This window comes from Artemia franciscana, chromosome 4 (genome assembly GCF_032884065.1).
Source record: "Artemia franciscana chromosome 4, ASM3288406v1, whole genome shotgun sequence".
NCBI lineage: Eukaryota > Metazoa > Arthropoda > Branchiopoda > Anostraca > Artemiidae > Artemia > Artemia franciscana.
The window spans coordinates 13378164-13666521 of NC_088866.1; the positions used below are offsets into that span (position 1 = coordinate 13378164).

General features: G+C 35.2%; 4 protein-coding genes and 1 long non-coding RNA gene across 9 annotated transcripts in view; 1 reads left to right on the plus strand and 4 right to left on the minus strand.

Annotated features, from left to right (window-relative positions):
* Nucleotides 1–10123: 10123 nt before the first annotated feature.
* Nucleotides 10124–88839, minus strand: LOC136026021 (ubiquitin-protein ligase E3B-like). Of its 2 annotated transcripts, none has more exons than XM_065702173.1 (11): nucleotides 88706–88839; nucleotides 79701–79886; nucleotides 75607–76450; nucleotides 65205–65815; nucleotides 60493–60784; nucleotides 54779–54924; nucleotides 50518–50818; nucleotides 45259–45521; nucleotides 35178–35307; nucleotides 15772–16048; nucleotides 10124–10466 (listed from the first exon to the last, which is right to left on the minus strand). In XM_065702173.1, exons 2-11 carry the CDS (start codon nucleotides 79850–79852, stop codon nucleotides 10294–10296), a joined length of 3189 nt encoding a protein of 1062 aa, XP_065558245.1. In that variant the 5' UTR covers nucleotides 79853–79886; nucleotides 88706–88839; the 3' UTR covers nucleotides 10124–10293. The 2 variants fall into 2 exon arrangements, with proteins under 2 accessions (XP_065558245.1, XP_065558246.1); XM_065702174.1 differs by having other exon boundaries at nucleotides 88617–88791.
* A 5255-nt stretch (nucleotides 88840–94094) lies between these two features.
* Nucleotides 94095–228902, plus strand: LOC136026022 (GAS2-like protein pickled eggs). Its single transcript, XM_065702175.1, has 10 exons — nucleotides 94095–94192; nucleotides 114532–114748; nucleotides 141535–141658; nucleotides 146037–146356; nucleotides 160173–160280; nucleotides 164334–164427; nucleotides 188868–188946; nucleotides 191559–191920; nucleotides 218116–218369; nucleotides 223796–228902. Exons 2-10 carry the CDS (start codon nucleotides 114536–114538, stop codon nucleotides 224477–224479), a joined length of 2238 nt encoding a protein of 745 aa, XP_065558247.1. The 5' UTR covers nucleotides 94095–94192; nucleotides 114532–114535; the 3' UTR covers nucleotides 224480–228902.
* Nucleotides 228903–245467: 16565 nt separating this feature from the next.
* On the minus strand, nucleotides 245468–250255 carry LOC136025633 (uncharacterized). Its single transcript, XR_010617125.1, has 2 exons — nucleotides 250154–250255; nucleotides 245468–245821 (listed from the first exon to the last, which is right to left on the minus strand). It is a non-coding gene; the product is annotated as an uncharacterized LOC136025633 (long non-coding RNA).
* Nucleotides 250256–266613: 16358 nt separating this feature from the next.
* On the minus strand, nucleotides 266614–273868 carry LOC136026023 (uncharacterized). The gene is made up of 4 exons (XM_065702176.1): nucleotides 273770–273868; nucleotides 271799–271891; nucleotides 270139–270338; nucleotides 266614–266802 (listed from the first exon to the last, which is right to left on the minus strand). Exons 1-4 carry the CDS (start codon nucleotides 273851–273853, stop codon nucleotides 266631–266633), a joined length of 549 nt encoding a protein of 182 aa, XP_065558248.1. The 5' UTR covers nucleotides 273854–273868; the 3' UTR covers nucleotides 266614–266630.
* A 6884-nt stretch (nucleotides 273869–280752) lies between these two features.
* Nucleotides 280753–288358, minus strand: part of LOC136026024 (uncharacterized) — an 18795-nt gene continuing 11189 nt past the window's right edge. For all 4 annotated transcript variants that reach the window (XM_065702177.1, XM_065702178.1, XM_065702179.1 and 1 more), the window contains exons 3-5: nucleotides 286193–286285; nucleotides 284535–284734; nucleotides 280753–280941 (exon numbers count right to left, since the gene is read on the minus strand). In XM_065702177.1, the coding sequence (XP_065558249.1) occupies nucleotides 280770–280941; nucleotides 284535–284734; nucleotides 286193–286267 (447 nt within the window). In that variant the 5' untranslated portion in view covers nucleotides 286268–286285 and the 3' untranslated portion in view covers nucleotides 280753–280769. The remainder of the gene's footprint in view (nucleotides 280942–284534; nucleotides 284735–286192; nucleotides 286286–288358) is intronic.

Sequence of the window (288358 nt, forward strand, 5' to 3'; positions counted from 1 at the left end):
CAAGGCATCATAAAATATGTCGGTAAGATATATAAAATACCGATAAAATACCGTTAAAATAGATAAAATATATAAATTGCGTAAAATAAGTAAGATACCAATTATACAGGGGTCCGTAAAATTACTTTAAAGTACTTAAAATGCCAAATTTTATCGTGACCAATTCTACCAGCTTCAACACTAATCTCGGCTTACACCTTTTTTCGGTCAATTTTTACAACCTACTTTTAAGCTTTATTCAAAGTTTTGGTAGCCTATAGTGTAGATTGCATAATATTATGTTGGGTAGTCTTCGACATTTAGGAAATGAAACCCTTTTTTCTCACTCACTGTTCTCACTTTCGTATTCACTAAAAAATAGGCAAATTTGAGATGCACCACGTTCTTTTGGGGAAGTAGATATATTTATTTAATAGCCTCATCAAATTTTTTTCTCTTTTTGGCTAATTACAGTGAATTCGGGTTTATCAATTATTTCATTCTGCATTATTTTAAGTCACACGATTACATTGCCTCAGCCGGGTAAAGACTTTCAAGATTAAGACGTCTTATATAACCTACCACTTCCAAATTATCAAAAGAATTTCATCCTTTACTGTATCATTTTATGTGACATAATATAGGTTTAACAGATTCTACAAAAATGCTGCCCAACTCTCTTTAATACGTTCGATAGTTTAATAAGCGTCGATGTTTTGAAAAAAAATTATTTGTTTATTGATATGTATACTACTTCCTTGCGACACGGGGGATTGAACTTCGGCCCGGCTGTCTCCGGGGCCTAGCTCTAACCACTCCGCTGTCACAAGGTGATTGTTCTGGATATTTAGATAGTAATCTATATTAAATCGACACGGGAGATAAGCAGCTTATCTCTGAGAGAAAAAAAATCCTATATTACACAGAAAAAAGCGTTCAGCCTTATCTTTGCAAAGACCTCGTAGCTAAAAGTAAGAGCGACATTAAAGGTGATACGAACTGAAAGTCATTCTGTACATTTTTGGGTTTGGCAGGGATAGAAGAGGATTTCTGTGGTGTATATTCTGCTTCTTAACAGTGACAAAACAAAAAATCGCAAAAACAGAGAGAAACAGGGAAAGTAACAGACATTGAAAAACAAAACAAAATTCTAAAGATATTTCAGTTAAGACCATCGCTCAACTGACCTCACAGCAAAATAATAATTATAATAATAATGAAAAAGACACAGATAAAGTCCAATGGTCAATATAAAAACCAAACCTCAAAACAAACACAGACACTAAACTAAGGACCGTTTTGAAGCAACAATAAAAGGGGTAATCCTTCATCTTTGCTTACAGAGGGTACTATTTGCATTACTTTTTTATTAGTCTATATAAGTGTCTTTATCTTTATACTTGATGTGGTCATTTATCTTAATTTACGATCATCTTAGGCTTTAATTATCTTTCAATTTTAATTTCTGGTTGGGTTGAGTTTTAACTAATATAGGACTTTATTTCTGTTGGGCTTAAGTTTGAATTGGCTCTTTAGTTTTCGTTAAAAAATTTCTTTTTCGGGAAGTTTTTTAACATTAATTTCTGCTCACTTTTGAATGACAACGTTTGTTATTGGTAAATATAATGAATTTTTCTCTGGTTTTAACATCTTTGGCTTAAGAATTAAAATATTCGATTCAATATACTAATCAAACAGTTTGGTAACGAACTGTAGTATGGAACGACCTGGCTCAATAGTAACCGAAACTCTAAAAAATGGAATTTTGATACCAATAGTTACATCAAAAGAATCGCATTTTAATGCTTATTTTAAATATATAAGTTTCATCAAGATCAGTTATACCCATCAAAAGTTACGAGCCTGAGAAAATTTGCCTCATTTTAGAAAATAGGGGGAAACACCCTCTAAAAGTCATACAATCTTAACAAAAATCACACCATCAAATTTAGCGTATCAGAGAACCTTATTGTAGAAGTTTCAATCTCCTATCTACAAAAATGTGGAATTTCGCATTTTTTGCCAGAAGACAGATCACGAATCCGTGTTTATTTGTTTGTTTTTTTGTCCCCAGGGGTGATCGTATCGACTGAGTGGTCCTGGAATGTCGTGGGAGGTCTCATTCTAACGAAAATTAAAAGTCCTAGTGCCCTTTTTAATTGACCAAAAAATTGGAGGGCACCTAGGCCCCCTCCCACGCTCATTTTTTCCCAAAAGTCACCGGATCAAAGTACTGAGATAGCCATTTTATTCACCATAGTCGAAAAACCTAATAACTATGTCTTTAGGGACGAATTACTCCCCCGCAGTCCCAGTGGGAGGGGCTGCAAGTTACAAACTTTGACCTGTTTACATATAGTAATGGTTACTGGGAACTGTACAGGCGTTTTCAGGGGGATTTTTTTGGTTTAGGAGGGAGAGTTGAGGGGGGAAGGGGTTTACGTGGGAGGATATTTCCATGGAGAAACTTCTCATGGGGGAAACAAATTTCAATGAAGGGGGCGCAGGATTTTCTAGCATTATTTGAAAAAGCAATGGAAAAATAAATATGAAAAGTTTTTCTACTGAAAGTAAGGAGCAGCATTAAAACTTAAAACCAACAAAGATTATTACGCATATGAGGGGTTTACCTCCTCGTTATACCTCACTCTTTATGCTAACGTATTTTTAGTAATTTCAACTATTTATTCTACGGCCTTTGTGATTCAGAGGTCATTGTTAAGGAATTGGGACAAAATCTAAGCTTTAGTGTAAAGAGCGAGGTATCGACGAGGGTTGAACCCCCTCATATACGCAATAAAAACATACGAATATAGAAGGTCGTTACGTAAGTTAGTTCGTAAGTTACGTATATTTTTTACCAATGAAAACGTTTGTAAAAAATTAAAAGTTCTAGTTGCTTTTTTAAGTAATCAAAAACTTGGAGGGCAACTAGGCCTACTCCATCGCTCCTTTTTTCTCAAAATCTTCCGATTAATTGCAATTAATGAATATGCAAATTTCGTTTTAATTATTTATGCGCGGAGAGCCAAGATCAAAACATGCATGAATTCAAAAACGCCCAGAAATTAAATAAAAAAACAAGTTTTTTGAATGAAAGTAAGGAGCAAGATTAAAACTTAAAACGAACAGAAATTACTCCGTATATGAAAGGGGCTTTTCCTCCTCAACGCCTCGCTCTTTACGCTAAAGTTTCTTACTGTTTTAAAAATAGAGTTAAAAGAAAGACTCAAACTTTAGCGTAAAGAGCGGGGCGCTGAGGAGGAAAAGCCCCTTTCATGTACGGAGTAATTTCTGTTCGTTTTAAGTTTTAATGTTGCTCCTTACTTTAATTTAAAAAAACTTGTTTTTTTTAAATTTAATATTAATTAGAGTCAGTGCGGATAAATGTTGTATGACTGTAATTTATTTAGATTAACTTTTATGTAGAGAAACCTTATTTATAAACAATGGAGGAACTTATATACCCTAAAAGACCTGCCCCAGGGGCTGTAGGGGTTATATCCTCACTGGAGCAGAGGCACATTCATTTTACTTTTCGACTATTTCATCAAGATCAGTATACGCATCAAAAGTTACGAGCCTGAGAAAATTTGCCTCATTTTAGAAAATAGGGGGAAACACCCTCTAAAAGTCAAACAATCTTAACAAAAATCACACCATCAAATTTAGCGTGTCAGAGAACCTTGTTGTAGAAGTTTCAAAGTCCTTTGGGCATGTTAAGTCAAAAATTGTTCCTAAGTGTTCCACCATATTTTACCTCTGGTCAAAATAATTATAATCTTCGCAATCCAAATAAGTATATTCAAGTTACTTTTACTCCTTGTATAAGGTCAGATTTTAATCCTATATTGGGAGTCATATATTATGGAATAAGTTGCCTGAATCACCTCGAAGGTGCCACTCATTCGGTTTATTAAAAAAATATGGCAACAATTCTTTGGCTTCTTAGAAGTTGCTTTTATCTATTTATTTATTTATTTTTCTTGTATATTTATTATTGTTTTTTTTATTTTAGTTAATTTACTTAATTAATTTAATCTATTCAAGCTATGTAATTTTGCTTTCTATAGTTATATCTTAATTTTCTTTTCTTCTCCTTTATGCTCTTCTCGCTGCAAGTGATTATTTTCTTTTTATTTATTTTTTCTCTCTGATTAAGTGACTCGTTTTTCTTCCCCCTTCTTTACACGCCAAAGAGCCTTTGGGGGAATAGTAAAATGTAATTTTGTATGTGTATTTCATAATTAATTAATACATCTTATATTATCTACGAAGAAATTGACACATGACCGACAAGTCCCCTGGACTTGCAGGCGAACAGGTGACCTTAGCCTAATAGGTCCCCCACCGAGAATCTTAGCTCGGTGACTCGCAGGGATGTATATCTCAGGAGGTGGGATGTTTGTAAAATGAGGAGGATAGAGTAAATATCTAAACCTATTTTTGAAAATATTGCTAAATTTATAAGGAGAGGAAGAAAAATGCATTATTTTGGACCACGTAGAAATGAAGATACGTTAGCGTAAATTTACGGATCCCCGTATAATTGGTCTTTCACTGATTTTATTTAATTTACGTAATTTACATATTTTACTGACATATTATATAATGCCTTGGAATTTTCAGAGCACAAAAGTGGAAAGAGACTGGTAGAAAAAGGATTGAATATGATTTTGGTCTGTGTATAGCTTGTTTTCAGGTTTAAAAGGCGGTCTGTATGACTCAGGCCTCTTGTCATCGGAGCGATAAAGTGTATTAGAGTGAAGCTAATTATAATTTAAAATGGTGAAATAAACCTGAAATAATATTACATTAATTCTGTGAACTGTTTAAGACATGAGGGCTACAAGCACGATTGATATATGACTAGCAAGAAAAAAAACACCCTAAATAGCCGAAAATAACGAGGGCAATCTTAGCCACCAGACAAGAAAGAAGCAAAAATGATAGAGGTATATTTTTCGAGAGGGACTACTGCACAGCCGTCTTCAGTGCAAAAAAAGATCGAAAACTAATTATTTGAAGTAATTCTTAGCAGAGGAGAAAAAAGACTGAATCAAGTAAAGCAAGCCAGAATAAATGAAAGACTATTCACCAATTAGATTGGGCAAAAATAATCTGCTTAGTGATTGACTTAGCTTTTGTACTATTTTTATTAAATGTGTGTTCAGATGATCTTAACTTAAACTGAAGTTAAATGTTATTTAAATCCTTTTGAGTTATTCTGAATTGGGTTTGTAGGAGCATCTCCGGTATCTCTATTTAAAGCAAGGTCTTTATTTATGGATTTTTCTTAATTTCAATTGCCTTCCTAAAAGAATTTGGGAAGCCATTTGCTTCTAATATTAAAGTTGCCTCGTCAAGAAGAACCACATAATGTGGATTTTCAACAACGTGAAGGGCCAAAGTAGAATTAATATCCTCGTTTTTGTTTTCTATTTTACATCTCAAAAAAATCTTGTATTCATGCTGTGTTTTCCCCAGAAGTTGGTGTTTACCCCCCCCCCCCCCTGAAAAATACTGCCCATGGAATTCAATCTCTCCTTCAAACAATTGCCCCCTACTTTCCCCTTGAATAATTCGAAATTTTCATAAGAAGAAAAATTAAAATCTCTACTCTCCTGTTTAAGTCAGTGGCAATCGTATTGCATTACCTATGGTAAAGACCCATAAGGGTTCTTTAGCCTTGTTTTCAAATGAATTGCTACCGAATGAGTTGTTACTGACTACAGTGACTAAATGTGACTCTAAGGGAGAGACGATGGGAAGATAGAGGTAGAAATTGATATATAATCACCAAGGGACCGGAAGGTGGAGTGGAGGCTTCTACCGATTGGTAAACCAAGGTAAGTAATACTCTCAGATGGTTTCACAACTGAATCGCGTAAATAGATTTCTGCTTCGCAGTGAAAAACAAGAGGGAAGGTTTTGACACATTAAACGACAAAAATACGTTATTGTGTTCCCTATTCAACACATCAAAATTCTTCGATAGGCGATCAGCAGACCTGTTCAAATTCAGCAAGTCGTCAGCATACGTCATCAACGAAACATCAATCCCTTTTGAAATACAACACGTAGCTACGCGGGCTTGTGCCGGTAGATCACTATTGTTGTACAATTTTGCAGACACAACTGAACCCTGCCTTACTCCTTTACAGACTGGGACAACAAGGGATACGACCGGATTTGACGTTGTTTCTATTTGTGCTCTACGGTTATTGTACATATAATAAAATACTCTGACAATGCATAAATTTAGGCATTTGCTTATAAACTTCTGGAAGGATCTGCGCGTGCACTGACGAGTCAAAAGCCCGACTGACATAAAAAAGCCAATAACTAGTTGATCACCAGTTGCCTCAGAATCAGACAAAATAGAAGCAAGAGCGAACAGAGCATCAGCGCAACCGACCCCACCGTAAAACCAAGCTGGTGGTTTGGCATTTGGCAACAGTGTCAAACATTTGACAATATAAGCATTTCTAGAAGCTTGAGTAAAACTGGTGACACAGTAACTGGCCGATAGGAGGAGCATATGTTATTTGGCTTCCCTTTTTTCAGGATGGACCTAAGTTGGCCTGTACAGAAAACATCGGGTACAAAACCGAATAGGATTATGATCTGGTACAATAATGTTAACATTCCATACAAAAAATCAGTACCATTCACAAGTTGAAGTGCACCCAAACCATCAATTCCGCGCGATTTTGTTCTTTTTGGGCCTATAGGCATTTGCAGTTACATCTGAAACAGATGCGATACAGTCCGGAAAACACGAGTTTGATAGCGCTCTCAAGAAACAAAATGAAAAATTCTCTATAGAGACCAAAACAGAATTCGAATTTTTACAAACATATTCTTTAAATACTGAGTATTGGCAGCTAGCATTGCACTGAACTAGTCAATACGAAAGTTTCCCATTAAAATAATAATTTACACAGTCTAGATACTAATCTTTCAGCAAAGATGTTTAAACATAACTTAAGAACGTAAGATGGAAATTTCATCTGAAAATTTTGCGAATTTTTAAGCATTTTATGTAATTAAATGAAAATAGTAATATAGCTTCCCATGCATTTAGAAAAAATATGACCTTTAATACTCGATTAAATGACCCAGAGACACCATTGCATTAACACAAATATATCCTAAAAAGTTGCTTAAATACTTTTCATTATCGTAACACTTTCTATGTGGCCAAATGTCTAAAAAAATACGACAAATATAATTCTGATTTTCAATATTAAGTTAATTTATCAATAATATATAAGCTATATAAGGTTTAAATACTGAAACAATTTTATTCCCGACTTTCAGTTTACCATACTACAAAAAACGGTAAAAATATTGACTAACTTATGTTTAACTAAAAACCGATTCAGTTGTAGTCAAAGTTAGTTTTAAGGAGCACTCTCGAATTAAAGGCTGACAGTTTACCTTTTAAAAAAAGTATAATACTATGAGTAATGCTAAAAAAAGCTCTAAAACAAAGGCAAACATTGTTTATTTCACGCATGTATGTGCAAAAAATTAAACAATTTTAAAAGGGGTATCTCTGGGTGTGAAATGTGACGAAAAAGAATAAGTGTATTAGGGACCGGGTGCTAGGAAATTACTAGACAACCTGTGAGGTTTTGCAAGATAACCATAGACCACTTCAAAAAATTATGAAATATATTTAAAGTTATATTTAAATTTAATTACTGCCAGCTGGGTTAACTTGATAATTTAGGAAACTAAAAATATTTTCACTTTCTTTTTCGCTTCAGTATTATGGCAGTTCTCTAAGCTCTTTTGGTAGTTTGCAGGCGAAAATAACAAGTTTTCTAATGGGTTTTTGATAATGCTGTTTTTTTTTTATTTCAATATTTTCTGTAACTGTGCTGTTTATTGAAAATTAAATAGAAAAAAAACTTACAACTTTCCCCCTCCTTTCGTCTGAGATTGAAAAAAGAATTGGGAAACTACGAAAAACAAGTGTCTGCCCTTTAGATATCCCGTTTCCTCTTATTAGTCAGAGATTAATATTAATCAGAGATTACTGAGTCTGGCGAATATCTGTAAATTTGAAAAAAGGGTTTCACAACCCCCTTGAAAGAGAAAGACGGAAGACCTGGTTTTTAAGGGGTTCCTCCTATTTCAATCACTCCTATATATGAAGGATTCCTTGCGGATTGGGTAAAGGAGAAAATCCTCATTTTACTGACCACACACAATTTGGGAACATCAAATCCACTTCTACTTCCCATTACCTTGTTTTTCCTATTGACTCAAATCGAAAAATCTAATTGCTACCGAAATTTATTTTCCTTTGACCTTCAAAAAGCATTTGACCTTGTTAACCACAATATTTTAGTTGAGAAACTTGTAACTGATTTCAACATTGATTCTTTCCTGGTTAAATTGGGTTCCTCCTTTTTATCAAATAGATCATAGTTAGTCAAATATCAGAATCATTATTCCAGTCCCCTCCCTGTCCACAATGGAGTACCCCGAGGTACTACCCTAGATCCCTTCCTGGTTTCTGTTACGATAAATAGCCTCGTTAAGGAATTTCCCGACATATGGAAATTTGTGGATGACCTAAGGGTTAATGAAACCTGCTACCGAAACTTAGTAAACAGCCCTATGAGTAACCTCAATGATATTACAGATGACGCTGCAGTCTTAAACATGAGAGTAAACCCCTCTAAATCTATGATAATGCCAATATGTTTCCTTAAAACCTCACCTCTTTTCATCAACCCTATCCCCTCAGATATTTCTAAGTCTTCCTTTAAATTGCTTGGGGTTACAATTTCCTCTAATTTAAAGTGGGATAACCACGTTAAAGATATTGCCCATAAAGCTAATACGTCCATGTCTTTCCTTAAGCTCTTGAATAAATCTAACATCCCCCCTCCCATTCTTTCAGGATCTATACTTCCTTTGTCCACTCGCATCTTGAATATGCTTGTTCAGTTTGGCATCCTGGCATGTCCCGCTATGAATCAGAAAAAATTGAATCCATTCAAAAAGAGCCCTGAGAATAATTTTTAAAGAAGCTAAGGTAACATACTCGCTCCGTCCCAAAAAAATGCCAAGCTGGAAACTCTTGAGCGCAGGAGGAGAATGTTGTGCCTCCGTTTTGTAAAAAATGAAATAATAAACCTTCATGGACAACATTTTCCCCAAAAGACACTCCCCATCCAGACACCACCTGCCACGTACTGTTTCTGAACCCGTTGCTATCTTGTCCCCCATCCAGGTATGAAAAAACCTTTGCCCCCTTCATTACTGGTAAAATAAACCAGAGGTTTCCACTTTTTTCTTTGGCACTGGTGATACCTAAGTTTTATGTTCGTTTGATTCTTTTGTTCCCTCTCCCTTGTTTATAGATAGATATATAAGTGTATTTCAAAAACCGATTGTTTATATGTTCTCTTTTAAACCTTTTTAACGCTAATTTTATCTCACTCTTTCTTAGTTTTGTTTTGGTTTTTACCTTTTTAAATTCTTACCGCTTTTTTTTTACTAATGAATGGCTTTGCCTTTCTGATTTTTTTTTTTGGCATTGTTTAGCCTGTTTTTTAGTTATTGTGCTGTTTTTATGATGTTTTTTTTTTATTTTATTTTTATGGTTCTTTGACTCTGAAATGCGAATTTGGTCCTTCGAGGCTTGAGACAGACATTTTTTGAAATTATCTTATCATAAAAAGAGGTGTATCCATCCGGAGAATCAAGGGACATGGGTTATATAATATATTTTTTTCCAAATTATTGGGAGGGGACAACTACCCCCATGCCCCCCCCCCCCCGAAACGACCCAAAATTAAACCTGATAAATTAAATAGACAAAAACGGACACATGAAAAATAAAATATTCACCTAATAGCCATCCACTCTCTTGAGGTCTTTTACAAAAATTTTTTCTAGGCAAAACCAGCCTCAAACCTTCTAGAAAATGATAAGCGTTGTTAGTGACTGGATATCATTGAACTTGCAGTGGCTAACCGGAATCGACTGGGCAGAACTTGTCACCAAATGTAGGGCCCACAATGAGTCTAGTTTCATGGACTGTGATGAACTTTACGCAAATATTCAGTTTCTCTTAAGATCAACTTTCATTCCTCCTCTTTCACTCCTGCTCTTATAAATATTTTATTTCCTAAAATCAATTTATTCTTACGAATGTTATAGCGTTTTCTCGAGCCTGTCGATTAAAGAGTAGCAAATATGACAAACATAATCAGTAAATCCTTACAACAAACAGATAAAACTATGTAACTTTGCTGAACGGTTATGTCTTAATATGAGATAGAAATAATTTCAAGATAGTTCAAATCCTGAATTGCTTTCGATGGCATATTTCAGCTTATCTCGTAAAGTCGCCTTCTTCTGGTAGTTTGGTAGCTTTAGAAGATTAAAACAGGTTGAAGCTGTCGGAAGACGATTCACTGGATCTTTTCTGTGCAAGGTCAAAAATCCTCTTAGCACACTACCTGAAAAACAAAACAATAAACTTTTAGTACCCCTAACTTAAAAAGAGTTCAACTTAACATAAATTCCCAACAAGAGGTAAATACAGCTTTTAGCGTCATATTTACTTATATATATATCTATATATATAAAAATAAGTTGTCTGTGTGTGCGTGTGTGTGTGTGTCGAGTGACGTCATGTTTGTGTGTCGACTGACGTCATTTTTGTCGACTGACGTCATTATAAGGATTGAGCTGTATGCGTCATGAAGTTGTTTGTCGACTGACGTCATGTTTGTCAACTGATGAAATTACATACCGGGACACCGGGACACAAATGACGACCGGGACACAGGGAATATAAATGACGACCGGGAATCTCAAAGAGAAATTACAGACTGGGACACCCGGACACAAATCACGACCGGGACACAGGGAATATAAATGACGACCGGGACATAGGGACACAACTACAACGGGGACGCCGGGGGCACAGGCGGGATATATAAATGACGACCGGGACACAGGGATTGTTCGAATAGAAATTGCAGACTGGGACACAAATGACGACCGGGACACCGGGACACAGGGAATATAAATGACGACCGGGACACTCAAAGAGAAATTACAAACTGGGATACCGGGACACAAATGACGATCGAGACACAGGGAATATAAATGACGACCGGGACACAGGGACACATCATTAGAATTATGAGGTATAGATCTGAATACGGATTGTTTTTCCCATGGACAATTATATGTTGCATGTTCAAGAGTCAGTAAACCTGACAATCTATTAATATGCACAGACAATGGGACAGCGAAGAATGTTGTATATTCGCATGTTTTACGTAGTTCAAAACATATATATATATAATATCTATCTCTATTCACAGGTGGGACACAGGGACACAACTACAATGGCGCGTAACGACTTACGCGCGCGGGGGGGCTTGGGTTGGGCGCGAAGCGCCACCCCAACAGCTAGTATATATATATATATATATATATATATATATATATATATATATATATATATATATATATATATATATATATATATATATATATATATATATATATATATATATATATATATATATACATATATATATATATATATATATATATATATATATATATATATATATATATATATATAAATATATATAATATATATATATATATATATATATATATATGAAAATATATATATATATATATATATATATATATATATATATATATATATATATATATATATATATATATATATATATATATATATATATATATATATATAGATAGATAGATAGATAGATAAGTGTATTTCAAAATATATATTTTGTATATGTATTTATATGTATTTCAATATATATATATATATATAAAAGTAAATGTGACATATGTAATATATACGTTTCCAGTAATTTTTATATTGCCTGGTGATTTTTTTAGGTTAGGGATTTCTAGTATTTTTTTCCAAAACCAGTGATTTTTCCTGAATCTTGGGATTCTTCATGATATTACGTATAAGCTCAAGAGAATTAGCCATGAAGCCAATTACAACAAAAGGAATATTTGAGTGAAAACTTTAGCGAAAGCCAAGAAAACCAAAACTATTCCTTTTGGTTTTGCCCGAGATACTCTACTTTAGGTTATTGTCACCGTTTTGTTGGGAAAGTCTCTTAGATGAGAATGTCACAGTAATTGGAAGTATCCAATTAGCATCTACGGTGCTTTCTGTTAGGTGAGGAACCATACTGAGACAAAAGATATTCGTATATTTTACTCAGCCGAGGGCTTGTTTCCAGAAATTTTTGGTGTACACTGACTGTACGAACACCCTTTTACCTGTTCCTATAAGCTAGCTTTTCCCCTGCAAGGTGAATTTTGACATTCATTTTATATTTATTCAGCTTTGTCACACCTTTTTTCTTCTTGTGATTGCTAAATGAAGATACACCTTTATATTGGAGCAAAGAAACCTTGGTTCGGAAATGATGACTGATAGATTTTTTAAAAGCTTAATATATCAAACAGTTCATTGTAAAGAACTGTAAGTAAGAAACGACCCGCCTCAATAGTAAACGAAACTCTAAAAAACAAAATTTTGATACCAATAGATATATCAAGAGGAGTGGCTTTTTATGTTGATTTCAAATGTATAAGTTTAATCTTACCCATCAAAGGGTAAGAGTTTGAGGAAATTTACCTATTTTCAAAAAAGGGGGTAAATGCCCCATAAAAGTCATAAAATCTTAATGAAAATCACATCATCAGATTCAGAGTATCGTATCCACCCGACGGTCCTAGGAAAGGGCTAATTTTAACAGAAATTAAAAATTCCAGTACCCTTTTTAAGTGACAAAAAATTTGAGGGCAAGTAGGCCCCCTTCGATGCCCTTTTTTTCGCAAAATCGTCCGACACATTTTTATAATTCCGGGGATTTCGCTTTAGAACAACATAAAACACCAAAATAAAGGTACTTTTTAGAATCCAGGAGGGAGGGTTGGGGGAATTGCACTTCTTCCCCTCACTGATGCCTTTGTGTTAAACATGCTAAAAAAAAAATCATGTTGATAAAAAAAAAAAAAAAACAATAAAAATCGGCGATTCGAAAAGACAAAAGCCTGTTGCCTCTAGAAGCAGCTAAATTGTAATTTTAATAATTATTTGTTGATTCAGTGTTTTCTTCTTTCAAGATTCTAGTGATTTCATTCTTCATGAAATCACTTTCATTGTTCAACCCTGGTTTGAGCTCGATTGAGTCATCTGGTTGTACACAATTTTTTTTTTGTAAACAGTTTTGACGATTCTGTTCTAAAAATGAGCAAAATCAATTTTGAGTTAAGGCTTGCTATCAGGTTTTGCTTCCGACTTGGGCACAGTGCAACGACAACTCTCGCTAAAATTCCGCAGGCTTAAAGAGAGTCAACGGGTTTTGTCAAGAGTCCAGGTTTGTTGGTGGTTCAAGACATTTTTAGAAGGAAGAGATAAGGCTGAAGATGAACCACGAAGCGGAAATCATTAATCGTCAAGAATAGATGAAAAAGCCTACAGAAACCGGGACCTTGTGCGTTCAGATCATCAGTTGACAGTCAGAATGATCGGGGAAGTGTTAAAATTTGACTCCAACCACTCTTCATTAGATTTTAACGAATGAATTGGGATTGAAAAAAATTGTACCCAAAAATGATTCCAAGAAATATTTCGCATGATCCAAAACGATATTAGAAGGGAAGGGTGTTTTAACTTTTTTTGATTCGACTAGAAATGATATAGGAAAAGAATGAAGCCACGGGGAAGGGTGTTTTAACTTTTTTGATTCGACTAGAAATGACACGGGGAAAGAATGAAGCCTATTAAATGATGAAACAAAACGAACATTTGAAGATAAAAGGGGCATATCTTCGAATTTTTGAGAAACTAAAAGCACATCCTTTTAACCGTATCACTTGCACTTGAAGCGGTGAATACCACCCCAGAAGTTAAAATCCAATAGGCTCAACCTTCGAAAAGCCAAAATTCAAGCGTTTTACTTTCACAATAAAACCTATTGGGATTTTAATAAAAGCGTAAAAGCAAAATGACAAAGAACGGCAGTACTGGTATTTTTGCAGTGTCAAAATATTAATCACTTGTAAATTAAAAATTGCGAAAATGTAAAAAAAAAAAGTACCGCATCGAACAAAAATAATAAAAACATTCCGAAAAGGAAACAACTCCTCCAAGACAACAATATTTTGACCGAGACAACAATATCTCGGTCAAATCCATTCTTTTCTTGGGAGTTGGCTGGTCATTCTGTTATATTCTTGCTAACATAGAGGTCGAAACGACTGTCGACTGATTAATGGCAATCATTTTATTAATATATCTCAGCTTTATAGGAAACACTTTGAGCACATTAGGAGTACCACTTTAGAAGAGCCAGTTTTTCTCTCACACTGCCCCAAAGGAATAAAACTAAATGGAAGTAATATAATCCGTATTATACCGGCGTAATTAAATGTAAAGCCTTTATCAAGCCAAGTTGAAAAAATACATATATACCATTTACAGTGGAAGGATTTATATGCAGCTCAACATATTTGGTGAGGAACAGTCTGTACAACATATTTAAATCTGGCTTTCAAAACTGATTCTAATATACTATATGTTACCCTTACCCTTACATTATCCATCCCTTACATTGGGCTTTATCCCATTGAATTGTTCCCCCCCCACTCCAAAAAAAAGACTTCAACTATCCAAAAAGGACTATCGGTCCAGCCCTCGTAGGGCTATAGATTAATTGTCATAGTTAAAACTGTCATTAGATTTAATACGAACTTACAGACTTGCAAAATCACAATTGGAAATGGATTAACTTTAGGTCTGATTTGTCCGGCAAGTTCATAAAATTCTGCAATCTTTAGTTCAGGTTACGACTGAATAGAAATAATCGGCTGGAAGCTCTTGAGCACAGGCGAGGAAAACTATACCTCCGCCTTGCGAAAAATGCAATAATAAACCTTCGAACAGAAAAAGTTTTGCGGGAAAGAAACTCCCCCCCCCCCGGACACCGCCAGCCACATACTGTTTCTGAACCGGTTCCTATCTTGTCCCCCATCTGTTACTTTACCTCCAGGTATGAAAAAACCTTTGCCCCCTTCGTTACTTTCATTACTGATAAAATAAACCGCTATTTTTCCTCTTTTTTGGTGCTGGTGATACCAAATTTTTACGTTTATTTGATTCTTTTGTTCCCCCCCCCCAGCCCTTTTATGTGTTCTTTTTTAAACCGTTTTAACCCATATCTTATTTCAATCCTTTTTATTTTTTACCTTTCTGACATTATGCCACTTAATATTTTTGACTAATGAATGGTTTTGTCATTCTGATATTGTTATTTTTAGCATTGTTTTACCAGTTTTTTAGTTGTTTGCTTTAATTATATTTTGTTTTGTTTTATGACTCCGAGATGCGAATTCAGCCCTTTGGGGCTTATGATAGACATTTTTTTGAAATAAATATCATATATTATCCTACACCCTCCCAATTTACATTTTTTTCTAAAGATTTACTTCATTTACAATAACATTCTAAAGACAAGTAACAGGACAGCATAAATATTAAACATTAGCGAAAATTTGGTTCAGAAATGGGACACATGACAGTGCCGAGAAAGAGAGTTTCCCTTTGCGTCACAGCAATCCTTTGCGAGTCATGAAGAAAGGCAAGCGATTGATGTGCCCCAAAAATCTTCAATGGAGAGTATAGGAATTTGGCTACTGTTTAATATTTATCTGTGAGAAATAGTAAATTTTTGGATGGCTTACCAATAGTATCCCCTCTATCTTCATCATCACCCACTTCGACACATCTAACCGAGAAAGGTGGTTCAAGATTACCAAAGCCCAGAAGAGGCGGACTCGAACAGCTTGTAACAAACTTAAGGAATTTTCTCTGTTCTACTTCTGTAAGTTCCTTTTCGACAATGTCCCAAAGCCATTGGATAACACGATGCGAGTCGTGAAAGCCTCCATAATAATGTGTGTTCCGTCTCAGATCCTTAAAGTCGATTCCAGTAGTATCACCACTAATTAATCGCTGAAGCTGGAAATTAGTGTTTTTTATTTAGAAAAAGTAGCTCCAGGGCCGTATTTTAAGAGCACAAAATTTTCATAAGGTTTTGTAGAAGAATTTGAAAGCTTTTACGATTACATGAAAAATAAAGAAAGTTAGGAAAAATCGTAATAATCTCGAGATTTCTGAGAAAGACTTAATTCCCTATGCATGGCCGTATCCAGGATTGTTTTTTCAGAGGGGGGTATAAAAAGGTTTTTTTTTCAGGGAGGCTACAAAAGGACTTTTTAAGGGAGGGGTTACAAAAAGTTTTTAAAAACGCATCGAAAATTTGTTTATATTAATTTTTTTTACGTTTTTACGAGTTGGAATAACATTTTGGGGGGAAATCAAATCCCCTAACCCCTCTCCTGGATACGGCCTTGCCCTTACATACATGTCTGACAAGCTGATCCAGGAACTTCATATTCTTGAAAATTTTCGCTTGCTTCCACATACTCGACAGGTAGAAATTTTGTTATTTATCACGTTAACTGATTAAACTCAATGTCTATTATAAGTGTTTTCTAACTACTTTCCGGTAGACTTCTTGCTCTTCAACAATAATTTTTTTGCTAGATAAGACATGTGATAGACTACAATTTGTTACGGGGTAAAAATTCTTGCAAGCACCCAACACCAAAGAAATAGGTTTTCGTCGAAACTAGTATATATATATATATATATATATATATATATATATATATATATATATATATATATATATTCTGTTTGTCTGTTTGTACGTCTGTACAAAAAAAAATAACCAAAAAAACTAAAAAAAAAAAACAACTGGAAAAAAAAGGAAAAAAACTAAATAAAAAAAGAAAAAACAAAAAAAAAAGGTTTAGGGGAGACTAGCTGGCACTCCACGTGTTGCTGTGTCACGCAGCGCTAAAGCATATATATATATATATATATATATATATATATATATATATATATATATATATATATATATATATATATATATATATTTAAGAAAGTTTCGGCGTTATGTTTATCATAATGACAGAAGACAAGCCAAGGCAAAAGTTGAAAGTTCAATAACAAAAAAAAGTAATTTTACAAAGGAAGCTTATTCTAATTTAAGGTCATTTAAAATGTTTAAGGGGTTATTGATGAAAATGAAGCACAGACAAAAAAACTTTCTGAGGTAAAGATGAACAAAAATGGAGACGTTTTGATTCTGGCTATCGCTTATCTTCTAACCCAACTTTTCTTTCTTCTTCATTTTGGATTTTCAATGCTTCAGAGAATTTGAATGCCCTTTGCTTTAGCTGCCCTTATTGGTCTATTCTTACATGATGGTCAAGGTTGTAGATTTGTTAATTGTTCAGGTGGTGGGACAAAACTTCTTTTTTAATAACACTTGTAAATTTTCGTTTTTTGGGGTTTTGTCTTATTTGATGGTCCAAGCTCTTGATTTTCAAACATTGTAAATTTAATGCCAATGCCCTTTGCTTTAGATGCCCTTATTGGTCTATTATTACATAGCTATCGCTGAAACCACGATCTTGTAGGCAAAATTAAATATAAAAAACTAGTTTTTTTAACTGAAAATAAGGAGCGACATTAAAACTTAACGAACAGAAATTACTCCGTATATAAAACGGGTTGTCCCCTCCGCAATCCCTCGCTCTTTATGCTAAAGTTTTTAATTGTTTTAAAAAGTAGAATTGTGGCAAAGAGTCAAACTTTAGCGTAAAGAGCAAGGGATTGCGGAGAGGACAGCCCATTTTATATACGGAGTAATTTCTGTTCGTTTTAAGTTTTAATGTCGCTCCTTACTTTCAGTTAAAAAACTTTTTTTTTTAATTTAATTTCTGAACGTTTTTGAATTAATGCATGTTTGATTTTGGCTCTCCGTACATAAATTATTAAAATGAAATTTGCATATTAATTCTTTTTTTGGCTAAATGGCTTTCTCTTAGTTTTGATCAGACGATTTTGAGAAATAAGGGGTGGGGAAGGAGGCCTAGTTGCCCTCCAATTTTTCGGTTACTTAAAAAAGCAGCTACAACTTTTAATTTTTAACGAACGTTTTTATTAGTAAAAAATATACGTAACTTAAGAATTAATTTACGTAACAAACTTTTATATTCTTATATTTTTGATTATGTATATGAGGGGGTTTGTCCCCTCGTTAATACCTCGCTCTTCACACTAAATCTTAAGTTTTGTCCCGATTCTTTAAGAATGACCCCTGAATCAGAAAGGCCGTAGAATAAATAGTTGAAATTACTAAAAATACTTTAGCATAAAAAGCGAAGTATGTATCTCCTCCTAAATACCTCGCCCTTTATGCTAAAGTATTTTTATTACCCCTCATATGCGTAATAATCTCTGTTCGTTTTAAGTTTTAATGCTACTCCTTACTTTCAATTGAAAAAAACTTTTTCATGTTTATATTTGCATTGTTTTTGTTTAATAGTAATGCTAGAAAATCCTGCGCCCTTTTCATTGAATTTCTCTTCCCCCATGAAAGATTCCTCCAAGGAAAGATCCTCCCACATAGCCCCCTCCCCTCAACCCCACACCAAAAACAAAAAACTCCCCCTGAAAACGTCGGTATACTACCCAATAACCATTACTGCATGTAAACATTGGTCAAACTTTGTAACTTGCAGCCCTTCCCCCATGGACTGTGGGGGAGTAAGTAATCCCCAAAGACATAGTTATTATGGTTTTCGACTATGCGGAACAAAATGGCTTTCTCAAAATTTGATCCGTTGACTTTGGGAAAAAATGAGCGTGGGAGGGGGCCTAGGTGCCCTCCAATTTTTTGGTCACTTAAAAAGGGATCTAGAACTTTTCATTTCCGTTAGAATGAGCCGTCTTGCAACACTCTAGGACCACTTGGTCGATACGATGACCCCTGGGGAAAAAAACAAACAAACTAACAAACAAATAAACACGCATCCGTGATCTGTCTTCTGGCAAAAAATACGGAATTCCACATTTTTGTAGATTGGACCTTGAAATTTTTTCTATAAGGTTCTCTGATACGCTGAATGCGATGGTGTGATTTTCGTTAAGATCCTATGACTTTTAGTGGGTGTTTCCCCCTATTTTCCAAAATAAGGCAAATTTTCTCAGGCTCGTAACTTTTGATGACAAAGATTAAATTTGATGAAACTTATATATTTCAAATCAGCATGACAATCCGATTCTTTTGATATATCTTTTAGAATCGAAGTTCCATTTTTTAGAGTTTCGTTTACTAATGAGCCGGGTCGCTCCTTACTACAGTTCGTTACCACGAGCTGTATGAATAGAGTTTTTCGTAAAAACTGACTTTATTTTAGTTGTTTCTTTTTTACAAAAGGCGCCAAACCTAGAAATTTTCCTCATCAGGTGGTGATTTTTTTCTCATTTGGCAGTTTTTGTCGAAATACTATTTGCAACTTTTGCAAACTAATAGATACGGTTCGTCTTTTTAATAGGTTGAAGGTACGGTTGTAATGGTTGTACGGTTGATATTGCTCCAAAAAGACAAAAAGATTATCTTGTCAAAAAGATAAGTGTTTGTTGTATCAGCATGAATCATAAATGACAAGCGCGAGTTTCTAGTTTTCAACGGTAATAATTGTTCAGAATCACTATACTGTGGCACTTTACTGTGGTGGTTTTAGTATTCCCCGTGTTAAATCGTTTCGCTGACTTGGCATAACAGTTTGCGAGTCAATGAAAGCTCTCCGGACTCGTGCTGTCAAATATATTAGTGATAAGCTGAGGCTCGGTTACTCTAAGATTGTGGCAAATCGTGGACACTATGGGAGAAGAGCTCTAACTCGGCTTTACTCAAATTTTTGTGATCAATCTGTACTCTTCTGTACTGGTATTCGGCCACTTCTGTTGACCGGTGATCTAAAACGTATACGTATAAATTATTACCGGTACTACAAATTTCTTTTATATCTGCCTTGTTCTTATCGGAATTAAATAAAAAAAAAACAAGTGTTTTTAACTGAAAGTAAGTAGCGACATTAAAACTCAAAATGAACAGAAATTACTTCGTCTATAAAAGGGACTGCTTCCTTGTCAACGCCCCGCTCTTTACGCTAAAGATTTTTACTGTTTTAAAAAGCAGAGTTGAGAGAAAGAGTCAAACTTTAGCGTAAAGAGCGGGGCGTTGATGAGGAACCAGCCCCTTTCATATACAAAGTAATTTCTGTTCGTTTTAAGTTTTAATGTTGCTCCTTACTTTCAGCTAAAAAAAAACTTGTCTTTTTTTATTTAGTTCAAACTTAAGCCCAACAGAAATAAAGTTCTATATTAGTTAAAACTCAACCCAACCAGAAATTAAAATTGAAAGATAAATAAAGCCCAAGATGAGCGTAAATTCAGATAAATGACCACATCAAGTATAAAGATAAAGACAATGATATAGATGAATAAAAAGTAATGCAAATAGTACCCTCTGTAAGCAAAGATGAACGATTACCCCTTTTATTGTTGCTTCAAAACGGTCCTTAGTTTAGTGTCTGTGTTTGTTTTGAGGTTTGGTTTTTATATTGACCAATGGACTTTATCTGTGTATTTTTCATTATTATTATAATTATTATTTTGCTGAGAGGTCAGTTGAGCGGAGGTCTTAACTGAAATATCTTTATAATTTTTGTTTTGTTTTTCAATGTCTGTTACTTTCCCTGTTTCTCTTTGTTTTTGCGATTTTTTGTTTTGTCACTGTTCAAGAAGCAGCATATACACCACAGAAATCCTCTTCTATCCCTGCCAAACCCAAAAATGTACAGAATGACTTTCAGTTCATATCACCTTTAATGTCGCTCTTACTTTTAGCTACGAGGTATTTGCAAAGATAAGGCTGAACGCTTTTTTCTGTGTAATATAGGATTTTTTTCTCTCAGAGATAAGCTGCTTATCTCCCGTGTCGATTTAATATAGATATCCAGATCTACAATATCTACAATATCCAATATACAATATCTATCTACAATATCCAGATCACTCACCTTGTGACAGCGAAGTGGTTAGAGCAAGGCCCGGAGACAGCCGGGCCGAAGTTCAATCCCCCGTGTCGCAAGGAAGTCTAATACATTTTTAAGGGTACAATTTTTTTTCAAAACATCGACACTTATTAAACTATCGAACGTATTAAAGAGAGTTGGGCAGCATTTTGTAGAATCTGTTAACCTATATTATGTTACATAAAATGATACAGTAAAGAATGAAATTCTTTTGATAATTTGGAAGCGGTCGGATATATAAGACGTCTTAATCTTGAAAGTCTTTTCCCGGCTGAGGCAATGTAATCGTATGACTTAAAGTAATGCAGAATGAAATAATTGATAAACCCGAACTCACTGTAATTAGCCAAAAAGGGAAAAAAATAGATAAATATATCTACTTCCCCAAGACAACGTGGTGCATCTCAAAATTTCTTAATTTTTAGTGAATTCGAAAGTGAGAACAGTGAGTGAGAAAAAAGGTTTCATTTCCTAAAGGTCGAAGACTACCCAACATAATGATATGCAATCTATACTATAGGCTACCAAAACTTCGAATAAAGCTTAAAAGAAGATTGTAAAATTTGACCAAAAAAGGTGTAAGCCGAGATTAGTGTTGTAGCTGGTAGAATTGGTCACGATAAAATTTGGCATTTTAAGTACGTTAAAGTAATTTTACGGACCCCTGTATAATTGGTATTTTACTTATTTTAAATAATTTACATATTTTATCTATTTTAACGGTATTTTGTCGGTATTTTATACATCTTACTGACATATTTTATGATGCCTTGCAAATTTCAGAGCACAAAAGTGGAAAAAGGCTGTAAAAAAATGATTGAATATGATTTTGGTTTTTGTATAGCCGTTTTCTGGTTTAAAAGGCTGCCTGTTTTTTTTTTTTTTTTTTGCTAGTCATATATAAATCCTGCTTGTAGCCCTCACGTCTTAAACAGTTCACAGAACTAATGTAATATTATTTCTGGTTTATTTCACCATTTTCAAATATAATTAGTTTACTCTAATACACTTTATCGTTCAGATGACAAGAGACCTTAGTCAGACAGACCGCCTTTTAAACCTGAAAACAAGCTATACACAGACCAAAATCATTTTCAATCCTTTTTCTACCAGCCTCTTTCCCCTTTTGTGCATTGAAAAATGCAAGGCATTATAAAATATGTAAGTAAAATATGTAAAATACCGATAAAATACCGTTACAGTAGGTAAAATATGTAAATTGCATAATATACGTAAATTACGTAAGATTCTAATTTTACGGGGGTCCGTATAATTACACTAAAGTACTTAAATGGGAAATTTTATCATGACAGATTTTACGAGTTACAACACTAATTTCGGCCTAGACATATTGTCAGTCAATTTTTACAACCTTCTTTATAGCAAGATCTCTATTTTAGTATTTTCTTAATTTCAATTCCCGTCCTAAAAGAAGTTGGTACTGCAATTATCTCGGTTAAGAACCACGCTAAGCTGTCCTCAGAGCAGAATAATAATTATATTAATAATTAAAAAATAGAGATAGAGTCCAAAGGTCAATATAAAAACATAAATTTGTACTAATTTGAAGTGCACACAAACCGTCAATTGAGGGCGATTTTTTCTTTTTGACCCTAAAGGCATTTGCAGTTACATCCGAAATAGATACGGCACAGTCCGGAAAACTTGAATTTATAGCGCTGTCAAGAGATAAATGAAAAATTCTCTATAGAAACCAAAACAGAATTTGAATTTTTATAAACATATTCTTTAAATATTGGATATCGACAGCTAGCATTATACTGAACTAGTCAATGCGAATGTTTCCCATTAAAATAATGATTTACACAGTCTTGAAACTAACCTTTCAGCAAAGATTTTGAAACATAACTTAAGTACGTAAGATGTTTATTCGATATATTTGTCACGCTATAATACTGGATGCTATTTTCCGAATACTAATAAAAAAAAAGAACGAAAAAAAAAACAAAATCGAAATTGGAAATAGATTAAAAAAGGAAATAGTAATTTAATTCCTCTAGCCTGAAAGACATACATTCAGAAAAAATCTGACCTTTTAATGCTTAGTTAAATGACCTCAGAGATACCATTGCCCTAATACAATTATATCCTAAGAAATTGTTTAAATACTTCTGTTATTATTACAGTTTCTATGTGGCCAAAATACAACAGAAATTTTAAATAATACGACAAATATGCAATGGTAACCAAATGAAAGAATGATGCAAATTTGCCCCGCGAGTCACCCACCTAAGATTCTTGGTGGGGGGATCTATTAGGCTTAGGTCACCCGTTCCCTATTTATGGATTTTTCTTAATTTCAATTGCCTTCCTAAAATAATTTGGGTATATTATATAAAAAGAATATTTAAATAGCGTGGAGGGTCAAAGTACAATTAATATCCTCATTTTTGTTTTCAATTTCACATCTCAGAAAAATCTTATATTTATAGCTGGCGTTTACCCTCCGCGCCCCCAGAAAAATACTCCCCATAGAATTCACTCTCTCCTTCAAACAATTGTCCCCTATTTTCCCCTTGAATAATTTCAAATTTTCATCAAAAGGGAAATTTAAATCTCTACTCTTCTGTTTAAGTCAGTGGTAATCGTATTGCATTACCTATGGTAAAGACCCATAAGGGCTCTTTAGCCTTGTTTTCAATGAATTGGTACCGAATGAGTTGTTACTGACTACAGTGACTAAATGAATTTCTTATTCTGGTTTAACAGCCCTTGTGTTTCAGTAATTGTTTTGAAAGAATCTTCGAATAAATACAGAATAAGCTGTAACAGAGAGACGATGGGAGGATAGAGGTAGAAATTGACATATAATCATCAGGGCCACATGTAGTTTTTTTTTGGTGGGTGGGGGGGGCTTCAGAACAGGCAACAGGCACGGTCACCTTAGTCAGAGTCTAAGTCTGCAGGAGAGGAGTGGAAGGTGGAGTGGAGGCTTCCAACGACTGGTAAACTATGGTAAGTTAATACTCTCAGATGGTTTCACAACTGAATCGTCCAAAGGGATTTCTTCTTCGTAGTGCTTCGCATTGAAAAACAAGACCGCAGATTTTGACACATAAAACGACAAACATACGTTATTGTATTCAACACATCAAAATTCTTCGATGTGCGATCAGCGGACCTGTTCAAATTCAGCAAGTCGTCAGCATACGTCAAGGCTTCTTAAGCTATGGGTCGCGACCCCATTTGCGGTCGCGTAGCAAAAATAAGGGGTCGCGAGTGGTAAAAATACAATTTAACAAAAAACGTTTTTTAACTTGTTAAATTATTGTTATAAAGAAAAATAACAATCATCGTAGATAAATCTATATATATAAAAATAAGTTGTCTGTGTGTGTGTGTGTCGAGTGACGTCATGTTTGTGTGTCGACTGACGTCATGTTTGTCGACTGATGAAATTACATACCGGGACACCGGGACACAAATGACGACCGGGACACAGTGAATATAAATGACGACCGGGAACCTCAAAGAGAAATTACAGACTGGGTCACCCGGACACAAATCACGACCGGGACACAGGGAATATAAATGAGGACCGGGACACAGGGACACAACTACAACGGGGACGCCGAGGGCACAGGCGAGATATGTAAATGACGACCGGGACACAGGGATCGTTCCCCTGGGATATATATATATATATATATATATATATATATATATATATATATATATATATATATATATATATATATATATATATATATATTATATATACATATATATATATATATGTATATATATAAAGAAAAATAACAATCATCGTAGATAAATCTATATATATAAAAATAAGTTGTCTGTGTGTGTGTGTGTGTCGAGTGACGTCATGTTTGTGTGCCGACTAACGTCATGTTTGTCGACTGATGAAATTGCATACCGGGACACAAATGACGACCGGGACACAGTGAATATAAATGACGACCGGGAACCTCAAAGAGAAATTACAGACTGGGTCACCCGGACACAAATCACGACCGGGACACAGGGAATATAAATGACGACCGGGACACAGGGACACAACTACAACGGGGACGCCGAGGGCACAGGCGGGATATGTAAATGACGACCGGGACACAGGGATCGTTCGAATAGAAATCACAGACCGGGACACCGGGACACAAATGACGACCGGGACAGAGGGAATATAAATGACGACCGGGACACTCAAAGAGAAATTACAAACTGGGACACCGGGACACAAATGACGACCGGGACACAGGGAATATAAATGACGACCGGGACACAGGGACACATCATTAAAATAATAAGGCATAGATCTGAATACGGATTGTTTTTCCCATGGACAATTATATGTTGCATGTTCAAGAGTCAGTAAACCTGACAATCTACTTATATGCACAGACAATGGGACAGCGAAGAATGTTGTATATTCGCATGTTTTACGTAGTTAAAAACATATATATATATATATATATATATATATATATATATATATATATATATATATATATATATATATATATATATCTATTCACAGGTGGGACACAGGGACACAACTACAATTGCGCGTAACTAATATGGCGCGTAACGACTTACGCGCGCGGGTGGGGCTTGGGGGGCGCGAAGCGCCCCACCAACTAGGTGTTGGGGTGGCGCGAAGCGCCACCCCAACAGCTAGTATATCATAAAATCTTCTGGTTTGGAAAGACTGTTTATACCAGCATTTCTATTCCGATCATTATAATATCTTGTATAAATTTACTATAAAACAGAAGATGTTATAGAAATTTATAAAAAATATAGATCTTTTTTTGTCAATCTCTTAAAACCAAAATTATCAGAAACCGAAACCGAAAACAGATGGTACAAGAGGGATGACGGGCAAAAATATTGGTTTTAAATCATTTTTTCAAGCTGTTCATTATGATCATATAACTTTTACTCATTGCCTTATTCACCGAGAGGCAGTAGCAAAAAAATTAGCACCAGAATTGAACGATGTGCTCTAGGATGTTGTTAAGGTCATAAATCAAACAGCTCGTGGTAACGAACTGTAGTAAGGAGCGACCCGGCTCAATAGTAACGAAACTCTAAAAAACGGAATTTTGATGCTAAAATATACATCAAAAGAATCAGATTTTCATGCTGATTTTAAATATATAAGTTTCATCAAATTTAGTCTTTGTCATCAAAAGTTACGAGCCTGAAAAATTTTTCCTTATTTTAGAAAATAGGGGAAAACACCCCCTAAAAGTCACAGAATCTTAACGAAAATCACACCATCGCATTCGGCGTATCAGAGAACCCTGTAGCAAAATTTTCAAGCTTCTATCAACAAAAAATGTGGAATTTCGTATTTTTTGCCAGAAGACAAATCACGAGTGCGTGTTTATTTGTTTGCTTTGTTTTTTTTTGTTTTTGTTTTTTTTTTTTCCCAGGGGTCATCGTATCGACCAAGTGGTCCTAGAATGCCGCAAGAGGGCTCATTCTAACGGAAATGAAAAGTTCTAGTGCCCTTTTTAAGTGGGCACGTAGGGAATTAAAATTGGAGGGCACCTAGGCCCCCTCCCACGCTCATTTTTTCTCCAAAGTCAACAGATCAAAATTTTGAGATAGCCATTTTGTTCCGCATAGTCAAAACCATAATAACTATGTCTTTGGGAATGACACCATAATAACAATATAATAATGGTTATTGGGAAGTGTACAGTCGTTTTCAGGGGATTTTTTTTTTTGTTTTGGGGCTGGGGTTGAGGGGAAGGGGCTATGTGGGAGGATCTTTCCTTGGAGAAATATGTCATGGGGGAACAGAAATTCAATGAAAAGGGTGCAGGATTTTCTAAAATTACTATAAAAAAAAAACAATGAAAAAATAAACATGGAAATTTTTTTCAATTGAAAGTAAAGAGTAGCATTGAAACTTAAAACAGACAGAGATTATTACGCATATGAGGGGTTCTAAAATACTTTAGCATAAAGAGCGAGGTATTTAGGAGGAGATAAATACCTCGCTCTTTATGCTATAGTATTTTTAGTAATTTCAACTATTTATTCTACGGCCTTTCTGATTCCGGGGTTATTCTTAAAGAATTAGAACAAAACTTACGATTTAGAGTAAAAATCGAGGTATTAACGAGGATGCAAACCCCCTCATATACATAATAAAAATTAATGAACATAAAAGTTTGTTACGTAAGTTAATTCTTAAGTTATGTATATTTTTTACTAATAAAAAAAATTCGTTAAATTTATTCGTAAAATTCCTAAAATTTATTGTTGCCTTTTTATGTAACCGAAAAATTGCAAGGCAACTAGGCCTCCTTCCCCATCCCTTATTTCTCAAAATCGTCTGATCAAAACTAAGAGAAAGCCATTTAGCCAAAAAAGGAATTAATATGCAAATTTCATTTTAATAATTTATATGTCGAGAGCAAAAATCAAACATGCATTAATTCAAAAACGTTCAGAAATCATATTAAAAAAATAGTTTTTTAAACTGAAAGTAAGGAGCGACATTAAAACTTAAAACGAACAGAAATTACTCCGTATATGAAATGGGTTGTCCCCTCCGCAATCCCTCGCTCTTACGCTAAAGTTTTTTACTGTTTTAAAAAGCAGAGTTGAGAGAAAGAGTCAAATTTTAGCGTAAAGAGCGGGGCGTTGATGAGGAAGCAGCCCCTTTCATATACGAAGTAATTTCTGTTCGTTTTAAGTTTTAATGTTGCTCCTTACTTTCAGCTAAAAACAACTTGTTTTTTTTATTTAGTTCAAACTTAAGCCCAACGAAATAAAGTTCTATATTAGTTAAAACTCAACCCGACCAGAAATTAAAATTAGATAAATAAAGCCCAAGATGATCGTAAATTCAGATAAATGACCACATCAAGTATAAAGATAAAGACAATGATATGGATGAATAAAAAAGTAATGCAAATAGTACCCTCTGTAAGCAAAGATGAACGATTACCTCTTTTATTGATGTTTCAAAACGGTCCTTAGTTTAGTTTCTGTGTTTGTTTTGAGGTTTGGGTTTTACATTGACCATTGGACTTTATCTGTGTCTTTTTTCAGTTGTAACCTAGCTTTCAGAGTGAGAACATCTCAAATAACTGGATTATATTGATTCGGAGTTCAAAGTAAAAGGATTTGGTTTGAATTGGATATTTATGAACTGTGAGTAAAACCGGTCTACTTTAGTGTGACGAAAATAACGAATTCAGTTACTTTGAAAAGGATTATTTTGAAACTAATTTTATCGGATGTGACAGCATGGTGAGTAATAATTTGATTTGATTTTGGACTTTGGCTAATTGTCCATATTTGTTGGTTATACCATTATGACGGAATATGTACATTCGTCGGTGTTGAATTTCGTGCAATCAAATCTTAAAAAAGGAGTAAGTGATGAAGATTGCTAACCATGCTGTTGGGTTTTTCGATGAGAAGTCTATTATGGCGGCTAAAATAGAACTTTGGTCTCATGTTTACGAGTGTGAACGTGTGCAAAGACGCCAAGGCGATCAAGCTAATTACCGTCACATTAAGGACATGATGGAAATCTTCCAGAAATGCGACAGCGAAAATTTGTCTTTGCCTACATACGTGATTATTTTACCTACCGAGGTTCCTGTTATTCCTGCTGTGGCTTATTCTAGCTTCGCCTCAAAGCTTTTAAGCATTGATTCGGAACTTAAGCAAATCCGTGAGAAGATTTCGTCGTATGATCTTAAATTCCCCCCTCTTAGCAGCCCTGGCGCTCAGTCATTGAATCCCGATCTGACGACCGTTGTTATTTCTAAAGTCCCATCAGAATTAGATAATCCTGCCAAGCGTCGTGAAATAATAGACTCTATTCCAGGTCATGAATATATTCACAGCATTAAGCCCTCTGGCGATAAGCTAGTGGTACGAATTGACAAGATTGCTTCAAGAAACTTTTGCAATGCCGTTCCAAATGTAATGAGAGATTGTGACGTCAAAGTAAAAGAAACGAAATATATTGGAATCATTAAAGGTATACCGACCAATTTTGATGAGGAAATGTTAATTGATTGCAATAATATTACTCATGCGAAGCGAATAGGCAATTCTTTGGCTGTTAGAGTGTTTTTTGAAAACGCTGTTGCGCTGGCTAATGCACTTCGACTTGGTATAAAGATTGGGTATGAGATATATCGAGTTTACGAATACCAACGCCCACCCAAATGCTGTTATAATTGCCAATCACCAAATCACTTAAAATCAAATTGCGATAAAGAAAAATGCTGCTCCCGTTGCGCAGGGCAACATGAATCCTCGCCTGATTCTCCGTGCCAGCCTACACCAAAATGTGCGAACTGTCAAGGCAATCATGTGTCATTTTCAATGAAATGCCGAATTCTTCGTGGACTTCTGTCGAAACGATCGTCCTATACTAGAAAATGAGTGCTAAGACTAATTTCACTATATGTTCGTTCAATATTAACGGTACTAAGGATAAAGACGTTTCTTTAGATCAGAAATTAGAAAATTTTGATGTTTTATTCCTCCAGGAGCATCTCCTACCTTTAGTGAGCTTAAACTTCCTACAGAGAAGTAACGAACACTCAGTTTTTTCTAAAAGTGCACGCAAAACCTCTGGCAGACCATCAGGTGGCCTAGCATGTTTAATAAAAAAGACGCTGTTTTCACCACCCCCTTTATGATATCACGAGAGTGATTGTTATATTGCTATTCGTCTTGCCAACCTTGTCCTCATTAATGTTTATCTCCCCTGCGACCAGAAATCCCTCCGAAGTTTAACTAAATTTACAAAATTTTGCGCATTAATAAAAAGTCTTTTGAATGGCATTGAGAGTAATGGACTGGATTGGTTATTAATCGGTGATCTGAACTGTAACATTAACTCTTCATCAGTGCGGACTGAGCTTCTGTTAGATTCCTTACCGAATAGTTACAAAATTTTGAAGAAAGATGCCTCCCATTCCTATATCCATAATAGTGGCTCACTTTCAGACATTGACCATTGTATCGTTTCTTCTGGTCTCATCTGTGGCGAAGTCCATGTTGATCAGGATGAGCGTGATTACGATCATCTCCCCCTATCCCTCACTGTTACCCTTAATGCTACTGCGGAGAAGAACCTTCGTCCCAATTCTAGAAAATGGATTTCTAAAAGAGAATGGAACAAAGCTGACTGGCCTCTTTATTTTTCTACGCTTGTTAGCCTTCTATCAACGATTAAAGTCCCTTTTAATCTGTTGTGTACAAGCGTTGGGTCCCCACAAGCCAGAATTCAGCTTAATATTTATTATAGCCACATTGTATCGTGCTTAAAGAGGTCTGAAGAAGTAGCTGTTCCCCTATGTCGCTTTAGAGCAAAAACAAGAAGTTCAATTTGGAAGAATGACCCAGAGCTCAAAACAATAAAAAATCGGGCTAAGTTGTGGCTAAAAATTTGGATAGCTTGCGGCCGCCCCTTAAGGGGTAATGTTTTCGATATTAAACAAAGAACAAAGCTTGATTTTAAACGCTATCTTCGAAAAATTAGGTACAATGGTGCTGAATTTCCTAAGTCTCCTAGCCAGTGGAAAAAAGTGATCAATGTCGCGAAGTTTGATAGATCGCCTACGGCTGACCGAATCCCTAATGTATCATGGATCAATCATTATAGTAACATTTTCGATACAGTGATATATGCGGTTCATTTTCGTTTTGCCAAGCTCTGTTCTAATCTGTTGCCAAACAAAATCATTCAAGGTCATGTACCTCCCGTTAGTGTTGACCGTGTCAAAAGAAGTGTAGAGAGACTTAAATCGAAATCTTATGATATAGACGGGATCAGTGCTTTTCACCTCAACACCGATTCGGAGGAATTAGTTTATCACTTGCAGTTACTTTTTCAGATGTGTTTATGCTCTTCTTTAGTCCCTGATTCTTTTTTAGTTGGTAACATTACGTCAATTTTGAAACGCGGTAAGGACCCAACTAGTTGCGCTTCGTATAGGCCTATTACGGTTGCTTGTACTTTAAGTAAAGTATTTGAATATGTTTTGCTCCCTGATCTCCTGTCTACTGTAGATTATATGTCTAATCAGTTTGGCTTTAAGCCGTATATAGGATGCCAACATGCTCATCGTGCTATAGTTTCGCTATTACTTGAAGCGCATAAAAATGGTTTTGAGGTTCATTTTTGTGCACTCGATGTTTCAAAAGCTTTTGATTCAATTTGTCATAGCCAACTTTGGTATTCCTTAATCCAACTTGGTGCAAATGTGTCTATTATATCAACTCTTCGTTTTTGGTATGCTAATTCATATGTTCGACTCAAGTCAGGTGACACCTACGTTGGTAATATCTCCATCCGTTCTGGTCTTAGGCAAGGAGGAGTCTTATCCCCTTATCTTTTTAATGCTTGTCTTTATTCTGTTTTGCCACGTATTAATCCATCATGTTTTTTAGGCCTAACTAATCTTTCGTACATTGCATATGCAGATGATTTACTTTTGATCAGCCGCACTAAATCTAGCCTAATTAAGTCGACCCAGCTTGTTTCTAAGTCTTTTGAGGAAATCGGCCTCAAACTTAATACTGAAAAATGTGAATATTTAGTTTTTAATGCTAAGCATCAAAGTAGTGATCTTGATTGTGGTTATTTTTCAGTTAAGCTCGTTTCTTCGATTCGGTGGCTTGGTATTAATATTTGTTCATCTTTATCGGCTTTTCGATCCTGTGGGCTAAATGATATTAAAAGTAAACTTAAAAAAGGGTACGCGAAAATTGTCCCGAACCGAGGCAGATTTTCACGAAAGGCTTTATCCAGACTTTATTCTACATATTGCGATCATTCTATATTGTTTCTTTCCGGTTTGCGCCCGTTGTTTAATAATCAAGATTTGCAGGGCATAAGAGTTATGTATTTTCGTTATTGTAAATATTTATTGTATCTGCCGCGTTCTTATAGAAATCAGAAGATTATCAGAAAGTTTTGTGCCACTGATATTATTTTCGTTTATAAAAAACTCTATGCTAGATTAGGTGCTGAGGCCTGTCAACGCTTGGGCCCTTACCACCCTTTGATTAGACTGTATTAATTGTATTGTTTGTGTTATTTCGTTTTTCTTTCCTTAATGTTTTTACTCCGCTTAATTTGTCAAAACAAGCGGGTAACAAATAAATTATTATTATTAATTATTATTATAATTATTATTTTGCTGAGAGGTCAGTTGAGCGGAGGTCTTAACTGAAATATCTTTATAATTTTTGTTTTGTTTTTCAATGTCTGTTACTTTCCCTGTTTCTCTCTGTTTTTGCGATTTTTTGTTTTGTCACTGTTCAAGAAGCAGCATATACACCACAGAAATCCTCTTCTATCCCTGCCAAACCCAAAAATATACAGAATGACTTTCAGTTCATATCACCTTTAATGTCGCTCTTACTTTTAGCTACGAGGTATTTGCAAAGATAAGGCTGAACGCTTTTTTCTGTGTAATATAGGATTTTTTTCTCTCAGAGATAAGCTGCTTATCTCCCGTGTCGATTTATTATAAATTACTATCTAAATATCCAGAACAATCACCTTGTGACAGCGGAGTGGTTAGAGCAAGGCCCGGAGACAGCCGGGCCGAAGTTCAATCCCCCGTGTTGCAAGGAAGTCGTATTCTTGTCTTTAACGGTATAATTTTTTTTTCAAAACATCGACACTTATTAAACTATCAAACGTATTAAAGAGAGTTGGGCAGCATTTTTGTAGAATCTGTTGAACCAATATTATGTTACATAAAATGATACAGTAAAAAATTAAATTCTTTTGATAATTTGGAAGTGGTCGGATATATAAGACGTCTTAATCTTGAAAGTCTTTACCCGGCTGAGGCAATCTAATCGTATGACTTAAAATAATGCAGAATGAAATAATTGATAAACCCGAATTCACTGTAATTAGCCAAAAAGGGAAAAAAATAGGTAAGGCTACTACATAAATATGTCTACTTCCCCAAGACAAGGTGGTGCATCTCAAAATTTCTTAATTTTTAGTGAATTCGAAAGTGAGAACAGTGAGTGAGAAAAAAGGGTTTCATTTCCTAAAGGTCGAAAACTACCCAACATCATGTTATGCAATCTAAACTATAGGCTACCAAAACTTTGAATAAAGCTTAAAAGAAGATTGTAAAATTTGACCGAAAAAGGTGTAAGCCGAGATTAGTGTTGTAGCTGGTAGAATTGGCCACGATAAAATTTGGCATTTTAAGTACTTTAAAGTAATTTTACGGACCCCTGTATAATTGGTATTTTACTTATTTTACGTAATTTACATATTTTATCTATCTTAACGGTAATTTATCGGTATTTTATGTATCTTACTGACATATTTTATGATGCCTTGCAAATTTCAGAGCAAAAAAGTGGAAAGAGGCTGTAGAAAAATGATTGAATATGATTTTGGTTTTTGTATAGGCGTGTTTTCTGGTTTAAAAGGCAGCCTGTTTTTGTTCTGTTTTTTTTTTTGCTAGTCATATATAAATCCTGCGTGTAGCCCTCATGTCTTAAACAGTACACAGAACTAATGTAATATTATTTCAGGTTTATTTCACCATTTTAAATTATAAATAGCTTTACTCTGATACACTTTATCGCTCTGATAACAAGAGACCTGAGTCACACAGACCGCCTTTTAAACCTGAATACACAGACGAAAATCACATTCAATCCTTTTTCTACCAGCCTCTTTCCACTTTTGTGCATTGAAAAATACAAGGCATTATAAAATATGTAAAATACCGATAAAATACCGTTAAAGCAGGTAAAATATCTAAATTGCATAATATAGGTAAATTGCGTAAAATAAGTAAAATACTAATTTTACGGGGGTCCGCATAATTACGCTAAAGTACTTAAAATGGCAAGTTTTATCATGACAAATTTTACAACACTAATCTCGGCCTAGACATTTTGTCAGTCAATTTTTACAACCTTCTTTATATCAAGATCTCTATTTTAGTATTTTCTTAATTTCAATTCCCGTCCTAAAAGAAGTTAATAATGCAATTATCTCGGTTAAGAACTACGCTCAGCTGTCCTCGCATCAGAATAATAATTATATTAATTATTAAAAAAAATAGAGATAAAGTCCAAAGGTCAATATAAAAACATAAATGTGAGCTAAGTTGAAGTGCACACAAACCATCAATTGAGCGCGATTTTTTTCTTTTTGACCCTAAAGGCATTTGCAGTTACATCCGAAACAGATACGGCACAGTCCGGAAAACTTGAACTTGATAGCGCTGTCAAGAAATAAATATAAATTCTCTAAAGAGACCAAAACAGAATTTGAATTTTTATTAACATATTCTTTAAATATTGGATATCAACAGCTAGCATTACACTGAACTAGTCAATACGAAAGTTTCCCATTAAAATAATGATTTACACAGTCTAGAAACTAACCTATCAGCAAATATGTTGAAACATGACTTAAGTACGTAAGAATTTATTCGATATATTTGTCACGCTATAATAATGGACGCTATTTGCCGAATACTAATAAAAAAGGAACAAAAAAAAAAAATTGGAAATAGATAAAAAAGGAAATAGTAATTTAATTCCTCCAACCTGAAAGAAATACATTCAGAAAAAATCTGACCTTTTAATGCTTAGTTAAATTACCTCAGAGATACCATTGCCCTAATACAATTATATCCTAAGAAGTTATTTAAATACTTCTGTTATTATTACAGTTTCTATGTGGCCAAAATACAACAGAAAATTTCTTCTAGGCATTGTAATTTTCAAGGATTTTTAATTTTAATCACTCTTTAATCTTATATTAAGGTAGTTTTATGAGCATTAATATTATTATTATAGGTATACAGATGCTTAATAATGTTGTTAATGTTATTATTATTAATATTACTGATATTATTATTCATATATTATTATGAGCATTATTATTAATATTATGATATTTCACATTTAGCTCTAAAATGTTTTAACTGAATAAATTATTTTACAAAAAAAACAACTTGAACAGAAATTATTCTAAAGATTTCAGTTTTTTTGTCATCTATTACAAATGATAGCTATGAAAACACTGAAAAATAAATACAAAAATAACAAAATTCACTTTTGTGAATAATAATAATGTAAGTATTTGTGAAATAAGTTACCTCAGTACAGGAAAACAAAGCCAACCATTCTGGGTTGACGACCGTCCTAAACCCGCGAAGGAATGCCTGAGTCTGATCTTTGATTTGGGTGTTCAGCTTGAAGTGGGCCATTTGATGCACATAATTTATCCTATAAGGTAACAGGAACAATAACTATCATTGTCTTTATATTAACTAAAAATAATATTTACACAGTTTGGGAGACGTATAAGCTATATAAACAATTCTTCATACAAAGTGTCTACATCTACCGTGGAAAGAAGTAACTATGGACCTAAGGGGTATCTTTGAACAAAATCAGAAACAAACAATCAACGCTCTCTATCCAACAACAGTGGAACTGAGAGATTAGACTTGTTACTAGACTATTGATTGATGTCATCTGAATCAGTTGGTAATTCTTGCAATCAGGATAAGACAAAATACTAGCTTATTATTTGCAAGAGAATTTGAGCTGTCCAAAATTGTGAAAAAGTGCTAAAAGTAAGTTGCCCCTTTTCACTTAGATAAACTAAACTAGGACTCGATGCCAAAATTGTCTAAATCCACCTGAACATAAATATAGAAAGCGGAACAGGAGAGAGATTAATCGTTCGTCGTGAAGGGGTGGGGAGATTTACAGGGAGAATACGCCTAGCACCTTCCATTGTGCACATTTTGACCTTTTCCTAATTCTTTCAGACCTTCTTTTATTTCCTCCTTGGATGGAAGTCACTTAAAAAAGAATTAAAGAAGGAAAAGAATTACAAAGTTAGATACTAGAGAAAAAAAAATTAGAATTTGAGCTGGTCTGTACGGGGTAGAAGAAAAAGAAAGGAAGGAATAAATGTTAATAAAGTGTTTAGATAAGGAAGTAGAATTTTAAAAATAAGCAATGAGTTTGAGAAACATTTTAAAACAAATATTTCGAATTGAGATTTTAATCATTTTTTAACTTTAAGTGCAAGTTTTTTAGTTTTTTTAGCACTAAAATTGACGCAACCTCTTTTTGAGCAGCAACCACTTGACGATCCGTTTTTCGCTCCAATGAAAAGAGCCTGAACGAAAAAGACGTGATCAAACAGTTCGTGGTAACGAACTGTAGTAAGGAGCGACCCGGCTCAATAGTAAACAAAACTCTAAAAAACAGAATTTTGATGCTAAAAGATACATCAAAAGAATCGGCTTTTAATGCTGATTTAAATATAAAGTTTCATCAAATTTAGTCTTGGTCATCAAAAGTTACGAGCCTGACAAAAATTGCCTTATTTCGGAAAATAGGGGGAAACACCCCCTAAAAGTCACAGAATCTTAATGAAAATCACACCATCGCATTCAGCGTATCAGAAAACTGTGCAGCAAAAATTTCAAGCTCCTATCTACAAAAATGTGGAATTTCATATTTTTTTGCCAGAAGACAGGTCACGGGTGCGTGTTTATTTTTATTTTTTTTTCCAGGGGTCATCGTATCGACCAAGTGGTCCTAGAATGTCGAAAGATGGCTCATTCTAATGAAATTGAAAAGTTCTGGTGCCCTTTTTAAGTGACCAAAAAATTGGAGGGGACCTAGGCCCCCTCCCACGCTCATTTTTCCCCAAAGTCAACGAATCAAAATTTTGAAATAGCAATTTTGTTCCGCATAGTCGAAAACCATGATAACTATGTCTTTAGGGATGACTTACTCCCCCACAGTCCCGTGGGGAGGGGCTGCAATTTACAAACTTCGACCAGTGTTTACATATAATAATGGTTATTGGGAAGTGTACAGACGTTTTCAGGGGATTTTTTTTTTGGTTTCGGGGGCGGGGTTGAGGGGAGGGGGTTATGTGGGAGGAACTTTCCTTGGAAAAATATGTCACGGGGGAACAGAAATTCCATGAAAAGGGCGCAGGATTTCCTAAAATTACTATAAAAAAAATGAAAAAATAAACATGGAAGTTTTTTCAATTGAAAGTAAGGAGTAGCATTGAAACTTAAAACGAACAGAGATTATTACGCATATGAGGGGTTTAAAAATACTTTAGCATAAAGAGCGAGGTATTTAGGAGGAGATAAATACCTCGCTCATTGTGCTATAGTGTTTTTAGTAATTTCAACTATTTATTCTATGGCCTTTCTGATTCAGGGGTCATTCTTAAAGAATTGGGACAAAACTTACGATTTAGTTTAAAGAGAGAGGTATTAACGAGGGTACAAACCCCCTCATATTCATAATAAAAATTTAAGAATATAAAAGTTTGTTACGTAAGTTAATTCTTAAGTTACGTATATTTTTTACTAATAAAAACATTAGTTAAAAATTTTAATTTATAGTTGGCTTTTTATGTAACCGAAAAATTGCAGGGCAACTAGGTCTCCTTCCTCACCCCTAATTTCTCAAAATCGTCTGATCAAAACTAAGAGAAAGCCATTTAGCCAAAAAAGAAATTAATATGCAAATTTCATTTTAATAATTTATGTGTAGAGAGCCAAAATCAAACATGCATTAATTCAAAAACGTTCAGAAATTACATAAAAAAGCTAATTTTTTTTTTTAACTGAAAGTAAGGAGCGACATTAAAACGAACAGAAATTACTCCGTATATGAAATGGGTTGTCCCCTCCTCAACGCCTCAGCTCTTTACGCTAAAGTTTGACTCTTTGCCACAATTCTACTTTATAAAACAATTAAAAGCTTTAGCGGAAAGAGTGAGGCGTTGAGGAGGGGACAACTCATTTCATATACGGAGTAATTTCTGTTCGTTTCAAGTTTTAATGTCGCTCCTTACTTTAAAACTAGCTTTTTTATGTAATAATTATAAAATCAACAGCCCTAAAGAAACCGTAGTAAGAAAAGACAAATTCCCACAGCTTCTGAAGCTATTCATGGAAAGTCTAGCAGCAAATGAAGCACCAGGTAAAACCATTGGAGTTGCACAACTTAATTTTTAACTTAATAAAAAAAAGAGACAAATTAATTTTTGAGTCCAACAATGTATCAGAATAACGTACCAGAATGCAAAAGTAAATCTGAAATGGAAGTTGATGAGTCAGCGAGCACTGGCCCTTTTAAAGTGTTAAGTGGGGCAACAGCCAAAATGGGTTCAAAATACCCACAAATTTGCGTGAATGGACGTTGGCTCCTTATAAAGTTCCTCGTGGGTTGAATTACCAGGAATTTCATGGTGTTGGAGGTGGTCTTTTTATTTTTTCCAGTGTGAAAGACTTAGCATTCATCTCACTGGACTAGGTAGAGGGAGACCTTCCAGCCCCAAGACTCACTCACGGCACGAAATTTGTACTTTAATCACGACTTTGGTATTCTGAAACTGCACTGGTTAGACTTCCCTTTTAGAAATAAAATGACAATGCTCCCTATCAACACGTTTTTTCTTCCACTTTAAGTTTTACGCCAAAAGAGTTCAAACTCCTTCAACTCCTGTTCAAAATTACTTGTCAAAGTTTCCTAGTGTTCAAAGTTAAACCCCCCAAGGTAACTTTGAACGCCATTTTAGGATTTACACAGCTCTCACTGCATAAAGACCTGCAGTTTTGTACCTTTGCCATTCGACATACAATGACACATTCCTCAAACGCCAAAAATAGTTTTGAGTAAGTACTAGTTTAAAGAACAATACCAGAGAATAACCTTGATTTTTCAGTTTTTATTTCAAAGTTACCCCTTTCTACGGGATCTTCCTTCTTGATCAACATCTTGATTTTAGAGACGATTTTTCTGCTTAAAACATGAAAGTTCACTGGAAAGAAACAAACCTAAGGAGGAGCAACTTAAGTACAAAAACACAAAGGGCCTCCTTATTTTTGACCTTAAAGGGCTATTTTAAACAAATAAAGAACAAGAAGACACTTAAGATAATTGCTTTAAAAAATCGCTAATAGCGTGGGAGTTGATCCCAAAATCCCCAGGCGACTAGCTGTAGGTTCAACTCCCACGCCAGTGCCAATTTTTTCCAGCTATTATATTTAATAAGTAAATTAAAGTGACGACCTTGTTTGTAATTATACAATTTCCACCGTTTTCTGTTCTTTTTTTTGAAAACGGAAAAAAACAGAAAACTGGTAGCCGTTTTTTCATTATCTTTTTTGTTTCTGTTCCATTTTTTCTTATCGTTTCCACCGTTTCTGTTCTTCTTAAACCTGTTTTTCTTCATTTTTCGCGTTTTGCTTACGAATAGAATCATATCGCATCCTTGTGATTTTTATGGGATTCGGACACTTGTCATATATAGAATCAATCAGGCAGGGTGAGTTTTGTCAGTTCAGAAAACATCAATGAATAAAAAGGAGCTTGTAATAAGAGAAATATAAGTAAATAGGAAAAATAATATAAGTAAATAGAAATACACATCTTTATACTATATATATTATATACTTTACCCCTCTCCACCCTCTCATGTGCAAATGTATAGCCCAAATTCTGTTTTCAAAGTATTTTGCCGTGTGTCACTCCTGTTTCAACCCGTGTTCCAGTAAAATCATATTAATACTGACAAAAACATGAGATGTATACAATTTGAGCTATATAGGTACGTATCTCTTATACCCACCTCAAAGTGAAATTGGGTTAATCGTAATTAAATATACCTGGGTATGATAAAAATATAGTAATATATTCTAAAAATTATCTTTGTGGCTCTCACGCTAAGCTGAAAGAAACTAACGAAAGAAAATAGTTCTGTCAAACCAAGTGCTTGAGTGTGGCGGGTATAAGAGATAAGTACCCTAGATATTTTTTGGAAATTAGCGGGGGGGGGGGGGTAAAGTATAGTGGAACTGCTTTCAACATTTTGTAACAACAATTTTCTTGGCATATTATGAAACTTTAGTTTCCCTCTCCCCTAGATGACAGACTTCAAAATTGATAACCCAATTTCTTTCTGAGTTAACTTTGGCGGGTCTCACTTGATTGGAAATCAAAAGCTCTGTTTCACTTATTAAGAGTCAAAGTGAACGGATGGCAACTAGCCTCCCACACCCCTTTTCCCACAAATACATTTGACGAAAATTTCAAGATAAACACATTGTAGAAAAATAGTCCAAAGCTCAAATAACTACGTCTTAAGCGTTGACTCCGCCCCTAGTCCCTAGGGCAAGGGATGTAAGTTATGCAAGTTGCCCATTATTAACATATTAGGTTTTATTCGAAAAGAGGGTATATTTGATCCTGGATCTCTAAAAAGGATTAGGGTACTGAGGTGGGACTTCAAGGAAACGCTGAGAAGGATGAGAAACACAATTAAAACAAAGTATGTGCTTGCTTTTTGTGAAAAGAGAATATTAGCAATATCCAAGAAACAGCTGAGGTTATTAAGTTGAAACTTTCAGGGCATGTTGAAAAGGATGTTAAAATATGGTAGGATGGGCACCAAGTTTCTCTCCCATTCCCTTTTAGCTAACCTCCCTCAAACATATCTGATCAAAATTTGGAAAATTTGGCCATCTTATTCAAAATAGTCGAAAAGCCAAATAAATGTGCCTCCAAATGTGACAACACCCTCTAAAGCCCATTGGACAAAGGTTGTAATTATTACAAGTTGCCCAGTATTTAAATATAAGATCGATTATTGGAAAAAGGGCGAATTTTATCTCGAGTCTGCAAAAAGGCTAATTGTATTAAGGCAAAATTCTTAGAGCATGTTAAGGGGGATGTTAAATTAAATCAAAACACAGTATAGACAGGAGGGTTTTCAAAAGAGGATAATAGGAATACCTAAGAAATGCTGTTAAAAAATATTAAGTTGTTAAAACAATGTTATAAATATTAAGTTGTAACTTTAAAGGTATGTTAAAAGAGATGTTGAAAAAGTAACGGAGAATAACCAGCATCTCCTCTTACCCTTTCAGATGCCCCCCCCCCCCTTAAAGCATATAGGTATCTTGAAAAGTCATTTTATTTGTAAAATTATAATAGTTCATATTATTGACTTAGTAATAAAGTGAACATACCACTCGAATCCTTTTTTTTATGCTCTTTAAGAATATAATAATCCAAATTTAAGCACTTTTTGAGCTCGAAAAAAAGACAAATTTTCAATGAAAGTATGAGGTATCGGTCGTTTTCCGACAAAGAGAGGACGAAGAGAGGAGAGAGAGAGAGAGAGAGAGAGAGAGAGAGGAGAGAGAGAGAGGAGAGAGAGAGAGAGAGAGAGAGAGAGAGAGAGAGAGAGGAGAGAGAGAGAGAGAGAGAGAGAGGAGAGAGAGAGAGAGAGAGAGAGGAGAGAGAGAGAGAGAGAAGAGAGAGAGAGAGAGAGAGAGAGAGGGAGAGAGAGAGAGAGAGAGAGAGAGAGAGAGAGAGAGAGAGAGAGAGATTTTTCTAGTCATCAGATAAATTGTCACTGCTTTTCTTGTCACTAAATAAAATGTCATTGTTTTTTCTTGCCATCTGCAAAATACCGTCGTTTTTACTAGTCATCGAAAAAAGTGTCATTATTTTATCTGTTATTGAACAAAATAGATCAGTTTTTCTGTTGTTGAAGAGACAGTTATTAGTGAGGTTTTAACACGCGTCTACCCTCCCCCCCCCCTTGCGGGTGACGAACTAGCTTATAAGGCGTTTTCATAAATATTCCACTTAGGTTTTAGTGTCAATGGCAAATTTCAAAGCCGAGACTAAAGCTGTTCAAGGCGACTTTATCTGCTGATCTTTAGACCGACTTGCTTACCTGGCGTTTTCGTTGAAAATTTCCGCGCCAAAATCTAACGGATTAAAAAAAAATTTAACGAGTATTTGGCAAAATATGAATTTTATAGAAAATTTCTGATTCGAAAGCATTCTGCAAGGGGTACAAGACAAAATCACAATTACTATCTAGTAGCCAAGAATTGTATCAAGTTTACTTAGGTAGCGCTAATTCTTCGTGCTGCATAGTAGTCGCGCTGTATGAAATTTCCAGCTTTTCTTACCTTTAAGACTCGCGACAACGCAAATGCAAAAGATATGCGTCATGGAAGATCGCCATGAGGGTAGCTTTTTCTCAATTTTCTTCTTTTTTTAGTCCAAAGAAAGGAATGTAAATATTTCAGTAATATTTCTGAAACCTACAATTGCGAGGTCGTATTAGGGTAATTTAAAACTAAATTCCAGCCCTCTTATGTTCAGGAGTCGCCTTAATCACAAACAGTTGAAAAAAGAAAAAAAAATGCCTTATGCCGTGTTAGGACGGTCCGATCACTCGTCAAAAAATGACGCTTTGGCGATAAGAAGCATTCGGCCGTTTTTCTTTTAGAGAAAAGCTCTGATCGATCATCAATTTTTAAGGAATCGGTATTTTGAAGGGTTTCTAAATGTCAGGTCACGTGAACACCCTTACTGACTTGTTCATCATTGTTCAAGGGTACAGGCTCCTCTATGGCCCAGCAGATGTTAAGTACGAAAAGACATTTGACACATTTTACTGCAAATTTCTCAAAAAGTGCCTTACGAGCTGGCACTCCCTTCGAACCAGCACCCGGGAAAGGTTGCCCCTTGCCTCCCTACCCCCATAGACACCTCCTTTGTTAAGACCAGCAGATAAAGTGCTCAAAAACAGCTTTAGTCTTAGCTTTGGAATTTGCCATTGGCACTAGAGCCTGAGCGTAATGTCTACGAAAACATCTTATAAGCTAGCCTGTCGCCCGAAGGGAGGGGGGATTAGATCCATACTAAAACCTCACTAATCACTATCTGTTTATTGGCAGAAAAACAATGACACTTTGTCCGATGAAGAATAAAATAAAAGACAGTTTATACAATGACAAGAAAAAAAAATTACAGTTTATCCAATGATAAGGAAAAACAATGACAGTTTGCACGATGATTTCAAGTAACTACGACTCTCCTTGCCAGAACATTTTCAAGTGTGCTCTGTGCTCTCCATAATCTCTATTAAAGCTATAAATGCCCGTCAACAAATAAGATTTTACGTCCCATGAAATGAACACGGGAATCGGGATAACGTCTTGGAACGTAAATAGAGGTGTTAGTCTGAAGCACCCATTTATACAAAAACTACGCGAATCAAATGACGTTTTATGTTCCCAAGAGCATCTGCTAACTATGGACAAAGCTAACCTACTAAACGTGACACTTCTGCTGTTATACTGTCTTACTACCATGCTGCCAAACACTCTGGTGGGGGTCAGCCTAGTGGTGACACTGCCACTTTCGTGCGAAACGAACAATTGCCAGAGCCGTTCTAGGACTCGAAGTGTTTTATTTTAATGCTTCTGAAAATGATGAAGTGACCTTCGTTAAGACTGATTATTGTTTCCTCTGTACTTTGTAAAATGTTTGAACTAATGGTTATTGATAAAACTGCGACTAAGGTTTATACACCAGATAATCAGTTTGGGTTTAAGAAAGGGGTTGACCGCAATTAAGCACATCCTCTCGCTAATTTATTGGTACATGCTTCTGAAAATGATGAAGTGTTTCATTTTGTCGGTCTTGATGTCTCAAGAACATTTGACTCTGGAATCCATGCCCATATTCTATCGACTGCTTACAAATTTGGCATACACTCTTCAGTTGTAAAGGCTTCTCGTGATATGTATAGGAAGCTGAATGCTAGAGGTAAGATTGCTGTATTGCCTGGTGTACTTAAACTTACTCCACAGATAGAGATTAAGAAATATATTAGACAGGGAGCTCTGGCTTCTCCATCCCTGTTCAATAATAGCATTCCTGAACCTCAACATAAAGCTGTTATGAATTGTGTATTTAGAGGGGTTGATATCTCGTTAGCAAATTACGCTGATGATATTCTGAACGCTAGTCGAACACAGACTGGAATAGAAGAGAATTTCCGCATAATGTCAGAGGAGTATGATGAAATCGGACTAACGTTCAAAGAAACTAAAACTGAATTCCTGGTTTTAAAGCTAAAAAGCCAGTCTTTTTGTTTCTTGGTGCTCATGTCACTCATGAACAGGATCATCTCAGTTATCTTGGAGTGGCGAAAAATTTTTTTAAGATTTTTGTGGCGAATAAGACTAGAATACCTTACAGGCTTTTAGTTCCAATGAAAATTAAGTTTAATCGCCGTATCCTAGGATCTATTTACAATTATTTTGTCATCCCGCATTTGCTTGCTCTTTCGTCTTTTTGGCAGCTTTTCACCCGAAATTATATTGCTCATTTTAGAAAGTATTTTTATAAAAATAAGCGAAATACCTGTTCCGAATGCCCCTTTGGACTAGCAACACCACCGCGTTGACCAGAAATGGAGTTACAAGCCCCTTAGACGCTATCTGAAGAAGAAATGAGTTGTTTAGAAAGATGCTAAATTTTAATTCTAGTTCCCTGAACGCCTTTCTATAGCCTTGTCACTGGTTGAGTGTTGATTTTATATTCAAAAGTTTGTTATTTTGCTTTATTTTTGTTGTTGCTTTTTCCTACTCCAAAAGTTGTGTTCTTTTGTGCACAATAATGGGCAATAAATTGTATTTATTTATTTATTACATTTTTTATGAATGTCATTGTAAAACGAAAACACTGTTAAAAATATGATTGATGAGTAGGGTTAAGGCCTCGTTCAAGTACTTATCTATATTAATTACTAAAGTAGGAAAATAGTCTTCCCTTATCCTTCTGTCTTTCTTTTTTGTTTATATTATATATATATATATATATATTTTTTATTTTATATATTACTTATTATTTAATATATTTTATGTATTATTTATTATATATTATTTTTTATTGAAAATACATTAATTTTTATAGTTTATATTTTTTATGTTCACTTGTGTGGCGGGCCTTTGTTTCTGTGTTTGTGCTGTTGCATTGGGGATTTTCTTTTTCACTATATGTAAACCGTTTATAGACATTTTTCTACTCTAGCCAAATTGAGGTTGAGGGGGCGGTAGCATAGCTCCTATATGCGACAATTTCTGTTTGTTTTAATGTTGACTTTATTACTCGTTTATTTTCTGTTCGTCAAAAGTTTATGTTAATCACTCGATATAATTTTGTTCGTTTTAAGTTTGACTTGTAACAAAATTTTTTTTGCTTGTTTCTTGCGTAATATTGATTTGCAATATTTTTAGAATAACTTTCGTTTTAATTAAATCCAAACAATCACTAATAATACAAGGTTTCTTTGGAAACTCCAAATTTACTTACTTGTTTGAATCGGTAACAGGGGTGGCTCTTCCCCCAGGAATAATGTCGAAGGTTGACAGCCGTCCAAGAACCTCTTCATCAACTGAGAACGTTAACTGAAGCTCAGAAACATCTCCATCAAAGTGTTTTAAGTACGTAAGATTACGATATAGATCAGGATCTAGTGAAGCGAGGTCATCCAAGGCTGAATATGCAGCTAAACTGCTTTGACCAAGCAGTTGATGGAGGAAGAATGGAGCAAACTGGATGTCGACGGTGATTCCCTTGAAATAAATTGAAATTAAATTTAGAAAATAAAATGTACTACATAATTTCAATCATGCATGGGTAGCCTACGGAGGGGAGATGAATAGACCCATGAGACCCCTCGCTCACAAAAAAAAAAACAAAACAAAACCTTATGACAGTCAAAATTGTCTTCCTAATTTGTTGTTCTTCTTTTTTTTACCTATTTTATGTGTTTATTCAATTATTATATTGTTTTGTACATTATTTTTTAATGGTAGTTACATTTTTCAAATAAATTAAAAAACGTAGTTAATAGTTGCAAAAGGTAGTGTAGCAAGTTAACTTAAGAGGAGCCCGAGATAGCGCTGGGTCCAAGGCTAATAGACTACAAGTAAGTTCAAGTTCAAGTTCTGTTTATTACTACATAATTTCAATATAAAAAGCCAATTTGGCAGAGAGAGGGCTCGAGGCCAAATGGCAGGCAATTAAATAAACTGTATGCTATAACTACATCAACATAAAATAATATCATAAATTAACCATAATCCATCCAGGTTCCAGACTCAAACCACCAGACTGAGTTGGGATTTACCGCTATAAACCACACATTTATTATTTATTTTTTTTTTTCATTTTACTTTAAACATTTTCTATGAGCATTGATTTTATTTTGTTTTTCAGCATATTAATAGAAAGTTCAAGTTTGATTACATTATGATAACTTTGCCATACTCTCAATATTGTGTTTCTCAATGAAAATCTTGATCTTTCTGAAATTATCAAGGGTTGCCGGGCTTTACAAGGATTACGCGTGTTATGGTCGTGATCGGAATTAGTTCCAGAAAATAGATCAGGTTCATAAAAATATTCAGGTAGGGAATTTGAATGATGTTTTTTCTTAAATAAAATAGAATGAAAAACAATAAAAGATTCAAGGGGCAAAATGTTCAAAAAAAGAGGAAGACTTTTAGTTGACGACTTATTAGGGCAAGAATCAGGAGATGGAACAAAAAGCTTAAGAATTCGGAGAGCTTTATTCTGCTGCCTTATCAATGGTAATATATTCGATCGAAAAGTATTCAAATATACAAGAGGACAGTAATTTAAGTAAGAATGAATTAGCGAAAAATAAATACACCGCAGGGCATCATAAGGGAGAAAAGGTTTAAGAAGCCTGATCATACCGACGTTCCTTGCAACCTTTACCCTCAGGCAATTTATGTGCTCCTTCCAACTTAAATTCGAATCAACTATCACTCCTAGATACCGAAGATGGTGGACTCTGCTGATCGTAGTATCACATTTTTCAATTGTTAGGGAATTAAAAGTTGGCAATGCTTTTGAAATCCGAGAGAAAATCAGGAATTTGGTTTTAGATGTATTAATACATAAATTATTCGCTGCGAACCATTCAAGCAGATATGTAAAACTGTAGGACCACTAATATTGAGGGCTGTGTCATCCGCGAATAGAACCGTGAGGCCGAGATCTTTCATAGAATTATCAATATCGTTAATATAAATTAAAAATAAAAGGGGGCCAAGGATTGACCCTTGGGGAACTCCGACTTGTCCATCCAAAGAGATCAGTTCAGATCTCGTAGTATCAGCATCAACATACTGGCTTCTCTCAGACAGAAATGACATGATCAGGTTATTAGCAGGTCCTCGAATACCGCAATTCTCAAGCTTTCTCCGTAAAATCTTATGACAGATTGTATCGAATGCCTTTTTTATGTCAATAAATATAGATGCTGGAATTTCACCTCGATCAAGAGCATCATGAATATATTGCGTGACCGCTAGGATAGCTTGTTCCGTTGAATGGCTTTTCCGAAAACCGAACTGTGACTTACTAAAGTATTTGTGTTTATCTAGGAAATTATTTACTCTCTTGTAAATGCACCGTTCAATAACTTTCTCAAACGCGGAAAGGATTGAAATAGGTCTATAATTAGATGGGTCTTTAGGGTCTCCTCCTTTGTGCAGAACAATAACACGTGCAGATTTCAAACATGATGGGAACTTCCCGCTCTTGAAACAAATATTCACAATATGCACAAGGAGGTCAGCTACATTAGCAATAATTAGTAATTATTAGTAAAATGAGATTTTTTAAATTTACATTAGCACACATTTTTACCTGTTCGGATCTTAATAAGAAATCAAATCAATCTTACACTAGACTTCTAATTAAATCATATTAAACAGTTCGTGGTAACGAACTGTAACTAAGGAGGGACGCGGCTCAATAGTAGCTGAAACTCTATAGAACAGAATTTTGACACCAATAAATATATCAAAAGAATCGGCTTATTATGCTGTTTCCAAATATATAACATCCATTAAGTTTGGTTTTACCCATGAAAGACTACGAGCCGATACGTTAAATTTTAATGTTACTCCTTACTTTTGTTGAAAAAACTTTTTTTATATTTAATTTATAAAAAAATGAATATTTCTAGATTTTGATCAAGCATGGGTGCCAAGTTGGAATCGGAGAGAGATGGCTTTTTTCCAGACTAAATAAAGACTGGTAATACTGAAATCTCTGATAAGAGCCTTTGATATGAGAGCAGATAAAATCAGCTCATTGAGTAGATTGGCCGGACCATACGAAGTTGCCCATTATGACAGCGCTGACTTTGACTATGCACCGTCAAAGCTGAAACGAATTAAGGTTCAGTTACAGTGTTTAGAGATAAAGTAATCGGTCTCCAGTGAATCTACGAAAAATACAACATTGTGGTAAAACTCTGCACTGATTCAATTACGGGAGCACTACTACGGATAAGATAAGACTTATTTCAACAAGGCGGCTATCACAAGCCCAAAAGGGCCGAACTTGCACTTTATTGTCAGTACAAAATCATAAAATTGCAATCAATAAAAAGTCAAACGATAACAAGAGCTAAGAGCTCATATGGCACTTGTGACGAGGTCGGAAGAGCCGAGAGCTCATATGGTACGAGGTCGGAAGAGCCAAGAGCTCATTTGGACGAGGTCGGAAGAGCCAAGAGCCAAGAGCTCATTTGGCACTTGTGAGAAGGTCAGAACCTAAAGTTAAACTTTATAGCACAAGATCCTTCTAAATATCAAATTTCATTAAGATCTGGTCACCCTTTCGTAAGTTACAAATACCTCAATTTTCAAAATTACCTCCCCCCTCCCAATTCCACCAAAGAGAGCAGATCCGGTCCAGTTATGTCAGTCACGTATCTTAGACAGGTTTCTATTCTTCCCATCCAGTTTCATCCTGATCTCACCGCTTTAAGTATTTTCTAAGATTTCCGGTCCCCCCAACTGCCCCCCCCCCAATTACGTTTGATCCGGTTGAGATTTAAAATAAGATATCAGAGTTACGAGGTCCTTCTAAATATGAAGTTTCATGAAGATCCGATCACTCCTTCGTAAGTTAAAAATACGTTATTTTTCTTATTTTTCAGAATTACCCCCCCCCCCCCCGCAATTGAGCGGATTCGTTCCAATTATGTAAATTACGTATGCAAGACTTTTGCTTATTTTTCCAACCAAGTTTCATCCCAATCCTTGCAATCTAAGGGTTTCCCATCATTTTAGGTCTCCCCACCCCAAACTTCCCCCAATGTCACCAGATCCGGTCAGGATTTAAAATAAGAGCTTTGAGCCACGATATCCTTCTAAAAATCAAATTTTATGGAGATCCAATCACCCATTCGTAAGTTAAAAATACCTCATTTTTTCTAATTTTTCAGAATTAACCCCCCCCCCCCAACTACCCAAAAGAGAGCGGATCCGTTCCGTTTATGTCAATCATCTATCTAGGACTTGTGTTTATTTTTCCCACCATGTTTCATCCCGATCCCTCCACTCTAAGTGTTTTCCAAGTTTTAGGTTTCCCCCTCCCAACTCCCCGCCCCCATCACCAGATCCGGTCGGGATTTAAAATAAGAGCTCTAAGACACGATATCCTTCTAAACATCAAATTTCATTGAGATCCGATCACCCGTTCGTAAGTTGAAAATACCTCATTTTTCTAATTTTTAAGACTTACTCCCCCCCTCCCAACTACCCCAAAGAGAGCAAATAAGTTCCGATTATGTCAATCATGTATCTGGGACTTGCGCTTATTTTTCCCATCAAGTTTCATCCCGATCCCTCTACTCTAAGTGTTTTCCAAGATTTTAGGTTTCCCCCCTCCAACTCCCCCCAATGTCATCAGACCCAGTCGGGATTTAAAATAAGAGCTCTGAGACACAATATCATTCCAAACATCAAATTTCATTAAGATCCAATCACCCGCTCATAAGTTAAAAATACTTCATTTTTTCTATTTTTCCGAATTAACCGGCCCCTTCTCCCCCCCCCCAGATGGTCAAATCGGGAAAACGACTATTTCTAATTTAATCTGGTCCGGTCCCTGATACGCTTGCCAAATTTCATCGTCCTAGCTTACCTGGAAGTGCCTAAAGTAGCAAAACCGGGACTTTAGGTTTTCCCCCTCCAACTCCCCCCAATGTCATCAGATCCGGTCGGGATTAAAAATAAGAGCTCTAAGACACAATATCATTCCAAACATCAAATTTCATTAAGATCCAAATACCCGCTGATAAGTTAAAAATACTTCATTTTTTCTATTTTTTGCGAATTAACCGGGCCCCCACTCCCCCCCAGATGGTCAAATCGGGAAAACGACTATTTCTAATTTAATCTGGTCCGGTCCCTGATACGCTTGCCAAATTTCATCGTCCTAGCTTACCTGGAAGTGCCTAAAGTAGCAAAACCGGGACCGACAGACCGACAGACAGACCGACAGACAGACCGACAGACCGACAGACAGACCGACAGAATTGGCGACTGCTATATGTCACTTGGTTAATACCAAGTGCCATAAAAACTCGTAAAGTTAAAACACGGAAAACAAATTTAAACAAAAGTCTAGCTAGCAAGAATTACAAAGTTTGTAATTACAAAATAAACACTAAAACTATAAGATAGAAGTGAAGTGAAAGGGGGGGGGGGTATTGATTTAAAATTTATCATGCCAACTTACCTCATATACAGCTTTACCAAGCATCCTTCCAACAAATTCGAACAATTCCAAATGATTTTCTGTCATATAGGATGAAGGCGAAGGGTACAGCTTTTGTTCAGAGGTCATTTTAAAAAGGTTTAATGACGGATCAAAAATTCTTTTCAAAGTTTCTTCTAAAAATTCTTTGAACACGCCGTCTTGATCAATACCAGCTTCATCTAATCCCAAATCATTAATGAATTTGATTCTGATAATGCCTTTTGTAGCTTGTGGGCTGAGAAAGGATAGCTGTCGGAATCCATCTTCAATCAATCTGGACCTGGAAAATGATGAAGCTTATAAAGCTAAGCAAAGTACACACAAATGAGGAACTGCTGATTCGCTGCGGAGGGAGGGAGGGGGGAGGCAATATGAAAAAGAATTAGGTTATTGTTAGAGCACTTCCCTTATCAGTGAGTAATACACCATAAAATGTCCTTACTTCAAAATTATACCATTTTCTTTAAAAAATACCTTGTTTTCTATAAAAATATATTCTACTTGGCTCTGGTTCATTTTAAAATATTTTTTTTCCGAAAAGACAACTCGCAAAACTAACAACAAATAAGATTCCTATGACTACTATTACAACTATGCCCAAGGGTACCACAATATGTCCATGATTTGTTGACTTTAGGAATTATACATAACAAGTTTTTATTGAAACCACTATAATACAATATTATCCTCAGATTTGTAATCACTTAACTTAAAACTTATTTAGACTTTTTCACATGCTCACCAATGTCAGTATTGCGCAGTTACTGATTCTCCTGATTTATTACCTTTGGCCAGGGCTGCAATGCGTGGTAAGGGGGAAATCATCGGACGCTTCTCGTGTTTTCTCCCATATTTCTTATTACCAGAGCTTACCGAGTCATACCATTGACCCTCGTTTCCAACCAAATAGCCAGCGACACCAGGAGTCCCACTCCTCTTCTCAAGATTTAAAGTCCAGTGTGCTAACCCCTATGACAGCTGATTTGTCATTAGCAGTCTTAAAAATGCTTATAAATCAGTTTTTCTAAGTTTCTCTTTTAAGGATATATATTATTTTGTAAGTATTCCCTTTTTGCGTATTTTTTTTTTAATCTATATAGCTTTCGACATTTTTGACCATCAGCTCAAAGCTTAAAAAAGTTAAAACTTTAATTTCAGAATATTTCTTGGTCAGTTATAAGAGCCAAAGAAAAATTGGAACACAGATTTCGAGTCAATTTTGACTCGAATCATTTTGACGAATCAATTTGCCAAAATCTTATTTTAAAAAACTTTGAAACCAAAAGCAATAGGCCAAAAAGCTAAAAAACATTATGAAACGGGTGGCATAAAGGTTTTGATTATAAACATGTGCCACCACGGCTTCTATTATCAACTTTTTCTATTTTTCGGTGAAACAGGTTTTTCGTCTAATGATTCAAAATCTGCCTAAGCCATCAAATCTTTTGAGACCATCAGATTATCTTTCATTCTTTAAACTCTCCCATTTTTGTAGAGTATATATCGGAATGTCAAGAAAAAAATTCCAAATACTTTTCTTTTTCAAAAACTTCGTTTCTTGAGTATTTTCAAATTTTTGGAATTTTCTTTTCCTAGAGCCTCAAAAACCGCCAAAATATGAAAAATTTCAGCGTATACTGCAACTCAGTGTTTACTCATTAGATGACTTGGCTTAGATTGACCCTAACATGTTACTAGTATTATTGGTAATTATAATAATGCTAACAACTGAAAATTATAATAATTAGGAACTATGTCGCTAATATTAGCAATTACAACCCTAAAAAAGTTTCAACTATTGCATAAGCCGGTGAATGAAAATTCTTAGAATTTACACTATACGGTATATAAAAGATACTATATTTCTTCCGAACAAACCTCATTGAATTAAGAGCCTCAGAATACTGAGGAACTTCGGTTTTAAGAATATTGGTGTCAGTAAATTTTTTAGTCTGTTTCACCATTTGTTATTTAGCTTTTACTTTTTTGTTGAGATTTTTCTCTAATATCAGAATTTCATCGATTTCTTCCCATATACGACATGTAGCATTTTTGAACAGTCAATTTGTCTTTTTTTTTCCAATACGCCTCAACTCTCTTAATTAATAGTATTAGCGGCACTTAATTATAATGTTAGCGGCACTGAACTGGAATAGGGTTAGAAAAGATATTTTCGAACAGTATCTATCTTTTAGAAAAATCTTTCTAAAGCATCTGATCTAAAATCAATCTAAAAATATTCCAATTTATTTTGAAAGTAACTCGGATCTGAATCAGAGCAGTTTCAATTTGATATCAATCTGTGCAATTTTTTGGCACGTTTCGGTAGTTTTTGAACGTTTTATTTTTGGTGGCCATTTGTTTGACGAAAAGATAGCCACGATTTGGGACAATCAAAATTTAGGAAACACTGATTACATACAAGGAAGAACTGATAAAATCCCCAATGCATGCATTTTGTAGTGGTATGTTTCTTAAATTTCAGTAGGCTGTACACCAACCTGTCTTTATTAGATAGTTCATGGTTACTAACTGTACTAAGGAGCGATTCGGCTCAATAGTAATCGAAACTCTAAAAAACTCTAAATATATAAGTTTCATCAAGTTTAGTCTTACTCATCAAAAGTTACGAGCCTGAGAAAACTTGCCTGATTTTCGAAAAAAGGGGGAAACACCCTGATTAAACTTAAAACGAACAGAAATTATTCCGTATATGAATAGGACTGTCACCTCCTCAACACCCCGCTCTTTATGCTACAGTTTTACTCTTCCACACAACTCTAATTTTTAAAACAATAAAAACTTTTAGCGTAAAGAGCGGGGTGTTGAGGAGGGGACAGCCCCTTTCATATACGGAATAATTTCTGTTCGTTTTAAGTTTTAATGTCGCTTGTTTTTTTTTATTATTTAATTTAAAGCAAAAACCATGTTTTTTCTGCCTGGTATCAATTCCCAAAATATTATGTTTTAAATTGCGTTTCTTAGTCCAGTGTCTTGGAAATCCTAATTTTAAAAATTATTTCTTCTCCTCTGATTTTTTTCTCTTTTTTGTTTATTTTATAACAGTTCACTAGTACGCTACATAAACAATCGTTTTTTATTTATAGACAGAAATTGACCCAGAACGAGATCAATGCCAAAATTTGTATGAGTCTTCACTATCATCAAAAGTTAAATTTTTTTCTTATTAAAATCATATACTTTTCAGCAATAATTACTAGAAAGTTAATTTTTTGCGAATAGAAGACCATTTTAAAAGATTTACGAATAACATATAAGTCTAATTATTAAAGTAACTAATAAACTAATATAAAAGTTGATAATTTATAAAACCAATAGTAACTCATCCGCTTGTCACTAATATTCTCTTATAAATAATTTCTTAGATCGCATCGCCTTTACAATTATAATTAGATGAAATAAAAGTACAAAATACCGGGTAAAATTTTTATTAAGACTGGAAGAAAAATGAAAAATATAATTAAAATCACCATACCGTATATTAAGTCTTTCGTTGCTAAATTTTCTTTTTTTTTTCTTCAATATTTCTCCATTCTCTTAATTAATTGTTTTAGCGGCACATAATTAATAGTCTTGGCAGCACTTAATGAATAGTGTTAGCGGCACTGAACTGGAATAGGCTCAATTTGCCTTTCTTTTTTTGTCAGTTTGTCTTTTTTTTCAATACGTCTCCACTCTCCTAATTAATAGTGTTAACGGCACTTAATTAATAGTGTTAACGGCACTTAATTATAGCGTCAGCGGCACTGAACTGGTATAGGGTTAATTTTTCTTTTCTTTTTTTTGTCAATTTGTCTTTTCAATTTTCCTTTTTTTTCAATGCGTCTCTACTGTTTTAATTAATAGTGTTAGTGGCACTTAATTGATAGTATTAGCGACACTGAACTGGAATAGGGTCAATTTGTCTTTTCTTTTTTTTGTCAATTTATTTTTTCATTTTATGTTTTTTTTTCAATACGTCGCCAGTCTCTTAATAGTGTTGGCAGCACTTAATTGATAGTGTTAGTGACAATTAATAGTGTTGGCGGCACTGAACTCGACTAGGGTCAATTTGATTTTTCTTCTTATTTTGTCTATTTATCTTTTCAATTTTTTAAATATGTTTCCACTCTCTTAATTAAAAGTGTGAGTTGGATTTAATTAACAGTGTTAGCGGTACTTAATTAATAGCTTTAGTGGCACTGAACTGAAATAGGGTCAATCTGTCTTTGGTTCAAACCTTCGAATGGTGACGAGCGTTGACTGCGGTGCTACAGAGCTTGTTTCTGTCAAACCAAGGAACGTTTTCTCTTTGACAACGTAATAGCGAAATAGTATCACTCTATCAGCATGGGGAATCACATGAGGCATCTTCTGTATTAAAGTCTAAAATAAATATAATTTTACCATTATTTTATATAATATTTATATATATATATATATATATATATATATATATATATATATATATATATATATATATATATATATATATATATATATATATATATATATATATATATATATATATATATATATATATATATATATAATGTATAAAATAAAATAAAAAACAATATAATATATTAAAATATTAATATATATAATATACTAATATATAATATATTAATAAATTTAATATGATATAAAAAATAAAATAATATATAAAAAATTATAATATAATTTTACCATTATTGAATTAGTAATTGTGCAGTAACAGTTATTGGCTACGGTCAATCGCATAGCCTCAAGATGTCTATGCGCCTAAAAATATTCATCGAAATTTTATTTTCAGCTAGTTCCTTAGGCTATCAAACACCAAGAAAAAAAACAGCGTATACTCTGTGAATTGGGCGAATGCTCGCTTTAGGTAGCTGTTGCATAACATCAGATAAATGTTTTTAAATTAGTGATTGGCCGGGAGTTACCGACCATTACCAATTACACAGGCAGATAATTATATGTACAAATAAAATTTGTGCTGTCCTTCCAAAAATATCCAGATGTTAAATTTCCGAATCTTATAATCCATTCGGATTGCCTTAATATGATATTTGGCTCTTTTCAAACTTAATTGTAAAAGTAGATATTTGATGGTCTAGCAGCCTTTAGATTTCTAACACCTTAATTTTGCCGGCAATATTATGTACAACGAACCGAATTTACTAATATTCAGAAAGAGTAGGCAAAAATGGATCAATTTCAAGTTCTAATCCCATATCATGGCCGTCAAAAATCCAATACATTCCCATGATAAATATAGCTTATAAAAAGGTTATTTTTTAATCTTTCCCTGTCGCTTCGCTTTCGAGAAAGAATCTATTGTCTGCAAAATTTTCTTTACCATCTATTTGCTAGCATCAAATGTCAATGTTCAGTATGAATTAATTAAAAAAAAAATTCTAAAGATAGTAAAGAAGAACAAATAAATGTTCAAATGGGGATAAATCCATTTATTTAGACAATGAGAATAGGTGCAAAAGCTAGATATTTCGATCAAATATGTATCTGCAATATTGGTTCAAATAAACTGAATTGTAATATTTCACTAGGTTTTTAGAATTCCAAGAGACTAGCGCTTTACAGAAAAGACAAAATCGACGCAACACAACGGGACTAGGACCAGAAAAGTCCGTAAGTACCCTGCAGAAAATAGAGCACTAATTATAAGGCTCTCAATAGTCTTTCACCGGTCATGAAATCAGTCAATTTTAGTGCACAATTAATTATCTCAAAATCTCGAGTTAGATCACTTTCAGTAAAGCACTAGTTTTTCAGAATTCTATAAACTTAGGGAAATATCACTTATCAATTTACTTATATCAATATTGCATTCTCTCAAAATCTCGAGTTAGATCACTTTCAGTAAAGCACTAGTTTTTCAGAATTCTATAAACTTAGGGAAATATCACTTATCAATTTACTTATATCAATATTGCATTATCTCAAAATCTCGTGTTAGATCACTTTCAGTAAAGCACTAGTTTTTCAGAATTCTATAAACTTAGGGAAATATCACTTATCAATTTACTTAAATCAATATTGCATTCTCTCAAAATCTCGAGTTAGATCACCTTCCGTAAAGCACTAGTTTTTCAGAATTCTATAAACTTAGGGAAATATCACTTATCAATTTACTTATATCAATATTGCATTCTCTCAAAATCTCGAGTTAGATCACTTTCAGTAAAGCACTAGTTTTTCAGAATTCTATAAACTTAGGGAAATATCACTTATCAATTTACTTATATGAATATTGCATTCTCTCAAAATCTCGAGTTAGATCACTTTCAGTAAAGCACTAGTTTTTCAGAATTCTATAAACTTAGGGAAATATCACTTATCAATTTACTTATATCAATATTGCATTCTCTCAAAATCTCGAGTTAGATCACTTTCAGTAAAGCACTAGTTTTTCAGAATTCTATAAACTTAGGGAAATATCACTTATCAATTTACTTAAATCAATATTGCATTCTCTCAAAATCTCGAGTTAGATCACCTTCCGTAAAGCACTAGTTTTTCAGAATTCTATAAACTTAGGGAAATATCACTTATCAATTTACTTATATCAATATTGCATTCTCTCAAAATCTCGAGTTAGATCACTTTCAGTAAAGCACTAGTTTTTCAGAATTCTATAAACTTAGGGAAATATCACTTATCAATTTACTTATATCAATATTGCATTATCTCAAAATCTCGAGTTAGATCACTTTCAGTAAAGCACTAGTTTTTCAGAATTCTATAAACTTAGGGAAATATCACTTATCAATTTACTTATATCAATATTGCATTCTCTCAAAATCTCGAGTTAGATCACTTTCAGTAAAGCACTAGTTTTTCAGAATTCTATAAACTTAGGGAAATATCACTTATCAATTTACTTATATCAATATTGCATTCTCTCAAAATCTCGAGTTAGATCACTTTCAGTAAAGCACTAGTTTTTCAGAATTCTATAAACTTAGGGAAATATCACTTATCAATTTACTTATATCAATATTGCATTCTCTCAAAATCTCGAGTTAGATCACCTTCCGTAAAGCACTAGTTTTTCAGAATTCTATAAACTTAGGGAAATATCACTTATCAATTTACTTATATCAATATTGCATTCTCTCAAAATCTCGAGTTAGATCACTTTCAGTAAAGCACTAGTTTTTCAGAATTCTATAAACTTAGGGAAATATCACTTATCAATTTACTTAAATCAATATTGCATTCTCTCAAAATCTCGAGTTAGATCACCTTCCGTAAAGCACTAGTTTTTCAGAATTCTATAAACTTAGGGAAATATCACTTATCAATTTACTTATATCAATATTGCATTCTCTCAAAATCTCGAGTTAGATCACTTTCAGTAAAGCACTAGTTTTTCAGAATTCTATAAACTTAGGGAAATATCACTTATCAATTTACTTATATCAATATTGCATTATCTCAAAATCTCGTGTTAGATCACTTTCAGTAAAGCACTAGTTTTTCAGAATTCTATAAACTTAGGGAAATATCACTTATCAATTTACTTATATCAATATTGCATTCTCTCAAAATCTCGAGTTAGATCACTTTCAGTAAAGCACTAGTTTTTCAGAATTCTATAAACTTAGGGAAATATCACTTATCAATTTACTTATATCAATATTGCATTCTCTCAAAATCTCGAGTTAGATCACTTTCAGTAAAGCACTAGTTTTTCAGAATTCTATAAACTTAGGGAAATATCACTTATCAATTTACTTAAATCAATATTGCATTCTCTCAAAATCTCGAGTTAGATCACCTTCCGTAAAGCACTAGTTTTTCAGAATTCTATAAACTTAGGGAAATATCACTTATCAATTTACTTATATCAATATTGCATTCTCTCAAAATCTCGAGTTAGATCACTTTCAGTAAAGCACTAGTTTTTCAGAATTCTATAAACTTAGGGAAATATCACTTATCAATTTACTTAAATCAATATTGCATTCTCTCAAAATCTCGAGTTAGATCACCTTCCGTAAAGCACTAGTTTTTCAGAATTCTATAAACTTAGGGAAATATCACTTATCAATTTACTTATATCAATATTGCATTCTCTCAAAATCTCGAGTTAGATCACCTTCCGTAAAGCACTAGTTTTTCAGAATTCTATAAACTTAGGGAAATATCACTTATCAATTTACTTAAATCAATATTGCATTCTCTCAAAATCTCGAGTTAGATCACCTTCCGTAAAGCACTAGTTTTTCAGAATTCTATAAACTTAGGGAAATATCACTTATCAATTTACTTAAATCAATATTGCATTCTCTCAAAATCTCGAGTTAGATCACCTTCCGTAAAGCACTAGTTTTTCAGAATTCTATAAACTTAGGAAAACATCACTTATCAATTTATTCAAATCAATATTGCAATACGAGTTCAAAACCAAGAAAAGGCTGTAACAACAAAATCCCCTGATTGCAAAAGAGATTGCCAGCCATGAATTACCATTGGAGATTGGTGCTATTATTTATTACATTATCTAAACACAAGCATCTCACTTGATACACTGATTAAAAAAAATTTTACAACAAAACAAAATATTGCAGCAATTCATGTTTGGTCTTGCTCAATTTCGCTGAAGATTGTTCTTGGTTTTTATACAGAGCAAACAATGTTAATAAAATTGGTAGTATTGCGGGTCAATTTATGTTGAAATCAAGCAAAACTAGCTGTAACTTTTTGAAAAAAAAACTGTTGACCATTAATAAGGTTTTTCGACAATGACTTAGAAGTAAATAAATGGTACTATCAATACACATAAATATATATGACGAGCCTTCGTCAAGAAAAGATTGTCTAGTTTATAAATTTGTGTTGGATTAAGGGGGTGAAGAAAGGTAGTCTTAGTATGAACTACAGCTGAATGAAATTTAAATATATCTAACTCATCAAGAACAGAAAAAAAAAACCATTTTGACAACAGCTCGTTGTGATAGACATATCCACTGTTGTAATTCATAAGAAACAAAAGTTTGTTTAGCGCTGCACAACCATCTCTTGGTTTTTTCAAATGAATTTCAAGGCAGATGAGATAAATCTGGGCTTAGACCTACCTTCGTATTTTTGATGAGCCTACGAGAGTTATCTAAAAAGTTTCAAACAAATCAGATTGGCTTAATCAAGGTAAATTTCTCTGTTTGGGTGGGTGTTCACATCTTAGTTTGAAAAAGTTGTCAGGTGACGCTTTTTGGATAAACACTGACAAAATATACAACAGTTGTTACACTAATTTTTCTGGGGAAACATACAATTTTGGGTGAAATCCAGCCTCACTTAAACAAGGGTATAAGTAAAACTCAGGAGAAAAAGGGGCAATTATTTCGAAAAAAAGGTGGTAATAACAGAGAACCTGTGCATGTCGCTTGTTCCTCTCCAGCTCAAGTAATATATAAGAAGATTTAGGATCGGTCTACAGCCAAAATCCATTTTGAGAACAGCTCGTTGTGATACACATCCACTGTTGTAATTCATAAGAAACAAAAGTTGCGGGCAGAAACAAAAAAAAAGGACAAGCGAAGGGTGTGGCACAGGATTTTCCCATAGAGCGGCCTATATTGTATCGTAACATCCCTAAAACGTAGTGGATTTCGGGTAGGTTTTACTTTTTCAATTCATGAAAATGTTGGTGGGGCGTATAATTTAATTTTTAAAATCTTGAGGGAGGCAATTAATTTTTGTCTTTTTTCCAAGCAAAATACCGAAAAAGAATATTTTTCAATGAAATTTACAAAAAAAAGTGTATATGAAATTTGGGGAGAGAAGTAAACAATGTAGGAGGATTAAATACCTCCTCCCCCATTTGGTGGCACCTAGGACAGTCGGTATTCTTTAAATCCAACCTCAGTTAACTAAGGGTATAAGTAAAACTCAGGAGAAAAAAGGGCAATTATTTCGAAAAAAAAGGTGGTAATAACAGAGAACCTGTGCATGTCGCTTGTTCCTCTCCAGCTCAAGTAATATATAAGAAGATTTAGGATCGGTTGACAGCCAAAATCCATCTGGTGCAAATGTTTTTCTCAAATCTCTCTTATGCAAAGTCATGAGCAAGGAATGAAGAGCCAACATTGGACCTCGCGTACTTAAAGACTTGGCATCAATGTAACCATTCCATATTGCACGAACAAGAAATACATTTATGAATTGACTCATCATCAAAAGGTCCTGGATAGTAAAGGACTTTTGCTGTTCAAATAGCTCAACGTCGTCAGTAACTCTAAACGATAAAAGTACGATATTAGAAAAATAGATCAGACTTAAAAAATTATGGTTATACAAATAACAAAATTAGAACTTATAAAATAGTCACACGTCATTTTAATGTGTTTAAGCAAGGAGTCGAAAACTGAGTCTAAGAGAGACCCAGAAGAAACCCCAATTTTTAACCAAATACCCCAATATATTGTTCCTCTTTAAGACTGTACATATTTCAAAAATTCTTAAAACTTCAGGTAAAACCGTACCAGAGACTCGCATCCTCCGAAAAAAGAAGTTCCGGTATAAACCTAGAAAACCAACTGGAGAGAAGGAAACATGTTAAGAAGACAATTCTTACTTCATAATACGCGGAATAATCATAGTTGACACATTTTGCAGGCAGCTAACCTTTATCTTCACTATTTCAGTGTTTTTCCACATTTTCTAAGAAATTCATTAATGTTTACCAATAACCTTTGTTTAATTTTGAAAAGTCTGCTAAATGTAGCACAGTCAATGCTAAATGTAGTCATGCTAAATTGGTCGGTAGATTTTCTCTGATGAAAATGAGGTGTTGAAATATCTATATACAGAAATGATGGATGCTCCTCTCTAAAAACACAGGCTACTCCTCCCTACCTGACAAAAAATTATTTTTTATCAATTCAAGATTCTGGCCATTTTTCTGAAACAAGACGCCATCTATATATATATTTTCATTAAACTGCCTTTAGTCAATAGACTTTTTTATGAATTTTGCATTAGCGCCACTGCAATAACTCTAACATAACTCTTCTCGGTGTGTACCTTCTCGGTCACCTGGCTGCTTTCAAACCACAGGTGAAACTGAATGGACAAGAGATTGTAGTTGCAGAACATGCACGCTTTCTGGGAGTTATATTTGACCATAAAATGACATGGAAACCCCATCTGGATGAGCTGATTGGTAGTCTCAAACAAAGACAAAATTTCATTAATGCTCTCTGCCTTGGAAGAAAAGGTGCCCCCACAGCCTTTGCCTCAACTATTGTCAAGTCAGTGGTGATATCCAAGATAGACTATGGATCATTTATATACGGATCAGCTAAGAAATGTCTCCTGAAGAAACTTGACACTACGCTTCATGCAATCTTAAGAAGGGCCCTTGGTGGCCTAAAATCTACTCCTATTGTAGCTATGTATTGTGAAGCAGGGATCCAGTCCCTTCACTCCAGAAGAAAATACCTCCTTGCAACATATTTTGCTAAAAAAAATAAGACTCGGAACCATATTATCTACAAAGAAATTATTAGCCACCACAACCCTGACATCCGCTTTAAACCAACAGAGATGTCTTCTTTCCAGAGATTCCTTTGCCTTCCAGGCATGGAAGAGTTCATAGAGAATGGCAGGCTGACTGTTAAATTGGATTATGATTTGTCTAGTGCCTCCAAAGGAATTAAGGAATTGATTATTCCTAAGATCACCATCCAAAAAAAGGAGGGCATCCCCCAAGCACTGATATAAATCATATTACTGGGAAAGCTGGCAGAAGAGGAGGAATACATTCAAGTTTATACAGATGGCTCAAAGACAGTAGCAAAATGCAGTTGTGCAGTAGTTATACCCTCCCAGAGCCTGTCTCTTTCATACCGTTTACCCCCTAACCTGACAATTTTCTCTGCAGAGCTTATGGCAATTAAGTTTTCACTTCAAGCCATATCAAGCCAAACAGAGAGCAAACATCAGAAATATATTGTCTGCTCTGATTCACTTTCAGCTCTGGATTACCTCTCACACCAGCAACACCAAGCAAGAAATGTTGCCATTGAGATTGAAAATTTGGTTACTCGACTTGCAAAAAAGGGTATATCTGTTCTATTCATATGGGTTCCAGCACACTGTGGTATAACAGGAAAGAATTAGCAGATCAGGCTGCAAAACAAGCCTCCCAACTAGGCCTGATCACCCAAACCCCTATCACTAGTCCTGAACTTCTTTCTTCAATTAGCTCAAAAATTTTTGAAGAAGAAGAGGCCTGCCTCCATTCTTCTCATACTCAGCTCCTCGATCTCTATGATTATAAGCAGCCTTCAAAAGAAATGTACCTCACTTCTCGCATCCTTTCTACCTGCCTATTTCATCTTAGATATGGCTATGCAAAGACAAAATCAACACTATTCCAGTGGAAAATGGCTCCATCCCCCAAATGTGACACTTGTGGAGTGTATGAAGATATACGTCACATCATCTTTAACTGTAGAATATATGAAAAAGAGAGAGAAGTACTAAGAAATGAATGCATTTAGTGCATTCACAATGCGTTCTGTTCTGGGACATCACACGTCTCCTCCTTGGGCTAAAAAACTAAGCACAAACCTATTAGGTATATTTGTTAAGACTACTGGTTTGGTTCATTCCCTGTATTTTTTTTTTTTTTTTTTTTTTTTTTTTTTTTTTTTTTTTTTTATCACCTATTAAATAGGATTTTTAGAATTGCCCTATTTATCATTTTAGATATATTTTATCGGCATTTGGTTGTATTGATATTGGTTATAATGTGTAAAAATTGTATTACTTTTTATTATTGTGTTGTACATGTATTTTAATTGCTGTTTGACAATGCATAGTTGCAGTATTTTGATTCCCGTTTTTCAACGCAGGCAGTTGCTGCAGGCAAATAACCCCCCTCCATTAGCAAGTCAAGCGATACTGTTCTGGTTCAGTGAATACTGACTGAAGTGACACCCAAGCAAGCTAGTGATTATAGAAGGCACAGAACAACTGAGTGATACGAACGCATATGACCTATTGGTCGAACGCGTCAAACCCCAAACAACAACAACAACAACTCTAACATCCTCTGCAAACAAATTTCGTAAAGGGTGCTCTGCCTCAGGGATGATTGAAAATTGCAATGTTTCCTTCTCTCCAGTTAGTTCTCTAGGCTTATACCGAAGTCCCTCATGAAATATGGTGTGTTCAATGTGACACTTCCTCGCTAAAGAAGATACTAGCAGGGATGTGTGTTTGCATACCCAAATTCTTTAAATTTATGGTTATATAAACACTAAGCTTCTGTCTTATTATATAAAAATACAACAGTACACTTTCTGAGTTTCAAAAAGTATAAAAGCCGGGTAAGAACGTTCAGACTATCTTCTTAATCTTTTTGTTAATTTAAGCACAATGGAAAAAAAAAATGTCACTTAAATAGAAGAAAGCATTAAGTACAGATTCTTTCAGACTGAAAGAATTATTAACTAAAAGAAAAAGACAACTAAAAGAATTATTGACTTTTAGGGATAGATTTTATCTAAACGTCTAAGAGTTTTTTTTATAAAAAATAAAACTTCTAGGAATAGATTTGACGTTGTCAAGAAAAGCCCTAAAACTTATTCACTCGTTACTAAACATCTAAAGATTTTTTCTTTTTTTTTTCTTTTTTTTAACAGCATTATTAAGCAACTGTTCATCACCACTTACACTTATGTTTAAACAATACTGAATATCTGGAATGTTATTTATAATCAAAATTGACCAGTTTAAATAAACATTTTAATAATGTTTTAACATTTTAATTATGTTCAGTTTTATTTTTACGTGCAGGATTAGTTTGTCAATGTTTCAACCTTAGTCAATGTTTTTGCCAATAAGAGCACTGCACCGCAGAAATAGAGTTCCTTCGACTACCTTTGCTCTGTGATCCAAAGATACAAAGGGAAAATATTCATTAGACCTTCGTTTTTTCTTTACCAAGACGCTTCTAAATTAAAATTTAAGAGCCTCAAAAATCAAATCAAAACTTCAATAAATTAACCTTAGCTTTGGATTTTCTTTTTATTAAGTTTTAACGTGCTTTCACATCGCTACATCAAATCATCACAAGGAATTAAGTGTATTGTACTGGCTCTAATATTAATATGTTAAGTTGTATTATGGTCGTATTCCGTTAAATTTTTTCCATAGCATGAGGCACTTGGAAGACAGACCCGGCCTTTGTTTATACTCTAGGTTTTAACCACAACAGGTTAAAGAGTGCCAATCCTGATACTAAGGAAATTATTAGTTTTTATATTGAGACTTCTTTATGGGTTTACATTTGAAAGGGTAAGTAAAAGCATGATGAGTTCTCCGTACTATAACTCTTTTGAAAATACAAGCCAAAACTAACAATCTTGTCTCCAACAAAAAAGCTATAACAGGCACGTACCACATAATACTATACGTGCAATATAAGGGAGTCAATCCGCATTTTTATATATCAATTTACTAAGGTTGGATCTTCTCAAAGAGCTTACCAAAGCTGACAGTAAAGAAGTTTAAGTGTGTACACTTAAAATATCTTGAGGTGGGGAGCTTAGATTCAGGACAGGGACATGTACCTTAAGGGACACGGCGTGATTTCTTATGTGTCAATGTGAAAGTTTCATTAGCCAAGGAGTTAGAGATGGACTTACGTCAAAAAATGATTCATGAGTTCTCCAAAAAGCTGCAACATGAGGAATTCCGGAGCAGTGGCCTTAGAATTTACAGCCAATAATTGTAAGAATGACTTAAGACCGCATTGCGGTCCAAGACATTTTAAGAAAATCCAAAACTTCATTAAAAAATCTTCACAGAATGCAAGAGAAGTAAGAATATCAATACGAAGTAAAGACAGCGTTCTCAGACATGCTTCATAGAGAACAGCGCTCTGCACAACCCTCGTTACTTCATGGCTGCCCAGTTTAAAGCTCTGTTTAGTATTATATTTATCCAATCCTTTCTTCATAACATCGTCCATCTTCATCGCTTTCCAGAAAAATTTTGTAAAGGAGTTCTTGTCATCTTTTATTTGAAAGTATGGTACTTCTACATCACCAGTAAAAATATTCAAACAGTGAAAAACTTGGAGAACGAAATTTCGGCTCCAGAGATGCTGCAATTGCCTTTCAACAAATGGCATTGCTTCAGCGTGGTCGCAATTAGTTTGCGCAAACCATCCAAGCAAAGGATGCCATTGGGTTAAATTGCTCTTTTTAGCAGCCACATAGAGTTGGCACGAATCCAGAAGCCTTGTTGATAGCGTCTAAAAAAAATGAGTGTGTGAGATGACAAATCGCAAAAGTTCAAACATTAAACGACACAAAAATCAAAAGAGAAAGTATATTACTATTTTATTAGGCTACAAGGCAGGCACGTACGCAGGATTTTTTCGGGGGGGGGGGCAAAACATTGAAACAGCAGATATAAAGTAGCACTTTCTTTATTTAGTAACTAAATAAATGAAAAAGCATGTATATCAGAAAATACAGATTAACTTCATCTATACTTTAAATCGCAACCTTCGAGCAGAGCTAATAGCAAATTTCTCCAAAATTTCATCGACTGATACGAAAACATCTCTGTGGACATTCAAGAGTGCCAAGCCATTCAGTCGGTCTTCACTCATCCGACTGCGAAGATACATTTCAATCCTTTTCATCGAAGAAAATGACCTCTCAACACATGCTGTAGACGTGGGAATGACACAAAAGATGCTCAGTAACTTGTGAACATTTAGAAATATTCCACGTTCGCACTCAGCCAAGCTCTGCCCTGCTGTCTTCGGGAAAAGACTGGGTACTACTTTCAGCCACTTAGCTCACCATAGTTCAAGCTCAGCCATCACAGCGGAGTTTGGACTCGTTAGATCAGAGGCATATATTTGATCAGTTATCGCTGCTAGGCTGTTTCACAACAAAAGATAGCAGTATTCCGCTGAGGCCTTTCAGCGTGATCTTGTACTTTGTGAATCGAGATTCCAGTGATTGTATCAGCTGATTGGGAGGAAAATGGAGACACGATAGTAAAATTCTATATGTTTTTCTGCCGGGATATCACTTGGGATTTTGACAAGGTTCCTCTTTCGTGGCATGACAAGAGTAATTTCTAGTTCTCTGGATAGCCTATTTGCTTCCAGAAACAGCTGATGGAACCTTACCTCGGCACTATTTCGGATTTCTTTGAACATTTCTGTTACACTTTCGACGCACTGAATGCACATAACCATATCTATGTTTTCAGGCTCAAGCAGCTTAGATAGATTCATTGTATACCCAAGAAAAAAATCCATCACAATGAGAGTCACTATGTAGTCCAAGCTCAGGATGTTGTTGAGCAGACTTCTGGCATTTGACGACGTTAAGGAGTCCCCGTCCGTCTCTATCTCCTCTAGGGCATTAAAGATAGGCACAGACAACTGTTTTGAGACCTGAATAACATCATGTCTTTCAACCCACCTAGTTTCGCACAAGCCTTTAAGATTAAGTGCAGTATAAGTTTTTAGGATAGCGCTTCGCTTTGCACTAAAGTGAAAGAAATTAACTGTTTCACGAATTACCATCATACAGTGCTTGATCTCAGCTATTTTGCTCGAGTCCGTCGAAAGTTTAGGGAGTGAGCGATACAGTGAACGTACTTGGCGAGCGGATATTTGCTCGAAATCAAAGCCTGGGCCCCTGACAAATGTCCACTCATGTTTGGAGCTCCATCATAACCTTGTCCCCAGCAGAGTTTCATGTCGAGACCAAGTTTCTCAATTCGACTTAGGATAAACAGACAAAGGCTTTCACAGCGCAAGTCCTCAACAACAGCGAACTCGATGAACTCTTCCCTAATCCGAAGGGTTTCACTGTCCACAAATCGAAGGCCTAGAGCCATGTGTTCCTGCCTTGATATATCTGTACTCTTGTCTGCAAGAATGGTAAAAAAAATTGGCAAATTTAACTTAGTCAACTATCTTTTCGGTTATTAGCTGCTCACAAATATGAATTAGTTCATTCTAGATTCTTGGGCTGCAATACTGGGCATTTCCTGCACTTCTCTCAAAGATATCTTGCATCACTGGATCGTCCTTAATCCGATAGCGTAGCAAGGTCCCGAAATTTCCATCGTTTTTTACAGGCTCAACAAAGGTGAATATCCCAGAGTCTTCATCACCATGCAGAGCAATACCCTGACTTCCACACATCAGTATTGTTTCAGCGATAAGACGGAGCCGTTTTCTATTTGTCTCTATTTTTTCTCGTTTATGTGTATTCAGAGCTTCCACGACAGAGGTTTCTGCCTTCTCAAGTGTCGCCAGAAAATTTTTTCGACCAAATAACAGCTTCTCTATGGCAAGAGTTACACTGATGTTTGGAAAAGTCTTCCAGTGCAGTTTTCCAGTTAACATATGGCTCTAAAACAAGCTGACCTAATTTTTGATGGAAACCTCGTCCGGCTTGGTCAGCAGCAAAGACAGTACAATATTAACAGAAACACCCTTTTTTTACTGCCGGAAAAACTAGCCAGATATACTTATCCATCCAGCTTATCTGAAACTTCCTTGTTTTCGTTCCTATGACTTGAACTGGGAATGGATAATTGTACTTTGTACTTTGTTTCATCGGAAAGCAAGCTTCTTCTTTCAAAAAAAAACTTCCTATGTCAAGCTCAATGTCAATATTTATTTCAGCTTTCATCACTTCAGCATTTGCTGATATCTGCTGAGCTGAAGTCCTTGGTTCGGTTCCAAAGGGTACGTTTTCGTGAGGTGGAGACGAAGGTTCATTACCGACAGCAGTATTCACTTCGCTATTGCCATCTCTTTCTGATTCAACATCACTAATTCGTTTTTTTTTTTTTGCTCCAAAGTTCGAGAACACTTTGTTGTTTTTTCGGCATTTTACATTTGGTAACGACCTGTAAATAAAGAACTATCGGTGGCAATAGTAATGGAAAATCTAAAGAAATAAAAATTAAGCATGTTTGGTGGCAACATGTAGATCCTAGAATATTCACTTTACGGTGATTCTAACACTGTCAAATTTATTAAGCTTAATGGTACCCGTTAAAAGTAAGTAGAATGTGTAAACTTTTATTATTTTATAAAAAAAGCCCTCTGCTCAACCAAAATCGATCTGATCTTAGCGGAAACTGCACTCTCCAATTCTAGACTCCTAAAATTCTCTAAACAGAATTTCCAAGTCGCTAACTAAGAAATGCAAAATTTCTGATGCTACATGGTTTTTTATTGTTATTTTATTTTGCTTGTGTATCAAACAAGCAATCGTAGAAATTCTGGAGAATCTAGTTTCAACATGTGTTGTGAGCTCTTTAAGAGTATTAAGGCATAATTTAGGGCTGTTGCTCCCGGGACTATGGGTGCCATGTTAACTAAGGAGACAATCGTATCCGATCTTTCGAGTATTTTAAACAAAATGGCGATTTTAAAACGCTGACCCAGTGAAAATTGGGTATATAAGGACCCCTAAGGCACATTTTTGTCGGTCGATATGTTCTCCAATCGTTTTCAGCCAGAAAAAGGAACTAGAAAAAGAGTTCGGTGTTTCCTTCGCGGATGGGGGGAAGAAGACTGAAGCCTCAAAAGCACGTTTTATGCTCTGGTTATGTTCATAGCACTTTAGGACCAGTGATTAATCTATTATATCTTACTGAAATGGAAATTTTAGGGTTAACAGTGCAATATGGGTGCTGTGTGGGGGGGGGGGGGGTAGTTCTTCTATTGCGAAAACGTTGATTTTAATGAAAAATGATTTCCGAAATTGTTGTATTAAAAACTGTATTTTATCCTGAAAAGGGGGGATAAACACCCTATCAAAGGGGGGATAAACAATATCAAGGATAACTCTATTTTGCTGTGGAAAGTAAACTCTCTTTATAAAAAAAAAAAAAAAAAATACAATCGCTAATTACTTCAAAGAGGGTAAAAAGTTAGACAGAAAATTGGTTAATAATTGGGCAGTGACTTGACCAGATAATTGCATGCTGTAAAATCACAAAAAAAGGCTTCACACATGTATCTAGATTCTTAATAATTGTCCTACTTTTGCCAGAAATCTCAAGAAACCATGGGGAAATTAAACATTTCACAAAATTTCAGGGGGGCGGGCCCAAAGCCTCCCCTCCCCATGCGTACGTGCCTGCTACAATGTATAAACTGTCCCATAGGAGAAGGTCTCAAAGTCTTTTTGTGTGCTTGCTTAAGTATGTTGATAGCATCTGAAGAAAAGAAAATGAGCACGCGAGTTGACAAATCAATCAAGTTCATACAACCAACAGCACCAAAAGTAAAAAAAAAATCAATTTGGTTACTGAATTTGATTGCTTACTGAATTTTTGGTTACTGAATCGCTTATATTTTCAAACGTGGAGAGTGAACCTAAGTAGCCTACTGTACATATTATTAATCATTTATACATATAAACAAATTTTAAAGCGAAACTCCCTGTCCTTCAATAATAAACTATACTTAAATATATACTTAATCTCAAACAACTAAAGGACGTGCATACAGCAATGTGGTATTATGATATCCAATCCTAATCAAATTATTTCCATGATTTGGGTATAATTGAGACTGCCTCTTCTCCCGCCCACCGCATCCGCTCCAAGAAGTATCGCCTTCCGCCAATCAAATCAGAAAGAGCTAGCTTCTCAATCAGATACCAGATTCCTAATATTGTAAATAAACTTAACTTAGTAGAAATGTCCCGAAGTTCCATGAGTCGATTTTCTTTGAAAGAACATATTTCAAAAATAGTTCTTAGCCTGGATGTCGGGATTGATTAATAATAGATTTTAGTATGTATTTTGTTGTGGTGTTCTCGCGCTGGGGTGGCCTCCTCTGTTATCTCCAACCTTGTATTTTTTTTATTTTTTTTTGGTGGGGGGAATTATTAGTATGACGAGACGTTGTGTTTTTTTTCTATGCATTTGTACTGTCCCAGCCTTACGAGCTCTGATCTCTGTTGGGGCATAATATAGTTTTTGTATATTTTTTAATAAATATTGATTGATTGATACTGATTGACTCAAATATGGAATACTTAAATGGGCTTCTAAAAAAATTATTTACTACCCAGTAGCTAAAATATTCTTCGTATTTTCATGATGTCAATTCTCATTTTTAGGGATTTTGCTTATGGGCATACATTTTTAGTTAACCAGGTATTTGGTACTGGTGCTAAAATCTAAAAAAAAGAGGCGAGATAATCAGTTTGGCTTCAAAATAGCTTAAATTGAAGCACTGAGAATATTCATATTGTTTAGAATATTCAAGGTTTTTACTACAAAGCTCAAACAAATGTTAAAAAAAAAATCAAATTGCTTAAACCAATTCTTAGTAAGGTCAATTAATAGTAAGTAAAGTAAGTATGACGGCACTCGACCCTAAAGATCCAAATCGGTGGTACTTATCTCCGTTTCGTGGCCCTTGAGCCAGGATCTGCAATGGAGGGTTGGGACCAGCCATGATGTGATTTTATAGACCCTTCCCGTTTACCTTCCTCAGATTTCTCTAGGCATCCATTTAGAGCTGGATTGATTCTGGCTGAGCTCATAATCACGCCACTGATCCCGTCCTAAACCAAATAACCGACCACGCCAGGAATCAAACCCGTGCCCCTCGGGCAAAGAATCGTCAACCCAGCGTGCCAACCACTTAGCCAAACTATGTACGTAAGCACGAGTAGTCAAAGTCGTAAATCGTAAGATCAAAAATCTCTAGCTGTTCATGGATTTCCCGTAATTTCCAAAGATGCTGAAAAAAACTCAATTATTTTTTGCGTCATTTCAAATAAAATCCTCCTATTCTTGAAATAAATACCAATGAATTTCAATTGGGTCCAGCATACCAACTTAAATACAATAAAAGGCTGAATAAGTCTATTAACTACTAATCAAATTATCATTTACATACGCTTAGATTAACCTGGTTTCACCCAATAATAGATGCGCAGCTTCTCTAGGGGAAGAGGGACTATGGACATAGAAGAGGGTTTCAACACACCCTTGATGAAGCCTTGCCCATAGGTAGTTAAAAACTGCCTTTACACAAAAATATGCAACTAATATGGAGAAGAGGGGGTTACAAACATCCAGTTTTTTTCGTAAACTTTGATTTTGCTGAAGTTCTCTGGAGCTCAAATGTCCCACACACTTCTCTTTTGGCCCAACTATAAACTAAAACAGATACAAAACTCTGAAACTCACTTGTTCTTACCAAGAGTTTGGAAAAGGAGGCTGGTGGCAAAAATTGAAGAAACCTTCCTTATTTTTGTCGCAAATTTTGCTAGAAACATAGAAAATAAAATCTTTGCTTTCATCTTTCAACCTAATAGTGTAAAATGAATTCAAAGCCAAAGGACAAATTTATTCAATAAAATGTTATTACCGTATCAGATATTGATGAATCTGCTGAAATCCTGCTTATTTTCATCAGAGAATAATTAACTGTTCATTAGTCTTTTCTGCACCAGATTCGTGAATACATTGTTATATTCTGCATCATTAGTTATTAGTCTTTTCTGCGCCAGATTCGTGAAGAGCTGGTTTTATTCTGCGCCACCCCATCTTTCTTATCTGGTATTACAAATAAAATAGGTGACAGATGACACTAGTTAAACTGAACTTTTTTAACTGATAATTTTCAAAAAACAATGAAATTGTACATGATGAATAAACAGTATTATGCTACAGCCAAGAGGTCATAAATTGGTAAATCAAATTTACCGATTTTTAGATACAAAATATTTTAGTCACCACTCTTCAAAAGTGATGAATCATTTCAATTTTGCATTCCTTGAGGCTGATTTATATACACAATGAGAATCCTAGGTTGTTAACAAAATCCATCATAAGCACGATACCCATGCATGGAAAGAATTTATTGCTAAAGCAAGAAAAAAAAACTACCATAAAATGGCACTCAAAATTTAAATATATGCTGTAATTCTTCATCATGAAAGCTTCATCAGCATACCCTCTGCCTTTCCTAAATCACACTGTTCTTCTCTAAAAACTTCATCCATACTACCTCTTAGTCAAATAAGCATCTGCACTCTAAGCAATTATCATACTACAAAAATAAAGCAAATACCTCTATAATCATAATACTACATTCACTTTTAGTATATTCCTTATAAAGGGGTTGAGTTACACTTTTCAAACCTTGAAATGCCCATTTTATTTCAAGAGCTTATCTGCCATATTATCAGTCATTACAAAGCGATTCACTATTTTTTTTATAATTTCTGCAATTAACTTTATCAGAGTTTAACACACTCTTAAAATGTTCTTTCCACCTTTCCTAAGCACTCTTTATCAATAGTTGAGACACAATTCTTATCAATAACTGGGAATAGTCCAGGCTGATTACATTGCTTCAACTGCTTAACATACTAAAAGAGTATCTTACTGGTATATTGTCTTGTTGCATTTTTCAGACACAGATCAATTGCATTGATGACCTTCATTTCACATTTTCTTAATTCATACCTTAATACCTCCTCTACTTCCCATTAATTCTCCTTTTCCCATTCAGGGATTTTTTATCAAAAGTTCCCTTCTATTTCTTGCGAAGCTTAAAGCCTTTTCACAAATATTCCTAGCTACATTCTTAGATTTCCTCCCAAGACAGTATGTCTGAAATCATTCTCTACTGCTTTCACTTTATCAAATTCAAAATTCTATTTCATATTCAACTGTTCTTGGAACATTCTTCTCAAATTTCGAAGATTATAATTACCTTTCCTACAGTTCAGCCTAAAAATTATGGATACTACTGGATGTTGGTTTTATTTTTATTACGAATAAGAGCACTCTTATATACCCTAGTGCTTCTTTCCTTATACTTTGTATCAATCCTACCAGTCTTCTATCTACAAGAAAGCAATGAATAAGGTTAGCCAATGGGTTATTTTAAGACTAAATACTACATTATTATGGTTACATTACTGTACCTACAAAAACTGCAGCGGCTGTCTAGGCCTGGTCAGGATGGAGGGCAGTTGCCCCCACCCAGTTTTTTTTACATTCGACATTAAATTCATTTTATTCTATATTTTTACACTCTTAGGTATACCTTACCCCCCTCCCAGATTATGCGGTCTAAAACCGCTTCTGGTTCATTCCCATTACTACTTTTGTCTTATGCACAAAATCAACGTAAGCTAACATAATATGCATCCCTATTTGTACCAAACTGGGTGTTACTGTCCCCTAATAAAAATTGTGTATGCTTCTTTTATTAATTTGTTCTTGTAACTACATGTAAAATTCACCCACATCCCCGCTATCCCTGTCAGCTACAAGGACATATGCTGTTGTGATTGATGCATTCCACTTTTCTTCATAAAGCATACCAAAACTTTCCCCCTCAAGAAAACAAGATTAAGATGCAAGCTCATGGGTCTTAAAAACTCCTAATTTTCCTTCACACCTGATACTTTCTACATGAGTAAATAGATTCTTGATTACTTCAAATGGAATGAGCCAATAAATAAACTGACAAATTGATTTAGCATAATCTAACTCCGTAAGACAGAAAAAGATAAGGTCACTTGGATATCATTTTCATTAATTGTAACAGACACTGTCAAGTTGGGACACCTTTTGGGGTATCGTATCCCCTCCCTAAGATTGAAGAATATATATAATGCGTGACCAAAGCACACCTAATTACCCCAAAACTGAGATTAACCCCCCCCCTCACACAAATTTTTGTTCCTTGTCCCACCTATATATATATATATATATATATATATATATATATATATATATATATATATATATATATATATATATATATATATATATATATATATATATATATATATATATATATATATATATATATATATATAAGTATCATGAAAAGAGAAATCACCAATGCTACAGCACAAAAAAAAAAAAAAAAAAAAAAAAAAAAAAAAAAAAAAAAAAAAAAAAAAAAAAGAGACAGAAGGAGAAAAGGAAGACTGTTTTCCTAAATTAGTGATTAATATAGACCAGCACTTGAATGAGGCCTTAACCCTACTCATCCATACAATCACATAGGTCAAACAGCATAGCCACACACAATCAACCATAAAGAATAATCCATGGACAGGCAGTCATGTCGTCAATAAGTATAAGTCGTCATTTACCAAACAATAGAAAAAATAATATAGACAAATAATTCAGAGGCAACACCCAACATAAGGGCTCATCAGGAGAATACACTGGCCTATATAGGGTTTCGCCACTCTAAATTCTCTACCCAGCACAGTGTTGTGGCTACCACAGAATATCCATGGCATCCCCGCGTCAGGTATCACCCCCAAAATACATGCCTATGAAAGAAAAAAAAAAACCAGCAAATGTAAAACAACCAAGTAAAGCCAAAACAAGCTTATCCTGTTAATATATCCCTCCCTTTAGCAACAATAGGTAAACTAAATATTATAAATTTTACCAAATCACAAATATTAACACATTGCGAAAAACCTGAATGAACTAAACAATTATAGAATTCATCTTTACCATGTGGCTAATTTTTAAAAAAAATTTTATATATATATATATATATATATATATATATATATATATATATATATATATATATATATATATATATATATATATATATATATATATATATATGTATATATATATATATATATATATATATATATATATATATATATATATATATATATATTATATATATTATATATATTATATATATTATATATATATATACATACATATATATATATATATATATATATATATATATATATATATATATATATATATATATATATATCTATATATATATATATATATATCCGATGGCAACAATTTTTCGTTGTTCACTGGGGCTGGTAAAATTGTTAAGTTTTATTACTTATAATTTTGTCGTTAAACAGAAATTTGAAAATATATAAACCCTAAAGTCTTCCCATTTATAACTATAGAGTTTATTACTCAATATTCAGCAGTTGAACTTCAAAGTTATTTATTTAAAAAAAAAAAAAGTTAAAGAAGTGAATGATTTGCAGTTGACAAACTTACCACAAAATTCGGATGAATTATGGCCTGAACTTCTTCCTGACTACTCAGGTGGACTAGGTCAATCAAGTTCGCTAATAAACACAGTGAATAGCTTCCTTCCAAGGCATTAAACACAATCTTGGAATTTTGATCATCTTCTAAATATTTTATTACATTTGCCAATATATTACACTTCATCATAGTCTCAATACTTTCTACAGACTGTGTCTTCATATGATATAATAAACTTGGAATGCTTAAAATATGTATGATAAACTGGGATAGAACATCGGCTTTATATTGTGTACACAGTGGTCTTACAGATAATGTAATAAGTGCATTTAAATTAGTTGTCTTTATGGTCACCCTTGAACTGCAAACACCTTGAGATAAAACAGTCTGCAAACACTTATATAGATTGTTGTCCACCAAATGATACACAATATTGATGCAAACTTGTTCAAGAATTACTTCCAACGGTTTTGAATTCTTCAAAAACCCCCAAGTCCTGGATGAGGTCAGTGATAGCAGAAGATTTAAAATAAGGACACTCCTCTTCCCGTCTGGTTGAGAGGAATGATTTAATGACTTTAAAAACTCTAAGGATATCACAAGAAGCTTCTTTACTTGTATTACCCATTGCTGTGTAAAAATTTTATCCAATGCTAAGCCTGCATAGTTGAATTTGATATTCTCATTTGGAATAGATCTTGTTATATACCGGGCTAGCCTTTCAAATAGCAAAATATCAGGGGCTGAGCGTAAATCCAAGCATCGGATAAATAACTGCACGTTATTGAAAATTGATTTAACAGGTTGCTGCTGATTTTCTTCATATGATGTAAGACTTTTATCCAACAGTTCCCTAAGAAAGAATTTGAATTAGTTTGGGGAACTATTCACGGGACAAAAACCCAAAGCTGAACAGTTAGTAGATAAAATCTATGCTACAAGAGAAGGGACCTAGAAGGGACAAGAGAAAACCTTCAAAGAAACCATGTTATAATCAACTTTTGGAATTTAGTATCCAAGTACTTGATAGACTCAAATCTGTGCTTTCTGGAGTATATTCCCTATGGGTCAAACCTCCAACGTGGCAGACAATATTTTAACTACAGTACACTGAGCCATACTGATATTTCTTTTTAAATAAATAGAGTTTACACAGTAAAAAAAAAAAAGCAATATAAATTAGCATTTCAAAACTAATCGAACATTAAAAAAAAAAACACTCAAAAAACAAACCTTAACAAGAAAAAAATGGGTTAAAATTAAGCAGTTTTTATTTGCAAACGCAAAACAATCCAAATAAAGTTTTACCATGAGATGAATGGCATATGTTAATATAAATTAGCACATGAAAGTTTTCCCAATCCTCTGCTATATGGAGCTAACTATATAGCTTCTGAACTGAACAAATATAGATCAAAGATAATAAAATATACATTTAAACTGGATATTAATGCCAAAACAGAAAAGATTGTCAAGCCCTTCCTTTCAATTTAAGGGCTACATTGGTTAATAATATTTCTTTATGGTGCAGCTTGTGGTTTCTCATATAAATTTGTTTGGAAGGAAGGGGTAAGCCAATAGACATATTTAAGAGGGGGAGAGGAGAAAAAGGTTTTTAAAAAGTTGTTCTTTATGTCAGAGAAGTACTATTCCTTCAGAATAATAAACTATTTTGGAATTTTTATATATTGTTGGTCTTCTAAATCTGATTGCTGTCCCCTGCAGGAGCCAATGGTACACATATTATTATTTTATTGCAAGCAACATGATACTGTTTGAAATTAATAGTAGTAGTAGTAGTAAATTATTGTCTATCATCTTTCTTTGATTTTGTTTTCTCTTTGCTTTTCTGGTTTCTTAAGTGACGTTCTTCATTGAGCTGCCACTAAGGCAGCTTCAGATTTGAAAAGATAACCAAAGCATCAGCGCCTATTTGGCATAAACATTGATATTTCTTTCAGAATAGAGGCCAGTTAGACTAAACACCAAAAAATAAACTAAATATATGAAGGACACAAGGACTTACAGGATGAATTGCTCAATTGTGTAATGCTTGGGGGGAGTTATTGGGGTTTAATGCTCCTTCTCCTTTTGTACGTGTCTGGAAGGGCTACTTATAATTGCTGGCGATTCCTCTCGGGTTCAACTCCTTTTAAATTTAGTCACTTAATTCCAAACGTTTAGTTTTGTTTACTAAGGCACAATGACAAACTAGTCACTTGCAAAATGAATGCTAAAATATTTATTCGGTTAGTTCATCTTTCAATGGCCTGATAAATTTCAGAACAGATTCAGTGCATTAGTATTAACTTCATCATTTTAGAAAATTAGCCTCAAAGAGAAAATTCCCCAAAATAATATTCTTAATAGTGTTTTATACTACCACTATTACTCACTGAACTGACTGAACTGAGTGTATTACTCACTGAACTGACCACTGACAGTGGTCACTGACAGTGGTCCACTCACTGCACCACTGAACTGACTGAGGTCAACATAGTTATGCACACTCCTCCTCCGTTCAAATCTATTCAAAGCCTCACACTTCTAAGAAGTTCCCATTTCCCTTAAATCTTTCCTTACGACATCATCCCACCCCATTCGGGGACGACCTGCTTTTCGCTTCACCCCAGATGGTTGGCTGCCAAGGTCAGTCAAACAAACATCTGAAACTCTTAACTAAGTTCAAATTCCTTATTATTCTGGCTATTCTTCCCTATTATGCGAACATTTAGCAAGAGATAGTCTAAGTGAATGGGGGAGTTCATTGGCATAGCTAAGACTTAGGTATCCTGCAGAGAAGATATTAAGAAACAATGTTGTAAGGGAGGGAAGAGTACCTCCAAATTCTGTTTTATCTAGTTTTTACATCCAAGAAAAAGGCTTGTTTTAGTCATTTTCACAAGTAAATTTAATTAAATCCTGTCAAAATATCCACATAATTTTAAGATTAAAAAGTTTTTTGAGGTAGGGGGAGGGGGCAACTTCGAGTTAAAGGCATTAACAGTTGCAGAGACCGTGCTTTCTACTTTACTCTTGATTGCCCATAATGAAAAAATCATAAATGATATGGTACCAAAATCAAAGAAAGTATGTAACACCTTCACAATTCTGAAGAATTAACATCAACCTATAATTCCTTTCATACGGTTTCCCTCTTGGGAACTCCTGAGTTAAGAATGTAAAGGGATTTTTGTACCACAAATTGCTGGTGTTTCTAGAGCCATTCCTGGGGGGAGGGTGACTGTTTCAGCTGCCTCAAGCGCTGAAGCTGGAGGAGGGATGTGGCTAGGGGACTGCCCACTTTGATCAAATTTTTCACATTGATTTGGCTTTTTTTGCTTATATTTGAGTTGGGATGGGATACTGTAATTAATTTTTTCCTGGGCAACATTAATCCTAGGAACAGCTCTGGGTATCCCCTATATTCTATAAAGTAAATACAACTAGATGGTGAAGACCTTCTTACAAAAATAAATATCAGTACTTCACTTTCAAAGTGTGAAATTTGCTTTCTAGTCCTGAGCAGAAGTGTAATAAAGAAGAATGAATTTGCGTGCATAAGAAACATTGTTACTGTTTCACATTAATTTAAATGAATTATTCAACAACAACACAAAACTGACATCTGTAATTTGAAATGTGCCATATCAAATATTTTGCAAAAGATTCACCCATCAAACCTGCAAACTGTGCAACTTCTACCTGTTACTACAATAGATTTGCTCTTATTTTTGTTTGTTTTTCAGGATATTTAAAAATTTCTATTTTCCTAAAATGTATACTATTCTTTTTTCATAAAAAAAAAACAATTTAGTAATAGAGCATTTATTAATTCATTTAGAGATACTACTTTTAGCAAATTGACTGTCACTAATACAAAAACAAATATAATACTGAAAAAAAGAAAAAAAAATATGCAGAAGGAACAATATTACGATTTCAAAACATTTTTTATGCCACATCCAGAAAATCTTCCTTGCAAGAATAACTGGTTCATAATAGCAGATGAAAAACCCCAAAATCCATTTCTCTATTTTCCTGTATCTCCTGTCTCAAGTCAAGTAGCACACCAGCTGTTGAATAATTGCAACCCAAATTACCTAACAATTCTTAAGAATCTTTTCCTTTGAAGCCTGCATCTTGCCCATGTTTGTATTTTGATAGCTGCTTTGGTTTTAGATGTTTCTATCAGTCTATTCTCTCGGGCAGCTTTAGCTTGAGTCAATATGTCCTCTCTTGTTTTTGAAGCCATATCTTATTTAGATACATATCATCAATCCTGACATCTGAAAAATAAATGAAAGGTGATCTATAGTTTAGAAAGTATTAATTTAAAAAACAAAGTTTCTTGAAGGAAGTATCAAGCAAATTTGAAACTTAAGACAAAATTATTGCTTCACAGTCAATCAAGATATATCAATAAAGCTAGTACAAATACACCAAATAATCATATTTCTCTAAGTTTGTAGGATTATAGAAAACTAGTTCTTTACTGAAAACACAGAAAAAAAGCATAAAAAACAAGAATGTTAATTTATTAGTTAAAAGCGAGCACATAGCCTGACAACAACAAACTAATCTATAAGGCTTTTCATAGTCTTACACCAGCTGTGACATCAGCAACTTTCAGTCTACAATTCAAATTATTTTAAAACACAAGCATAAAAATTAATACTTTTTTAATAGCTGTTAAGTCACTGAACAGCATACAGAAATATTGGATGCCTTTGTCAGGTAACATTTTGGTCTCACAAGCTAAAATACCAACAGCAAGTGATAAACAATCTTACATTGTAAGAAACTACCTAAGTAGTACTGAAAAAAATTGCTAGTTTTCTATAATCCTACAAATATAGGGAAATAAGATTATTTGTTTTATTTGTACTAGCTTTAATTTTTTAATTTTTGTTCACTTTAAGTTTCAACTTAACTCTTTAAATCCCTCAAAAACTTTGTATTTTAGATTAATCTTTATCCATTTTTAGCTTATATAATACAAAAGCAACACTGCAATGATCTTTTTATTTTTTATACAAGTAATTTCTGTTTGTTTTAAGTTTTAATGTTGCTCCTTTATTTTCAGTTGAAAAAAATGTATGTAATTTCTGGTTGTTTTTCAAATAACGCGGAGAAATCCATGAAACAGAAAATTGTGTACACAATTTTTTAAGGTGGGCAACCTTGACAGTTAGGAAAGAGTAACTATTTTTCTAAAGAAGATTTTTAGGCTTTCAAAACTATGCAAAATTATGGTATGTCTAACTTTTCACTAAAGATCTCCCCCTCTCCCTGATAAAAACCAAAAAAAAAAACAAAAAAAAAAAAAAAAAAAAACATTAGACATACAGGTGTGGAATAGCAATAAAAAAGAAAAACTTGGAAAGTAACCTGACAACCAGAAAAAAACAAGAGCCAAGAGCTCATGTGTGCACTCAAGAGCACTTATGACGAGGTCGGGAGAGCCAAGAGCTTCTTCCCATCAAGTTTAATTACAATCTCTCCACTCTAAGCGTTTTCCAAGATTTCTGGTTTCCCCCTCCAACTCCCCCCAATGCCACCAGATCCGATCAGGATTTGAATAAGAGCTCTGAGACGCGAGGTCCTTCTAAATATCAAATTTCATTAAGATCCCCCCCCCAAAATCGAGGAAGCAACTATTTCTAATTTAATCTAGTCAGGTCCCTGATATGCCTACCAACTTTCAGCAATTGCTATATTGATCACGTATCTTGTTTCGGATCTTCTTACTGTAAAAATTGGGGTGGTCCAGGATTCGAGGCTGAAACCTCTCACACTTTAAGCAAACATTATACCCCTAGACCACAAGCCATTTTTATGAAGAACAATCATTTGTTTAATTGGCAAATAAAACTCTTCTCAACTATCTTGTTCACTCGCTCACCCCTGCCCAGATGGTTGAATCAGGGACGAGACTATTTCTAATTTAATCTAGTCTGGTCCCTGATATGCCTGCCAACTTTCATTGTCCTAGCTTATCTAGAAGTTCTCAGACTAGCAAATCCTCCCCAACTCCCGAAAAAGAGCAGATCTGGTGCAGTTACGTCAATAATGTATCTAGGACATGTGCTTATTCTTCCCACCAATTTTCATCCTAATCTCTACACTCTAAGCATTTTCCAAGATTTCCTGTTTCCGCCTCTAACTTCCCAAACATCACCAGATCCGGTCGGGATTTAAAATAAAAGCAATAAGACAAGAGGTCCTTCTATATATCAAATTTCAATAAGATCTAATCACCCATTTGTAAGTAAAAAAAAACATTTTTAAAAAATTTTCGTATTAACTCCCCCTCCCAACTCCCCAAAAGAGAGCCGATCAGGTTTGGTTATGTCAATCACGTATCTAGGACTTGTGCTTATTTTTCCAACCAAGTATCATCACAATCTCTTCAATCTAAGCATTTTCCAAGATTTCCGGTTTCCTCCTCCAACTCCCCCCAATATCACCAGATCTGTTAAGGATTGAAAAATAAGAGCTCAGAGATACAAGGTCCTTCTAAATATCAAATTTCATAAGGATCCAATCACCCATTCATAAGTTAAAAATACCTCATTTTTTCTAGTTTTTCTGGATTACCAAATTAGGCCCCTCCCCAACTCCCCCAAAGAGACCAAATCTGGTCCGGTTATGTCAATCAAGTATCTAGGACTTGTGCTTATCCTTCCCACCAGGTTTCATCCCAATCTCTCCAATCTAAGCAGTTTCCAAGATTTCTGGTCTCCCCCCCTAACTCCCCCCAATGACAATGGATCCAGTCGGGATTTAAAATAAAAGGTCTGAGTTATGAGTTCCTTCTAAATATCAAATTTCATTAAGATCCAATCACTCATTCATAAGTTTTCATCCCAATCTCTCCACTCTCAGCATTATCTAAGATTTCAGGTTTCCCCCTCCAACTCCCCCCAATGTCACAGAATCCGTTAGGGATTTAAAATAAGAGCTCTGAGACACAATATTCTTCTAAATATCAAATTTCATTAAGATACGATTATCTGTTCATAAGTTAAAAATATCTCATTTTTTCTAATTTTTCTGAATTAACTGTCCCCCACTCCCCTCCACCCAGAAGGTCGAATCGGAGAAACGACTATTATTAATTTAATCTGAGCTGGTCCCTGACACCTTTGCCAAATCTTTGTCCTAGCTTATCTAGAAGTGCCCAAACTAGCAAAACCAAGACAGACAGACCAACAGAAATTGTGATTGCTTTATGTCACTTCGTAAATACCAAGTACCATAAAAAAGCTAATAGGTTCTTAGTGCTATGATTTCTCTATATTCACTACAAATAGTTTTATTATGTAGTAAAACAAGAGCTAAGAGCTCATATGGCACTTGTGACAAGGTTGGAAGAGCCAAGAGCTCATATAGTATGAGCTCTAGCAAAATTCCGAAGAATCAAAAGATTGCTTTAAAAGCAAAATCACAGGCTTAATGCCGGTCGGGATTTAAAATAAGAGCTCTGAGTCACAAGATCCTTCTAAATATCAAAATTCATTAATATCCAATCACCCACTCGTAAGTTAAAAATACTTCAATTTTTCCTCTCCCTTCAGTCCCCCAGATGTTCGAATCGGGGAAAACAATTTTATCAAGTCAATTTGTACAGCTCCCAGACACGCCTACGAATTTTCATCGTCCTAGCACGCCCAGAAGCACCAAACTCGCCAAAGCACTAAACCACACCACCTAACTCCCCCAAGAGAGCGGATCCAGTCCGGTTACGTCAATCACGTATCTACGATATTTATAAGCATTTTCCAAGATTTCTGGTTTCCCCCTCCAACCTCCCCCAATGTCAACAGATCTGGTCAGGATTTGAAATAAGAGCTCTCAGACACGAGTTCTTTCTAAATGTCAAATTTCATTAAGATCTGGTCACCTGTTCTTAAGTTAAAAACACCTCAATTTTTCTAATTTTTCCAAATTAACAACCCCCAGCTGGCACGTAAGCAGGGGGGGGGGTCTTCGCCCCCCCCCCGAAATTTTTTGAAATGTTGAATTTCCCCATGGTTTCTTGGGATTTCTGGCAAAAGTAGGACATTTATTAAGAATCTAGATACATTTGTGAAGCCTTTTTGGGGTATTTTACAGGTTACAACTATCTGGTCAAGTCACTGCCCAATTATTAACCCATTTTCTGTCTAAATTTTTACCCTCTTTGAAGTAATTAGCAATTGTACTGTTATTTTTTGTAATGAGAGTTTGCTTTCCACAGCAAAATAGAATTATCCTTGATATTAGGGCGTTTATCCCCCTTTTCAGGATAAAGTACAGCTTTTAATGGATCAATTTTGGAAACTATCATTTTTCATTAAAATCTACGTTTTTGCAATAGAAGAACTACCCCCCGCACCACCCATATTGCACTGTTAACCCTAAAGTTTCCCTTTCAGTGGGATATAATAGATTAATCACGGGTTCTAAATCGCTATGAACATTACCTGAGCCTAAAACGTACTTTTGAGGCTTCAGTCTTCTTCCCTCCATCCGCTACAAAACTACAGATTAAAGTTAATCTGTATGTTCTGATATACGTGCTTTTTGGGTTACTGGATAAAAAGAAGTGCTACTTTATATCTGCTGTTTTGAAGGTTTTGGCCCCCCTCAAAAAAAAATTATGCGTACGTGCCTGACCCCCCGCTCCCCCAAAGAGAACGGATCCGTACCAATTATGACAATCTTATATCAATAACTTGTGCTTATTCTTCCCATCAAGCTTCATCCCGATCTCTCCACTCTAAGCATTTTCCAAGATTTCCGGTTTCCAAGATTTCTTTTTCCCCCCTCCAACCCTCTATGTCCCCGGATCTGATTCGAATTGTAAATGCATCATCTGAGACATAAGATTCTTCTATATATCAAGTTTCATCGAAATCCCATCACCCATTTGAAAGATACCTCGATTTTCACGTTTTCCAAGAATTCTGGCTTCCACCTCCAACTCCCTTCAATGTCACTGGATCTGGTCGGATTCAAAATGAGATTTTTAAATCACAAGATCCTTCTAGATATCAAATTTCATTAAGATCTGATCACCCGCTTGTAAGTTACAAATACTTCATTTTTTCCAATTTTTCTGAATTACCCCAACTCCACCAAAGAGAGCAGATCCGGTCCGGTTATGTCAGTCACCTATCTTGGACTTGTGCTTATTCTTTCCACCAAGTTTCATCCTGATCTCCTGCTTTAAGCGTTTTCCAAGATTTCCGGTCCCCCCCCCCTAATGACACTGCATCCGGTTGGGATAAAAAATAAGAGATCTGAGTTTCGAGGTCCTTCTAAATAAGAAATTTCATTAAGATACAATCACTCTTTCAAAAGTTAAAAATACCTCATTTTTTCTATTTTTTAGAAATAACCCTCCCCACGACTCTCCCAAAGAGAGCAGATCCATTCCGGTTACGTCAATCCTGTATCTAGGACTTGTGCTTATTTTTCCCACCAAGTTTCATCTCAATCCCTCCACTCTAAGCATTTTCCGAGATTTTAGGTTCCCTCCCAACTTATCCTTCACCAGATAAAGTCGAGATTTAATATAAGAGCTCTGAGACATGATATCCATCCGAACATCAAATTTCATTAAGATCCAATTGCTCCTTTGTAAGTTAAAAATACCTCATTTTTCTAATTTTTCAGAATTAACCCTCCCCCCACTCCCCCAAAGAGAGCGGATCCGTCCCGGTTATATCAATCACAAATCTAGGAATTGTGCTTATTTTTCCCACCAAGTTTCATCTCAATCCCTCCACTCTAAGCATTGTCCAAGATTTTAGGTTCTCCCTCCCTCAATTCCTCCTAATGTCACCGGATCCAGTCGGAATTTAAAATAAGAGCTCTGAGACATGATATCCTTCTAAACTTCAAATTTCATTAAGATCTGATCACTCCTTTGTAAGTTAAAAATACCTCTTTTTTTTCTAATTTTTCAGAATTGATCCCCCCCCCCAACTCTCCCAAACAGAGCAGATCCGTTCTGGTTATGTCAATAACATATCTAAGACTTTTACTTATTTTTTCCACCAAGTTTCATCCTGATCCCTCCACTCTAAGTGTTTTCCAAGATTTTAGGTTCCCCTCCACCAACTCCCCCAATGTCACCGGATCTGGTCGGGATTTAAAATAAGAGCTCTGAGACATGATATCCTTCTAAAAATCAAATTTCATTAAGATCCCATCACCCGTTTGCAAGTTAAAAATACTTCATTTTTTCTATTTTTTCTGAATTAACTGGCCCCCCACTCCCCCCAGATGGTCAAATCTGGAAAACTACTATTTCTAATTTAGTCTGGTCTGGTCCCTGATGCGCCTGCCAAGTTTTATTTTCCTAGCTTGCCTGGAAGTGCCTGAAGTAGCAAAATCAGGACAGACAGACCAACAGATCTGTAAATCTTCAGTTGAGGGTTTTGGACATTAACTATTACAATGGTCCTGTTTTATACTTCCAAGATTATCCACTTAAGAGTGGCACCAAAAGTACCATTTTTAGTGCTATATGACACTTATAGATGGTAGAACTGATAAAAGACACATAGACATGAGCAATAGATTTCAAATGAGCCATTAAACATCTCTCTAAGAAGTTCTAGATGCCCACTAACCCCAGCTTTTCCACTTGAGACATGGCACCAACAGTTCCATTTGGCACTTGCCAATAGTGGATTTTATAAGGAAAAATGTAGATATAAGCAATCTTTTATATGAGCTATAAAAAATCTGTCTACAATGTTTTGGTAGCATGCTAGCCCCACCCCTTTAGAAATGGCACAAAAATTGATATTTTAGTGTCACATGGCAATTGAAGATGGTGGAATTTATAAAAAGCACATAGATATGAGAAATAGATTTTGAATGAGCCATTAAACATCTTTCTACAATTTTCTGGTAGCCAGCTAGGTCTGCTGAAAAAAAAAACAGGAGACAGATCATTCCTACCAGTACAAAAGTGATTTTCCTTGTTGTTCAAGGAGGGGGACTGTAATTTCCCTGTATTTGGTTTTCAACCATGCTGATTCTAATGGTACATTTCATGTTGATCTGATGCCATTTCCAAGGGGTTTCAGATTTATTTTTGAAATCACCATGAATTTCTTTTCACAATAAACTTTTACTTTTAAGACAAACCAAAATAATAGTTACCATTCCTAGGTCAGTGTCAGATGGCAAATTTTTTCACTAGGAAGTTTTTTTCAAAATGTGTTTTTAATTTCTGGTTACTATGGGCTGTGGTTTGCTCTTTACTAGGTTGCAGTTACTGCTGCAACTATGATTTTTTTTTAATACTTTTTTTTGCATCAGTAAATTCATTATGTACTCCTAGTCTTGGCAATCAAAATTTGTCTTATATGAAATTGTTCCAAATCAAAGAATGCTATAAATTGCATTTTGGAGATTAATTTAATTGGGAGACAGCTACATTTGGCAACAGACAAAACTATTCAATAAAACCCCATTGCGTAGGCACAGAGCTACTGATTGCCTAAAATAGAAGTACCAATTTTCTATTAAAAAAAAAAAAAAAAAAAAAAAAAAAAAAAAAAAAAAAAAAAAAAAAAAAAAAAAAAACTAAGCAGTTAACTACCAAATACCCTCAAAAGTATTCACTATCAATTCCATAAAAGTTCAATCAGTGGCATCAATGAGGAGAGCCAACAGGTTGGGCCCATTTGGTTTCTGATGGTGATTCTGAATATGTAAAATTCACTAAGCTTATAGTCACAACTAAAAAGTTATAACCCTTAAAAAATCAGCCCCCTTTTTTGGAGAAGAGGTAAATACCATGACAACAAGAGAAGTGATGGCCCTACAAATAATTTTGATAGTTTATAGCCAATCCTCTTGTCCTAATAAATACTTGGAGGGGTATTTTCCAGGGATGAAACATTACTAGCCTACCCAAATAAAAAGTTTTTATTTTAGAAATAGGAATCAAACTCCTCCAAAAGGGGTGATATCCTTATGAAAAGTACATAGTGAAAGTCAGTATGCACAAGATGCTGAAGCCACTATTGACACAATGTGAAATTTTTCTAATGAATTGAATGAGTACATAGATGATTATGGATGTAACTTCTGATTACTCTTTATTAAGACAATAAGTTTTGACAATAGATGATAACAAAACTGGTGGTCTTTTTAATTTTAAAAATTTTGACAAATGACCTTCTCAATTATATTAAAATTCCCAAAATCTGTTAAAAGGTAAGCTAAATGTTTAGTTTTGTTCCAAGTGCTATAAAGTGTATATTACTGTACATAGCAAGATTCTGATGATAACATATTGTTTCTTTGTCATTATTAGAGAAGTGCATCCATTTTGAGTGTTCTAAAATCCCCCTCTGATGAGACTAAAACTGCATAAAGTGGGCTTGCTTACAAGTAACATTGGCTATAGAGCAAAGTGTATTAGTCCATGAGCCCTGTGGGTGGCAGGGCAAGGTCTGTATTCTATATTTGTTTGACAAAGAGTGATAAAACTAAAAAAAAAAACCTTAAACAAGGTTTATGAAATAAATATAGAATTCAGACCTCACCCCACTGTCCACAGGGCTCATGGACTAATACACTATGCTCTATAGGTAATATTACCCATAAGCAAGCCCACTTTACACATTTTTAGTTCACTCAAAAGGCAGAAAAAAAACAACTAGGCCTAGTCCTCTAGAGGGAGAAGGAGTGAATGTGGGTACTTTAAAATATCTTCTCAGGATATACTTTAGACTGTATACCCATCCCTAAGAGTTCCATTTTCCTAATCTAACCCCTTTCTGAGATAGCAAGAAGTCAATTAACTAGAATTTTACCTTATTCTGCATATTATGAAGTAAGAATTGTTTTCTTAACATGTTTCCTTATGTGGAGTGTATGTCCCAGGATTACACAAAATTGGCTAAGCTAGAATTTTGCACTCAATAGTCCCAAATTTAGGCTGATAGGGCCTACTGAGATTTTCCCACTTTAGCATTTAGGCCTAGGCTAATTCAAAGAAGCCTTACCTAAGCAAGACTTTTACCAAATAGCTTCTCTGATAAGAATGAATTCTGCCTAAGAAGAGTTTAGAAATGAGATTTTTCACAACTATTACCCCAAGCTTAATTAACCAGCAATGTTGTAGGAATAAATCAAACATTTTTCATGACTTGTCTTCCTTTTTTTCTTCATCTTCTTTGGTTGGTAAATCTCGCTTAGGGCAATGTCGCATGTCGTTTCTATTGTAGTGTAACTTCTAGAAAAAGGCAAGAATTATTGAAGTTTTCATCTATCTATAATTTTGAATGATTTTGGCCTGGCCTGGAATTGTCAAAACTGCAGGGTTTGTGCTAGTCGCACGTATCACCTAATAAAAGCTTAGGCACAATTATAGAAACATGATGTATTGTTCATCGCTAGGTGTATTCACATTTCTTCGTCTGTTTCTAAATATGAAAATCCTCTCTCTTCTGTGACCCGGCCAATGGTATGAACACTTAATTCAAAAATGACTCACAAAAAACCAGAATTTGAAATTCCAAGTGATTTGGATTAATTTAATGGTCGTTGTTGCAAATTTGCACTATTATTAATCATGTGCCATTTATCTTGAAAAAAAGAATCATAGATACAAAATTAGAACCAGATACAATAAAGGAAAATCTTGAAAAATACCTTACCAAATTCAACACAAAATAAATTGTCGTGAAGCTTTAAATGTTGCCGGCAATATGAAGTACTGGAGAGCAAAAGTTAGGTTTTTGCAGTTATATTTTGTCTACTGGATATCACAAGAAAAGTCCTCAGAGAGCTGTCCTGATTGTTTAAACGAATGAGAGTCGCAAAACTAGACAGGATTGAAGGAATTGCTACAAAACAGTAAAGAAATGTCAAGCGCAATCATAAGCAGCGCAGTACTACTGCCTAAATAAAGAACGATGTTGGCAAAATAATTTTTTTTTTTTTTAGACCAGGGCACTTCGTATAGAACGAGCTGCTGTAGAAACTTTAAAAGGGGCTTATTCGATCGGAAATTCTAACTTATAATTACAAAACATCGCCTTATAGTTTTAGGAAGCCGTGCCCTTTTTAATGGTCAAAAGTAATTGGAGGGCGACCATCTTCCCACCCCCAAACCAATCATCTCCCCAAATACATCCAATCCGAATTTTAAGATATCTATTTTATTCTGCATAGTTAAAAGGCTCGGTGATTATCTTTTGGAAAGTTAACCCCCCCCCCCCCACACACACATAAAGCCCTCAGGAATAAGGTTGTAAGTTATGCCCTGGTGGTACATAATCTTTTTATAGAAAGAGTGGTCCTATGAAGGGGAATCACTGGATTGGTAATCAAAAGTTCTAGTGCCATTTTTGAAACTTAAAGTAATCACATGGTAGCGTAGCCCTCCCCCCCCCCAAACGTCCTATTTTCACGAGATCCATCCTAAATTTTAAGATATTAGTTTAATCCAAAATAGTCTAAAGATCATATAACAAGGCTTTTGGGGTTGCAGCAAACCCCCAGAGCCTGGGGTAAGGGTTGAACTTATGCCCCAGGAATATTTAAGGTTTTTATGAAATTGATGGCTGTATAAATTTTAGAGTAAGCTCATTTGGTTGAAAATTGGAAGTTATAGTTCCTTTTTAAGAGTAAAAAGTGATAGAGCGCAACTAGCCTTCCCCTCTGATTATCCTACTTTTCACCAAACGCATCTGATTGAAATTGTGAGATAGCCAGTTGATTCAAAACAGTCCAAGAACATAGAACAATCCCTCCAGGGCTAAAAAAAACTCAGCTGAGTCCAGTAGAGTGTGGCAAAGGTTGTAAGTTATGTTCCTGGGGGCATACAAGGTTTTCATAGAACGGGTGATCGTATAAGCTTGAGATGGGGCTTATCCAATTTGGAATTGGAATTTATAGAGCCCTTATAAGAGCCAAAACGGATTTGATAGCAAAGAGCCCCCCCACCCCCCGAGCCCACTATTTCCCCAAGCACATCCAATCAAAATTTTGAGATATCAATTTTGCTGAGCGTATTTGAAGGGTCCAGAAATTATGTCCTTGAGGATACCCCCCAAGCCCTCAGGACAAGCGTTACAACTTGCACAGAGGGCTCATTGGATTGATAATCAGAAGTTCTAGTACCTTTTTAAGAGTCAAAGTGATCGAAGGGTAGCTACCCCGCCATCACACATGTCGTGTTTTCCCGAAACGTATCGAATAGAAATTTTGAGCTATTTATTTTATTTTAAATATTCCAAAGATCATATAACAAGGCTTTTGAGGTTGATACAAACCACCAGAGCCTGGGGGCAAAGGTTGAAGTTTTGCCACGAGGAATTAAAGGTTTTTTGGAAGGGGTGGCTGTATAAACGTTAAAGGCTGCTCGTTTGGTTAAAAATTGGAAGTTATAGTTCTCTTTTAAGAGTCAAAAGTGAGAGCAACTAGCCCCCCCCACCTATTCCTCTTTACACCAAACGTATCTTAATGAAACTTTGAGATACACATTTTGTTCAAAATAGTCCAAAGAATATTTAACAATGCCTTCAGGGTCGATACAACCCCATGGCTTGTTTTTCAGTAAAGTGCAAATTGTGTTCTGGCCTTGAGAAGGCATATGGGCTATGAGCTCTACTCATATTAATTTCTGCCCGTTTTGAGATTGACTCGGTTATTTAATGTAATTTCTGTTCGCTTTGGGTTTCATTTATTTATTGATGCTGATTTGTGGTAGTTTAACGCTTGGTAGATTATTTGATTCTATTTTTGCTAATCTTGGTTCCAGAACTCTAAAAACGCTAAAAGTTCCAGAATACTTCTCAAATCGAGTTCACTTGCGTGCTCTTAGCAGAAGTCAGGGAGAAGATATTTAATCATATTCTCACAAGTCTGGGGTCGTAATCTCACTATCAACTCGGAAGCGACACTTAAAGAGAGATTGTCCGATGCGAGCGAGACTAGTGACAAACCGGACAGGTATGAAAGAGAGTGAACTAGAAACTTAAGCATAAAGAGAAATTACTGCTAACAAGCTAAATTGTCAGTCCTGTGTCTAAGTATGTGCCATGTCTGGTCAGTTTAATTGGACCGTCAGAAAGATTCAAACCTTCTCCTACACCGTGTGCGTTACATTTTCCGGCGATACCAAATGTTAAATGGTTTAATGGAGTATGCTTGTAACTGATCTTTTCTCACAGGCGTGCTATTCAGTATTCTCAGGGAAACTTACCCATTATCATCTACTTAGCGCCCTTCTATTATTAAAAAAAACACTTTTTGATTGAAAACAGCCTTAATATGCGACAGTTATTCTTGGTCCAATTGACTGCAAGGGCTGAAACGTGCAATTGGTAGTTACTTCGTTAAAACACTTGTATAAATTAAAGCACTAGCACTAGTAGCCTGGTGTACATCTAACTAAATCTTCGTTTAATTGAACCCCGTTCAACTCAAACCATATAACTGACTCTTCGTTCAACTGAGCCCTAGTTAAAGTGAAATCCCTTGCAACTCAACCCCTGACTCGGCTCAACGCCATTCAACTAAACCCCCTTGCAATATAATACTCAATTAACTCAACCCTCATGCAACGCAACCACTTTTTAACACCACAGCGTTTAAGTCCATCTTGATTTAACTCAACCCCGTACAACTCAACCCTCTGTTTAAGTCAATACCGATTTAACTCAATTCCCAATCAACCTAACCCAATTTTAGCCCTATTTGACTCAACCTGATTGCTGTAAGCATTAAAGTCAAGTGTGTTTGGGCCCTGGGAATAGAAAACTTTGTTAATTTCAAATATATAAGACAGAAGGATTAATTGTTGTTTTTAAGTGGGGGGGGGGAGTAGTTTTGCACTGAAGCAGCACAAGAAAACACTTAAACAAGAATTAACTAATGAATAAAGACCATTTCATTCGAGTCAACTCTTATCACATCCAACAAAACAGGTTCAGTTGTATTTTCCAGGTCTTTTCTCTAGGTATTTTCTTTTTCTAGGTATTTCCTAGTCCCGTCTTGTAAGGGTGTTTTAAACCACTACAAGTATTAACTTCGTTTTAGGAAAAGAGTACTAAGCCGATCCGAAATAGCGTAATTAATTCTTTGAAGAAATAGGCTGAGAACTGAATAAAAGTTCTGTATTTGTCCCAAAATTAAAAATAACTAAATTTGCTGCTGATAATTACAAATATTTTTTCCGGGACAATCTGTAGAGAGTAGGCTATTAGCAAAGCTCCGATTCAGTACAAATCAGGCAGATGGTGTCTGGATTTTCTTGAATACCACCAATCAATATAGCAGGGTCAACTTTCATTTGACTATTAACCAAAAAATGAAAAATGTTTAGCTTATAACTTTTGGCTGATTTTGACTATTCGACCTATGCCATCGCCTCAAACATTCTAAATTGTTGTCCAAATTCCCATATCCACACATTTTCAGGTATTTCTTGGAAGAAAAAGGAGGGCAATAACCCTCTGAAATTATTACCTCGAAACAAGGGCATATCTATGACTTTTATTTGGGTAGGGGGTATTTTTTTCAAGGGGAGATTCTAAACTTCTAAGAATGCATCAAAAGATTTTTTTATGTATTTTATTATGTTTTCACGAATCGAGCATTTTTTTTGGTTTGGATAGGGGTTGAGAGGTGGTTGTCAATCAACCTCAAAGTGCTTCAAGGGGGAAAGAATCCAACATTCAAAACATGAAAATGTTCTACAAGATCCATCAGTATTTAGAAACTTGCGTGTTATCTCGACCACCCTGTTGCTCTTGATCTGTTCCAAACTGGTTTTTCTGTATGCACTCGAAGATAATCAGCTTAGCCTGAGTGAGATAAACTACTATGCAGGTCTAATCTTAATTGGATATTTAATATAAAGATTTTTTTAGATTAAGTACTTAATATAATGAGTTCTGGGCGGCCTGCTTTCAATAATTCGCTGATGTAGTTTCCACAATTTTGTAACTAAACTATTACATTTTCATCATATTGTGGTATATTTCATTATGATTAACCTAAATTCACTTCTTGAGTGTGGTAGGGATAATACGTAAGTACCAGTATTTATTTTAGTCTAGTCTAATTCATTGTTTCAGTTTATGTGGTTTTCATGAAATTCGATTGACAGTTACCAGTTACAGGCACATATGGAATAATTTGTCATTGTGTATCAATATTTTATGGTGGAGCCCCTTGCCGCCTGAAGATCTAATATTTCCAAATTCAAACCTTTTTTGTATACCCATTCCCTATGGAAAATTTCCTGGGACAGCTTTTTTTTATCGGATCAGTTCATTCGCGTTAATCCTAGTTACACCTTTTTAGCACTAAAAGGAAATATTTTGAATAGATAATTGACTTTTGTTATGCTCTTAATTTATACTTATGCCGATTCGGTACAAAGACCGAATGAATAATCAGGATGGTGGTAAATTAGCTGACGCGCGCCGAAGGTGACGCGTTCTCTCAAGATCATAGCTTTTTTCCCAATCTTTTATTAGTCGGCTTTTAAACGTGATTCTGCACAGGTCGTTCGGATGCTGGATGAAGATTTAGACTATCTTTGCTGAAAAAGGAATATATTTAATAGGTAGTGAAATAAATATTTAAAATCAACTGAGTATTTGATGAATACAAGCCGATAAGATTTTGGAAGGAAGTCACTGGGTCCTCCCTTTGTAAATAGGAAAGTGAGAAATTCTCCCATTTAAATCTTGGTAAATTTTTCACAGTTTACATAATTGACTTACCACTCAATGCCTTTTTTATGTTCTTTACGAATATTATAATCACTTCTACCGCAAATTTTTGAGCTCTTAAAAATGACGAATTTTCAATTATAGTATGATTTATCTGTCGTTTTCAACAAAATAATACTACATTTTCTCAGTGCCAAAATTATTTATAATAAGGTTAAGTTAGGTCAAAAAGTGCTTAAATTGGAATTTGCGATAGAAGTGATTATTATATTCGTAAAGAACATAAAAAAAGGCATCGAGTGGTATGTTCATTTTATTGGTAAGTCAATTATATGAACTGCGAAAAATTTACCGCTAGGTAAATCTTCATGGGCAGGGGATCTCCTAGAAAACCCTAGCGGAACCAGTGGAGTTCCTCTATGTAAGTAGTGTCCTGAATTAGACATTGTAAAAACAAAATTGTTAGGGGCACTTGTATGATATACCCACTACCTAATATTCTTCTAATATATTTCTCTGACGCTCAATCCCAATAATATAAACCAAAGTAAGATCAAAATATAATACTTTAGAAATAAACTTGGGCTATATATCTGCACATTAGGTGGGGAGGGGGATACAGTATAGTGGATGTGCATGACTAATTTGTTAGGTACAATTATTCTGCATATTATGTAGTAAGAATTGTTTTCTAACTTCACATTGTCCAAATGTTTACCCCCCCCCCCCCCTAATGTGCAAATATATAGCCCAAATATACAATTTCATCTATTCTATCATTTCTCTTTGTCTTGTCTCACGCTAAGCTGAAAGAAACTAACGAAAAAACGGTTCTATAACGCTTCAATGAATGAGCAACTTGAGTGGTATGTGGTTTATCATACAAGTACCTTCTTAGGTCATTACTTTCAGGAAATTTATGTTTATACGATTTTAAGAGTTGCTTCTAGTTTAACTGTGAACTTTCTCCCTTAATAGCTTAGTATAGTCCTAGCCTATATTTTAAAGCTGGTTGATGTTAATGGTTTGTAACATTTTATTTGTACTTATATTTTGTCAACAGTAAAAAAAAAATGTTAAAGTAAAAACAAAAAAATACAATAACATCAATATAATTTATATATAACCAAAGGCAATAAGAGGGGGAGGCTTGGCCTGGGGCGCAGTTGTGCTTAGAAAAAATTCTGAATATCCGATAAATAGAAAAGGTACTTGAATGATGTACCACCTGTATCTCAAGTTGTTCATGCATTGACGCACTGTAAACCGGTTTCTTTCACTAGTTTCTTTCAACCTGACGTGAGACTAGACTAAGAGAAGTGACAGAATAGGGGGAAAATATATAATCTGGGCTATATATTTGCACACTAGGAGGGGGGAGGGGCAAAGTCAGAAAACAATTCTTACTTCATAATTTCAGAATAATTGTAGCTAACCATTATGCATGCAGACCCAATGTACTTTACCCCCATCCCACCCCCCTGGAATGTGTAAATATGTAGCCCAAATTTGTTTGTAAAGTATTATATTTTTATCATACTTTGGTATATTTTACTAGGGTCAACTTGACTTCACCTCTTGAGACGCAGGGGTTATATCATACAAGTACCATAGGAAATTCCTTGGTACTTGTGTATTATTCAGAACACACTCAATAAGTGAGTTAGGTTCTTTCGTGAAACAAACTACGATGCAGGTACATTTTAATTAAATATTTTATATATAGAGGTGGTTAGGTTAGGTTAAGTTAGGTATTTGATATCATGCACCCCCTCCCCCTAATGTGCAAGTATATAGCCGAAACTTTTGATAAAGCTAATGAAATAAAACAAAATATGATGAAAATATACATAACTTCGAAGACCACACTGCCTTTCCATGACGAAAGTAAAACAGTTCAAAATAGGGATGAAACCTTTTTATTGACAGTGAATAGATATAATTTTTTTTTAACTGGATATTTCGAACACATATACAGTGTTCATCATCAGTTTTACTGCTGATGATGAACACTGTATATGTGTTCGAAATATCCAGTTAAAAATTTTTTTATACCTATTCACTGTCAATAAAAAGGTTTCATCCCTATTTGAACTGTTTTACTTTCGTGATGAAAATATAATACTGTATTAGGAAAATTGTAAAATTATAACTTAGAATTATGTTCCCATAACGTCAGAAATGTCGTTAAGAATCGCGTTAAAAGGAGGTCTTCCTTCTGCCTTTGCTGCCGCCCGGACAAATATCAAATCTTCATTTCAAAATCCATGTTCAGACACTATCTTCTATCACTACGCGTAGCAAACTAAATTGAGTTTTGTCTTTGTGGCTATGAAACCGAATTTTCTCATAAAATGTACCTGCATTGTAGTTTGTTTCTCGAAAGAACCTAACTTCACTTATTGAGTGTGTTCTGAATAATACACAAGTACCTTTAATTCAAAACAGAGTATAAACTCTTGTGGTATGTCTGTTTTTGTTCGACGAGATCTATGGAACTTGAAAGCCACCTACAGCCTTTCCTGGTAGTGAAGAAGTAAGGAGTAGGATTCCTGCCACTTGTTGTTCCTGTCAAAATGAAACTTCAGTGAGAATTATCTTGTTGTTTTAGACAATATTTTAGTACGCATTTGTAACATGTTAGTTTGAGTAAAGGTATAAGAAAAAGGAGATAAGTGCATAGAAATCAGGTTTGGAAAAAAAAGTAAGGCTTGTTTAAAACCAGGGCAAATGGCATTTTTTGGTACTTTTCTGTTATAGCGACCCCACTCCGGAAGTGAAGTTAGGTTAATTCTAATGAAGTTTACCAAAACATGATGAAAAAATAATACTTTAGAAACAAATTTGGGCTATATATTTGCAAATTAGGAGGGTGGGGGTGAAGTATAGCGGACCTGCATTCAAAATGTGTTAGCTACAATTAATCTGCATATTATGAAGTAAAAAGTGGTTTTCCAACTTCACAACGTAATTCTTAAGTGGGTTCTCCGTATTATGAATTAAAAATTGTTTCCCAACTTCATGCTGTGCAAATACTTTACCCCTCCACCCTAATATGCATTTTAGGGTGGCACATAATCTGTGCCCAGATTATGTGTCTAACGTATTCTATCACCCGTCGCTTTTTCTTCAGTGAGCTTAGAGAGAAAGTCACAACAACAGTTTCAATGCGTTGTTTTCTTCTTTGTGTCGTCCAATTTAGCCCTCAAAAGCCCTAGCGACACGATGAAAAATTCGGGTAGTGGATTTCTGTCTGGTTGACATTAAAACCAATTAAAGGAGTAGAAATTCCCCGAATAGGAGGGGACTATTGCCTCCCTCGCCGCTCCACTCTTATCGTTTCGAGTGGTCGCTGGTGCTTGACCGAAAACAATACATTTCTGGAAACCCAAGAAGTAAAGTTAGGTTAATCCTAATAAAATTAAATAAAAAACTGTTTTTTTTTAACTGCAAGTAAGGAACTTAAAACGAACAGAAATTTTCCGTATATGAAAGGGGTTGTCCCCTCCTCAACGCCGCGTCTTAACATGCTAAAGTTTGACTCTTTGTCACAACTCTACTTTTTGAAACAATAACAAAACTTTAGCGTAAAGAGCGAGGCGTTTAGGAGGGGGCAACGCCCTTCATACACGGAATAATTTCTGTTCGTTTTAAGTTTTAATGTCGCTCCTTACTTGCAGTTAAAAAAACTTATTTAAAAAAAATAAATTTCTGAATGTTTTTGAATTAAGGAATGTTTTGACTTTGGCTCACCGCACATGAATAAATAAAACGAAATTTGTATTTTTTTTTTGCTAAATGGCTTTCTCATAGTTTTGACCGGACGATTTCGCTAAAAAGGGGGTGGAGGAGGAAGCCTAATTTCCCCCCAATTTTTGCCTACTTAAAAATGCAACAAGATTTTTTTTTACAAACGTTTTTGTTAGTAATAAACATACGTACCTTACGAACTAGCTTACGTAACGAACTTATATATTTGTGTATTTTTATTACGTATATGAAGAGGTTTGCCCCCTCGTCAATACCTCGTTCTTTACACTAAAGCTTGAATTTTGTCCCAAATCTTTAAGAGTGACCCCTGAATCACAAAGGCCGTAGAATAAGTAGTTGAAATTACTAAAAATACTTTAGCGCAAAGAGCAAGGTATTGGGAAGAGACGAACCCCCTTATATAAGTAATGTTTTATGTTCGTTTTAAGTTTTACTGTTGATCACTACTTCCAGTTGAAAAAAATTATTTATTGTCTCATTGTCTTTATAAGTAATGCTAGAAATGAAAATTCTCTCCCTCACGAAAAATTCCTCCGTAGAAAGATCCTCCCACGTAACCTCCTCCCCCCGACCCACCCCCACCCCAACACAAAAAAGTCCCCCTGAAAGCGTCTGTACTCTTCATAATTAATAATTGCTATATGTAAACAATGGTCAAAGTTTGTAACTTGCCGCCCCTCCCCTGGGAACTATGGTGGATTTAGTCATCCCCAAAGTAATAGTTATTAGGTTTTCGACTAAGCTGGACAGAATGGCTATCTCAAAATTTTGATCCGGTGGCTTTGGAGAAAAATGTGCGTGAGAGGGGGCCTCGTGAGAGGGGGACCACGAACTGTTTGATACACCAAAATATGATGGAAATATAATACTTTACTAACACAGTTATGGAAACTACAAATGAGAATTATGGAAAGCAGGCCAAAGCGCATTATATTAAATACCAAATCTAAGATAACCAACTCTACATATTAAATATATAGAGTATACATAATCTATAAATATACGAACAATATATAATCTCACTTAGACTAAGCTAATTATCTCCCAATGCAGACAGAGACCGGTTCTAATTAGATCAAGAACAACAGTTTGGTCGCTGTAATACATACGTACCAAATTGTAGTTACCAAATGGGGATATCTTGTATCGTAGAAGATTTTCTGTAAAGGACAAGCAACCTCTTGAAGTTTACGAGTTGAGGGGGTTGAGGGTATGATAGTCCTCTCTTTATAGTTTAGTTTTTATTGCTGCACCCTAAATTTCGCTATAGACGCCATTTGTAAGCCTATACCAAACTTACTGTTTTTTGTATTGGTTTACATTACTGGAAAAAGCTATTAGCGTGAATGTAAACCATTGGATATCTGTAAAATACTATCTCAGCGGTTCGTCATGTTTGATAGTTGCTTTATCTTTTAATGACACATTATTAACTTCCAGCGCTATTAAGTCAGATTACAGGATATGTGTAAACGCTTTGGGGACAACCCATACCTGCGGGCTTTATCCGTGGTATAATTAAAAAAAAAGTTTTCTAAAAAAGTAAAGAGTCACATCAAAACCTACGATGAGCAGAAACACGGTCATGTAATAATTCAAGCGTGAAACGAACAGAAATTACTACAAAAAAGGGCAGGGTCATGTTCCAGAGATATTCTAAATACGCTATCATGATAGCCTGTGCGCATAAACTGTTTTAGGAATTACCTCAATAATTCATCATGAAAAGATTCAAAGCTCCAGTGGGGCTAATAGTGCTAAGTGGATCGCAGACCAATTTTTCTTTTACCCTCTCAGTCTCTCTTTCTAAGCATAAAATTTGAAGCCCCTTTGTCCTCTCTCCGCCTCCCAAATTTCTCCGCCTCCCAATTAACTCCCAAAATTTTGGCTTCATCCTCACAAGTCATTCCCAAGATGTTGCAGATCCGCCATTTCGATAACCTGGATACATAGTTTATTACGACTACCCTATTCCCCTTCCCCTAAATTGAATTTCACGATTCACTTGCCGCGTGAACAATTCCTGAAAGGTTTAACTTTACCCCCCAAGCTATGCAGATGCGTCGTTTTGATTACCTGTGTAGCCTACACGTAGTGTCTTTCGGTTTGCATCGCTACGGAATAAATTCCATCTTTACAATTTGCCAGGTTTCCTGGAATTACTTAAAAAATAATTTAAATAAAAAATAAGTTAATGCTTCATCAATAGTGATGATATCTAAAAAGCAGTCAATGAGCGTATTTCCCCAAGAACACCTGCACTTCATTCTACTGGGATAAGTAAACTTGTCGCGTTTGCAAAATTTTTTGCTAGTTTTTGAAGGTGATAGCTTTAAACTAATGACGTTTGTTTTCAAAATTGGCCTATGTTTTTGCCCGAATTTTATGGTTTAACAGTTTCTTTGCCTGTTTCCAGGGTACATGGTTGTAGATGGATCATCATTTGAGGCTAACTTTTTCAAGAAAATTGAACATTTGTCACGCTAGCCCCCACTTTTTGTTCATCAAACTGCTTTTGTTCTACCTCTCGAATGGTGTTGCCAAAATTTTTAAACACAATGGAGACCAAAATCTTCAGACCCTCCTCCCCCAGCTCAAGATTTGAGATCCACTTTCTTCCCTAACTCTCTTGACAGTTTAACTGGACCCGCCGTTTTGTTCGCCTGATAACACACGATTTACGTTGCTACTTGATTGTGAATCGATTGTAGGTACCTAAAATTCCTTTAGGTGAAAAATTCTTTTAGGTGAACCGTAAGAAAAGCATTTTTAGCTTTCCCTTTTCCCCCAGTACGAAATTTGAAGTCCTTATGCCCCTTCCCCATGCTACCTAAAAGTTTCAACTGCATCCCTCAAACTGTTCCGCAAATTTTGCAGGTATGCTACTAACCATGATCCAGAGGTAGAGACAGAACTGACTTGGGGAAACCAATGAAACTTGGGCTTCCCATTGCTATTTTCGCCCCTCTGTCCCTTGTGATTATTGTCTGTGGGGACTTGATGTTTCTAAAAATACACCCCGGATCCGCCCCTGCCGGATTGCGTAAGATGTTTCTTGCTTCTGCCTTCTCCCTTAAGTTAGAATTTGAGGCCTCCTTCACCCTTCAATACCCTTTGAGAGTTTCAATTCGGTCTCCCAAGTGTCCCTCATATATTGTGGAAATTCTATTTTGATACCCTGGGCACATATATTATCTTTTGATTTGCATCGCTAGCTCATCGCGAATCGATGCTAGTCTCATGGGGTTTAAAAGTGTCAAACATTCTAGACAGATTTTAGAAAAAACCCGATTATTCCTCCTCTCCAAGTTAAAACTCGATGTAGGCTACATTTGCCCCCCCCCCAAAAAAAAAAACTTCCTGAAAGAGTCAGCTGGATCGACGGGCGTATCCAGGGCTTTTTGTGGTGTTATACACATGGACTTTCTTTCTGGGGCTGTTTTACACAAGGGCTTTTTTCCGGGGGGGGGGCAAAAATCGTCAAAACAATGCATAAAAAATTTGTGTATATCTATTTTTGTTACGTTTTTACGTGTCCGCCAGACATTTTTTTGGGAGAGGGGTTCAACCCCCTAACCCCTGGCATTGGCTTTATCTACCAACTCTTTCCCATGATATCATGGACGCACTATTTTGGAGTCTGGCAGCATATAGTGCTTTTGATTTACCTTGCTGCAAGATGCTGAATAGAATAGCTGCTTATAGTACAAAAACCCTTAGTTTGATCAAAGATGAAATATATTTTGCCCCTCCCCCAACGCAAAACTAGAAGTCCACTTCCTTCTGCAATAGCACATGAAAGTTGAAGACCAAGTTTTTGCTGCTAAGGGAACAAGAATCTCTTATTGTTGTCCTCTATGTCAGCCCACATTCTCGCTTGCCTATATCCGTTTCTTGCCTTCTTTGGATTCTCTTTTTCTTTTGCTGATATTAGCATCCTTGTTACTTCTGGAAGATCGGAGACTGGGGTTCGTACAAAGTTAATAAACCTATTTAAGAGAGTTTAACTTTGGTTCGATTCTAACTCTCGGCCCAAGTGAACCTCGAGGACCTAATTTTTTTTTTCAAATAAGCCTGTCAAGTCCTCAGCTGTCTGAGATTCATCTATCCAAAGGCTCTATTAGTAGACCAAAGGATGGCAATGTCCGTTTCTTAACCACCATATTGAATTGATTAAAATGAAGATATGCAGATGCCTTGGTATTCAGAGAGCTCAAACATGTTATTCCTCGACTAGTTTTGAGAATCTTACGTCACAATTTAACTCAGTCGTATGCTTTTTATTGCTAAGCTACATGGATTTTTATTTTTCCTTCTTTTCTTAAAGTGCTTTCCAACGCTTTTAATAAAGCCATAAATTTAATCCAGGCAACAGGGCAGAATTTTGCTCGGGGTGGAGGGATTACAAAAGTTTTTTTTTTGGGGGGGTACGAAAAACTTCAAATTTGTTTATATTCATTTTTGTTACGTTTTTACAAGTTAGACCAACATTTTTTTTGGGGGGGGGTCTGTTTGTTGGAGAACATGTCTTTATACATCCCCCGAGCCTTATCTGAGATATTGGAGATTACTATTTGCACAACCTGGATGCACGTAGTTTCTCTTTTTTTGCTCTTCCCCCTCTTCAAAGTCACAATTACACTCCCCCTCCCGTCTACGCCCTCTGAAAGTGTCAACTTGATGCCCCCTATTTTTCCCAAGATACTGTCTTGCACATATGCATTTTGATAACCTAGCAACCATAGTGTCTTTCGATTTGTTTCCCTACTTTACTGCGCATAGATCCAGTGGAGCTTAGAGTGCAAATACGTTTTGGTGCATCGAGGGAAAACATTTTTAGCCCATTCCTCCCCCAAACCAGACTTTGAGGCCCACTTGCTCGCCCCTCCCCTCCCACACACAGCACTGCCTTAAGGCTTTAAATCAATCCCCTAAGCCATTTCCAAGGTATTGTATATATTATATTTTGGAAACTTGGGTGAATCACTGTTACTTGATTTACTTTGGTACGCTTGTTGTTTCCGGAGTATACACGTAGAAAACTTTCGGAATTTCCGCCTAGCGAGCGATTCATTAGAGCTCCTAGCTGACCGGACAACAAAAGACCAAACGTTGCCGACTTTTCTACCAAAACTTTTTCGTGAACAATGGATAATTTATATAATTAGGGCCCTTGCCTTTTGGCTACTTTGATCGAAATAACCATCTCAAAATTTTGATCACAGGCCATTTGATCAGAAAAGCTTCAATCTGCTCCATTGCATGGGTGGGTGGCAGAAAAGGACAAGGGAGGGGAGCTGGTTGCCCTCTAATACGCTTTGGCCCATGAAAAAGGTACTAAAACTTTCATTGTCCTATTGGATGATCTCCTTCCTAGGTGTCCACGACCATCCCTTATACGAACAGGCCGGAAAAATATATTCAAGGCACATGATCCTATGGTGAAACCATGTGGCCAAAGATGAAACAAATGTGAAAGAGATGATGTTCCTGGCAGCTTAGCACCAGCACGAGTTTGTAGCTGCAGCAGACATGGTGTAATGTGAAGGAATTATTGCGAATATTTTAAGTTTCCCTGAAGGGGCTGCAAATGTTTGAAAATGACCTTTGTTTTTACCAGGGGGACCTAAATCTGAATCTGATTTGTAGAAACCTGAATTTTGATAGGAGAGAGCAAAACTTACCTGTGGACGCTTTTACAGCTAGGTTTAAGAGAGGGAGTGATTTTTGGAAAAAATCCTCAAAGCCAAGCCTTGATAGATGTGGGCAGGTTCTTTCCCTCTTTAGGGAAGGAACTAAACAAGCCCATGTCTGTGAAAAATAAAAATTTGAAAATAAACAAAGCATAAACAAAATAAACATAAAATAAACAAATAAATATAAACAAAACAAAATAAACAAAGCAAGTGTCGGTTGTTGTCGTGTGATCAGGAGCCACTAACTTCTCAGGAATTTCATGGTCTTTAAGTTTGTCTGTATTGTCCTACTGTTTTTACACCATACCCAAGACCAACATTATTTTGGATCTTTTTGTTTATTATTTAGTTATATCAAAATACTGAAGTTTTTATCTCCTAATAACTTAAAATTGAGCATTCAGCACTCTGCATTCAGCGATCATTCTCTGTTTTACTCAGCTATTGAAATTCTCCGCTATATATTCTCTTTTTTATATGACTCATTGCTGTATTGTCTCATTTTCTTTTATCTCGATGACCTTTGTTTGATGGAATCCAGATACGTTTTTTCTTGTCACCTAATAAGAATCTGAAGTATTTTTTTCCAAAGATTATCTCATATAGGCTTAAGGAGCTAAATTTCTGTAATATAATCTTCTTTTGAATTCCAAGCTGATTTTATGAGTCGGAATTGACTCATAATAAAACTCATAAGTCGACATAACTACCAGATTCATGGTAGTGAATAGTTGGTTAAATTGATAATTTTTAGTGACAAAATTGTGGAATTTATTTGACGGAATCATCAAATAAATTATTATAAATTTAATTCTTTTAAAATCCACGGGGATTTCACCAAAAATTTCCCAAAGTATGAATTGCTTACAGTTGCTCGGTTTTCTTCTATGATGCTGCCCCAAGCAGAGAGATTCATTAACCTAAATTAGGCTAAGTCGGTATATTTTCTGAATTCTTTCTTAATTTGAGGTAATGTTTACATAATTTTTTAACCAAATTGGCTAAATTACAGGAATTCCATCATCTAAACGAAATTTATACTAGCAAAATTTACAATTTTCGTTTGGTCACACATGGATTGCCAAAAAGTAGGATTTTTGGCAACCTATCCCCCTTCATCTGTAAAATGTGACCTATCCATCCTGACGTTTTTTTTTATAATAACCCTAGAGGGTATGATAGAGCCGTATTTTTCTTACAGCTTGTTGTCTGACAAAAAGTCTTTTAAATGAGTAATTCCTAAAGTTATCCTGAGACTAGAAAAAGTATCTAGGATATCTTCTTCATACTTGACCAATGTTAGTAAAATGGCTTCTAGTAGGCTATCATTTTCGTAGTTTCACCACGTCTTCCTGTTCTTTTTTTCAACTTGAAAAAAAAAACACCGTGTGTCTTGGGTGATATAGTTCTTACATCTTCGCTGCAGCCACCATCCTTACTAATAATGCTATGTATTTTGGCGGGGCTATTCATGCCAGTGTTGCCAGTTGCTTGTTCTGAATTTACGCCACCTAAAAGCGAAAATGAGCCGAAAACTCCATTTTTCTTGTGAAAATGCGCCAAAGAAAGATCCCCCCCTCAAAGATGCGCCGCTTCGAAAAATTCAAAGCGCAACGCCTCAAAAAAGCGCCAAAATGGTGCAAATGCGTCCTATCTGGCCACTCTGATTCATGCTATTAGTCTTCTCATTGCCTAACGTCACCTTTTCAAGCTCATTTATTTCCCAGTTTAAGCGTCGTAATCTCAAGAATAATTTTCAAAAATACTCTTAAGCCCTAAGCTCTCGAGACCTCTAAGGATTCATTCATTTTGCTCACAGTTTATCTATGCCACTGAAATCATCAGTAAAATCTAAATATTTTTGACACAGTTATTGAAGATCATCTATTAAATAGATCATGGTTGTCCACATTGCCCCTTGGTTAGACCCACATCAAAATTGAATTTTAAGAAAGAATAAGAAAAGATAACCATAGAAGACATAGACTCTCATAGGGAAAGACACGCGGTCATTGCCCCTACCCAAGGTCCAGCACCAGACATCCATTGTGTCAACATTTGCTATTTTCTAGGTCTATAACATCATTGCCTCTAACGGAGCAAACTTTACAGAATTAACATTACATGAATGGGGCCATTCATATATTAGCTACTTAGATGGGCGTTACATGAATCCTTAAAGAGGTGGCAAAATAAGACAAACAATTTTAAAATTCAAGCCGCAACTGGTGCTAATTTAAATATTTTTGAATTTCAATATCTTCCGAAGACAAAAGCCTCTTAAATAAATTCTTTGGCGTTTCAAACTATCTTTATTCTAATACAAGCAATTGTTGATACATATAGATAAGAAACTCCCTTTCTTTAAATTTTAACATTAGAGTAATGGCGCCGGGGCCCTCCACCTCGAAATATGGAAAACTATACAAAATATATAGGGCACCTACTGGCAGTTTGATGGATAAAAATACCGTTTCCAAGTTCGACCCTCCTCCCTGTGGCATAGACCGCCCTTGACACATCTTTTTAATTTTCCCTCGCCACCGTACTGTATTGTTGACTGTACGTTGTTGTCGGAAAAAGTATTGAATAGTCTAATAATCCCGAACCCTGTGTTGCGTCCGTTCATCCTTAGCATAAAGTGAAGAAAATTTAGAAATGGAAGAACTTCTGGGAGAAAAAGTCGACTATTAATGCTTCCAGGCTAGAGCACATGCATTTTTTTTCAGGGGATGGGGGAAAATAATCAAAACGGGAAAAAATGAGGAATTATGAGAAAATATTGAATAGAATCGTTAGTTTTTGTATGGGGTGTGGATAGCGCTCAGATACCTTTTTAAGCACGAACCAGAGTGCTCCATTAAAGCGAAATTCAAATTTTTGTCGCTATCCCAAATATAACACTGAACAGATGGGTTCATCATATTGTCGAAAACGAATTTAGGATGGTATTTTTATTTTGTGTCTTATCCAGTAGGCATTCTTTTTAGAGATCCATTTCATGAACACAAACCCAATAGGGTATCGACGTGCAGAACGGTGCTGTTTCAGAGAAGACATCCGTCAGCTCTTCACTTTCTTAAGTGTCCTTATTAGGTGTTTTTTCCTGCTTCTCTCCGCAGATGTGTCATTTTTTTTGTTAGGATTGTTTGCTTCTTTGCTTCTCCTATTTCAATTCTTTTTTTAAATTTCATTTGATTAAATAGTTCGTGGTAGAGGTAGGTGGGGAGACACCCTCAAAAAGTCAAGCGATCTCAATGAAAATCACATAATCAGATTCAGGAAAACGTATTGTAGTGGTTTCAAGCTCCAATCTAAACAAATTGTTGAATTTTGTATCTTTTGCCAGATGTTAAGAGTAGTCTAAATATTGGTTTAAAACAGTGACGCCAATTAAATTCTAAATTTTTATGCAATAACTAAGTGTGATGGTTTTACAGATCAAAAAGCTATTTAGAATCTAAATATAGCGTTTCTTAATGATTTTATGAACTATCTTGCGGGCTATTCTTAATACTTTAATGGTTGACAAAAAAAAGCTCTTATGATTTGTTCGTGTACCTCTAGACATTTTTGAAAATCAAGCAAGTTACACACCATCATATAGTAGCAATCAGGAAAATGCTGTATTAGCAAATACACGTGTTTCTAGATTGGGTTGTATTCAACCTTTCGTCATTTTACTAAAATCAAAGAATATATTTTTTTGGAAAATGAAGATCGATTTGTGAATTGTCTAAATTACCGATTTTTAAGAATAGGGTGAATCTACTGGGTAAAAACAAAAGCATGGTAGAAAAAAAATACGAATCTAATGACTATGACTATCTACCTATGACTGTTTTCTATGACTAAGTTCTAGGAAATCCACAAATCAATTTGTGAATTTCTGTCGATTTTCAATTTGGAAAAATATTTTTCTAAGTTCTTCAAAACCTAATAAATCAAGCATTTGCAAATACTTCACAAATATCACCTTCGAGGCAAATCTTCTTTAAATATAGCCAATAAACTAACACAGCTTTGTTAAAAAGTAAAAAAAATTAAAAGTTCTACTGTCGTTTTTAAAAGTCAAAAGGGATTCGAGGGCAAGCAACCCTTTTCTCAATCCAATTCATTTTCTAAACGCACCCAGTCAAAATTTTGAGACAGCCATTTTATATAAAGGTATGAGGATTGCTTCAGTTTTCTTAGATATTATTTAAACATTCGATAACCTTGACCCTTGTATACTTCAGTGCAAGTTGCAAAAATGTGGTGTCAATGGTTTTACTTTTGATGCTTACTTCAAGTTCTATGTTTGGTCGTCAACAGGTCATAATTTAGGATCACAAACTCAGTTATTTGGGGAAATCTACATGGTTCTATCTACTGGATAAAAACAAAAGCAAAAAGGTAGAAAAAAATACTAATGTAATAAGATACAACGGAAAGAATTTTACTCTGCTGACACTTACATTGCATTACATTACAAATACTTACATTACTTCCAAGACACTGCTGACACTTACATTGCGAATGCTTCAAAGTAAAACGTATTGATTCTCTCCCGAAAACAAAACGATGTTTCAATATCTTTTCCAGCCAGCCTATTCCAGTTGTGAGTGACAATCTGCCCTAACTTTAAACAAAAGCAACTCTTACTGAACGAGCAATGGTCGCACAAATGCACACCAACTACTTTGTGACCTGATACATTTTGTTTTGGGAGCATGTCCCATATTCCCTCAGTTAAATCAAAACAGGCGTGCAGAATGGTGCTGTTTCCCAAAAGTCACCTAATCCATCATTGTTTTAGTGTCCTTATTTGTTTTTATCGTACTTTTCTTCGTAAATATTCGGCCGTTGTGTTATAATTGTTGCTTATATTGTGCACACATCCTGTTGAGCCCTGTGAGCTATCGGTTCCAAATTATTAGACTCTAATGACAGTACTAAAGCTGCTATAATAGAAAAAGTGTGAAGTCCTTTGACTACAAAAGCCTTGAATAAATTCTCATGACCTCATTGAAACCAATTGTTTTGTTTCATTATATGCTGTAGTTGAGACTAGTGTTCCAGCATCAGCAATGCTCTCAACATATTAAATAAAAAAAAACAAGTTTTTTAAATGAAAGTAAGGAGCGACATTAAAACTTAAAACGAACAGAAATTACTTCGTATATGAAAGGGGCCGCTTCCTCATCAACGCCCCGCTCTTTACGCTAAAGTTTGACTCTTTCTCTTAACTCTACACTTTAAAACAGTAAAAAACTTTAGCGTAAAGAGCGGGGCGTTGAGAAGGAAAAGCCCCTTTCATATACGGAGTAATTTCTGTTCGTTTTAAGTTTTAATGTCGCTCCTTACTTTCATTTAAAAAACTTGTTTTTTTTATTTAATTTCTGAACGTTTTTGAACCAATGCATGTTTTGATTTTGGCTCTCCGCAGAAGAATAATTAAAACGAAATTTGTATATTTATTTTTTTTTTTTGGCTAAATGGCTTTCACATAATTTTGATCGAATGATTTTGAGAAAAAAGAGCGGGGGAGGAAGCCTAGTTGCCCTACGATTTTCGGTTAATTAAAAAGGCAACTAGAACTTTTAATTTTTTACGAATCTTTTTATAAGTAAAAGATATACGTAACTTATAAATTAGCTTACGTAAAGAACTTTTGTATTCTCATGTTTGTATTACATATATGAGGGGGTTCGCCCCCTCGTCAGTACCTCGCTCTTTACACTAAAGCTTAAATTTTGTCCCAATTCTTAATTGGGACAAATAAATCATACCCCTAAATCATAAAAGCCGCAGAATAAATAGTTGAAATTACTAAAAATACTTTAGCGTAAAGAGCGAGGTATTAGGAGGAGGTGAGCCCATCTTATGGGTAATAATTTCTGTTTGTTTTAAGTTTTAATACTGCTGCTTACTTCCAGCTGAAAAAAAAACTTTTTCATATTTATTTTTTCATTGTTTTTTTTTTAATTAATGCTAGTAAATCCTGCGCTCCCTTCATGGAAATTTTCTTCCCCCATGACAAATTCCTCGATGAAAGTTCCCCCAGCTTATCCCCCTCTTTTCAACCCCTGCCTCCAACCAAAAAATCCTCCTGAAAACGCCTCTACACTTCCCAATAACCATTACTATATGTAAGCACTGGTCAAAGTTTTGAACTTGTAACCCCTCCCACGGGGACTGTGGGGGAGTAAGTCGTCCTCAAAGACATAGTTATAAGGTTTTTCGACTACGCTGAATAAAATGGCTATCTCAGAATTTTGATCCGTTGACTTTGGGAAAATAATTAGCGTGGGAGGGGGCCTAGGTGCCCTCCAATGTTTTTGGTCACTTAAAAAGGGCACTAGAACTTTTCATTTCCATTAGAATGAGCCCTCTCGCAACATTCTAGGACAACTGGGTCGATACGATCACCCCTGGGAAAAAAACAACAAAAAAACAAACAAATAAACACGCATCCGTGATCTGCCTTCTGGCAAAAAATTTAAAATTCCACATTTTTGTAGATAGGAGCTTGAAACTTCTACAGCAGGGTTCTCTGATACGCTGAATCTGATGGTGTGATTTTCGTTAAGATACTATGACTTTTAGGGATGTTTCCCCCTATTTTCTAAAATAATGCAAATTTTCTCAGGCTCGTAACTTTTGATGGGTAAGACTAAACTTGATGAAACTTATAGATTTAAAATCAGCATTAAAATGTGATTCTATTGATGTAGCTATTGGTACCAAAATTCCATTTTTTAGAGTTTTGGTTACTATTGAGCCGGGTCGCTCCTTACTACAGTTCGTTACCACTAACTGTTTGATAATGATACTCACAATCATACTATATGGGCTAAACAATCTATATGGGCTGCCATTTTCCACTCGACCTTGAAGTCGGATCTGATGTGTAACTTTGTAAACTGGAGATGAAGATAAAGTGCAGCATCGATAGTATTAGCGTTTTCTACACTGTGGAGCATAGCTTACTAATATACAGTTATGAAAACTCGATTTATTTTTGGGACACAGTGCGCAATAGCGATGCTAGCGGCTGGAGACAGGAAACTGGTGTTGGTATCTAATTGGTAACAGGAAACTGGTAAACAGTTTAGATTTCGTAAAGATTGAGTTGGAAAGCTATTAAGCCATATGCAAAATGTTACGATAACACAATACTAAAGTAAAAAAATGAATACAATTACATACTGTTAAACGCATCATATGAAACAAAGTTAAACAGTATGTGATCATAGTTCGGCCAATCAAAAAGTAGCAAATAAAGAGTAGGCTATATGATACTGTTTTTGTTTTCTACCTGATTGAAATTATTGGATTATAAATAGAAAAAATAGCATAAACTTATCAGTCTTAGCTTTTTCGCCTCACATAAATATTTTCTTGGAATCCCACTATGGTTCAAAAATAGGTGCATTATCCGAAAATATGAACTATTGATATCACTGCAAAAATGGATCAACAATACCATCGGTTTCTTAGGCAATCTAGAGAAAATAGAATTAATTTTTCCTCTTAACTGTCTTTTTTGGTGGATAAATAGCTTCGTCACCATAGCCTTATGAGTGTTTATGACCATAGCCATTATGAGTGATTATGACCTATTTATTACCTATTCATGAGCTATAATGAGTAGTGTGAGCTATTCATTATTGTCCTTTCCCTCAGAAGTATTACTTTGTAGTTTTGAGAAGTTTTCAGTGAGCTATTTACTATAGTCCTTTTCCTCAGGAGTATTACTTTGTAGTTTTCAGTTTTCTTTTCGTTTATTTCCTATACTCCTCTGTGTACATTCATTTATGCACAGAGGGCATAAATGAATTATTAATATTATTACAGAATTTTTACTATGTAAGCATTTCTTAGGTAGATTTTGCCCAAGTCAAATAGATTTTAACTAGCAGCTAAGCTTGTTGGACAGGCATAAAAAGAAAAAAAACAGCGTAAGTTATAAATATATATACCGTATACGTTTTGGGCATATAATATACGTAATTTTTCATGAGGACTGGAAAACAAATAGTTTGCTCTCTTCATCCAACACAAAATTTAAGGTTTCTTTCAAAAAAAAAAACTTTTTCGGAAAATCTCAACTCGACTCTCTAGCCTTGAGACACTGTCCCTACCGAAAAACGTGCCTGCGCATGGGCTTAGGACAATTTTGCATGTGCTGTCTCTATTGACTTCTCATCACAAGGATCAATGAGAGTAGAGTCTGTCGTAAAAAGCTTTGTCCCGTGCGACCTACGAGCAGGTAATAAGTCAGATTGATTCAATTTTTTTTACCAGCCGATTCATGTAGTGCAGTATCCCCGATCCTGCATAGCTCTACCATACATGTCCATTCAGTATGCCATTTCTCACACTAGGCATCGGGTTTACGACCCACTTCACAAAAATAGACCCGCTGTGTCGGCAAAAAACATCCGTGATCTGACAATAATTAACTACCAAGTTTGTGAAAAAGGTACATTTCGGTTCATGTTTAGGATATCTAACTGCTTAAGTCTATTGAAATATGAGATGTGACAGGACACTAAAATATCATTATACCTTAAATCCAAGAAGGTGTCTTACACTCTTTCCAAAAATGAGTACCTTTGCTCGGCCGTCCAAAACCAAAACGTATTCCCTACCCTTTACAGAAAGTGAATTGTTGGAAGTGGGCCTTTTTTGGGTTAATTTTAAAACTTTTTCCTATGCAAGTTTTCAAAGAAAAGAATTAAACAATATCAAAACCTAAAACGTGCTGAAATAAAGCATTATAATCACTAAAACTTAGAACAAAGAAATTAAAATCTAATCAAACAAGTAAAAAACTTTTTTTTTTACTCTGGATAAAAAATGAAATCTAGAACAGACAGATACTTCATTGAATAATCGAATCCAGCTGAAAACGAAAAAAAAATCACCACAAAATAATGTTGGGGTCACCGCCCCTGTAAATCCTGTAAAGGCCTGAGTGTCATGTGTGCTTTACTGAAAACAAAATATCATGTTAAACAGTCTTTCTGTTATCATCAAAAAAATAAAAATAAAAATTGCTCTAATTGATCGGAATTTTGTTGGCCAGTTTGATAGGAATTGATAGGACAGTTTGATGGCATCAAGGAGTCACTCTGGTGTGGATTTCACACCTGTCACGACTGATACGAGTTAACCATCTTGAAGTGGCTAATCCCAAGTGGTAAGGTTAAGACTGGAAGGATTCCCTTCCAATCAGCTATCTGAAAGAAGACTTGATAAATGTGGTATCGATCAGCTAAGGGTGAGGTAAAAGTCTTTCAGGACTGAAAATGAATATTGACATTGACTGTTTGCTGATGAGAGACTCCTGTCTCCATTCTAGAAAAAAATCCCTACGATCATGCCTGTTTTCCAGCCATGGGTTGCATAATAGGGACCAGAGCTTAGATATACAATACAGTTATGAAAACTCCTATCTTGCCCATGAGAAGCTTTTGGTACAGAGCTCTGAACTTGGCGCCTCCTAGATCGTACTACAACGTCATAGGCGGGAAAGCAATTTTGTTTTATTTGTCCAATTGCTCCGATCTTTTTGATTCAGACTGCCAGTTTCCTGTCTCCAGCCACTAGCATCACTACCGCGCACTGTGTCCCAAAAATAAATCGAATTGTCATAACTGTATTGTATATCTAAGCTGTGATAGGGACAATAAACACGACCATATTGAAGACACAGAGGACAAGTCCATACGCACGGACAAATATAACCACTACTGGGCTAAGAAGGCACATGACCAGAGGCGTAAAATTTCTGCACTCTTGAGCGGTACATGGTTTCTTGAGATTAGAATAGGAACATTTTAAAAATATTAACAGATTTAAAATCCAAATCTACTATATTACAGTCATATGTAACTGGCTACTCACTGGTCGCCAATTGCCTTCTTTTAACATGCAGATGGTACAGAACAAACAGAATGAAAACAATTAAAAGATAAGACTATTTATGTTTCAACTTAAATAGGCATAGCGCCGTATAATTAGGCATATGTTAATGTCATGTAGGACCCTTTTTAGATTCTTGGAGACCAATTTATGGAAACCAGCTGAAATAACATTGTATTTTGCTTATGCAAATGAGACAGCCAAAAATAGTCGTTTAAAGTTTGTGTTCCATACTTGGTGCCAAACGATCACTTTAATAATATGGTTCTTTGAAGCATAAATTTTGGAAGAAGAAATTTATATTAATTATACAAAGGGGCTAAACACTGTGTACGGGGGATGTACACAACGTCCTACCTCAAACACTGCCTCTGAGTCTTTCTTAGCTTCAGTTTTAGCCCCTCAGGCATTGTCTCTTCGAATGCATGCGTTTGTTTCGTGCATGTGAAATGACTTTACTAGTTCGTGCCTTGCAAATTTTTTACTCGGTGGGAGAATGGGTAAAAAAATAAGGGGCTTTGTTGGGGGGGGGGGCTGTAGAGTAAATCTTTTGTCCATGATTTTGATGCTATGATTCTGGTTTAGACACATAGTCTCTGAGTTTTAACTTTAAGGTGAGGCACTTACCAGCGAAACCCATATGGGGGAGATGGGGGGGGCACCTACTGCCACAACTTGTGTTAGTCCCTTCGACATAACTTGAAGAACCCTAATATGCCCTTACTTAAGTCAAAGAATTGGTAAAAAAGTTTGTAGATGGTGCTTGGTGCATTTTGTTGATTTCTTTCTCCTGTTCACAAATTTTATTATTCTCAGCAATCCTATAATAATGGACGTCTATTTGTTTTTAGAAATATGGCTCAGATCGAAGAAATAGAAATAGATGATCAATTGCAGCCAGTATTGTTACTGGAACCGAGACCGTTTCGGCCTTTCAAAAGCAGTGAGGAATACTTGTGGGCCATGAGAGAAGATCTAGCTGACTGGTTGGATCGACTGTATCCTGAGATAGGGATCACTGTTGACAATTTTTTTGAAGTCCTGGAGACAGGAGCCATCCTATGTGAGGTAATACCTGGTACTTCTTTGTTTCTTAAGTAAGAATTAAAGGCAATTGAACAATTGCCTTATAAAACATATGATTTTGAAATTTTGATGAAAAGTTTGATTGTTTAAATGAATTTCTCATCAATAGGCTCTTTAATTCCAAAGGCGTTGTGGAAAATACTTTTTATCTCATTCCAGTTGCCATTGTGTTTGAGCGTTCGTTCTCAATCGCTCTTTATTCTCATTAAAAAAAACTTGTTTTTAAATTTAACTACTTCTCGTTATGGTACTTGGTATTTACCAAGGGACATAGCCGTCGCAAATTCTGTCAGTCTGTCTGTCATTCCAAGTTTTGCTAGTTTGGGCACTTCCGGATAAGCAAGGACGATGAAATTAAGCAAGGACTATTCGGGGGGGGGGGGGAGTTAGGGGACGATTAATTCGGAAAAATTAGAAAAAATGAGGTATTTTTAACTTACGAACAGGTGATCGGATCTTAATGAAATTTGGTATTTAGAAGGATACCGTGTCTCAGAGCTCTTATTTTAAATCCCGACCGGATCCGTTGACATTGGGGGGAGTTGGAGGGGGAAACCTGAAATCTTGGAAAACGTTTAGAGTGGAGGGATCGGGATGAAACTTGGTGGGAAAATAAGCACAAGTCCTACATACGTGATTGACATAACCGGAACGCATCCGCTCTATTTGAGGGAGTTAGGGGGAGGGTTGATTCTGAAAAACTAGAAAAAATGAGGTATTTTTAACTCACGAAGGAGTGGTCAGATCTTAATAAAATTTGATATGCAGGAGAACCTCGTAACTTAGATCTCTTATTTTAAATCCCGACCGGATCCAGTGTCACTGGAGGGAGCTGGGGGGAACCGGAAATCTTGGAAAACGCTTAGAGTGTAGAGATTGGGATGAACCTTGGTGGGAAGAATAAGTACAAGTCTTAGATACGTGATTGACATAACCGCACCGGGTCTGATTTGGGGAGTTGGGGGTGGAGGGGACCTAATTCGGTGATTTGGAAAAATTAGAAAAAACGAGCTATTTTTAACTTATGAACAGGTGATTGGATCCTAATGAAATTTGATATTTTGAAGGACCTCACGTCTCAGAGCTCTTATTTTAAATCCGGTGACATTGGGGGGAGTTGGAGGAGGAAACTGGAAATACTACTCAAACGTCTACAATCACTTGGAGTTCGTGGTAATTGTATAAAGTGGTTTAATAGTTTTTTAAGTGGTAGATCTATTCAAGTTGTATTAAATGATGTGTTTTCTTCTCCTTTTCAAGTGAGATGTGGTGTACCTCAGGGGTCTGTTTTGGGACCACTTCTGTACCTTGTGTATGTTGACTCAATGCGTTTCTACTTACCTGAGTGTTGTATTACGACTTTTGCGGATGATACAGCTTTAACTATGTCAATCTGTGTCCTCCAGTTTTTACCAGTTTTTTTCGAGTAAATCGTTCACTCCATGGGTATGAGACTAGAGAGGCAGATAATTTTATTGTTGAGTACCGAGACACCACACGTGCAGCTTTCGGAATTAGGTATTTAGCTCCGGCTATTTGGAATGATATCCCAGCTGGTATTAGGGAGGCGGAACATATTGGGTTGTTTAAAGTAAATTTAAAAAAACATTTATTGGAAGTGGGAAGATAATTCTTTTTTTTTCTTTTTCTTCTTTTTTTTTAATTATTGTTAGCTTTTATTTATTTATATTCTGGTATTAAGGAGTAATTGAGTGAGAGTGTTTTGTCCTTCTTTAGTTTCCGTTTTTTTAGTTTCTGCTTTTTTTTTTCTTATTAATTTAGGTTGAGAATCAGAGGATTGCAGCCGTCCAACATCGGGCTCTTTGAGCCTTCCCCAGGGCGGTTGTGTGTATTTATAGTTTTTGTAATTAGTAGTTAATAAAGAGAGTTCTTCTTAAAGAGAGTTCTTCTTTGGAGGAGTGCGGGGGGGGGGGGTTAATTAAGAAAAATTAGAAAAATGAGGTATTTTTAACTTACGAACGGGTGATTGGATCCTAATGAAATTTGATATTTAGAAGGACCTCGTGTCTCAGAGCCCTTATTTTAAATCCTGGCCGGATCCGGTGACATCTGGGGGAGATGGAGGGGGAATCCGAAAATCTTGGAAAACGTGATAATCGAAGTATCTTTATCTTACGAATGGATGATCGTATCTTAACGAAACTTGATGTATAGAAAGATCTTATGTCAAAGATGCTCCATTTTCAATTCGAATCGGATCCGGGGACATAGGGGGTTGGAGGTGGGAAACAGAAATCTTGAAAACTGGAAATCTTGGAAAACGCTTAGATTGGAGAGATGGGGATGAAACTTGAAGGGGAGAATAAGCACAAGTTCTAGATACGTAAGTGACATAACTGGACCGGATCCGCTCTCTTTGGAGGAATTGCGGGGGGGGGGGATTTCCAGTGCTTTGGTGCGTTTGGTACTTCTGGACGTGCTAGGACGACGAAAATTGGTAGGTCTGTCAGGGACTTGCACAACTTTCAACCCTGTGGGGGGCTGGAGGGAGAGGAAAAATTGAAAAAATGAGGTATTTTTAACGTATGAATGTGTGACCAGATTTTAATGAAATTTGATATTTAGAAGGAACTCATGTCTCGGAGCTTTTATTTTAAATACCGATCAGATCTGGTCACATTAGAGGGAGTTGGAGGGGGAAACCGGAAATCTTGGAAAACGCTTAGAGGGGAGAGATCGGGACGAAACTTGTGGATAGAATAAACAAATGTCTTAGATACATGATTGACGTAGCCAGACTGGATCCGCTCTCTTTGATGGACTTAGGGGGTCCAGTGCTTTGGCGAGTTTAGTGCTTCTGGCCGTGCTAGGACGATGAAAATTGGTAGGCGTGTCAGGGACCTGCAAAAATCGACTTGATAAAGTTGTTTTCCCTTATTCGACCATCTGGGGGGGGGGGGCTGAAAAGTGAGGACAAATTTGAAAAAAATGAGGTATTTTTGACTTACGAATGGGTGGTCGGATCTTAATGAATTTGGATATTTAAAAGGACCTCGTGTCTTAGAGCTCTTATTTTAAATTCCGACAGGCATTAAACCTCTGATTTTCCTTTTAAATCAACTAATTGATTCTTAGAATTTTGATATAGCTCATGCCATATGAGCCCTTGGCTCTTGTGACCTCGTCACAAGTGCCATATGAGCTCTTAGCTCTTGTTTTTAATACCACATCCAGGCTGATGCTAAATATTTTTATTACGATATCTTAATATTTTTATTAGCTACAACCGCTACTTTTTAATACGATAATGACTGGAGGTTTTGCCTCCCCTCCCCCACCGTTCGACACATTGGCGTGCGAAAAGAATTCAGTGCCCTTTATCCTTCCCCACAGACGTCGACCCGGAATGACGTATCTAGAAAATTAAGTGTTAATTCTGACTAAGTTTGTTTGAGATTCAACAACCCTTTTTAGTAGATTCCATAATAACTAAAATTCACTGTTGAATCGCTCCTCGACTCTTAAAAAGGAATAAGACACCCTCTGTTACCCCTCATCGAGTTTCGATTATGTTCCGACAACCTCGTCTAATAGAGGTCTTAATGAAAAGAATCTAGGAACCCCATCTCCTGCAGAGGTTGAATGGGATCTCAACTTGGAAAAAATGTACTATGGAAATAAATTCTCATTTTATAGGAATCGATTCGAAATATATAAAAAAAAATACAAATAAAGGGAATCTTCCGTCTTCCCAAACAGGCCTATGCCCATCGTCATAACTTGCTTAATCATATAGGCATGATAACAATTTTAAAGCTCTAAAGTAGAAAAAGAAGGACAAACTCAGATGAATTGCCCAAAGTAATCATTGAAGCCGGATCTTCACAAAATTGAGCCTTTGGTAGTTCAATGTGTAAGCGACTTGGCTCTACTGAACCAAAAGCTTGTCTGAGATAATCTATTTAAAGTTTCAATAGAGATAATTAGGATAATAAAAAGGAATAGGCTTTTGAGATGTTGCGTCATTCGATTGCCGTGTAGCAGAAAAAACAAAACAAGTAGGCTGTAATGATATAATATAACTACTCGTTTATAATTCTTGACCATGAAAATTACCCCTAGAAAAGGAGAAGCTATGTCAAGGGTACAATTCGCTAAAAACCAAGTATCTGGGACAGTTATCACATCATAATTTTTTTTAGACATTTATTTTTAAACCAGCCTAAACAGTCTAGCCAGCCTTTTAGCCTACCCATGCAGGAGTAACAACCCAAGGATGTAACTATCTCTAACTATAGAATGAGGACAGACTCCTCTGTATGGGCTCTCCCCCCCCCCCTTCAAGATAAAAAACGAGCAACTTTTTTCAGCTTCAATAATTCGAAAGGTGGTACGTGACGATTCACGATAGAAATATTTGTCTTGTTAATAACGGTTTGAGTGCCACTAAAAATTAGTGGTGAGTCGTTTGAGCCGGGGGGGGGATGTAAAGGACGTTTAGCATGGGGAAAAGCCAATTTTTTTGTATATCCGAAGCTCCATTTTTCAGTTGGATATAAGCAAGAAAAAAGAGACAAAAGTTTTTTCACAAATCTTTGGAAAACTTGAAACACCTAGGCACTACTACTTACTGCTTTTGCGTATGCTGACCGATGTTTTGCGTTGCACAGGTACTAATCTCCTCATTCAGTCCCTTCGGTCAGGAGTGTAATGCAGGATTGGGGGAAATCATCCGACAACTTCCGTCCCCCCAAAAAAAAATTTGTCAAGGTAACCAATTAGAGCTGGGTCGACTCTGACTGAACTTACAGGGTCACATCATTGATCCCCGTTCTAAGCCAAATAGCCAGCGACACCGAACAAGGGTCGTTACTAACCGAAATGTTTTGGGGGTGGAGAGCAATAGATTTTACCAACTGGCTTGTCTTTTATACCGATTGTTTTTGTTTTTTCAATAACTAGTATAATGTCCGTTTCGAATGCAATACGTAAAATCACTGCACGATTAGGTAAAACCACTGCATTTTCTAACCGAGGTCCAGATTTTGGTACATATCCAAATAGAAAATCATACTGCATTTGGATAACCAAATGGAAAATTGTGGCACCTTCTGTAAAACCACGGCAGGAGTCGGTAAAACTGATTCGTTTACCGACCAAGTTTGAAATTTTTGTAGATGAAATGTCAGTATTTTCGTGGTTTTTATTGAACCGAACGAATAATTTTACTGACTTTTTTTTACCAAATGACAAAGAACGTTGGGCAGGGGGCGTCCCCCTTCCCCCATACTTGACGTTCCTGCATCGGATCGAAACCCTGACCACAGGATTTATAAGTCCGGAGCGCTAACCACTCGGCTAAAACGGCTCTGTATCCTGAAAACTAAATTAAGTACGACTGAGAATGCTTAGCTCGGGAGTTTGGGTTGCAAATTTAAATGTAAGCAAGATAACTCGTACTGTGTCTTTTGAATTACCAAGGATACAATCACTTATTATACAGTAGAAGTCATTCGTTAATGTACATTTTAATTTCTTCCTACCAAGCCTAGATAATAAAGGTGCACTTTTTTCATTGAAAAGTGCCTATATAATTTCCAAAAGTTTGTTTACATGAACAATATTTGCATTTTCTTGTGAGGAACGCTACCTGATACATTCAATATTTGCGCCGTAAACAAACAAATGTCTAAAAATGTCCTCTAAAGGAGAACTTTTTCTCAGCCTATTTTTTAAACTTTCCTTCTGGATTTTTATATCATATTCTGGTTTTTATAAGTTCACAACTTATTTCAGTTAGTTCTACTAGTACAAAACGAATCATTATATTCTCTGTAAGAATCTGTATCCCAAAAGACTATATCGGATTAAATATCTACGTCTCTTCAACATTTTCTTCTCTCTTTTTTTTTTTAACAAACAAAAACACCCATAGACTTGTCATATTTAGTTTCGGAAAGATTCGGAATCTATCCAAAAATTGATGCATCGTGGGGCTCTTGTGTTACGCCGTAGAAACCTTCTCACAGTGTTGCCACGCGGCGAAAATAAAAATTACTAGTTTCTCGTGATTTTTTTGGTTAATTTAGGGACTTTCTTCAGTAATTTAGTGATTTATGTGCTGATTTAGTTTTTTTTTTTCAGGCAATATAATAAATCACTAGAACTAGTGATAAATCTCTATAGATCGCGACCCTGCCTTCACACTAGCTTAGTTTAAGACTTAATTGTCTGATCTTACAAAGAAAATTTCTTCCGCCATGTAGGCAAGTTCCGAGTAGACTTGAGCTTTAAATTCAGTTGTACGTTACGTAAATTTATGTTACGCTATGGAAAATTCAACATAGTAGCAACAAAATGAAATATATGGAAGGGTAATTGATATATTTCAAAAATATATGTAGGAACTTTTCATAGAAAGCCTTTCATGCCCCATCTCAGTTCCACATTTTAAATTCCTGAATAGCATGCTTTTGATGAGTTAGACATAATCTTGGACAATGAGTATTATTGTTCTATGGATTTTGAAGGTGATCAGTGTGAAAAGACTTATATACGTGTGAGGCTGTGCTTGATATACGTTTGATATACTTTACGCTTTTGATATACGCTTTTTATTTGATATATTTGATGTTACGCTTTTGATGTTGATATGCTTTATATACGTTGAGGCTGTGCTTGACCTGACGTAACTTAGCCACTAAGTGTAGAAATTGCATACGTATACGTAGTGAGAAAGACGCTTTACCTTAGTTACTTTAAATGGCGGATATCACGTGCTCTTTAAAGCGAGTGAGTTAGCTTTTGCTACGAGGGATACACCTGGCAAAAGTGTAGCCAGGATTTGATTTTTTCGGGGGGAGGGGGCATGTTTCTCTTGTAATGTGACTTTTACAAAAAAATTTAAAAAAAACAGATCAAAAATTTGTTTATGTGCATTTTATTACGTTTCTAGGAGTTGAACAAAAATTCAAACTCAGTAGCCCCCCTGGACACGGCCTTGGTCCCTAACCTTAGAAAAAAGTTATGCCACCAAGATTTAATCGATTTTGCTTTTCATTCTTGAAATTCAAATAAATGCTGTTAAAGTTTCACCCAGCTTTGTCTTGTAGTTTGTATTTGAGTTTGACTGCCAGCGAGAGCAAATAGGATTTGGGTTTTCGCACTTGGATATAGTAAAAGTAACTATAGTAAAGTCTAATATAGTAATTCAGTTTTTGAAAAAATCAATTCATTTTTTTTTGAAAAAAGTGAAAAATGAAATTAAAAAGGACTTCGCGAGAACATAAAACTCGACAGTTGAATTGAAACGTAGCCGTACGAACATTTTCAAAGAACAACGTCCAGGTAGTTCAAATGACGCTCTTGAAGTGGCCGAGAAAATCTATGACATGGTGTAAATCATGGTGTGAGATTTGTTTAATTGTGAGCATTTTTAGTTGAACGGATCTACAAAATTTTAATTGGACATCTATTGATAAAAATGCTTTCTGCAAGAAAGCTTTTTCCCTAAAAATAAAAAAAAACTTTCTGCTGCAGGATTGGCACCCCCAATGTTTTATCACTATTTCTTGCGATTTTTTATGTTGCCTAAATAAAAATCCAAAAATTTGCACATCAATCACTAACTTATTAAAGAGAATCACGTAAATATAGTGATTTTTTTCATCTGCTGGCAACCCTGCCGTCGTGATTCGTCACAATCGATCAAAAACACATACACGCGGTAATTTCTAAAGAGTGTTAATGCAAAGCTTAATCCTATGGGCTTTTCAAGTTGATCCATTGGTGAAATATGGATCTATCAGAGTAATCCAGAACACTTAGAGACCACAGAGACAGGGGCATGTGAGGCAAGGGGGCAGCCCCCCAACACTTTGGAGAAAATTATTATATAGCCCATGCCCCTTGAATATTCAGATATGGAACCTTCCCCTACTAAAAATGCTGAAACTATGCCCCTGCACAGTAACCAAAACCAGAGACTACAGAACAATGTAAATAATGTTTTTTCCCTAGTGAATCGGCACCAAAAAGACCACAGCAACTATCTTATCCGATTAAATTATTACCCCTTTTTAATGATTTCGCCATGATTAATCTTATGGGAAAAATAGATATTGGTAAATATTATTCCAACCTGTTGAACCATTTTGACGGTGTTTTGAAGGAAAACGTTCATATTTGACGAAGAAAAGCCCCCTTTTCATTAAGACAATGGGTTGATGGATACACACGGTTGTTGTCGCCGGGGTAAAGTTTTATGAGCTAGAATATGAATTGATTCCAAATCCAGTATAATCACCTGATTTAGCCCCAGTGATTATTTTTTGTTGGAGACAATATTGAAATGTAAATTGAATTTTGTCATGATTTTTTCCCTTCCCAGGACAAGGTATTCATCAAACTATGTTGTATTATAGGTTTTATCTCTAATCATGATTTTTTAAATTAATTTTTATTACTGATACTTTTTTGCCTTGGCACCTTTTTAAGGCTATTTTATTTAATCCATATACACTAACAAATATGTAATTTCATTTTGTGCAGCAAAATGTCATAATTTCATAAGCAGCAATTTCATAAGCAGCAGCGCTTATCCTTATTTATCAAAATTGGTTTTCTTGGCGTGAGGATTAGTTGAAATTTTGTTTTATCCTAAATTAATTGCGCCAAGGTATGGAAGACTTTGCTTAATATGGAAACAAAACTTTGTATTTTGTAGCTTAAGTTACTCTCAGTGTTGCCTTCATTCTACTTTCCCGGGACTGCATATGCAATGCTAGAAACTCTAAACCCCGTATTTTATATTAAAGAAATCTAAGGGCCTTATGATAAAGTCTAAAGATTGTGCAACATACTTAGTCTATTCTTTGTCCTAGGAAGCAGAAATGCAGCTAGGGTTTCCAGCACCCGGGGACAACGTTAATTTTTGTACCCGTTCCCGCCATAGCTACAATAATATAAGTTAAAAGGAAAACTGAGTTTGGGGGGGGGGGGGCAAAAGTGGACCAAACTTTCCCAGATCAAGTGAAAATGTCACTGAGAAATGAAAAATAAGCCTTATTGTACCATAAATGCAAAGAATTACTAAGGAAAACTGACCCATTTCTCTGAATTATGCAGGCGTAGCTTAGTTTTGGCAAGTTTTTTGAAGAAACTAAATTTCAGCTGGGGGGGATAAATTGAGGTCTAAGGGTGCAGCTGCCCCCTGCCCCATAGACAATTATGCCCCTTACTAAAAACAACACTTTTGGTGTCACATCTTAAGTAAAAAAGCTTGGAAGTATAAAATAATATCATCATTGTTATAATTATGGTCCCAAACAATTAACTGGAGGTGCGAAAGAACGCCTCCTGTATGTTCCTTCTCCAAGCCCCCTTAATAAGCTACGTAATTAATGTACAAACACCAATATATCAAATCAGATTATTAGAGGTGTGGTTCTGTTAGTACACCGTTGGACTTCAAAATAGAGTTTCTGGGTTCGATTCCTAATTAGGTTTTTTTTTACGATCATGGTTTTGTCCCTTTCTATATGATCATTTTCAGATAATTTCATTCTTTTTATAAATGTGATATACTCATTATTTAAAGGTTGTCCCGGGAAGGTATTTTGTCAAGCATTTTGATTCAAAAGGGAATAGAGGTCATCCAGTTCATGATTTGTAACGATATTCTTAGCAGATCACTAAATCCATACCCCAACGTATGTCGTAATCTTGTCAAAATCCTGTTGGGGGGAGGGGTAAATCTGGAGCTACTTTTCCCACATCAAGTGAAAATGACAGAGAAAACTGAAAAACGAGCCATATAGTAATAAGAAAGGTAAAGATGTACTAAAGAAAACTGATTTGTTTTAGTGGATGCTAGAATTATGCAGGCTTATCCTAGTTTTGACAACATTCTTAAGAGAAATAAAATTTCAGATGGGAGGGGGGCAAACTGGGGTCTGAAGGAAAACTGTGGTCTGAGAGAGGCCGTTGCCCCCAATGTCCCATAGGAAATTACACTCCTTACCTCAATTTTTGCCACTTAGTGGTTGGAGAAGTGTAGGCATGTGGTTCTGGAACTACTCATAGTTGTATATTAAAAGAAGGATTAGTCTACTTCTTGTTATACTTACTTATTCAAATTATTTACTTGACAATTCCATCGTAATATTCTCTCCATATGTAAGATTGTGTATCCAAAGAGGAAGAAAGACAAACGAAAACAGTTCTGTAGGAGAATTCAGGTAATTCTTCCCAAAACTTTCGAAATGAAAATAGACTTAGTTTAGAATACCATTTATTGTACCTACACAAGTAATGATCTTTTTTGAAATTTCGATTCATTTGTAAGCAATGAATGGCTTCTGTATTTAGCGACAGGTCAAATAACTCCCTATGTCCAAAGGCACATTTCTGTTGTTCTAGCAAAATTTTCCACAAGCATGTCGATATGCAAACTTGTTCGATTAGTTAACCTTTTGTGTCGAAGCTACTCGTCTGAATTTACTTTCTTTAAGTGCTACTAATTTTTTTTTTAAATAAAGAATTAAAGGTCTATTTCTTCGTCTTAGAAATAAAATACAAAAAGATACGACACTATTTTTTCCCTAGATTGGAGATAATTAGAAACTATGTAAAAAGTAAGTCTTGAACAGAAACTAAGGGGCAGCATTGAAACTTAAACCGAACAGAAATTATTCCGTAAAATAAAAAAGACCATAGAAGTGTTGTTTCTAAGCTAAATTTTAATAAAGACGAGCAGATTAATTTTAAAAAGCAAAGTTTTTCCGAGAGAAGTAAAGGGCGAATTTGAAACTTAAAACGAACAAAAGTTATTACTTCATAGCCTATCTAACATACATCAATAAAACTAGTGCAAATAAATCAGCTTGTGATATTTTACTATGTTTTTAGGATTACAGAAAATTAGCGCTATGCTGAAAACACAAAACCAAGTATAAAAAAGAAGAATATTGATTTAGGAGTCAAAAGTAAATATGTAGCCTCACAACAACACACTAATCCATAACGCTCTTCATAGTCATATGGAGCTGTAATATCAGTAACGTTCAGTATACAATTAAAATTATCTTAAAAACTTGGGCATAAAAATAATAAGTTTAAAATCGTTAAACAGCATAGAAAAAAATTGGCTTGATTTTATCAGGTAATCTCTAGGTGTCACCTAGTATTACTCGAAATGAAGAACATATCAACCGTAATATGCACTCTGGAAATCCAGTTATTTTCTCTCTAAAAAACGGAGAATTTCAACTTATCTACAAAATAATCATGAAATGTCCTTTCCAAATCCAAAACGACAATCAATCATTGAACTGAGCTCATTATGCAGAAGTGATGCCAAATTAAACAAAAAAATAAATAAATAAATAAAGCAAAATGATTTACTTTTATACTCTTAAAAGTGTCCTTAAATTGTTTACTTTTACTGAACTAAAACTCCTATATTGTTTTTTGTTTTCAGTAGTTTTCTAGTTTCCTTTAAGCGCTAGTTTTCTGTAATCCTACAAATATAGGGAAATATCACCAGTTGATTTATTTGCACTAGTTTTATTGATATATGTTAAATAGGCTGCGAAGTAATAATTTTTGTTCGTTTTAAGTTTCAACCGCTCTTTACTTCCCTTGGAAAAACTTAGTTTTTTTAAATTAATATCTGCCAGATCTAGTAGTACAGCGCATAGCTATAGAAAAATAATAATTTTATATTTAGATTTTTGTGTAAAAAGCTGTGCTATAAGCGTAAACAAACTGTCTTCACCAAACAGTTATTTTCTACTGTTAGCTGAAGCCACCTAAAACAGAACGATTGAAAAACTTTGGAAGCAAGCAGCCTTTTTCTTAGAATTCTAGTCTTTCTAACTCGAAGCGAAAAATTTCTCGCCTATCATTTTTCTTGTCTTTGCCACTCGTAAATCTAGAGCGGTATCATCCTTCAAAACTGACTGGAAATCTTTCCATGATGGATTAGATATATAACAAATCATAAGAAATTTCTCTGCAAGACTGAAAAATTTTGACTTTCTGTGATAATCTTCATTATTGCAAGATTGTCTGACAGTTTTTTTTTCCTTAGCTTCTTTATTTTACTTCTTTTAATCCAAGTAAATGAAAAGAAATGTTAGAAATTGAGATTAAAGAACTCATCTTGTTGCTTTTTTATTTAGTCTTCGTTTTGGCCATCTATGCATGCATGGGTCATAACGTCATTTGTTTTTGGTATATTTTAAGTAAATGTTTGTATAATTGTACCGGTTCTTTTGATCACATTGCAAACTTCAGGAAAATTAAATTAGCCTAAGAAAGTCGTTTGATCCGTTTTTATTAACTCTATATTTCGGATAGAAAGAAAGCTGTAGAATATATCTGAGAAGTGGCAAAATTTATATCCGGTGAACGCAGGCTACATAACTCAGATAATTACATGTATCGTTTAGTATTTCGTTTCTGCCAAGTCAGAAAACCATTCTACGGTACTTGTAGGATTGTAGAGTAGCTCCCGTGGAGTGCACAAAAAAGGTAGCGTTTGTCCTTGTGCGAGGACAAGAGGAGAAATGTCTCCCTATCCCTCCAGCATATAATTTGAAATCCTTTACCTCCCTCTAAAAACATTTCCGAGACCCTGTCATGAGACAAAACAGGGTAGACTTACAAAAACAATGCCTAAAATTCGTCATATTATCACGGGAAATACTTGCTTGGCTTCAAGTAACCGTTGTATGACCTCACAAGATTGTTTTCATAGCTGAAGATTAGTAGTATTCTGGTAGGTATGGACACTTATCAATTTACTGTTTATAGGTAGAGATTCTGGTGTTTGTTTAAAATTAAATTTAGTTATTCGATTTTCGTTCAGTTTTAATTCGTTTTAATTTTTTTGCTTTTGCTTTTTGCATGCGGGTTATGGCCCCGAGTTGGCAGTCATATGAGCTTCTTTTGCCTAAATTAGTGTACTTTTCTTCCCGAATACTGTTATTTGGTCTTCGGCTATAGACCTTTCAAAATATGGCGATTTTGAGATACCTTACGTCCTTCCCAGGTTTTGCCAGAACCGTATTCCTATGAAACTCATTGCGTTGACAATGAAGCAATGACTCTTTGCTGTGTAGGGTGTCATCAGGCACGAACGTATTACTTTCGGTCCCAAAGAATATCAGGTCTTTTTCCTTGATTTTTGGTCTGTTCGGCTTTAAATTTTTCACGATTTTAAGTAGAACTTATGGGGAATCTTTCCAAATTTTATTGGAACTATGTTCCTATGAAATAGATTTTATACAAAGACCCTTGGTTGTAAAGTGTCTGCTCACCCAGGCATAGGAGCTTTGGGCTTATGAAATCTCTAAGTTTTCCGATTTTCCCGAAGTTTCTTGTGAATTTTGCCTTCTTAGTGTGCCTTCCTCTTGAAATAAGTTGTTTGAATGTGTCTGAGTGTCAATATCTTACAGTGGACAATAATACCTCTCTTTTCCCTTTTGTCCAGTAAGTTACTTTATAAACTTCAAAATTCCGTTTGCTGACAAGATAAATGATTGCAGCAGTATATAGGACACGCTTAAAATCATAGTGTTGTGAAGTGCTATATTTTACTGAATTTTCATCTAATTAGATAACCGTCGGCTCAGCAGGCGATATCCCAATGATTGAGGACTTAATTTGAATTGCTCCAAGGTTCATTTTCTCTTTGATAGATGGCATAGCTAGAAGAGCTAAACCTATCTGTCATGACCTACGACCTAAAGGCTCGTAATGATTACTAAAGCATATTTCACTGCTTAACCAAAGCGGAACTGTTGTTATGTCTCCTAATATACCAAAAGGGCTGTTTTGGGGTGGAAATAAGAGTCAATTGAGCCTTGATTCAATCCGGATTAAGTTGTTTGTTTTGTCGAGGAAGTCTCGTGATCTCGAGACCGGCAACTACTATCTGTAGTTTTTCGTTGACAAGAAAATATACCCGATTTTAAAATCACAAAACTTTTGTAAAAATGAAGGGATCCTATACTCTAAACTTGAAACAAAAACAATAACTAACCGTATTCGCCTGAATACAAGTAATTAGGATGGTTGTCGCCCTTAATTGATTAGCGCTGAATCTTAATACGCCTTTAAAAAGAGAACGACAATCTGTCGTAACGCCACTATTCTTATTGTTACGATCGGGCTCGCAAAACTTTGTCAAGACTCGGGCTACAAAGGCCCATTGCCTCCTTCTCAATATTGCTTGCCATAATCAAGTTTGCCAAATATGACTGGCTGTCTTGGTTTTAATGGAATACTGAGCTCCCTAAAGTGATTTCTAAACCGCTACAACACTGACTGCTGAAGAACATGCCAATAGGGCTCATCTTTTGTCTCCGCTATTCTGGGCCGTATTCAGGATTTTTTTCGGGGGGGGGGGGGGGTACAAAAAGCACTTAAAAAATGCATCAAAAATTTGTTTATATTCATTTTTGTTATGTTTTTACGAGTAAGATAAACATTTCGGGGGGAGGAGGTAGGATCCAACCCCCCTATCTATTAGAAACCCCAATCCCCTACTATTACATTCCGTGTTATGTGATGCCACCAATCTCAAGAGTCCCCTTATACCTCCCTCGCTACTGAAATTGCACCATGGATTGGTGAGCTCGTGGAAGGGAAATACCCCATAAGAGTTTCTAAGATTTTTTTTTTTAAGCTGTTTATTCTAAAACTAGCACTTGTTAACCTTAAAACATTCTTTTTTACTCTGTTTCCTTAATAAAAGATTCCCCTGTCCTCCGTATAATCTGTAAATTAATATAAAAATATGTTTTAAAATGTTTTTCAAGGAAAAATAAAGAGCGATGTCAAAACCTAACATAAACAGAAATAAAGTCATATATTAATATGGATGAATAAGTAAAATCTAAAACGAACAAAAACTTAAGTAAATACTCGAGGCAAAATTGAAACGAACAGTAATTACCAAATTAGCGAAGGGACTGTTACGCTCTTCAAACCCAAATAAAGGTTCGGATGTCTTTCATACTTTGCTGAAAATTTAACCTGTTTGATAACAAGTGACTTTTCGAGTTTTTTTTTTTTTAAGAAAAATATTTTTGGAATTTTTAGTAGTATTTCATTTTTTAATATTATAATGTCAGAAGGCAAATACCAATCTAGTCATGCTTTATATTCAGTAGTTATCACTTATGACCCTTAAAAAGGGCACTAGAACTTGCAATTTTAAATCGAATGAGGCCCCTTTCAAGTTTCTACGACCTACCCTTCCATGGGAAGTGGCTGGGAAAAAAAGTAATAAATCACAGACGCTTGCAATATCACTTGCGCCTCTTGGCCTCTTGAATAGGATCATCAAACACTATGGTTTTTTATAATGGTGTGTTGACAATGTGATCACGTTCCTTCATTCGCAAAAGACTGTTGTTAAACTAATTCAATGGAGTTACTATTATTTTGAACAGAATAAGAGGTTTTGCAATGGCTTGCAGCAACTCAGAGGTTTTGCAATGGCTAGCAGCAACTCAGAGGTTTTGCAATGGCTAGCAGCAACTCACCTAATAATTGATGATGTATTGAATTTTGCTAAAGGAACGGAGATCAAAATTACTAAAATCAATTAATACATACTTAAACAACTATAGTAGGTTAGTAACTAAAACAGGGCTGCATCTAGGATTTTTTACGAGGGGGTTTAAAAAAAACTTGGAAAAGACGCATCAGAAAGGTGTTTGAATGTTTTTTTTTACACTTTTACGAGTTGGAAAAACATTTCGCGGGGGGGGGGGGGGGAGGGGGGTCAAACCCACGTAACCCATCCATTGATTAAGACCTTGAACTAAAAATAAAAATAAAGGAACTACATTTAAATTGTCAAATTTTCCACAATGGACATCAGGCACGTACACCGGAATTTCCTTTAGGGGGGGGGAGCAAATCCTTAAAATCCAGTATTCTGTGAGACGTATCAGAAAATTATGAGGGAAAAAAATGTGAGATTTTGGGAGGAGGTGGGCCCAGAGCCCCCTCCCCTTGCGTACGTGCCAGATGGACATATATTAACTTTTCAGACTTTCTGAGTTGAAAAATTCTTTATTGATAATCGAGTTTCAAGTTTGATGAATACTTTTGCGTGAGCTAGGGAAAAAGATCTAGATAAAAGAACATGTCAATACCACGTCAAGATAAGCCAATGTGTAAAGCTTAGTTTTATTCAAGAAAATAAAATATCTCCTTTTACAAGTTTATAGTTATTAGTTACTATTATGATTCCCTGTTATTATATAATTGCGTTTTATTATGAGTCCTTCACCTGTCACATCATAAAATTTCGTGATTTTTTTTTTTTTTTGCAATTTATGTGTCAGTGACCTTTTATTTCTGGGAAGGGGAATTCGGAAATCTGCCAGTATAGAAGCTAGGATGCTGAGCAGAGAAACGGACCAATTGTTTTATATTACAGTAAATCAAACTTACCCTTAGTAATTCTGGATTTGAAAGCGGAGCAAGGGGGTGAAACTACTCAAGGACTCGAGCTTCGTTGGGGTCTTTTGCAAGAATTGTTTTATGCAGAAACTTCAATCACAAGTCTTTTTTATTAAATGTATAATCATTCTGCTGAATGGAAATTTTAATAATATTTAAATCAGGCGTTGAAATATTTTCAACCACGGGTATTTCAAGCAGGTTATTTATTTCCTATAATTTTCTTATAATTATCCTGTGTTTGCCATGCTGGTGAAGCTAGCACAACTCCAGAGGCTATGAACTGGGAAACTGCAGTCTGCAAGCCTCTTCTGATGCCCAGAAGCAACTCTTACATGGTCAGCTAATCATGCTTGTGTTGTAATGTATTCTGTATTTAACCTTGCAGCACACTGTTGATGGAGTCAATCGAAGCTTCTTACCGACGAATACCTGGAGTTGAAAAAGTGTTTCTGCGTCTCATCGCAGAGCTCAATCGTAAGCTTTTCCTTCTTGAACTCAGCTGTAGCTGACAGTCCTGAGAGTTATATTAGAATCAGTCAATCGAAGCTTCTTACCGACGAATACCTGGAGTTGAAAAAGTGTTTCTGCGTCTCATCGCAGAGCTCAATCGTAAGCTTTTCCTTCTTGAACTCAGCTGTAGCTGACAGTCCTGAGAGTTATATTAGAATCAGTCAATCGAAGCTTCTTACCGACGAATACCTGGAGTTGAAAAAGTGTTTCTGCGTCTCATCGCAGAGCTCAATCGTAAGCTTTTCCTTCTTGAACTCAGCTGTAGCTGACAGTCCTGAGAGTTATATTAGAATCAGTCAATCGAAGCTTCTTACCGACGAATACCTGGAGTTGAAAAAGTGTTTCTGCGTCTCATCGCAGAGCTCAATCGTAAGCTTTTCCTTCTTGAACTCAGCTGTAGCTGACAGTCCTGAGAGTTATATTAGAATCAGTCAATCGAAGCTTCTTACCGACGAATACCTGGAGTTGAAAAAGTGTTTCTGCGTCTCATCGCAGAGCTCAATCGTAAGCTTTTCTTTCTTGAACTCAGCTGTAGCTGACAGTCCTGAGAGTTATATTAGAATCAGTCAATCGAAGCTTCTTACCGACGAATACCAGGAGTTGAAAAAGTGTTTCTGCGTCTCATCGCAGAGCTCAATCGTAAGCTTTTCTTTCTTGAACTCAGCTGTAGCTGACAGTCCTGAGAGTTATATTAGAATCAGTCAATCGAAGCTTCTTACCGACGAATACCAGGAGTTGAAAAAGTGTTTCTGCGTCTCATCGCAGAGCTCAATCGTAAGCTTTTCTTTCTTGAACTCAGCTGTAGCTGACAGTCCTGAGAGTTATATTAGAATCAGAAAACACGTCTTCAGAATTCTGATATTTCTTTCATCGTAGCTGTAGCAGGAGCGTTGTTTGGAGATGGGGGGGCAATTATTCACTTGTCTCGCTCGTTTTACTTATCTAGTCTTCCTTGCAGTTTTCTGTGGTTCATGCTCTTTTTGTCGACACTAAATGTTGGAAGTGACATGAGGGCTATTAGAGGGAATACAGGTCCTTTTTGTGGCTTTAATCACATAGTGTCTGATTTTGATAGATGCCTCCTGTCTACCAGTCTTTTAAATATTTGCGGACTGGGAGGACTGAGTGTATCTTCAGCTTAGCTCATTTTTATTTAAAATTAGGACTTAACTTGTTTGGTATAATCAAGGCTTCACTATTTTCTTGCGCTAAGACGGAACCTAGCTCATGTTCTTACTACATCACTGAAATTACTCAGCTTTGACTTACCTGATTTTTGCGCCTAGTCAGGACTTGGCTTGTTTTTGCGCTGAGACTCAACTCTTTGCATGCAATTGGTTTAAACAAGGTGCAACATACCTATCCTTTCTCCTAAAAGGTTGGGAGGGGATGAGAAGAGGGGTGAAAGAAAACTGGGAAGGGAGAGATAGTTGGGATAAAATCCACCCCACCATCTTCTTTCGGCGTGCAGCATTCTGTAACAGTTTCCGTTTCATTGATAAAATGCTATAATAAAACACTTCGTACTAGCGAACTATAGGGAAGGAGCGATATGGCTCAATAATAACCGAAACTCAAAGAAAAGAGATACCTCAAAAGAATCGAATTTAGATGCTTTTCCAAAATATGTAAAATTCATCAAACTTAATGATACCTATCAAAAGTTACGAGCCTAAGAAAATTTACACAGTTTATGAAAAAGGGAAGAAACACCTCCAAAACATCAAGTGATCTTAATAAAAATCACACCATCAGATTTAGCATACCGGAGGACCCTACTGTAGGTTTCAAGTTCAAACGTACAAAATAAATGTGGAATTTTGCATTTTTTGTTAGAAGAAAGATCACGGATGCATATATATCTTATAATTTTTTTCTCTGGATTGATCATATCGAACCAGTGATCGTAGAAGATAGGAAAACCCCTACAGTCCACGGTTAAGCACCATAAGTTACGAAATTATGCCCGTTGTTTACATATAGCATGGGTTAGGTTATTGGAAAGCTTACAACTGCTTTCAGGTGGGATTTTTCTGCTGGAGGGGGGTGAGGGGTTTACATGGGGGTATTGTTTCATGAAATTATTTTTAATTGGGGAGGGAATTTTCCATGGAAGGGTGGGGGAGCCGGATTTCTCAGCAATATTAAAAAAATCGATCAGAAGTTAAAAAAAAACAAGTTTTTTCAACTGAAAATAAGGAGCAACATTGAAACAAACAGAGATTATTATGTATATGAAAACGGTTGCCCCCTCGTCAATAAAAGCTGTTTACGCAAAAGTTTTCTTTTAGTATTTTTAAAATAGCTTTTTATTCTAATTAAATGGCCCTTGTGATTAAGGATTCTGCCATAAAAGATTGGGAAGAATTTAAACTTTAGCGGAAAGAGTGAGGTATTGACGAGGGGCGACCCCCTTCATATACGTAAAAATTTCCGTTCATTTTGAGTTTTAAAGTTGCTCTTTACTTTCAATTGAAAAAATTTATTTTTTTATTTAAAACTCGTAAGAGCAGCCAGTCTTTCTTTTCTCTCATATTTTCTTTATTCCTAATATCAAATTTGGAGTGTTACTTCTTCTTATAAAAATTAGTAGAAACTAGTAGAAATCCGTAGAAATTTCGTTTTGTGTAACGGGATTGATCGATAGAAATATGCTTTTTTTGTGACATCCCTAAAAGAAACAACAGAAGGAAAACTTTGGAAAAGTAAAGCTTGAGCAGATCTGGGAGTTAATTAAACCAAAATATGCCGGAAAATTTGGATTCCACCTTAGTTTTCCCAAATATTGTACCAGGAATCTGTCACTCCCAGGAAATGTCATCGTTGAATCTGTCACTAGTCACATTACTATATAGTTTACTGTTACTATGTAGCTGAGAAACCGCTCTTTTTATTTTCTTTTTTTCATATTTGTACCATATAAACCTCGATAAATTATAGAAGTTGGTATTCAGAAGGTTTGGTGGAGGGAGTATAGATCTCAAATACCTGGTTGTTTCCCTAAATCATTACTTAAATTATGTAGTCTTCCTTTTTGTGTTTTTTCTGTTAATGTTTCGAGTGGAAGGGACAGCTGCCCAATTTCCAGCTCTATGGCCATGACCTAACCAGCTGCTTTCATGTTATTAGAGTCGTCAAACGCTAACCTTACAATTTAGATTTTTTGTAACAGTATTTTGGTATATACTGAAGTGTTAGTCTCTTCGTGGTTTGATTATGTATCTTGAAGCCGTATTACCTTATTTGTATTCTTAAACCGCGTAATCTTGTGCCTTATATGGGAGAGTTTTAACGAGGCATTGCTAAAATGGACTAATAGATAAGCATTTCACGAAGAAAGTCGCATCCCTTGTATAACATTGTTGTAAAGACGTGGCTAAATTCCATAGAGCCTTTTTCATTATTCAAGCTTTGAAAACCAGCATGCTGACTTTAGAATTTAATTTATTATTATTGTTAAATAAAAATATATATAAAGCTTAAAAATTTAAGTGAAGACCATTAAAATTGAAAAAAATATATTTAATAATAAAGTCCAAGTGTTTCATCTTTACGTTATATTAAATAAAAAAAACAAGTTTTTTTTTAACTGAAAGTAAGGAGCGACATTAAAACTTAAAACGAACATAAATTACTTCGTATATGAAAGGGGCTGTTACCTCCTTAACGCCTCGTTCTTTACGCTAAAGTTAGACTCTTTCTTTCAGCTCTTCTTTTTAAACAATAAAAAACTTTAGCGTAAAGAGCGGGGCGTTAAGGAGGTAACAGCCCCTTTCATATACGGAGTAATTTATGTTCGTTTTAAGTTTTAATGTCGCTCCTTACTTTCAGTTAAAAAAACTTGTTTTTTATTTAATTTCTGAACGTTTATGAATTAATGCATGTTTTGACTTTGGCTCTCTGCACGTGAATAATTAAAAGGAAATTTGCTGATTAATTTATTTTTTTGGCTAAATGGCTTTCTCATAGTTTTAATCGGAAGATTCTGAGAAAAATTAGAGAGGGAGGAAGCCTAGTTGCCCTCCAATTTTTTGGTTACTTAAAAAGGTGACTAGAACTTTTAATTTTACGAACGTTTTTATTAGTAAAAATATGTTTTTATTATAAAAATGTGTAATAATTTCTGTTCGTTTCAGATTTTAATGCTGCTCCTTAATTTCAGTTGAAGAAACTTTTTCATATTTATCTTTTCATTGGTCTTTAAAAAAATCCTGCGCCCCCTTCTTGGAAATTCTCTTCCCCCATGACAAATTCCTCCACGGAAAGTTCCCCCCGTATAACCCCATCCCCTCAACCCATTCCCCCAACCAGAAAAATCCCCCCTGAAAGCGTCTGTACATGCCCAATAACCATTACTATGTGTAAACACTGATAAAATGGCTATCTCAGAATTTTGATCCAGTGACTTTGGGAAAAAAAAATGAGCGTGGGAGGGGGCCTAGGTGCCCTCCAAGTTTTTGGTCACTTAAAAAGGGCACTAGAACTCCTAATTTCCGTTAGAAGGAGCCCTTACATGACATTTTAGGACCACTGGGTCGATACGATCACCCCTAGAAAAAAAAAACAAAAAAAAACAAAACAAATAAACACGCATCCGTGATCTGTCTTGTGGCAAAAAATGTAAAATTCCACATTTTTGTAGATAGGCTGAATTTGATGGTGTGATTTTCGTTAAAATTCTATGACTTTTAACGGGTGTTTCCCCCTATTTTCTAAAATAAGGCAAATTTTGTCAGGCTCGTAACTTTTGATGGGTCAGTCTAAACTTAATGAAACTTATATATTTAAAATATATATTTATTTTAAATATATATATTTATATTTAAAATATATATATTTGCACTGTCCATTTTGTTCATCTTTACCTCAGAAAGTATTTTCCACGCCTTTTGCTTTATCAGTTTAGATTCATACATCATTTTCATTTAATTTCTTAAGACATTATAGATAACAAATACGTATTTTCCAGGTTCCAACCACAGAACACTGTTCAAAATTTCATTTACAATTCATTGTGATTCTCGCTGTCGTTTGCTCCATGCCTTTTTCTTTAGCTGTTGCGATTCTCACTTTACCATATTTATATTCTCAATTAATCATATTTATTGGTGCCTCATTTTCATAAAATGACCTTAACTTAGAATTAGTGCATTTGTAAGATTATGTTTTTTTTTATTGGACCATTAACTTTGATAGTCCAGGTCGATAGTCCAGGTTGTTGATTTTCATTCGTTTTGAATTTAATTTGTTTGGGCTGGTCTCATGGTCTTATCACGATTCATAGTTCAGATGGTTCAAAAGAATCATCATTTTAATTCTCATCGCTATCATTTTTAGTTTTGACACGTTTGGATTTTCATTGTCGTTTATATTCTAACCCCATTTTTCTTTCTTCTTCATTTTGGATTTTCATTACTTCAGACAATTTGCCAATGCCCTTTGCTTTAGGTGCCCTTATTGGTCTAGTCTTATATGATGGTCCACGTTGTAGATTTGTTTATTGCTCAGGTGGTGGGACAAAACTCCTTTTCCTTCCAACGAATTATCATTTATGTCACTTGTAAAGTATTGTTTTTTTGGGTCTTGTCTCACTTGATCGTTCAGGTTGTTGATTTCCACCCATTGCAAAGTTGATGCCAATGCCCTTTGCTTTAGCTGCCCTTATTGGTCCAGTATTGTATGATGATCCAGGTTGTAAATTTGTTAATCGTTCAGGTGGTGGGACAAAAACTTATTTTTCTTCCAACGAATATAGTTTATAAAACTTGTAAATTTTCGTTTTTTGGGTCTATATCTAGATGCGTTTTTCATAGTGATACGTCTCTTCATACTAAAGTCAGCCTGGCATTAAAACTTAAAGCAAGAGGAGCCTCACATTAAAACTTAAAACGAACAGAAATTATTTCATATATGAAAGGGGTTGTCCCTTCCTCAACGCCTAAATCTTTACGCTAAAGTTTGACTCTTTCTCACAACTCTACTTAAAAAAAAAACTTTAGCGTAAAGAGCGAGGCGTTGAGGAGGGGATAACCCCTTTCATATACGGAATAATTTCTGTTCGTTTTAAGTTTTAATGTCGCTCCTTACGTGCAGTTAAAAATATTTATTTTTTTATTTAATTTCTGAACGTTTTTGAATTAATGCATATTTTGATTTTGTCTGACCGCACATGAATGATTACAACGAAACTTGCATATAATTTGTTTTGCTAAATGGCTTTCTCATAGTTTTGACTGGACGATTTTAATAAAAAAATGGGGTGGGGGAGGAGGCCTAGTTACCCTCCAATTCTCAGTTACTTAAAAGTGCAACTTGGTTTTTTTACGAACGTTTTTGTTAGTAATAAACATACGTACCTTACGAATTAACTTACGTAACTAACTTCTATATTTGTGTATTTTTATTACGTATATGAGGGGTTTCGCCCCCTTGTCAATACTTCTCTCTCTACACTAAAGCTTGAATTTTGTCCCAAATTTTTAAGAATGACCCCTGAATCGCAAAGGCTGTAGAAGAAATTGTGAAAATTACTAAAAATGCTTTAGCGTAAAGAGCAGCGTATTGTGGAGGAAACGAACCCTCTTATATACGTAATATTTTATGTTCGTTTTAAGTTTTAATGCTGCTCATTACTTCCAGTTTAAAAATTATTTATTTTCTCTTTTTCTTTAAATAATGCTTGAAAATCCTGCGCCTTCTTCATGGAAATTCTCTTCATTCGTGATAAATTCCTCCATGGAAAGATCCTCCCACGTAACACCTCCCCTCGACCCACTCCCACACCAACGCGAAAAAATCCCCTTGAAACGTCTGTACCCTTCATACTAACCATTGCTATGTGTAAACAATGGTCAAAGTTTTTAAATTGCAGCCCCTCCCCCGTAGACTGTGGGGGATTAAGTCTTCCCCAAAGAAATAGTTATTAAGTTTTCGACTACGCTGAACAGAATGGCTATATCAAAATTTTGATCCGGCGACTTTGGGGAAAATGAGCTTGGGAGGGGGCCAAGGTGCCCTCCGATGTTTTTGGTCAATTAAAAAGGACCCTAGAACTTTTAATTTACGTTAGAATGATTCCTCTCGTGACATTCTAGGACCATTGGGTCGATACGATCACCCCTGAAAAAAAAGACAAAAAAACAACAAACAAACAATTGAACACGCCTGCGCGATCTGTCTTCTGGCAAAAAATACAAAAGTCCACGTTTTTGTAGATAGAAGCTTGAAACTTCTACAGCAGGGTTCTCTAATACGCTGAATCTGGTGGTGTAATTTTCGTTAGGATTCTATGACTTTTAGTGGGTGTTTTCCCCCTGTTTTCTAAAATAAGGCAAATTTTCTCAGGCTCGTAACTTTTGATGGGTAAGACTAAACTCGATGAAACTTACATGTTTAAAATCACTATTAAAATGTAATTCTTTTGATGTAACTATTGGTATCAAAATTTCGCTATTTAGAGTTTGGTTACTATTGAGCCGAGTTGCTCCCTACTACAGTTCGTTATCACGAACTGTTTGATTAGTAGAAGGGCAACATTTGTAACAAAACGCATTTGGGCTGTTTAAGCACTGACGACGAATAACTAGAAAAGGCTGACATAAGGGCCTTTGTCCCTCATAATAACTTGAGCATAAATTGAGTATAAATAGAGTATTTTTGAATGTAATATAAATAATTATATATGTATATATATATATCTCTAATAAGGGGAAAGAAATATACCAAGTTCTAGCACCGCACATCCGACAGGCAAGAGTGATCCCAGAATATACAAAATATGACAGTTTCTATTTATTTTAAGTTTTAATGTTGCTACTTATTTTTATTGGAAAAAAACTTGTCATTTTCTATTTAATAAATATTTATTTTTGGCATGATAATTCCACGCTTTGTGTACACTCCAACAAATGGAATGCGATGGGTTGTACTTCCAGACATCCCATTATATAGGTTGGCTTCAAGCTCCACGGACATATTCTCGACATTAAAGCATCTTCTAATGCATCTCTGTCGTTCATAATAGCTTGCAAATAAATTTGACACGCTGGCTTTTTCGTAGGAAGAAACGAAGAACTGTACAAAAGTATGTTAACACAAATACTGTTAACAGCGGAAAGATACTTTTTAGCTTGTATTTACGTTTTGACTTTTCATCATTTTTAGCATACTGGTGTTATTTTTTTTGTAACCGTTGTCTCCCTGTATCTAAACAATGTTCGATACAGTAATTTTGCTAGTTATAAACAAAGGACTAAAAATATGACGACATAATTGATGGAGAGCACAAGGAGAATAAACAGTTTTCTAGGTTTATCTCCGGAACAGCTCGTAAGTCTTGAACTTTCCTCGTGGCTTTGTATTGATCAGCTGCAGACGGAATACGAACTTATTTGGAGTCCGGGAATTTTCCTTGCCATGCAAAGTTTTAAACGCTAAAAATCAATGACTCTGGATCAATGATTGAACTACAATGATCCTGTCGACAATGGACAACCAGGTCTGTGGGCTAATTAAATAAACAAACATGTTTTTTCAACTGAAAGTACGGTGCAACATTAAAATATAAAATGAACAGAAATTATTCTGTATATCCGGGGGGCTACAGCTTTTTCAATTCGTGCTAAAGTATTAAAGTTCTTCAGAAATACTTTTCGCTCAAATTTGAAAGCCCTTGTGTTTGAGCAGTCTTTTTAAAGAATTGTAGCGAAAAGTCCAACTTCAATGTAAAGAGCGAGTGTTGACGAAGGGTTAATCCCCTTATATACTAAATAATTTCTTTTTGTTCTAAGTTTTAATGTTGCTGTTTACTATCGGTTCAAAAAACTTGTTTTTTAATTTAATTTATAACGGTTTTTCAAGTCATGCAAGGATATCTCCTTCCTTCCCCCATGTAGATTTTCCCCAAAAATTTACGAAAAATTCTCCCCACAGAAAAGCCCCCCCCTGAAAAAATCCTTATACTTCCCATTAACAAATACTGAATATGACCAATGGGCAAATTGCTTGACTTACAAGCCTTTCCCACTGAAGCTGTGGGGGGTTTTGTCATCCCCAAAAGCATAGCTACTAGACCTTTCAACTATGCTGAATCAAATGGCTGTCTCAAAGTTTCGTTCAGATGTTTTTGTGGGGAAAGGGGGCATGAGAGGAAAGGGGACTTGTCCCTAAAATCTTTTTGATTACTTAAAAAGGACAGCAGAACTTTTGATTTCCGTTCCAATGATCCATCTCCCAGTCTTCTCGGAAAATTTGTTTGATACGACCACCCCAGGGGAAACCGAAAAAACAAACAAACAAATGAACATGCATCCGCGAAATTTCTTCTAGTCAAAAAACAAATACAAATTCCTCATTTTCTCTAGCTAGGAGCTGAAAACTTCTACAGAAGGGTTCTCTGATATGCTGAATCCGATGGTCTGATTATCATTCAGATACCTGAATACTTGAGATTTTGCTGGTGTTTCCCTCATTTTCCAAGTATCAAGCAAGTTTTCTCAGAATTTTGGCTTATGATGGCTTTTTAATATTAGTTTAGAAGTTTAGAACTCTGCTATGTTAAGCATAAGCGGTAGTCAAGCGTTTATTTTTTTAGCGTTTCTAATTTTTAAGCGTAACATTTGAAAATGCTATATTGAACCTAATGCTACATTGAACCTAATGGTTCTTTATTATAGGCAGCGCTAGAGGTTTTTCTCTAAAAATCGTTGGTTTCACTATGGAAACTTGTAACTTATGGTTTTGTCAAGTCAAGCCTTTATTAAATAAGGTATCTTTTTTTTATTTCAGCAATACTAACCATAGTTTATTTTTAGCATGCGAATAACGTACGTCGGTTTGCTGAGAAGTACACGCTGAGACGAGAACAACGACGCTTCAGTGCCTCTAGTGCAATGTTGTCAGATACAGATATAGCATATAGGAAATACGTCCCACCAGGTAAATTTTTATGCGAAATTTGTTATTTCAAGAAAATTTATCGAATCTGGGAAACTAAGCATGGCCTGTCTGCCTTAGTGTAGACTTAACCGTTGAAAATCCAAGCAGTAAATTCAGCCATGCTTTTTATTTGATTTGTCACTTAAGACTTAAAAAAAATAGTATCAAAAAATGAAGATCGAACACTATTTAGGAAACATCTCTGCTAACGCGACTTTAAGATGGTCGATAAATTGATGTTTCAAAACTATCTAAACTGTAAAATCTGCCCTTTTGACAACATGCATGCACATAATGTGTTCTATTCTAATTCAGCATTGCCTGAAAGTTTCACCTTAATACCCTTAGCCTCAGTAATAGTAGCAGGCTTTTGTTTATTTAAACATCCCCTTCAAACTGTCCTGAAAGTTTAAACTTAATATTTTAGGTCGCTCCTGAGATATTGCTGATATGCCCTTTTGCACCTCCATGCACATAGTGTGTTTTGATTTGGTTGAACATCCCCCCGATATGGCCTCACAGTTTCAACACAATACCCTTAGCCTTAGAATTAGTAGTTGCAGCAGTAGAAGTAGTAGTAGTAGCAGTAGTAGCAGTGTGAGTGGTTGTAATATCACCAGTAGTTGCAGTGTTATGCACATAGTCTCATTTGGTTAGTTTAAAATCCCACTCAATATGCCCTGAAAGTTTCAACTTATACCCTAAGCCGTTCCAGAGATATTGCTGGTCGGCCGTTTTGGCAACCTTTATGCACGTAATGTGTTTTGATTTAGTTCTACATTCCTTCAACATTCCCTGAAAGTTTCACCCGTATAACCTTGGCCTTAGTAATAGTAGTACTAGTAGTATACACGTAGTACTTTTAGACTGGTTCAACACCCCCTCAGAATTTCTAGGAAGTTTAAACTTAGCACTCTTTCAGCTTAGCTGCTCCTTGGATATTGGTGATATGTCCTTTTGTAAACCTGCACCTACAAAGTGAGTTTTGATTTAGTTCAGCATCTCCCTCAACATTCTCTGAAAGTTTCAACTTAATACTCAGATATTCCTGATACGCCCTTTTGACAACCTTTTTGGACATATTGTGTTTTGATTTAGTTCAATATCTTCCTCAACATTCCCTGAAAGCCTCTCCTTAAAACCCTTACGCTTTCCAGGATCAAACATGCCCCCTTTGTCTATAATAAATTTTATTTGTAAACAATGGGTAAGTCGCATAACTTATAACCCTTGCCCCAGAGGTTGTGTAGGGTCATGTCATTCCTAGAACAATAGCTGTTTAACTTCTCAACAATGCTGAACAAATTAACCATCCCAACATTTTGATCAGATGTGTTTTGGGGGAGGACAACAAAAAGGGCATGGAAAGGGGACTGGTTGCCTTTCAATCGTTTTTATGGCACTTGGTATTAACCAAGTGACATATAGCGATCGCAAATTCTGTCGGTCTGTCTGTTGGTCCTGGTTTTGCTACTTTAGGCACTTCCAGGTAAGCTAGGACGATGAAATTTGGCAGGCGTATCAGGGACTGGGCCAGATTAAATTAGAAATAGTCATTTTCACGATTTGACCATCTGGGGGGGAGTGGGGGGTCGGTTAATTCGGAAAAAATAGAAAAAATAAAGTATTTTTAACTTACGAACGGGTGATGGGATCTTAATGAAATTTGATGTTTGGAAGGATATCTTAACTCAGAGCTCTTATTTTTAAATCCCGACCAGATCCGGTGATATTGGGGAAAGTTGGGGGGAACCTAAAATCTTGGAAAACGCTTAGAATGGAGGGATCGGGATGAAACTTGGTGGGGAAAATAAGCAGAAGTCCTAGATACGTGATTGACATAACCGGAACGGATCTGCTCTATTTGGGGAGTTGGGGGGGGGGGTAATTCTGAAAAGTTAAAAAAATGAGGTATTTTTAACTTACGAAGGAGTGATCGGATCTTAATGAAATGTGATGTTTGGAAGGATATTGTGTCTCAGAGTTCTTATTTTAAATACCGACCGGATCCGATGAAGGAGAAGTTGGGGGGCGGAACCTAAAATCTTGGAAAACGCTTAGAGTGGAAGGATCGGAATGAAACTTGGTGGGGAAAATAAGCACAAGTCCTAGGTACGGGATTGACATAACCGGAACGGATCTGCTCTCTTAGAGGGAGTTGGGGGGGAGGGTTAATTCTAAAAAAAATTAGAAAAAAGAGGCATTTGACTTACGAAAGATTAATCGTATCTTAATGAAATTTCATATTTAGAAGGACCTCGAAACTCAGATCTCTTATTTTAAATCCCGACCGGGTCCAGTGTCATTAGGGGGGGGGGGGCGGAAATCTTGGAAAACGCTTAAAGCGGAGAGATCAGGATGAAATTTGGTGGAAAGAATAAGGAAAAGTCCAAGATAGGTGACTGAAATAACTGGACCGGATCCGCTCTCTTTGGATGAGTTGGAGGGGGGGGGGTAATTCGGAAAAATTAGAAAAAATGAGGTATTTGTAACATACGAACGGGTAATCAGATCTTAATGAAATTTGATATCTAGAAGGATCTTGTGCTTTAGAACTTTCATTTAAAATCTCGGGAGTTGGAGGGGGAAACCGGAATTATTGGAAAATGTGAAAATCGAGGTATCTTACGAATGGGTGATCAGATCTTAATGAAACTTGATATATAGATGATTCTTAGGTCTCAGATGCACCATTTTCAATTTGAATCGGATCCGGGGACATAGAGGGTTGAAGGGGGAAACAGAAATCTTGGAAACCGGAAATCTTGGAAACCCTTAGAGTGGAGAGATCGGGATGAAACTTGATGGAAAGAATAAGCACAAGTTATAGATACGAGATTGATATAATTGGTACGGATCCGTTCTCTTTGAGGGAGCTGGGGATTGTTAATTTGGAAAAATCAGAAAAATTGAGGTGTTTTCAACTTAAGAACGGGTTACCGGATCTTAATGAAATTTGATATTTAGAAGGAACTCATGTCTCAGAGCTCTTATTTTAAATCCCGACCAGATCTTTTGACATTAAGGGGAGTTGGAGGGGGAAACCGGAAATCTTGTAAAACGCTCATAAATGTCCTAGATACGTGATTGACGTAACCGGACTGGATCCGCTCTCTTTGGTGGAGTTAGGTGGTGGGGCTCAGTGCTTTGGCGAGCTTGGGACTTCTGGACGTGCTAGGACGATGAAAATTGGTAGGCCTGTCAGGGAGCTGCACAAATTGACTTGATAAAGTCGTTTTCCCCGATTCGACCATCTGGGGGGCTGAAGGGAGAGGAAAAATTGGAAAAATTGAGGTATTTTTAACTTACGAGTGGGTGATCGGATCTTAATGAATTTTGATATTTAGAAGGATCTTGTGACTCAGAGCTCTTATTTTAAATCCCGACCGGCATTAACCCTCTGGTTTTCCTTTTAAAGCAATCTTTTGATTCTTAGAATTTTGCTAGAGCTCATAACATGTGAGCTCTTGGCTCTTCTGACCTTGTCACAAGTGCCATATGAGCTCTTAGCTCTCGTTTACTCTTAAGACAGTTTTAGACTTTTCAATTTTAATCGAATGGGCCCCCTTGAAGTGGGTACGACAACTCCTTCCGTTTGAAATAGCTTGGTAAAAAGCTAAATACAAATAAACTGTGCATGGGAATCACTTCGCTTTTTAATCAGGTAGGGCTATTTCAATGTCTATGATTAGGAAATATCCTTAGGAACTCGGAAAGTTGGTACACATTGAATTTTTACGATACCAATAAAAAAAAGTATGTTTAAATTTGGCTCTCAATAGAAAACAAAAAATTTTCTGATGATTCTGGCTGTTAGTCTTTAATTTTAAGAAATTTCCATAAGAAACTGAAGTACTTCGGCATTAAAGTTCTAAAATATTGAATATGCTTGAAGGATTTGATTTATCTCAGGCAAATGTTGGATACCCAAAAACAGTAAGAATTAGGAACCATAAATTTATATACATATTCACACAAATGAATCACTTCAATCACCTCAACTAAAACCTGAATAGACTCTTTTGAATAGGAATTTTGCTAAAACTTGAGCTTTGCTCTACCTGACTCAAGACCGTCTAAGGGGTAACACTTTGTCTCATCGTTGACGCTACATCGAGTCAAGTTTCAAGGGGAGTCTCAAATCATGTCTTCCCCTGCAATTAAAGTGACTAGGAACTCTTTTGAATTAATGGTTAGGTTCACAGTTGAATAGTATGTCTTTTGGTTTTAATTCGTTATATTTTTCTTATTCAGTTTTTATTATTTTTTCTTTGTAGCCATTAGTAGTGATAACTTAGTTGCCTTAATAGCCAATTACCTTGTGGATAAAAATACAGTTTCCTCTTTCAATGCTTACCATTATGTTTCCTTCTTTCAGGAAGTTTCTTTGCTCGAGATAATATCCACAACTTCATATTGTTTTGCCGCTCCCTTGGGATTTACGAATGTCTACTTTTTGAAACGGACGATTTGGTATTACGAAAAAACGAGAAAAATGTCATTTTCTGCTTACTCGAAGTTGCCCGACGTGGAGCGAAATACGGGATGCCTGCTCCGATGTTGGTTCAATTTGAAAGAGAAATTGATAGAGAAATAGCACAAGATGAAGGCCATGAATTGGATGACGACTTTGACGACATTGAATATGGACCTATTCCACAGATTATCACAAACGATCTAAGAAGTCTTGACGAGATGGTAAGTTCTTGTCCTTGTTATTAGTAGAAGTTCGGGTCAAGGGTTTCAAAGTTGATTCGATTGATTCTTAGGGGACGGTCAAGTCTACATACTGGGTTATCGTGATCATTTACACAAGATATCGACAGGAATTCTTAAGAAGACTTTACTTGGCTTACTACTGATTTACAGAACTTGAAGTTATAAGCTGACTAGAAAATTTTTATATCGAAAAGGTGGGAAATGACGAGGTAAGTTTAGAAATTTATGGTGTAGGTGTAGAAGTGTTACTCATTAGTAGTACTTCTAACAATACATCGCAGCATCAAGCTGCCTGTGGTCTATCATTGTTGTTGCTATTTAAGTGCTGTACTATTGGCATAGAGGCTACTACTTTATAGACGAACATGCTATCTTTTTCTAAATTAAAAAGCTGGTTTATTAAGCATAATTAAAAAAAGATTTACAATCAAAAGGGTTGTTAACTCTTAGCTTAGTATTACACATAATATTAAGACCATTACTATCACCGTCCTTGGACTGTCTTTGGGTTCCCAAAATTATATATTTAAGCTTCCGTATACGTTTGTCTGGCGGACATTTGCCAACTTAGATTAAAAGTACCTTCCATAAATAATATAAATGAAGCATGTGGCTACTATAAAATAGCTATTTTCTTACTAGTTTCCAGATGATAAATTAAACTACTTTAGTTTTCTATCTTGTGAGCTTTGAGGCTAACTTCGAATTTCCGCTATTCACAGTGGGAAGGGTGGTAGGGATCCATATTAAGCACAAGTAGGTTAAAAGTAACAAGTAAACCCGGAAGACATAGATATTTCAAGTCCTCTAAAGAGGGGATCCTGAGTACCCATGATAATCACCTTTCATGCTCTTTGTATTTGTCCTTTGCTTTTGTCGCCATAAAAGCATTGAACAGTGAACATTCTTATTTAAGAATCTATCTCACATGAATATTTTAGTGATTCCATTTTAGAGACATGTAGGCCTCTCTTGTAGGTACGCAGGGTGAAAGGGGAAGATTAAATAGTGGCTTAGTGCTCTACCCCCCTCCCCATCCTATCTTGATCTACCAAGTCAGCAAATTCTGTATGTATAAATTCTGTATGTATTTTACTTTATTAATAGTAGATGCTTTAGTTTTCTTCTTTTTTTGCTGTACCCCAAAATAAATCCCAGTTACGCACATGAGGCCTAAGGTCTTTATTCGAATAACATCTTCATAAATAAAAATCCTTTTGCATAATATAATAGGTTTTTGCTATTTTTGTGACGCAAGTGTTTCCGCGGTTTATTGTAATATATATCAACATGAGAGATGTAGATAGATAAAAAAATAAATTGGTTTTTAACAAAGGAGCAATTTACCTGCTTCTGATTTGATATTTATCTTATTTCGTTTTTGTACTCATCTGGAAAATTTACATATCTGTGTAGAAGCTTGATTGTATCTGCAAAAACCCGCCATGGGAAGTATATGCAAAAACGGTCAATTTTTACTATATTGATTTTGTCATATTTTATTTTTGGTACCCGGTTTTCACGCTGTCTATACCAGACAATTACCTTCGGCTCCTTGGCGAACTGCATTATAGCTATATTTAAACTAAATATTTAGTCTGTGTGTTGGTTAGTTAGGTTAAATTATGTATTCAATATAATGCACTCTAGGCGGCCCCCCTCCATAATTCTGTGTGGTAGTTTTCATAATTTTGCTACTAAAGTATTGTATTTTCATTGTATTTCGTTTGTGTCATTAGCATTCACCAAACTTCACTTCTCCAATGTGTATTATATATAGACAAGTTCCTTTTTCTAATTTGGAAAGGCCGAGACCTCGTAGGTAAAATAAGATATTATTCTTATTTATGCATGTAAAATAAAATATAAGACTACAAGTTTTAAAAACATGCTAAAGCCGATAAAACTGGAAAAATGGTACTGATTAAGACGATACTCTATCAAAGAAAGATAAATAGAAAGATTGAAACCTAAATGGGCAGAAGTAAGGTCATATAATAAGTGAAACTGGGATCGAATAGAGATTGCTCTGGATGTATAAATGAGACCTAAAACGAATAGAAATTAAAAGAAATATTTTGAAAAAGTCTGAGATCTCGACTTAATTATTTGTATTTTTCGTCTTTTTTTTACTGGCTGCGTATTACCTGTTTTTACTTCGTTGTCCTATTCTTTTCGTTTTGACATGTCTAGCTAGTGGTGTTTCAGAAAATTTCATGGGAACCATAGCGTTATTAACAGAGGGTTATTGACCGTCTTAAAACTTTTGACTCTTAAAGAGGCGCTAAAACTTTAATTTTCAATCAAATGAGCCCCCTCCCAAGTATGTATGACCAGCCCTTCCGTAGGAAGTGGCCAGGGAGAAGATGATGCATGGAATTTCACTAACTGGTGTGAGTGTCAAAAACAAAAGGGAAAGGGTTAAAAAACCCGGGGAAAAAATAAAAATAAAATAACAGAGAGGGCAAATAATCGGCAAGCAACAAAAATAATGATCCCAAGTTGTTTCCTGTTTTTTCTTCGCTTCCTTCTTTGGTGATTGACCGTGATTTACCTACGCTAAATATTAAGTCAACACACACCTCCGTTCATTATTCGTGATTTTGTTCATGAAAGTGTGTTCATGATTTAAAGATCTTATATTTTTACGTCATGATCGGCCACTTCGACCTGAAAATTAGTTGTTGGAGGTTCGATTGTTGAGCATAAACATTGGCCGCATAAACTTAAACTATATGGTATATGTTTGATACTCAGTTAAAATGTTAATTTTCTCGAAATTAACAATGTTAATTTTCTTTTTATCTGCTTAGAAGTTCCCCTCTAATTAGTTCGATCCTTTATATCGTTATTCCCAAAACGAAAGTGTGTCTGATTCTTTTTTCATTATTAATTCAAGAGACAGTGCATTGCATAAATTATACAGGTTAACGAAAAAAACTGAAAATGAAAAGTTTTAAGTTCTTCCATAGTTATTAAAGAAAAGTTGTTTGTACAAGGACGGTTTTGTCTAGCATTCAAGATAAGAAAGAACGCAAGTTTGGTATCGAAAGCTCCAAATTCCAACTATTTCTATGTTTGATAAAAGGAGATGTAACGAAAAAAAAAATGCTACCCTTTAACAATACGAGAAAACTTGGACAATGAAAATAACGAAATAATTCACATCCAGTGAAAAAGAATACAAATATTGCCTACCCCAAGATTGTGTTAACACTTCTAAGTTTTGAAAGTATCGCATATATATATATATATATATATATATATATATATATATATATATATATATATATATATATATATATATATATATATATATATATATATATATATATATATATATATATATACCTGAGAATGTTCCTTTGCATGTACCTGACCCATTTATGTGGTCTGGTACATGCTGGTGTTGTGGAAGTTTATTGAGATGCGAGTTTTTATTTATTTGTTTTGTCTTTTGTGTTTTTTCTCTCTTGTTGTGTTGTTTCTTAGTTTTTTTCTTTAGATGATTCAACCTTTTTTTTTCCTTTTTATTTGTGCGTTGATGAAGGCTCCCGAATGTGGAGTTGAAATATTTGTAATTTTCGGATACTTAATGTATTGTTTGCTTTTTTAATTTTTGTCACTGCTTTACATAAATTAAATCCGTTTTTTTCCAAAAAAAAACATAATATGACTTGTTTGCTTCGATAAATAAAGACTATTTTCGACAAGGGCCCTGTCCGGCGAAAAGCTTCTAGCAATCAAACAGTTCGTGGTAACGAACTGTAGTAAGGAGCGACCCGGCTCAATAGTAACCGGAACTCTAAAAAATGGAATTTTGATACCAATAGTTACATCAAAAGAATCGAATTTTAATGCTGATTTTAAATATATAAGTTTCATCAAGATTAGTCTTACTTAGCCTGAGAAAATTTGCCTCATTTTAGAAAATAGGGGGAAACACCCTCTAAAAGTCACCATCAGATTCAGTGCCTCAGAGAACCTTATTGTAGAAGTTTCAAGTCCCTATCTACAAAAATGAGGAATTTCGCATTTTTTGCCAGAAGAAAAATCACGGATGCGTGTTTATTTGTTTTGCTTTGTTTTTTTTTTCCCAGGGGTGATCGTAACGACTCAATGGTCCTAGAATGTCGCGAAAGGGCTCATTCTAACGGAAATTAAAAGTTCTAGTGCCCTTTTTAAGTGACAAAAAAATCCCCACGCTCATTTTTTCCCAAAGTCATCCGATCAAAATTCTGAGATAACCATTTTATTCACCATAGTCGAAAAACCTAATAACTATATCTTTGTGGACGACTTACTCCCCCGCTTTCCCCGTGGAAGGGGCTGTAAGTTACAAACTTTCACCTGTGTTTACATATAGTAATGGTTACTAGGAAGTGTACAGACGTTTTTAAGGGGGATTTTTTGGTTTGGGGGGAGAGTTGAGGGGGGAGGGGTTACACGGGAGGATCTTTCCGTGGAGGAACTTCTCATGGGAGAAGAGACTTTCAATGGAGGGGGCGTAGGATTTTCTAGCATTATTAAAAAAACAATGAAAAAAATAAAAATGAAAAGTTTTTTTTCTACTGAAAGTGAGGAGCAGCATTAAAACTTAAAGCGAACAGAAGTTATTACGCATATGAAGGGTTTATCTCCTCGTAATTCCTCGCTCTTTACGCTAAAGTATTTTTAGGAATTTCAACTATTTGTTCTACGGCCTTTGTGATTCAGGGGTCATTCTTAAGGAATTGGGACAAAATTTAAGCTTTAGTGTAAAGAGCGAGGTATCGACGAGGGGTGAGCCCCCTCATATACGCAATAAAAACATACGAATATAGAAGTTAGCTACGTAAGTTAATTCGTAAGTTACGTATATTTTTTACTTATGAAAACATTCGTAAAAAATTTAAAGTTATAGTTGCCTTTTTAAGTAATCAAAAAATTGGAGGGCAACTAGGCCTCCTCCTTCGCTCCTTTTTTCTCAAAATCTTTCGATTAAAACTATGAAAAAGCCATTTAGCCCAGAAAAATTAATATGTAAATTTCTTTTTAATTATTTATGTGCAGAGAGCCAAGATCAAAACATGCATTAATTCAAAATCGTCCAGAAAATAAACATAAAAACAAGTTTTTTTAAATGAAAGTAAGGAGCTACATTAAAACTTAAAACGAACAGAAATTACTCCGTATATGAAAATGGCTGCTTCCTCATCAACGCCCCGCTCTTTACGCTTAAATTTTTACTGTTTAAAAAAAAGAGTTGAGAGAAAGAGTCAAACTTTAGCGTAAAGAGCGGGGCGTTGATGAGGAAGCAGCCCCTTTCATATACGGAGTAATTTCTGTTCATTTTAAGTTTTAATGTCGCTCCTTACTTTCATTTAAAAAAACTTTTTTTTTTGTTTAATCGGTCAAAGAGCAGCAAGCTCAGGCAAAAAGCAATAAGTACTTTTCTTAGGGCGAGGTCTCTATTGGGGCAGCATTCAAATATATATCATAAATATATATCGTTATTAAGGGGAGTTGACAATGCCTCCGGGTGCCGAAAAAGCTACTACGCCTATGGGCTCTTTTTAAATAGTCTTCTTGTATGCGCAAAGAAAGAAAAATAGAATAAGATTGATAATTTTAGGAAATATCAAGCCAGAAATAGAAAATTAAATACGGTTTTTCTATATTTTTGATAATATACATATTCAAATATGTTTTCATTGTGGTTTTTCTCAAAAAACGTATGCTATTATCGTTTATGCGTTGGAAAGAAAGTGCGATTTCTCAACAAAAGACAATTTTACAGAAAAATATACACTAAGCTTGTTTCAGTTTCACTAGAGCCTTTTTTTTCGAGCTTTTTTTTTTTCGAGCTTGTTTCAGTTTCACTAGAGCCTTTTTTTTCGAGCTTGTTTCAGTTTCACTAGAGCCTTTTTTTTTCGAGCTTGTTTCAGTTTCACTAGAGCCTTTTTTTTCGAGCTTGTTTCAGTTTCACTAGAGCCTTTTTTTCGAGCCTTTTTTTTCGAGCTTGTTTCAGTTTCACTAGAGCCTTTTTTTTAGTGTGACAACATCGTTATCTTCTGTGAAATGTCGCTGGAGTAAACAGAAATTTTTGTGCTAGTTTATTGATCATAAGATATAAATTATCTGTCCATCAGTGATTAAATCAAAGAGTAACAATAGCTTTATTAGAAGACATGGTTCATGTTTCCAATCAACTTAGAAAATGAATGACAGATGTTATGTTCTTTGCGGAGTGTCGGGAGGATTCCCCCTTCCAACCTTCTTTTGTGATTTTAATTAAAAACAATCAAGTTCTTGAGCGGGGTCAAGTCAACAGGAAACGGATAATTAAGTGTTAATGTGGATTGTTTGAGAATTGTTTAGCAAAAAGAATAACAAAAAGCTATCACGTAAATCCAGGGCCATATCCAGGATCTTTGTTGAGGGGGGGGGCACAAAATCTTAAAAAACGCAGTAAAATTTTGTTACATTTCTGTTAAGATTTTACGAGTTTGACAAGGGGTGGGCGTTCTTTAAAAAAAAGGAACATCTTCGATAAGCTTCCAAATTTCTCATTTTTTGTATTTCAATAAACGCGTGTTTATTTTGTATTACCTTTAAGCATATAATCTGAAAAAAAAACTCTTGATAACAAATCAGAATATGATTTTTTGGTACTTGTTATTTATCCCGACCACGCTCAAATTCTTGATCTGAGTAAAAATCGGTTTCTGCATTCGGAGATAATTAGCTTAGTCTCGGTGAGATAGTAAACTACTATACAGGTATATTTTAATTAAATATTCAATATATAGAGTTGGTTAAGCTAGATATTTACATGATGCGTTCCGAGCGCCTGTTTTCATAATTCTCTGTTGTAGTTTCCATAATTTTGTTTCTAAAGTATTACATTTTCATCATATTTTAGTATATTTCATTATGATTAACCTCACTTCACTTCTTGAGTGTGGTTGGGATTTAGGTTTAGTATTCTGCTTTTTTTCTAAAAAAAAGAACTTAATAATTAAAGTATGAAGAAAAATTCCGCATTTCATGAATTTCTGTTCTATTTTAACAGAGCTAAATGCTATAACGACTTTAAACGATGCTTATTCAATAATTTAGAAAAAATATTCTTTTCAAATAAGGAAACGACAATGTAATCTTTGAGAACATTACAGGAAACTAAATTAAAGCTAAAAAAAAAACAAAAACAAATTAGACGTGAAGGTCTGCGTGCACTTGACCCAAAAAAGTAAAAAAAAACGAGTCCAAATCAGTGAAAACAACCACAAGTATAAGCTGGCCATTAGCTACAATTAATTATTTTTCAAACGAGCATAAACCAATAGGCCCGGCTCGCACTAAAAACATACATAAAGTTCACAACTTTCTATTAAACATTAATTTTGAGTCACCAAAACATCTATGAAAATTAATCTTACTTTATATCCAATACATACACTTACGCATGGATATATTTCGGGATGGGTGGGGGGTAGGGATTTCGTCAAAATAAAAAAAGAACAAGAAAGTCGCATTAAAGGTACGGTAAATTATAAGAAGAAAGAAATGTAAAATTCATGAGATCCTACAAAATTGTGGAAGCCGAAAGGTTTTCTTAGCATATTTAGCGAAAATTGTTACGAATAATTGAGTAAAAAAGTGAAATTCTTTTGTAGACTTCGTTCTTACATTAAACGCAATAAGCACTAGAATTTTTGCCTTTTTTTTATACTGCAGTTAAAAACTAAGGTTGAAAATGATAGTACATATTGCCCAAAATGTCCAAAAACAAAGATCGGAGCATTTTTTCATGGACTTTAGGGACAAAACTTCATGGACATAGAGCTTTTTTACAAAGACGTTTTAAAAGTCATTTACGACGGTAGCTATTATTACATTTGGGAAGAACGTTGGGTGGCGGAACGAATGGTCTGTTTTTCTTTCAAATATGGAATCTCCATGAAACTATAAAAACTCCATGATTTAAAATTTTTACCGGTGTTTTGCCCTCTTGGAAAGTTGTTGAGTAAGTTCAGTAAAATAGTCAGGGATGGACCCAGAGCCTACTTTTAAAAGTTGTTTTTCTTTTCTTGTAAACTTTATTAGCACTGTCAGTTTCTTCTGGGCTGTTGACGTATGAAAGATATATGACGTATTGATATATGACGTTGATATATGACGTTGATATATGACGTATGTGTTGTAGTATGAAAAATACTACACTCCTTTTGAGTAGCATGAAAGACACTTTAGCGTTGTGATTTTTTAGGCAGCAGTAGCCCCATTGTTATTTGTGGCAATATCGGTTCGCTCTTACTTTAGCCAATTAAATTTAAAAAGAAAATTCAACTGAAAGTAAGGAGCAATATTAAAACTTAAAACGAGCTGAAATATACTATGGTTTTGTAGTACTTTGAAAAAGCTTCTTATTCTAATTAAACGGCTCTTATGTCTCAGGAGTCTTTCTTAAGGAATTGGGACACAAATTTTAACTTTAACGCAGCCAAACAAAGTATTGAAGGGTAGACAGTCCCCCTCGTCTACAAAATAATTTCTGTTCGTTTTAAGTTTTAATGTTGCTTTCAGTAGAAAATACTTGTTTTTTTCATTTAATTTCTGATCACTTTTCAAATAATGCCGGGAAATCACTCCCCCCACTCCATGGAAAAATCCCCCGAAATCCCACATGAAATCCCACTGAAAAATTCCTCCATGTAAACTTCCTCCCATGTAAAGTCCTTCCTTGGAAAATTCCCCCCGCCGAAAAAATTCTCTTTAGCCTACTTTGATTTGAATAAAGACTTGTTTTAACTTATTTTCTGATCATTTTCCAAATCATGCCGTAGATCCCCTCTCCGAGAAACTTTTTCCTGGAACAGCCCCCTTCCCCCAATGAAAAGCCTTTCCCACAGAAAATTCCCCCAAAGAGATTTTCTTCCGCGGAAAATTTCATCATGGAGAATTTATCCCACGGAAAATTGCTCCTCCCATGGAAAATCCCCCAAACGATTCTAAAAGCGGTGAAAATTTCTATGGACAATTCTCTTGGAACATATCTGCATGTACAATTGAGTCGCCAAAGAGAAAGTAATACAACTAGAAGGAATTTCGTATAGGAATTCTTGCCAATTTCACCGGTGTCATATTTCCCCGAAAGTCCATGTCAGGAAATTTCCCTCCCCACAAAAATCTATCCCTGTGCAAAATCCCCACTCCCTCCCAAAAAATGTGTGTATTCATACCAATAACAAATACCATATTTAAACAATTAGAAAATCTCATAACTTACAGCCTTTTCCAAAGAGGCTGTGGGGGGTCATGTCATCCCTAGAGGCATAGTTATTTGACCTTTCAACTATACTGAACAAAATATCCATCTCAAAATGTTGATCAAGTGACTTAAGGGGAAAAGGGGACTCGGGAGTTGGGCTAGTTGCCACCAATCTTTTTAGTCACTTAAAAAGGGCCCTAGAACTTTTAATTTCCGTCCGAATGAGCCCTCTCCCAATCTGATAGAACCATTAATTCGATATGAAAACCCTTGGGGAAAAAATAAAAAGTAAACATGAATCTATGATTTATTATGGCAAATGAAAGTAACAAAATTCCAGACTTTTGCAGATGAGAGCTTGAACCCTCTACAGTAGAGTTCTGTGATATGTTGAATCTGAGGGTACAATTTTCATTTAGATACTTTGATTTTTAGCGGTTGTTTCCCCCGTTTTCCAAAAATTATAGAATTTTCTCGGCTCGTATCTTTTGATGGGTAACATTAAACTTAAACGAATTTTATGTGTTTGGAATCAAGATAAAAATTAAATTCTTTTGGTGTATTTTTTTATCAAAATTCTATTTCTAAGAGTTTCAGTTACTATTTGGCCGAGTCGCTCTTTACTTTATTACCACGAACTGGCTATTAGCAGCTCAGCTTGCTCTATTGCTGCGTTTAAGATACAATAATAAGTTTATCTGGAATTCCAAATAAAAGATTCATTAAGTTTAGTGTTACCCATCAAAATCTACGAGCCTGAGAAAATTTGTGTGATTTTCAAAAAAGGAGGCAAAAACCCTCTAAAAGTCTGTTAGTCTGAACGAAAATAACATCATCAAATTCAGCGTATTCGAGAACCCTACCGTAGAAGTTTCAAGCTCCCATCTATAAAAATGCGGAATTTTGCTTTTTTTGCCAGGAAAAAGATCACGGATGTGTGTTTATTTATTTATTTGTTGTTTTTGTTTTTCCCCAGGGGTTGTTGTATCGAACCAGTGATCCTAGAAGACCAGGAGAGGGTTCATTTGATCAGAAATCAAAAGTTGTTACCCCTTTTCCTCCGAAGTCTTCTAATAAAGATTTGAGATCGACATTTTGTTCAGTATAGTCGAAACATCTAATAGCTATGTCTTTAAGAATGACTTGAACCCCACACCCCAAGGGGGAAGGGCTATTAAGCTGTAAACTTTGCCCTTTTCTACATATAGTACTGATTATTTGGAAGTCTGCAGATGCTTTTCGAGGGGAAACATTCTCCGTGGGGGAAGGAAATTTCCTACGGGGAGAATTTTTCGTTGGAAGGGAAGTTCTTGGGGGTGAATTTTATAGAGGAAGTTTTACACAGGGGGAAATTCACCAGAATTGATACAAGAAGTTGATTTTTATCGTCTTACTTTCTCTTTGGTGACTGTTTTTTATGCGTGAAGAATTTCTGGTGGACTTGCATGAGTGGAAATATTCTGTGGGGATATAATTATCTTGGAGATTCTTTCCGCGAGGGGGGTAACTATTCACAGCAGAAATTCTCCTTATGGGGAATTATGACCGGAAAAAATGTTTCATGGGGGAATTATCACCCGGAGATATTCTCCTTGGGGAAATTTTGCGCAGGAGAAATTTCCATTTAGGGGGAGGGGTCCATGAAATGTTTTACATTTAGGCGGCATTTCCGGCATTACCAGAAAAACGTTCATAAATCAAATAAAAATACGAGTTTTTTTAACTGAAAGTAAGGAGCAACATTAAAAATCAAACGAACAGAAATTGCTCCGTATATGCAAGGGGATGTCCCCTCCTCAACGCCTCACTCTTTACGCTAAAGTTTGACTATTTGTCACAATTCTACTTTTTAAGTAACAAAATAGCGTAAAGAGTGGGGCGTTGAGGAAGGGACAGCCCTTTCACATATGGAATAACTTCTGTTCGTTAGAACTTTTAATGTCGCTCCTTATTTTCATTAAAAAAAACTAGTTTTTTATTTAATTAAATAAGGGACGGATGTTGTAGTTATGGGAACTAAAAGATTTCTTTTCCTTTTTCGCTGTCATTATAGACTATGCCAGTTGTTTTGTATTAGCGGCGCTTTTGCCAAGTCTTTGCGACAGTACACGCAAAGTCATTCAGTGCCTTATTTTAAAGATTATGCCAGTTGTTTTGTATTAGCGGCGCTTTTGCCAAGTCTTTGCGATAGTACACGCTAAGTCATTCAGTGCCTTATTTTAACCAAAACTGACGCTGATGTTTCTTGTATCATCGGCTAAATAACAAAGTTTCTCTGATGGAAGTAAAGAGAAGTTGAATATCAAAAACAAACAAAAATTATTGCTTTGCAGTTTGTATGCAGCACATACCTATAAAACTAGCTCAAATAAAGCGATCCGTGATAGTCCCCTGTATTTGTAGAATTTTGAAAAATTAGCACTTTACTGAAAGCACATAACCCACGCTAATATTTGGCGTCTCTTGGAATTTTTTATCAAGCTTCGTACTTGTTTTTTTTTTCCAGAAACTGACATCAGGCGCTTATTACTACGCTAATTGTTAATTTTGCCCCATGACGGCAATGAAAGAATGCCAAGTTACGCCTAATCCTAGATGGAGTAGCTGTTTTTTTTTCGACTCTAGTCTCTGTTTCCACTCTTTTATGCTATCCATAGTCTTTGCCTAAGCCCTCAGATCGCTTTAGAGCTTTTTACCTAAACCTTTAATCCTTAGCTCACCAGTGTCTGGCCAAATTAAGCGGAATTCAAAATTATATTCAGTCGTGCAAGATCAGATTAAATGCTTAAAAATCAGCTTTGTCATCCGACGTTGTCTAGATCGTCAATTCTAACAAAGATGATAGTATTAAATTTATGGATGGAACATAAACCTTGACATATAAGGTCGTTCAATAACCCGGCAAATTCTGATTTCCTTTAATGGAATCACACATTTCTTTCGTATTTAGATCTATTATGAAATTAGGAAGTGGCGCCAGGTTTTTAGCTATGTTGAAAATCTTAATTTCAAATTGTAGTGTTATCAAAGTGGTAGAAACGAGAATAAAACAGAAATAGTTGATGAGCAATTTACTTTCACGAAGGAAGCAACTTGAGCCAACTTGCAATTTTCATCTACATGCTCGGAAAAAAGAAACAAGTAGATGCATTGCAGAAGCTTCCCAGCGACAAAAATACAAATGCCCAGTCTATATATTGCTTACATCGCGATGAAAAAAGAAAGAAGAAAAAAAGAAAAATGGAAAGATTTTTCTTTTTGGATGATGAATATGAGGAATGTGTAACAAATCAAAAAAAATCAAACTAAATAAGTTTACAAGTTAAGAAAAAAAAACAGGCGATTTTCGTACATGCAGAGGTACATACAAAGAAAACATTTATACATTTATAGGTACACGCAAAGAAAACTTTGTGTGTACCTATAAAAGTGTCAAAACAAATTAAGAAATATTTCCACGCTAACACTAATTTTAAACATTCTGGAAAACTGTCTCTCAGCTCGAAAAATGGATACCTTGATGGGAAAAAGATGTTTGTTTACCCTTCTTTTTTTCACGTAGAAATAAAGGGTGGCTGATCTTTTTTCTGTCTAGTATTTAGATTCATTTTATCTGCTTCAACTGAACATGCCTAAGTTCGCAAGAAATATTTATGGCCCCCGGCCAGAAAAAAATTCCTCATGACAGGAAGGTCAATTTTGATCTTGGATTTTATGTTGTGAACCTACTTTCAAAAAAACAACGGTCTTAAACGCGATAATTCAATTGTGTCCTTTTTTTGTTGTGTCAGTTATTCTGAAACCCTGCTAATGGCACATTTAGAGATTAGGAGGAGTTTTTTTTTCAATGAATATTCTGAGAGTTTTTGAATAAAAGCTCTTACATTGTTTTAAACTTTTCTATTTTATTTATGTTTTATTCGGGGTTTATGTTCCTAGAAAACTTCTTTAGTTGCAGATTCATTTAAAACTAAGTGAAAACAAAATAATAAGACTTACGAAGAAAACGATTAGATAGGGATAGCAGAATAGAATTTTCTAATATCTCAAGTCTTCACAAAGCTAATTTGATTGCGCTATATGAAAGACTAGTTGAAGTTCCACAGAAAAAAAGAGGGCTATGGATAAATAAATAAATAAAAACTTTGTTTTTTCAGTATTAATGTTGACAGGATATTTAAAATCCAAATGAATCTTTTCCCCCATAACTACGTGCTCTGAAAGCAATTTGGTTATTGAATGCGTTCTACTCAGAGCCGCTCCTAGGGTTGGTCATACCCGGAGAAACTTAATTACAGCACCCCCTCTTGACGCAAATACAAGCAAAAAAAAGCCGAATCAAAGTGACAAATTTGATCAAAGCCGGCAATTCCTCAGCCGCGACGCCCTCCCTCCCGTTTATGGGTCCCGGGAAAACTGACCCGACTGCCCCCTCGCCCTAGGAACGGCTCTGGTTCTACTGCATTGAATATCTTCAATTTTGAGTTTGAATAAAAAGCAATTTATTTGATTTCTCTTTAGTTTGTCGCTTCCTTATTCTAGGTTAAAGACCTCGTTGAAAAATGTTCATGTGCCACACAATTTCCAATGATCAGAGTGGCCGAAGGAAAATACAGGATTGGTGACACGAAGCTACTCATATACGTCCGAGTAAGTTCTACTTTTTTGTATAATATAGAACGTTCTTTCGCGGGTTAGATAAGGCTCAGAATACTCCTTTTATTACGGCCAGTGGTAGATTGGTTAAAATAGAGATAGTTAAAAAATGAACTAGCTCACTTTTCAAAAGTATACCCGTGTCTAATGACCTGCCTATGATTGACAAAATTTGCATATAGGTGTAGATAGTGATGGCTTTTTGAAGGATTACACAAATTTAGTCTTGGGGGGGATTTTTGAGGGAAAATGAGTCATTAAACCTAAGTACTCGTATTTTTGTATATATTACCTTCTCTTGCACTTAATTCTCTTCGTGGATCCTGAAATGTCCTTTAGAGAAAAACAGCCCTTCTCGTCAAATGCTGCAACGATGCTTGAATATAAGCTTATTATTTAACTTTTTTCTTTCTCAAGAATGCTTCAATGTTTATAATATTACACAGATTTTTAAGTTAATTATCTGCCAGGACATTTTTTTGTTCTGTTAGAAACTAGAAATGATTAAACAAAAATAAAAACAAGCATATTCTAAGTGAAAGTGAAGAACGACTTAGAACGAACAAAATTCAAACTATAGAAGGTGATACCGCCCTCTAAGCCCCCTTCTCAAGGCTAAAGTCGGACTCACACTGTATTGAGTCTACGACATATGCTGGAACTTTAATGCAAAGAGCAACGGTTTTAGTGGGACGACTGACCCACTCATACATTGAATAGTTTCTATTTATTTCACGCTTCAGTGTTCTTCACTTTCGCTTGGAAAGGAAAATTCATTTCGTTCTCAAACTTGTATTCGATGCTATCTTAAGCATGAGGGACTACCTCCCCTCCTACATTGTCCGCGTAAGTTTGGCTTTTGCAGGTTAATCCACTAAGAATAATAGTCACCCCCTGAAAACTGCCTCCTCCCTTGTAAAATATATTTTCTTTGAGGGTCTGAAAGGCCAAAACCATTTCCAGCTCACAACTTTAGAAATTTGCTAAAAAGGATCATTGGTGACACCGGCACAACTGAACCCTGAAGAGTTGATCACTATAGACTGTTTGATGGGCATAACCAAGTTAATTTTTCTTAATCGCTTGTTATTTCAGATTAGCGTTACCGGCATAATAGGGTGAGTCAATATTATATGTCTCAGCTTTTTTGAAACCTCTTTTGGGATTCAATGTTGTTACTGCTATCATCCTAGTATGGCTCTGTGATAATGTACACTATACTTGACTCGTTAGCTTATATGAACTTGAGCGGTATGACGCGAATTCCTAATATTTAATATTATCGCTCTGATGCCTTTTTTGGAGGCGAAACCCCGACATTACGGCGACATACATTATTTTTGCATCTTGGTAGGTAAACATTTTTTGATAGATTAATCGACTGTTCAGGATGATGCTGTCATATTAGGCAATCTTGGAGAAAAACAAGTCATGAAACGGATTCTACCTCAGATAAAAAAAAATGTATATTCAACCATGAAATGGACACACATTACCTTCCGTTCAATGACTTACATGGCGTGCCACAAAGTAAGTGTGTCTTTTGCCATGTACGGTGTGCTACGCTTTATCTTTGGAGGGAACTGGCCATGGTAAATTCGTATTAGTTTGGCAACGGCTGCTAGTTTAAAAGTCTTATAAATCATACCAGTTTCAAGTTTTTCAAACTTGTATTAGAAATGGACCAAAAAGTAAAACGGACCAACAAGTTTTGTTTTCTCGAGATTCTATGAATATAGGCTAAGTGAAAACGAGGGGTGCAAAATGAATTGGGTTGTATATAACATTTTGATTGTGCCATGGCATTTGATTGGGTATTACCCCTCCCATTGTTAAGTGGGACAAATCCAGATTGACTAATCTCTTTCAATTCAGTATGCCAATACAATACTTAACTGTTATGCCATCTGGTTGCATCTTTTAGATCTCTGGCAATTTTATCCATGGCCTCCCCTTCATACGTTCTTAATTCGCATTTTAATGCTTTTCCTACTTTCCTTACATTATTCTTATTTCCATATAATATGTCACTTAAATATTTCTTGCACAAACTCCTCCTCTTTCTACGAAGCTTAAAGTCTTTTCATTAATTTTCCTAGCTGCGTTTCTAACAACCCCTCCTAAGACTCTATCTGCTACTTCACAAATTTCTCTAAAATTATTCCATCCATAATTTGAATTATTCCGATCATAAAATTGTTCTTCTACATTATCAAACTTTAGACTCTCTGGTTTGACACTCAACTGTTTCTGGAACGTTTCACTCAACGCCATCTTCTCGTAAGATACTTACCCTTCCTAACTTCCTTCTTTAAATTAACTGTAGACACTACTACATGGTAACCATTACTTTTAACTTTAATAACAGTGCTCCTATATACCCTGGTATCTTGTATTGGTCATGCCAGTCTTCGATTTATAATAATAAATAATCAATAAGGTTGGGCGTCTTACGATCATGTGATATATTTGTTATAGATTGTTATACATGCAAAACTGCAGCAGTCTATAATCCTCGCTATGTTCGTTTTCTACACCAAACTTACCTGGGCTATGTTACCATCTATTTCTATTTCCACTAGCCCCTGGCATAAGCGTCCCCTAATAAAATACTATGTTTCTACCTAGGATCCTGTCTATTTGTTCCTCTGACTGTAAGTAAAATTAATATGAATCACTGCTGTCTTCATTAGTCGGATACCTCACACTTTTAGTCCTAAAATTTGCAACTTTAACTGTATTGTTAATACCTTCTCAACTTGTCCGAGACTTAGAGGCTTCTTATTCATCTTAAGCCCTACTCCGTGGCTATGCCTCATCCTTCCTGCCGGAGTGAATAAATTCTATATTACCTAATTTCATGTTTCCTATCCCTGGGATATGATTTTCTGAAACTCCTAACAATTCCAGTTGAAAAGACTGGAATTTGTCAATCAAAATGTCATTACAATCGTTTTTTTAATATTGTTACGTTTTAAATTGTAATTTTCATATTACTGGAATCCTTGAAAATGTTATGGGCTCAAGAAAGCTATGGGTCCCACCGGTGCAGGCCAGGGACTAATACATCGTCTCAAGTATACAAAAAGCGCTTAAGCTGGCGTAGAACCAGACTGCAAGAAAACCATGGTACCTCCACCTGAGTGGAGATTTTTTGGAATCCTAGGCCCACATTGGTCACTTCAGCCTTCCGCTATAGGCGATGCTCTTTTATCAACTTTAGTCGACGTCCTGCTAAAGCAATTTCAAGCCTATTCCATCAAACTCATAATATATTCATACTAGTACAATACGGAGGGATCCCGTAATAGATAAATCAGCTAAGAAGAGGTTTTTTTAACCTAAAAAAGTTCACCAAAACAAACAAAAGTCAGAAATGCAATGCAATGCTGTGTCGTTTACTAGGCTGTAATTTCCTTAAGGGGTGCCACTCCTCAGGGTTGCCCTGCAGCATTGATTGCAGTCACGTTTCTGGTTAGGCAAACTCATGAACGTCCACCCTAATGGCACTGTGGGACCGCACAAGACACAGGAAAGTGCTGTTTCTGCCATTTTGGGCCACAAACATCAGTTTTTGCCCGAGAAGTGCAAGAAGCCGAAGAATGGAACTTCTTGATAGTAAATCGATTTTGCTATTGGTCGAAACCCTAAACAAGAGATTTTGAGCCTTAAGGAGTAGCCTAATTTGCAAGTTTCCAATTAGACGATCGATTTGTGATATGCTCAATTATTATATATCCAACTTTATGAGCTCTGCCCTCCATTGCCGCTTAATGTTTTTTGTAGTTTTAAGTGAATTTAATAAAACAGTTCAAGAACTGGAGAAATTTAACCTTTGCATTAATAATAAAAAAAAACCTTGGCTGATATATGATAACTTAGCGATAATGGCTCGGTTAATCCAGATAAAAAAAGGTCTGACTACGGAAGTGAATTTTACGCTCCGTGAGAAAACTGTGAACTACGATTAAAAAGAATACCAAAATAAAAGTGGTTTTGACTAGGAATGTGTTTACTTTATTCTAGTAATATATTTTATATTATTAGATACTAAGGAACCACGTAATGGTAAGAGTTGGTGGAGGCTGGGACACACTTTCGCATTACTTGGAAAAACACGACCCATGCAGGTGCAGATCAGGTGAGTCCTTTTCTCAAAACTCACACTCGCCTTATCAATCCAAAGAATGACTTTTAAGAATTTTTAACCAATTTTCTACTAATAAAAAACCTCTAAAAATTTAATCTTAGTTCTGAAATTACAAATTAATTAAACCAAAAGATGTTTATGTTCAGTATTGACTGCTCTAGTTTAAGGATTAATTGGTATTATAATGTTTTTTTAATTTGTTTGTAACGAGGTGCGTGTATGCAGTTATTAGTTTTCGACAGTAAAGATGCTAAAACCACTGATATGTAACTATGCTAGATGATGCGAGATGACAGTAAAGATGCTTGAGCCTCTGAAGTTGCATTATCTTAAAAGATCCGGAAAAGCAATTTTCATCTCTTTTTCTAGATTTAGTGTAGATTTAAGACAATTCTTTTGGTCCCGCCTTATTTTCTAGAGCAGTAGATTTTAATGATTTTACTGGCATTTTCCTATATGTCATAAGTACAACAAATTATTCTGTGTGTGCCTGGCTAAGCTCAAATTAGGTTGCGATCTTTTTACAGGGGGATTACTCTTTTCATGTGGCGTCTCAACGAAAGGCCTGATGTTCCAAGTCCGCAGTCCCTAGAATGGATGCTAAAGACGATAATTATGTCACCATTTGATTTGTTAGAAACTTTGTTCTTTGTTCTTAGGATCCATGGGTCGCTCCTAAGGCAGATACTAGGATGAAATGGTTCATCTGTATTTTGTCAACCTTATTTTGCTTTCATAATGGTCGAAATTGGCTATTACAGTCGCTATTAAATCACTTGGCTGGTTAAATTACTATAAAAATTTCTATTGCAGTTAAGCTTAATGTTAAAACAACTTGGCTATAAAATCAAATGAAAAAGGACACAAAGTTTAATTTTTCTTCATAAGTCTAACAAATGAAATTTTCGAAGCTACTTGTCAGCTGAAAAAATTCAGCTGAATTTATTCCACGAATAGATATTCCTTACTCACTTCGACATAGATCCTCCCAGGCCGACTAGCTTATAAGACGACAACGGTGCCTATCTACGATGATCTCTCCAGTACTGGAGACAAAAAATCTTCCATTAACTATCTGAACAGTGCATCATCCTTCTCCAGGCATAGACCTAGCGTTGCTTGCTGTTGCCCGCACCTTTTGATGCTGGGAAGGACCAACTACCACACATACGTAGGGAGACGACCTTCGCCAATGCGCACCATGTGACCCGGTAGCGCATTGATTACTCGTATTGGTGACGAACAACCGTTTCGTTTTTTCGTGAATGAAAGCATTCGTAACCTTGTCGGCCCAATGTATTCCAAGGATGCATGTAAGACAGTTACTGTCAAACCCTTAGATTTTTTCTTGAGGTGCTTAATGTGCTGTATTCTTCCACATGCTTCAAAGTATAGCACTTTCTGTGCCTGTAATACGTGTTGCAATTTAGCGTCCAAAGCTTCTATCCGACCTGGCTATGTTCCAGAAGTGTCTAAATTTTTCAGTTTCCTCAAGCACATCAATTCTGACTTGGAGTGGGGATGCAGCTAATTTTCTTACATTGTTTTGTATGTATTTATTTTTCAGTGTACTAGTTAACAGAACGGCTGGCTCCGCTTTGTTTATGTGCTCAGTTATGTTCTACCGCAGTTCCTCTTCAAAGTGAGACGAGTGATTATGTCTTCAGCAAAATCACTGCTCCAGTGAATCATTCCTCATAGTGAATGAGGAAGGTAAACGGCACCGAAGACAGAATATATCCTTGGCGGATACCAGACTTAACATTGAACAAATCAATAAGGTTTCCATCATCAGTCCACACGATAAATAGCTGTTGCTCGTGGAGTGTAAGAATCATACGCACAAACTTGTCGAAAAATCCTTAATAAAACGAAGAATTCTCCATAGCAACAATCGGTCAATTAAATCAAACAGCTTCATGAAGTCAATAAAAGTTATTGTGATCTTGGTCTGCTACTCGCTCCACTCTTCATTGAGCACTCTTAGACTAAGATCAAATCAGTACAGGATCTACCCCGTCGAAAGCCCTGCTGCTCATCTCTTAGTATTGCGTCAACTTTTGACTGAGTAACATTAGTACGGTTCAGAACGCTGCTAAAACGCAGGCTAAAACGCTGCATTCAGATCAGTTAATTGAATTTCTGAGTGAAAAGGAAATCAGTTTAAAAAGAATTAGTTTTTTAGTTCGAAGAACGTGTTTTAAATCTTTTAATCGATTTGTTTGTACAATATCACGTCCTAAAACTTGGTTTTAAAAACTTAAAATTCGACAATTTATCTTTAAAACAGAATCCGCGGCTCAAGATGAGCTATTATTTACAAATAGTAACTAAATTTACTATTCTGGAAATAAATTTTATTGATGACTCGTTCTTATTGCCAACAATCCTGTTTTTAACTTGCTTGTTTGTTCTGTACACAGAGATTTTAGGGCTTAGAAAATATCAGTAATAAAAGCATTCAAGTGTTCAAGGATCTTTGTGATCCAGTTTTTGAAGCAAAAAATAAGATTTATTTTCTTTTAACAGGATAAAAGTTACCTTTTTCCTGAAAAAGTTCGTGTAAGTAAGGAGCGACTCGGCCATATAGTAACAGATACTCTGAAATATGGAACTTGAACAACAATAGATCCATCAAAATAATCAGCTTTATATGATGGTTCTAACTATATAAGATTAATTAAGTTTAATATGAGTTATTAAGCTTAATGTTTTCAAGCCTGAGGAAATTTGCCTGACTTTTGGAAAAAGGGGGAACATCCCCAAAAGTCAAGAGGTCTTAATGAAAACTACATGATCAAATTTAGCATATCTGAGAGCTGAATTTTGCAGAATTTATATTTTTTTGGGGGGTGGGGTATTTTCTGCGGGGAGGGGGCATTTTTCAGGGGGATATTTGAGGAAGAGAATTGAAGCCTGTTATTTTTCGAAAAATGGTCAGAAATTCAGCAAAAAACAAGTTTTTTCACCTGAAAATAAGGATCAACATTAAAACTTAAGAGTAAATCAATTTTTCCATATATGAGAGGGAATGTCCTTTCCTCGACCTTGACTCTGTACGCTAAAGTTGGAATTTCGGTCACTATCCTTTAAGAAAGACTACTAAAACAAAACTTTAAGACTTCAGCCTAAAGGGCGAGGGTTGAGGAAGGGGTAGCCCCCTTAATATAAGGAATATTTTCCGTTCGATTAAAGTTTTAATGTTGCTCCTTAATTTTGATTGAAAATAATTTCGTTTATTATTTAATTTTACCTTATAAACTGTAGTTCAAACTATTTCTTTTTATTTCTAGGGCTATAATGAAAGAAAGGTTAAAGTGGCTAGGTTGCGTATGAAGGGTTGGCCAGAAATAGCTATTTTCGGCCAACCATGGGGCCAGATAAAAATCAGGATGTCCTCAAATGTGGTACTAAGAGGTAGTAAGGAAGGGTTTAATCTTCGATCATTATGAATGACAAAAATGGAAAAGGGGACATCTAGGGTTTTCTCAGAAACCCTTGAGTTATTTCCAGTGGTACTTATGTGTTATCCCAACCACACTCAAGAGTTTGGTGTATTCGCTCTGAGTAAAACCGGTTTCCTTGTATGTACTCTCGGATAATCAGCTTAGACTAAGTGAGATAAACTACTATGCAGGTGTATTTTAATTAAATATTTATTACATAGAGTTGGTTAATATAATGCGTTCTGGGCATATATATATATATATATATATATATATATATATATATATATATATATATATATATATATATATATATATATATATATATATATATATATATATATATATATATATATATAAAAATTATAGTGACATGATTTTGTTGCTAAAGTATTATATTTTCATCATATTTAGGTTTATTTCATTATAATTAACCTAACTTCACTTCTTGAGTGTGGTCGGGATAACACGTAAGTACTTTTTCATATTTGGGCTGGTGTATCAAATTAAGAAGATACACATAATTGTTATATTTTCGACATCTGTTGTAATAATATCACTCATTAGACAATCGAATTCATCTTGGTAATTATATATTAATTACAACTGAATTTCACAAACGTGTTTATTTTGATTGCAATTAATACTCCAAAAGACATTGACATCTAGTTCAATGCCCGACCTGTTTATTATACCAAATTTGTCACTTGCAACAAAAAATTTTTTTATATGTATTCGAAGTTACGCCCAAATATGGTTCAATTTATTTGGGTGACAACTTGTGAGTGCTTATGCTAATGATTTGAGACATGAACAAAGAACATGCTTTTGTAAAATTTATTGTGTACTACCTTTTGTGCACTCCCATTTAACTGAATAGTATGAAAAACAGTGGAACTAACCTTGAGAAATGCTTATTTAATAGGCCTAGGCTCTTAGGAGCCTTTGTGGTTACAGTAAAGAAGACATTCCATTCTAAAATGAAGAAATAGTTCTTTGAACATCGATAGGAACTTTGGATTGGGACTTAGGACTCAAGAAGCGAACAAGAAACACCCTTCTTTGTGCATCTGTTGTAATTTTTGTTCGTTTTAGGTTTAACGCTGCTTCCGTTATGTCATTTAATACTCACACTATTAACATGATACAGTAAAGACAATTATCCTCTCCATTTAAGATTTTTGGAACACATCAACCTCGCACATTTTTTCATGACTTTGCCTTCGCGCGTGTGCAATGATAAATGATTATCAGTAGTTACGTAGCATTGCGCGTTGAGATCCAAAGAGAAATTACCCTTTGCGCGCTGCGATATGTCCCATTTCTGAAACAAATTTCCGTTACTCTATCATATTTATGCTGTGTTTACTACTGCTAACCTTTCATTGAAGCGCTAAGCCATCTGAGTTCAACACAGCTGCACACGCTCTTCCTCCGCTGGAATTCGTTCGGTGTTCCAGTCTTTATTTCATCCTATCATGCTCCAAAATCTCGTAAATCCTTTCCTAGGACCTCTTGCCTCCCCACTCAGGGACGACCTGCCTTTCATTTGACCCATGATGGAAGACGAAAATAAAGAATTTTCCACAATATACCATCCATCATCGGTAATACTTGACAATTTCAAACTTTCTTATCTAAAAGAACTGCGATTGTTGTAGACACGGCCGTACCCAAATTATTGCAAAGGGTGTTTTATACAATAATTTTTTTTTTGGGGGGGGGGGTTTATAAAGAAAAAACTCAAAAAGTGCATAAAAATTGTTTAAATATATTTTTCCTACGTTTTTACGAGTCAGACAAATATTCTGGGGGCGGGGGTAAAACCCCCTACAGCCCCCTTGATATGGCCTTAGATGATTTTTTACTATATTATCAGTTTGCATTTTAAACGACTTCAACCGAAAGCACGGAGGTATAGAGGGCACGTAGACATGGTAGAAGACGCAGGGATTTTTACAACTTGCGACCCAAGTAAGTTCTACTGGTCTTAACCACTTACAGTTTTCCCGTACGTAGAAATTATCACTTTCTGTAAACTATTGAAGCTGATTTTAAATATATAAGTTTCATCAAGTTTAGTCCTACCCATCAAAAGTTACGAGCCTGAGAAAATTTGCGTTATTTTAGAAAATAGGGGGAATCACCCCCTAAATCTTAACGAAAATCACACCATCAGATTAAGCGTATCAGAGAACCCTACTGTAGAAGTTTCAAGCTCCTATCTACAAAAATATGAAATTTTGTATTTTTTGCCAGAAGGCAGATTTCGGATGCGTGTTTATTTGTTTTTTATTATTTTTTTTTCCAGGGGTAATCGTATCGACCCAGTTGTCCTAGAATGTTGCGAGAGGGCTCATTCTAATGGAAATGAAAAGTTCTAGTGCCCTTTTTAAGTGACCAACAAAATTGGAGGGCACCTAGGCCCCCTCCCACGCTAATTATTTCTCAAAGTCAACGGATCAAAATTCTGAGATAGCCATTTTATTCAGCGTAGTCAAAAAACCTTATAACTATGTCTTTGGGGACGACGTACTCCCCCACAGTCTCCGTGGGAGGGGCTACAAGTTACAAACTTTGACCAGGGCTTACATATAGTAATGGTTATTGGAAAGTGTATAGGCGTTTTCAGGAGGATCTTTTGGTTGGGGGGAGGGGTTGAGAAGAGGGGGTATGCTGGGGGAACTTTCCATCGAGGAATTTGTCATGGGGGAAGAAAATTTCCATGAAGAGAGCGCAGGATTTACTAGCATTATTAAAAAAAAAATGAAAAAATAAATATGAAAAAGTTTTTTTCAGCTGGAAGTAAGGAGCAGCACTAAAACTTAAAACGAACAGAAATTATTACCCATATGAGGGGCTTACCTCCACCTAATACCCCGCTCTTTACGCTAAAGTATTTTTAGTAATTTCAACTATTTATTCTGTGGCTTTTGTGATTCAGGGGTCATTCTTAATGAATTGGGACAAAATTTATGCTTTAGTGTAAAGAGCTAGGTACTGACGAGGGGGGCGAACCCCCTCATATATGCAATGAAAACATGAGAATACAAAAGTTCTTTACGTAAGCTAATTTATAAGTTACGTATATCTTTTACTAATAAAAAGATTCGTAAAAAATTAAAAGTTCTAGTTGCCTTTTTAATTAACCAAAAAATTGGAGGACAACTAGGCTTCCTCCCCCGCACTTTTTTCTCAAAATTGTTCGATCAAAATTATGAGAAAGCCATTTAGCCAAAAAAAAAAATAAATTTGCAAATTTCGTTTTAATTATTCCTCTGCGGAGAGCCAAAATCAAAACATGCATTGATTCAAAAACGTTCAGAAATTAAATTAAAAAAAAACAAGTGTTTTTAACTGAAAGTAAGGAGCGACATTAAAAATGAACAGAAATTACTTCGTATATGAAAGGGGCTGCTTCCTCATCAATGCCCCGCTCTTCACACTAAAGTGTTTTACTGTTTTAAAAAGAAGAGTTGAGAGAAAGAGTCAAACTTTAGCGTAAAGAGCGGGGCGTTGATGAGGAAGCAGCCCCTTTCATATGCGAAGTAATTTCTGTTCTTTTTAAGTTTTAATGTCGCTCTTTACTTTCAGTTAAAAAAAACTTGTTTTTTTTTATTTAATTCTTTACAAATCCAAACTAAAAGGGTTTCATATTTGGTAATTCTGAAGCTTCTCAATATATTAATATATTTGTCGTAATTTTTCAACTTTCATGCTCTTTTTTTAAACCAAGCAGTTCATCTCTTAAAAAATTATTTATACCATATCTTATTCTAATGAGTATCAGCATTCTAATCAATCTACTTGCTGGCGAAATCGAGCTAATGTTTCTACATTGTTACTATGTTCAGTCACCTCATATTTTAAAGTAACAAGAATACTTAAAACGAGGTCTCATTCTTACCAAGTGTCTTACGTGATAAAAGATTAAGAAAACCTGAGAAAACAATTTTTAACGAAAAAGATAAGCACTATATCTAGTCTGGCAGTTTTACGCTGCATTATTCCCTTTAGTTGACGATTGGCATATAAATAGAATCCTTATTGTCTTCTGATTCCAACAATATCACTTTTACTCCTTGATTTTTATATATTCCCACTAGCCTATATTTGTCCAATAGCCCTATTGAACGTAAAAGTTATACCACCGTATTGCTTGTTGTATTGCTCACCGATCACATGCAGATGAATTGGGTGTTAATGCTGTTTGGTTGGGCTTTAGTCAGGGAGCCACTTGCCAAAAATATGACGAGTAGGTGATCAGTAAGCAGCAGAAGGTTTGTCTAAAGAATATGGTGCGATCATTAGTACTGATCGAAAACTTTACTGAATTAGAGTACTGAATTAGTCATTTATTTGAAAAAATGACGTTTTCTGCTCTTACAAAATACGTTTTGTAAAAACTTTCAACAATGATCACGCAGCCTATGGTAATCGATACCCCTTATTACGAGTACACACAATGCTGATGACCTCGAAACTCGCAATTTCATTGTTTTCTTTCACAAAAAAATTATCGCACAAATATTCAAGCATTTGACGAATAACGGGAAGTTTTACCATGACTTCTTCTAACAGTAACTGCTACCTATTTAGCGCAATGTACACATTAACAAACAAACTTAAAAATATACCAGTTCAGCATGTGTTAACCGCAACGAATTGCGTCACTCTGCGTCTTCACTAATACTTGAAAAATGAAAAGGGTTGTATAGTTTCTAGGTCACTCATTTTGTAGAACCCTTAATTTATTACCTAGTCAATTAATAAAAATACACCTCATAAATGGAAATTTTCAAGATGGATCAAAATTTTTTCCCAAAATGCTATAAATTATGGTATATTTTTAGTCGATTTTTAAAGATTACAATTGAACAGCAAGATATAAAGTAATTTTGGGAAAGGAATATTGAACTTTAAGAATTTTCTTTAATTTGACTAATAATTGAACAGTTTAGGAGCAGTTTTAATTTATTATTAAAGGGAATTTTTGTCAATTGAGATTGAATTTTAGTGAATTTGAAGAAATGGGTATGTAGCACCTATTTGTTGACTATATAAAGTCAATTTTCGTATTCAGCATGATTGATTAGGTCAGATTGCATTCTCAAAACTTCTGCTGCTTGCTGATCGCCCAAAACCTTCAATATCAACCAATATTTTTCTCATGTGGCTCCCTGACTACTTCTTTGTTAACAAGAAAATTTTCCTCTTGTTTCCTTCTATGATTGAGTGCGGAAACGAAGAAGAACTAAAACAACAAAAAACCTTAATAATTGTAAAAAAGCTAAAAGAAAAATCGCAGAAAATCCCTGTTTTCGGGTATGAAGAGACTTAAGATGGGGCCAGGGAGCATGAAAATGTTTTTAATTCTTATGTCATTTATACTTTTAGAGAAAACGATTATTGAAAGTTTTCCTAAAGCCACTAGTAGCCTGGTTCCCTTTTGCAAAATCGTATTCACAATTTTAGATATCTTATCTCTTAGCTTCGAAACCCTCATTACCATACTATAAATATCTTAAGCCTTATTACCTTTAAATCCTCTTGATATAATATCTTATTCATGCTTAATATAAAAAAGTGCTTGCTTCATTTCTAAATTGTTTCAGAATCATTTATTGCTTTCTATCATTTCCCAAGACTTTAAAACGCATTCTCAAAGACGTTCTGCCCGCCTCATCTTGAGGCTCTTTTACCACTAGATTTAGACCCCGCCATATATTTGACTGGAACTACTCTGGACTGGAAAACTTTTCCTCAGTTTCTTAACAGGTTAATACAGTATCTAGTATTATGCATAATAGTTACAAAACGGCCATAAATCGTGATTTGAGAGTTTTCCCTTTTCTGTGTTCTAAGAGACACACACGGTTGAACGACACTGCTATGTGTTGAACACTATTTAAATGTATGTAGAGTTCACAAAAAAATTTTGTCTTCCATGTTTGTCATTTTCATTCTGTTGAGAGTTATATCACAGGAAATCGTATATTCCTGTCACTTTGTGTTTTGTCTGGGATTGTAATTACGCACACATATTTATGCATAGGAAACACACACCTGGACTGCAGTAAAGAAAACATTCTCCGCCTGTCTTTCACCGTAGATATTTTCTAACTTTTGTCATATTTCACCGGAAATATTTATTAGGAATACTCTTCTTTATTAATTTTTGTTTTTTTTTATTAAATTTTCTTCCATAATTATTTCAAAAAACGCTCAGAATAGTTATGACCAAAACCAAGAGTTCCAGTTTGTTATATGAACAAATTAGAAGACCAAATGGGGTAAACCATCTTCTTGATTTTTTACGATCATTTTTATTGTGTTAAGGGGGGAAACAAACACTTTAAAAGGCCATTCTTAATAGAAATTCTTCCCTTTTTTGTGTGTTTTTGTGATATGCTAATATGTGAATATGCCAATTGCTATAGAGTGAGAAAACCAACCCTCCTCCTTTGCAATGTCAGTTAGACTTTGTCGTACCAGAAGTGTAACTGACCCAATCTTGCCTAAATTTTACTGAATGATATTGTTTACCATCAATGCTTACTGTCTATAATGATTACATGACTTAAAGGCGTCTTAACCCCCCTATACCCTCGACGCGTATCAAGGAATTCATTTCGGAGGGCTCCAATTTATTTCATCGTGCCCAACCATTGACTCCTTAATTTGTGACATACTACAGACAGACACCATGTGTTTTGGTGATCGCCTTGCGCTGCTTCTTACATGACACCAGCACAGGTTTTATACCGTTTCCTTCTAATTGTTTGAACACTAAACTGTGTTTAGGTCTGAATATCTAAACTGATTGTTTGCTACCATCCTTGTTGGATGCTTGGTGGTTGTTTAACTGCTCGCGTGTTGCAATATTTCTCTATATTATCTAGTATCAATTCAGGGATTTAATCTACGAGTCCAACTATTTGTTTTCTTATAGGTATGTCACGAACTATTGTAGCCAGGGACCCACACAGCGGGGGATCGGAGCCCCCCCCCCCGAAGTCCTAACTTTTATGGAAATCCTGGACATTTCTTATTTAAATTATGAAATAAAATCAGTTTCTTCACTGTTACCCCCCACCTCCACTCCAATCACCCTCCCCCCCCAAAAAAAATGCTGAGCAAGTGCCTGATTGAATCCTATGTTAGAATGTAGTCTACGCAGTTACGTACAGTTCTAAGACCTCACAGGAGATTATACACTCCAGTGTGTCTCCCCCCTCGCTGCAAATTCTGACCAGCTGTTAATCTTGCAATTGAAAAGGCAAGCGTACTGTTACCCCCCACCTCTACTCCAATCACCCTCCCCCCCCCCAAAAAATGCTGAGCAAGTGCCTGATTGAATCCTATGTTAGAATGTAGTCTACGCAGTTACGTACAGTTCTAAGACCTCACAGGAGATTATACACTCCAGTGTGTCTCCCCCCTCGCTGCAAATTCTGACCAGCTGTTAATCTTGCAATTGAAAAGGCAAGCGTTTATATAAGGTACATCCACGTGTGGTATAAAGAAATATTTTTGCTGAAATTAATTGTAATGATTGGTTCTCATTGAGTCCGAAATCTGCAATTACTATTTGATGTTTGCACTGAAGCGTGAAAATACAACCATCTTTGTGGTATTTCGCTGCTAGTTTTTGCATCCGAGCAATGTATTAGCCTCTTTCTTATCGAAGATTTATAATTTAAAGTTCAAATTTTGATCGCAGTCAGCACAACAATGAAAGCCATTTCATTAAATGACCATTTATCATTTTCTTCTTTTTTTCCCTCGATCTCATGATTTCATATTCACTGTTTTGACGGATGCAGAAGACTGCCAAAGAGCATGGGAAACTATAAAATGGAAACTTCGGCGATTTAACATGGAAAGATAGGAGTTGAAAACTACTAGCCCCAGACGCAGTGTAGTGGCTGGCGAAATAATTAAAATGTCTTTAAATAAGTAGAAAAATTCAAGTCGAACTGGATAATTAGTAAAGGCCTAACCAAATAGTTTTGAAAACTCATAGCTTCCCATGCTCTTTGGGTCTGATCTGTATATTTATATCACTTACAGGTGAAGTCTCTGTGTAAGTCTGAAAAATAAAGTATTTGGCTGTTTAGGGTAGGCTAACCTACTGTTTAAAAGACATAAGGCCTAGCTTATTTGTCTGTGATGGCAAAGGGTTATGCCTAATTGCCTTGTTAACATAATTAGGCGTAGTACATATTACTAGACCTAATTATTAGTAGGCCTAGGTTTGATGAGGGCAAATCATGGCTAATTAATTAGGCTTTAAAATGCCAAATTTCACCAGACGCTAGATGGCGTTGGTGATTTTTTTTTTACACTAGCGCCAGTTTCCACTCTTATGAGTTACCAGTAATCTTTGGCAGACTGCTTTAAGGTTCACGTTCATGTTCAAGTTTTGTTAGGTTATTCTTCTGCTTTCCAACGGTTTTAATATATGGATGAGAGACGCAAATTGTCTTACACTCGATATCTGAATTTCAGTTCTATCCATCTACCAAATTAAGATTTGGTGTTCAGGGTTGTTTAAATGAAAGCACATTGGAAATTGGTACCTTCCACGTTTTTTAAGCACGTTTCCATACTTTCTTCAAAAAGTATAGGAAATATAATAATTCTGGTTCGGTGAATGGCTAGATATGAGACTAACGATCCAATTATATAAGTATCTCGTCTTTTTGGCGTAAGCTACTGCCACAGGCTTGTAATAAAATGTCTTGGTTCAGAGGGAGCATGTAACTTAAGATGCTCTTTAACGCCGCCTTTTTTATATTTTTATGGGACTTTATTGTGCAGAATCCAGTAGAAAAACATTTTGCTCAGCAAGGGACTTCGTTGTTTGAGGAAATGATGAGTGTTAATATTGGAAGTGACAAGATTGTAGAAATTCCGAGTCTTTCACGCCACATTTATAAAAATGTCTTCCCATTTTTTTGCATATCTAAATAGTTTTGGCCATGGGGAGTCAGGTAGTCATAGGGAGTCAGGGCTCACTGACCAGCTCCTAAAAAATATCCTAATTTATATTTTCTGGCAAGTCTGCATTTATGAACTTGTTGTCTAGTATAGCTTAAGCGACATTAAAGCTCAAAACGGAAAAAATAATTCCTGTATATGAGAAGGACTGCCGCTCCTTCAACTCTCGCTCTTTGTGCTAAGTTTAACTTGCACTTACCTGAAAGCATTTTAGAGTTTAGAGAATATAGTCAGTGAATAATTGTTGGCGTTTTATTTGTTGATTACGTTTTATTTGTTCAACTAAACGTTTTATTATTTTTTAAAGAAAATCTAACCAGATAAACCGTTCCATTCTTGATTCTTTGTGAAGAAAAACATCGCAATAAACGTAAGCATGTAAACATTTATAAAACTGATCTTCTATTAAGGCATCTGTTCTTGAAGCATTGATGGAAAAAAGTTAAACTTTGACGTAAAGGGTGGGGGGATTGAGGGTGGAGGTGGCCTAGCCATATAAAGGATAACTTTGTTTTGGTTTGAGTTTTAATGTCGTTCTTTATTTTCGATTAAGAACTTGTTTTTGTTGTTGTTGTTTGGTATTCTATACGTTTTACTATCATACTCGGTGTATTATCAATAGTACCCTGGCCTCTACACTAAAGTTCAAGCTTTGTAACAATGCTTCGGAAATGGAAATGACCCTTGAAAAAGATGACGCCTTAAAATTTTTATGAGGAGCCTTAAACGAGAGGATGGTTTTTCAAGAATTGTTATTTATATTTCTAGGGGGAGAATCCGTTGTAAAAATACTATTTCTGGGGAAAATCCCCCTTCCTCTTCTGCCTTTGCGTAGGTAAGCAAGTGTTGTGGTGTTTCTCCAAGAATAGCAGAAAAATAATTAAAATAAATGAACATATCATCTATATTTACATAAAAACTAGCCTACAATGCTCTCGAGTTCTCAACATGTTCCATACCTATCGCGAGGAGTCTCCACAGCCACCCAATAATATCATTTAAATGTAGTTTTTATTTCCTTTGCAAATATTTCTGTAGTAATAGGGAGCCCTGTTCTGGCCAAAATATCTAATTTGTATTACAAAATGGCAGAAATCGGCACTTTTCTGTGGTAGACTTTGTAAAATGTAGGGCTTATTTGTAACTCGTCAACAATTCTAAATTAGTGGTTCTCAAAATTGCGACGTGATCTCTCATGTTACTTTAAAAGAGAACTAGATATGTTCATTTCCGTTCTAGTGAGCCTTCTCCTAATATTCTATGACCACTGAATTGATATGATCACGCCTGAGGGAAAAACAAGTAAACAAACAATACAGTGAATAAACGCACGTGTTATATATTTAAAAAAAAAATTACAAAATTTTGCGTAAATACATTGTAAAACCACACTGGCTATACATGACGTATGAAACCAAGAAAAAAAGAATAGTTGAGAAAACGAGCATTTTGTCAGCCAGTAGCAAAACATGAAGACAAAATCAAGCAAATATTCGACAAGGACCTCCGCCAACTCGTCCTCAGTGCTTAAAAAAAGAAGAAGAAAAAAAAACAACAACAAAAATCAAACCTTTCGAAGTGAATTGAACAAGAGGAGAAAATAAGCTGAATGAAAAAAAAAACAGCCAGAAATCAACAAAAGAGAACTCACCAATTAGAATGAACAAGCATTCTTGCCTTGAAATAGATTTTGCCTGCCTGCAAATGAAAACCGAAATTGCAGACAGGCAAAATCGACTGCAAGGCAAAGAATACTTGTTTGTTCTAATTGGTGAATTCTCTTTCATCGATTACTATCTGGGTTTTTTCCATTCAGTATCTTTGCTCCTCGTCTTCAATTAACTTGATTTTTTTTTTTTTTTTTTTTTTTTTTTTTTTTTTTTTTTTTTTTTTTTTTTTTTTTTTTTTTTTTTTTTTTTTTTTTGAGCACTTTGGATGAGTTTACGGAGGTCATTGTCGAAATATTTGCTTGTTATTCGTCTTCATATTTTGCTACTGAATGACAAAATTTTCCGTTTTTGCACATGGGAACTTGATTCTGCAATTATCATTAAGATCACAGTGGAAACTTGCAGGTTGCAGGAGGTGTTTCCTCTTTTTTCTGAAGTCGCGCAAATTTCCTCAGGCTCAGAACTGTAGCAGGTAAAGAAATTCTTTTGATACATTTGTTTTCATTTAAACTTCGTTTTAGACTTTCGGTTACTAATAGACCCATGCCGTTCTGTACATACAGGTATCTACCATGAACTGTTTGATATTTGAAAAGATAACATTTGTAACAAGGAAAACAAAAGTTTGAAACAGTATATTCAATTTTCTGAGATATGCTTATCCTTTAAATAAATGGAAGCAAAGTTCCATTTTTAATCACCTTGTTTTTTTCTATTTAACTAAGCTTCTGATATAAAGAATTATTACAGTCTAATTTTAACTATTATTATCTGATGATGTATAGTAACTAAGCAAATAAATTTTGATGAAAGTAAACTTGTTTGTTCGTTTTTGATTATCTCACGGGTTTCATATCTTCTCAAAAACAAAAAAAATCGCGTAAGTTTCAAATTATCTTTGCTTTGTAATATGATATCAGGCAAAGAATATGCGTCTCCTTTTTTAATAAAAAGACAAAAACTTTTAACAGTTGGAATTCCCACGAGACGGTTGATACCTAGGAGATGCAGGGTTTGCACTGCGAAGGATTTGTTGCTTTTAATAAGCCCTAATTTTTCTACAAGCCATATTTTTTCAAGGTACGAGCGAAAGGTCAGAAATTTGGGGTACTTTGAAAGGAGACATCGGATTTCGAAAAGGTGTATTGATGCGGTATGTTTTGCGCAGAGTAGACATATATGTAGGACTTTTTCCAAGAGTGATGCAAATGGGATACATTGCAGGGGGTTGGGGAGTCCGTAAAAATGGCGAATTGTATGAAAACTATGTGAAGATCTGGTGAATGTCGCAAAAATCATGAAGCTTTGAGAGACAGGAACCTGAAAAAGCCCTCCTACGCATAGTCAAGCCTGAAATAGGGGGTTCTAAAATCCAATTTAACAGACAGAAAAGTGGTAAAAATCTTTTTTATGGGTGCGTGTGCTCACGACCTGGGACTCAACGGATGCGCTCATCGCCATACAGGGCCGGATTTAAAGTTTTGACGCTTCTAGCCCCAAGCGTTTTTCCTGCTCCGTTTTTGCGAAATTTTTGAGGGTATCCACACAAATTTTGGGATAGTGGGAGTATTGAACAGAACGCAAATAGTGAGCCAAAAGTAATGAAAAAGACAGGTGATACTTAACTCTCAGCTGCCATTCTTGGAAGACATAGGGAGCGCGGAGGTGGAGCGTACCTGGCACTTTGACGATATATCATATTAAACCAGTTCTGTCAAGAAAGAAAATCACTCAGTGATAGTTTATTGCGCTCCCTGGAAATGAACTCCCCTAGGACCGGGACTAGTGGGCCTATTGATAAGTCGGGGTCTGTCACAATAAAACCGCTGATTGAAAATACCTGAAAATTATTCATGTGGCTATTTAACATTATTTACATATTCCTGGTGTAAAAAAGACCCTTGGTTATGTCTTTACTTTCTATCCCTTTTCAAAAGAAAGAATTTAGCACATTACAATAATGACAAGATTCAACAAAAATATAGTGCCATCTATGTCCATACAATATTTTTGTATTGCATATTTTTATAATAATTATAATTTATAATAATTAGCATAATTTTATAATATAATTATTTTTCCCATGGTTTCATCTTACTGTCCGGCTAAGTTTTGTTGGTTCTCGATAAATAAATTTAATAGACTATAAATGCAAGGTTTTTATTCGGAATATTATTATTATATCTTTTTTGTTTTTACGTATTGCTGTTTATGGTTGAAAGGCTGCTTGTAAGCTATCAAACAGTTCGTGGTAACGAACTGTAGTAAGGAGCGACCCGGCTCAATGGTAACCAAAACTCTAAAAAATTGAACTTCGATATCAATAGCTACATCGAAAGAATCGCATTTTAATGCTGATTTTAAATATATAAGTTTCATCAAGTTTATGTTTACCCATCAAAAGTTACGAGCCTGAGAAAATTTGTGTTATTTTAGAAAATAGGGGGAAACACCCCCTAAATTTCGTAGAATCTTAACGAAAATGACACCATCAGATTCAGCGTATCAGAGAACCCTAGTGTAGAAGTTTCAAGCTCCTATCTACAAAAATGTGGAATTCTGTATTTTTTTCCAGAAGACAAATCACGGGTGCGTGTTTATTTGTTTTTTTGTTTTTTTTTTTTTTCCAGGGGTCATCGTATCGACCAAGTGGCCCTAGAATGTCACAAGAGGGCTGATTCTAACGGAAATGAAAAGTTTTAGTGCCCTTTTTAAGTGACCAAAAAAAATTGGAGGGCATCTAGGCCCCCTCCCATGCTCATTTTTTCCCAAAGTCAACGGATCAAAATTTTGAGATAGCCATTTTGTTCTGCATAGTCGAAAACCATTATAACTATGTCTTTGGGGATGACTTACTCCCCCACAATCCCTGGGGGAGGGGCTGCAAGTTACAAACTTTGACCAGTGTTTACATATAGCAATGGTTATTGGGAAGTGTACAGACGTTTTCAGGGGGATTTTATTTTGTTTGGGGGTGGGGCTGAGGGGAGGGGGCTATGTTGGAGGATCTTTCCTTGGAGGAATCTGTCATGGGGAAAGAAAAATTCAATGAAAAGGGCGCAGGATTTTCTAGTATTACTATAAGAAAATAATGAAAAATAAACATGAAAACGGTTTTTTCAAATGAAAGGAAAGAGTAGCATTGAAACTTAAAACGAACAGAGATTATTACGCATATGAGGGGTTCTAAAAAATACTTTAGCATAAAGAGCGAGGTATTTAGAAGGAGATAAATTCCTCGCTCTTTATGCTAAAGTTTTTTTAGTAATTTCTACTTTTTATTCTACGGCCTTTCTGATTCAGGGGTCATTCTTAAAGAATTGGGACAAAACTTACGATTTAGTGTAAAGAGCGATGTATTAACGAGGGTACAAACCCCCTCGTATACATAATAAAAATGTAAGATTATGAAAGTTTGTTACGTAAGTTAATTCTTAAGTTACGTATATTTTTTACTAATAAAAACGTTCGTTAAAAATTAAAAGTTCTAGTTGCCTTTTTAAGTAACCGAAAAATTGGAGGGCAACTAGGCCTCCTTCTCCACCCCTTATTTCTCAAAATCGTCTGATCAAAACTAAGAGAAAGCCATTTAGCCAAAAAAAGAATTAATACGCGAATTTCGTTTTAATAATTTATGTGCGGAGAGCCAAAACCAAACGTGCATTAATTCAAAAACGTTCAGAAATTAAATAAAAAAACAAATTTTTTAGCTGAAAGTAAGGAGCGACATAAAACTTAAAACGAACAGAAATTACTCCGTATATGACATGGGTTGTCCCCTCCGCAATCCCTCGCTCTTTACGCTAAAGTTTGACTCTTTGCCACAATTCTACTTTTTAAAACAATTAAAAGCTTTAGCGTAAAGAGCGAGGGATTGCGGAGGGGACAACTCATTTCATATACGGAGTAATTTCTGTTCGTTTTAAGTTTTAATGTTGCTCCTTACTTTCATCTAAAAAAATTAGTTTTTTTTATTGAATAATGAAATAGAGCAAAAGTCATCGAGTCTTTCACTAGCCATAACAAAGTCTTCAGAAAATGGAAGGGATGGAGACGCACAAACTGCCCCTAATTTTGTCTAACACTGAGTTTAAGTACCCCTACCCCCCCCCCCCCCACACACACCAAAAAAACCTTCTTTATAAGTTTAAACTCATTCTCCGAGCAATGAGATAAAATTGGATATACTCTCTTGTAGTCTGCTGTGATGGTTGCAAACCAACTGCACTTTATTTATTATTTTCTTCTTTTTTTCCCTCGATCTCATGATTTCATATTCACTGTTTTGACGGATGCAGAAGACTGCCAAAGAGCATGGGAAACTATAAAATGGAAACTTCGGCGATTTAACATGGAAAGATAGGAGTTGAAAACTACTAGCCCCAGACGCAGTGTAGTGGCTGGCGAAATAATTAAAATGTCTTTAAATAAGTAGAAAAATTCAAGTCGAACTGGATGATTAGTAAAGGCCTAACCAAATAGTTTTGAAAACTCATAGCTTCCCATGCTCTTTGGGTCTGATCTGTATATTTATATCACTTACAGGTGAAGTCTCTGTGTAAGTCTGAAAAATCAAGTATTTGGCTGTTTAGGGTAGGCTAACCTACTGTTTAAAAGACATAAGGCCTAGCTTATTTGTCTGTGATGGCAAAGGGTTATGCCTAATTGCCTTGTTAACATAATTAGGCGTAGTACATATTACTAGACCTAATTATTAGTAGGCCTAGGTTTGATGAGGGCAAATCATGGCTAATTAATTAGGCTTTAAAATGCCAAATTTCACCAGACGCTAGATGGCGTTGGTGATTTTTTTTTACACTAGCGCCAGTTTCCACTCTTATGAGTTACCAGTAATCTTTGGCAGACTGCTTTAAGGTTCACGTTCATGTTCAAGTTTTGTTAGGTTATTCTTCTGCTTTCCAACGGTTTTAATATATGTATGAGAGACGCAAATTGTCTTACACTCGATATCTGAATTTCAGTTCTATCCATCTACCAAATTAAGATTTGGTGTTCTGGGTTGTTTAAATGAAAGCATATTGGAAATTGGTACCTTCCACGTTTTTTAAGCACGTTTCCATACTTTCTTCAAAAAGTATAGGAAATATAATAATTCTGGTTCGGTGAATGGCTAGATATAAGACTAACGATCCAATTATATAAGTATCTCGTCTTTTTGGCGTAAGCTACTGCCACAGGCTTGTAATAAAATGTCTTGGTTCAGAGGGAGCATGTAACTTAAGATGCTCTTTAACGCCGCCTTTTTTATATTTTTATGGGACTTTATTGTGCAGAATCCAGTAGAAAAACATTTTGCTCAGCAAGGGACTTCGTTGTTTGAGGAGATGATGAGTGTTTATATTGAAAGTGACAAGATTGTAGAAATTCCAAGTCTTTCACGCCATATTTATAAAACCTTCTTTATAAGTTTAAACTCATTCTCCGAGCAATGAGATAAAATTGGATATACTCTCTTGTAGTCTGCTGTGATGGTTGCAAACCAACTGCACTCTGCTGATTGTAAAAGTCCTTTGGATCAATATCGGTTTGAGCTACCCGTTTTATAATCTCACATGGTTGGCTAGGTTTTACGGAAAATTACAAACTGTATGATATAAAGTAAGATTATGCATGTAAATACTAATTATAAAAATAATTGTAATTTTATTCGACCCATTGGCATGAATTGTGTCCAAGAAACGTGAAAGAATTGGATTTTGTTTTACGATTTCTAACAAGCTTTAACCACAGAATCACGCATGTCTAAGGAACGGTGAAAGAGGATTATCCTTCAGCCCATCTTGAAGCTCGGTAATAATAGTGGGGCCGTTAAGCATAAGAATCGTGCACTCCTGGCAAAAAGCGCCAAAATTGGTGGACGTATAGATTAAAATACGGGGAATCTAATGGTGACGGGAAGCACGAGCGCCCGAAGCGCTAAAAAATGTGCCAGTTTACCAGCATCTCCACAGAATCATCAAAACCTCTGAATATACATTTTTAGATATGGTGATTCCAATGGTGGTTGTATAAAAAGTAAAGGATCGCTCAGAAGCACGCAGTAGAGCGCTAAAAAAAATGCGTAAAGCGCGAAATAGGAGTGCCTATCTCATGTAGTACCAAAACAGGCAAAAACATAGTTTATAATACTAGAAGTCCGAAGCTTGCAAGTATAAGCTCGAGTCTGCACGTCAAAGTGTAAATTTGCGCGCTCAAAAGCGTCCAAAAAGCGCAAAACCCACGGAATGTTTGAAGGAACTCCGGAAAAAGTGGTAATGTAGTACAAAGTATGGGGAACCCAATAATCACAGATAGAAAGTCGAGCGATTGCTTTATACAACCTTTGCAATCGCTGAAAAGTGCGCTAAAATTGGTGTTGAAAAGAAAGTAAATCTGCTAGCCCGAATCTGGTCCTGGCATGTCTTAATTCCTGCTTCAAACGCAAAAATAGAAAAATTTTCAAAGCATTAGTTTGCTAAAACAAGCGATAATTCGAAATGACATCGAACATGCAATACGAAGCGTGATTTAGAGCGTCCAGCAGAGCCCACGACGCTTAATGACACGAAGAGACTGAAGGATTTGGCACACGCATAGAGACTTACATGGCAATTTTTGTAGACGCGTAAACAAAAAGGCCATTTCTGTTTGCTACTTTAGCTAACTTGTCTTGGTTGTCATTGTTATTGGAAAATGGTGTATAAAATAAGACAATAATTATCACATAATATGGATCTTTGCTGAGATATTAGGTCACATGTTGAACAACCGAGATTCTAAGTTAGGCTTAAGCCATAAAAAGGACATAAAAAAACATAGTACATAAAAATTCATTGCACTTGGCAGGACCCGTGGCTTGAACATTACTTGGTAGACTCAAATGAGCTGCTCTTGCAGTTGCAGCGCCCAGAGTATTTCTTTTTGTAACTGCATCTTATAAACTCTCTACAGGCGACAGAAGCTCGGGGCAGGATTGACCATCGGGGAGACCAAAGCCCATTAATAGTCTTTTTCCATCCGTAATCGTTGGGGTTCTTTTCGGGAATAATGGCAATATGAGAACTGGACCATACCTGGGCTTGAAAGTAAACGTGCTGAATGTGTTGGTTTAGTGCATATTGGGCTGGCGGAAGTCTGTCCGTGGATGATCGTTTTCCCTGAACAGATACTTCCTCAACTTGTTTACCAACTCTTTCCTATCGGATCTGTCACATACAAGCACAATGAACTTTTCAATCCGTCCAAAGTCATTTTCAGTAAGTTCTTGAAGAGGAGAAGACAGGTGGTTGAAGACCGGTGTTATGTCACTCTGTGCTTTCCAAAACCCTTCTTTGCCATGCCACAGGAATGGGCAGACAGTGTCTCAGCCACTTAGACCATGGCAAAAAAGTAGTGACTGTACCTCTTCTTCGCCAATTGCAATTGCTATGTCGTGAACAGGAATGTAGCGGAAACTCTTCCCTCGGCCGTAGGCTACGTAAAGTTGACCAACCCCAATAAGAAAGTACTTTACGTAAGCAGAACAACTACATCTGAATCAACCGTTCTGACAGTGATAAATTTCATGTTGCAGCATGCTTGATGAAGGCAGTGCAGGACTATCCTGCTATCTCCCTCCTCGTGGTTGCTAGGATGAATTTCAGCCAAGTCGGTTAGAATAAGACTTTCTTCACTATCACTCGAAGTCACGACAACCAAATGATTGGTAACAGAGTCGCATATACACTACAAGTTTTATTTTCTGGCAAATGTTTCATATATTAGAACGTATACAAGCGAAAACATCGCATAAAAAGGGCCTCGTGTAGTTAAAATCTAAATTATTCTATTACATCTCTGTAGGGGAATTACCTTAAATCCCACTTCCCAGCTTGATAAGCTAGTAGACATCCTTGTATAGACATCTTGCTGGTGATGTGATCTCATTAAGTTTCAATATTTACTGGTGCAGCCTCCATTCAGCTTTATCAGAAAGAGTGGAAGGTATCTTAATGAATGATTGGCTCAGAACGGTTGTTCCAGAAAAGGAAGGTGCAGCACATGGGCGCCCATAAGGTGAGTTTCAGGGGGACTTACCTGGTCTAATCGGCACTTTCATTGCTGTATAATAGAAATCTAAAACCAAAAATAAAAAAAATGTAAGGCTGCATCATTCAGCCATAGGGGGCTGGAGTCCCTACTCCTGCTCCTCCATATGGGCGTCCGTGGTGAAGCATGTAAAGTAAAGAGGTTTTATCGTTCCTTCCTCTGAATTGTGAGAAGAATCAGCTTTTGTGTGTGATATCTTGTGTGGCTCACCGAAAAAGGGGCGAAGTTCCTTATTCTGAAAATGGAATTATCTGGTTACCTGTTGTTCCACTTCCAAAACCCTCCTCAGAGGCAATGAAAAAGGACATTTGTAACCAACTTGCAGAAAAATACTAGAACCTAGTTTTACCTAAGGAATGAAACATGGATTTGTACGGTACTATCAAAGGGACAAGGTTAACAACCGAACAAAAATAACAATTAAAATAACAGACAGAAGAGACACCGTTTTTTTAATTGGTAACCTTGGGCAATTTATGTTTTGACATGCCATCACGTTTTAGTAATAGTTTAGAATTAACGTAATTATATGATTATTTTGAAAGCAATTTTGTGGTCAGTTATGAGTGACTTTAACTAGAAATTAGAACAAACCTATACTTTAATATGTTTTTCTCAAGCCAACTTACCACTTATACTAAGTATTAATAAGGAATCTTTACATTTTGTCTTTACTAAACACTCTCTCTAATTTTCTTATTACTTTACATATTATGAAGTTTATCTGTGAATTCTATGTTTCTTATTATGATCATTATTCTGACATTATTTCCTTAATACCCACACCTGCCATAGATGAGTAAACTTGCTATGAAACAAAACGACAATCAAGGTCTAATTATTTAATTTTGTTCAGAATATATATATATATATATATATATATATATATATATATATATATATATATATGTGTGTGTGTGTGTGTGTGTATAATAGGACAGGAGTTACCCTCTTCTCAGCCTCTTTATGCTAAAGTTTTACTTTTCTGTCCCAATCCTCGGAGAATGACCGCTCAAATACAGGGGACGTTGGATTAGAATAAGAAGTATTTTTAAAGCATTATAAAATTTTTGTGTAAAGAGGAGGGGGCTTGAGGATGAGCAGTCCCCCTTACATAAGTGATATTTTCTGTTCGTTTGGAGCTTTAACGTCGCTCTCTTACATTTTTTATATTCAATATATCTTGAAACCTAGAGGTCTCACATGCAGCTTTTGTCGCTGGAAACTACTATTTTTACACATTTTGCACTTAATAGAATTTCAGCCCTAGTAGGGCCAACGTTGTTATTTTGTGCCGTAAAAACGGTCAGATCAATAATATTTCTGATATGGCTTTTATTGCTCGTAAACTGCACTAGAATTTTTAAGTTTCTTTTGAATGAGCCCTCTCCTTGTCTTCCACGATTACTAGTTTCATACGACCACCCCTGGAAAAAAAATAGTGTGTATTCACAATCTTTATTAGGAGAAATATTTGATTCTGCATTTTCATGGATAGTTTGTTACAATCTTAACAACAGGGTTCTCAGACCTGCTGACTTATATGATGTAATTTTTTTTAACATCGCTTCTTTTTTTGGGTTGTGTTTTCTCTCTTTTTCTAAAATCACCCAAAATTTCTTATGATGATAACTTTCGAATTATTGAAAATCGTATATTCTTTATATCGTTTTCGAGCCTCCTTTTTTAGACCTGTGATTATTATTGACTAGGGTCGAGTCTATTTACCGTTCATGACTGTGGTCCGTTTGGTTGTTAAACAACCATATTGATAGAATGAGTTTTTTCACATAACATGGTCCATTGAATCATAAGGAATTGAACTGTTTATTGATTGTATATCTTACTCTATTTGCTTTTTCTGCCCATTTGTTTCTTTTTATATACAATAAAGCTTACAAATCTTTCGAGTTAATTTGTATAGTTGCGTAATTCAGCATTTATTATTTGTCTTTTCCCTTTTAGCTTTTGCCCGTGAGACTTTCCCGGCAATATATATGCGGAGTAGTTTCTTTTTCTTTTTCTAGATTATTACATATTTATTATCACAGAAAAATATTTTGATCTGAAATAGAAATTGATTGAACCACATATTAAAAGTAACCTCGAAATGTGTAAAAATAGCTCCATTAAGGAACCTTAGTCTAGTTTTGTTTATTTATAATTATCTTTTTTATATGTTTACTTGTAAATTATTCGGTCTTATTTTAAATTTACTTTTCAGGACACAGGCAAGCGATTGGCTCAAAACTTATTATCAAACAAAATAACTCTACTCCACAAATGCAAGTGACTTATGAAAGGTAATAATTAAGTTTTTTACTGTACTATCTGCTACTAATTTTCTTGTCTTTCATTATTTGTCTTAAGAAATGTGGTATAGTTGGACCGTCGTAACATACTGATGCGTTCTTTCAATCAATTATGACCAATGTGGACCTGATTTAGCCTATTCAAAATTTCTTCCCCATCTCAAGCTTCGTTTTCATAGTCAATACAATAGAGTTTACTATGAAAATAGTGATGTATCTTCCAGAAACCACTATTATTTTTCCCTATGGGTCATCATATAGAACGGTTGGTCGTAGATAGACGCGAGAGAGCTCTTCTAATAACAAACTCCGAGCTGCGAAGCTCTAATTAAGGACCAAAACTGACTATAGAGGGCGACCTGTCGTCTCTTCAGTGTTCCATATGTCCAAGGACACCCCACAGCTCCACAAGTCATCGAAGCAAACTTCAAGATGGCCATGTTAGCGAAACCAGTCGAGGAGTCCCAGCAATACGTCCCCCGGAGGAACATGATAAATGCAGCTTTGGGTACGGGGGCACCAATTTATACAAACAGTTCGTTCTTTGTAGAAAAATATTTGAGTAGAAAGGCGGAAATGCTTTATCTTTCAAATCAGAGGAAGGCACGTATTTTCCAACTGTATGATCGGAGGACACAAAGGGGACATGTGGTCTCACGAACACCCAATCTCTCTCTCCCGCCCCTAGCCTTCTTTAACTCAAAATCATTTAGTAATTATGGTGGGTAAAATGTTAACCATTAATAATTATGGAATTCGTGGCACGTCACACGTAGGGAAAAAAAGTAAGTACATTCTTCACAATGGTACTTGCTTTCCATTAAAGATGGTATTTAAGGGTTGCTGAGCACGAATCTGAGGTGTTCATTGCAACGTAGATGCCATAACAAAAATATGTTCTGAGTATATTTCTTAAAAAATGGATTTGTTACAAGTTCTTAAAATTGTGTCTCGTACAGATTTTCGGTGTGTATGATTGGAGGCCAGAAGCAGAGATCCTGTGCCCATGCCCTGTCAGACACCATCTCTCCCTGTCCCAACTTCGTACATTTATAAATAATATACTTATATTGAGTCATAAGTATTCATGTATTATTTAGAATTGATTCTAATTTCTACTCTTTCCTTTTGTTTTGTTGTTTTAATAATTTCAGCTGACTTTGCTGAGACCATTGGGCAAAGCTTTCATAATCTAAAATATGACTAAGAGTAATCAGAGGGGAAGGCCTTCCTGACTTTTCGATATAATAATAAAAATGTGTGTTTGTTTTGTCCATTATTTGAGTTTAAAAAAGAAAACAAATTCCGGGTTTGATAACTGCAGTATGACCAGTGTTGATTTTAAAACACATTTATGAATGTTATGTATCATAGGTCATGGTAGGTCTGATTCAAAAGATAATTCGCTGAAAGAAATGTGCATTTCCATGCTCCTCCTAGCTACGCCACTGCTGCAGGGGCCCATATAAAGGATTTTTTATATCGGAACAAGACTCTAAAGGAAAGGAACTTTAGCAAGAATACTGTAATATTAATTTTGGGCATTTGAAACTGCCTCCTATGCTTGAAACTGTTCTATGTTAAATTTTAATCTTTATCCATTATTCTCTGCAAAATCTTCTGAAATTTATAAAAGAACATGACGCGAAGCAGAAATAGAAATTAGAAGCCACAATGATATTGTAAAAATGTATCTTATTTGAAAATAGTTTTTATTAATTTGGAAGAAATTTAAAATATCATTCAGACTTCAGCATTTCGAAAGAGATTGATATGTATGATAATAAAAGGATATGGTACTTGTTACTATGGTATATTTTATATATAGAATAATATTGTATGTGTATAATTTTTAATATGGCAGTTGTTAATATGATATATGCTATATATGGTATAATATGGTACATGTAGAATATAATATGTTAATATACTACTACTACTATTACTTACAACTCACCGCAGAACCAAGCCGCCTAAGGCGAACACAGCTCCGCACGTTCCTCCTCCATCCCAATCTATTCAAAGCCTCCCTCTTTACACCCTCCCAGGAAGTTCCCATTTCCTTTAAATTTTTCTTTAAGACATCCTCCCCCCCCCCGACGAGGACGACCGGCTTTCCGTTTAGCCCTAGACGGTTGGCCGAAAAGGACAATCTTCAGCAATCTATTATTATGGTACTTGTTGAAAAGAAAACACAGAAGAAATGAAGTTAGATTAACCATAATGAAATATACCAAAATATGATGAAAATATAATACTTAGTAACAAAATTATGGAAACTACAACAAAAAATTATAAAAAGCTCGTCGTCAAGAACATGTTATATTAAATACCTAACCTAACCACCTCTATATATTCAATATTTAACTAAGGTATATATGTATCGTAGTTTATTACACGAAAGAATAAGCTAACTATAACCGAATGCGAAAGAAAAACCAGTTTGTTCAAATCAAACAAAACGAACTTCTTAAGTGCGTTCTTGATAATTAACAAGTGCCAAAGATATTTTTTAATGCATTTCAAAAGTCTTTAAATTCGAGGTGCTACTCTGTCTTAAAAAAAAAAAACATATATATATCCGTATTCATTTTTTATTGTAGAGCCACATCACCAGCGTCATCTAGAAGGTCATCAACTGCCAGTACAGGCTCAACCCTCAGCTCGAGGAAAAGCTCTCTGGCTAATGAAGTAAAGAAGTATTCAGTCCATGTTCGAACACCTTCCCCAAATCCAATGAATCGATGTCAATCTCCAAACTCTCTGTACCGAAATGGGAGAAATGGACCATTCCGTTCCGACCGAAACCCGACGGCACAGCACTACACATCGAATGGATATGATTCGTTAGAGTCATATGACAGTGGTGTGGGTGGAAATCGCTCAAGTGATACAAGCTCCGATGTTTCTGATGAAGGATATAAAAATACAGAACGGAAAGGAAAGGATACTACCGACGAATCAGGTATGCAGTTTGTCACTGTTAACCATCACTTAGACTCAAGCCATCGATGTTTATTGAAATAACCACAATTTTAATATTTATTTACCTAATATAATAATATACAATAATATAATAATATATATAATATATAATAATATATAATGTACAATAATAATATATATAACATTATAACAATATAATAAGTATTTATTATAATGTTAATATTTACTTGTTTATTGTTTTTTTTGTTGTTTTTTTGCTTCGGGATCATGACATTATGTTGTTTTATTGTGTATAAATTATTTATGTAAGTTTTTTTTCTCTGTACACGGTCTCGCCCTTCTACTTATTATAGATTAACTTTCTTTTTGTTCTTTGTTCTTATTATTATTTTTTTCTCTTCCACTTTTCGTTCATTTTTGTTAGTAGCACACCCTCGCAAGCGACGCTTTTGGTGTGCTACCGATTGATTTTGTCTCAGTTATTTCCTTTGGATAATAAATTAATGCTACTACTACCAGCAATTTTAGTGTCCTTTTCTCCGAATTTATCTTTACTCTTGTTTTTTTTAGGGTTTATCTTTAAAGGATAGAGTTTTTTTCTAGAAGGGTAGTTTGAAACAGGAATTAAATTAGGGGAACATCTCCGTCTAAGCTCTATTGTCAAGATTAATTATTTAATGACTTTTGCCATTTTATCGGGTTTGCTACGCTTAAAATTTTCATAATAATGATAAAAACACGTGGGTAGCTACACTTGAGAAAAAAAAAATTACGAACAATAAAGGAACGACCTCGCAGAAGAGGTTAATCCCATATAGCTATTGCTCAATTCCTTTAAAAGGAGATACAAGCATTTCGTACAATAAAAAGAAATAGTAATAAATAACCTGACTAGTGACGCACATAATCAAATAATTGACAGCACTGCGAAGTTAAAAAAAAAGATATTTAAGAACAGTGTCTCTGTAGTAGATAAAAATTGTTATTATTATTTTATTCATTGTTTTCTTTTTTCTCTCTTTTTTCACCTATACTTTGTTATCTGTATATGTTTTTTTAATTCAATCTTATAAAGGATCACTTCTCTTTTTTATTGTTATATTTGCTTAAATCATTGCTTTCTGTCATTTGAGGAAATCTTTTTTCATATTCAAGTTCGTTAAAGTTCAGCTGTATTGTAGCAATGTTTCAGTTTTGATAACTACTTAACTACTGGCCCTGAAATAAAGTAATTGTTTGATCCTGTCAATACTCTTATACTTTCTTTTAAATGGAGGGGGATTGGTGGGGGGATAAATCCCTATGTCCTAATGATCTGAAAGATGTCTCAAGGAAAATTCGAAAATCTGGCCTAAAATGCCATTTTTAAGCCTTTAGACACCTTCCTCTCACAAAAGCGTCCACTGTTACTATGTTATACTATGTATATGTTATCTTTGTATATCTGTCTATGCACATGGTAGTCCTTAACTAGTTTTCAGCCAACTTGTAACCGGTAGACATGTTCAAATTTTGCACTCAAAGCGTCAAACTTTTTTGATACAACTAGACCTACGAGGCCGAGGCCCCATTGAACATTACAGCAACTGTAACCCATGGGTCACAGTTGTGGAGCAACAAATGGAACTATAGCCCACGGGTGATAAGTGAGTTTTCTCTCGTTCCGTGTTTGCAGATCCTTTATGATGATGTAGGTTATCAAATGTAAGGACAGTGTGTAATTGGAGAACTTCTCAAATAAGTTCTGTGTTTACGAAGTAATCGTCAAAATCCTTACCTGTGCTGTTTTTGTTTTTGCTTGTATTAAGGCTTTGTACTATTTACTGCGGTTAATGAACATCTGTGAGACGTTTCATTGTTTAAACTTCTATTTCTCAGTTTCTCAGTGTACGGCTCATTTTTGGATATATGAGAGTGTATACCTTCTTGCTTACTTTTCATGGCATTAAATGTCTAAAATGTAAAAAAAAATCAAGATCAAAAAGCTATAGAAAAAAAATCGGAAAATTGGAGCAAACCTGATTTCTGTTTAGAAATCAGGATTTCTGGCATTACTTCTCAGAAGTTCATGAGAGATATGGAAATTTTGCATAGATTGTCAAAGAAAATAAAAGTTCAATCGGTATTAAAAGTTATTTGATTTCTAAAAAGTTAAGCTTCAAAGCTAGGGTGTTTAACTTAGACAAGATTTAGGGAATCCGCATAGTCAAAACTTCAAAATAGAAAAAGCCCTAAAATCAATTTTATTTCTTAAAAATCAATATTAGCTGTAGTTCTTGGAAGATCAAAATCTGCCTTTCCGTGTAGGGAAAAAAATCTTACCTTGTCTAGAAAAAAAGCTACCTCTAGAATGGCAAGGAAATTGCTGCGTGGTGACAACTTTAGTAATAGTTTCTTAGCGTACAATCCATTTTAGATAGAGAAGAGTGTATGAGTTTTTACTTAAGTTTATTGTAAAATACAATAAATATGAAAATCAAAAATTTTATAAAAAATCGGAACTTTTATTTCGAATTCAGGATTTCCGGTATTAAATAAAAACTTCTAAATAGAAAAAGACACAGAAGGAATTTTATTTTTGGAAACCAGTATCAGCTCCAGTTTTTAAAAGATCTAGATCTGCATATCCCAATTCGAAAAAATTCTACCTTGCCTAGAAGAAAAGTTACCCCTGTGCTACCAAAACAATGTGATATGTCCTGATAACTTAAGGAATTATTTCTAAGAGAATGAAGCCATTTGTTACATAAGAAATTTCATGTCACCTTGACTTATTTTCATATTAATATGTGATTAAAACACAAAAGGTAAATATTAGAAAAAAAAGTCAGACTTTGGTATTCGAGATCAGATTTTCCAGAATTATTTCATAGAAATTAAAAGAGATATGAAATATTGATAAAATTTAATGTCTTGGAAGAGTACGACATAGAATTGCTCCGGAAAATTCACTTTACCTGATAGGATAGTTTTGTTTTTGCAACATGTACAACATGAGGAATTTTTTTTCTGGGAAACCACCGGAAATTTTACGATCTTCACTGGAACTTTTCTGTCACATTTAACGTTTCCATTACCTTGGAAAATTCTGATTTTGTATCTCTTGCCACTTTGAAGTGGCAAAAAACGCCACTTTTCTGTGGTACGATCACTTTTATTACTTCAAGATGTCATCACCTGCTGATGATTGATCAACTGATTTGGTAATGACTGCAAAATTCAGGTCGTTTTTTCTAAGTTGTGGGGCTCAAAACCTTACAGGTTTTAGATCATAAAAAATCGATTGAAAATCTTAGAATTTGTATTTCCTGAGATTTTGAACCTCTTTGTTTAAAAAATGATGCTTTGTGGCAGAAATAGTACAAAACGCCACTTAGCTGAGGTTTCTCAAAGTCGGAGTCAAAACTGTTGCTGGTTCTAGGCCAGGACAAATTGATTAAATACTTTAGAATTTCCACTTCTCAATATTTTGAACCTCTTTGGGCAAAGAGTCTCTACGACCACTGTTTATACGATCACCCCCTGGGAAAAAAAGAGAAAGAAAGGAAATACATCAGTCTAACGATGGCAATTCAAAAGATGCACTTTTCATTTCTATCTGTCGTCATTTTTGGAAAGCATTAAGCTCTTTTTTTATGTTGCCAGAAATCTGTTTTCCCAATGACCTCTAACTGTTCATAACAACTGACATGATAGTTACCATTACTGAACTAGCTTAAACCGGCAAATTTTTGGAGCTAGAAATTTTTTTAATACGTTTTCAAACTTTTTATTGCTATGGACTGTAGGCCGGGCCGTGGAGGGATTTTAAAATTAACGTACTTCATATAAAGTGGATCGCCATGAAAATCAATTCCTTTTACGCATACTTTGTTATCGTTTTTTTTTCTTTTAGAGTTTTGCTTACTATTAGCACTATTTGCTCCTTACTTACAGTTCGTTCCCACGAATTAATTGATCATGGTGAAATGTTTGAAATCCCTGCCTGTCTTTGGGCGTAAAAAACGCATACTCTGGTGCTTACCGGAAACATGCTGGCACGTCAAGAAGGGCTGTTATATTTTCGGAGAGGCCTCAGCTGCCCGTTGTATAAGACCACACGCTTGTTTTTAGATAGTGATTGGCTGGAAATTTCTGATATAACTAATTACTATATCATATTTTGGCGAACCCAACACCTTTTCTAAATGCGTTCCCACCCAAGGATAAGATTTCTGAGCTTATGTGTGAACTAAGACGTACACGAAATTTAAAAAAAAGAAAAAGGCTACTTGTTAAGAATGCAAATGTTGGGTAAAACCCAGAACTTCCATCAAAAAAATATCGCATCTGCAAAGTATGTCTTAGATCGCTTTGGATATTAAATAAAAAAGCAAAATCACAAAATAATTATAATGAGCAGTTATGGTGTTTTTTAAGACTTAATGAATAGTATTCATTAAAAAGGAAGGCCGCTGCTAAAGTTAACTCTGTTAAAAAAAAGGATTTTTTAATGCTACTATTTTGAGTTAACATCTGGTTATATTTTAATTCAAAAGAAAAAGATAAATAAAGTTTCGTTGGTGTTAAAGCAACATTTATGTGTCATCATAAAAAGTAATTTGTATGATCAATTTTATTGACAATTTGATTGGTTGTATTTCTTTTATGCTCAAGGTTTAGGCTGGTCTCAACTCTAAGGAGAAAAGCTAGAATAATGGTTGACTAGTGGCATGTTATGCCCCAAATTCTTAGAAGCCTGATTCCATGAATTATGTTATGAAAACAATGTTTTCTGTCCATGTTTTTGGTATGGTATTTTTCTGCGGACTATAGTTTTGATTTTTCAACGTAAGACGACTTTTATGTCATTTGACTGATGGGATTTAGATTTATCCATCGACAAGATTAAATTCAAAATTTGTTTGGCATTTATTACTTTTCGATAAAAAAAAACGTTGAAAAAATTCGAAGTAGGATTTTTTTTTTTTAAGTTTAAATCGTTCTCAAAGGAAAATTTTGACTAATATCATAATTATGGCTTGATGAAGGGAGATTTGAAACTTGTTGATTCCAATGATGTGAATATCTTCTGATTTTCGTGGAAGGTACAGCTGTAGACTTGTCATAAGATGGTAAGTTTTACAGGGAGCAGAAATCAAATTATCTCGTACTCTAAGAGCTGAAAAAGAACTTGATGGCTTTTGCCTAAAGTAAATAAATATTAGACATGTAGTGTATCATGTAAGATGGTTCTTCCAAACCGGACTTGGTTAATAAAAAATGTCTTCCTTGCAACAACAAAAAATTGTTCACTCTCTTTGGCTATCTCTGCACCCCATTTATTGTATCGATTGGTGAAACCAGCCAGATGCATCATATTTGCTGTCATATTCATTGCTTATTGCAGGGAATATGGTAGATTGTGTGGATGGGTTATTTTTGTGTTTTAAGAACGACTTAAGATTGTGAAATTATTGGCATTTTACTTTTAACATTTGAATTTTACATCTTGGGTAAGACCGTTCTAAAGAATGAAAAAGGATGACGGACCGAGGTGGACCTTGGTGCTTTACCGCGGGTGCGCTAGGAATAAAAACTGGCTAGTGAATAGACCATAAACAGCAGTAGTAGCATTGCCAGTTGTTTCTTCAGTGATATTTCAAAGGCATAAATAGAAAAAGGTTTTTGCTAACACTAGATGGCGTTAATTGTCATTCCCTTAGATATAAACTTGAGTTAGCGCTTCATATTTGTTTTCCGTGCTCTTCGATTCCAATTCAGTCTTTGAAAATGTACACGTGTGATAATTGATTGTTTTTCAATTCAAGCTAAATATCAGAGGAAACCTGTTTTCATCACTATATACTCATTTATTTGTCGCTTGAAAAAGACAAAAAAAAAGTACTGCGATTATATGTATTTTACCCAGCCAAAGGAAGTCACTCAACTTTGAACATAGATAAGAACATTTTAATCTCTTAATGTGCGTCATATCTCCATAAAAGTAAAAGCATAAAAAGCCAAATTCAAACAAAATATGTACAAACCCTGTTTTATGGCGGATTTGTTTTTTTCTTTGTTTTATGCTTCTTATCACAGTCAAGGACGTTATTGGGGTCACTGATAAGCAATGCTATTAAAAAACAAAAAAACAAAAAAAAAGAATTAAATAAAAATAAAACAAATTAAAGTGATGCACCATATATATATATATATATATATATATATATATATATATATATATATATATATATATATATATATATATATATATATATATATATATATATATATATATATATATATATATATATATATATGCACTGGCGGATCCAGGGAGTCGGGGGGGGGAATTTTTTCTGACCCCCTCATTTCGTGTTTTTCACTCTTTTTTTGTTCTATTTTTCACTCTTTTTTCAAACAAACTTTTCAATTTTGTCTATTATTAGCACCTTTGTCAAATTGTCTTCCCCTCCTCCAAAAATATGTCCTCCAATATATATATATATATATATATATATATATATATATATATATATATATATATATATATATATATATATATATATATATATATATATATATACCCTGGTATTTTCCATGATAAATTATCGGGCTTTCAAGGTGACTTAAAGTTTGCAATCAAACTCTTCCTGGTGGGGGAACTTGTGTGTGATAAATATTGTTGAAAGAACTTTTTGAATGCACTTCAAAATCAACTTTTATGGTATTAGAACTCCCTCCTCCAAGGAAATCGTCAAGTCTTTCCTGAAGTTCGATTTGTATATACCTATGGATGATATCCAAGGAAAGTCTTCTATACATAAAAAAATGCTCTTGAATATACGGAGGCTATCTAAATAGCCGTTGTCTAAGCTACATTTATTTTTAAGCACAAAATACCTCGCTCTTGATAACAAATGGTAATCCTCCTTAATGTACGTCACGAACGTATGTAGGAATTTTTTTAGGGCGGGGGGAGGGGCAATCATAAAAAAAAATTATTTGGTAATTTCGGTAAGAAGTAGTCTGCGCAGAAAATTGGGAAAATATAGGATTTGGAGGGGGGTTGGTGCGCTCGAAGCCTCACTCCAGTGTCCATCCCTGGTGCTAGTGGATTGTCGTATATATGTTTTACTATAATCATCATACAAATACTTGTCTTTGTAATTCCGCTGGCTTTGAAAAAAAAATAAGAGAGTCTAACATTGGTACAAAAATAATTAATCTATTAATCATAATTCTCTGAATCAAGTGACATAATAATAGTAAAAACAAAATGATGAATTGTATTCGTATAGTGACATTCGTAGATTTAAAATCGATCTTTCACTACTGACACAACCGAAGGAGAAACAAGTGTACCGGTTGAAGCTTTTTATTCTTGCCAGTTAAAGTCACTTATTCGTAAAATTATCCAATCCCTATGTAACAAAAGGAAATATAGCTTATTTTCAATTATCCTTCTGGAAACCTAATTTTAAATACAAATTTGATTTACAATAAATGTAATTTTAATAATCAAGACTGCAACTAGGAATATTAGTGAATAAGCTTTAGGTGTAATAGAGAGTAGAAGGGGTTTGTATAAGAATTATCTGAGTGATAGGTCGTATGAAAACAAAAGGAATGTAAAGAAAGTGGAGAAAGCATTAAAATATGAACTAAGGAGATGTGAAGTGGAGGCCATGGATAAAATTGCTGAGGATCTGGAAGATGCGGCTAGACGGCATAATAGTAAAATATTATACTGGCATGTTAATAAATTGAAAGGGAGTAGCCGATCCGGATTAGTCCCTGTTAAAGATAGAAATGGGGCCACAATTAGTGATAAGGAAAAAGTTAAAGAAAGATGGGTGGCACATTTTGAGAATGTGCTAAACCGAGATACAGTTGCAGGAAAAGATATAGATGAAAATGGAAAAGTTTGTGATACCTTGGATGTGAAGGAAGATTTGTTTAGTGAGGAAGAATTAGCGACAGTACTAAAAGGATTAAAAAATAATAAGGCCCCAAGTGCTGAGAGTATGATTAAAGAGTTTCTTGAATATGGTGGCTCTTTATCTGGTCTCTGTAGGTAGCAAATTACTGAGTAATATGATACTTTTTAGACTGAGACATGCTGTAGACAAATTTTTAAGGGAAGAATAATGCGGTTTTGGAAAAGCTAGAGGATGTGTTGACCATGTTTTCACTCTTTGGTTAATAATTGAGAAGTCCCTTCGTTGTCAAACACCTTTGGTCCTCAGTTTTATCGATTATAAGCAAACTTTAGATTCTGTTGATAGAAGAGCGTTAACAAAGGTCTTATCGTTATATGGTATACCAAAAAAATACATTAAAGTGATTTGTGCCAAGTACGAGAATAATACTGCTGCGGTTAAGGTAGGAAATGAGGTTAGCAACTGGTTTTTTATTAAATCAGGAGTTAAGCAGGGTTGTGTTCTATCCCCCTTTATATGGATCATTTTGATGGACTTCGTCTTATGGAGCACAGGAAAGACAATTGGAGACCATGGAATCAAATGGGGAGGAAGAACGCTCCTTGACTTAGATTATGCTGATGATTTAAGCATATTAGATGAAAGTGTGAGCAAAATGAATGAATTTTTAGAGGTTTTGCGAGTTCAGGGTGCTAAAATAGGCTTGAAAATTAATGTTAAGAAGACTAAGTCACTAAGGCTAGGAATAAGTGAAGATGAACAGGTGACATTAGGTTACGAAAAGATTGATCAGGTTGGGAGCTTCAGTTACCTTGGTAGTATTAAAGCTGGTGGGAGCAGTGAAGATGTTAAAAGTAGAATAGCTAAGGCTCAGGGTGTTTTTTCACAGTTAAAAAAAGTTTGGAAGAATAGAAAGATAAGTCTACAAACCAAGATTAGAATATTGGAAGCTACAGCGATGACAGTGGTCAAACATGGCTCTGAAGCATGGGCACTCCGAAAATCAGAAAAAATTTACTAGATGTTTTCCAGAGAAATTGCCTACGGATTGTTCTGGGTACCCGGCTGACTGACCGTATTTCAAACAGTAGGTTGTACGAAAAGTTTGGTTCAATCCCGCTTTCTGGGGCTATAATGAAAGAAAGGTTGAGATGGCTAGGCCACGTTCTACGGATGAAGGATGACAGATTACCGAAGATTGTCCTTTTTGGCCAACCGTCTGGGGCTACACGGAAAGCAGGTCGTCCTTGTCTGGGTTGGGAGGATGTCATAAATAAAGATTTAAAGGAAATGGGAACTTCCTGGGAGGGTGTAAAGAGGGAGGCTTTGAATAGATTAGGTTGGAGGAGGAGCGTGCGTATCTGTGTTGGCCTCAGGTGGCTTGGTGCTGCAGTGAGTTATTAGTAGTAGTAGTAGTAGATATATTAAGGTGGAAAAGCGAAACTTTCACATCTTTTTTGCAGATACAATGCTTCTCGTTTAGTCCCTCGATCGACAGCTTATGACGAATTAATTTTCCTTTTTAACGAATTGCACTCATTGACGTTCATGATTTCCAAGTAGCACTTAACTAACCAATTTATAAATGTAACAGAGTTAATCCCTTGGATTACGCATATCCTATGCAATTCTAGGAATAATGACGAGCTGGCCTAGGAGTCTTTAAAAAATTATAATATTTAATGCGAATTTGATGGTAACGTGCATGATAATCTATTTGCTACAAAAAAATTAATTCAAAATAATAAATAAGCAAGGAAAAATACAAGAGAAAGGTAATAACAACAACTGATTGTGCCGGTAGATTTTTTCAAAAACTCCAATTTATAGTTAAAATCGGCATATACATGGTGCGCGAAATAACGGCAAATTTTGTGGAAAAACTAATCCTTAAAAAGTTTTGTGCGTTTTGCAATTTATAATATGATATGAATTCGTTGTTTCAACACCATCTAGCGTTTAGCAACACTTGGCATTTTTTCATTTTTTTAAGGAAAACCTGCTAAAGGCACCTTGCAGTTGTTCAGATGTTAGCAATAGACACAGTAGGACCACTGAGCAAACATAGTGCATCCTTTTTTTGGGCGCAAAAAGTTCTTACTGAAGTTTATAGAGTAGACAATATCCTCTTTTAATGACCGAGTGGTATTAGATCATTTTATTGACTTCATTATTTTATAAGGGAATGGGGTTAAATATTTTCTTCTTTATGTTTAATGCAATTTGCCAGGTTCTTTCAGAATAAATTTAATATATCTTTATACTGTTGTCTGTTTCATCATTCATTGTTAGGGACGCATGCTTCATTTTTTAATTAATCGTTTTAATTTGGAATTTACCTTGCTTTTACAGATGCAAATAGAGGGAGAGGGTTAAACTCCAACTAATGAGCGTTCCAAGAGACAAATTTCAAGAATCTAAGTTGAAACCGTGCAATTGGGATGCTTGGAGACCCAATAATCACTTTTGACTCTTAAAAAGTTCAGTTCAGTTCTTTCGGGTTTATTAAAAAGAAATTATAACAGTCATACATACATAATCTCTCATCTCTATGCAAAAAATGCATTCTGAGTCCCTTATAACCTCAAAAATAAATACACACTATGGCTCTCCTCCACTCCTCGGTACAACCATGGCCCCTACCAACAAAACCATCCTTACAATTCCCCACCTCCTCATCCAGGAGGAAACCACTCCAATCCCCACAAAAAAAAAACTCGATAAAGGTTAAAATAACTTTTCTATTAAGAATCTTTATTCAAATTAAACTAATTCAAAACAAGATAATTTTTTATTCTCTTTTTGAAAGAACCAAGGGAGCTCCTACCTCTCAGTTCAAGCGGTAGGGTATTGTAAGCCTTAGCACAGACGATGTCAGGCGAAAAATCCGACCTCACTGTTGGCGTATGTCGAATATGGATCTGTGCAGATAGTCTTGTAATTGGAAGATGCTGTTCAGATACCAAACGGAATAGATTCCTAAAAGGCGGTGGAAGAAAACCGGAGAGGAATCTGAAAGCAAAAACGAAGCAGGAAAGCTTAAACAGTGATTTCAGCGAGAGATAATCTTCTGTGTGTTTGATGATCTTCAAGGCATTCTTGTGAATGGAATCCAGTTTTTTCAGATGGGATTTGAAAGGGAGCTACAACTCTCAATTTCCAGTCAAATGAGCATCCTCAGAAGTTTATACGACCACTTTTTCCATAAATACTTTATGGCGGGGCGGGAGAGACCTCCTGATCTCCTTTAAAATCGGGGATATGTGCATCATATTTAGGCTACTTTTCTTTCGAAACGGTTTCAAAAATTCAATTCATTGTAGAATTTTGTTCTTTGAGATCTGCCTTAGCATAACCGTACCTACTGCACATAGTTAGTAATGAAAATGAAAGATCATAATTTGAAGTACATAAAACGTGTCTTGGTTTAACTGTCAAATAAAACTGTATAATGAAGCACTAAATCACTGCGTTTATGTCTAATTAATAATTAATGCTAAGAGTGAATATGGGAAAAAAACTCTCAGCTTAGCTTATCTTGGCAAATTTCTATATAGGCCTAAGGCTCTTCTCTTTTTTTCTTTTTTTTGCTAAGGTTTCTACCTTGGTCAGTTATGTAATACATCTGTGTTTAAAAGTACCGCCACACATCTGCCGTTTTGTTCCAATTTTATTTAGTAGAAATTTAAAGTTGGTGAATTTAAATAAATGATGGATGGACTCATTCGAGAAATTCATTAGAATAGCATTTTAGAACAAACTGAAACGAGGTTCCATTCGGAGACAATTTTTCTTTGTAATGCCAAAGCTGAATAAATGAATAGATCTTTCTGTGAGACTTTTATATTAATGGTTTGAATATATAGTTGAAATTTTTGGTCATATTTCGTAATAGCCGTCATTATCGAAGAAAAGTTAACAACGAAAATGAGTCTACAATGTGGCAAATCTGACGAAAATACAAAAAAAAAAATCATAAGACTAGATAATAACAATGAAAAAGAAGAAACTAAAAGCAATCTCAAAGGGTCGTATTTCAACCATTGTAGGGGAGACCGGGGCTATTCCGGACGTTTTTCAGATTTTCGGTTGTGTCATTTTCCGTACTGGACCGATCACTGTGTTTATACTTCCTTTTGGAAGGTAAACTATTTGGCAATCCACACCAACAACCTCATTGTCCTATCTACAACCACATTTTCAGAAATGAGATTTTCCCAAGTTTGGTCATGCTGTCCGAAAATGCCCCGCCATGGGGCATTTTCGGACACCCCCGGGGCATGATCGGACATGCCCCACCTCTCAAAGAAAAGTACTGCACAAGTGTTAACAAACTTCGTATATTTGTGTAAAAGTAAGAAAAGTAATTAAAAGTACTGGTACTTAACCATCACTTTATATTAAAGGCTGAGAAATCACGTGAAAACACATGTCCAGCAATGGATCTTGCTGTCCCACCTGAGGAACTAGGATCTGGTAAGACTAGGACAATATCCTTTTTGTCGACCGTTGCTTTGTCCTCAATCTCTGGGAATACGAACTTCGGGCCAATCTTTCTCAAAAACTTGACGTCAGCAACATCGTTATCGATGGACTCGACTAGCCCAACGTAATACACACACGAGGACTTGCTTTTTCCTAATTCAAACTTGACGAGAACGAACTTTCCGATTTGGATGGGAGAAACCGGTCTGTCGCTCGCCACAACATCATCCTCTCCCAAATCAAGTGACATGTCCGACTCATCATCACAAATGTCATCTGGCAGTTCGGGTTCTGATGAACTGGTCTCCGAAACTGAAAGCTGATGGTTTTCGCTTATTTCCCACCTTGGTCTGTCGACGACCGACCATTTTCTTGGTTTTAGTGATTTTCTTTTGTGGCGTTTTTTTATTGGCTTTCTTCGCTTCTCTGTTGTGCTTTTCTTTTTCCAGCTGTTCTTTTTCAGGGGTATCTGTCAGTATGCGGGTTTTCCCTCTTTTTCTTCCATTCGAAGGATTTCTTTTTGTTGGGTCAATCCTTGGGTGCGGCCTTACAGACTCGGGGGTGATAGGAGCTGTCCCGGATGTACCGGGAGCGGGACCTTCAGGTTCAGAGTCCTGGATAACTTCACCGTTATCTGCTGCCTCTGTAGTAGAGTTAGTAGTTGCAGCTAGTGGAACGTCAGTAACGAGAGCAGGGAGAAAATCTGATTCGCCAAAAGCATGGCGATTGAATGGGAAAATACCGGGCCTTTGAAACCCAGCAACAATGTTGCTGGGGCAGAACTTATCTAGGAACGGTTGTCGGGATAGCTCGGCTACTGCATGGATCGATATTCTGCCACCTGGATGTGCTATAAGCCATTCGTTGAAACTAGTACGTAGCCCGTTTTTAAAAGGTCCATAAACACTGATATCAAGGGGTTGCAGTTTATGTGAACAGTGTGGGGGGAACGTCAGCACAACAATTCCGTTTTCTCTGCAAAAGTGAACAATTTCAACGGAGATATGGCTGCCGTGGTTATCCATCAAAAGCAAGTGAGGATCTTCCTTCGTCGATTTTGTTTCACTTTGAAAATGCTTGATAGAGAGGAGTAAATTGTCATCCGTCATCCAGCCGCTTTTGTTAGACAGACCTAAACTTCCAGGTGGGCCCAGGTTACACATCCGGCAATTCACATGAACTCTAGGGAAGACAAAAACAGGAGGGATAACCCGTCCGGCTGCATTGATGAAAGCTAGCATAGTCGTGTTCTCTCCCCGCTCTGCTGAAGCAATTTGTGAGACTTGCTTAGCCCCCTTCCTGGCTACAACCTTGGGGGGATCCAAAACAGTAGGGATACCTGTTTCATCACAGTTCCAGATTTTGCTAGGTGGAAACTTATGCCTGCTGTAAACTTCTGCTAGGTTGTCATAGAACTTGCTGACCACTGGAGCATTAAACCCGGAAGCACGTGCTTGACTAGTATTTTCTGGAGACCGGATTGATAGCTCATTTCCTCTCTTCATAAACGAAGAGAACCAGTCTAGGCCTGCCCTTCCCTTTTCCGTCCACGTTAAGTGCATCTTCACATTAAGCTTTACTGCAAACTCATAGGCAAGCTTACGAGTTGAAAGCCCTGTCAGCCCATGATTCATCAGCGATGCTGCTTTTAAATATTCGGTGAGTTGCTTTTCTTGCTCTCTAGTAAAAACTTGCCAAAATCCACGTCTCTCAGATGGCAGGACCTTAGCCGGAGATTTATCAGTTTCCAGAATATCGGGCTGGGCATCCAGTTCAGCACGGTATCGTCTAAGGGCATCATTAACTGTTGACTTTTTGAGTCCAAAGTTCTCCGCAGCTGCTCTGATAGAGCTACCATCTTTGACGATCGAAGCGACTGCTCTTTGTAACGTTGCTAGATCAGGGGGTGGTTTGTCTCGTTTTCGCTGATACGTTCGTACCATTTTCTGAAAAGAAATAAAGTATTAGAACTGATAAGAATAATAGTGAAACTATCAAATTATCAAATATATTTTATTTTTTATGTTATTCCCCCTCTCCCTCTATAAAGTCCCGCCAGTCGTTCTTCCAAGAATTATCTAACTGCATTGATGTTAGGATTTTGATGTTAGTCAGAATTTTAGCTTTAAGAACAACTGCACAGGGGCGATTAGATTAGAATGCAAAGTATTTTTAACCTTATTTCAAGAATAGAAGAGCTTTATTATGTGCATTAAATTTTTACTTCATTAAATACAGATAACTTGTGTTTAATTTAATATCAGAATAGCTTACAGTCTATCTTTTTCCACTATTAAATAATAGTGCAATTTCTTTTAGGTTTAAAAAATTACGAACTTTCAAATTTAGGTACACCTTACCATTTTAAAACAATTCTAAAAACAAATCCTAAATAGCACAATTCTACCTCCATGAATAGATGGATCTAAAACTAGCGAAATAGTTGGATCTAATGGATACGTTCGTACCATTTTCTGAAAAGAAATAAAGTATTAGAACTGATAAGAATAATAGTGAAACTTGTGCAGGTCTGTGCAGCTTTATTTCAAACTCTGGCAAGAGTTTTAACACTTCACTTTGAACTTCACATGATGGGGGCATTTTCGGACAGGCAAGAAATAATGTCCGTACATGCCCCGTAATCTGTGTCCGGAAATGCCCCACAGTGACCTTTAATAAAAAGATGGCTGCCAAAAAAAAAAAAATTAAATTATATACATTACTTTATAATTAGAAAGTAGCCAATAGATCACTCTCTTACCTGCCGAAACTGCTTTCCCCTAAAGCTTGCAGAACGCCTGAAAATTGACAAGGAACATACAGCTAGAAATTTAAATTTACCTCCAAATTTGCATCTGACCCTCTCAAAGGAACATTTATTACTGAATTCTAGTCAGAATTTGATCGAACGTGCGTTACATGCTCGCCATCTACTGACATTTTTGTCAAATTTTTGTATCGATATCTGAACGAGCAATATCGTTTGTCCGATCATGCCCCCGTCCGAAAAAGCCCCTGTCTCCCTTACACTTCAGATAAAACTGAATTTACTCATTCAAAGAGTATTGAACTTATCTTTTCGGCCAGATAGCTTGAAACATACCGTCCTAGACGTTTCGTGTTGGGCTTTATCAAACAGTTCGTGTAGCGAACTGTAAATAAGGAGCAACGCGGGCTAATATTAGTCACAACTCTAAAAAAAAGAAATTTATATAGAAATCAATATATCAAATGAATTGGCTTTTTATGCTGATTGCAAATGCATACAATTTAATAAATTTAATGGTGTCCATACGAGCCAGTGAATATATATATATATGTTTTTGAAAAAGGATATAATAGTAAACACCATCAAAAAGATACTCGACCTTAATGAAAATCACACCGTTAGATTCAGCTTATTAGAGAATTCTACTGAAAAGATTTTAAGCTCTTATCTACAAAAATGTGGAATTTTGCCTTTTTTTGATAGAGGTGATCTTATCGAACCAACAATCTTAGACGGAATCTTTATTTGAACAGAATAGTTTTAGTGCATCTTTCAATGACCACCACAAAGTGGCATTTTCTGCAATTTTGCGGTGCCGAACTACGACTTTGCCAAGAAAAAGAACCAAGTTACTATATATTGAAAACTCTTAGATAGCCGATCGATTTAAATGCATTAAAAAGTTATACATTGATCTTGTAATGACAAATAAAAAGACGCTGCTCAAAATACAAGCCGTTTTCAATAAAGCGCAAGCGGAGCTCTGACCTTTAGAAAGTTTAGGGGGCGATAGCTTTAATTTTATTTGTGGTAGGTTTTGGTCGTTTTAAGTTTACTGGTTGACCTCTTAATTCATTTTATTATCTGTTGTTGTTTCGCTATTGTTGTTCGTCGTGCAGCTAAATCGTTGTTCGTTATTTAATGTACCTAGTTTTAATATTGGTCGATTGTAGGATTGTTTAAATCTTTTTTCATTTTTTCTGCTTTAAAATTAAACTATTGGATTGTAATTAAAATATTCAGTCAAAATTTTTAATCAACTACAACTTTTAACCTTTGATAATATCTTCAATATAAAATTTAGAGCGAATGGGGAAGGATATTTTTATTCCCTGGAAGATTCTCCTTACTTAAATATGAGAAAACGATTGTTTTTTTTTGTCTAATTTCTGATAATTTTTCAAATAATGCTGGAAATTTTCTCGCCTAACCGAAAAATACACCCAGACAAGTCCTCGCCTGGTGAAAAATTCTCCTGAACGATGCCCCCGAAAAATCTCTCCCAAGGCCATATCGTGAGGGGGCTTAGGAAGTATGAGCCCCCACCCCTGAAATGTGTGTCTGACTCGTAAAAACGTAGTAAAATTGCCTAAAAACACATTTTGATGGGTTTTTGATGGGTTTTGTACCCCCCTCCCCCCGACAAAATCTTGGATACGACCTTGTTCTCTGCACGTATAAAAGTGAGTAGTTATAAAGAGAGTTTGAATTCTGGGTTTGAATCCATGATCATTTTTTAGTAAAGTGCAAATTATGTTCTATCTTGAGGGGGTTGTCAGCTCTACTCATGTTAGTTTTTACTCGTTTTGAGTTTGACTCGGTTATTTATTGTAATGTCTGTTCGTTTTGGGTTCCATTCATTTATTGATACTGATTTGTGGTAGTTTTGCGATTGGAAGTTTACTTGAATTTATTTCTGCCCAGTTTCGGTTTAATGGAGGTCAATACTTTTCTTTAAAAAATTCGCTTTGTGGGAAAAGTTTATTTGAAATGAAGTTATGTTCGTTTTTTGTTGACATAGTCTTTTTTTATGGAAAAAATAATATTTTATGTCATTTTTTTCTATAAGAATACATAATTTGGCTTGCTATTTGTATTCTGGAAAAACTTTTTCAGCACTTTTTAATCTGGACACAAATAGTATTGTTTAATTTAATTTTATACCTCCTCAAGTTGACCTGAAAAATAAAACTGAATATCATTCCCAAAACATTCCAATCTATGCTGTTTGGCAACCTGGATACACCCACACTCTTTTGAATTACTTAAATTGTAAGAGCAGAAGTAGTAATAGTAGTAGCCCCGACAGTTTCAGCTTAATACCCCCTGTCGCTCTAGACTTGTTGCTGAGATATCTTATTGCCAACCATGCACACAGTGCCTTTTGATTTAGTTTTAAAGCAACATTTATGTTTTTAAAGCATAATGGATCAGTTAAAAATTGTGGGGGATTGACATACCAAGTATCCCTAGAGACATTGCTGTTTGACCGTCCTACTATACAAAAAAAAATAGCTGTCTCAAAATTTTGTCTGAATGTGTTTGGAAAACGAACGGGTTTGGGAGAAGGGCTGCTTAGCCTTCAATATCTTTTTACTCTTAAAGAGGTACTAGAAATTTTTAATCAGATTAGCTCCTTTAAAAGTTTCAGTGCTATTCTAGCTATTATTGAGCGGCGCTGCTAATGATATTTCTTGTATGCTCTTTTGAAAATCTACTTGCACAAAATTTTTTCGTTTAATTGAAATTCCCCCTAAACGTTCCCTAAAAGTTCTCTTTAATATCATTAGCGCCATGAGTTACAGTAACTGTAGTGGTAGTAATAATAGTATGCACATCGTACCCTCTAGCTTGTTAAAAATCCGCCACAACTTACCCTTAAAGGTTTAACTTAATAATGTGAGCCGTTCTTGCGATATTGCTTTGTCACCTTTTGAAAAATCCACATGCTCATTGTTTGTCTTAGTTCCACATATGACTAAATTTTCCTTAAGAGTTTCACCTTAATACTCTTAGCTTGCGTAGTTGCAATAGTTGTAGTAGCAATAGTTGTAGTGTGCGCATAGCAATTCTGGTTTCTTCAACATCGCTTACAACACACGCCGAAAGTTTCAACTTAGTACCATCAACCGTTCCTGAAGCATTTCTAATACGTCCTCTTGACAACCTGTGCGAGCATTTTTTCGCCTTAATACCCTTAGTTATAATGGCCTTCTTACCATTATTCATAGTTGTGGCAGTAGTCACAGTAGTAGTATTGGTATTACTAGTAGTAGTATTAACAGTAATAGCAGTATTCCTAGTAGCAATGGAAGCATAACGTATTGCCTTTTGGTCAGTTGAACATCCCTCTCATCAAGTCCTGGAAGTTTCAACTTAATAAAATTAGCCATTGCCACAACATTGTTGATATGTCCATTTGATAACCTGTATGCTCATATACATCTTGAAGGGCTCATCTCAATGCTCTCAGCCTTACAAATAGTTGCAATAGAAGTAGTATTTGAAGTTAGTAGCAGGAGTAGTAGTAGCGCAAACGTATTGTCTTTTGGTCAGATGATCTTCCCCTTTAAGCATTCTCTGAAAGTTCCAACTGAATATCCAAACCAATTCTCGAGATACACACTTTTAACAGTACATCCATATAGTGTCTTTTGATTGAGTTCAAATTTTCTCTCTATATTGTAAATGGAGTAGTCCAATAGTAGTCGTGGCAGCAGTAGTGGTTTCGGTAGCTGTACAAGCAGTGGTACCAGTAGAAGTTTTGGTAGCTGTAGTAGTAGTAATAGCATGCAAATGATGCCTTTTTGATCATTTCCCTTACCATTTCCTGAAAGTTTCAAATTAATATACTCAGTCATTCTTGAGTTTACGCCCAAACAATCCGTATACACTTAACCTGTTTGATTTAGTTCAACACTCTACTCAACATTCTATAAAAGGCTCACCTGAATTTCCCTTTGTCTTTATGGAAACTAACGTTCAAAATCTATACCTTTGTCATTAAAATCTACTATATGTAAACAATGAATGAGTTGCCCTAAGAACTGTGGGGAGTTTGACATCCCCAAAGACATAATTACTGGATCTTTCAACGTTGGTAAACAAAATAGCTCTCTTAAAATTTTGATTGGATGCCCTTTGAGGAATGATGGGCTTGGGGGGAATGGTTGTCCTCCATTCACTTTTGGCTCTTAAAAAGGGCACTAGAAATTCGAGTTTCCAATCAAATCAGCCACCTCCGATCGAAAGTTTACCCGACCATCCAACCCTTGCTCCTGGGTTCTTGGGGGTTGTATCAACCTAAAGACATTGTTGTATGGTCTTTGGACTATTGTGAACAAAAAGACTATCTCACAATTTCGATCGGATGCTTTTAGGGAAAAGAGGATGTCAGGGAAGGAGAGAGGGCTAGTTGCCCTCCAGACCTTTGAATTTTAAAAGGTAACTTGAAATATAGGAGTTTCCAATCAAATCAGCTTCCTTCCTCTAAAGTTCACACGGCCGATCCCTTCATAAAAAAACTATATATAGGCTACCCCAGGGGCATAGCTCACAACACTTGCCGCCAGACTTTGGGGGAGGGGTTGTGCCAAACCCAAAGCCCACCTTATGTGATCTTTGGATAGTTTTTTTTTTGACAAATGGCTATTTCAAATTTTCTATCAGATTCGCTTAGGGAAAATACGACATGTGGAAGGGGGGTGGCTGCCCTCCGATCACTTTGACTCTTAAAAAGGCCACTAGAACTTCTGATTACCAATCCAACCAAGGCCCCGCCAAAGTTTGTACGACCGCGCTTTCTATAAAAACCTTATATGGCCCGAGGGTATAACTTACAACCCTTACCCTGAGGGCTATGGGGGGGTGTTCACCCTCAAAGACAAAATTGCCGGACCTTTCAACTACGCTGAACAAAATGGCTATCTCAAAACTTTTATAGTATGTTTTTGGGGAAATGATGGACGTGTGGGGGGGGGGCTTGTTGCCCTCAATCATTTTTGACTGTTAAAAAAGGCACTATTAAAATTTCCAATCAAATGAGCCCTTTTCAAAGCTTCTATACAACTTCTTCTGTACGGAGTGTCTGGTCTAAAAAAACAACAACAACAAAACACATTTCTGGCTTTCATAGGCTCATTTCTGAACCTCTAATACCTCCCCATCTCCGTCCCAGCAAAATATGTGTTCCTTTTGGCCTGCTAAACGGTCCCTGAAGGTTTTGAGCTAATTGGGCTCGCAAGATCAAACATGCATTCCTTTTTTCCTTTAAAACCTGTCTCCAAACAATCGCAAATTTCTATTTTCTGCATTTTTTCCCTTGCCCCAGGAGTTACGGATCATGTCTTTCTTGAAGCCGTATTTATTGGACCTTTTGCCAATTTTGAACAAAAATATATATAGCTCTCATAATTTGGTAGATATTATGAGAGTTTCGGGGGAAGTCATGTGAAAAAAATGGCAAAGCAGGGGAACGGTTGCTGTCCAATCAGATTTGCCCCTTGAAAAAGGCCCTACAACGTTCCATTCCCAATCGAATGAGACCATTCTGTAGTTTCTACGGTCATTCCTTTCAATCGAACTGATGAGAAATAAATAAGAAAATACACTTTGAGGGCATATGGCTCTTTACTTAGGGTGAGCCAAAACGTTGCCTTGGAAAGTACTCTGGAGAGATAGCGAGTTCAGCTTCCCTTTGTGTAATTGCACGTGATTGGCTAGGTGTTACGGACACTTGCCATTTATATGAAGTAAGATTGTGATCATAAATATTATCTCCTGCGTCACGCAAATTGATCAGTTTTAAAACAAAGGATTATAAAATAGATTAATTGTAATATGGAAATATTATAACAGTTTTTTCTAGAGTAATGGGCTTAAAATGTGCGGTTCATGGTTTTTACAGGAAATAAAAATTGTCTGCTCATCTTTTTTTATTTTCTTATCTTTGTTCTTGCTTCCTTCCAAATAAAAAGGAAGTTGATAATTCCAAGTCTAATTTATTTTTCAACAATGAATAAAACTAAATAATTAGTGAAAAGACATTAAACTAATGCTGCCCTGCCTACAATGATAATAATAGTTTTTCTATGTAGAATTTGAAAAGAGTATTGGCGTGTATTCGCCAAAATTTGGTTGGGGGGGGGGTAGCGAAGTTTATTTTTCAAAATCTAAGAGGGAAGGGAATTTGTCCTTGATCATTCTTACAAAGAAAATGCCAAAAAGGCATTCTTCAATGGAAATACCATAAAAGGTATTTTTTGAAATCTAGGATGGGGGAATGTAGGAAGAACAGGCTCAATCCCCCCCATTGATGCCCCTAAAACAGAGGAAAAGAATAAACGTTTAAGAAAAATGAAAAGGAAACTTACAACAGAAGACACGCCCACGAACATTAAAATTCCGAACAGCTCACATCAGTGAAAGACAATTCAGCGGAAAATAGAATACTGAATCGGATCGAAATCTATATCTAGGAACTAAAATCTTCATTTTCAGCTTTACAATTCCATAAGAGGTAGAACAATTAACTGCGATCAATTTAAGTCCCTTGCCTTTTTTATAGGATTATACTAAAATGTTTTTTTCATTTAAAAAATAAGAGCTAATTTAAAATTAAAACAGGTAGAAATTAGAAGACAAATTTTTCAACTCGCACGTTGAAATTCCACACGAACTGAGATTTCATCTCCTTCTTTGAGGAGAGAGAGAGAGGAGAGGAGAGGAGAGAGAGAGAGAGAGAGAGAGAGAGAGAGAGAGAGAGAGAGAGAGAGAGAGAGAGCTTGTTAATTTTTTCATTCGGAAGCAGTTTGTAAGTTGATTCATTCTTTTCCGGTCCACGATGAAAGCAGAGACATCTGTGTACACCATTGAGATGAATAAGCATTACTTGTTTTCATGTCAAGCGGGATTCAACTCCTTTTATTTATTTTGTCCGTGTTGAAACTTAATATAATTTACAAAAATGAAAAAATATTTGGCAAGATTCATGTTATCATGATTCTTTAATGGGAAATTGAAAGTTAAAAAAGCGTTGGATTTGCTAAAAAATTCAAATTCTCTAAAGAATTTTCGATTTATTGAATAGTGTAATTATCTTTTCAAAAAAAAATGCAATATTTTAACCCGTGTTCTCATGTACCAAAAGGTCTGTCAACCTTTGTAAGAAAGAAAGTTTTGTTTTGAGTGTACTATATATTTTTCTATCGATCGATGGTGTTTGTGAAATTGCTTCTTTTTTAATGAATTTTTGTTTGAAACTTAACAATTGCTATCCTTTACCAGTTAATTAACGTAATACAGCCCTTTCTCACAACGCTTTTTTTTGCAGGGGTTCTATACTTGATTATGTTGTTTTGTTGCTGTAAAATTCTTTATTTGAATCAGTCATACAACATAATAAACTATCCAGTTACAGAAACAGAGATCGTGCATGTGGTAGAACTTACTTACTTTACATAAGTTAAAAAAAGAGCGAAAAAAAAGGGACTGAACCACCATCACCCAGATGGACACCATTAATGTTCTATAAATTATCACAGAAATAATGCATGACATTTACAATAGTCATTTATATCATTGTATGACAATTATAGTAAGTTGCTAATTAGAAAAAAATACATGAAAAAGCACTAGCAGCAAAAGTGGGGAACTAGGAAAATATGCTGGACGACCCACTTACTGGTTTTAAATGTAAGCCCGAAAAAAGAACTTTTCCTCTTTAATCTTTAAACTGCTTCTATTGCAAACTCTTTATGTTAAGCCAAGGACGGATATAGGGAGGAAGGGGGAGCAAGAGCCCTGGGTGGCAGAACAAGATACAATTATAATATTTACAGTATTAATGGTGCATCAGGGGTGGCAAAGTCTACATTTGTCCCCCCTGAGAAAAAACCTAACTCCGGCTCTGTGTTATGCAAGCTGTGGCTTACTCAACAAATATTGACTGTAAAACTATTAAATCGTCAGATATTAGAGAGTCCTGTTCGGGGTTTCATAGTTTAGCAGCAAATGCGTTCAGTTATGACATTTGTATAAAAATCTTATTAAATAGAAAACATCAAGATTTCAAAAAGTAAAAAAAAACTCGTCCAGTTTTGTAAAAAAAAAATCTTGAGAGGAAAATGCCATTTAAAAAAAAAGAAAGTGACATTGGTTAGAGGACGTTGTTTCAAATCATTTTGAAAAACTGATCAAAACTCATATATCCTTCACGGTTGTATGCACAGAACCTACAATAAATATAAATAAACGCTACTAATTAGTGTGAAAGTAACCATTTACACGCTTATCCAAACAATTTAAAGTAATGTTTAATGTTTCAGACTTGGTAAGCCTTCCATAACCATTTCAACCAAACAGTCCAAAAATACCAATAATCAGACTTATACTATTATTAAATGCTAAGCTTAGTGTTGCCAAAATTATTTTAGTCCAACGAAAAAAAAAGTATCTCTATAGTCAGTATTGAAGATTTGGAGTCATAAGTGAAAGATGGACACACAAACCCCCTTCAATCCATGTCATACTGAATTCACGAACTATTCTAAGTAACAGAGTTAAAATAGCGAATAGACGTCTAAAATAATAGACTTACGCTATTCAAAGTCCTTATGTTATCAAATCAGAACGGAAAATTTGCGACTATAAGTCATCTTAGTAAGTCACTAAATCTATTCACCAACATAGGGCACCTAAGTAATTCATTAACATGAGTCACTCGCATAAGGCTCCTTACATGATCTGTGCCACTTAGACATATTTCTTGTTCTGTTAGTCCCATTCCTTCTTGTAATTAAAAAAAAGTTTTTTAACTGCAAGTAAAGAGCGACATTAAAACTTAAAACGAAGAGAAATTATTTCGTATATGAAAGGGGTTCTCCCCTCCGCAACGCCCCGTTCTTTACGCTAAAGTTTGACTCTTTGTCATAATTCTACTTTTCAAAACAATAAAAAACACTCTAGCGTAAAGACCGAGGCGTTACGGAGGAGAGAACCCCTTTCATATATGAAATAATTTCTGTTTGGTTTAAGTTTTAATGTTGCTCTTTATTTGCAGTTAAAAAAAACTTGTTTTTTTATTTAATTTCTAATCTTTTTTGAATGAATGCATATTCTCATAGTTTTGGTCGGACGGTCTTAATAAAAAAAAGGTGTAGGGAAGGAGGCCTAGCCCTTCAATTATCGTTTACTTAAAAATGCAACTAGATTTTTTTTACTTTTTCTACGATCGTTTTTCTTAGTTACCTTACGTTTTTCTATACCTTACGAATTAGCTTACGTAACGAACTTCTATATTTGTGTGCTTTCATTACGTATATTAGGGGGTTTGCCCCCTCATCAATACCTTGCTCTTTACACTAAAGCTTGAATTTTTATCCCAAATCCTTAAGAATGACCCCTGAAACACTAAGGCCGTAGAATAAATAATTGAAGTTACTTAAAAATAATTTAGCGTAAAGAGCAAGGTTTTGTGGAGGAGACAAACCCCCTTATATACGTAATATTTTATGTTCGTTTTAAGTTTATATGCTGCTCATTACTTCCAGGTGAAAACAAAAATTATTTATTTTCTCATTGTTTTTTTTTTTAATAATGCTAGAATATCCTGCGCCCCCTTCGAGGAAATTCTCTTCCCTCATAGTAAATTCCTCCATGGAAAGACGCTCCCACGTGACCCCTCCCCCCGACCCACCCCACCCCAACGTGAAAAAGTCCCCCTGAAAACTTCTGTACACTTCATAATAACCGTTACTATATCTAAACAATGGTCAAAGTTTATAACTTGCAGCCCCTCCCCCGGGGAATGTGCGGGATTAAGTCGTCCCCAAAGACATAGTTATTAGGTTTTTGACTAAGTTGAACAGAATGGCTATCTTAAAATTTTGATCTGGTGTCTTCGGAGAAAAAGTGTTTGAGGGAGGGGGCTTAGGTGCCCTCCGATTTTTCGGTCACTTAAAAAGGGCACTAGAAATTTCAATTTCCGGTAAAATGAGCCCTCTCACGATATTCTAGGATCACTGGATCGATACGATCACCCCTGGGAAAAACAACAACAAAAAAACAAAAATAAAGACGCATTCGTGATCTGTCTTCTGGAAAAAAAACAAATTTCCACATTTTTTTAGATAGGAGCTTGAAGCTTCTATAGTAGGGTTTTCTGATACGCTGAATCTGATGGTGTGATTTTGGTTAAGATTCTGTGACTTATAGGGGATGTTTTCCCCTATTTTCTAAAATAAGGCAGATTTTCTCAGATTTTCTCGTAACTTTTGATGGGTAAGACTAAACTTGATGAAACTTCTATATTTAAAATTAGCATTACAATGTGATTCTTTTGATGTAACTATTGGTATCAAAATTCCGTTTTTTAGAGTTTCGGTTACTATTGAGCCGGGTCGCTCTATACAACAGTTCGTTACCACGGACTGTTTGACAAAGCTTCCATTTTGAAAATCTTAGTCGACACAGCACCCTCCCTGGTGTCGCGGATGCCTTGCCTTTTTTTCAAGTTGCATCAAAGTATCTGTTTAGACCTTATGGAAGGGCTTCCAACGAAGATCAAGGCCCAACTTTCAAGCTGATCAGAGAATAAACAACAGTCGACCCAGGACTGTTGTGGGTCGCAACTTGTCCCAGCTGTGGTTACTACTAGGGTAATTTAAGCTATCTCCATGCACATGTCGACCATGCATAATTATCAATATTTACTTATTGTGCTTGCTATAAAAGGGCAATTTCATTGTATTCAAATTCAATTTTGACTCAATTTTTTGTTCCAACTCTTTAAGAGCGATGCCTGAAACACAAGGGCCGTTTAACTCCAATAAGAAGGTTTTAAAGGGCTAAAAAGCTTTAAAATCATTTTAAAATTTAACTTTATAAAAAACTTTTAAGTTTTAATTATGATCCTTACTTTTAGTTGGAAAAACCTGTTGTTGTTTTTTCAATTCTTTTTCAATGAAGACGGCCTGGCGAAGTTCCTTATCGAAATTTTGTTGGGGGTAATTTTAGTTAAATATTCGTTATTTCTAGATCGCCCCGAGTCAAGTATGACGCATGCATCAACTGACTCATCTGGTCTTTCATCGAATGAACCAACTTCGCCTCGTCACGTGGCTCCGCCTACTAACTGGAAGAAAATTGAAAGGAGTGATTCAGCAATAGGTGATGACCTGAAGAGAAAAAGTAGGATCCCTAAATATACATCGCAACGAGTCAAAGAAGAAATGAAAAAGTATGGTATCGGCCGAAGCTCATCTGCCCATGAGGTGGACGGACTAGAAAGGGTGAGTGATCCTGAGGTGACTGTACTTGGGAGTCACAGTTTTTGTTCCAGAAGCTGTCTTTCATCTCACGCAAAGTCTTACGCTAAATTTGGTTATGCAATTGTAGTTTTTCCACTACGCTCAATTTTGCTTAACATTTTTTATTTTATTTTGCCAAATTTGGGAGTTTGCATTGTTTTAATTGGTTGCTTTTTTTCAGATGCAATTTTTTTCTTTGTTTTTCTTGTTTCTCCTTTTTTCACCTATTTGATCCAATTTTTGAAATTTTTGCCAATTTCCAGTTGATGGTTAATAAGTTATTTTGATTTATTGAATCATTTTCGTGCGTGTTGTCAGTTTGTAGTTTTATAAATGTTTAGTGGATCCCTTCATAATCTTGCTTGTGGGGATCCAGTTTTTTTTTCTTCTTCGCTAGTTTTTGTTTTTGTTTATGTTATATTTAGTATAAAAATAAATGATGGTAATAATAACATGACTAAATTTTAAGGTACAACGAGGTTTTTGTAATGCTCATAAATTCTTATTTGATTATTATTTTAAAAGTTAATACGGTATTTTTAGGTTTTCAGCCAAACCGACTTGGAAAGGTAGTATATATAAAATACAGACAACAGAAACTTGTAATCACAATAAACACTAGAAATTTTTTATTGAAATTAAAAATTACATAGAATTTATATCTTTTGCCGACAGTATTTTTATTCCTTTCTGTTTATTTAAGCTTACTGACATTAAGTTTTGGTTTGTTTGTGTTTTAGGCCAATGCTGTCTAATACAGTTATATTTGCTAAATTCCAAGCACCGGGTATAGATTTTAGATAAGTTTTTATTAAAGATAGTTTTTGCGTGGTAACTTTATTAATTTTAGGTTTTATTTTAGGTTAAATTTAGATTTTGGTACTTCGGAAGCAAAATTGCAAAAATAGGCGATAAAAACATCAGAATATATTTGTGAATTCAATAATCAATGATGCATTGGAAAACTCTCTTTGTTAAAATTTGTTTTTGAAAATAAGCAATGAACACTCAAATTTCATCAAAATAACTGTTTTTAGAAATTATCAGGCAAAGACTGTGTCCGCTAGATAAATATTAATTTTGTGTCCAAATTCAGCGTAACATTTTCTTTGGAATCACTCCTTTTTGAGCAGAAACAAATATCCAGTTATGTTATATATTGCTATGCATGTTAGATACTTTTATAAGAAGAAATATTTCTCCTCTACTTGTCTTGCCCGCTTCAGCTTTCTGTGTCTTTGGCAAATCTATTTTACATTAATGAACGCTATTGCCTGCTTAATGAATAAGCCAAAGGACTGTAAAGCCTGAATTGGATATGAAAGCATACGAGGTGGTATATAGCACAGTACCAATCTTATAGCAGAGAAGAAAAACTAAAAAAACGGGTTTCGAGGTTTTTTTACTGTTACTAAAACCAAGCTGTTAGTAATTACAAGCAGTCAAGACAGTATTAGTAAATGATACACAATAATCATAACTACAGTGCTCTAACAGCCCTAGCGTACAGTATACAGTAATAGCAGCAAATACAATAGCATAATCCAGCAATAGCAGCAATTCTGAATAACTCAAACAAAACTGACATTATCAATAACTATACACCAAATACAATAGCCACTCATTCCTCATCCACACTTACAAAAAACTTTTCTCTCTGTATACTCGTAAGCAATCTTTCACCAAACCTCTCTTACAAATTTTTTTCTTACTACGGAAAAACATGTAGAATTATCTTCGAGGTGAATAAGCAACTTGTTACTTATAACATTTAATAGCAAAAAATTTCGATATCTGACCAATTTATATTAGGGAATATGAAGAATTTTGGGAAAAAAGATACTAGCACTAAACATATTGAGTCTTAAATAAGATAGGGATAAAATTGATGCCAGGAACAAAGCCCGTATTAGGAGGGGGTTTCAGGTTTTGAACCCCTTCTCTCCTCCGAAATCTTTTTCAATTCGTAAAACGTAACAAAAATACTCATAAACAAATTTTGATGCGTCGTTAAAGTCTATTCCCCCTCCCCGGAAAAAATAACCTCTTTTCAGAACAGAAATCCTGGGCACGCGCTTGCCAGGCACTATTTAAATGACTAGAAATAAAATTCATTATATTCATTTTTAAGAGTTGAGCAAAATTCTCAAAATATTTCAGGTTCTTATGAGCTCTCCCACCAACTTATAATTTCAAAGGTTTAAAAATCCAGAATAAAATCAGTTAAAAATATTATCTCGTTTAGCATTTACAGTTCTGATGAATGTCTTAGTGATATTATGTATGTAGAGACAGTTCCAACCATTGAGCGTGGGCGAGTGAGTCGTAGTTTTTCTAGGAAAGAGATATCCGTCGGATATACAAGCAAGTGTATCTAATATCAGTATTTTCCGGAAAGATGGTCCAACGGACCAATATTAAGGAAAATGTATGAAATCCCCAGAACCCTATGTAGGTAAGAATGGGAATTTAAAGGATCAAGGAGGCACACTCGTGCCTCTTTAAAGAGGCGAACCACGACAATGTTAAGCGATCTTCGGTTCCAGTGGTCGCAGAGGAATGGGGAGGGATGCATTTCGTAGCCCGAGCTCCAACTAAGAAACCTACCAAATTTCATCCCCCTCCGACTTTTCCTTCATGGGGAAAATCTGGCCGAAAGTTTCGACCACCCAACCCCCCCCCCCTTTAACGTTGTCTGATCGGGCTGAAATTCACAAGTTAAGGTCCCCTAGGGCCCAGGAGCTTATCCGCGAAATTTCAGCTCGATCCGATAACTCCTTCCCTGTTTTCCAGAAACCACGCATAGCCACTTAATGTTCATGTTCTCCTTTTGTTTTTTTTTTCGCCACGCCTACAGGTCACAGCCGACATCGGATCTGGGTGTACGAAGACTCATTCGACGCGGAATTCTCCGAGTAATTTTGCTTGAAAGTTTCGTCGGAAAATCTTAACCCCCCGATTTTCTAGCTTAGAAAAACCCCATTTCCCCATAAGAGCCCATGTTAAGTTTTTTGTTGTTAAAAGTTACGAATTTCAACATTCAAGTACATCAAAATGATCAGCTCGACATGGTGAGACTGACTGAAAGCTTCAAAAAATTCTGTCTTAATCCGTAAAATTTTTATTTGAGAAAAATGACAGAAACCCTTTTTTTCTGCCACGCCTACAGGTCACAGCCGACATCGGATCTGGGTGTACGAAGATTCATTCGACGCGGAATTCTCCGAGTAATTTTCCTGGAAAGTTTCGTCGGAAAATCTTAACCCCCCGATTTTCTAGCTTAGAAATTAATTTTTGAAATTCTTAAAAGTTATTTAAAAGTTATATTTATACACATGCAGGTATTTCGACTTCAAACATGCCCGGTTAGCTCAGTCGGTAGAGCGTGGGACTTAATCCTAAGGTCAAGGGTTCAAGTCTCTTATCGGGCGGTTTTTTTTCACAAAATATGAAAAAAACTTCGTTTTCTTAAAAAGTTAAAGAGGCTGCGTCCCAAAGTCGAATCTTAAAACGTACAGGAATTAGGAGAGGCAGTCCTAATTCCTGTACGAGGAGTACAGGAATTATTAAATTACATCCACCATGGATTGTAGAAAAACGTACAGAAATAATATGAAAAAAACTTCGTTTTCTTAAAGAGTTAAAGAGGCTGCGTCCCAAAGTTGAACCTTAAAACGTACAGGAATTAAGAGAGGCAGTTGGGGGGCTGCCGCCCCCCAAACCCCCCGCTTTTAAAGACTCTTTTGTACAGGTTTTTTGTTTTGTTAATTAAAAGAGGGCCTTTCCGAAGCCAAGAGCGGGGGGTTAGTATTGTACAAAAAACCTGTACAAAAGAGTCTTTGAAAGCGGGGGGTTTGAGGGGTGGCAGCCCCCCAACTGCCTCTCCTAATTCCTGTACGTTTTAAGGTTCGACTTTGGGACGCAGCCTATTTAACTCTTTAAGAAAACGAAGTTTTTTTCATATTATTTTTACTAGAAATCGAGACATTTATCGTTGATTTCAATTGACTCTATTGTCACCTGCTAAATAGAATATAGATGGAAAATAAATGAAAATGTGAAAACAGATCCGACATAAATGTTTATCAATCAATCATTTGTAATTTGAAAAGTAGGCGTGAATTTAATATGGAATTTGAGGAATACATAAAAAGACACTGGCATACAGGTGCGTACGGAGGAATCTACTTCAATGCGAGGGGTGCTAATTTCAAAGAAAAAAGCAAATAAAAAGACAAAAGTGAAAAACCTTACGGGATAAATAAAACAGTCTCAGAATTCTAGGGACTTCACAATCTAAAAATAAAGAAGAAATACTAAAAAATAGTGAGTGATTTGACATGTGGGGGGGGGGCAAATGTTATAAGGGAAAATAAATGTCCTTAAAAAACGCCAAGACAGTCAATCCTTATACCAAAAACAGAAGGTGCTACGAACTTTATTTTGACAGACGTAATCACTTCTAGATAGTATCATTTACTGAACAAATTACATAAGTAAATAGAATCAATCCTTTTTGAAAGATTTATTTGTATTCCGAAAAATCTGAATTATCTTTTAGATGATCGTAATGATTACAATGTAGTAGTTATCAACTTGGGATATTGTCGATTATATCAGCTGTTGCATATTAAGTTCTTTAGAGTTAAATCGAGATTTACGCTCCAGTCTCTAAACTAAGCTCACTGGAGAAATCCGTCTACTTACTTTGTTTCTTGCATTTAATTAAAAAAAAATAATTTAAATTTAATAAATTAAGGAGTTGGGTAAACAGGGGTATTCATACTTCCTTTTTTTAGTCACTAACCGGTTTCTACCATTCTTTTCTATCTACGATTTCTCCTATATATAGGACATGTACCCTTCCTAGTTCCATCCAACATGTAATTGGTAATTAAGGGATCAATATGAATTAATTTATGAATGACCCTGATTATAATGGTAAGTTTTTGAATTCTGATAGAATAATAATAAAAAATTAAAAAAGAAGGATTTTTAAACATAGAAATTTGCATAGCCTTCATAATTTCATTGGGGAATTAAACGAAAGCTCTAAGTTTCGCGAACAATGATGTTTTTATAAAAGTGTAAACTGAAACTTTCAGAGTGTCGATATAGGTTTTCATACTAAAATAGTTTTACTACTAAACACTAAAATTATTTTTCAATTTCTAAGGCTTGTTCTAATTTTTGTAAAACCTCTGTAATGTGTGTCGTCTATCATTTTGCTCGAAAATACATGATTTTAGTTGTCCTATTTTTAAAAGGATTTTTTTTGGAGTCCTCGGGACGGTTATGCTGTTGACTTGGTAATTAAGCATAATCTTCTATGCCAGTTCCTTGATTATTTGATTTCAAGTAATTACTTACTTCAAGAACTACTTTCTACAATTAACATTTTTTTACAGACATTTTCCCGTTCCCAAGTCGGAAGAGGTGGCTCGTTCAGGATGCCAAAGAAGCCAGAGGTATCTAACTCGAGTCGCAATCGGACTTTAAGTGGCCAAACTTGGAGCGGCAGAAAAAGTGGTGAAAGATCACGAATTACAGAAGATACTTTCTCTTACTCTACCAACACTTCACCTAAACATAGGGCACCTCGTGCTACATCTGCTTCACCACATCCTCAGCGTCGCACTACTAAATCAGTGCCAACCACGCCGACAGGAGGAAATTTCAAATCGCCGATCCTGCGAGATTTGAATAATATTGACTTAGAAGATGATCAAATAATTCTTAAGAAAATGGAAGAAATAATAAATGCATATAAATTAATAACCGAGCGAAATAGCACTCCAAGTGAAAAATTATCCAGAACATGTGATGGTAGACCGCCAGTACCACGATCGCGTGCTGATTCGATTAGTAAATCCCGCGCGCGTTCTTCGTCTGTGAGTCAGTCAGAGACCTTGCCGAGATGTAGTTCATCGCGTGGTAACTCGCCCAAACTTGCTCAACCTTCATGCAAAGAAAACCAAAATAGCCCAAGGCCAAGACGACATTCTATCCAAGACGAAGCAACGCCTCTATTTCGGCGAGAAAGTGGGCTAACCCCTTCAAAAATTCCAATCCCAGTGTTCAGACTAGAATAGTCTAAAAAACCAAGCTGTTCAATACTATTTAAACCACCTGTACTTTGCTTCCGTCTGGTAGACAAATTCAAACGGAAAACGGGAAAATTGAAAAGACGGCAAAAGCAATTATAAAGTTACAAACGCATTTGCTGTTTAAAATTTTAATTATTTACAAATAATGTTTTAACTATCCCTGTTATCTTGTGATCGATTTTTACTCAAAAATGAAAAATGAGCCAACTAAAATTTTAAATTTGAATTTCGAAAGTCTTTGAAGTTAGATGGCAAGTAATTGTTTCAACAGTGATTTAATACGAAGTGTCTTTGGTTTAAAGTGAAAACGTATTAACTTTCATAGCTTAAGTGAAAAGGTAACTATGGTAATTTAGGTTTTTAAATTTGAATATTTTAACTTCTGTGTTTGAAGTTTATGAAACTGGGAAGCTTACACTATATTTCAAAAGTTTTGGGTGCTTAGAAAGTTATCTAGGTGTAATGGTGTTCTTTTTATTGTTTTTTTTTTTTACGTTAGCATGTTGTTTTGGTGTGTATTTTATTTTTCCAGCTATAATTCACAACCTGCAGCTATTATCACTGCTACACCGCGTTTTTTTTCTAACTCGAAGTTTACTAACTTTTTCTTTTTCCCTGTCCATATTCGATTTGATTGCCAGTCTGACAAGCTGAGACATAAAATTTAATTTAGTTGTAAAATATGAATTGAATGTCCGGAGTCTCGGAGACAAGGATATTCATATACTGTCGGTAAATACGGTATCTAATCAGCATTTTCGGTAATATGGTAATTGATTTCTACCATATGGATATTATTGGGGAAAAAGATATACATTTTTTAGTTTCTTTCACCACCCCCTCTACCCCCGAACTACTCTGAGTCGCAAAGTCTCACAGTCTCCATTATCAATCAATCTCTAAAGAAAAAATCCGTATAGTGATGGTACATATATCAAAATATTCTTGGAAAACCCTTCAGGTTACAGTGATATACCACGTTTTTACCTAGTAGAAACTTCTAGCTCTGTTTGCTCCCTGGTCGTATTTTAACCCAAAGACATGACCGGTGAACCAGTGTTTATCTGTTCTTCATATAGAATTGTTATTTTGGCATGATTTTAAACTCAATAGGTTTAAGTAAGTGTATGTATGTGTGTATTTAGAAGGTTTATAACGTAAATAGAGGAATAGTTTGAATCTGCCGGGCAAATTATCAATTAAACATATTTCCACTATTATTCTAATTTTCTGATCTATACCTGAATTTCAAAAAATTAAATTAGGTCTTGTATTTCGAAGAACCTGTCCTGATTGAATCAATTGATCCTTGTGCCCCAAAAGAATTTACCTAATAATCAAAGAATTATCATGAGACTTTGTGTATTTTCATGGGTCATTGACGACTAGATTTGCTCATAAAGGAATATTTTACTTCATATTTAGTTGGCGTAATTAGACTAATTTGTTGGCAAAACAAACGGGTTAGTACCCTTAATTTAGATACTACCCCATACAATTTTGATCTTATAGTCACTGCAACACATGAAAGTTACAATTGAGCCTTTTTCTGATAATAATTTATTACGCTCCCGAATCCCTTTCATCAGTCTTCATCGGCTGGTTGAATTTGCGATGGTAGTATTTAGTCCTAAGGAAATGGGAGTGAGTGACAATAATTTGGATCTAAATGTTAAAGGTACCCCGCAACCAAAAGCCATCTGGCATGGCTTTATATATTTTATGCCGAATTAAGTTTAGAAACGAAGGTATTGTCCCTCGATTTTGCTGATATTTCTTCACTTTCATTCCTCCAAAAGAAAATATTCAGTTACGACTTTTACTTCTTGTTTAATACTGATGATATACCAAAATACAACACCATATTCATACACTCAACAGCGCAAATGCAGAAGGGGCTGCGGCATTCCATGTGTTCAATAACCTGTCCGATGAACCCCCCCCCATCTCCTGAATCAGTATAGACATCATAACCTAAACAAAAATAAACTTTGCACTTTCAACCTCCCCCCTTATAACTTGAGGGGTAACCCTTTTTCGGGATTGATTTTGAAGTATTGTTATGTATAAGCTAAGGCTTAGCTGCTAAGCCTTAGCCCAAAGAGCAGGGACAGTGACTCATTCTGTAAATTCACAGAAATTAAATAGAACACAGGATTTATTTTTCAAATGAAAGCACACCGTACTGGAAAAATATAGAACAAATTTAAACCATCCTATAATAGAGAGAATGCCTCTATTTCAGCTGCATGTTGTGATTTGTGCATGTTTTCATATGCATATTCTTGACAAAGAAAAATATTGTCCTTGCAATTATCTTTGAAGTATAATATCCCCTCTCATTCTGGGTAACTATGACAATGTCATGTAATCTTATTGGTTTGGGGCACAGTGATCTTGAAAACAAATATGTTGATAATCAGGTATTGTACAGATTAAGTAACTCGAATCAAAATATGTTGTGAGTCGAATTGAGTGTGGATATAATTTTAACTAATGTATTGTTATCCTGATATGTACAGAGACTTTGAATAAACCTGGGGTGTGTTGTGTCATTTGAGCTATGGACTTTTGGAAAATTTTCCGAAATTTTTCCAAACATTTTCTGAAAATTCTGAATTTTCCAAAATTCTGAATTTTCAAAAGACTGATGAAGCAAGTGTGCCAAAGTTGGTTTTCCTTGATTAAGCCTATTTTCGACTAGATATGTCAACTTAAAAAAAGAAATTTTGTTTTGTGCTCTTAGTTCCAATTTTAGAACCTCTGGGTCGAAACTTAGCAATGATAATTGTTTTCATTATTGGCGATGAACTAATACATAGAACCTTGTTTAAACCACACTTTTTAAAATGTAAAGCCTCGTTTTATACACTTTTCCCTTGTCTTTTCTTTTTTATTCCTAAAATAAGACCGTGAGAACCCTTGTTTAAATCAAAAACCGCGTTCTTGCAGAATAAAAACCGAAAATTGGCAAAGAAGGTCTAATACGTAAGGTGATACCCTTTCCCTCCTTTATTTTTTAAATGTGATTTATTTCCCTCCTTTATTTCCCTCCTTTTAAATGTGAATCTCTAGCCCTGAAGAACCATATCGGACCGATATAGGGAGAACCAACAATGTACGAAACCGTTTAATAATTGATTGAATTAAAATAGACTAATAGGAAGATTAGTCCTTAGTCTATTGTTGCATATGATATAAGTTAAAATTGTTTTCTAACAAAAAAAAAGTTAAAAGAGAAGATAAGATATGCATCTGCATGATGCTTGATAAGAACGATTTCAATGGATGGTTTAAAAGATGTATCTTCTAGAAACAATCACAAAATTTCTTAGAATTATATTTTGGCCTTTAACAACATATCGCACGTTTAATCAACGAATTCAATAAAGTAGCAAAATTTAACTTGTTCGTATTTAAGGTGTCCATTTCCAATATATAGTTAGGAGTATAGTAACGCTGGTGCTGGTGGGTTATTATATACCTCTGCTTATTATACAAGCTTAATTCTACTTATACGTGTGTGCCTAAACGTATTTTTTATTGAACAATGCTTGTTTTTTGCTTAGTAGTAGTAATCAATTGATATCTTTACCATTCCTTTGTTTCAATTAGATTTATATATTTTTGTAGAAATAACATTTACATGTATTTTTGTATCGATTATTATTAATTGATTAATTACTTACAACTATAGTTAATTGAACTTGAGTGCTTCTACATGATAAATTATATCTTAGTCAAAATCTTTGGAAGGGCCAATTTTAATTGATGCAATAATGGTCATGAGGATTCTACACCTTGGATGAGTGGATGACTTGGATGAGTGGAGAACTGATGACAGGTGGTTTTTTCTTGACTTAGTTTATGTATAAGATGATTAAAAGGGACTAGCCCCGTTTTTTTATTAATGTCTTCACTAATAAATAGAAGACATTTAGAAGGGAAGTTGAGGAATAGAAGAATTAACATTAAGATGAACTCGGAATAAGTTCCGCTAAACGTTGTCACTTTTAGCCCTTTCTTGTGCATGTCGCCCTCCCCCTTCACTATCAGAAAATTAAACATTTAGTCTGCACTAAACCCGTAAAGTTGTAAATAAACAGTGTAATCTATATAGCGAACCCGATATTTTTTTTTTTTTTGTCTAATAACTTTAAGGTAAAATTAAATCCTATCCATAACACTGTTCTGTTGATATTTCAAGGGACCCCCCCCCCAGTAAGCAAAATCGGAAATTACCTCCTACTCTTTTATGTATTCTATGTTTTGTGGCATTGCAAGTTTTTTTTTAAATTCCAAATGGTGCTAATTGTTACATTTCATAAGTGCAAGTGAGTTGTTATTTTATAAAGGTTGTTTTTTGCGATGCAGTAAATAATGCAATAAAGATTATATTAAAATCGTTTCCAACTTCTTCTTTTAGAAAACATAAATGTATAGTTTCTTGGATTAATTATGCTTAAGAGTTTTATTAACATGATGGTTTATTCAGTCATTGTTTTTCATTTTTTTTTATATATGCAGCAATTCTGAATATTGATGATCCAGATTGGGTATGTATAGCATTATCGCTTGAAAAAGTTTCTTTGGCAGCTCTGTGTTACTGGTCTATTAGGTGATTTTAAGACATGGGTTGATCTAAGTTAAGCAAGATCTAACAGTCATGAGAAATATATGTCAAATACTGTGTCAAAAATGAAATACTGTTTCGAAAGTCTGGTTGTAAGTCCATGGTTATAGCTGCGCCACCCCAACACCTAGTTGGTGGGGGCGCTTCGCGACCCCCCCCCCCAAGCCCCCCCGCGCGCATAAGTCGTTACGCGCCATATTAGTTACGCGCCATTGTAGTTGTGCCCCTGTGTCCCACCTGTGAATATATATATATATATATATATATATATATATATATATATATATATATATATATATATATATGTGTGTGTTTTTAACTACGTAAAACTTGCGAATATACAACATTCTTCGCTGTCCCATTGTCTGTACATATAAATAGGTTGTCAGGTTTACCGACTCTTGAACATGCAACATATAATTGTCCATGGGAAAACAATCCGTATTCAGATCTATACCTCATGATTCCTTGTGTCCCGGTGTCAGGTCGTCATTTGTGCCCCGGTGTCCAGGTATGTATATACATTCGTTTTTGAATTGGTCTTTTTTTTAGTTTTTAGTTCTTTTTACCTTTTTTTTAGTTTTTTTAGTTATACTTCATGATTCTAATGATTGCCCTTGAGCTTTGTTGATGGTGATTGCTAATCGAACATTCCCTGTGTCCCCGTCGTCATTTATATATCCCCTTGTGTCCCCCAGCGTCCCCGTTGTAGTTGTGTCCCTGTGTCCCGGTCGTCATTTATATTCCCTGTGTCCCGGTCGTCATTTGTGTCCCGATGTCCCGGTCTGTATATACATTCGTTTTTGAATTGGTATATGATGAAATAAAATTTTGTGTTTTTCCCTTTTTTTGGTTTTTACTTTTTTTTAGTTTTTTTTTTAGTTTTTTTTTTTTTTTTCTTTTTAGTTTTTTTGTAGTTTTTACCTTTTTAGTTTTTATTATTTTTATTTTTTTTTAGTTTTGTTTTTCTCCTTTATTTTTCAATTTTTTCCTTTTTTTCTTTTTTTTTCTTTTTTAGTTTTTTAGTTTTTTAGCTTTTTTAGTTTTTTTTATTAGTTTTTAGTTTTTTTTCTTTTTAGTTTTTTGTAGTTTTTACCTTTTTTTAGTTTTTTTTAGTTTTTTTTTTTTACTTATGTCCTGGTCGTCATTTATACTCCCTGTATCCAGGTCGTCATTTGTGTCCCGGTGCTTTGTTGATGGTGATTGCTAATCGAACATTCCTTGTGTCCCGGTCGCTTTCTCTTTGAGTTTCTTGGTCGTCATTTATATTTCCTATGTCCCGGTCGTCATTTGTGTCCCGATGTCCCGGTCTGTAATTTCGTCAGTCGACACACAAACATGACGTCACTCGACACACACACACACACACACAGACAACTTATTTTTATATATATAGATTTTGCTCACGGATCTGCCCCATCATGCTCATTTTACAGAAGACAAAAAGTTATGGCAGTGGCATTTTGAGCATTAGCATCAAGTTGATTGCGTAGTTTTCATTAGGGATAAAATAGTACAATCCTTGAATTTTGAAGGAAAAAATACAATTCGTCTCAAATTCTGGATGCAATCATCCAGCGTAGAGATGAGTCTATGGGAATATATGTAGATTACATGAAGTCCGTTTGATTTAGTAATGGCTTGTACCTGAAATATCCCCACATATGACAGTGCATCATAGCATTGCGCGACACAATCTGAGCAGCTGTTTCCGTGTGAAATCAGGCAAGAGCTCTTTCTTTCACTTTTCCTTTATAAAAGTGTCTAATCAGAATTACAAGCTACTCCTTTTTGCATATCTCCAGTTTTACCTAACAAAAAGCAAAGAATTTTTTTTCCACACCCTTTTACACGATATGGTACCTTACCTCAAGTCATCCTCAAAGACATGGTTACTAGATTTTCGACTATGCTGAACAAAATGGCTATCTCAAAATTTTGATCGGGTGACTTTGGGGAAAATGAACGTGGGAGGGGGCCTAGTTACCCTCAATTTTTTTGGTCACCTAAAAATGGCACTAGAACTTTTAGTTTCCGTTCTAATGAGCCCTCTCATGATATTCTAGGACCAATGGATTGACACGGTCACCCCTAGAAATAAAAATAAACACGCATCCGTGATATTTCTTCTGGTAAAAAAAAAATATAAAATTCCACATTTTTGCAGATAGGAGCTTGAAACCTCTACAGTAAGGTTCTCTGATTCGCTGAATCTGAAGAAGATTATATGACTTGTAGGGGATGTTTTTCCCCTTTTTTCGAAAATAGGGCATATTTTCTCAGGCTCGTAATTTTTGATGAATAGAACTAAATTTGATGAAACTTATATGTTGAAAATCAGCATAAGATCCGATTCTTTTGATGTATCTGTTGGTATCAAAATTCCGTTTTTTAGAGTCTCGCTTAGCATTGAGCCGGCTTACTCCTTACTTGCAGTTCGTTACCATGAACTGTTTGAAGAGAAGTTCTTTGATTTGGATGGTCTTGTTTTATCGAACAGTTTGTCATGACAAACTGTAATTAAGGAATGATGCCGCTCAATAGTAACCGAAACTCTAAAAAACTGAATTTGATATCAACAGACATATTCCCAGGGATTATCGCATCAAATCGATAGTCCTAGAATATCGACACAGAGCTCATTCGAACGGAAATTAAAACTTCTAGTGACCTTTTTCAGTGACTAACCGGGCAACTGGTCCTCCTCCCACCCATCTTTTTTCCCAAAGTTCGTCCGATCAAAATTCTGTGATAGCCGTTTTGTTCAGCATAGTTGAAGAGCCCAATAACTGTGTCTTTGAGGATATCATAACCCCCCACAGCCCCTGGGGAAAGGTTTGTAAGTAAGAAAATTTGCCCATTCTTTACGCATAGTTTCTTAATAGGAAGAATACAGACATTTTTTGGGGAAGGGAGAATTTTCTGCTGGGAGGATTTTTTAAGGGAGTATTTTTCGTGGGGGGGGGTGAACTTTCCAAGAGAAATTTTACACTGGGGTAATTCGCCAAGATTCCAATACAGAATCCTTTTTATTTGTCTTACTTTCTATTTGCCGGCTCAATTTTACATGTGGAGGCATTGAGAAGAATTGTCCGGGGAAATATTTTTCGGATTGGAATTGTCTGAAGTATCTTTCCATAAAATATTACATATTTTATTGGTTACTGGGAAGTACACAGATATTTTTTCGAGGAAAGTGTTTGGGCGTGGGAGCGGTTATTTTATACGGGGAGATTTTCAGATTGGGAGGGCAGCTTTGGAGGTGAACATTACATAGGAAATTTTATACAAGGGGAACTTTTGTGTTGGTGGGGCGCTTCGCTCCCCCAAGCCCCCCCGCGCGCGTAAGTCGTTACGCGCCATATTAGTTACGCGCCATTGTAGTTGTGTCCCTGTGTCCCACCTGTGAATAGAGATATATATATATATATATATATATATATATATATATATATATATATATATATATATATATATATATGTTTTTAACTACGTAAAACATGCGAATATATAACATTCTTCGCTGTCCCATTGTCTGTGCATATAAATAGATTGTCAGGTTTACGGACTCTTGAACATGCAACATATAATTGTCCATGGAAAAACAATCCGTATTCAGATCTATACCTCATTATTCTAATGATGTGTCCCTGTGTCCCGGTCGTCATTTATATTCCCTGTGTCCCGGTCGTCATTTGTGTCCCGGTATCCCAGTTTGTAATTTCTCTTTGAGTGTCCCGGTCGTCATTTATATTCCCTGTGTCCCGGTCGTCATTTGTGTCCGTCCCGGTCGTCATTTATATTCCCTGTGGCCCGGTCATGATTTGTGTCCGGGTGTCCCAGTCTGTAATTTCTCTTTGAGGTTCCCGGTCGTCATTTATATTCCCTGTGTCCCGGTCGTCATTTGTGTCCCGGTGTCCCGGTATGTAATTTCATCAGTTGACAAACATGACGTCAGTCGACAAACAACTTCATGACGCATACAGCTCAATCCTTATAATGACGTCAATCAACAAACATGACGTCAGTCGACACACAAACATGACGTCACTCGACACACACACACACACACACAGACAACTTATTTATATATATACTAGCTGTTGGGGTGGCGCTTCGCGCCACCCCAACACCTAGTTGGTGGGGGCGCTTCGCGCCCCCCCCCCAAGCCCCCCCGCGCGCGTAAGTCGTTACGCGCCATATTAGTTACGCGCCATTGCAGTTGTGTCCCTATGTCCCACCTGTGAATATAGATAGATATATTATATATATGTTTTTAACTACGTAAAACTTGAGAATATACAACATTCTTTGCTGTCCCATTGTCTGTGCATATATATAGATTGTCAGGTTTACCGACTCTTGAACATGCAACATATAATGGTCCATGGGAAAACAATCCGTATTCAGATCTATACCTCATGATTCTAATGATTGCCCTTGAGCTTTGTTGATGGTGATTGCTAATCGACCATTCCCTGTCCCGGTGTCCCGGTCGTCATTTATATCCCCCTGTGCCCCCCGGCGTCCCCGTTGTAGTTGTGTCCCTGTGTCCCGGTCGTCATTTATATTTTTTACTTATGTCCTGGTCATTATGGCTTATGTATGGTCATTTATATTCCCTGTGTCCCGGTCGTCATTTGTATCCCGGTGTCCCGGTCTGTATATACATTCGTTTTTTAGTTTTGTTTTTCTCCTTTATTTTTTTCCTTTTTTCTTTTTTTTCTTTTTTAGTTTATTTAGATTTTTAGATTTTTTAGTTTTTTATTAGTTTTTAGTTTTTTTTTTCTTTTTAGTTTTTTTTGTAGTTTTTACCTTCTTTTTAGTTTTTTTAGTTTTTTTTTTTACTTATGTCCTGGTCGTCATTTATACTCCCTGTGTCCCGGTGCTTTGTTGATTGCTAATCGAACATTCCTTTTGTCCCGGTCGCTTTCTCTTTGAGTGTCGTCATTTATTTTTTTCTTTTTTAGTTCTTACCTTTTTTAGTTTTTTTTAGTTTTTTAGATGAAAATTTTTTTTAGTTTTTTCCTTTTTTCTTTTTAGTTTTTTATTGGTTTTTTACCTTTTTTTTTTTTAGCTTTTTTAGTTTTTTTCGTTTTTTCTTTTTACTTTTTTTTTTAGTTATTATCTTTTTTATTTTTTTTTATTTTTATTCTTAATTTTATTAGTTTTCTTTTTCTCTTCTATTTTTCAGTTTTTTCCTTTTTTTTAGTTTTTTTTTTAGTTTTTAGTTTTTTTAGTTTTTTACCTTTTTTTAGTTTTTTTAGTTTTTTTTTAGTTTTTTAGCCTTTTTATTTTTTTTTTATTAGTTTTTAGTTTTTTTTGTAGTTTTTTGCCTTTTTTTAGTTTTTTCAGTTTTTTTTTTAGTTTTTAGTTTTTTACCTTTTTTAGCCTAACCAGGATTTGAACCTGGGACCTTCATTCTCCGTTCTGACACCCTCTCTCACCGAGTGACTATAGCTTTTTTAGTTTTTTTTCGTTTTTTCTTTTTAGTTTTTTTTGTAGTTTTTATCTTTTTTAGTTTTTTCTATTCTTATTTATATTTTTTAGTTTTCTTTTTCTCTTTTATTTTTCAGTTTTGTCCTTTTTTTAGTTTTTTTCTTTTTAGTTATAGTTTTTTTAGTTTTTACCTTTTTTTAGTTTTTTTAGTTTTTTTAGTTTTGTAGCTTTTTTAGTTTTTTTATTAGTTTTTAGTTTTTTTGTAGTTTTTGCCTTTTTTAGTTTTTTCAGTTTTTTTTTTAGTTTTTAGTTTTTTACCTTTTTTTAGTTTTTTTAGTTTTTTAGCTTTTTTAGTTTTTTTTTCTTTTTAGTTTTTTTTGTAGTTTTTACCTTTTTTAGTTTTTTTTCTTCTTTTGTATTAGTGTGAAATAATTCAGACGTCATATGCGGACAAACACGACGTCACTCGACAGACAGTTCACCTGATCCACAGATCCACAGATCCACAGACAACTTATTTTTATATATATACTAGCTGTTGGGGTGGCGCTTCGCGCCACCCCAACACCTAGTTGGTGGGGGCGCTTCGCGCCCCCCCCCAAGCCCCCCCGCGTGCGTAAGTCGTTACGCGCCATAATAGTTACGCGCCATTGTAGTTGTGTCCCTATGTCCCACCTGTGAATATAGATAGATATATATATATATATACATATATATATATATATATATATATATATATATATATATATATATATATATATATATATATATATATATATATATGGTTTTAACTACGTAAAACTTGCGAATATACAACATTCTTTGCTGTCCCATTGTCTTTGCATATAAATAGATTGTCAGGTTTACCGACTCTTGAACATGCAACATATAATGGTCCATGGGAAAACAATCTGTATTCAGATCTATACCTCATGATTCTAATGATTGCCCTTGAGCTTTGTTGATGGTGATTGCTAATCGACCATTCCCTGTCCCGGTGTCCCGGTCGTCATTTACATCCCCCTGTTTCCCCCGGTGTCCCCGTTGTAGTTGTGTCCCTGTGTCCCGGTCGTCATTTATATTCCCTGTGTCCCGGTCGTCATTTGTATCCCGGTGTCCCGGTCTGTATATACATTCTTTTTTTAGTTTTGTTTTTCTCCTTTATTTTTTTCCTTTTTTTTTCTTTTTTAGCTTATTTAGATTTTTAGATTTTTTAGTTTTTTTATTAGTTTTTAGTTTTTTTTTCTTTTTAGTTTTTTTGTCCCGGTCGTCATTTATATCCCCCTGTGTATCCCGGTGTACCGGTCTGTATATTTTGTAGTTTTTGCCTTTTTTTAGTTTTTTTAGTTTTTTAGCTTTTTTATTTTTTTTATTAGTTTTTAGTTTTTTTTGTAGTTTTTGCCTTTTTTAGTTTTTTCAGTTTTGACGTCACCTGATCCAGTTTTTTCAGGTGACGTCACCTGATCCACGATCCACAGATCCACAGACAACTTATTTTTATATATATAGATAGTTTTTTTTTTTTACTTATGTCCTGGTCGTCATTTATACTCCCTGTGTCCCGGTGCTTTGTTGATTGCTAATCGAACATTCCTTTTGTCCTGGTCGCTTTCTCTTTGAGTTTCGTCATTTATTTTTTTCTTTTTTAGTTCTTTTAGTTTTTACCTTTTTTAGTTTTTTTTAATTTTTTAGATGAAAATTTTTTTTAGTTTTTTCCTTTTTTTCTTTTTAGTTTTTTATTGGTTTTTACCTTTATTTTAGCTTATTTTTCAGTTTTTTTCCTTTTTTTTAGTTTTTTTTATTTTTTATTTTTTTTAGTTTTTTACCTTTTTTAAGTTTTTTTAGTTTTTTTAGTTTTTTAGCTTTTTTACTTTTTTTATTAGTTTTAAGTTTTTTTTTGTAGTTTTTGCCTTTTTTTAGTTTTTTCAGTTTTTTTTTTAGTTTTTTATTGGTTTTTACCTTTATTTTAGCTTATTTTTCAGTTTTTTTCCTTTTTTTTTAGTTTTTTTTAGTTTTTAGTTTTTTTAGTTTTTTACCTTTTTTTAGTTTTTTTATTTTTTTTTAGTTTTTTAGCTTTTTTATTTTTTTTATTAGTTTTTAGTTTTTTTGTAGTTTTTGCCTTTTTTTAGTTTTTTTAGTTTTTTAGCTTTTTTATTAGTTTTTAGTTTTTTTTGTAGTTTTTGCCTTTTTTTAGTTTTTTTAGTTTTTTAGCTTTTTTATTTTTTTTATTAGTTTTTAGTTTTTTTTGTAGTTTTTGCCTTTTTTTAGTTTTTTCAGTTTTGACGTCACCTGATCCAGTTTTTTCAGGTGACGTCACCTGATCCATCCACAGACAGACAGACAACTTATTTTTATATATATATATACTAGCTGTTGGGGTGGCGCTTCGCGCCACCCCAACACCTAGTTGGTGGGGGCGCTTCGCGCCCCCCCCCCCCCAAGCCCCCCCGCGCGCGTAAGTCGTTACGCGCCATAATAGTTACGCGCCATTGTAGTTGTGTCCCTATGTCCCACCTGTGAATATAGATATATATATATATATGGTTTTAACTACGTAAAACTTGCGAATATACAACATTCTTTGCTGTCCCATTGTCTTTGCATATAAATAGATTGTCAGGTTATCCCCCTGTTTCCCCGGTGTCCCCGTTGTAGTTGTGTCCCTGTGTCCCGGTCGTCATTTATATTCCCTGTGTCCCGGGTCCCGGTCATCATTTGTATCCCGGTGTCCCAGTCTGTATATACATAGTATTTAGTTAATTTTTCTCCTTTATTTTTTTCTTTTTTTTCTTTATAGCTTATTTAGATTTTTAGATTTTTAGTTTATATATTAGTTTTTAGTTTTTATTTCTTTTTAGTTTTTTTGTCCCGGTCGTCATTTATATCCCCCTGTTTCCCCCGGTGTCCCCGTTGTAGTTGTGTCCCTGTGTCCCGGTCGTTATTATTTTTAGTTTTTTACCTTTTTTTAGTTTTTTTAGTTTTTTAGCTTTTTTATTTTTTTTATTAGTTTTTAGTTTGTTTGTAGTTTTTGCCTTTTTTTTAGTTTTTTTAGTTTTTTAGCTTTTTTATTAGTTTTTAGTTTTTTTTTGTAGTTTTTGCCTTTTTTTAGTTTTTTAGTTTTTTAGCTTTTTTATTTTTTTTATTAGTTTTAGTTTTTTTTGTAGTTTTTGCCTTTTTTAGTTTTTTCAGTTTTGACGTCACCTGATCCAGTTTTTTCAGGTGACGTCACCTGATCCACGATCCACAGATCCACAGACAACTTATTTTATATATATTGATAGTTTTTTTTTTTTTACTTATGTCCTGGTCGTCATTTATACTCCCTGTGTCCCGGTGCTTTGTTGATTGCTAATCGAACATTCCTTTTGTCCTGGTCGCTTCTCTTTGAGTGTCGTCCTTTATTAGTTTTTTCCTTTTTTTTTAGTTTTTTATTGGTTTTTACCTTTATTTTAGCTTATTTTTCAGTTTTTTCCTTTTTTTTAGTTTTTTTTTATTTTTTATTTTTTTTAGTTTTTTACCTTTTTTTAGTTTTTTTAGTTTTTTTAGTTTTTTAGCTTTTTTACTTTTTTTATTAGTTTTTAGTTTTTTTTTGTAGTTTTTGCCTTTTTTTAGTTTTTTCAGTTTTTTTTTTAGTTTTTTATTGGTTTTTACCTTTATAGTTTTTTTAGTTTTTTAGCTTTTTTATTTTTTTTATTAGTTTTTAGTTTTTTTTTTGTAGTTTTTGCCTTTTTTTAGTTTTTTCAGTTTTGACGTCACCTAATCCAGTTTTTTCAGGTGACGTCACCTGACACATCCATCCATCCATCCACAGACAGACAACTTATTTTTATATAGATAGATATATATATAGAAGATAGATAGATTGCCATATGACGTCATGACATCACACTAAACTGTCCCTACATTTAAAGTAAATTTCAGTTATAATTAAAGTTTTATTTGTAATGCGTTCTTAGTCGATAGCAATATATTCAAAGCAGAGGGCCGCTCATTGCTAGATTAATAAAAAAAATTCCAGAAATAAATTTTTCAAAGGAAAGTAAAGAATGTCATTATGCTAAAAACTAGCAAAAAAACGAGTAATCTACCAGGAGTAAAACTAACTTAAGTCACCAGGGGCATAGCTTCACTATTTTTATTAGGAAGCAAGGGGATGTTCACACCCGACAAGTCACTTGACATGGAATTTTTTCAGGGGAAAGGGGTGTTGGAACAATTTTGAAAGCACAAGCCTAAACGTGTTTTCAAAATGTCTGAAAACTTGTTTTGGGTAATTGTTTTATAATGGATCCTGAACACCTGATGAAGAAAAAGTAAAGGGGTATGTGCCAGCCCTAAGTCTTCAATATCACATTTTTCTTTAAGCGTTAGTAAGAAAAAGTTTCTATTTAGCAAAAAAACTACTAAGTTAAATTCAAAACATTGAACAATACATAATAAACAATAAACATACATTAAATAGACATAAAATTAAGTGCCAGTGCCGACTTCAACTAAAATTATCAGCAATGAGTAGTCGCAGACGAATGTAAACAAGCTATCAGGTAGGTAAAGACGAATGCTCTGCACTTTCGGCTTTTTCAGGCAGCCTCGCCACTACTGTTGTGTTACCTATCCCGCTCCCCATTCCCTAGCCTCAACACCAAGTATAGGATGCTTAATCTCGATCAAAACTTAAAACGAACAGAAATTACTTCGTATATGAAAGGGGCTGAATCCTCGTCAACGCCCTGCTCTTTACGCTAAAGTTTCACTCTTTCTCTCAACTCTACTTTTTAAAACAGTAAAAAACTTTAGCGTAAAGAGCGGGACCTTGATGAGGAATCAGCCCCTTTTATATACAAAGTAATTTCTGTTCGTTTTAAGTTTTAATGTCGCTCCTTACTTTCAGTTAAAAAAAAACTTGTTTTTTTTTAATTTAATTTCTGAACGTTTTTGAATCAATGCATGTTTTGATTTTGGCTCTCCGCAGAGGAATAATTAAAACGAAATTTGCGTATTTATTTTTTTTTTGGCTAAATGGCATTCTCATAGTTTTGATAAAATGATTTTGAGAAAAAAAATGGGAGGAAAGTGGGGGAGGAAGCCTAGTTGCCATCCGATTTTTTGGTTACTTAAAAAGGTAATTAGAACTTTTTTACGAATGTTTTTATTAGTAAAAGATATACGTAGCTTATAAATTAGCTTATGTAACGCACTTTTGTATTCTGATGTTTTTTATTACATATATGAGGGGGTTCACCCCCTCGTCAGTACCTCGCTCTTTACACTAAAGCTTAAATTTTTATCCCCGTTCATTAAGAATGACCCCTGAATCACAAAAGCCGTAGAATAAATAGTTGAAATTACTAAAAATACTTTAGCGTAAAGAGCGAATTATTAGGAGGAGGTGAGCCACTCATATGTAGAATAATTTCTGTTCGTTTTAAGTCTTAATGCTTCTCCTTACTTTCAGTTGAAAAAACTTTTTCATATTTACTTTTTCGTTTTTTTTTAATTAATGCTAGAAAATCATGCACTCCCTTCGTGGAAATTTTCTACCCCATGACAAATTCTTTGATGGAAAGTTCCCCAACATACCCCCCTCTTCTCAACCCCTCCCCCGACCAAAAAATCCCCCTGAAAACGTCTGTACACTTCCCAATAACCATTACTACATGTAAGCACTGGTCAAAGTTTGTAACTTATAGCCCCTCCCACGGGGACTGTGGGGGAGTAAGTGGTCCCCAAAGACATAGTTATAAGGTATTTCGACTATACTTAATAAAATGGCTGTCTCAGAATTTTGATCCGGTGACTTTGAGAAAATAGTTAGCGTGGGAGGGGGCCTAGATGCCCTCCAATTTTTTGGTCACTTAAAAAGGGCACTAGAACTTTTCATTTCCGTTAGAATGAGCCTTCTCGCAACATTCTAGGACGACTGGTTCGATACGATCACCCCTGGGGAAAAAAAAACAAACAAACAAATAAACAGACATCCGTGATCTGCCTTCTGGCAAAAAATACAAAATTCCACATTTTTGTAGATAGGAGCTTGAAACTTCTATACCAGGGTTCTCTGATACGCTGAATCTGATGGTGTGATTTCCGTTAAGATTCTATGATTTTAGGGGGTATTTCCCCCTATTTTCTAAAATAAGGCAAATTTTCTCAGGCTCGTAACTTTTGATGGGTAAGACTAAACTTGATGAAACTTATATATTTAAAATCAGTATTAAAATGTAATTCCTTTGATGTAGCTATTGATATCAAAATTCCAATTTTTAGAGTTTTAGTTACTATTGAGCCGAGTCGCTCCTTACTACAGTTCGTTACCACGAACTGTTTGATAAAAAGGTTTAATGTTACTTGAGAATGAAATTTCAATTGGAAGGGAAAAATTGATAGATAGAGTTTGAAAATTGCCTTCTCCTTTGTATTTTTGTTTAAAATAGGAACGAGCTATTCAAAATCACACAGAAGCTTTTTCTTGTACAAATCAGTATATGGGGGTACACATTTTTAAGGGGGGTACAATAGCACTGCCAAAGTAAAGAGCGATGTGGACACAATCTATTATTATTACAATTATTGATTTTTTATTGTTGTTGCTTTTTGGGTTTAGACCAGGGCACTTCGTATCAAAATAATTGTCATAGAAACTTCGAAAAGGGCTCATTCGATGGGAAACTGAAGGTGCTAATGCCCCTTTTAATAGTCAAAAGTGATTGGAGGGCAACTAAGTCCTCTCTCACGCCCACCATTTCCCAAAACACATTCCATCAAAATTTTGAGATAACCATTTTGTTCAATATAGTTGAAAGATCTAGAAATTAAGTCTTTGAGGATGACACCCCCCACAGATTTCAGGGCAAGGGTTATAAGTCTTGCCCTGGGGGCATATAAGGTTTATATAGAAAGGGTGATCATATAAACTTCGTAGAGGGCTCATTGAATTGCTAGTCAGAAGTTTTAGTACCCTTTTTGAGATTCAGAGTGATCAGAGGGTGGATCCCCCTCCCCAAAAAGAACACACACACACGCCTCGTGTTTTCACGAAATACATCTGACAGAAATTTTGAGGTGACAATTTGTTGTTGAAGAAACTTCAAAAACTGCTCATTTGACTAGAAATTGAAAGAACATGTGTCTGTTGTACCAGTCGAAAGTTTTTGGAGGGCTACTAACCCCCCTCCCACGCTCACCATTCCCCCACACACATCTAATAAAAATTTTGATATAGCCATTTTGTTCAACGTAATTAAAAGGTTCGGAAATTGTGACTTTGTGGATGACAACCCCCCTAAAGCCTTTAGAGTAAGTGTTGTATGTTGTGACCTTTGGTATATAAGGTATAAGTAGAAAGGGTGATCGTATAAACCTCGGAGGGGGCTCATTGGATTGGTAATCAGAAGTTGTAGCGCTCTTTTTAAAATTCAAAGTGAGCCGTGGGTGGATACCCACTCCATACGTCTTTTTTTTCAAAAATAAATCTGATCGAAATTTTGAGTTGACCGTTTGCTGTCGAGGAAACTTTAAAAATAGCTCATTTGATTGGAGAATTAAAGAGTCAGTGTCCTTTCCACTAGTCGATAATGTTTGGAGGGCAACTAACCCCATCCCATGCCCACCATTTCCCCAAACACATCCAATAAAAATTTTGAGATAGCCATTTTGTTCAACGCAATTGAAAGGTCCTGAAATTGTGTCTTTGAGGATGACAACCCTTCACAGCCCTCAGGGCAAGGGTTAAAACCTGTGTCCTGGAGCATATGAGGTATATACAGAAAGGGTGATCGTCCAAACTTTAGAGGGGGCACACTGGATTGGTAATGAGAACTTCTAGCGCATTTTTTAAGATTCGGAGTAATCAGAGCATGTATACCCCATCCATAGACACACACACACCTAAGAGCTCATTCAATTGGAGATTGAAAGGGCCAGTGTCCTTTTAAATAGTCTAAAGTGATTGCGGGGGCAACTAGCCCCCCCCCATGCCGACTATTCCCCCAGACACATCCAGTAAAAATTTTGAGATAGCCACTTTTTTTCACCGTAATTGGAAAGTTTGGAAAATTATGTAATTTTGATTTGAGTTTGATTTTCTTTTAAGATTGTATGCATAATAATCAACTAAACTATCGATTAAATAAATTGATCTCATTGCCAGGAATCCTTGTTGTTTAAAATTTACCTTGTTTTATTTCCTCTTGTATGTAATTTAATTGCTCTCTTTATTTAAAACTTTTTCCCTAAAAGTATTTAAAAATAAACTTATTCATACGAAAAATATCATTAAATATATTCCCTGTCACCCAACCACCACTGCTATTCTGGCGTCTGTGTCCCCAGGAAATTTTCTGCCGGTTGCCTTGCATCTCTACATTAAAAAATTCCTAAAGTTTCTTATAGTGGTCAGTTCTCAAAAGAGGTTCACTTCATCAGGTCAAAAAGAGTGTGAAAAAAAGAATGAAAAACAATAATGGTTAAAAAGAGGTCTACTATGAGTGTCACAACTGTTAACCTCGATTCCTTAGTTTCCGCATTTTGCGATTTACGGAAAAGTGCAATTTGAAAAGCACCTTTGTTTTGCAGAAAAACTCAAAAAACGCTAGGTAATAGTAGATGTGATGTAGTCCCTCGATCCCATATAATCAAGCAGAACAGTAATCGACTTGGTGGGTTTTTAATAGGATTTGTAGTATAACTAGATAGATCATATCGACAGGAGTTTGATGATTGAAGTCAGTTGGGAATAAGGGGGAGGGTATCTACTCTGGATACTGTTTTCTCAGAATTCTCCAGTTGTTGCTTAACTCTAATTAGACAATAATTATAAAAAAAAATTTACATGTCCGCAATTATGCATATAGGAAAATTACTGTTCCAGGTTTTCAACTTTTCCAGTTTCGAATAAGGGAAGTCTCTCACGGTTTATTTGCATACCATATTTCTTAATTATCCAAACCAGTTGAAAAAAAATATTTATGAATGAAAACGTGTTTTCCTTCATTGTAGCGCGAAACCTATACTGCAGAATCAGAAAACCTGAATGGATAGAAATGACTTTGACTTGAAAGGCCTACACTGAAACGACTTTGTCCCAAGTATTATCTACTAATACCCCATCTTTGTATCTTCTGTTAGATCCATTATATAAGAAATTCCATCTTCTAAATTGTCAGATTTTACTCTTCCCTGTTTAATATTTAACTGTTCTTGGAACTTTTGTCTCATATTCTCATTCTGAATTCTACCAACATTATGCTTCCTGGAAGGTAGTTTAGTTACCGTTCATATCAGATATAGACCCCAGAGCCAGAGCGTTATCATAAAGATAATAGGCCAACCTAGTTAATCACAAATTTACAAAAATGTTCTATGCTTCCTATTTTACAACATTTGCTCAAGTCAAATTTTTGTCAGGCAGAGAATGCTTGAAACACCTAATAAGCGCAGATATCGTCTCAAGTTAATTCCAAATATATAAGATTCACTAAGCCTAGTCTTACACATAAAAGGCTAAGAAACTGGAAATTTGCCTGATTTTTGAAAAGGGGAAGGAAACACCCACTAAAAGACAAGAATTTTAATTAAAATCAAATCATTATATTTGGTCTATCAAAGAACCCTAATGTAGAGGTTTCAATCCCTTATCTACAAAAGTGTTAAACTTTGTATTATTTTAATTTTTTTTTCATTGCTAATTTTTTTTTTCAGGGGTGATCGTATCGAACCGACGGTCCCTAAACAGCGGGAGAGAGCTGATTTGAACAGAGATTAAAATTTCTGGTGTCCTTTTTGTTTGACCAATGAGATTGGACGGCTACTAGCCCCCCTATCACTTCCCTTTTTTCCCAAAAAGGTGTTGATCAAAAGTTTGAGATAGCCATTTTGTTTAGCATTGCTGAAAGGTTCTAAACTATAGGGCTTTAAAACTATACCTTTAGATTTAACATGACCCATACAGTCCCCGAAGATAGGTCTGGGGATGAAAGTATGCTAAGGATAATGTATGATCTAGGAAAACCAGTTTCATAGCCACAAAGACAAATAACAGGTGGAAGAATGCATTGGACTTGTTTAACGCCCCGGCAGTTATACTAGCCCAACTAAAGCAAAAAGAAAATAGTTTCTGTATTTATTTGGGAAAAAACTGATGTTTGGATTGAAAAGCAAAAATTTTAAAAAAAGGCAAATATTTCGATTAAATCACCAATAACCAATTTTCAGTGATCGGGGTGTAAACCAAGGGTACCAGTTCGGGAATATATAGGGACGATGTAGGGATTTTGCTCTATTCTCTGCATAAAGATGCAAATTTTCAAAACGTCAAGGGTAATTTTCGCTTGAGAAAAAAAAACCAACAATCTAATGTATTTTTCCGCATGTAAGGGATAGGCCCTATAGATGGTCTCTGTCGGATCCTTGGTGCAATAATTGTATACAACCTTTTATAATAAAACACATTTGTGAAATCGACGTTTTGCTTAAAAAACACGCCTAATATGAATAAGTTTGTTGAACAAGAAGAAGTTTCACTGGAAGACCCCAAACAAGATTTACATTATAGTAATCGCATTGATTTTTTGATTTTCACCTAAAACAGTTTTATTTGGGGGGGGGGAAGGAGTCAAAGGCAGTTCTACCCCTGGCACTTCTATCCCTAGCAACAGCCCTGTCAATGCCTAATTAAATTTCTGATTAGGCGGCTATGTTGTAATACCATGTATGTGGTCGTTCACTTATGTCAACAACCTTCTGATCTACCTCCCTTTCAAAAAATCTATGGTCATATTACCGATCTCCAGAATTTTAATAGAATTCCTATTTTTTATTATTTTAAAGTGTCCCCCTCACCCCAATGGTGAATATAAACATATTATGTAGACCGCAATGAACTTTCTTATAGAAAAACAAAATAGTAAAAAAATAGTCTATTCATACTAAAAACAAAAATTAAGACACATGCTTCAGATTAGTAGCTTGGGGGAGGCGGGTAGCTCGGTTGATAGCTTGGCTGGTAACTTGGTTGATAGCTTGGTTGATAGCTTGGTTCATAGCTCGGTTGATAACTTGGTGTATAGCTCGGTTGATAACTTGGTTCATAACTCGGCTCATAGCTGGGTTGGTAGCTGGGTTGATAGCTGGGCTGGTAACTGGGCTGATAGCTAGGTGTACTACGCTGATAGCTTGGCTGGTAACTAGGCTCGTAGCTACCATATTGAGCATTACCAAGAGCAATCAAAGATGCGAGGATAAGGTAGAGCTTCATTCTGAAAATAGTGAAGTTTCGGTACACTAAAGGTTAATATCTCTATGCGTAACTTAAATACTACTGTCAATTACATATTCGTTGTTGCGGTCATTTCCTGATGGAAATTACCATCAGGAAACGACCTGATGGCCATTTCCTGATGGACAAATCAGAACCTTTAGAGTTTGGATCAAGGGGGACGTTTACTAATGTGTTCAGCTTAATGCTAGGATGGATTTATACTAGGAGTTAGTATAAAATTGCATTTTAATACTGATTTTAAATACATAAGTTTCACGAAGTTTAGTCTTACCCATCAAAAGCTACGAGCCTGAGAAAAATTATCTTATCTTAAAATATATGGGGAAATACTCCCTAAAAATCATAGAATCTTAATAAAAATCACACCATCAGATTCAGTGTATTAGAAAACCCTTCTGTAGAAGTTTCAAGCTCCTATCTACAAAAATGTGGAATTTTTTATTTTTTGCCAGAAGACAGATCACGGATGCGTGATCTGTATTTGTTTTTTTTTCCTCCCAGGGGTGATTATATCGACCCACTGACGGAATTTTCAAACTAGTATACCAAATGTGTAGGCTATATCAAACATATGGGAAATCGTAAAGGCAGATTTCAGGCTGCGTAGGTACGGCCAATCCCGGGCCAGAAAATTTCTTACAGATTTTTCCAGTTTTCCATTTCGTTTTTTCTTTTTCTTTTTTTTTACAGATTTATATGAAAAAAATAACTTTCTTAAGACCAAGTCTACTAAAAGGATAAAAAGACAATAAAAAGTTTTTTTAAAGAATTTTTCTTACAAGTATCATTCTTAGCTTGAATACCTACCCCTGATCAAAGGTCACCAAGAGATTTAAGCAAATGGGACACCTACTGGAAGTGTATGCTAATAGGTACTTAAATTAAAAATTTGGAAATATACCAGGTAAATTAAACAGAAATTAAGTGAAACTTTTGGTGTTACATCCCCCTCCCACCGACACTAACAGGGATATCATTGTCACAATATCTATCTTCCTAAAATAAAAAAAATCCCTTTACTCTGTTTCACCTCTGGAAAGGATTAATTGGCTTAACCCCCTCCAAAACTCCTAGGAATTACCAAGAATTCCTAGCAACAATGCTACTTAAAGCATCCATTGCTTGTAATGTAGAGTATTTCAATGCAAAGATATACAAAAAGGGTAAAATTTAAGATGCTGGATTTTTCTATTTTGGAAAGTATTTGAAGAATATGGATGAACTCTCAAAAATGATTCCAGACCTCAATAGCCCCCTGGGAAGACATTTGAAGTAGCTACATCCACCCTTTTTCCATCCAGAGGGTACTGAGCTTTGATGACCTTTTACATTTTTTGCTTCGCGATATTGAAACCTTGAGAAAGAGATATACTGCCCCAATAAGGCACAAGGAAAATATTCTGAGCCTCATGCCTTTCCTCAATCCTGATTTATGAGATTTTAAATGTTTTACAATCTCTTTCTTAAATTTAGGAAAAAACAACCTTGTTTACAATCCTGCTGAAGCAATAGGCATTTTCAAAAACTTGAAAATACAGACTTTTCAAACAGTTCGTGGTACTGTAGTACCACGAACTGTACTAAACGAACTGTAGTAAGGAGCGACCCAGCTCAATAGTAAACGAAACTCTAAAAAAACGGAATTTTGATCCTAGAAGATACATCAAAAGAATCGAATTTTCATGCTTGATTTTAAATATATAAGTTTCATCAAATTTAGTCTTTGTCATCAAAAGTTACAAGCCTGAGAAAATTTGTCTCATTTAGGGAAATAGGGGTAAACACCCCCTAAAATTCATAGAATCTTAACGAAAATCACACCATCGAATTCAGCGTATCAGAGAAGCGAAAATTCCAAGCTCCTACCTACAAAAAAGTGGAATTTCGTATTTTTTGCCAGAAGACAGATCACGGGTGCGTGTTTATTTGTTTTTTTTTGTTTTCTATTTTCTTCCAGGGGTCATCGTATCGACCAAGTGGTCCTAGAATGTCGCAAGAGGGCTCATTCTAACGGTAATCAAAAGTTCTAGAGCCCTTTTTAAGTGACCAAAAAAATTGGAGGGCACCTAGGCCCCCTCCAACGCTCATTTTTCCCAAAGTCAACGGACCAAAATTTTGAGATAGCCATTTTGTTCCGCATAGTCGAAAACCATAATAACTATGTCTTTGGAGATGACTTACTTCCCCACAGTCCCTGGGAGAGGGGCTGCAAGTTACATACTTTGACCAGTGTTTACATACAGTAATATTGGGAAGTGTACAGATTTTTTCAGTGGGATTTTTTGGTTTGGGGTGGGGTTGAAGGGAGGAGGCTATGTGAGAGGATCTTTCCTTGGAGGAGTATGTTATGGGGGAAGAGAAATTCAATGGAAAGGGCGCGGGATTTTCAAGCATTACTATAAAATAAAACAATTAAAAAATAAACATGAAAAACTTTTTTCAATTGAAAGTAAGGAGTAGCATTAAAACTTAAAACGAACAGAGATTATTACGCATATGAAGGGTTCTAAAAATACTTTAGCATAAAGAGCGAGGTATTTAGGAGAAGATAAATACCTCACTCTTTATGCTAAAATATTTTTAGTAATTTAAACTATTTATTCTACGGCCTTTCTGATTCAGGGATTATTCTTAAGGAATTGGGACAAAACTTGATTTAGTGTAAAGAGCGAGGTATTAACGAGGGGACAGACCCCCTCATATACATAATAAAAATATGAGAATATAAAAGTTTGTTACGTAAGTTAATTCTTAAGTTACGTATATTTTGTACTAATAAAAACGTTCGTTAAAAATTAAAAGTTTCAGTTGCCTTTTTAAGTAACCAAAAAATTGGAGGGCAACAGGGCTCCTTCCCCACCCCTTATTTCTCAAAATCGTCTGATCAAAACTAAGAGAAAGCCATTTAGCCATAAAAAGAATTAATATGCAAATTTCATTTTAATAATTTATGTGCGGAGAGCCAAAATCAAACATGCATTAATTCAAAATCGTTCAGAAATTAAATAAAAAAACTAGTTTTTTTAACTGAAAGTAAGGAGCGACATTAAAACGAACAGAAATTACTCCGTATATGAAATGGGTTGTCCCCTCCGCAATCCCTCGCTCTTTACGCTAAAGTTTGACTCTTTCCCACAGTTCTACTTTTTAAAACAATTAAAAGCTTTAGCGTAAAGAGCGAGGTATTGCGGAGGGGACAACCCATTTCATATACGGAGTAATTTCTGTTCGTTTTAAGTTTTAATGTCGCTCCTTACTTTCAGTTAAAAAAAAACTAGTTTTTTTTATGTAATCTTCAAAAAGATTGTTGATTTTGACATTAAAACGAACAGATTTTGACATTAAAACGAACAGAAATCACTCCGTATATGAAATGGGTTGTCCCCTCCGCAATCCCTCGCTCTTTACGCTAAAGTTTAACTCTTTCCCACAGTTCTACTTTTTAAAACAATTAAAAACTTTAGCGTAAAGAGCAAGGGATTGCGGATTAAAGATTAAACCAGTGGATTGAAGAAAAATGACATGCCACAACCTTCAACAGGAAAAACAAACCTTATGGACTTATATGATGGCTTGTCCTTCAATAAAAACATAAAAACACACCGCCAAGATTATCAAAAAGGGCAATCAAATCAGTAGGCCCCGATGCCCTCGTTTTTTTAATGTCAGTTTTTCCAGGTAGTAGGATAAAATTCTTTAATTATTTTCTACCCTTTATGCCAGTGCCGTATCCAGGATTTTTTTTTTTTTGGGGGGGGGGGGGGTGGGGGGAGCACAAGAAACTTTAAAAAACACATTAAAAATTTATTGATATTCATTTTTGTTACATTTTTATGGGTTGGACAAAAATTTCGGGGGCGGTGGTTCAAACCCCCTAGATACAGCCTTGCTTTATGCTTAGGCTTTATTTTGAACAATTAGATGGGGAAAAGATGAAAAGTTTAGAACGACATTTCTAGAATAAGGCCAGACAGTTTATAGACTAGGCTGTCTAGAGTAATTATGGGTGGGAACCCAGACTTTCTGCCTTTAATCATAAAAATTAAAATACCTTACGTGATTCCGATTAAAAATATATATATATTATTTGCCAACCTCACAGCCGAAACATCGGTTGTGGTGGCGTTTTCAGAAGGATCATGGGTCCGTTTTAGTGGATAAAACAATTTAGTATATAACTCCAGTTTAAAATATCACCTATCCTTCTGCGGAAAGCTGTAGGAGGACGCTCCTGCAATCGGATCAATAACTGTAATTGGAAATTAAACTCTTAAAAGAGCTAAATAGCTCCTGAACTAGCGTACCCTACCTTAGTTTTGGTCTCAGCAAAGTTATGGTAAACTAAATGATCATACGTCTATGCCTTGTATATATACACTGAACCCCTTAACTTTCACTATTGCAATTTCACCTCTTTCTATGCAAATATAAATTGTATGGAACGCGGAAGGAGATAAATGCGGAAATACAAATTAGAATATTCACAAAATGTTTTATGGAGATGAAGCAGATAGGCTTCTGTCATCTTATGCCCAAACGACAGTATGGTCACACCTGTAGGTAAGATAATCAAGATTTATTAATGATATGTGTTTTTCCTAGATTTTAACTTCATAATTGTACCACAGAAGCAGAAGACCAAACTTTCAAAAACTTGCCTTGATATTCCTGTATAGACTTTGATTTCTTCTCAAGTATTGTCAACTAGTACCTTACTTTCGTATAATTTTCCAGATTCCTACACAGATAGAAAAATTGCTATTCCAAGCTCCTACCTTTTGCAATTCCGAAAAATTATGCCTGAAATCTTCACTGTGGTTGGTCAGTCGTATATAAATGGGAATCGGTAGCTGAAATTTTAAATAATAATAACCAGCTTGATAATAGGAATGCGGGAAAGTATATCAGTAGGGCGACGCATCATAGAGATAGCTTTTTGGAGAACCGGTGCAATAAAGGAAGATGATTTTGAAAAAGATAAGTATATATATATATATATATATATATATATATATATATATATATATATATATATATATATATATATATATATATATATATATATATATATATATTGTTTTTGTGAGTGTTAGTGTAGCTCCTCCCTGGTTCCCCAAAGTCGGAATCTAAAATATATTTGAAACCCTACCCCTGTTCAATAGTACCTAAAGTTTTAACTTTATATTTTTAGATAATCCTGAAATATTACAGACACGTTCTTTTGACAACCTAGATGCACGTAACGTCTTAAGATTAAGGTAAAAATCCTCCTTGGTACTCCCTAAAACTTTCAACTTGACACCCTTAGACCATAGACCTGGGTGCATATAGAGTCTTTTCATATAGTTAAGCATCCCCCACAGTATCTCCTGAAAGTTACGACTCAGCATACTTAGCCGTTCCTTTAGATTTTTATGGCAAAAATATATGAATAAGCAACCAAAAACTAGTTGTTGGACTACATCTTGAATTTGAAAATATTTGGTGTGTCTGGGTCGGTCTCAACTTCAATTTCGGTCGAAACAAAATTTAATAGATATTTTATTACGAACTCAGTCTATAAATTCGTATTTTGTTTATATCCTGCCTTTAGTTATTCTCCAAGTTGAGTGGAAAATTCAAAAACGTTAAGGGTAACCAAAAGTCATTTTTGCCTTTTGCTTAGTTTACAGAAATGAGCATATACCATTTTGATAACCAGTCATCATTTTGTAACATGAACTGCTCAATCAAAAAATTAAAAAACAACAACAAAAAACACTCAAATATGGCTAATGAGTGAGACTGTTGATATTATCTGGGTTCCGGTTGGGTGATTTTAGTTCTTTAAACTTTCTCGATGATTTTATCAGTTCGCAGATTTCGCTTTCTGGTCTTGAAAAAAAAAAACTGAGAAAACCACAAAATTTAAAGGCCATCTGGTAAGTAATGTTGCATTCTTGATGTCTTGTACGTACAAGTCATTTGTTTGATTTTCAGGTCATATTTAGTGCGGAATAAATGACATTTCCATTTTTCTTCAGAACAGGGGATAAGAGCCAAGATTTGTCTTGATGTTAAGAAGGGGGGTATTAAAGAAAGCTTAAATGATTTTTTTTCAATTTTACACGTACTTTTTCTTAAAAGAGGGGTCAGGACCGTACTACCCCCCCCCCCCCCCCTGAGTGGTGCACTTAGAATAGGCCGGCCCAATTATACCCAAAATCACAATTAAACCTCTTCCTTGAAATGAAATTTTACTTTTTTTTTTTACTAAAGCTAACCTATCTTAATTTTTATACAATCCTTAAAAAAGCTTATGCCAGCTTTGCCTCTCATTTTGACTTTCTGTCTTGGTTTTGTTTCCAATTGACCAATGGCTTGATGGCAACTTGATTTTAATTCGAATTAAAAAATAATAATTTAAATTTTATCGTCTTTTCACCTTTAGTGAAAACACAAAACAGACACAACAAGTAAATTTGCTGCAGGAAAAGAAAATCAGTAACAGTAATCAGTAATCTAGCTATACCTAATACAGTATTTGGTCATAGAATGGCCCATGATTTAACATGATATTCACATGAATGAAAAACAGCTAAACTTTTTGTTTATGCTATTGTAAACCGAAGGCTGGTAGGATCGATATACGATACTAGGGCATATAGGAGTGCTGTTATTGATTTTAAAAGTAAAGATCAAACAGTTCGTGGTAACGAACTGTAGTAAGGAGCGACCCAGCTCAACAGTAACCGAAACTCTAAAAAATGGAATTTTGATACCAGTAGTTACATCAAAAGAATCGCATTTTAATGCTGATTTTAAATATATAAGTTTCATCAAGATCCATAATACCCATCAAAAGTTACGAGCCGAAGAAAATTTGCCTCATTTTAGAAAATAGGGGGAAACACCCCCTAAAAGTCATACAATCTTAACGAAAATCACACCATTAGATTTAGCGTATCAGAGAACCTTTTTGTAGAAGTTTCAAGCTCCTATCTACAAAAATGTGGAATTTCTCATTTCTTGCCAGAATACAGATTACGGATGCGTGTTTATTTTTTTTCCCAGGGGTGATCGTATCGACTGAGTGGTCCTAGAATGTCACGAGAGGGATCATTCTAATGGAAATTAAAAGTTATAGTGCCCTTTTTAACTGACCAAAAAAATGGAGGGCACCTAGGCCCCCTCCCACGCTAATTTTTTCCCAAAAGTCACCGGATCAAAATTCTGAGATAGCCATTTTATTCATCATAGTCGAAAAACTCAATAACTATGTCTTTAGGGACGACTTACTCCCCCGCAGTCCCCGTGGGAGGGGCTGTAAGTTACAAACTTTGACCTGTGTTTACATACAGTAATGGTTACTGGGAAGTGTACAGACGTTTTCACGGGGATTCTTTTGTTTAGGGGGAGGTTTGAGGGGGGGGGGGTTACGTGGGAGGATATTTCCGTGGAGAAACTTGTCATGGGGGAAGAGAATCTCGTATTATTTGAAAAAACAATTAAAAAATAAATATGATAAGTTTTTTCTACTGAAAGTAAGGAGCAGCATTAAAACTTAAAACGAACAAAAATTATTACGCATATGAGGGGCTTACCTCCTCTTTATACCCCACTCTTTATGCTAAAGTATTTTTAGTAATATCAACTATTTATTCTACGGTCTTTGTGATTCAGAGCTCATTCTTAAGAAATTGGGACAAAATTTAAGCTTTAGGGTAAAGAGCGAGGTATCGACAAGGGTTGAACCTCCTCATACACACAATAAAAACATACGAATATAGAAGTTCGTTACGTAAATTAATTCGTAAGTTACGTATATTTTTTACCAATGAAAACGTTTGTAAAAAATTAAAAGTTCTAGTTACTTTTTTAAGTAATCAAAAAATTGGAGGGCAACTAGGCCTCCACCCTCGCTCCTTTTTTCTCAAAATCTTCCGATTAATTGCAATTAATTAATATGCAAATTTCGTTTTAATCATTTATGTGCGGAGAGCCAAGATCAAAACATGCATTAATTCAAAAACGTCCAGAAATTAAATTAAAAAACAAGTTTTTTTAAATGAAAGTAAGGAGCAACATTGAAACTTAAAACGAACAAAAATTACTTCGTATATGAAAGGGGCTTTTCCTCCTCAACGCCCCGCTCTTTATGCTAAAGTTTATTACTGTTTTAAAAATAAAGTTAAGAGAAAGAATCAAACTTTAGCGTAAAGAGCGAGGCGTTGAGGAGGAAAAGCCCTTTTCATATACGGAATAATTTCTGTTCGTTTTAAGTTTTAATGTTGCTCCTTACTTTCATTTAAAAAAATAGTTTTTTTATTTAATCATTATCTAGTAGGGTCTATAGTTAACCTATATCTGAAATTTAGGAAGGGCTACTACCTTCAGAAAAGCTACGATGTTTATTAGGAGGAGGTGAACCCTTATATGCGTAATATTTTCTGTTCGTTTTAATTTTTAATGCTACTCCATACTTCCAGTTGAAAAAACTTTTTCATATTTATTTTCTCATTGTTTTTTTTTTTTTTAAATGATGCTAGAAAATGCTGCGCCCCCTTTATGGAAATCTCCTTCCCCCATGAAAAATTCCTCCATGGAAAACTTCCCCCATATAGCCCCCTATTCTCCTGGTAGACTCCAGGATGAGAATTTGAGAGAAACTTTCCGGGAACAGTTGAACACTAAACTAGAGAATTTAAAATTTGCCAAAGTAGAAGATGGATAGAATGGTTTTAGAAAATTAGCTTGTGAAGTCGCTGATGGTGTCTTAGGGAAGAAATTTAGAAACACAGCTAGGAATATTGGTGAAAATACTTTATGTTTAATAGAGAAGGGGGGGCTTGTACAAAAATTATCTCAGTGATAGATCAGATGAAAATAAGAGAACTGTAAAAAAAGTGGAGAAAACATTAAAATACGAATTAAGGAGGTGCGAAATGGAGGCCATGGATAAAATTGCTAAGGATCTGGAAGATCCAGCTAGATGGTATAATAGTAAAATATTATACTGGCATGTTAAAAAATTTAGAGAGAGTAATAAAAATGGACTTGTCCCAGTTAAAGATAAAAACAGACCCATAATTATTGATAAGGAAAGAGTTAAAGAAAGGTGGGCATAATATTTTGAGAATCCACTACACCGTGATAAGAGTTACAGGAAAATATACAGAAAAGAATTAAAACATTTGTGAAATGAAAAGACTGAAAACGTTTGGATGTTAAGGAAAATTTATTTTATGAGGAAGAATTAGTGACAGAACTAAAAAGATTAAAAAAAACAAGGCCACGGGTGCAGATAGTGCGGTAAATGATTTTTTTTAAATATGGTGGTTATGAATTTAGAAATAAGTTACTGAAAATTATGTAAATACTTTTTTTTGAAAAAGTGAAAGTACCTAGCGATCTTAGGAAAACTAATCAACATAACACTTACAGCCGCAATTCTTTGGTCCAAGCAGACTAATGTACAGACTGTTAATCAAAGGATTAGTCCCTTTGAAATTGACGCCTCTTCTAGAAAAGGACCGATGTTTTTCGAACAGCCTGAAATTTATATGAACACTTGGGCTAAGGGTATCCAAATGCGGAAAATAATTGCCTCCCCTCGAAATGCAGTCAAAAACAGAGTCACAACACTTGTCCCACCCAATTCAAATGGGAGGGGGAGGGTGATACCTTAAAACCTGGGGGAGCGGATTGCTATCAGGCCTTCCTCTAACCCCCATGATATCGAGCAAAATATTCTGTTCAATACTTCTAAATGTCTAGTAAGTTTGCATTCTGGGGAATAATGTCATCACCATAGCCCCAGTGATAATCTTATTTTGTTGTGATAGATCCACCCCAGAAACACAAAATAAAGAATTAAAACCAAACAAAATTTAAAAATAATTACTATGGCATATTCTATGCTTCGTTTTCCGCCTATATTTTGGAACACTTCCAGAATGTTCCAAATTCCTTCTTTTCTTTATTATTTTTATTTTTCATACTATCTCTGGGTCTGCTCAATTTGATGCACAGGGGCGATTTTCCACGGGGGGTTTTCTGCAGGTGACAATGACCAGTATCAAACAGTTCGTGGTGACGAACTGTAGTAAGGAGCGACCCGGCTCAATAGTAAACGAAACTCTAAAAAACAGAATTTTGATGCTAACATATACATCAAAAGAATCAAGTTTTCGTGCTGATTTTAAATATATAAGTTTCATCAAATTTAGTCTTTGTCATCAAAAGTGACGAGCCTGAAAAAATTGGCCTTATTTTAGAAAATAGGGGAAAACACCCCCTAAAAGTCACAGAATCTCAACGAAAGTCACACCATCGCATTCGGCGTATCAGAGAACCCCTTAGAAAAATTTTCAAGCTCCTATCTACAAAAATGTGGAATTTCGTATTTTTTGCCAGAAGACAAATCACGGGTGCGTGTTTATTTGTTTGTTTTTTTTTTTTCTTTTCCCCAGGGGTCATTGTATTGACCAAGTGGTCCTAGAATGTCGCAAGAGGGCTCATTCTAACTGAAATGAAAAGTTCTAGTGCCCTTTTTAAGTGACCAAAAAATTAGAGGGCACCTAGGCCCCCTCCCACGCTCATTTTTCTCCAAAGGCAACAGATCAAAATTTTGAGATATCCATTTTGTTCCGCATAGTCGAAAACCATAATAATGTCTTTGGGAATGACTTACCCCCCCCCCACAGTCCCTAGGGGAGGGGCTGCAAGTTACAAACTTTGACCAGTGTTTACATATAATAATGGTTATTGGGAAGTGTACAGTCGTTTTCAGGGGATTTTTTTTTGGTTTTGGGGGTGGGGTTGAGGGGAGGGGGCTATGTGGGAGGATCTTTCCTTGGAGAAATATGTCATGGGGGAACAGAAATTCAATGAAAAGGGCGCAAGATTTTCTAAAATTACTATAAAAAAACAATGAAAAAATAAACATGGAAAAAGTTTTTTCAATTGAAAGTAAAGAGTAGCATTGAAACTTAAAACGAACTGAGATTATTACGCATATGAGGGGTTTTAAAAATACTTTAGCATAAAGAGCGAGATATTTAGGAGGAGATAAATACCTCGCTCTTTATGCTATAGTATTTTAGTAATTTTAACTATTTATTCTACGGCCTTTCTGATTAAGGGGTCATTCTTAAAGAATTGGGACAAAACTTACGATTTAGTGTAAAGAACGAGATATTAACGAGGGTACAAACCCCGTCATATACATAATAAAATTTAAAGAATATAAAAGTTTGTTACGTAAGTTAATTCTTAAGTTACGTATATTTTTTACTAATAAAAAAATTCGTTAAAAATTAAAATTTATAGTTGCCTTCTTATGTAACCGAAAAATTGCATGGCAACTAGGCCTCCTTCCCCATCCCTTATTTCTCAAAATCGTCTGATCAAAACTAAGATAATGCCATTTAGCCAAAAAAGGAATTAATATGCAAATTTCATTTTAATAATTTATGTGTGGAGAGCCAAAATCAAACATGCATTAATTCAAAAACGTTCAGAAATTACATAAAAAAAACTAGTTTTTTTTTAACTGAAAGTAAGGAGCGACATTAAAACTTAAAACGAACTGAAATTACTTCGTATATGAAATGGGTTGTCCCCTCCGCAATCCCTCGCTCTTTACGCTAAAGTTTGACTCTTTGCCACGATTCTGCTTTTTAAAACAATTAAAAGCTTTAGCGTAAAGAGCGAGGTATTGCGGAGGGGACAACCCATTTCATATACGGAGTAATTTCTGTTCGTTTTAAGTTTTAATGTCGCTCCTTACTTTCAGTTAAAAAAACTAGTTTTTTTTTTATGTAATCTTCAAAAAGATTGTTGATTTTGCCGGTATGTGGGTTCTACAGTATGCACCCGACAATCCAGTTTCATACACTATTTTGTTCCTCAATGTTATTTCAAGAGTCTGGTTTTTTACCAAAAAATTTCTCAAAGTGCATCTTTCTAAACACTTACATTTAACAATGATTTTTCTATCAGGCTTGCTAGAAGGTTAAAATAGCACTTTTCAGATAAATTTTCAACTTTCACGAAACAGGGAAACAATTAAGTAAGAAATGAAGAGACTTTGTAAAATTTACGACAAATAAAATTAACGAGGCGCCTTTTTTTGAGAATAACAAAAATCTAATTTTCATGCTCAGACCATTCAATTCCAAAAGCAGCATATATCTGAAATCAGCCTAAACTTCTTTTGAGAGGTACAGTACTTTTGAACATAATTTACGCCAATTTTTCAAACCCGCATTTGAAAATAATGCTGGAGCGTTATATCCTGATGCCGCAACATGTTTTCTCATAAGAATGAAAATTCTATATGAAAAAAAGTTTTTAATTTAAAAAAAAAAAATTGCCGCACAAGACATAAGGCTTTTTGGCATTTTTTTCTTTTTTTTGGAGTTTTTTGAGTTTTTTAAATACATTCTCTCTCTCTCTCTAATTTATTGTACTCAGTTGAAAAACATACTAGTATGGATTTACGGTAACATTTTCTTTCTTTTTAACGCTTACTTCATTTTGTACAGCACATTGTACCATTAACGTGAGAAACAGAGATCTCCGTCTGTCGATCGCAGAAAATAGCAACTAAACTTGGCTATTAAATTTTTTGCTCCATTTTATTGTAAATGACAAGGTAGCCTAGTCTAAAACATCATTTAATATATTTCTTTAAAGCGCGTACGGAGAAGATACTATCAAAAACATTAAAAGACATGCCAGAAAACAATAAGAATCTGAAGATTTTGATGAGTAGATGAGTTTGAAGTTGGTATGGCACCTATGCCGATTTAAGCAGGGCTGTGGAGTCAGAGTCTTAGTAATTTTTTGCTGAATGGAGTCGGATTCGGTATAATGAAAATGTCCAGAGTCGGAGTTGGCTATAACTTATAAATGGCTCCACAACCCTGGCTTTAAGTCTGTTTTTCTATTTTGCCATATTTAAGCCTGGCCCAGGGATCTTCATATTTTAACCAAGAAAACTCGTTACATTCACGTTCCTTTCTAAACAATTTGCGATTTAAGCAGGGTTGTGGAGTCAGAGTCTTAGTAAATTTTTGCTGAATGGAGTCGGATTCGGTATAATGAAAACATCTAGAGTCGGAGTTGGCTATAACTTATAAATGGCTCCACAACCCTGGCTTTAAGTCTGTTTTTCTATTTTGCCATATTTAAGCCTGGCCCAGGGAACTTCATATTTTAACCAAGAAAACTCGTTACATTCACGTTCCTTTCTAAACAATTTCAGGTAGTGCTGTTAATTCCAGCTCATTATGACGGATATCACGACATCTTTGTGGACCCAGTTTAGCAGCTTACTTTCAAAAATTTTAGATTATATCTTCGGTCCCTTTTTTTCTTATTGTGCCCTTTTGCTTTTTGAGTTTCCTGGCTGCAGATGAAGAGATTTTATTAGTTTATATTGAATTATATAATTGGAATATCAAATACATTACTTGCAAATAAAAATATATTACAAATGAGAAAAAGACAGATGTAAAACGATAATTTCAAGCAATTCTAGCTTTATTGCTTGAAATTCCTAGTCGAGTTGGTTACACAGATTATACGAAAAATAAATTACGAGGACACGACTCTTCAGGCCCTAGGGTGCTTATACCCTAAAACGGCTGATAATGAGGAAGTAGATACTTTGGCTCCTTCATACTGCAAGCAGATTAGAATATGGTGTTCATTGCGTTTCGCTTGAGTGATAAGCACTTAAATGGCATTGCACTGAGGATATTCATTTTCAAGTTCGAGAGTTTATTTTGCACAATAATATCTCGTCTGCTTCATCGTCTCAGGAATAAAATAGGAATAACACTCAAAACGAACTACTTGAACTGGTGAACGTTCTTTTTTATCTCTTTCATATGCTGTTATTTATTTCTTTTTATTTTTTCTTTTTCATATGCTGTTATTTATTTCTTCTTTTTTCTCTTTTTTTCTCGTTCTTCTTTTTTTCTCTTTTCGCTATGCCGCTATTTATTAGCATTTAATAGCACATCAATTCTTGTCATTTTACGATTTCTGATTAAGAAATTACGACTTAGGGTACTTTAGCTTAGAAGAAACGACGATCATGGTTGCAGCAGTAGCAGCAATCTAGTAAAAAGCGAACCACAAGCCATAGTAACCAAGAATTAAAAAATTTGTTTTAAAAACACTGTCTAGTAAGAAAAATTGCCATCTGGCAATGATTCCGGAATGATAACTATTATTTCGGTTAATCTTAAAAGTAAAAGCTTATAGCGAAAAGAAATTTATAGTAATTTCGGGAAAACGATTGAAACCCCTTAAAAGTGGCATCAAATCGAAATGAAAAATTTACCATTGGAATCAGCATTGTCGAAAACCTTGTACAGGGGAACTGAAGCCCACCACCTTAAACAACAAGGAAAATCACTTTTTGGCTGAGGAATGAGAAATATCTCGTAAACAGATTAACAGAGTTAATCTTCTTTCTCCAGTTCTTCTTTTTTCTCTTTCATATGGTGTTATTTATTTCTTCTTTTATTCTCTTTTTCTCTCGTTCCTTTTTTATCTCTTTTCGCTATGCCGTATTTATTAGCATTTAATAGCACATCAACTTAACGTTGATGTAACGTTTTTTTCATTTAACGATTGTCATTCTGACGATGTGTTTCAGCTACCCGCTGAGACATATCAGCGGGTAGCGCCGATGTTTCTCCTTTTTTTCTTTTTTTTCAGGGCTAGTGAGTTACCAGAACATCATAGATAAATGTTTTTTGGCTCATTTAAAAGGATTTCTCATATCTACATGCTTTTCAAAAGTATCGCCACTTGCAAGTGTCATATAGAACTAAAAATAGCACTTTTTGTGCCATATCTCATGGGGTGGGGCTAGCGGGCTAACAGAACATCGTAGACAGATTTTTCATAGTTCATATAAAAGCTATTGCTCATATCTACGTTCTTCCTATAAATTCCACCATCTACAAGTTACAAATGGCACTTTTGGTGCCATAGCTCAATTGGGAATACTTGGGCTAGTGGGCTACCAGAACTTTTTAGGTTAATATTTAATGGCTCATTTGAAAGCTATTGCTCATATCTACGTCCTTTTTATCAATTCTAGGACCCGTAAGTACCATATAGCACTAAAAACGATACTTTCGGTGCCACTTATTAAGTGGAGAAGCTTGGAAGTATAAAACGGTATCATTGTAATAATTCTGGTCCAAAACCCTTAACTGGAGGTTTACAAGAACAATTATGTTCCTCCTCCATGCCCCCCTAATAAGCTACACAATTATGGTCCTAAAAACATCATTAGATTCAATTAGATTAACAGAGCAGTGGTTCAGTAGTACATCAGACTTTAAATCAAAAAGTCAAGCGTTCAATTCCTGCTTGGGTATTTTTTTTTTTAATCACTGTTTTGTCCTTCTATATGATTATTTTTTAGATAATTCGCTATTTTTGTAAATGACACACCTAATTTTAAAACTTATCAAGCATTTTCATTCATTAGGGAACAGAGGTCATCCAGTCCATGGTTTGCTATCAAAAATACATTCCTATCAAATCATAAAATCCAAACCCCAGCCAGTGACGTAATTTTCCCAAAATCCTGGAGGGAAGATGGCAAAATTGGAGCATTTTTCCCAATTAAGCGAAAATGACAGTGGAGACTGAAAAATGAGCCATATAGTAACAAAAAAGATAAAAATATACTTAAGAAAAATGACTTGTGTCTGTGGATGCTTGTATTGTGTGGGCTTATCTTAGTTTCGATAAGATTTTTGGCAAAACTACATTTCAGCTGGGAGATGGCAAACTGTGGTCTGAGGGAGCAGACTGAGGTCTAGGACAGGTAGTTACCCCTCTGCCCTATAGTAAATTACTCTCCTGACCCAGACCTCTTGCTGCTTAGGGGTTGGAGAAGTGCTGGCATGTGGTTCTAAAACTAATCAAAGTTGTATATTAAAAGAAGGATTACTTATTGTAATATTTACTTATTCAAATTACTTACATATTTTTACTATCTAATAGACAGGATAAAACTGTTTGTAAAATATAGCCTCTAGAGAAATCACAGTACTGAAAACCTATTTGTATTTTTTTTCTGCGACATTTTTTTAGTTGTCAGGTTACATTCCAACTTTGTATTGTTTGTTGATATTCCACACCTATGTGTCTAAGGTATTTTGAATGTTTAGTAGGGGGGGGGGGAGGAGGTTTAATAAAATAAGTTAAAGATACGGAAATTTTTCTTATGATTTGAAACCTTGAAAATCTTCTTAAGAAAAACAGTTACTCCTAGAACGCCAAGGAAATCGATGCGCAACAAAAATCTTAGAAATTATTTCTTAGTGTGCAGTTCATTTTTAATATAGAAGAGCGAATGTTTTATTGCCAGCTCTGTATGGCATAGTATGGATAGTAAACTTTTTGTAAACTTGACATTTTCAGGAATACCCATCTAATTCCATATAAATATGGTTTATGTTTCTGATAGTACAAGGACATCAAAAAATAAGCAGACCTTCGTAATTGTTGATTAATTTTTCTATTACAATGGATCTTTCAAAATACAATGGATTTACAAAATCCATGAGTACAAAGGACTTTTCAGTATAACCTCCTTCAATGTCAAATCATTTCTCCAGGTGATACTTTTATCTCTTTAGACTATTTTATTCGAAAACTAGAGATCCTCTCAACCTTCTAAAAAGCCCACAACTACAACTCCTTCACAATCATAGATAATGGCTGCCAATGCTTTATTGACGAAAAATTCAAGTATTTTTGGAATACCCCTCGCATTACTGGATTGTGTGGTACCGAGAAGGCAAATTCGGACCCAGGAGTGAGTATTGAATGATGGGAACTATGGACGTTATATGGTATAATTCCATGAAACTTCACAATAGATATGGAAATTATGCTTGGGTTTTAAAATCTTCTTTAGAAAATAGTTACTTCTAGGACACCAAGGAAATCGATGCACGATACCAATGTTACAATTTAATTCTCAGTGTTCAGCTAATTTTAATATAAAGAGGCTTGAGATCTGGATAGTATCCGTGAGAGGAAAGCTAGAAAAACTTTTTAGAGTTGTATAAAAATGATTATATAATCATCACTTCTTGATAATAGTCTATCGTCATAGAGCAGAACTAAGGCAGATAGCCATATAATAAGGGTAAATTAGATAGTATATCCGTTCTGTGAGCCATTTAAAGACAATGGATGCCAGAAATGATTCAGATTTATGACCGACCATGTCCACAAGATTTGAAAGCGAGTGGGCAACTGAGATTTCTAATTAATAATGCTTTCAATTACAAACAGATAAAATTTAATTACAAAAACAATTTTTCTTTCTGGGAGAAGCAAAGAGCGATTTCAGTATCGAGCGTATTGGTATCAGGTTTTTTTTCAATATGGATATGACTTTTTATTAAAAACGGGCAAACATTAACTAAAAAGAAGTTTTACGAGGGAAGTAAAGAGTAAAGTTGTAACTTAAAACGGCCAAAAATTATTACTTAACAGCCTATCTAACATATGTCTATAAAACTAGGGCAAGTAAACCATCTGGCGATATTTCCCTTGTTTGCAGGATTGTAGAAAACTAGCACGTTATTGAAAACACAAATAATATAGGATTTTCGATACAATAAAACCAAAACATTTAAGGGCAGTGTTGACAGTACAAAAATAAAGCATTTTATGATTGTTGCTTTATTTATAATTTTTTTTTTTTTGTTTAATTTGGCATCACTTCAGCACAATGCGCTCAGTCCAACGATTGGCTGCCGTTTTGGATCTGAAAAGGACACTTTATGACTATTTTATAGACAAGTTGGAAGTGAACAAATCTTGATTGTATTAGGACTACAGGCTCACTTTAGAATTTGTAACATAACTTCTTCGTTGTATAGAGAGAAATAGCCAGATTCCCCGAGTTCATATTATCGTTTGTTTGTTGTTCATTCCGAGAAATACTAGGTTAGTGGTCACCAAACTTTAGAAATTTATGGACCACTAAATGCACCATTTTTATTTGATGGACTAGCAGCATCAATTTGAAAATAAAAGGTGCTATAAATACATCCATACGTGATAATCAGAAAAGTTTTAATATTTTTAATCGGAAATACCCATAAAGGTAAAAATATATATAGATATATGGACAGCAATTATTTAAAAAAGAAAAGAAAAAAGAGCTAATGATTTTAATGTAAAGATTGCTCTTTCTTATTTGACATCATGATGTTGAGATTCGGTTTCAATGATGTTACTGCAAGAAAAGAGCTGCATCTATTTGAAGCCATGAGAGGTACCGAGCTCTAATAACTGTCACAGATGAAAACATTTTTTCACATAAATATGTAGTTGAAAATCAAATAAAAATTTTCATAGTTTTCTCAATTAGAAATGGGGTATTCATTTTTGAGAGAGATCCAAAAATGAGCTCTTCATAAAGAGGACTTGAATTTTAATTTGAGACTGTCATCACACGAAAGATCGATGAGGCTTTCTTATTCCTATCTATCCTCTTCGATATTGGATATAAACGGATCCATTATCCACATATTTCCAGGCCTTGGATCTTCTTCCCTTGGGTAATACAAATCAAAATGTTCTGTCAGTGACTGTAAGCACTGTTGTATAATCAGGCATGACCTTTACGGTTGATTTCCTGCTCTCCCATATATTCATCAACATTTGTAGATCTCCATCTGCCAACCGAGTTTGCCACGTGATATTTTCTTTTGAAAAGCATCTATCTTTCCTCGTAATATAAACACGTCCTTAAGTTGTCCTTCCAAAGATAGGCTAGTTCATTTAACAGAGAAAAAATATCTACCAGGTATACCAGCTTGGCTACCCACTCATCATCGGACAAGACTCCTTGAAATTTCTGATTTGTTGCTGAAAAAAAATAATCTAATTTCTTCACGCAAGACGAAAAGTCAGCTCAGTATTTTGGCACTCGATAGCCGTCTCATCTCAGTGTGAAGAAGAAGGTGAGTATACTGGGAATCCATTTTTTTCGCAGAGCATTTCAAACATCCAATAATTCAGGATTTTATGTTTAATTTCATTCATAGTTTTTATAATACTGGATAATTCATCGTTTAGTTCTGGAGACATGTTTTTTTACCACAAGCTGCTTACGATGTATAATGCAAAGGGATGACAAAATGTCTGGGTGACCTAGCATTTTTTACTCTTGCAAAAACTCCAACAACTTCCGGTCATGTTTGCATGTTGCGTCGCCGGTCAAGTTCAGCGACGAAAGAAGTTCTTTTTGTAATTGTCCGTGAAACTCAAACCTTACAAAACATAGGAGAAGTGCTTTGTTACTGACGTCTGAAGATTCATCAAAGTGTATTGAATAAAATTGTGCATCCTTTACCGTTTTTATAACTTAATTTTCAATATCTTCAGCCATATCCTCAATTCTGCACTTAACAGTGTTAGCAGACATAGGAATTAACTTCAGTCTTTGAATAGCATGTTTTCCCGAAACATCTTCACAGGCTTGTAGCATGCAAGGTTTGATTAAGTCTTCTGACATCGTACATGGCTTTTTGTTCTGTACAATCTGGAGTGCTGTCAAGTAGGAAGCCATTTATAGGGACTTATCTTCAGCAAACATATATTTTAAAGCCTCTATTTGCTTTTTCATACCATATTGCCATATGTAATTATTTCATACCATATTACCATATTTACCATATTACCATAATACCATATTTCATACCATATTGTATGAAAATATTCAACTGGTTTGGCAACTAATTCTGGATGTTTTGATTGTAAGTAAATTTTAAGTTTTGACGGTTTCATTGTATCGTTAGATAATCTTTCATGACAAATAACACAAAGTGATCTTGTGTCTAGCTCACTTCCAGGTTCTTGAATCCATCCAAATTTCAAATAGTTTGAATTATATTCTCTTGATATTTTGCATTTTTTTGCGTTTTTAAAATTTAAATTTCATGGGCCAACCAGTGGCCCATGGACCACAGGTTGGCGACTGCTGTACCAAGAAACTGATAAATAAATCCATTATATTTATATACTGCTTAATGAATTTGCACTTATTAAGATAATATTAATTTTTATGCCTAAGTTTTAACATAATTTTAATTGTATACTGAAAGCAGCTGATATTACAGCTCATGTAAGATTATGAAAACCGTTATAGACTACTTTGTTCTTGTGAGGCTACTTACTCACTTTTGACTCCTGACATCAATATTCTAGTTTTTTTTATAATAAGCTTTTGTGTTTTCAGTAAAGCACTAGTTTTCTATAATTCTAAAAAAATATCACGAGTTAGTTTATTTACACTAGTTTTATCTGCATCTGTTAGATAGGCTGTGAAGAAATAATTTTTGTTCGGTTTAAGATTCAACTTCGCTCTTTACTTCCCTCAGAAAAACCTTGTTTTTGAAACTAATTCTCATGAAGTACGTTGACTCCAAGCGGCAGGTATTTGGCTTATTTTTGACACATTCTGGCTAATGTAAAATATATTTTGGACCAAAAGAGCACAATATTTTTGAGATCCCGGATATATCATAAACACTGATTAATGAGCATCATGTTACCTATTATATTTGATATATGAAACATATTGTATATAGGATTATATGATATAAATCATATAAGCTGTGAGGTAAAATTTGACCCTCTTACTATTACAGCCCAAAATGAATTTGAAGCAAATTATTTTCAATATTAAAAAACGACGCTTGTTTTTCATAGGAAAAGAAATATACATTATATACCCATATAATTCATTTATTACTGATAATTTCGTCTTTGTTTTTCAACATAGAATTTAAAATACTATCGAAGCTAGCAACTTTCTTTTTCACTTGAGTAGGCTTTCTCTGCAAACCTAATCTTGGCACAGATGGCGTTTCTTCGCTCTCAAAGTCTTCAATTAAGAATTTAGAAGTATCCCGCCTGAAAAATAAATATATTTCCATTAACTGTTATTAAAAAAAAGACATGCCAACGTCAAAAAGAACATTCGGGAGTGCTTGCCAGCACAGGAGCCTCTGGACCCAGGCAACATCCTAAGTCCCCATTTCTATACAAACATTTTCTTTTATCTTCCATGGTTTTCCTATAGCAAGCGTGTTTTTTTTATTGCTATTTTTACAATTTTCAAACATTTTGACGACTTTCTCTATTCCTTCTATTCTACTTCTTCCTTTCTTAACTGAGTTGCATTCTGAATATGTTGAAATATTGAAAAATCAAGATCCAAGATAGCCTCATTTACGAAGGAAATAGAATCAAGCTAATCACGTTTTCGAATTTACTCCATTCTAGTCTGGAAGACCCAAAATTCAGTGTTCAAGCAAATGAAATAGGTTTTTGCATTAAAAGAGTATGTGCAAATCATATTTCATAGAAACAACCACTATCATCCTGAGTTAATCCTAATTGGTACAAATTCAGATGAGAAAATGATTACTGGCCATAAAGCAATGAATTTTAGACAGGCAACGGACGTAGACGGGGGGTGTTTATAATTTTCCCTATGGTGATTTATATACTTTACATAATGTTACGGCTTTTCTTATTTTTTATTTGGACCCCTCCACAGCCCCCTTCCGATTAAATAAATCTAAAGTCAACTACAGGCCACTGCGTACGCGTTTACATGCAATTCTACTCCAAAGAGTAACACCTTAATTTCGCCTTCTAGTTAAACTGAGACATGACATCTTTATTCGCCTCGGCAGACCAACATAATATCAAAATGAGTGAAAAAGATGATGTAGTGATTGGTTTATTAGACTGTATGGCAGATGAATTGATAGTGAAGACATCAGAGAAATATTTGTGCCCTTCGCGTCGTTCACGGGTTCTTGAGACGGATAGCGAAACTGATAGAGATAAATGCTCAAATGATTTTCATCTTCTTAACTAATTTTTTTATTCAGGTATTGCATAAAGTACTATTAATGCAGCAAGAAGTGCTTTATCGGCTTTATTACCAAAACTTCATTTAGGGAAAGTGAAACAGTAAAAAAGTTTATGAAAGGTGTATTTAAAAGAAAGCTTAATCTTCTCAAGTTTTCTAGTATTTGGGATGTCAAGTGTGTATTAGATCTATTTTGATAACTATCCTGCAATACTGAAAATCATCCAACTTCAGGCATTAACTCAAAAACTAGCAGTTTTATTAATTCCATCGGCTGTCAAATATTTTAGTCTTTAACCACCTTTTCACTTAGTAGCATGATACAGAATCAAGATGGCAGCATTGCTTTTAAGATTAAACTTTGTTAAAAACAACAAAACTGGTAGCCACCAATCAGTTATTAAGTTACGGCATTTTCAAGAATCGTAACTGTGCCCTGTTACCCATTTGACCAAGTACATAACAATGATGTTACTTAAAAATAGAGATGGCGCTCTTTTTCTTACTCATGATAAGCCGCGAGAAGCCGCCTCTAAATCAACTATTTCTTGCACGTTTGCAGCGACCTTACTAATAATACAATATTACTTATGAAATATGTCGGGTGCCCAAATATTTACAAGGTTCTGTAACAAAACAACTCAATGTGATCAACATATTTTTGTTTTTGATTTAATTTAGTTTGTTATATGCTATTTGACTTACTTAAATCTGATATCATACTCACATTGTTTTCAAATATTCTGATTTTACGGATAGGGATATCAGCTATCTTTGGTATTGATTTACCTCAAACTGAACTTTAAAATCTCAATTTAATTCGAAGAAGGAGCTAGGGCACTCCTCTTCGGAGGAGAATTTAAAAATTAATAAAAACATACCAAGTTTGATATCTAATTGGAATTCTGCTCCAAAGGAGAAGGGCCAGCCTAGCTGAGAGTTCAACTGCCCTCCAAATTTTCTTCCCAATGAACTCTCATAACTTCACCATTAGTTTAATCTACATAATCTATTTATGCACTTTAAAATACTGATATTGCGAGGGTCAACCCAGACGATCGCAGATGTCTGTCTCAGTTGACCTATCAGCTATGCTGCCGCTCCTTCTTTGGAGCAGAATCCCAATCAAGCTTCTAACTTTGCAAGTTTTTCTTTAATTTTTAAAATATTTACCTTAGGGAACATATACTCAAAAAGTTACTTTTTAGGTTTTAGTATATTGAAATATATTTCAAGTAAAATATTACTTATGAATACCCATACAAAATACAATAAAAAGGCACCCTATGTCTTGTCACTCAGGGGGATAGTTCTCACACTTGCGTCTTTCACAGGAATAAAAGAGGTGTGACTACAGTTGCTGAAAATAGGAAAGATTATCCCAATTATGTATTAAAAAAGAGTCGGGGAACTTACAACTTAACCTTTTCGCATTCTGACCAATGGTCTGCGTAGCGCATATACTGATCCCTTGATCCTCTGCCTTAGACCAGGAGTGCAAGGCACGGTTGGGGCAACTTACATAGTGCAGTAAGAGAAAAAGAAAATTATTTCACTGATCGAAAGTACAACAGAAACACACTTGATGAATACATATGTCAGATCACGATATTCTTAAGACCAAAAAATACGAGTTCCTAATTTATTCCTGAGGTTCAACACACATTGAATTCAACAATGCCTCATACTATGACAGCGACAACAGCCCACTTCCACAGCGTAACTGGATAAATAGTAAGTCAACATTAATAAACTATTAACAAAACGCCTGTGTACAATTCCAATGGGAACGAAATCATTAAAAACAATTGGGAATTGTATTTAATAAAATTTAAAGATACAACCAAAATTGCCACCAATTGTATTTTAAGAGAGTATCAACATAAGCCCCTTTTTTGAGGATTCTTGACCTACCAGATTCTTATCAACTAAAGGTCATCTAGTTAGATTATCACGTCTCAAGATTATTTTTAAAAAACTTAGTCTAATTTTTCTTCTTCTAATTTTTAACACACTAAAATCATTAATATCCAAGACTTTAGAAGGAGTCCCCTGTCTGACACGGCGTGAACTGAACAATTAACGCACTTCATTGCACCTAGTTATAGGGAAAACCTTGGGTATTAGTTCTCTCTTTTCAATTCCATATCAGCTGTAGATATATATTAAGACTAGTATACGTGTCTCAGTCTTCCTAAATCTTTCAGTTTTACAGTCCTTGATTCAGTACATCACAAAAAAAAAATATCATAGGCGCGTTGACTACGATATTTTATTTTGTGATAAAATATATTGACAGACATTTCTCGACGGGGTGGGAGGGTATCCACCCGCGTATTTCATTTGTGCACCGCTGAAATACTTACTTTTCTTCTTCTTGTTGTGAAGTATGCACCTCTTCTGGAAAGCGTTGACTCTCTTTGGGAGCAGAGGTGGTGGTGGGCTGTTGTTTTTCTTCGTGAATTTTCTTTCCAAACTGAGGTTTCCATTTGATAGGCAATACTCCGTTATTAATGATTAGCTGATCGTATAGTTCAACTAAAACAGATGGGGCGGGCAAATATTCCTGGAAAACAAAACAAACAATTACCATAAAACCAAAAAATATATTTCTTGGAGCATAGAGAAGAAGTTCTGGAAGCTCCATTCAATTACACAAAAAAAAATACTATATTTCTACTCAAGATGTATGCGATTAAAAGCTATTTTACCTGCCCACAAGCAACAAAACCTTTGAAAATAGTTGTGCTGCAAACACAATCCTTCAAATGTAACAAGAGAGTTGAAGGAAAGACCTAATTATTAAGTGTAAGAGACCGCTTCTGGTGATAAGAAATATAGGCTTATTATGAGTAAGAAAAAGAGCGCCATCTCTATTTTTAAATAACGTCATTCTCATGTACTTGGTCAAATGGGTAACAGGGCACAGTTACAATTCTTGAAATAACAAGGTGATAAGTATTTGTTCGAATTTGTAAGGTAAATTCCAAGCTTCGGTTTAGAAGTTACTATCTTTTGCGGCTAGGTTAGGAATTACTTATACGCACTATCTGTACACGCCATCTTCCGGGTTCATTTTTTTTCCAGGTTTAAAACTATTGGCTTTTAGTTGATGCCGAGTTTGAAGTCACAACCAATAAAGAGATGTATTGGTCAAACACTAGCAAATGCTCAAGAAATACATTCAAGGTGCAGGCACAGTACCAAGAATATTCTACAAGTATTTTTTTTTTTAATCACATGACAAATTCAAAATTTCTGGAACGTTAAAGCCCCCCAAAATAATACTAATCACAAATTACTGCTACTGACAGCTCAGTGCAGCCCTAAACTGTCTGAGGCCAACATAGATACGCCCGCTCCTTGCTCACACCGATCATTTCCAAGCTTTACTTTATGTCCCTCCAATGAAGTTTTATCCAATACCTCATTTTCAATTCATACTTAAATACTTTTAATTCATAAATTCATAAAATTTCTACACTCTTAATTCATACTTTAATTCCTTCTCTACTCATCCTTTTGTTCTCATATGATGTATCATTCAGAACTTTTGTACTTGATCTGTTTAAAACCGGTTTCTCTATGTGCACTCGGAGATAATCAGCTTAGCCTGAGTGAGATAAAGTACTATGCAGGTATGTTTTGATCAAATATCGAATATACAGAGTTGGTTAGGTGTTTAATATAATGCGTTCTGGGCGCCCTGCTTTCCATATTTCTCTGTTTTAGTTTCCATAATGTTGATACTGAACCATGATATTTTCGGTATATTTTGGTATATTTCATTTGGATTAACCCAACTTCACTTCTTGGGTGGGGTATATTACGTAAGTGACTATAAGCGTACTATTTCGTTGGTCTTTGACGGAAATCCCCTTCCCCTCAAATATGATACGTTTTAAGAATTTAACCAACATTCTCAAATAATTAACTTTGATTTTTTTGTGTTATTTTGGCGAGTTTCTACCCTGAAATTAATTGTTGCATATAGACTGGCAAAACCCATGCAGTGTTTCAACTCACTTGGCAACTTTCTTCAAATTGGAACACGGAGAATACATCAGTGTTGGTTCCAGTAGATTGAGTTTCTTCCACCATTCTGCTGCCTGGAAAACTCTAAAAACAGAATTAAGCTATCAGCTAAAATATACAAAAAAAGTGGAGTCCTCATAAAATGGTTCCTATAAACTGAAAGCCCTTAAATTTATTCAAAAGCTTGAGCAAATACAGCAATGCGTTGGTTTGTTCAACAATATTTAAAACATGTCTGTCCAGCTCGAGATCATCAACCAGTTCGTGGTAAAGAACTGTAAGTAAGGAGCGACCCGGCTCGATAGCAACTGAAACTCTAAAAAGGGAATTTTGATACCAATAGATACATCAAAAGAAACATATTTTTATGATGATTTCACATATATAAAATTCATTAAGTTTAGTCTTCTATCAAAAGTTGCGAGCCTGAGAAAATTTATCTTATTTACGAAAAAACAGGGAAACACAGCCTAAAAGTCATAGAATCTTAATGAAAATCTCACCATCATATTCAGCGTATCAGAGAACCCTACTGTAGAGGTTTCAAGTTCCTATCTGCAAAAATGTGGAATTCTGTATTTTTGCCAGAAAAAAGATCACGGATGCGTGTTTATTTGTTTTTTTTTTCACCCAGGGGTGATCGTATCGACCCAGTGGTCCTGGAAAATCACAAGAGGGCTCATTCGAACAGAAATCAAAATTTCAAGTACCCTATTAAATGACCAAAAACTGGGGGGCAACTAGGCCCCTTCCCATGCTTATTTTTCCCCAAAGTCACCGATCAAATTTTGGAGATAGCCATTTTCATCATCATAGTCAAAACATTTCATAACTATGTCTTTGAGGATGACTTAATCCTCCACAGTCCCCGGGGGAAGGACTGAAAGCTATGAACTTTGCCCACTGTTTACATATAGTATTAGTTATTGGGAAGTATACGGACGTCTTCAGGGGGAATTTTCTGTGGAGGAGGAGGCTATGTAGGAGGATGTGTCAATGGAGGAAGCCTTCATGGGAGGAGGGACATTGCGATGAAGGGAGCACTGGATTTCCCAGCATTATTTAAAAAACGATAAGAAATTAAATATAGAGAACCAAGTTTTTATTTCAACTGAAAGTAAGGGGCAATATTAAAACTTAAAACGAACAGAAATGATTACGTATATTAGGGGGTTCGACCTCTAGTCAATGCCTCGCTCTTCACGCCAAAGTTTTTAAGTACTTTCAAAAGAGCTATTTATCTAGTTAAATGGCCTTTGTGATTCATGGGTGATGAAAGAGCGATGTAAAGACAAGGGGGCGACCCCCCTAATAAACGTAATAACTTTTGTTCGCATTAAGTTTTAATATTGCTTAATTAAGTTGAAAAAACTCGTTCTTTTATTTAATTAAAGTAGAACCAAAAAGTTAAACATGATTCAAGGTTATTTCAGCAAGGAGAAACTTTTATCCGTCTTTTAAAAGCATTGTTTCCGTGAACATTATCACCAGAGCCCCTTCCACTTTGCTTCTTGAAAAATAAGGGTATATTCTGGACAACTGAAGTTTTTTTATCATTGACATTTGCAATGTAAACAGTAGCATACATCAATATTCATTGCATATCAAAAAGCAAACTAAACCTCACTTGAAATCCTTGCCCATGATGCTGATGAAGTCAGGGCTGAATTTATAATTAGGGCTTTCCCTGTTCTTCACTATTATTTAGTGACACATCTAAGCTAATTTATTGCATGATACAGTATACTATATAATATAGTATATTAACCAGAAAGATTAAAGAAAACAATTTAAAACAAATGAAAATATAGAGTAATATATAAAATGAAATCGGAAATGAGAAAAATCTGAATATTTTAGCTTCACATCCGGAAGCCCTTATCAACGGAGAAAAAATATATAGAAACAATTGAAGAAAAGAAAGTTGTAACTATTAAGTAGATTCTACTCATAAAAACATACTAGTATGTTCAGAAGGACATACGAAGCACTTAACCTTTCTTTTCTTTTCTTTTTATTGCACAAATTAGGTTCAATAACTACCATCGTGTAGGTCTTCGAACAAACCTGGTTTCAACAAAAATAAAAAAAATAAATACGTTTCTGGTTGGATTGGCCAATTTCCCAAATATTTTTCTAGGAGATCTGGAAACACCACACGCACGTAAAGTAAATTAAAAGAAGCTGTGTGAATTTTGTTTTCAAATTATTTACGTTATCTCAGAAATAGCTTGCGGGGCCGTTTTTAAACTCTGAGCGAGTGATGCAGAGGAGGGATGGGGGGCAAGTGGATCTTAAATTTCGAGTTAGCGAAGGGGTAGAGATAAAAGACACTACGTGTATCTAGTTCATCAAAATTCAATATGTGCAATATCTTGGGAACAGATTGCGGACTAGAGTTGCGGTTGGACCAAGGAAGGGGAGAGAGTGGGTTAAGGGAAATTCAAATTTAAAGTTGGGGAGAGGTGGAAGGATCTAAACTATTTTTGTCTCCAATTCAGACATAAACAAGGCCTGCGCACTATAAACTCCTTTGAGCTTATAGTGCTTATCTCTTTAAGCAGCCATGTTTTTGAAAATCCTAGCCACAAAATACTTTTTGAAGATTCCGCCATTATTAGCAATGATCTAGGCATAAGGTAAGTAGTTCGAGAAGCAATTGAAATCAGACTTAAGATTAATAATAATATTTCCTTAAATAGGGATTTAGGAGAATATTCACTAAATGCTCTATACACAAATTTAGTTAAAAATGACCTTACGAAATATTATAAACAAGAGCTAAGAGCTCATATGGCACTTGTGACGAGGCCAGAAGAGCTAAGAGCCAAGAGTTCATATGGTATGAGCTCTAACGAAATTCAAAGAATTAACAGATTGATTTAAAAGGAAAATCAGAGGCTTAATGCCGGTCGGGATTTTTAAATAAGAGCTCTGAGTCACGATGTCCTTCTAAATATCAAAAGTCATTAAAATCCAATCACCCACTCGTAAGTTATAAATACCTCATTTTTTTCTAATTTTTCCTCTCCCTTCAGCCCCCCCAGATGATCGAATCTGGGAAAACGACTTTATCAAGTCAATTTGTGCAGCTCCCTGACACGCTTACCAATTTTTATCGTCCTAGCATGTTCAGAAGCACCAAACTCGCCAAAGCACTGAACCCCTTCCCCAACTCTCCCAAAGAGAGCGAATCCAGTACGGTTATGTCAATCACGTATCTATGACATTTGCTTATTCTATCCACCAAGCTTCATCCCGGTTCCTCCACTCTAAACGTTTTCCAAGATTTCCAATTTCCCCCTCCAACTCCCCCCAATGTCAACAGATCCGGCCGGGATTTGAAATAAGAGCTCTGAGACATGAATTTCTTTTAAATACCAAATTTTACTATGATCCAGTCACCCGTTCTTAAGTTAAAATACCTCAATTTTCTAATTTTCCAAATTACCCCCCCCCCAGCTCCTCCAAAGAGAACAGATCCGTTCCACTTATGTCAATCACGTTTCTAGAGCTTTTACTTATTCTTCCCATCAAGTTTCATCCGATCTCTCCACTCTAAGCGTTTTCCAAGATTTCTGTTTCCCTCCTCCAACCCCTCTGTCTCCGGATCCAAATCGCGTCGAAAATGGAGCATCTAAGACATAAGATCCTTCTATATATTAAGTTTCATTAAGATCCGATCACCTATTCGTAAGATAAAAATACCCCAATTTTCACGTTTTCCAAGAATTCTGGTTTCCCCCTCCAATTCCCCCAATGTCGCAGGATCTGGTCAGAATTTAAAATAAGAGCTTTAAAGCACAAGATCTTTCTAAATATTAAATTTCATTAAGACCTGATCACCCGTTCCTAAGTTACAAATACCTCATTTTTCCGAATTCCCCCCCCCCCCCAACTCCACCAAAGAGAGGAGATCCGGTCCGGCTATGTCAGTCACGTATCTTAGACGTGTTTTTATTTTTTCCACCCAGTTTCATCCTTATCTCTCCGCTTTAAGTATTTTCTAAGATTTCCGGTCCCCCCCCCAGTGGCACTGGATCCGGTTGAGATTTAAAATACAAGATCTGAGTTACGAGATCCTTCTAAATATGAAGTTTCATGAAGATCCGATCACTCCTTCGTAAGTTAAAGATACGTCATTTTTTCTAATTTTTCAGAATTAACCATCCCCCCCAAATTCCCCCAAATAGAGTGGATCCGTTCCAATTATATCAACCACGTATCTAAGATTTCTGCTTATTTTTCCCACCAAGTTTCATCCCGATCCCTCCACTCTAAGCGTTTTCCATGATTAGGTTCCCCTCCCCCAATCTCCCCCCAATGTCACCAGATCCGGTGGGGATTTAAAATAAGAGCTTTGAGACACGATATCCTTCTAAATATCAAATTTCATTGAGATCCGATCACCCGTTCGTACGTTAAAAATACCTCATTTTTTCTAATTTTTCAGAATTAACCCTACCCCCTCAGCTATCCCAAAGAGACCGGATCCGTTCCGGTTATGTCAATCATGTATCTAGGACTTGTGCTTATTTTTCACACCAAGTTTCATCCCGATCCCTCCACTCTAAGAGTTTTCCAAGATTTTAGGTTCCCCCTCCCAACTCCCCCCCCAATGTCTCCAGATCCGGTTGGGATTTAAAATAAAAGCTCTGAGACACGATATCCTTCCAAACATCAAATTTCACTAAGATCCGATCACCCGTTCGTAAGTTAAAAATACTTCATTTTTTCTATTTTTTCCAAATTAACCGGCCCCCACTCCCCCCTCCAGATGGTCAAATCAGGAAAACGACTTTTTCTAATTTTATCTGGTCCGGTCCCTGATACGCCTGCCAAATTTCATCGTCCTAGCTTACCTGGAAGTGCCTAAAGTAGCAAAACCGGGACCGACAGACAGACCGACAGAATTTGCGATTGATATATGTCACTTGGTTAATACCAAGTGCCATAAAAACCGTTGATTTTAGTTTTATTGATTTTATCCTCTTGTAAGTTGTTGGTTCTTATATATTTGTGTATTGCTGAGGACGGCCCTTGGACATAGGGCCGAGATATTCATTCTAATTTGTTTCCCACTGTCTTGAGAATTTCCCTATTGTTCTTCTTGTTTTTGGTGTTTGGAATAGAAATTACAACCATATCAATAAACAAACGAGATCCAAAAGAGCAGAAAATACAACGAATGATCAAGTCAAACTTTAAACCAACAGAAACTACCACAAACAAAAGTAGGGCTAGTGTCCCTTGAGCCATCTACATCTAACGGCCAGAGTATCATTTGTGCTTTACAAAGATAAAATATATTTCAAACCTTTTCTCTGTTATATTTACCCTTTTCTCTGTTGATATTTGTTATATTTACTCTGTTAATTTTCATTATTATCGTTATTTTCTTTCTTATTTATAGCACTTGGTATTAACCAAGTGACATATAGCAATCGCTAATTCTGTCGGTCTGTCGGTCCCGGTTTTGCTACTTTAGGCACTTCCAGGTAAACTAGGACGATGAAATTTGGCAGGCGTATCAGGGACCGGACCACATTAAATTGGAAATAGTCGTTTTCCAGATTTGACCATCTGGGGGGGGGGGCGTTAATTCGGAAAAAATAGAAAAAATGAAGTATTTTTAACTTACGAACGGTTGATCAGATCTTAATGAAATTTGATGTTTGGAATGATATCGTGTCTCAGAGCTGTTATTTTAAATCCCGTCCGGATCTGGTGACACTGGGGGGGGGGGGTTGGGAGGGGGAAACCTAAAATCTTGGAAAACACAAATAATATAGGATTTTCGATACAATAAAACCAAAACATTTAAGGGCAGTGTTGACAGTACAAAAATAAAGCATTTTATGATTGTTGCTTTATTTATAATTTTTTTTTTTCGTTTAATTTGGCATCACTTCAGCACAATGCGCTCAGTCCAACGATTGGCTGCCGTTTTGGATCTGAAAAGGACGCTTTATGACTATTTTATAGACAAGTTGGAAGTGAACAAATCTTGATTGTATTAGGACTACAGGCTCACTTTAGAATTTGTAACATAACTTCTTCGTTTTATAGAGAGAAATAGCCAGATTCCCCGAGTTCATATTATCGTTTGTTTGTTGTTCATTCCGAGAAATACTAGGTTAGTGGTCACCAAACTTTAGAAATTCATGGACCACTAAATGCACCATTTTTATTTGATGGACTAGCAGCATCAATTTGAAAATAAAAGGTGCTATAAATACATCCATACGTGATAATCAGAAAAGTTTTAATATTTTTAATCGGAAATACCCATAAAGGTAAAAATATATATAGAAATATGGACAGCAATTATTTAAAAAAAAAAGAGCTAATGATTTTAATGTAAAGATTGCTCTTTCTTATTTGACATCATGATGTTGAGATTCGGTTTCAATGATGTTACTGCAAGAAAAAGAGCTGCATCTTTTTGAAGCCATGAGAGGTACCGAGCTCTAATAACTGTCACAGATGAAAAATTTTTTCACATAAATATGTAGTTGAAAATCAAATAGAAATTTTCATAGTTTTCTCAATTAGAAATGGGGTATTCATTTTTGAGAGAGATCCAAAAATAAGCTCTTCACAAAGAGGACTTGAATTTTAATTTGAGACTGTCATCACACGAAAGATCGATGAGGCTTTCTTATTCCTATCTATCCTCTTCGATATTGGATATAAACGGATCCATTATCCACATATTTCCAGGCCTTGGATCTTCTTCCCTTGGGTAATACAAATCAAAATATTCTGTCAGTGACTGTAAGCACTGTTGTATAATCAGGCATGACCTTTACGGTTGATTTCCTGCTCTCCCATATATTCATCAACATTTGTAGATCTCCATCTGCCAACCGAGTTTGCCACGTGATATTTTCTTTTGAAAAGCATCTATCTTTCCTCGTAATATAAACACGTCCTTAAGTTGTCGTTCCAAAAATAGGCTAGTTCATTTAACAGAGAAAAAATATCTACCAGGTATACCAGCTTGGCTACCCACTCATCATCGGACAAGACTCCTTGAAATTTCTGATTATTTTGTTGCTGAAAAAAATAATCTAATTTCTTCACGCAAGACGAAAAGTCAGCTCAGTATTTTGGCCCTCGATAGCCATCTCATCTCAGTGTGAAGAAGAAGGTGAGTATACTGGGAATCCATTTTTTTTGCAGAGCATTTCAAACATCCAATAATTCAGGATTTTATGTTTAATTTCATTCATAGTTTTTATAATACTGGATAATTCATCGTTTAGTTCTGGAGACATGTTTTTTACCACAAGCTGCTTACGATGTATAATGCAAAGGGATGACAAAATGTCTGGGCGACCTAACATTTTTTACTCTTGCAAAAACTACAACAACTTCCGGTCATGTTTGCATGTTGCGTCGCCGGTCAAGTTCAGCAACGAAAGAAGTTCTTTTTGTAATTGTCCGTGAAACTCAAACCTTACAAAACATAGGAGAAGTGCTTTGTTACTGACGTCTGAAGATTTATCAAATTGAATTGAATAAAATTGTGCATCTTTTACCGTTTTTATAAATTAATTTTCAATATCTTCAGCCATATCCTCAATTCTGCACTTAACAGTGTTAGCAGACATAGGAATTAACTTCAGTCTTTGAATAGCATGTTTTCCCGAAACATCTTCACAGGCTTGTAGCATGCAAGGTTTGATAAAGTCTTCTGACATCGTACATGGCTTTTTGTTCTGTACAATCTGGAGTGCTGTCAAGTTCCTGGTTTATAGGGATTATATATAGGGACTTATCTTCAGCAAACATATATTTTAAAGCCTCTATTTGCTTTTTCATACCATATTGCCATATGTAAATATTTCATACCATATTACCATATTTACCATATTACCATAATACCATATTTCATACCATATTGTATGAAAATATTCAACTGGTTTGGCAACTAATTCTGGATGTTTTGATTGTAAGTAAATTAAGTTTTGACGGTTTCATTATATCGTTAGATAATCTTTCATGACAAATAACACAAAGTGATCTTGTGTCTAGCTCACTTCCAGGTTCTTGAATCCATCCAAATTTCAAATAGTTTGAATTATATTCTCTTGATATTTTGCATTTTTTTGCGTTTTTAAAATTTAAATTTCATGGGCCAACCAGTGGCCCATGGACCACAGGTTGGCGACCGCTGTACTAGGTAACACCAAGAAACTGATAAATAAATCCATTATATTTATATACTGCTTAATGAATTTGCACTTATTAAGATAATATTAATTTTTATGCCTAAGTTTTAACATAATTTTAATTGTATATTGAAAGCAGCTGATATTACAGCTCATGTAAGATTATGAAAACCGTTATAGACTACTTTGTTCTTGTGAGGCTACTTACTCACTTTTGACTCCTAACATCAATATTCTAGTTTTTTTTTATAATAAGCTTTTGTGTTTTCAGTAAAGCACTAGTTATCTATAATTCTAAAAAAATATCACGAGTTAGTTTATTTACACTAGTTTTATCTACATCTGTTAGATAGGCTGTGAAGTAATAATTTTTGTTCGGTTTAAGCTTCAACTTCGCTCTTTACTTCCCTCAGAATAACTTTGTTTTTGAAACTAATTCTCTTGAAGTACGTTGATTCCAAGCGGCAGGTATTTGGCTTATTTTTGACACATTTCAACATATTCTGGCTAATATAAAATATATTTTGGACCAAAAGAGCACAATATTTTTGAGATCCCGGATATATCATAAACACTGATTAATGAGAATCATGTTACCTATTATATTTGATATATGAAACATTTTGTATATAAGAGATAGTCTATAAATCATATAAGCTGTGAGGTAAAATTTGACCCTCTTACTATTACAGCCCAAAATGAATTTGAAGCAAATTATTTTCAATATTAAAAAACGACGCTTGTTTTTCATAGGAAAAGAAATATACATTATATACCCATATAATTCATTTATTACTGATAATTTCGTCTTTGTTTTTCAACATAGAATTTAAAATACTATCGAAGCTAGCAACTTTCTTTTTCACTTGAGTAGGCTTTCTCTGCAAACCTAATCTTGGCACAGATGGCGTTTCTTCGCTCTCAAAGTCTTCAATTAAGAATTTAGAAGTATCCCGCCTGAAAAATAAATATATTTCCATTAACTGTTATTAAAAAAAGACATGCCAACGTCAAAAAGAACATTCGGGAGTGCTTGCCAGCACAGGAGCCTCTGGACCCAGGCAACATCCTAAGTCCCCATTTCTATACAAACATTTTTTTTTATCTTCCATGGTTTTCCTATAGCAAGCGTGTTTTTTTTATTGCTATTTTTACAATTTTCAAACATTTTGACGACTTTCTCTATTCCTTCTATTCTACTTCTTCCTTTCTTAACTGAGTTGCATTCTGAATATGTTGAAATATTGAAAAATCAAGATCCAAGATAGCCTCACTTACGAAGGAAATAGAATCAAGCTAATCTAGTTTTCGAATTTACTCCATTCTAGTCTGGAAGACCCAAAATTCAGTGTTCAAGCAAATGAAATAGGTTTTTGCATTAAAAGAGTATGTGCAAATCATATTTCATAGAAACAACCACTATCATCCTGAGTTAATCCTAATTGGTACAAATTCAGATGAGAAAATGATTACTGGCCATAAAGCAATGAATCTTAGACAGGCAACGGACGTAGACGGGGGGTGTTTATAATTTTCCCTATGGTGATTTATATACTTTACATAATGTTACGGCTTTTCTTATTTTTTATTTGGACCCCTCCACAGCCCCCTTCCGATTAAATAAATCTAAAGTCAACTACAGGCCACTGCGTACGCGTTTACATGCAATTCTACTCCAAAGAGTAACACCTTAATTTCGCCTTCTAGTTAAACTGAGACATGACATCTTTATTCGCCTCGGCAGACCAACATAATATCAAAATGAGTGAAAAAGATGATGTAGTGATTGGTCTATTAGACTGTATGGCAGATGAATTGATAGTGAAGACATCATAGAAATATTTGTGCCCTTCGCGTCGTTCACGGGTTCTTGAGACGGAGAGCGAAACTGATAGAGATGAAGGCTCAAATGATTTTCATCTTCTTAACTAATTTTTTTTATTCAGGTATTGCATAAAGTACTATTAATGCAGCAAGAAGTGCTTTATCGGCTTTATTACCAAAACTTCATGTAGGGAAAGTGAAACAGTAAAAAAGTTTATGAAATGTGTATTTAAAAGAAAGCTTAATCTTCTCAAGTTTTCTAGTATTTGGGATGTCAAGTGTGTATTAGATCTATTTTGATAACTATCCTGCAATACTGAAAATCATCCAACTTCAGGCATTAACTCAAAAACTAGCAGTTTTATTAATTCCATCGGCTGTGAAATATTTTAGTCTTTAACCACCTTTTCACTTAGTAGCATGATACAGAATCAAGATGGCAGCATTGCTTTTAAGATTAAACTTTGTTAAAAAGAACAAAACTGGTAGCCACCAATCAGTTATTAAGTTACGGTGTTTTCAAGAATCTTAACTCTGCCCTGTTACCCATTTGACCAGGTACATAAGAATGATGTTATTTAAATAAAGAGATGGCGCTCTTTTTCTTACTCATGATAAGCCGCCTCTAAATCAACTATTTCTTGCACGCTTACAGCGACCTTACTAATAATACAATATTACTTGTGAAATATGTCGGGTGCCCAAATGTTTACAAGGTTTTGTAACAAAACAACTCAATGTGATCAACATATTTTTGTTTTTGATTTAATTTAGTTTGTTATATGCTATTTGACTTACTTAAATCTGACATCATACTCGCATTGTTTTCAAATATTCTGATTTTACGGATAGGGATATCAGCTATCTTTCGTGTTGATTCACCTTAAGCTGAACTTTAAAATCTCAATTTAATTCGAAGACGGAGCTGGGGCACTCCTCTTCGGAGTAGAATTTAAAAATTAATAAAAACATACCAAGTTTGATATCTAATTGGAATTCTGCTTCAAAGGAGAAGGGCCAGCCTAGCTGAGAGTTCAACTGCCCTCCAAATTTTCTTCCCAATAAACTCTCATAACTTCACCATTAGTCTAATCTACATAATCTATTTATGGACTTTAAAATACTGACATTGCGAGGGTCAACCCAGGCGAACGCAGATGTCTGTCTCAGTTGAACTATCAGCTATGATGCCCTCCTTCTTTGGAGCAGAATCCCAATCAAACTTCAAACTTGGTAAGTTTTCGTTTAATTTTAAAAATATTTACCTTAGGGAACATATACTCAAAAAGTTACTTTTTAGGTTTTAATATATTGAAATATATTTCAAGTGAAATATTACTTATCCCAATCAAACTTCAAACTTGGTAAGTTTTCGTTTAATTTTTAAAATATTTACCTTAGGGAACATATACTCAAAAAGTTACTTTTTAGGTTTTAATATATTGAAATATATTTCAAGTGAAATATTACTTATCCCAATCAATCTTCAAACTTGGTAAGTTTTCGTTTAATTTTTAAAATATTTACCTTAGGGAACATATAATCAAAAAGTTACTTTTTAGGTTTTAATATATTGAAATAAATTTCAAGTGAAATATTACTTATGAATACCCATACAAAATACAATAAAAAGGCACCCTATGTCTTGTCACTCAGGGGGATAGTTATCACACTTGCGTCTTTCACAGGAATAAAAGAGATGTGACTGCAGTTGCTGAAAATAGGGAAGATTATCCCAATTATGTATTAAAAAAGAGTCGGGGAACTTACAACTTAACCTTTTCGCATTCTGACCAATGGTCTGCGTAGCGCATATACTGATCCCTTGATCCTCTGCCTTAGACCAGGAGTGCAAGGCACGGTTGGGGCAACTTACATAGTGCAGTAAGAGAAAAAGAAAATTATTTCACTTATCGAAAGTACAACAGAAACACACTTGATGAATACATATGTCAGATCACGATATTCTTAAGACCAAAAAATACGAGTTCCTAATTTATTCCTGAGGTTCAACACACATTGAATTCAACAATGCCTCATACTATGACAGCGACAACAACCCACTTCCACAGCGTAACTGGATAAATAGTAAGTCAACATTAATAAACTATTAAGAAAACGCCTGTGTACAATTCCAATGGGAACGAAATCATTAAAAACAATTGGGAATTGTCTTTAATAAAATTTAAAGTTAAAACCAAAATTGCCACCAATTGTATTTTAAGAGAGTATCAACATAAGCCCCTTTTTTTGAGGATTCTTGACCTACCAGATTCTTATCAACTAAAGGTCATCTAGTTAGATTATCACGTCTCAAGATTATTTTTAAAAAACTTAGTCTAATTTTTTTTTTTCTAATTTTTAACACACTAAAATCATTAATATCCAAGACTTTAGAAGGAGTCCCCTGTCTGACACGGCGTGAACTGAACAATTAACGCACTTCATTGCACCTAGTTATAGGGAAAACCTTGGGTATTAGTTCTCTCTTTTCAATTCCATATCAGCTGTAGATATATATTAAGACTAGTATACGTGTCTCAGTCTTCCTAAATCTTTCAGTTTTACAGTCCTTGATTCAGTACATCACAAAAAAAAAAAAAAATATCATAGGCGCGTTGACTACGATATTTTATTTTGTGATAAAATATATTGACAGACATTTCTCGACGGGGTGGGAGGGTATCCACCCGCGTATTTCATTTGTGCACCGCTGAAATACTTACTTTTCTTCTTCTTGTTGTGAAGTATGCACCTCTTCTGGAAAGCGTTGACTCTCTTTGGGAGCAGAGGTGGTGGTGGGCTGTTGTTTTTCTTCGTGAATTTTCTTTCCAAACTGAGGTTTCCATTTGATAGGCAATACTCCGTTATTAATGATTAGCTGATCGTATAGTTCAACTAAAACAGATGGGGCGGGCAAATATTCCTGGAAAACAAAACAAACAATTACCATAAAACCAAAAAATATATTTCTTGGAGCATAGAGAAGAAGTTCTGGAAGCTCCATTCAATTACACAAAAAAAATACTATATTTCTACTCAAGATGTATGCGATTAAAAGCTATTTTACCTGCCCACAAGCAACAAAACCTTTAAAAATAGTTGTGCTGCAAACACAACCCTTCAAATGTAACAAGAGAGTTGAAGGAAAGACCTAATTATTAAGTGTAAGAGACCGCTTCTGGTGATAAGAAATACAGGCTTATTATGAGTAAGAAAAAGAGCGCCATCTCCATTTTTAAATAACGTCATTCTCATGTACTTGGTCAAATGGGTAACAGGGCACAGTTACAATTCTTGAAATAACAAGGTGATAAGTATTTGTTCGAATCTGTAAGGTAAATTCCAAGCTTGGGTTTAGAAGTTACTATCTTTTGCAGCTAGGTTAGGAATTACTTATACGCACTATCTGTACACGCCATCTTCCGGGTTAATTTTTTTTCCAGGTTTAAAACTATTGGCTTTTAGTTGATGCCGAGTTTGAAGTCACAACCAATAAAGAGATGTATTGGTCAAACACTACCAAATGCTCAAGAAATACATTCAAGGTGCAGGCACAGTACCAAGAATATTCTACAAGTATTTTTTTTTTAATCACATGACAAATTCAAAATTTCTGGAACGTTAAAGCCCCCCAAAATAATACTAATCACAAATTACTGCTACTGACAGCTCAGTGCAGCCCTAAACTGTCTGAGGCCAACATAGATACGCCCGCTCCTTGCTCACACCGATCATTTCCAAGCTTTACTTTATGTCCCTCCAATGAAGTTTTATCCAATACCTCATTTTCAATTCATACTTAAATACTTTTAATTCATAAATTCATAAAATTTCTACACTCTTAATTCATACTTTAATTCCTTCTCTACTCATCCTTTTGTTCTCATATGATGTATCATTCAGAACTTTTGTACTTGATCTGTTTAAAACCGGTTTCTCTATGTGCACTCGGAGATAATCAGCTTAGCCTGAGTGAGATAAAGTACTATGCAGGTATGTTTTGATCAAATATCGAATATACAGAGTTGGTTAGGTGTTTAATATAATGCGTTCTGGGCGCCCTGCTTTCCATATTTCTCTGTTTTAGTTTCCATAATGTTGATACTGAACCATGATATTTTCGGTATATTTTGGTATATTTCATTTGGATTAACCCAACTTCACTTCTTGGGTGGGGTATAATACGTAAGTGATTATAAGCGTACTATTTCGTTGGTCTTTGACGGAAATCCCCTTCCCCTCAAATATGATACGTTTTAAGAATTTAACCAACATTCTCAAATAATTAACTTTGATTTTTTTGTGTTATTTTGGCGAGTTTCTACCCTGAAATTAATTGTTGCATATAGACTGGCAAAACCCATGCAGTGTTTAAACTCACTTGGCAACTTTCTTCAAATTGGAACACAGAGAATACATCAGTGTTGGTCCCAGTAGATTGAGTTTCTTCCACCATTCTGCTGCCTGGAAAACTCTAAAAACAGAATAAAGCTATCAGCTAAAATATACAAAAAAAGTGGAGTCCTCATAAAATGGTTCCTATAAACTGAAAGCCCATAAATTTATTCAAAAGCTTGAGCAAATACAGCAATGCGTTGGTTTGTTCAACAATATTTAAAACATGTCTGTCCAGCTCGAGATCATCAACCAGTTCGTGGTAAAGAACTGTAAGTAAGGAGCGACCCGGCTCGATAGCAACTGAAGCTCTAAAAAGGGAATTTTGATACCAATAGATACATCAAAAGAAACATATTTTTATGATGATTTCACATATATAAAATTCATTAAGTTTAGTCTTCTATCAAAAGTTGCGAGCCTGAGAAAATTTATCTTATTTACGAAAAAACAGGGAAACACAGCCTAAAAGTCATAGAATCTAAATGAAAATCCCACCGTAAGATTCAACGTATCATAGAACCGTTCCGTAGAGGTTTCAAGTTCCTATCTGCAAAATGTGGAATTCTGTATTTTTGCCAAAAAAAAATCACGGATGCGTGTTTATTTGTTTTTTTTTTCACCCAGGGGTGATCGTATCGACCCAGTGGTCCTGGAAAATCACAAGAGGGCTCATTCGAACAGAAATCAAAATTTCAAGTACCCTATTAAATGACCAAAAACTGGGGGGCAACTAGGCCCCTTCCCATGCTTATTTTTCCCCAAAGTCACCGATCAAATTTTGGAGATAGCCATTTTCATCATCATAGTCAAAACATTTCATAACTATGTCTTTGAGGATGACTTAATCCTCCACAGTCCCCGGGGGAAGGACTGAAAGCTATGAACTTTTGCCCACTGTTTACATATAGTATTAGTTATTGGGAAGTATACGGACGTCTTCAGGGGGAATTTTCTGTGGAGGAGGAGGTTATGTAGGAGGATGTGACAATGGAGGAAGCCTTCATGGGAGGAGGGACATTGCAATGAAGGGAGCACTGGATTTCCCAGCATTATTTAAAAAACGATAAGAAATTAAATATAGAGAACCAAGTTTTTATTTCAACTGAAAGTAAGGGGCAATATTAAAACTTAAAACGAACAGAAATGATTAAGTATATTAGGGGGTTCGACCTCTAGTCAATGCCTCGCTCTTCACGCCAAAGTTTTTAAGTACTTTCAAAAGAGCTATTTATCTAGTTAAATGGCCTTTGTGATTCATGGGTGATGAAAGAGCGATGTAAAGACAAGGGGGGCGACCCCCCTAATAAACGTAATAACTTTTGTTCGCATTAAGTTTTAATATTGCTTAATTAAGTTGAAAAACTCGTTCTTTTAATTTAATTAAAGTAGAACCAAAAAGTTAAACATGATTCAAGGTTATTTCAGCAAGGAGAAAGTTTCTTATCCGTCTTTTAAAAGCATTGTTTCCGTGAACGTTATCACCAGAGCCCCTTTCACTTTGCTTCTTCGAAAAATAAGGGTATATTCTGGACAACTGAAGTTTTTTTATCATTGACATTTGCAATGTAAACAGTAGCATACATCAATATTCATTGCATATCAAAAAGCAAACTAAACCTCACTTGAAATCCTTGCCCATGATGCTGATGAAGTCAGGGCTGAATTTATAATTAGGGGCTTTCCCTGTTCTTCACTATTATTTAGTGACACATCTAAGCTAATTTATTGCATGATACAGTATACTATATAATATAGTATATTAACCAGAAAGATTAAAGAAAACAATTTAAAACAAATGAAAATATAGAGTAATATATAAAATGAAATCGGAAATGAGAAAAATCTGAATATTTTAGCTTCACATCCGGAAGCCCTTATCAACGGAGAAAAAATATATAGAAACAATTGAAGAAAAGAAAGTTGTAACTATTAAGTAGATTCTACTCATAAAAACATACTAGTATGTTCAGAAGGCCATACGAAGCACTTAACCTTTCTTTTCTTTTCTTTTTATTGCACAAATTAGGTTCAATAACTACCATCGTGTAGGTCTTCGAACAAACCTGGTTTCAACAAAAATAAAAAAAATAAATACGTTTCTGGTTGGATTGGCCAATTTCCCAAATATTTTTTCTAGGAGATCTGGAAA

Coding starts and splice junctions, on each gene's coding strand:
- LOC136026023 (XM_065702176.1), bottom strand. CDS start 273,853: ATGGTAGTTATTGAACCTAATTTGTGCAATAAAAAGAAAAGAAAAGAA. Junction 270,339..271,798: donor AATTTGAAGAAAGTTGCCAA/GTGAGTTGAAAC, acceptor TTTGTTTTCCAG/GAATATTTGCCCGCCCCATC. Junction 266,803..270,138: donor TCACAACAAGAAGAAGAAAA/GTAAGTATTTCA, acceptor TTTATTTTTCAG/GCGGGATACTTCTAAATTCT.
- LOC136026022 (XM_065702175.1), top strand. CDS start 114,536: ATGGCTCAGATCGAAGAAATAGAAATAGATGATCAATTGCAGCCAGTA. Junction 141,659..146,036: donor TAGGAAATACGTCCCACCAG/GTAAATTTTTAT, acceptor TCCTTCTTTCAG/GAAGTTTCTTTGCTCGAGAT. Junction 160,281..164,333: donor AGCTACTCATATACGTCCGA/GTAAGTTCTACT, acceptor TTATATTATTAG/ATACTAAGGAACCACGTAAT.
- LOC136026021 (XM_065702173.1), bottom strand. CDS start 79,852: ATGGCTTCAAAAACAAGAGAGGACATATTGACTCAAGCTAAAGCTGCC. Junction 76,451..79,700: donor AGATTCTTAAGAATTGTTAG/GTAATTTGGGTT, acceptor ATTCTTTCTTAG/GGAACTGTTGGATAAAAGTC. Junction 54,925..60,492: donor GGAACAAGCGACATGCACAG/GTTCTCTGTTAT, acceptor TATTTATTTTAG/ACTTTAATACAGAAGATGCC.